Below are 286,065 nucleotides of genomic sequence, written 5' to 3' on the forward strand. Positions count from 1 at the left end.
CAATGCATGCTTTTGAGCCCACGTAACTTTCAAAGCCATCATGTATATGATCTATATGTTTTACCAAATATATTAGAATAAAAGTTCACACTCTACTGCATAAATTTTATTTTATTTGCAAGTAAACAAGAACCCTAGAAATATACTACTTCTTACTTGTCTTCCCACATATCCTCTAGGGACAAGACATTGAAATTTGGATCTTATAAAGACGGTGTCCCCCATTGAAAAAACAAGCTCATTTTTCCGACAATAACAAATAGGATTTGATTAATAATGATCCTGAGAGTGATGGATGAAAAAAAAACATTCTTATAAGCTTAAGTGGGTAAGTATATAAAAAGGAATTATAGTTCAACAAGCACGTACGATTGGAAGTCATCTCATAATATATACGCACATAGGATGGCCTCCTCCGCCGTCAGACGCATGTCTAAAGTTGGTCTGAATGTGCATTTTACATACTACATGCAAATACGACATGAAAAATAAATTTTTACTAGACAACCTTCGTATATGGTATATTAAATTGATAGTCATTTATCATTACCTTTAGAAGGATTCCTCCGCTAGACTTGAAAATGTGTGGGCGAAATGGTCTGGGAGGAAGCTTTCCCCTTGTAACCATGGTGGAGGTTGATCCTGGAGATGCTAAGCAACTCTTTGCAGCAGCAACATCCGAGGGTGACATCTTTTTCTGCCTCTTGAAGGAAATATTTGTGGGTGAACGAGTAAATGACAACTTTTTATAAACAACAACGTCGTCATTTAGAAGTATCTACAAGTTAACTAAAATTTTAGTTATATTGAAAAAATTTAAGAGTACATAAAGGTTGTATTGTGTACGTTAATACCTTTGCATGTGGTGATCTCTTATAAATTTTAGTTATATTGAAAATATTTTAATGTTCTTCAGGTAAACCTTATGAATCCTATTCCATCAAAATATTTTAATGTTCTTAAGGTAAACCTTATGAATCCAATTCTTATTACCTCTTCCCATCAAAATACTTCATGTTCTTCAGGTAAACCTTATCAATCCTATTCCAATTACCTCTTCCCATCAAAATACTTCATGTTCTTCAGGTAAACCTTATGAATCTGAATCTGAGAACTCTGTTCATTTTCAAATTGTCACGTTTTGACATTTAACATAAACCAAAACAATTATTAAATGCTACTACTTTGATGGGATAATTTTTACTATTACTATAATAACCTTACTCATTTAATATTCGATTTCATATATTTCTCATTCCATAAATAAATAACTAATGATATTTATTGATAAAAAATAATTAATGTTACATTGAACTTTGAAAATATATATTTAAATAGGAAGAAATTGGTTTCCCAGATTTTTTTTTTGTCCAAATGTTATATTTTTTTTCCAAATATCATAGGAATAAGGTCCGGAAGGAATAAGACTTTGTATTATGTATGTTACTGATTTTTTATTTATTTTTAAATATTAAATCGACTGAGACTTACACAACACACCATATTTTATTTTTTTACCCAGATCTGACCGTTGGTTAATGTAGAATCATCCCTTTCCGTTGTGTGAAATATAAATGTTCATGGTGTTTTTATTTTGAATTGCCTTTTCATTATTATTTTGAAATAATTGGGTATAGCTAATTAGATCAAATCAGACAAATTTATCATCATATGAATCCCTTCCTGAATCGCTTTGTTGCATTTGCATTCTCAATGCCATTGTATGTAATTAAGAAAACCAAAAATGTATTTTGATAAAGTAATAAAATAAATTTATTTTTCTGAAAGCAAAATTGAAGCAGGTTTAACACACATATTTGATCTCCCATTAACATTACCAATGTTAAAAAAGGTTCATTATTACCTTAATAAACAAAAATGTTCATAATTGCAATATACAAAATCAAAAAACCTTCTTCTTAGGACTTTTCTTAAAAATAAAAAACTAACTTAGTTCATTTATTGATGACAATACATTTACGTTTCAATTTTAAGCTTTAATAAAAAAATATTACTCATTATATAAAAATACATCAATAGACAATTCTATGTATGTATCTTATTTTTAGTAGGTTAATGATCTCGTTAACAAGTGGAATTTTTTTTTTCCTTAAAAAAAAAAGTGGATTTTTTTTCTTTCTAATCCGATATTATCAACCCATTTGGTTTTAACCGTATCTTATTTTTTAAATTAATCTCCTCCCATTTGGTTTTACTCATTCGCGTTCCTAAGTGCGTTAACTCCCGCATAAAATAAAATGTCAAACGTATGGGAATTTGCGGTGCGGTTTGGTTCGATTTTGAGGCTAAAATTCATCCGAACCGTAAGCTGAAAAAGTACGCGGTTTGGATTGGATCGGTTGCTGTAGTTTTGCTTATACAATTTTTTTTTTTTGTTTTCAACATTAAAATAAAATTACAAAGATAAAACACAACATATTTTCAGCAATGTTTTAAATTTCATCCAACATTATGATTTTATTTTCATCGAACAATGTACCCAACTACGTACACCAGATTTAAACGTGGACAAAAAGTAATTAAATTTTGTAAAAATTACAAAAGACTAAATTTTTTATCATTCTTTAAGAGTTCAAGTACCACAAAAATATGTCGTTTAAAGGGGAAAAAAAAAAGAGGAAACTTAACAAGAGAAAAAAATATGTCATTTTCTTAAAGTTTCTATTTAGATTGGTAAAATCAAAACCGCAAACCAAACCAAATCATGCGGTTTAGTAAAAAAATTGTCCGAATACATCCGAACCAAGTGCCATTTTTTGCGGTTTCAATTTAGATTGATTCGGTTTGCGGTTTTTCTATTTTATTAGTTCGGTTTTAAACACGCCTACTCAAACGTGATTTAATCTCACAAATATTTTTCAGCTATTATGCAATTAATGAAGGTGCGATTAGCAAATTTCTAAACTTATCTCTTAGCTAGCGAACAGGCCCACCAGCAAGTCCATTACCTACCCTATAAAAAAAGCCCATAGTCGCTGACATGATAAGATTTTGTCAACGCGTGGCAACCCACTTATTTTTCTACTCATTAATCTGTTATTAATTGAGAAATGATATTTGAACATCCATTTAATGACAACTTTTGCAACAACTTTCTCTCTCATACTCACATTATTTTTTACTTTATCTCTCTATTGTTATCGTTTCCATGCCAATACCACTTTTTTCTTTGTAAAATATAGTTGTCAAATAAGTTGTCACCAAATTAATTGTTCAAATAACACTCCTCTTATTAATTTCGGATACCGTTGACAGAATTTTTAAAAACAAATAGACACTGTTTCACCCGGGGAAGAAAGGTTTCCTGTAAAACATCCAGATAACTACATAATATAATCATATATCTTATGATTATGACAATTGCCGCTTCAGTCATGGTTACAATTTACGACCCTCTTTTCCATATTAAATTTGTAGGTTATTGTGAGAAGTCACGTCCGAGCCATTCTTATCAAAATCCTCTTACAAAGTGTGTGTCTACACTTGATGAACTAGAGAGAACTAGAAGACGTGAGAACGTTTCAGATGAAGCCTATGGAAATGAAGTTTTGGAAAAGCTTGTGAAGGGAAATGTTTATCGGAAGCGTGATTGCGGACTACAACTACAACATGTGGTGATAGTGATGAGGAGACATACTTAATCTTAGTATTTTGTTTAAGGTTTTTATGTTGCTTACTTCTTTCTATTTTGTTTAAGGTCTCATCATAGTGTCACTGTACCAATGCAATGTACCAATGCAACATTAATGTTAATTTTTCTATTATAATCTTAATTATTTCTTATTATCCCTTTTTTCAATTCTTTCATTTATCTTTCCATATTATTTATTAAAGAAAATTTTGTAAAACAATTCATAATATCTTTTTTCCACACAATATTAATTGCATTTATTAATATGTGTGAAATGCTCAAAACGTCATACAATTTGGGATGGATGGAGTATAATTAGATGATAATGTGACATTTTACACTAGTGATAATACATAGTTATTTGTGTCAAAAGAAAACGATAGTACATATTTATTTGTGTCCCAAAAAAGAAGTTAGTACATATTTATTAAACTCAATTTAATTATATCAAAAGTTGTTGATTGAAAAAAGAAAAGAAAATTGCTTCTATTTAAATTTCAGGAAATTATACCCTATACCCCTACACTTCAACCTTCACCCCAACAAATTATAAAAACTGTCAATTTTACCCTCTTTTTAATTTTGACTTCACCCCAACAAAATGATTTCACGTGCATAATGTTTTTTAGAAATTGAAGAATTCATTCAACATGTAAGCATCAAAAAACTTCATTGCTTTGCTTTTGGAAGGATTCAATTCCCATCTTAGAATGTTTCTTTCAATGATTTTGATTCCATTATACCATTTACGTTTATGATCAAATTGGGAAAATTAAAATGAATTAGGTTAATAAAGCGACGCAATGATTTATTGTTTTGTAGTATCAGATACAAGTTCTATCCTCTGCCTTCTAGTAAGCAATGATCCGTTGAAATCAAAGCCTTTGAATTGTCATCAATTTTCCCAATGATATAGTCAAGCAGTTCCATGTGAATTTTTCAACGTGAAAAATTATGTTATGGGTGTTGGTTTCGGATGATAAATTGGATTTTGGTTTTAGGGAAATGGAATTAGAGAGATAAGGCTAATCGAAATTGGGTTGTTGTTTTGGTGGAAGATTGCGGTGGAAGAATTTACACGGTGGTACCGATGAGGGTGTAAGGAACCTATATAATTTCATAAAATTAAGGCTAAAATATGGTTTTGGTCCCTGCAAATATGTCTCGTTTTGGTTTTAGTCCCTGCAAAATTTTTTTGTTGTTTTTGGTCCCTGCAAATATGTCTCATTTTGGTTTTGGTCCCTGGCTCCACTTTTGTGATAATTTGCACACGTGTCACATGATGACTTAACCATTTATTAGAGAAATAGTCCCTGCAAAATCTTTTGATTTTGAAAAAGGTCCTTGCAAAATATTTTGTTTTTGGAAATAGTCCCTGTTTGCAGGGACCAAAAACAACAAAATTTTTTTGCAGGGACTAAAACCAAAACGAGGCATATTTGCAGGGACCAAAACCATATTTTAGCCTAAAATTAAAATGTACAGAAACTTTTGTTGGGGTGAGTGAAAATAAAAAAGGGGTAAAATTGACATTTTCAATAGTTTGTTGGGGTGAATGATTAAATGTAGGGTATAATTTCCTAAATTTCATTTTAAAGAAAGAATTAAGACTGATTTATCAAACAATTAAACTAAAGTGGTTAATAAATTTCATTTAAGGACGAATCATTTAGAAGAATCCAAGTTCAAAATATGGTTGTAATAATTTTTGTTCAGACTTTACTTTTTTTTTTCCACCAAATTCCGAATGACTAGAGTCACCAATTTTTTTTCTATGAAAAGGGCAAAAAAGGAACACGAAAAAGAAAATTAAGGGTAAAAACTAAACTCTTTTGCTTTCTTAACAAATGCCGTTATGGCAAGACACTTTTTTTTTTCTTAAAAGTTTTTTTTTTTCTTTTGAAAAAATGACAAGACGCTTATTTGCAAGACTCTCAAACAATTATAAAAAACAAAATTATATTTTTGGTAATTTAATTTAGACTGGTGTTAGTCATACCCCAAAAAAAAACAAGTTACACCCGAATTTATTTAAAATTTTACAATAATACCAAAATTGCCCTCTTCATATAAATTTTTAAAAACCCATCTTTTATGATCATTCTGAACCCTTACCCCCTTTCATCCACAAATCACCATAGATGTGCAACCAATATCTGAATCAACATCTTTGTTATTGATCTGTACTATATTCATAAAGGTTAGTGAATTTCATGAATTTTATTTTCGATGAGTTTCTATTTGTTTATTGTTTGTTTTGGTATGAGATATGTTCAATTTAGGTTAGTGTAAATTAAGTTTACTTATGTTCAATTTAGGTTAATGTAAATTTAGTTTACTTATGTCAATGTAAATTAAGTTTACTTATGTTCAATTTAGGTTAATGTAAATTTAGTTTACTTATGTTCAATCTAAGTTAATGTAAATTTAGTTTACTTACGTTCAATTTAGGTTAGTGTAAATTCAGTTTACATGTATATAAGAGGTTAGTGTAAATTCAGGTTAGTTACGTTCAATCTAGGTTAATGTAAATTAAGTTTACTTATGTTCAATCTAGGTTAATGTAAATTCAGTTTAGTTACGTTCAATCTAGGTTAATGTAAATTAAGTTTACTTATGTTCAATCTAGGTTAATGTAAATTCAGTTTACTTACTTTCAATATAGGTTAATGTAAATTAAGTTTACTTATGTTCAATTTAGCTTAATGTAAATTAAGTTTACTTATGTTCAATTTAGGGGTATATTAGTCATTCTGGAGTGTAACTTGTTTTTTTTGGGGTGTGACTAGCACCAGTCTTTAATTTAATTTTAAATAATGATTTGGTCCTTTATATTTTTTTGTTTCATTCATTTACATAGGAATTTCAAGCTTCAAATCTTATTACTTTATTTTCTCTTTCATTCATGTTTGCATATAAATCTTAGATTTAAAACTTAAATACGTCCTGTAAGTCCTAACTCAACTAGCAAAAATGTCGAAATTATTAGGTCGGACGTCATGACCTGAGTTCGAACCCCGGTACCTCCACTTTGTGTGTGTGAGTTTATGATGGCTTACCCAAAAAAAAAAAAAAAAAAAACATAAATACACATGCAAATGGATCAAAAGAGCAAAAGTAAAATAATAAAGACATATCACCAAATCGGATTAAAAATGCAATATGACCATTATAAAACAATTATATTAGTCTACGTGATGTTATTTTTTTTTTTTGAAAGGAAATCTAACTGATATTAATAATAATTTGTCCTATTGTAAAAAACCAAATAAAAATAACCGTTACTATAACTAATAACTGTAAGCCATAGTCACTCCCTGTCCATCTTTGTAGGAGCCATACATTGCTCGAAATTGCTTCTCTATCATTCATAACATTCACCATTAATTAAATAGTATCATTATGGATAATAAACACCAATCACTAGACCCAAAACCTCTCAATCCAATTCAACTTCATCTTGTTTCATTTTCAGTTCCTTGCTAAACACTCAATCAATGGCGTTTCCTTACTTGGAAGCTGTTATAGGTGAATGTCTCTCTTCTATCTACAATGCCTGAGTTGCATTGCATTGTTGTATCAATTTTTAATTTTGAAATTTGTAGTTGTTACTTTTTTAGGGAAATGATTTTGTTATTCATTTTGGATTTCTACATCTTTTTGTTGGATTTTGAGTTTAGGGTTTAGAATGATGTTTTGTTACTTTCTATTGTCAGAATGGAAAAAGATTACTTAGTTTTTAGATGAGTAATGATATTCATACACTAATTTTTTCCAGCGACATCTGGCGAATCACATTAAAAAATATGGTTAATTCAGTTGAGTAGATTAGATTATAAATTCAATTCACGGTCGAAATTGTGGTTAATTGAATTCAACTACATGTTTAACCATAATTTTGCAGGTGCAGGGAAAATTAAACATTTTTGTTTTTAGATGGTAGGTGGTCACTTTGATTTTGCTTCCTGAAATATATATCAGTTGAGAATAAGAAAAATTAACCATTGATTCTATATGGAAACACGGATGATAAGAATTAAGAAATAAAACTTGGGGATTAAAACTCATAATTCATTTTATACTTTTATTCATGGAAGTTTAGCAGCTCAATCTAAAGAATGGAAGTTTTTCAGACTTTCATTCTATATGGAATTATGGATGGTAAGAGTTAAGCAAGAAGGGGCTGAGTTATACTTGCTTACGCACCGGCTTTTCCTTGAAAAATTAGCGGGTTTGCCTCAACCTAAAGCTGTTTTGGTGGCCAATGATGGTTGGCTGACTAATTAATATGATCAAATTTTGTCAACCGGAACATTTGAGGGTTCTTTTTATCTTTTACAAGATCATACTGTGTCAATTCATCTAAGTAGTTTATTTGCAGCAAGTTTGATTGATAAGGAGGACTAGCTATTAGATGTGTTGTCTCTGGAAATAAAATATAGTATTTACCTGATCTCCTGTTTTCTTCGAATCCGTTTTCAGGGTTTAAGATATTAATGTACTTTTTTGAAACTTACTTGGAAGTGCGGCAACTTAGGGCAAACAAACTTACTACTCTTCCAAAGACTTTAGAAGGAGTAATCAGCGAAGATACATTTCAGAAAACTAGATCCTATAGCCTTGATCACAGGTTTTTATTTTGTTTTATGTAGATTTCTTATCCTATTAGATGTTGATGTGTAATTATGAAGTTTTATTCCAGTATGTCTTGCTAGTAACTCTTATACATGGCTGTTCACTATTTCAGTCGCTTCCATTTTGTTTGCCAATTTGTGACAATAGTGAGGGATTCTGCAATTTTGTTCTTTGGGGTAATGCCCTGGTTTTGGAAGGTGAGGATTTGTTTCATGTTTATGAATCTCATGTTTATAACTGTCTTCATATCATTACTGTTTAATGATTATACTTGATTGCAGAAATCAGAAGATTTTATGACATTAATTGGTCTAAACGCAGACAATGAAATATTGCATAGCATTGCCTTTTTAGCTGGTTGCATGATCTTGCTACAGGTATCTGTAACTCTAACATCTCTAATGCGGTTACTAACAAATCATAATTCTGAAAGATACTAACAAATCATACTACAATAAATATTAATGTCTCAACACTCACACTCAAAGTGGAACATATATATCATATGCATCCATCTTGTCACATATGTAAGTTATCCGAGGACTTCGTATCGTATTGATGTAGTGAAGATATCAGGAAGTTGATCCTTAGAGTTGACAAAAAGAAGTTCTGATGACTCTAGAGAGGATCTTTTCCCTAATGAAATGACAATAAACTTCTACATGCTTTGTCCTCTCGTGAATAACTGGACTGGAGGAGAGGTGTAAAGCTGATTGGTTATCACGTACAAGTTCCATTTGACCAACCTCACAAAAATATAGTTCTTGTAGTAAATGTTTCAAAACGAACCATAGCTCGACACTTGACTTCTGTACTCGATCGGGTAACAACAGTCTTTTTTTTGCTCTTCATATGAAATCATATTTCCTCGTACAAAAATACAATAACCAGAAGTAGGCCGCCTATCACTAGCATCTCCTGCCCAATCGACATCTGAATACCCAACGTTATTAGTGTGGCCTCTATCACTTCAAACAAGTTCTTTTCCAAATGTTCTTTTGATGTGCTTAAGCATTCAAACAACTGCGTTCCAATGACTGTCACAAGGAGAGTTAAGGAACTAACTCATGAAATCAATGTTCATATTCAAATACTTATATTTTATTGAAATCAATGTTGTACTTTTTTATATTCAAATCTTATATTTTAATGAAATCAATGTTGTACTTTTTGTTTTGCAGATAACAAAGTTGCCACTTTCTTTGTACTTTTTATTTGTGCTTGAAGCCCATCATGATTGTAATAAGGTTTATGCTATTTATAGTTATTTGTGTAGTTTGAATATTTCTTCTTTTGGTTCAAGTTATTAGTTTAATTTAACATCTCATCTTACTAAATGCTGATATGTAACAATGTTTCCCATATCAAGTCCACACCTGCTTATACTGCTGGGGTATTCTTCGTAAATATGATTAAAGGAATAATTGTTGCTGCATTAGTTGGTCCTCCTATTGTCACTGCAATTATTTACTTAGTACCGGTAAGATTCTATTCTCTGTTGAGAAAACTACGGCATACAAACTGTATTCAGAATATTGGATACTGTTAAAATATTTAATCACTACTTGCTTTGATTGTGGCATTTTCTGCTCTTTGATCATATGTTGTTGTCGTCATGATATTTTTCCTGCCAAAGTGCTTATTTTCTCTTTTGATGTTCATATGAATATTTATAGAAAGGAGGCCCTTATTTGGCCATCTATGTATGGGCATTAGGGAATGTCTTTATTATCTACGAGCAGCTAATAGCTCCGCTCTTCAAAAAGATCACTCCGGTTAGTATCTTTGTCCTCTTAATCATTTTGAAATTAATGTAAGCATGTACTTTATTTGTTTATAATATCATTCCCCTCACAATGATCTGGTTACCAGCTGCCTGAAGGTCAACTCAGAGAAAATTGAGGAACTCGCTGCCTCCCTCAAGTTTCCAGCAAGGAAGTTGTTTGTCGTCGATGGATCTAAATGGTCAAATAAACACAGCAATGTAAGGATGGGACTTCTGTAACTATAACACAGTTCATAATGTTATTATGCATATATTTTCTTACATATCAAATGGTTTTCTTATTTTCTACTCTTTCAACAACTTTAATGTTTATGATGATATTGAGGATAATTTTGGGTTGCACTATATCTGTTTAATTAATATTTGATGTATTTATACATAAATTTATCGAGAACAAGGTTTTGGTGCTGAGTTGCTTGATAGATTAGTTCTCAGCATTTTCTTTTATGATGAAAAGATGTACAAGGCAAATCCCATGATAATAGGGATTAAATCTGGCCTAATTTTATAAGAGATGTATACTAGGAAATAAAAATATTTACATAAAGGAAGGAGGCACAAGAGTCCACATTAGATTAGATTCCAAGGCAATCATCTCAATCTCATCAATCATAGCATGTAGCCAAACATGATGAGAAAAAGCTGCCTTTGGAGACTTGGGAATAATGACAGAAGAGAGAGCATATATAGAAGTGTAGTGTGTAGGTGATAAGCGATGAACTTGGGAAATTATAAATGGGATAAGGATTATGGCTGGAACCTGTACCTCTACGTAGTGTAATAGGAAAGCTGTCTAACAGGGTAGACGGATCCGAAGTAGAAAAGGAGACCGGGGCAGAAGGGAAGCATGGACGGCACAGATAAGTTTGCGGGGGAAGAGGATGAGGAGGCTTCGTAGGAGAAGATGGAGCTGACTGATCAATGACAGATGTCTATTGAATTACCAAAACAAGGGAAGGAATAGGTAATCCCTGAGACTTGGACTCGGACACAATGGGAGATATAAAGAGTGGTGTATCCTCAAAGAATGTGACATCAACAAACATGTAGAAGCTATGCGTTGATGGACAATAGCACTTATATCCTTTCTAAACTCTTGAATCGCTGAGAAAGACACATTTAACTGCACGAGCAAACATTTTATCTAAACCTTGAGTAAGATCATGAATAAAGCTATGTGTGCTTAGACAAATATTTTATTTTTCAATTTATACAATCAAATATTTAAGATTCTTATGGTGATGTAACTCATGAAGATGGTTTACCGGAGAGTGTCTTTACTTTTGTCTGGCAGTATTCGGCCGGATTAGTAATAATAAAAAAACTTTTACTAATCTAAAAAACTTTTTCATTCTTGTTGAATTTCTCATTTCATAAAAAAAGGGAGTAAATAAAGTCTCTCAAAAATGTCACTAATATCTTACCTCTATTATTAAATTTGCTTGACATGACATTTCTAAGCATGTATTGCAGGTCCAAATGACTGGACTCCTCCACAACACAGGAATTTTACTTAATGACAAAATAGTTCAGCAGGTTTGGGTCTACTAACTGTTGAGCATATTTTCATATATTAAATTTTTGTGAGGCTTTTTTCCTATGTAATCTTTGAGTAATTATTTATTACTAGATTCTTGAACCATCTGCGAAAATTGCTGCGCTGTTCAACATCTTCCAAATCTCTTTCATTTAAAATACCTCAATCAAAAAGTTCCAAATATAAAAATCTAGGATAGGGTTGGTTTCAAAAAACTACTCTAGTTCAAGCTTTTGTTCAAATTAGTTGATATTTGTATATCAGATTGATCCTACATCATCAAAAACATCAAGTTTTTCCTTCAATGGTAGTTAATGGCCATTAAAGGTCTAATTTGATGTCATTTTAAGCACCAACTTGATGGGGAAAATGTGAGATCCAATGTAATATCACACATTTCATTGGAGAACCAAAATGTGCACATGCATGCATAATGGCTGGTGATTTGAATTTTCTGACGAATGTTGATTTCTAACGCATTGCGTTTTTTTCGGACTTTTGGAGTCTAACAATCTCAGAGGCAAGAAGGGGAAAAGTTTGATTGTTAAAGATAGTCAGTTGAATCCAACAAGTCGATTAAAATGTGAACCTTTCCTTACACACCCTCAGCAGCATGAATTTGCTGAAAATACTCATGTTCTTGGCATTTCTTGCATATAGGACTGCCACATTGCAAAATAATATTATACGGTGCTCGGTTTAAAAGTAAAAAGAAGTCACATTATTCAAACAACAAAATGTACATTTCTAACAAAATTTTCAATACATTTGGGGGAACTGTTGGCCTTCTTACAAGTGAAGGCAACCCATGGTCCTCATCTTTTATGGTATACTTGGTCATGGTTGATCTTACATTACCAAATATCGTATTGCAGGACAAAAATGATGAGGAAGTGTTAGCTGTTATTGCCCACGAATTGGGGCATTGGAAGCTCAATCACTTTGTGCCACTTTATGTTGCCATGCAGGTTTGTGTAATAGCGTTCTTGTAAGTAAATACTTGATTGCCTCTGTGTTGATTAGGCAGGATCCGTTACTGACAGAAAATCCACAACTGGATATTACGTCTATGTTTGCGAAATCTAGTTACTTGGAGAAGTAAGAATATTCAGTCCATTAACCAGACACTATAGGTTTAGAATAGTCTATTTAAATGAATTAGTGCATATACTTTATTGCCGCCTTTGAAATATATTAGAAACTTTTTCTACATTGTTGCATTTTATGTAACTGAGCAATTTATATGGCAAGGAAATGAACTTGTAAATTTAGTGAAGTTATCTTTTATAGAATATCTTTAGAAACATAAATTCATTTTTCAATCAGATTAGCTCAAGATAATTTGATTAGAATATGCCATCCCTTGCGTTGCTTGAGCTATTCAATTCATTATGGAGCCGAGAAAATGATTTGGTGGAATAGGCATTACGACATTACAATATTTGACTTAGAGATTTGTAACACTTCAATCTGTTGGTGTTTGCCTTACATATTCTCTTGCAATTGATACAGTTTGTTCCACTGTTGAATGGTGGAGGATTTACTCTTGCGAGAAACTCGACAGATCTGTTTCAAAGTTTTGGGTTTCATTCACAGCCAGTCATCATTGGACTCATCATATATCTGGTACTTTCTAAAATTATAACTGGCATGGATGGCAGTAAAACAAGTTATTTCCATTGAACCCAAAAAATAAAATAAGAACCACTTTATTTAATCTAACAATTAACTATTAACATTTGCATTAAAAAAAGTATAAATCCGCGTTTTTTTTTTAGCTTTGTGGTGATCCTAAATAATTAAATGAAAAATATATCGTAGTAATCGGTTGTATGTTGGAGTATTTGAAGTTACCTCTAGGGATTGGTTTCTATATTTCTTTATTCTATGGGATTGGTTTCTATGCAGCATTACTTTTACGCTTTTGAATTGAACTTAATTTAACCTCACAAACTCGGCTTGTAAGGTAAACAGTGTCTCCCATTTACAAACAATAATATTTCTGTGGTCAGGAAGATTCTCATTTAACAGCAAATATTATTGATTAAAGTCATATTCGAGCACAATTTATATCTGGAAACGACAAAAAATGTACAACACCTCTGCACATACAGAGCAACACAACGAGCCTGCATGTGCCAAAGCAGGAACAACGAAAACCAAAACAGAACCTAAGATACAACACTAGGACTCATGAAATAAACCAATACGAGGACTATAACTCTCTTAAAGAGAGTCTGCTGCTCTCGCATGAAAAGAGCAGCCACCATATAACGAAAAACCACCCGACCTAAAATAACCAAAACAGGATATTACGAGACTGAAAATTGCAGCAAGATACAATTATCAACTCAGCAAAGCCTTGAGACAGTCACAGCAAAATAACACCAACCGCTCTGACTCCTTGTACGTGGGACGTTGACTCCTTGTATGCATTATGAATGAGTGGTCAAGGAGATTAATACCACTCTGATACCATGATGAGAGTATGGATTTTGAATGACATAAATGATATTTTGACACACAAATTTGACTACAATGCATATATATTATTAGTTATGTTGATGTTAATAAATATAACAAGATTTCAAATCTCATTAATCAAGCACTAAAGATAATTAATTAATCATGATTTTAAACGTAATAAGTCACGATTTTAAACGTCAAATATACATGATATCCATTAGAACTTAGAAGGAGATGTTTGTACTAATACTAAAGGTGACACCTAAAAAGGGCTTGTTGAAGGTATAGAGTTTTAGATAAGGAAGGAAGAGAGTATTAGCACTTAGGTTTGAACCTGCATGATTATTGCAAACCAAGATTTTTGTTGGAAAGTACATGACATTATTTCACTTGTCTTTGCAGCTTATTGCAGCTCCCCTCAACTACATAGTTATGTTTGGTCGAAACCATCTGTTTAGATCAATTGAATTTCAGGTTACATTCCTTTACCTATTCAGCTCAATAATGGAGAGAAGATGATGGAATGAAATATAGCTGTGTACTTTAATGTTATTCGGAAAATTCAGTTCATACTTTATAATTTACTACATATTTTCACCGAAACCAACCTTAGTGCTGGTCCTTTCACTTCTTCTATTTCTCTCCCTCCGACTCTGGTATTTACATATATCATCTAATGCAGGCTGATGCTTTTGCTGTAAAGCTTGGATATAAATCTGCACTCCGGTCCGTTCTTGTGAAGAAACAGGTGATTTATTTACAATGTATACTTTTCAATTTCATTATTTGGTACTAAAGTAGTGAGTAGTATTTGTTCATATCGAAACGATGCTACATTCTAATTGTTTTTGGTTTGTCCTTCAGATGGAGAATCTGATGGAGTTTAATGCCGATCCTTGGTACTATGCTTATCGTGTAATTCAGCCTCCTGCTGTTTTGAGATTGACTGCAATGGATGAATTGGATAAGAAGGCAGATTAGGCTAGGCCTAGCAACGTTTAGATGAAGAGCTGGAAAATTTCATTTCACTGCAACTTCATGGGTTAAAGTGAAAAGAGAAGCATATTAAGAAGAGAGATTGGAAAATTAGAAGATATAGTTTTATTCATGTAGTTGGATGGATACACATACATACACAACACATATACTATACTCATACACAATACAATAGAGTTACATTCTAAATTAAAATAACAATTTTATTAGATAGTCTCATGCAAAAGATCTACATCACTAGTCTATCATCCAATGCCTCCATTTTTTCCACCGGATGTTATTTTCCTTCGGTAGAGAAGCCATGTTATACTTTTTGCTCAATTCTTTAAATTTACTGTCTAAAAATTAAAGAAGTCAAGTTCAAACAAATTCCACTGACACTTTTGAATCAAGGCAATAAAAATGAAATCCACAAGGCTATCTGAGACCACTAGCTCCTACTATAGAAAATGATCATGAATGATTTGCATCCTTTGAATTAGAATGAGTAAAATCACCAAGTAAAACTGATTGATTCAAAATGCATATTTTCAACTAAACCAGATGAGCAAATGAATGCTACCTCATGTCTCATTTGTTTAGATCCTGAAACAAGAACTCCCACACTTGACCCTTTCATTTCAATTAGTAGTCCTCTAAAAAAACCAAAAATCCTACGACATGTTGTGCAATGGTTTTTCCAGAAAATGAGCGAGTGTTCGTCAAATTCATAGGTTGCTTTATGAACAAGACGAATCCGTGTGGTGTCTTTCGACAGGAAAAAAAGGATAAAACAAAAGAAAATGCAGTAAATGCAAGTCAAAGCTAAAAGTTAAAAACGCAGAAACATAAAAAAAAAAAAAAAAAAAAAAAAAAAAAAGGTCAATTGCATTGCATTAAAGTTAAGGTGGTTCGATAAATCAGATTACATACATTCTATATGACTCTTTTCTCTAGACGTCGGTGCTTCGAGTGCTTGGAATTTCTATAAATGATTTGCAACCCGTTTTTCCTATGAAAAACTCTTATTTATACATAGAAAAATAAGTGAAAAAGCTAAACTCCCACGAGCCCCACTTCTTCCATCAAATAACCGCTTGACTTCCACGTCTTCCATGAGAGGGAACTGCTGCATTTGAATTCAAATTCTTCCCGCCTCAACAGTAAATGCTTGTCTTCGGCGAACTTGTATTCTTGGCTTACGTCTTGTCGAACTCCGGAGCTTTTAAACCCTTTCACACATAGTTTTAAAACTCGGACCGGTCATCAACTCGGTGGGGATACTGGGTCACTGGGTCAATGGTCGAACCGTCGGGTCATTGGTTGAACCGCATGATAGAACCGGATTAAACCGATGACTCGATAGTATGACTCGGTCTTAATTCTTTATATTTAGATTTAAATTATCATTTACATAGCTTTTTATGAAAGATAAAAATACTAAAAGCAAACAAAGTGTTTTTTTCTTTTTTACAATAAAAGCCAACAAAGTCTTTTTACAAGAAAAACCGAAATACACCTATTTATTAAAAAAAACCAACTAGGTCACTACAGTGCACACATAAAGAAAGACAACTTTCCTTTTTTTTTTTTTTTTTTTTTTTGCCATTTTGGCGAAAAAAAAAGTCAAATTTTTTAAGAGTGAATCATCAACTCCATCCTTGAATTTGTAAGGATGGGCCAAAATCGTTCTCCAATTATGCGAAATATCAAATTAGTTCCTGAGTTTGTCATATGTCAATCAATTTAGTCCCTCCGTCCAATTTAGGTGTTAACGATGTTGATGTGGCCGTTAACCTCTCACATGGGTCTCCATGTCAGATGTCACATAAGCAGAGACTAATTTGGCCGATAGTGACCAAAATTTCCAAGGACTAAATTTATTGATTTGCATAAAATGTTTTGCTTTTTCTTCCCCAAATATATAAAATTGGAAGCCTAATTTTACAATCTATAATCTACACTCCAAAATCCCCAAAATTTCTTCCAATAATTAGTGGTAACGTTCTTCCCTAATTCAAAAAACTTCAAACCCTAATTATTTGACTAACTATCAAATCGATCCCTACATAATATTAAAAACCCGTCAAATAAGTCCTTGAATTATTTAATCAGATATCAATTTGATTCTTGAAGCATGTATGTGCATAACAAAGTAAAAAAGTCAGAAGACACAACTTGATCCTGAAATATTGCATTGGCAAAAGCAATCCAACTATGGGGCATAATTGAAACAAGTCTAAATATTACATTTCCAAAAGCATATTCTAAATACGTTTCCAACAAACATCACTTCTTTGGAAATCCGAGGGTTGGAATAAACTCCATGAATTTAGGTTGAGTCGGACCAGATGGTCCATAACTTGGATATGGTACTCTAATAACGGCAGAAGCAGTTGGATGTGCTGGTGTAGGACCCCTAACTGGTGTTTGTTTAGGCCTCTCATTTGAAATAATAGGTCCTCTAATGTCATACCTCCTTGTAGTAACACCTTGCAATTACATTTTCAATCAAATCAGTCCCTAAATTATAACATATTCAATCAAACCAGTTCTTAACTTATTACACATACTAGCAAATCGATCCTTAAAATTTAAGAGTTATATCAGTCCATGCACTATTTCATTTGCAACAACATTGTCAGCATTTTGAGCATTTGCAACAACATTTCCAGCACCTTCTGTATTTTCTGGCACAACATTTCCAACATTTTCTGCATTTCTTGGCACAACATTTTCTGCATTTTCAACATTTTCTTCTTCTAGCTCAGTATCAATCCAGTCTTTTGGTCTCCTATCAACACTCTGCTTCACACAACTTCTTGAGTTATGACCAATCAATCCACACCTTTCACATTAAGTGTCATTGTAGGGTTTGTTACTTAGCTTGTACTTCAAGCAACCTAACCAAACTTGTGTATATAAGCTAAACTCTTGTACATATGTTACTACTTCAATATACATTCAATTTCATCAATCATATAACTTTTCTCCTCTCTCAATTTCTCTCTATATTCACAAATACACTAAACCAGAAAAACCTAAGAATTGTTTCTTGTTGTTTAAGCTTCATAGATGCGCTATCAAATGTTAGTTTTTCATTGTTATTTAGAAGTTGAATACATGTCCTTCTTATCTTTCATTCCATCCCCTAGATCCTTGGTAGTATTTGTTCCTAGCGAAAAAGTGTTGCATTCTAATTGTTTTTGGCTTGTCTCACTTGAGTGTTGGAACACATGCAGATACACAACTCTCCTTCGGTGAAGAAGGACTTGTGGCGGACTCACGGAGGATCCATGACAGATTCCTCCCTCTTCGCAACAATTCCCAATTCTCATATCATCTTTTTTAGGTTCGAAAGGATCATAGTTATATCTAAAAAATACAATTTTATTAGATAGTGTCATACAAAAGATCTACACCACTAATTATGATGCATTCTTTAAATTTAATGTCCAAAAATTATGATGCATCTGTCTTTAGTTATTTACTAATTATTTTCATCATAAAGATATTTTTAAATGTCCTTTAAGTACAACTTAATTATTAAAATGTTGCAATAACATTTATATGATGAGGTATAGATTTGAGCCTTCCATTCTCCATTTTCAATATTTACTATAATCTTTAGGGTGTGTTTGGATTGAGGGTTTAGAAGAGGAAGGGAGGGGGGTTTACTTTTCTTTTTTAAATAACGGACTATATATCATGTTTTTCTAAAATAAATTATGTGTGATTGAATAATTATATGATCGTTTATCATGTTAATATGTTAATTTTTTAAAAAAACATTTCATAATATTCATAATTTAAAATTGAAAAGTAAATCTTCTCCTCCCTTCTCCTCCTAAACCCTCCATCTAAAGACACACTTATAATGTTTCTTTTCAAGTTGCAGTAGTTAAAGTTAATTGATAAATAAATTGTTCTCCATTATTCCAACATATCAAGGTCAAGAGTTAAAGATGTATAAGAGAAAGTAATAAAAAGAACTAAAGAACATCTTTGAGTGTAGGATTCAGCAATCATACTCTTTAAAAAAGATAAAAAAATGTCATAAGATAAGTAATAAAGAAAATGTCTTTCTTTTTTGGTCGTATATCATGATGTCTTTGTCATAAAGAGCTCTCCACTAGCAGCGTATTTTATTCTCTTATACATTTTGTATCTTAATAAAAATTTCACAATAAGTTTTCTACGACTTTTTCAACATAAATTAGTTATTGCTTTTTTTTTTACAAAATAAATTAATTATTGTTAAATGGTGGTCGAAACTTAATATATATAATACCTATATTTTCTTTGTTCTTAAATCTTAACTATAAGATCATTTAAAAAATAAATTCTCTATCCTTAAATATAAATTCCTCTACGAATTTCTAGACGCGTTTACTATTCTTATTTTAAAATATTCTCCTTATTAATATTATCAAATTTATCTTAAAATATAAAAAAGTAATAATATTGAATAATCAGTAAGGTTGCCACTTTTTACTCTAGCTCTCAAGTTTAGTATTTGATACAATTCGTCAATTTGGTTTAACTAGTTTCCAAAAAAAAAAAATGGTTTAACTAGTTTGAATTCAGGATAAAAGAGATGCAGATTATAATTTATACTTAAACAAAGTTATTATTTAATTTAACAACTAACTATCAACAAAAAATAAATGTTTCATGTAAATATTATTTTACTGGATAATCGTCTAAGAACAAACCCATTATCCTTCCAAAATTCTACATCAATACCATGTTTAGATATCCTAAGATATGTAAGATGCGATTTCATGCCAAGCCGTACAAATTTCTTTCCAACTACCTAAAGAGAATTGTCTTAAAGTTTCATTTTTGGCATTGGTAGGTAACCACAACCACAATTTATCCCATATATAATTTTCAAAATTATTTATTTGTTTTGATTATAAAATAGTACAGTACATATACATAAAAAAAAGTGTTAACAAAGTGAATTAGGCTAACCAGTGTCATTAACTTACTAAATTAATTTGTTAAGGAAAACAAAAGTAATAAATTTAACAATTTTTAAATTTTAAAAAAAGTAAATCTATCCCTTTTCATCATTTCCCATTATAATATTTACTATTTCTGCCTTACATAAAGAACTCTTTAACATTCCTCCTTCATATAGGATCATAACTAGATTACACATAAGCTTAATGTGTAGCCAATTTGGGAAGGTGATGAATGATATGATGATCATAATCTATAAAAAAAAAAAAAACAGAGAAGATAGATCCGGATCCACTGTACTATCACACTATTATACCACTATAATTTGGTGACATTTACCAAATTTGTGCCACCCTATAGTATAATTCATCTATCCACCACCACCCAACTTTCTATTTTCCTTTTCGTATTTCTTTTTTCTTTTCCATATTAAGAAATAAGAAAAACAGACACAAACTTAGGTTACTAAATCCTACCTTAACACACACACACACACTCTCTCTCTCTCCATTCTCATTCAAACAAAAACTCCATCTTCCACTCACTCAAATTCTCTTTCCACACCAAATCCAATGCCACCAATTTCCTAAACCTCATCGAAAAACAAACACAAACAACAACATTAACAACTACGAGAAAAAACATCATCATCGTCATGTCAGTATACGATGCAGCATTCATCGACACACAACTATCCAAAAAAACATCAATCTTCGGTCTCCGTCTCTGGGTTGTCATCGGAATCCTCGTCGGTTCTCTTATCGTCTTAACTCTCTTCCTTCTCTCTCTATGTCTCACCTCCCACCGCCGCCGCAAAAACCACCATAAACCAACCAAGCTCACCCACTTCACTCCCGTAGTCTCCAAGGAAATCCAAGAGATCATCCACGCGCCACCGTTACCAGAGATCCACGTCGACACAGTGAAGCTTGAGCTCCGACGTGTTTCCACCAGTGGAGAGAGTAAGGGAGGTGGTAGTGTGTGTGAAACTGCGTCTTCTATTGGAAGTGTTGGACCGGAAGTTTCGCATCTTGGGTGGGGGAGATGGTATACGCTAAGAGAACTTGAAGCTGCTACTAATGGTTTGTGTGAAGATAATGTTATTGGTGAAGGTGGTTATGGAATTGTTTATAGTGGTGTTCTTGTTGATGGTACCAAGATTGCTGTTAAGAATCTTTTGAATAACAAGTATGTTTATGTTACTCTTACCTTAATTTATGTTAATGTGTTTTTTTTGTGATCTATTGTTGTTTCATTCTGTTGTTTGGTCTATCTCAATTTGTGTAGAAATATTTGGTAATCTATCTCAATTTATGTTGCGTAGTTTCCACCGACTTTGTCGATGACTAACTATCGGGGAACTTCACTTGTCACTTTTAATGAAGTATCCACTCCCAACTACGTTTTTTCCATCTATAAGGCTTGAATTTGAAAAGCTGTTGAAGGAATCTGAGTCTAGTTTTGCTCGGACAAATGTAATGTTTGTGTTTGGTAATAGTTTAATGATTGTTTAGTGTTTTCTTAATGTGGTTACCAAAGAGTAAAAGATTCATGGTCTCTCTTATATATGTAGAAATTTGATCTTTTGAATTGGAGAAAGGATTGAGGCACATTTTTTTCTTTTTGTATTATTTTTATTTGATTTGGGAGAATCACAAGTTTATAGCTAAGATTCATGGTCTCTCTTCTGTTTTACTCTTGCTATGGTTTTATACTTTTTAACCATTTTGTGTGAGACTGTGAGTTATCCTTGTCTTGTATTGTTTGGAGATGCATGTTATGTAAAGTGATTCACTTGTGTGAAGAAAAGAATTGTTTTTCTCCTTAAGTCCTTGTTTTCTTGCAACTGAATTAACAATGTTGTTACTTTTCAAGGATTTAGTAATATCATACATTGTTTTGATTTTCATTATTTTATTACTTACTGTTACTTTACTAGTACCTAGTTAATGAAAGTTGTTTGTTCTTGTATTTGTCTTTCTCTAACAAGTTGACATTTTGTGTTTAACTCATTTTCAGAGGCCAAGCTGAGAGAGAATTTAAAGTTGAGGTAGAAGTAATTGGTCGTGTTCGGCACAAGAATCTTGTTAGGTTGCTCGGATATTGTGTTGAAGGCGCATACAGGTGTTTTTCATTATTATTTTTTTCAAATTTAAAATTGTTGAATTTTAAACATAGAAGCTAAAATGTTGTTTAGCTTGAATAGATTTATGATTTGAATTGTGGATTCATATTACAGGATGCTTGTGTATGAGTTTGTTGATAATGGCAATCTAGACCAGTGGCTGCATGGAGATGTTGGACCTGTAAGCCCTATGACATGGGATATCCGGATGAACATTTTATTGGGCACAGCAAAAGGGTAATACGTTCATGATTGAATATGCATACATTGCTATCTATACGGATATATAAAAGGGATGCTAAATTTTGGTGTAACCCTTTTTCAGTTTTTCTTCCATTTTTAAATTATTTTATTATTAATCAAATTGATGCTTGAAATGTTTTGTTCAGTGATTTTTGTGTATCTTTTCAGATTGGCTTATCTTCATGAGGGTCTTGAACCAAAAGTCGTCCACCGAGATGTGAAATCAAGCAACATACTCATTGATCGTCAATGGAACTCTAAGGTTTCTGATTTCGGTCTTGCTAAGCTTCTGCATTCTGACCACAGCTATGTCACGACTCGAGTGATGGGGACATTTGGGTTAGTATGATTTGACAAAGCATATCTCTGTTACCAGTTACAATTACTTTCGTTTCATGTAAGAACGCAATGTGTTGCTAGTTGAGGTCTATTGACATTGTCTCTATCCCTTTCTCTTTCTGCAGTTATGTTGCACCCGAGTATGCCTGCACTGGAATGCTGACCGAGAGGAGTGACGTATATAGCTTTGGGATACTTATCATGGAACTAATCACCGGAAGAAGTCCTGTCGATTATAGCAGACCGCAGGGAGAGGTAACGACAGTTTTGAGATCATTCGTTCTACACTCGCATATGCAGTTTTCTCGCTTTTCTCCTTACTGTTGTGGTTTGAATTATTTCAGGTAAATTTAGTTGAGTGGTTAAAAAATATGGTTGGGAGTCGAAGAGCCGAGGAAGTAGTTGATCCTAAGATTTCAGAGAAGCCGTCTTCAAAGGCTCTTAAACGTTCCCTATTGGTTGCTCTTCGATGTGTTGATCCCGATTCCTTAAAGAGGCCTAAAATGGGACATGTGATCCACATGCTTGAGGCTGACGACCTCTTATTTCGCGAGGTATGTTTCTTTTCCTTCTCAAACTAAAAAATGTACTTTAATGAACTGAAAACAGGTATATTTGTTTTAACTTTTTGACGAGACAAAATTGATTCTAGAGGTATATAATTGATTTTGACATGTTTGGATGTTCTCGAATGGAGTTGATTTTTCCTCCAGAGTTGATTCTAACTTGAAGCTAAAATTTGGAGGTTTTACCTCCATAATTGTTTCTTAGCCATAAATTTATTGCTCAGCCTACTTTTACATACATGAATGTATCCTGACATAAGTTATTTTACTTCAACTCACTTTTAGTTAAAATCAATTTTAAGGAATCAATTAACTCATAATCAATTTTTGTCACACAGAGTTTAACACATCATTTTTCAAACCGGAAAGTTCAACATTGCTGTAATGTAATACTTATAACTTGATTCTTTCTCCTTCCTGTATGCAGGATCGAAGGATCGTCGGAGAATCTTCTCATTCCAATCGCGATTATCAACGAGAGCATAAGGGTTCGAGTTTAGGTAAAAATCGGATAGGTGGAGAGATCACTGATCAAAGTGAAGATGATAGTAGTAGTAGAAGTCACCATCAGCCAACTAAGTTGAGATGATAGTATATATAGTCTGATAATTGAGATAGCAATCTGTATTATTTTTGTTCCTAATAGTTTTCCAATATTTATTTCTACCTTAATGAGGGAACAAGTTATCATTTTTTCTTCCTCATTTGTTATTCATTTATAATTTTGTATACTCTATTATTCATTATCATAAAAATTATAATTATTTGTCTCTATGTTTACAAGTCAAGATAGGATAAGCTTTACATAAAACTAGTACCTTTCATAATGTGCAATATATATATATGATCAATTCCTTTTTCTCTGCTGTAATTTGTTTTTGGTATTGCATATCTTGGTCCCATTTGAAAATGGATTGAAGTACTTGGCACTTTATGTGGCTAATTGGTTGGTGGCCCTTTTATATGCTACTCCAGCTATGTTGATGGAATCAATTTCATTGTATTATAATTATTGCTAACTTTATATTTTCATTAGCTCATTATTGCCAACTTTGTTGTTTGGATGCATGTTAGAAATGGACCTGCTGGCCGGCTAATCATGATCAAATTTATCAGAAATTTCTTGTCATTATGCTTAGGTTTCCCAAATGAAAATGCAAGCAATGTTTTTGCTTGTGAGTAAAAAAAATCATTCTTCAAGAATGCTAATAGTAGTTACTAATAACAATTTCGTATAGTTCGGTTCAAGAAGGTATAATTCAGTGACCGTAAATGTAGTTCGGATTCGAAAACACGGAACTCGTGCACTGAACCTTTAAATCAATTCGGTTTGGGAAGAATCATTAACGGTTTGGTTCAATTTTACCGAAGTGATGGTTCTAACTTTCACTATATTGTGGTGAACATGAGTGATTTAATTCATCTAGACTTTTTTTATTCTAAAAATATGCATGTGAAAAAAGCAAAAATCTGGTCATAGATTTATGTTTCACTATATATCAACATCAAACATGCCAGGACATACTTTGTCCTTTTAAAACAAGCTAACCGGCACTGATAGTTGGCTAATTGTGAATGTAGCATTGGGACACATTTGTTTTACTACATCTTACTTCATTAATCAATGGTTGGTTGGTCGGTTTGTTAAGATTTGATTGTGCTCCTCTTCACTGCCATTCATATGTAAAAGAAATTACTAGTACTATGCACTTTGGACCCTGACATTGACTTGGTCAGTAGCAAGAAAGCTTTGTCAAAATAAGATTAAATTTTTTATAATTTCTGACATTTTATCTTGTGTGGACCCTCTTTGGATAAACTAATGTTCCCATTTTTCTAACATTGTCATTTTTATAACCTTCCAAGGATTAAATGGGCGTTGGAAATTTGAAACCAGAATCTCAAGTCTCAACGGTTCCAGTCCCCAAAATCTCTATTGAATTAAGTAGAATTATTTAGAGATAAGCATATTTTGCATTGAATTTTTTAATCCACAAAATCGCTCTCTTGAAAAAATAATTGTTTACACACTTAAAAATCACAAACTATGGGCATTAGCCAATAAAATGTTAAATATTTAAATAAATCTTGAAAAAAAATACTTATCATGCAACATCATACTATTTTTTTAGTAGATGTAACATCATACTTATTTCTTGCAAAATATGAAAACTACTTGTTCCATTTGAAAGTAATTATGGTTTATGATTTTTTATACGATAAATGTAAAGGCCAATTTGTTGCAAATTTTTTCCTTAAAAAATATATATTTTTTTAAATATTATAGTGGTATACTCAAGTCTAATATTAACTTCGATTCAACTTTTTTTTGTAGTGGTCGGGGTTTGAACTCCGGATCTTGCAACTTTTTTTTTGTAAGTGGTCGGGGTTTGAACTTCGGACCTTACATATTTTATGCATTGTCCAATCAACTGAGTTAAGCTCACGGGAACAAGCCGTTTGTGTCTTTTTTTAACATTTCCTGTCTCTACCATGTACTATGATAGTTTTGTTGGTAAAAAACAAAAATAGACAAGATTCATAAATAAAATAGATAATGAATTTCTTATAAATGACTTAATTGTTTTTGTCAAAAAAGTGTATTGATAGTTTGTTTAGTAGAAAACCAATTATTGATGAATTTTACTCTGTAAAGTGTTGTCGAGTTCAACTTTTTTAAATAGTTATTGTCAAATTGTTTTGTGTTTACTTAATTTACATTTTTACTATCCATAGATCATTGTGATTTTTTTCTTGTTAGTAAATTTAATATATTAATTTTAAAATTTATTTCTTTATATTTAGACACCACCACGTAAATTTTATGCTAGCTTAGTTATTATTTAGTGTAATTTTGTTACAACTCAATATTCAAACACAATTTGTCAGCATTTTTTTTTCTTGGATCTTTCGTTGAAAAGTCAGCTCTTGTTTAAAATATGGATCATGGGTTGGAGAATCGTGCAATGATCATGTGACTATCTTAATGCCTTTTTAATGTTGGGACTTGTTAACGAATGTTTTTGGGGTATTCTTTAAGCATTTTAAAATGAGAAATCATTCCATAAAAAAGTTAAATATTTCAATTTTCAATACAATGATTACAAAAAAATTCAAAAAATACATTTTAAAGGTCTTAAAAAATATTTCGGAGACACTCATTAACATTTTCTTATAATGGTTGCCTCCTAGACCAACGAGGTACATTGTGTTCTACCTAGTTTGTTCAAGTGTGAGATTCTTAACTTCTAGGAAATTTAATCAAGGAAAAGGATTCCTTAAAAAAATCAAGGAAAAAGATTTGAAAAGTTCCGGGATGATTTCAATTTTTTTGATAAGACGGTCGATGTTGAGCAAATGTGGTATAATACAAAAAAAATTATGAAAATGGTTCTTTTCGTAAGATCTTAAACCACTCTTATACTTTTCATAAGTGAATGGTCGAACCCGTAATGTATTTGAGTCAACTGGTTGGTTTGGACGTTTTACTTAAAAAGTTTTTTTTTTCTTTGACATATATTCTCTTTTTTTAGTGTTAATTCTCCAGTTTTTAGGTAAAATTAGACCTAGAAGTATGAAATATGATCATGAGATAAGTAAAATTTGATCCTAGAGAAAGCTCAATCACTTGATTGCATATTCTTCTCTTTTTTTTTTTTTCAATTTAATGGACACTTTCAACTACTTCTCATACTCTTATAATCTTTTGTCAAGCTATTAGAAATTTAACTTTTTAATAATCTTATAATCTTTTGTCAAGCTATTAGAAATTTAACTTTTTAATAAGTAAAGAATTTAAAGTTTGAATCTAATTCCTACATACTGCAACATCTCTATTGACAGAATTATGATGTGGGACTATAATCTTTTAATTTTAAAGGATAAATTTGAATAAAATAATTAGCATACATTAAAGTTTTTTAAAGATCTTAACTTAATGATTCACCTATTATATTATCACAGTATAGAGAAACAATGGTTAAGTTAAAAACTTTTCTACCCCACTTTTGAATTTTTATAAGGAGATCACCAATACACGTGGAATGTAAATAGTCTTATATTAAAAGACAAATAAAAAATAAACTTATAAGTATGGATTGTATTTATTCAAAAGAATAAATACCGTTTAAAATTGATCACTTGCTTATGTTATAAACATGCCTAATATAATAATGAAGTAAATTTAAGATGATTAAACAATAAAATATCAGACTCTCAGACATCTGTTGATCTATGTTGCGAGAGTTATGTTCAATTAGTGTAAAGGCATCAATACTTGTAAAGAAATATCATAATTTCAAAATAATGGCTGTCAAACCTGCGTATGCATAATTTCTCATGTTATATAATCATCACTTTTATTCTTGGTGTGCCATAATATAAAGTTCGGTCACGAGATAAGTATAGCTTAATCAAGAATTGTTCCATCCATAAATCGAACTAAACACATACATGTAGCTAACCTTGTCCATTTACTGTTGTCAATTTACTGTAATATTTAAGAACATGCATTGAGAGCTGCCACTGCAGCAACATAATCAATTCAAATAAAACTAAATTTCTCCTTCGGTTTCGTAGTATTTTGCTTTTGAACAGTCTAGCTACATTTTTACTTCTATTTTAAGTTACATTTTGCCACCAACAGAAAGAGAAAAAACTGGAATTGCAATTTTCTAGTATATAAACTGCTCTTTACAATAATGAAATTGAACAAATAGCAGAAGAGCAAAATGGAATTGGAATTGCTCGGTTTAAATATATACATGCTTGCATTTGCAAGTATTGTTGAATGATCAATGGAAAAAAATAAATTGATTCGTGGTGGAAGCAAAAGAGGAATCCACTTTGTCATGACTCAAGAGGATGCCACAACCTTGTATTCTTCCAACCATTTCCAGACTGTCAGCAAACCAGTTCTTTCTCCAGTGAAGAAGAGACCGCCTGGGGCTATATCAACTAATCCAACTTCTTCCTTTGCAAACAGTCTACCCCTCTCTGCAAATCTGTAGATTTTAAATGTATAAACTTGTTCAGAGCCAGTTCAAGATTACATTTCAAGTTTACATAACAACATGATGGTGTTGGTAGCAAATTTACTTACGATGGCAGTTCGTAGAGGTGAACTGAATTATCTCCGGCTGAGCAGAATATTATAGGCTTATTTTCTGGATCAGTCATCCCAGAGAGTGTAACAACACCCTGTAATAATCAGAATAAAAAACATGAACAACCTCCTACCAATTTAATCACTACAAACAAAAAACAACCAAATGATGTTCAACATAATATAAAAAACTTCAACCTATGCACAAATGCTATATATACAAGCTAAGTAACTTACATTTTCCACATTGTGTGAATATGCCACTTCCAAAGTCCCTGCTTCGTTTTGAAACCAGACCTTGATGGTGCAGTCAGATGAACCGGATAACAAGAACTTGTCCCAACAAATAAGGGAAGTGACTGCATCTGTATGTGCATTGAGTGTCATTGTACACTCAAATGTGTCAAGGTCCCAAATCTGGATTAAACAATAAGAAATAACTCAGAAAAACATATAAAAAAACAACAAGCAAGTGCAGAGCTAACATAAAAGAACAAAAGACCACCAAAGATTCATAGATTAGAGTCCGTATTCCCAAACAATAGAAATACCTTAATGGTTTGATCCTTGGATCCTGAATACAACATCTTGGAGCCCCCAACAGCTAGGCAAACAACAGATTTAGTGTGGCCACATAGTGATGCAACCAGTTTAAAAGGGGAATTGGCTTCGGAGCTGCCTCTCCATGCAGAAATTACACCATCCTGTGATTTAAATAAAAATTTGACATTAACTGATAGATAACAGAAATATCTATTTTCAAAAGTAGGAGAACAAAATATACTATACAACTAGTGGTAACTACTCCCTCCGTCCTAAAATATAAGCAAAAAAATCTCATTTTCTTTGTCTCAAAATATAAGCAAAAAAGACCAACTTTTATGCTATTATTATGTTTTTTCAAATAAATCATATTTTCCAATGTAAAATTAAATGCAAGTTGCATTCAATTTGTTCTCCTTTTTGTTTTCTCCATAATTTTTAACCAATGAGAATTATTTTTACATCTTTACATGAAACTTATTCCAAGGAGAACACAAAAAATTATACCTCAAATCACTAAGTGTTAGTTTTCTTAATAAGTGTGAATTAGTGTTTTTTGCTTATAAATTAGAACGGAGGGAGTAGAGAATAAAAAATCTTATTTATCTAGATAACAACCATAAAGCAATGTGTGGGTAGTTACCTCTGCTCCAGCTAAGAGTGTATGAGTATCCTTAGCAACAATCATAGCATGGACTTGTCCCTTAGGTCCATCAAGAGTAAAAGGTGCAGCAATTGAAATATGCCATGCCTTCAAAAATACCACAGTGACAAAATCAGCTTACAAAATATGGTCATATATAATTGATAAGAACACACAATGAAACAAAACAGTGATTGTAGTAAGAAAAGCCTACCTTGACAATGTCCTTCATACCAACAAAAATCCATGGGCCCTCACTGATCAAACAGGTAACTTCAGCGCCCAGATTCGTCACATCAACACATTGACCAGTACGGCAGTCCCATGTCCGAAGTGTCCCATCCGTGCTGCCAGAATAAAGTTTGTCTGATCCATCCGGAATTGTCATTCCAGTGATAAGCTGTTCAAAAATATTTTAATTAAACTACTTCAAATATCAACACAGAAAGGAAGCCTAGTTTCAAACATTTCTCAAAAACATAAGGTGGTTATTAGTATTATTATAAAGTCTAGTACCTTCTTGTGTCCCTCAAGCTTTGCTATTGAGGAAAACCCATCACCATAAAACCATGAATGTAAATTCTGGCACTGATCACCATGAACACAACTGTCATTCACCCAGTATTTGCAGATACTCAGTGAAGGCTTCTGAGAAACTTCATCTACTTCTGTCCCATCTCTGTTCAAGACTGGTTCAGTATTATGTTTGGGAAGGGAAGCCTCAGCAACTTCTGTACTTGCTTTGTCATCTCCAGTCTTTCTATTCAAGATAGTCTTTGTATTATGTTTGGAAAGGGAAGCCTCAACGACTTGAGTCGTGTCTTTGTTATCTCCAATCTTTCTATTCAAGACTGTATTCGCATTAGGTTTGGGAAGGGGCTTCTCATACACATACGATGCAGCCTTCGTGTTATGTTTGGGAAGGGGCTTCTCATACACATACGACGAATGGTGCTTCTTTGCAGCATTATAATATCCAGTATCAGCTCTGCAAGAAGACGGGTATGATGTCGTTTCACCTTGTGAAGGGTAATGCCGCTTCCTTGCAGCATTATGATATCCAGCGTTGGCAGCATTGCAGGAAGCAGTCGATGGTGCTACACTATGAAGAAACCTACAAGGATTTCTGTTGCATTTCCCAGCGAGCCAATAAAAACATGTTTTCCCGATGACTTGTTCAGTTCTACTACTCCTTGCCACTTTCACATCCATGATTGATTATACTCTAAAAAATAAAAATAATACATTCCAATAACATCCAAGATCAGCCACATTATCCTACCAACAACAATTGAACACCAAAAACAGGAAGCAGTGGAACATGAAGAACTCCTCATGTAAAATTGTTCATTACCAAACTTTATAATGCCCTATTATAAAGTTTTCAATGAACAAAGAAACAAAAAATAGTACATTGCACTATTGCAGAACCTCCATAGCAAATATCCATATCAGAATTGGAGGATTCAATCAATGTCCAATACCCAAATCAATGTATCTCTAATCCTGATTCCTGAAACCCTAATACACAAAATAAATGAAACCCTAAAATTGAACACACATTGTAGCAGATGATCCATATTGGCGCGAATCAGGAACACACATTGTAGCGGATGATCCATATTGTCACAAATCATAAACCCTAAATGATCCACTGTATCCTCATGCAAAGTTGTTGATTACGAACTTTATAATACCCAATTATAAAGTTTACAATGAACAACGAAACAAAGAATCATACAGAATTGGAGGAAATACCGATAATTTACCATCGTTATCTCAATTTCCCCCCAAATCATCTCTAATGGTGAAAACCCTAATAAGTAAAATAAAAGAAACCCTAAATTTGAAGCAAAGAACGAAATAAAGCTTGATGGTTGAATATTGTTGCGGATGATCCATGGCAACAGAGGTTGTGAATGAATCGTAACCGTAAAAATGATCGAAATAGCAATTACCTGAGAGCGATAAAGTTGAGAATCCGATGAGAGTTGTTGAAGAGAAGTTGAATTTTGAATGAGTTGTGAATGAGGAGAGTGAATGAGTTGTTGTATGTATAGTGTATACCTTTGTCTGGTTCGTAAATTGTACGCAAAGAATGTTTCCTCCTTATGAACTTCTTTGCAAGGCCCATATTGTTTACTATATACACCTCTGATCACTGTTATGAATGATGTATACGATCTATATTAGATGAATATAAAATGCATACTTTTGTTTATAATAGTGACCAGAGAGTTTAAATTATGAGAAACTCTTTTGACAGTTTATTTTCCTACTCAAGTCGTTTCTCTCGCGCTCTAATTTTTTTCTTCAAAATACCCTTTGTTTAGATTTTTTAATCTGAAAAATGTTTCGGCTTATATAATATGAAGTGTGTAAAAATTGAAGGTAGTCATAGAACTATGTTGATACTTGATTATAGTTTGTAAAAATATTGTTCAAAATGTAGAATCTAAATCTTTTACGAAACTTCTGCATATATAATTTGAAATGTTTCAAACTCTCTCGTAATACCATGCTAGAAGCAAATCAAAGTGTAAAAATATGCATATTTTGGATTTTTAAAGTTGAACGTTTGATACAATTAGGATTTTACAATCCAAATTGTGTCAGCAATATAACAAGACAATTGTGTTTTGGTTGATACCTTTGTTTTTGCAAAATGACAAATCGGGATTGATTTAAACATGCATTCAATCAAATTACAAGCAAATACTTTTAGATAAACGATATGAAATAACATAATTTAGACACGTGTTGTACAAAGTAACACCACTATCCACATGTTACATCAAAATATTCTAACACAAATTAAAAACATCAATTGTTTAAATGTTACATCAATAACATAAAACTATTAGGTATCCCTAGCGCTCCTATCTCCACTATAGTGCCTACGACGATAAATCCGACCACCCTAAACCTCTTGCAAAACATCATTTTGTGCTCTCTTGCTCCACCACACTAGCCCCATGATGGCTAAGACATGGCCTCTGATGCGCCATAACCTTCTGGTCATGTCTAGCTACTGATGATCTATGCGCTCCTCGACAACAATCTCATCAAGGGTCACATGCCCAGGTGGCCTCGAGATACGCATATCCTCCAACAGAATTATGATGTATGGATGTGAAATGACAATAAACCATGTCATGCATCCAACAGTTATCTCTACACCAGTCGAAGTAAGCAAGCCCAAATCATGTGATGCAATTACATAGTTAAGATATTGTCTGCATGTAATGCCAAATGATTCGTTGTGTGGTCGTCAGATAATCTGCAATGTCATATGGATGTGTGGGAATTTAAAAAGGTCAGACTATACTTAAAATAAAATAAAAACATTTGATAGGTTAATAAATCACTCCTAAACTATAACTTTTTAAATTAGGTTGACCTATTTTAGCAAAATCCGACTCTATGCGACCTATTCCTACCCATATGCTCCAATGACCGTAATTAGCAATAACTATTCGATGATCCTTAACGATTTATAGCAGTAATTATTTTATCATCACGATCGATGGTCACAGTCCTCCGACTACATTTTTGAATATTCATATTAAATAGTAATCAACCATGAAGAAGATGTTAAGAATTATAATTTCTTAAAAAAAAGAATTGTAGTTAAAAAAATAATTATCGATAACAATATATAAGAAATATAAAAAAATGGTTAAATTTTTATTATTTCAACTATAATCTTATACAAATTTATTTTTAAGAGTGATATGTTATAGATGTTATTAAAAATGAATAATAAATTTTATTATATTTGTTTTATTATTATTAAAAGTTAGAAAAATTTTGTTACAATTTAAAAGGCACAAACCTCATTTTATATAATTTTAATTAAAAAAATGTCATAAAAAAATGGTTTATTGAATAAAAAAAGAGGAAGAGACGGACAGAAGTAAATAGTTGTCCAAAAACTATTTCATATTTTTTTTAAAATGTTAAAAAATATACGGACGGTTTCCTCTTGCAAAAATAAATAAACGGACGGCTCAAAAATGACTTGTCAGATAGCATGAAGCCAAAAGCGACGTTGACGTAAACAAATTTTAATTTTCTCTTTTGAGAGGAGATTTTAATTTTTTGATTATGCTATTTACACGCTTTCAAAATCAATTTCGCATTCTCTAAAAAAAAAAATCAATTTCGTGTTAATATTTTAATCAATAAAGACCAAAAAAAATATTTATTAATTAATTAATAGTCCGCGTAAAACATCAAGTGGTTTGGAAAAGAAAAAAATTGAGAAAAATGAAGTTTCTTAGCACTGAACCACGGCGTTATAATTAACGAGTAAAAAAACAAAAAGGTACACAATTCCACAACGGACAAATAAAAAACCCCCACGTGTCCTCCCGTAATCTAAAAACCCTTCAAACCCCGTTACTTTATCAAAACCATCCTTCTTATCTTCAACAAAAATCAACACCTTCACCAACCACCACAGATTATTCTAAACGCTTCAAACAAACCCAAATTTCTTTAGACACCAAATTTATCTCTAACCTTTTCCCTTTCTGATCCTCTCATCTGAGGTATAAACAACTTCTCTTTCATTCTATGTTTTCTTGTTTATGAATGATTAATTGATTTTTTAGTTTTTTTTTTATATTTATTTTTGTGAATTGATTTGATGATTTATGATGTTTTTTGGTTTAATTGTTTATTATTCGACGATCTTACTGTGGTTGATCAGATTTATATGGTTTGACTTTTCTTGTATTTTGCTTTTGATTAGATTGTGTAAATTTTATGGCTGATTTTTATTTTGTTTATTTTAATTTGTTGATTCTATACATGCTTGAATTTGAGTTTTATTGTTTAAAGTTATGCTTTTTTTGGTTTTTTTAGTAGATTGATTTTTTGGTTTTAGATCTGAAAAGGGTTTTGGGAAAATTGAAGGTCAACGGATTATTCTTTTATGGATCTTGTGTTTTGCTTCTTATTATTGTTGTTGTTGTTGATGATGATGATATTGTTATTGATGATGATGTTCTTTTGAAATCAATAATCAAGGTAATGGTTCCTGAAGTGGTTGATTTTTTATTACTTTGTGGGTTTTTATTAAGGTTGTGTGTGTTGTGTTTCAGTTTTTTAGAAGAACCAAACTGAATTGAAATAAACTGCTGAGAATATGGTACCTAAAATCAATCTGAACTTGTTTCATTATATTCATGACCTTGACTGGATTTTTGGTTTGAAACTGGTAATTAGCATGAACAACAATTAACAGTGTGTTTCGGAACATGTCTTACACTTTTTAATGCTCTAAAGTGTAATAGCATGTGTCTGTATGCAGGGCCGTTCCTTGGCAAAGCAAGGAGCTCTATGGAGCTGGGCCTCCGATTTATGGGGGCCTCAAATATTTGTAGGGATAAGGGTATAATTGTTGGGGTGTAGGATAAAAAAATAACACTTTTATTTACGACAGAATCTGTCACTAAATGCTCATATATTTAACTATAACTTAATTATTTATCACTATAAGTGGTGTTAGATTTTTTTTTAATTTTTTTTTAACGAAAATTGTCAAGATTACAACCGGGCCTCTAAATTGTCAGGAACGGCCCTGTCTGTATGCTCTAGTGAACTGGTTATAGGTGACAAAACAAACATACCATAAGAATGTTTTTGCTTCAAGCAACTATGGATTTGGTTTGGTTAGATTTGCTTGTTTATTTTGATGTTAAAAAGAGCTGGGTTAAAGAACTTTCAATAAGATTGGTTTTAAGTTTTGTTTGGATTTGATATTTCAGTTTGTAGTTTAGAAATTAAGTTCACTGCATACAGGTTTTGTTGGAAACTGTTGTTTTGCCATGATTTACTATCAATCTGTATGTTTTTCGGAATTTTGTAATTGCAAGGTATCTTACCATCTAATTTTGCTGATGCAGTAAATGAGTCGTTCACAGGATCCACACCCAAACCGTTCTTTCTTCCCTTTCGGAAATCCTTTTCGGACAAAGTCACATAAAGGCGGCTCTCACATGTCCCCACAGTTACTTGCAGTACTACATGGTTTCGAGGCAACATTAGCAGAGAGGCTAAGGAAGCTTATGCCCAAGAGCAAGGATGAAATCCTTAGCTTGGCTTGGATGACTTTGGCTATGAAGTCACTTTGTGAAACTCATAATGACATACGTACCCTTATAACTGATCTTGAGCTACCAGTGAGTGTTTGGGATGACAAATGGGTTGATGTCTACTTTGACATAAGTACAAAGTTGCTAGACATTTGCAACATATTTAGTTCTGAGCTTTCACGTTTGAATCAAGGCAATCTTCCGCTTAAGTGTGCCTTGCACAATTTAGGTCCAGCCTCATCAAAGTCGTTTGTTCGGGCATGTTCCTTACTCGATGACTGGAGGCGCCACATTAATGCTAAGAACCCTAGAATTGAGAAATGTAGCACCATTCTAGATGGTCTTGTAGGATCACTTGATCTTCCTAAGGTTAAAAATTCTGCTAAAGGTAAGGCTTTGATGCAAGCTATGTATGGAGTCAAGGTGGAGACCGCATTTGTCTGCAGTGTGTTTTCTGCAGCATTCTCTGGCTCTTCAAAGAAGTTGCTAGACTTGGACGTGCCTGACATGCATTCATGGGCGCCTGCTTTTATAAGCTTACAGAATCTTGTAAATGAGGAAATTAGAGTTAGGTTATCTGGTGGGAAATTTTCTGTATTGATCGAGTTGGAAGCTGTTGATGCTGTTGTGAAGGAGTTATATCCGACTATCCAAGGTGGTGTAAATACCGAAGACAAAGTTGAGCAAGAATCGCATTTGAAGACTGTTGAGGAATTAGGTGTGGCTGCAGAGAAGCTTTCCCAAGGAATGGATCTCCTTGCAAAGGGAGTGGATGGTTTCTTCCAAGCAGTTTTGACTAGTCGTGACACTTTGCTATCGTCTCTGAGGTTTGGCAAAACTGTAAATGATCGTGTCGTTGGCCGAAACTTAGATCAGCAAGTAGTTTACTGATAATAAACTAGTCTAATTCTGGTAGATGTCGATGTGTTGGGGGGATTTTCTGTTTGTATTCATAGTATTTGGTTTGTTATTTTTAAGGGTAGAATGGGTAGTAGATTTTATGGTTATGGCATGGTTGAGCGTAAATGTATATGTGTGAGTGGGGTGTTCTCTGTGATGTTGAACAATATAAAATATATAAGAAGTTTTATTATGCCTACAATGTACCTTTTGATTTATTTTGCTCGTATGATCTTCATCTGCATACAAATGTTTATCTTGTGCTATACTTTTTGATCTCTTTGATTGAAAGATAAAGGAAGGAAACAGTTGATTCTCTCCCAGTTGGATGAGATGTGGTTGTTTGATTTTTTTTTTCTTAGGGTAATTTGAAGTTTAGCTCTGAATTAAGGTAAAATCTAACAAAAAATTGTTCCACTTAAAAATAAAACTCAATTCTTCCAATTTATAGGGCAAATTTATTAACCATTTGAATTCAATTATTTATTTCAACTTAGTCTCTTAGTTACGAGAACTTCTTTCACCTAAGTTGTTTTTAAAAGATCACAAATGTTATAGAAGTATGCTTATACTGTGCACCACTTGATCCATCAGTAACTTATATTACAAAGAGTTCTCATTAATTTTTGATACCTGGTCAACTTGTAGCAGCAAGAATAAAAATGAGGAAGGCTTTTCTACCTTCTTCAATGATTGCTTTCACAAAAACAGAAATAATTGAAAAAACACAGTAATGGATTATGTTGCTTAACATTGTCTAATGGATTAACTTGAAAAACAAGAGACAGAGTTGAATTTCTGAGAGTCAAGACTATCTAGGTGTGCTCCCAATCACTCTTAATTGTGCATGTAAATTCTTAAACAAACAATGTTCTTAGTTATTAGAGAGAAACTCAAGTATCACTTCATTATCTCTTCAACTCCAACCACCAAATCAACATTATATCCCTCTCTTAATTGTGTTATCAGAGAGAAACTCTGAAAACAAAGTGTTTGGAGGGATGTCTGTGTTTTTCAGTGAAACCTTGAGAACGAGAACAGGTGAATGCAATTTTTCCTTAACATACATTACTATGTCCAATCATATGTTATGAAACATCAATACCTTGATTTTTCTCCCTTCTTTTGCCCTCAATTCTAAACATCATTATCTCTCTTATTTTCTTCAATTTTTGTCTAAAATCACTCTACCTTCCCATTCAAAAAGATAGAGGATCCTTGCCCTATATTTTTTTTGTCAAGTAACCTAGTGGCTAGAGAAATTCACCTTAAAGATGAATAAGTGGGGTGTTTAGGGTTCACACCTTGGCCCCTGCACAATATGTGCATTATCCCTTACCAAATGAGTTAAGCTCATATGACTCCTTATCCTAATTTTACACCCCACTTAATTGACTGATATCAGTATGTTGGAGTTTTTATAATGCTTAATTGCGTATTTTTAATGCATAGATCCATGTATTCACATTATATTTGTTAACAATTTCATTGCCACAACCCCGGTGATTTCCGTCAAATAGCAACTAACTCAATTTTTTTCTTTCTTTACAAATACTAAACCAGTTTTTTATTCCTTAAAAATTGGTGAAGTGGGCATTCGTGATTTTTCGTGGGTGAAACTTGCCGTACTATATAGCATTACTGTTGTCATCGAGAGCTTAACTCAGTTAGTATGGACAATGCATAATATATGCAAGGTCCGGGGTTTGAACCCCGACCACAAAAAAAAAAGAAAACATCACAACAACAAACATAAAATTTTGATCACCTTAAAATCTATGACGTATTAATTCATTAAAAGTATTACAAATACTTGAATGAATAATCTCTCAACAATAGCTTTAAAATACATATTGAACATTTGTTAACATGTAGGTTTCCATCAACGAGAACTCTTATCTTTTGACTTCGATTCTCTCTACAAATGGGAGAAGAGACAATTTCCGTCATCAGAATCACAACCTATACAGAGGATGGTCACTTATGAGAGTTCTCAATATTCCGGAATAGATCATCAATAAGTGTCACTTGCATTTGAGCTCATCTCAAATAATTAGTTCCTATATAATTAGTTATATTATTAGCTTTTTTATCAAGAAAAATAATAATATTTCTTTAAAAAAATATTATCATTAGTTTCTTTTAATTTGATGAATAAGCAATTAAGATTCATACTTAATACAAAAAAATATCTACGTAATACTAATATAATATTGAAATACAAATAAAAAGAACATCCAATATTATAATATTCCAACATGTATTATTTTCGAATGCTATAATCAATGCACATGCATTTCACAAAGGAAAACAAAATGGAAAAGAGAATCCAAGCACTGTAGTTTCTAATTTTGCAAAGATGATAGTTAGGTTCATGCATTTGATTGAACTTTCCTAAGAAATCACGAGGAAATCCAATGTGAGAATTTTCCAGGAAAGTGATAAAATTAGATCCATGGTTTGTTTATTTACGTGTTGGAATTGTCAAACCGTCGTTTAGCAAGGAGAAAATCTCTCTCATTTTCATTTTATAGTCACATACTAACGTTTAAGTTTAATTCCCCTAAAAATTTACCTAACAAGTTCTTTTTTTATTATTAACTAATCCGTTTGATACGCTTTTTCTACTACGATAACGTATGTATCACCCATACATGAAGGTAAGTCATAGAATATACTATGAAAGATTGGGAAATTCTTCCTTTATAAATGGTTTTTTTTTTTTTTTTTTTGTGTTAGGGTTTGAATCTGAACCTTACCAACTGAGCTAAGCGGACTTTGAAAATGGTCTTTGAAAAATACATATACTTTCTATTTGTCTAAAATTCAAATTGATCTTTTGTCTAGAGACTAGAAAGAATTAACATGCATGATGCACGGTCGCACCCAAAATAGTAAGCATATGCTATTTTTTTCTACGAAATTTGGTTTAACTTGATTTGCCTTGTTTCATGTGGACCATAATTTAAAGTTGTAATTTTGTTAAGTTTGTTGACTGGTTATTTTTTCATACTAAAGTATCCTCACGCCACGCGTACGATAGAGGCTAAATAAATGATAATGTCCAAGAAGGACACCATGTTGAATTTTTGACTGGACTTAAAAGGGAATTTTTACATGACATAAATATGGTATGAACCAAGGGAATAATACGTGGTACTAGTAAGTTAGAACAATAATCATGAGATGATTTTTATGGTTCATTCTTGTGCTGTTGACATTTTACATTTAATTCTGTGCAACTATATAAATTATAATCATGAAATTAATGATGGTGTCAATTAGACAAAAGTATCAAGAGCATCACATAATTTTCAAAGGACCATCATGACACAACAAGAGCTTAAGGACAGCATATATTTCCAAGACTTGACCTCTGGAATTTTTTGGTATGCTTTTGGACTGCATTCTAGGAAGTTTCTATTCAAATGACCAATTTTGGGACAGGATTGGAAAAAACGAATAGAAACATAAGACAAAGAAAAAAACGAAGACTGACTAAGAAACATAAGGAAAAACAGATTTTGACTGAAACAAAAAATGAATATTGACTGCAAAATTTGTTGACTATGAATCACCATATTTTGCCCAACTAAAAAATACAAACAATAAGATAAAACCAATCCTATCCTAATTGTTCTAAGAAGGAGAAAGTTTTTTGTTACTAGCAGTAGCTTTTACTATGGTGCTTCGTTGATTTGATTAGATATTGTAAGGGGTCTTGGGAAGTATCGAGAGCAACAATTTAGTTCATAAAATAAAAAAGGACACTGCATCTCGAGAAAATATTAGATAAACGAATCTTCTCTCTTGTATATTAAAGATTTAACTCAATTATAATCAACTTTAACCACTTACATTTGAAACCAACACATATTTTTAACCATTTTTCTAATTCATAAGAGAGTAGTATTTTCGTTTAATAAGAGAATGAATGTTAAAAATAAAATGTCTTTAACCTTTCTCTATAGAATAATAGAGTGTGTCTATAATAGAGAGAGAATGAAAGTTGGTAAATTCTATTTTTTTTTTAAAATGATCATTCCAAATAATCATTAATTTCGTACAAAATGTTTTGTGTGCTGATGTGTCATGGATATAAAATGCCACATATTAAGTTAACATGTCATGTCATATCCCATCACAAGTTAATAGAAACACCAAATTGTTTTTAAAAAATATACGATGTATGTTTGATATCAGAGTGGATATTTCAGAATCACTCCGATCATGATTTTCTAAAAATTACATTTCGTAGATTCTGCAAAATCAGGATGAATCATTGTGATTCTGATATACTCATCCTAATAAGCTTATACTTATTTTGGTTATTTGCAGATTTCTTGGTACAATTTCAGGAAGCAAATCGACGATTTACCCACTCATAAAAGAAAAGATAAAAACATTGCAAGAAGAAACGAAATTGAGAGACAGCACACCAACGTTGAATTAAAAAAAGAAGACAAGTGAAGAAGATGAGAAAAAAGTGAATTTGTTCACGAGTTGACACAAGCAAGCATATCCACTTGTTGTACTAAACCCTCTCATTCATAACTCATACCCCACCACTCTCTCTCTCTCTCTCTCTCTCTCTCTCTCTCTAAGTTGAAATGTCAACAACAGCAGCAACCTTAAAGTCTTCTCCTTTTCTACTCTGAAACATCCTTTCTATATTGGGTCACTTCCTTTTCTTTCTTTTTTTATAAATTGAAAAAACTTCAACTTTGAAGAACAAGAAACAAGACATGTCTGTTGAATCAGCTGAGAATAACATCAGAGGAATACCAACTCATGGTGGAAGGTATTTGCAGTACAATATCTATGGTAACCTCTTTGAGGTTTCTAGAAAGTATGTTCCTCCTATTCGTCCTGTCGGTAGAGGTGCTTATGGTATTGTTTGGTAAGCAAAAAAAATAAAAATCCCTTTTTTAATTTTGCTCAATTGATTTGTTTTGTTTTTTTTTTGCATTTTAGTGTAAAGGGTAGTTTATGGTATTGTTTGTTGAGCAAAAAAATCTTTTTTTTTTTGTTAAGAGGGTTTGTATTTTTTATTTTTGTTTACATTTTTCTGAATCAGTTTGTTGTTTTTGCTTTTTTGTGTAAAGGGTAGTCCTTAAACTGTGTTGTACTTCTTTTTAATTTCTTGTACTTTTGGATCATCTGAATTTGGAAGCAAGGAAGAAGTTGCAGTTTTTGCTACAAATTAGGCGTTTCTTGTTGATTTGGATTTAAGTGTGAAGCGGGGCTGTTACTTCATTTAGGGTTTATTTAGATTGACTTATTTGAGCTTATATGGTAAGTAGTTGTGAGATTGTTTGAGAGAGTTTATGAAAACAACTTATGGCTTCCCATAACCTCATTTCAGCTTACTTCCATATCCTATTTAGGGGATAGGTTTTGAAAACAACTTATAGCTTATATGAAAATAGTTCAACTTTATTTTTCCTTTTGTTATAGAAATAGCTCATGCATGAACACTTATATGATAAGAGCTTATAAGTGCTTAATTAGGTTGTTTATCTAAACAGGGCCTCAGTGGTAATTATTTTTAACTAAAAAATATTGTCCATTTGTTTTTTGCCTTTTTATGAAGATATTTTGCTTGATTGGCAATATCTATTTGTTGAGTGAATGAAGATTGAATTAGATGTTTTGTGTGATGATGAAGACATTTTATGCTGGGGTTCATGAGCTGAATTATGTTGTAGTTATTTTCATAAGTTTATTATCGCGATTTCTGAATCTAAAATGTACTAAAAACCATTGTTTCAATTAGATTGGGATATAGGAAATGAACGAGAGTCAAAATTTAGTCCTGTGGGATTTATTTAACTGTTTCCAGTTTTGCACATTTAGTACTACAGTACACCTCAGATAATCTTGTTATAGATCTTTTACTTTAGTACCAGCCCGTAGCCGTAAGTTCTTGGCAAGATGTCTTTCAAATTGACAGTTCGTTCCGTTTGTGTTGTTATCCAATTGAAAGTGGTGATACTATGATTCTTCTCTGAGTCAACAATGGGTCAACCTTGTGATATATCTGCGTGTTTAGTGATATTGATACTTTGAAACTATAGATAGCACATTTCTCTGTATATTTTAGACTCTTTAAACTTAGCACCATGTGTATGTTGTTGATAGATGCTTATTATTTAGGGTTTGGAAAAAAGTTCAATTTTCTCATCATCCATGTGATCTGACCTTGATTTCTGTTATCAACAATTTGATGGACAATATTACCTTTTCATTTCCTTCAGTGCTGCTGTAAATGCTGAGACACGCGAGGAAGTCGCCATTAAGAAGATTGGCAATGCATTTGACAACAGAATAGATGCTAAAAGGACCTTACGGGAAATAAAACTTCTTCGCCATATGGATCATGAAAATGTAATTTTTAATAAAATTCCAGGCTTGGATTTTGATTCTAATACTTTGCTGGTGTTCAATTTGCAAAAATGTAGACTTTTAGTGCTTATGCATCTGTTATTTCTCTAATGCAGGTGATGTCCATTAAAGATATTATAAGACCTCCACAGAAGGAGAACTTCAATGATGTGTACATTGTTTCTGAGTTAATGGACACAGATCTGCATCAAATAATACGTTCCAATCAACCAATGACAGATGATCATTGTCGGGTTAGAACTTTAACTATTTATTTTAGCATATGAATTTTAATCTACCTTGTTGAGCCTTATAGTTAATGACATGATTAACTATGTTTCTTTGATTTAATTGCTAATGTCTCAAAGTCCAAAAAGAAAAGATTGGAAAAGTTAGAGCGCACAGATGTTTACAATACCCTTTATTGTAGGTTTTGCCTTTATTTTATTTTATTTTTTGGTAAGGATTTATGACTTGGTTTTCTCGCGTACGAAGTTGTTTCTTTGTAAAGCCGGGTATAATCGCATAGAATCACGAGTTTGACAACGATTGAATAAGTCTACGAGAAATGATAAGGCTCGTTAGTGCACAAAATATTAACATCACAGTTGTAGCACTCAACTCTTTAAATGAATCTAGCATGTCAACATGATCCCATCTGCAAGGGAGGTGAGCGATACTGTATTGAGACTCAACCATGTAGCTTTCAATATGAAGTCATCACAAACCAAAACACTTGAACAAACCCGTCATTACAAGTTTTTTGTAAATCGAATAGGCTTACAAAGTGAATGAACTCAACTCCCAATGAGCTAAAACCTATGTCTACTAAGCTGAATCCAACTTCGACATAGGAAATCAAGCCAGATCATCCTTCAGTATTTATTAATTTTGAACGTGGTGATTTGTCAATTTAATCATTGATTTTAACCCTGTTTTCTCTTTTTGTGGGCTAACTTGTGCACCTATTTTGTGATTTTTGCGTTTATATATCAATGTCAGATGACGTGATATGAGGTATAGTCTGGTCTACTGTGCATATAGTATTTGACTGTGTTCAGACTTTAGAACTATAATAGATGTTTTAAACATTTTTGTATTGAGTAAAGTTTTAAGCGTTATTTTTTTGTTGAGTAAACTTTTATGAGTGTACTGGTTGAGCCAATGGTGATTCCACAAATATAAGTTGACTGAGTCGCAAGTTTGATGACCATACATGTGTTACAAAAATAATAATGCATATCTTCTTTTGGTTAAGATTTGAATGATTGATTTCAGCTTCAAATATTGATTGCTTGATTGTGTCGTCTAGAGTGTCAAAAAGAGCGTGTTTCTGGCATTAATTCAAGATTAGCAATTGATATTCATGGGTTTGTGTAACAATAGATAATTTTAAAACATAAGTATACATTGGAATATCCTATTACACTGTATGTTCTTCGTGTGGTCTCTTACGCTTTAGGCACTTTAGCATAATTCTTATACTTTGTTTCTCACATCCACTAATAAGATCTATTTTTCCAGTATTTTGTGTATCAGCTGTTACGAGGGCTCAAATACGTTCATTCGGCAAATGTTTTGCACCGTGACCTCAAGCCTAGCAATTTGCTACTGAATGCCAATTGTGATCTTAAGATTGGCGACTTTGGTCTTGCTAGAACAACATCAGAAACAGATTTCATGACCGAGTACGTGGTTACTAGGTGGTACAGAGCTCCCGAACTGCTTCTTAATTGTTCAGAATATACAGCAGCTATTGATATATGGTCTGTTGGTTGCATACTTGGTGAAATCGTAACAAGACAACCCCTCTTTCCTGGAAGAGATTATGTTCATCAGCTGAGACTGGTCACAGAGGTATTCACTATTCACTTGATAACTTAAATGAAATTTTCTGCTAGACTCTTTAATTGCTAAATGTGTACTTAGACTTGAGGCCTGTTTGAATTGACTTATGTGAGCTTATCTAATGACATAAGCACTTATAAGACTGTCTGGGAGAGCTTCTCGAAACAGCTTATCCATAAGCTGTTTTCAGCTTATGAAAACAACCTATAGCTTATATGAAACAATTTGACCTTATTTTTGTTATAGAGATAGCTTATACACAAGTACTTGTATGATAAACACATACACAATAAAGCATTTAATTGAGTTGTTTATCCAAACAGGGTCAGATTATATTTTCATTTGTTTGTATTTATTTTGCCCCTTTTAGGTCTTGATGTTGTATCTACTTTTAAATTAGAGTTCTAGCTTCTATAACTTTATGTGATTATGAATTTTTGGTGTTAAATACTTGATAAATTGCAATGAGTAATTTAAGAATGCTTATAGATTCCGATTATGTGGTTTCTCCGTGATATGAAAGTTCTCTATTTCTTTGATCCTTTTCATGCCATCTCTTTTTTTGATTAAAAAGTAACTGAAGTGTGACAATTGTCCTTTCTTTCTAACAGCTGATAGGTTCACCTGATGATGCCAGCCTTGGATTTCTACGCAGTGAGAATGCTCGTAGATACGTAAGACAACTTCCACAATATCCACAACAAAATTTTTCCACTAGGTTTCCCAGCATGTCTCCAGGTGCTGTTGATTTGCTAGAGAAAATGCTTATCTTTGATCCAAGCAAGCGCATTAGAGGTAAAATAGCTTAAACTTTAACCCTTCATCATTTAGCCACTGCGTAATAGCGTTACTGTATGTTATAGAATACAACTAATTTGGTGAATTCTTTAAAATTCTACTTTTTTCATGTTCTTTTGACAATGTATATCTGTATCCCTTTGTCGATTCTGTCTTATTTTGATTAATTGTTCTTTACACTACATCGTGATGCTTTGCAGTTGATGAAGCATTGTGCCATCCATACATGGCACCTCTGCATGATATCAATGAGGAACCCATATGTGCCAGACCTTTCAGTTTTGACTTTGAGGAACCAATGTTCACCGAAGAAGATATCAAGGAACTCATTTGGAAAGAGTCTGTGAGGTTCAATCCTGATCCACCAATTAATTGAGATTTTTGTATTTACTCTTTGTATATGATTAGCAAGATATTTGATGACTAATTTATGAGTTAAGACGGTGCTCAAGAAGTTGCAGATCTCCATAAGATATGTAACATATTGGAAATACTGAAATTGTTGTAAGGTGTTTTTCATTTTAATCTCATCTCGGATTCTTATATAATCTTATGATGAGCATCATTTCTCAATGGTTTCAGCAGTCATCTTAATTTTTAATACTTCTTCCATTATTTTGTATTTGTCCGTTTTGTAGAATAATTTTTGTTCCTATTTATTTGTCGTTTTCAAAGTTCAATGTAATATTAATTATTGTTTTGTCAATAATAATATTCTTAACACAATGTATTGGTTTTCTTGCTACGTCTAAATAACCTTAAAATGATAACTTAAAAGGAACGGAGGGAGTATCAACATGTTAACACTTTGGGTCGTAGCAGCATATCAAGCCATATCTTTCACTTGTAGAGAAGTAAAGAAAGTTGTTTCATTTCATAGCTATAATTTGACATTGTCATTGACATACAATACTTTGCTCAACTTGAGCAATGATTTGCGAATAATATACGATAAAAGACTAACAGTAAATAAATAACTTAATGAGACATATTCATAAGAAATGACTCATGCATGTTTTTTAAATGCTGTAAGTACACTGCTTCAGCTCCAACATATCAATAGGTAGATAATCTGAGGGAAAATCACAATCTCTGATATTCTCTTTCCCTTGCTCAGGTAACAAATCACAAGGCTTAGGAGTAACTCCACTTGTGATCCCTTCAATATCATTACATGTCCATGGCTGTTTCTTAGCCTTAGCAGCCATAGTAATTGTCACATTGGAAATGCAAATTCCAGTAAAAGGGTCATTAGAAATTCCTTCCAAATTACCAGCCATGCTCACATTATCAGCTACCATGTCTCTATAGTGGATGTTTTTGATCTCAGGTAAAGCACTGTGATTATAGTTTTTATCAGCATGTGAACCATAATTACCAGTTATCCAAAATGCCCATTTCATTGTATGCATGGTCATTTTCTTCACATATATGTCTTTCACATACCCTCCTCTCCCTACAGCTGTCTTGATTCTGATACCTGATTCGGTATGGACGGCTGTGATGTCCTCGGCTCTGACGTCTTGTATTCCGCCTGACATCTCACTTCCCAAGGCAATGGTTGCACTATAAGGTGAAATGCATGTTAACCTTCTGATCACTAGTTGTTTTGTTGGCCACCCAAATTTTATGCCATACTCATCCCATCCACTCTTCACTGCCACACAGTCATCTCCAGAAACTATGTAGCAGTCTTCAATTTTTGTGTTTGTACATGAATCTGATGCAAGAAAACAAGAATGGTAAATTGTTATCATCCACTCAATGCCAACATTTACATGATGCTTATTTGTTTCTTTTGGTGGAAGCAAACAAAAAGATTTAGCTTTTCAATTATTCTTTCATTCTTGCAGACACACTTTTCTCCTTCCATCAACTTGCATTGAAAAACCAAATTTTTTCAATTCAAATCGGTGGTTAATGATTTATAAATTATTTTTTGGTGTATTTAGTTTTATAACATTAAATACATTATTCTAAAATTGGTCTTCAGAAACTGACCTGGGTTGATACCATCAGTGTTTGGGGATCTTATAGGAGCAATGATGGTTATGCCTTTGATTATAATATTACTGCATAGTGTTCAAAATTTTGTTATAATCCTTAAATTTGGAATAAAATTTCATAGGTGCAATGTAATAATCTAGTAGCATAAATGTCAAATGTGATATAAAAAGTCATTAAAACATGAAAATGACATGTGATAAGAGCATAGTTACCTGCTATAAACAGGATGAATATTCCATGATGGAGAATCAAGGAGTGTTAGATTGGAGATTTGAATATTGTCTGAGAACATTAGTTCAATCAGGTAAGGACGTGTGTACTTCAATTTTTTGTTATGAAATTGTTGCCACCAAAATGATCCTTGACCATCTATAGTGCCATTATCACCTGTCATGATTTTATTTTTATAAAGTTAATTCAGAAACACTAACAATATTAGAATATCATTAAAATTCATAACCACTACTTTTATGATATCATTAGTAAAAAAATAACTGGCTAGATAGATCCATAATAAAATGTAATGATGGAAAAATTTAATTAAAACACTGGTAAAATCGGAGCCGTATGATGATCATATAGCAAACTATTTTTTCCTTTTTTACTAAAAAATACTAGTAAAAATCAGTGGAAGGCACGTATGTTAGTTGATAAACTAATTTATGCGGTGATAACAAATAAATTAGTTGGTTGAATTTGAAATATTTGATAAATTAGCATTCTTTTTGGTTGATATAAAGTAAAAACTAACAATTAAACTAGTTGATAAATAGAAAATGATATAAAAAAGGTGCTTTTGATTAATATTTTTAAATTTTCAATTAAAATAATGAATGTAAAAATGAGAGAGGAAATCATGTAAGCTCAATCATTATTTGAAATAACAAATAAAAGAATGCTATAACCTAGTGGAAAAAAAACTATAAATTCGAGAGAGAAAAACCATTAGGAAATAGATTTACTTATGATTATAAGTTAGCATATGTTTGGTATCATGGTGAGTATATAAGAATCACGACGATCCACCATAATTTTTTAAAAGTTACACTTTATAGTTTCTATAAAATCATGATGGATTACCGTGATTCTGACCTATCCACCGTGATATGAAACATGTACTTAGGATTTTGAATTTGCTAAAGAGAGTAAAATAAAGCATGATACATAGATTCAATGTATATTCAACTAGAGTTAGTAAACATTAGGAATTGGAATTCAAACTTTTATGGGTAGCACATGTTTGCTGAAAATGTTACACCAACCCTAAACTACTATCTTTTTTTCATACCTGTGACAATAACATCAGTGAGGTTTGTTCCAAAAATGAGGCTGGTGTGCCTTCCAGCTGCTGCATCTCTTCCTCTACCGTAGGATGGGAGTGGTTTGATCACAGGCCACTCATTAATATCCTAAACCATTATATATTTAATACAATAGGAATGAATACCCATATGAAAGTGCCAAAAATGTGTCACATTATTGTACCATTCACAAAGTTAGTGTGTGGTTTGGTGATCATTTGTTAAACATGCTTTTGAATAAATGTGATAATGTAAAATTGACAGATATTAGGAGTTTGTATATTGCTTTCAGGAGTTAATTAACAATTTTGCTTTGATAGCTTAGTTTTCTAGTAATAGTATGAAGCAATGAACATTGTGACAAATTTGCATATAATTTGTTGGACATATTTCCTCAATTGTAACTCAAGTGAATCCCTTGAAACACTTTAATTTCCACTTTCATGAATTCTAGCTAAAGTACTAAATCAAGTAATAATAAATTGCAAGTTACTCTTATTTTACTTTGCATATTGACATTCAGGTTATTCTAGTTAGAGTACTAAACCAAGAATATATTATTAATTTTCCATTAATAAAATGTTTTCTACAATACAAATTAGAGGATCAATTCCTAAAGGAAATGTGCCAAAAAGGGTAGATGAGTCCAATTGATTGGAACAATAAACAGTAGTTCAAGCACTACAATCAGTGGGTTATATGTTGATTTTTGTTGGTTTAAACAGTAGTTCAAACACTACAATCAATAGTTATATAAGAAATACTGAAAAATTGTGGAAAATTATATGTTGGTTTAAACATAACTTTGGTTACTATAAAATCGACAAAAAAAATTGATTTTTGTTCTTAAAAATATTTTCTGTAAATTTTAGTTTCCTAAAATGTTATAAATTGTATGCAAGTCCTGATGAAAAAAAACTAAGAGTAACAGAAAGAGAGAAAAAAAATTATTTTATTTAAAAGTAGGGACCGAAAGAATGAATTTTTTTATAAGAGCAGCTAAGAGATCTCTTCTGGCTAAACCAAAAGTTTTGGGTTCAAATTCAGTCTTGAGAATGCAAGAGTATTAAATTTCTTGATGGAGAGTTTTGCCACTCATTGCGGTCATATCCAACTCAATGAATCAGTCTTTGCAGTTGCGCGCAGAGGAATGTCCAATTCACACAATTTTTTTTTTTTTTTGTCAATTTCAGGGATAAAAAATTGATATTTTTGGTTACTTAGTAATCAATATGGGTGAAAGAAAATTCACAAAATGAATTGTAAACCAGGCATTGGATCTCAATTTAAGGTTACTTAATTATCAAACAAAGAACATAAATAAGAGTACAAATACCTGAGAAGCAAGAAGAACAGCATCTTTGTGTAGATAAAGAGTGAAGTGACTTATAAGACTAAAGCTCCCAGTAAGCCATTTTCCAGCAGGAACATACAATTGAGACCCTCCTTCAGAAGCATTCTGACTCAAATGACTTATTGCAGATTTAAAAGCCTTTGTGTTTGATGTTTTTCCATCTCCAACACCACCAAAATCCTTCAATGAAACACTATGTGCCCTACAATTTAGAGCACTGTACTCAAAAGAAGTACTTATAATTTTTCCTTTTCTACACTCAGTTACCTTAGAACTCATCAGTGTCACCAAAAGGAGAGCATAAACCAATTTCATTGCCTGCAAAACAAAAAAAAGCACCAATTAGTAGAAAATTAAGGTATATGTGACTCTACAATTCTATGAAATCATAATAAATTTGACGAAATTCCAAAGTATATGTTCTACCAAAATCATGATGGCACATCATGATTCTGGTAAATCACAATGAATACGACGAAACCATGATGACACTGTGATTTTGTTGAGGCTTTAAAAGGTAGTCTCTAAATTTATTGCCAATTCAAACATGCATGAAAGATTTGCAAGTATGAGACAAAAATGCATCTTAGAAAAGCTAGTATAACAGAAGGAAAAAGGGTCTTACATGTATCTTCATGTGAGATTTCCACAAGAGTTCCATCCTAAGAAAAAGTTACTTTGGTATTTGTTTAAGGTGTATATGTGGAGAGTGAAGCAATGTTATTAAGTATATATAGGGAATGTTTATTATGGTTAATGAATTCTAAAAAAATTAAAAAGCGGATATTTATGGATTGTTTAACAAAATAACCAATCTAAATGATTACATAATCTCTATGTATAAATAAATTGGTAAATACTAAATATAGCTATAACCTTTACTTTAAAGTACCCAAGTTAGGGGAAAAAAGATATTGTAAAAACTGTCTTTCTTGGACATAAAACATATAGGTCCAAGATTGTTTTGGTTCTCTCTAGGAGTCATGATATACCAATAGAATGCATGTCTTTTTGTTGCTTGCAAGGCTTAAATTTTAGTTGCAACTTTGAGTATAAGTTATTTAGTTTTTCTCCAAATCCATGATTGGGTGTTTTGAATTGGAGTTTATCGGTTCAAGCATTTATTTTTATAAGAAAATGCTGACATTTAATTTAATTCATGTAATGAAGACTGCATTTGATTTTAAGTTGACAAAAATTTAATTTTGGGTAAAAGTGGGTTTAATGTACAATAAATTGCTTTTAAATGCTTTTCCCCTAAAAATGAGTTGGACATAAATTATAAATTAAAAACTTTGTTATGAGCATGTCCCGACAATTAAAAGGAAAATCAAAATCAAAGCTTACCATTTAAAATATTGGGACATAAACTTGATCCCTTTTAAAAAAAAAAAAAAATCAAACTTGATATTTTAGTAGTTTTTTTTGTTGTCAAATAGTCTAGTGGCTAGAACTCACACAATTTCAATCTTCTCTTTGGTGTGTCAATAGGAAAGGATAACTTAAACCTATTTCTAATCCTATCCTACTCAGCCTTTGTTATTTTTATCCTTAATTTTTGGTAGGTTAGAATTATCCTATCATGATTAACATTAAAATTCTTATTTTGCCATCTCAATTCATCGCTCATGTTCTCTCTGACATCTACCTTCTTCCATAACTCTTCAACACCATCTCTTCTATTCGTCATATCTATTCCCAATTTCACCCTACAATCACTTTTTTTCCCATTTGCTTAATTTTTTGTTTGTTTCAACAAATGTATCTTGTACCAAAAAACAAAAACAAATGTATCTATTTCTGAGATCTTTCGCTCTTAGAACACTCTTTTTTACCTATTATTTTCTTTCAAACATCTCTTCAAAATCAAACACACACATAAAGTTGTTCAAGTTAATATCTAACTTGGAATATTGGACAAAAATTGATATTTCATAGTCACTTGTCAACACACTCAACAGTCAATTTATAGTTAAAACTATTTTTCTTTTACGAGAGGACACATGAAATAGTAGGTCATTTTCGTCATAGCTGCCGTCACATGATATGACTTACATTACGGTGAAATATTATTAACTGCACATATGATCACCGAACTATTTCAAATGTCATTTTCTGAACCCTACTTTTTTTCGAGAGGATTTTCTTAACCTTATAGTGCACACATGTTTTTAGTTCGTAACCCAATGCCAAATGTAAAGAAAAATGCTATGTCACATGCATTTTTAACTATACATACAAAGATTTGTCTTTTGCATAATATCAAAAGAGAGACAAACATTATGCAATCAACATGGAAAGAGGGGAGCCACTGTGTGTTTGGACCCTCTACGGCCAGTATGGTGCCACATTAATTGTAGTATTATATCTTACTGCATCATTATATTGAAACTATAAAGAAAGAATTCAAGTACTAGCCACTATGGTTAGGAATTTGTTTCCCTCGTTGATTTAAGTCATTAAAAAGTTATAAAATAGTATGCGCATAAGATGCATTTAGGGTACAATTCAACAATTTTCGATTGTTAGTTGTTAGATGAGGGTCAAACGATTCATATTCTGATTTTTTTCCTCATACGATTGAGTGAAGAGTTTAAGGTTCGAACATCAATCACTGTATATTATATGCAATGCTCCTATCAATTGAATTATGTTTAAGGAAAAATTCATATTCTACTTTACAAATCAAATTTAAAATACATATCTTCATAAAACAACCGAAGTCTATTAGGTGCATTGATGCATGTGAGTGCAATTATTTTTATATAAAGTCCAACATTGCAACAATCTTTGTCCTTATAAAATCCATTTTCAAGTGTGAAGGGAAAACTAATGATATTATTTTTGTTTGTTGGATAAAATGTAGGTTTATGAAAAAGTTGAGAAGGGTAGGTAATTGGGTTAGTGTGGTTGCTACTTTGGACTATTGTTGTGATGGAATATAGTTAAAGGGACCCTACCCTACACACGAAACCCTTTATTGGAGTTCTCACTTCTATCTTAATTCTATTGGGTCTGTCGTGAATCTCTCTTACCCTTCACGTTCACGCCATTACCGACCCACTTTCATATTCACTGAACTTTTTATCACGGGTGGTCTCACTATCTTACCTATGAATACAAAGTAATTACAATTAGAAACTATAAAGTTTAATCACTTTTTTATGGAAACAAAATTTAAGACTAGTTCATGAATTTTAGCTCAACAGTTAAAATTGTTTGGTCGGACATCGTGATCGAGGCTCAAACCCAAACTTTATGATAAAATATAACTATCAATTGCAAAATTTCGAGTGAGCAGAAACTAGCTACTGTAATTTATACTATTTTTTTTTTCTTTTTAAAATAACTCTATACTAATTCAGGACTAGTTTCATAATCCACAATTAAAAGTGGCAGTGCATGTTAGAATTAATCTAATGAACTAATCCCACTCTCTCGATCATGGCATGAATAATAAATAATAAACAAGGTTAATTAAACAAATATTTTTTGTCTGTAAGTGCCAATTCTTTTTAAATTAATAAATACTATTTTAATTTGATCACTAGGTACATAATTTTTTATTGTTGTTGTCGTCTCTTCATAATGGCAGTCTTCAATGAATTTGATAGAAAATGAAAACAAATGCGGGACAACAATCACTGAACAAGAGTACAAGAGAAAAAAAATACAATTTAATAAAAAAATGAGTGATTAATTTCAACTTCAAATTAAATTGATCAACACTGTCCTCAAAACAAGTAGATCATGAACAATGTCCTTAAATTTGATTTCCTTTGCTTTAAGAAATTGACATTGAGGGAGGAACTATGTCCCTTAGCTGTGGGTTCCCACACTTTTGTAGTAGAGAATTATATATGGTCGTTTTGGCGTGTTTGAATTACACTGAGAAATGCATAAAAAATTAAGATAAAGACATAATTATAAAGGGATAAAAATGCGAAATAAGTTTGTTTGATAGATTGGACGTGTTAATTACCGTGTATGAAATGAGTATTTATAGTAAAACTATTGCATATTAGCCAAATGACATGACTACAATGTTAAACCTCGGCAAAGTGATTTTCATGTATAAAGTTTAATCGCTTATATATCGAGATCGGCTAACATGATAGTTATTTTTAGGTGTAAACAAATGTCCTCTTGCGTTGTATTATTTGTTGATCCTTGAGAAATAAGATGATGCGGCGTAAGCATCAGAGTCATGCGTGGACAGTGTCATCATTGCACTGTAAATTAGGAAATTGGCAATTAGAACTTTTTATCCGGCTTGTGATATTTGGATTTTAACTAACTATTGCTGATTCACTTACCCCGACAATAACCTTGACTTTCTCAACTACTTGAGTGACATCTCTTCTAATCATTAGGTCAATGTTTCATTTAAAAAACACCAGTCGAGATATCTTCTTTCATCTTGTTTATTTCCCCCTCCATTCTGATAGGTTTCATCATTTTGCCAACTTTTTAGTGGATATTCATGAAATTTGTACAAAAGATTGGAACATTAGTTTCCATCATATTCTTTACGAAGGAAATCAATGTGTCGATCTTTTAGCAAAATTTGAAGTAAATGGCGCCGAACCTTTGGTAGTTGTTCATGAACCTCTCTTGTATTTCCACCGCTATGCTTGCGGATGCTTTGGAATTGTGTCCTTTTTGAGAGACTAGTTTCCTTTTTTCGTGTTCCTTTTTTCCTTTTCTCTCTCTCTGATGTAGCCAAAAAAAAAAACGTCTATAAAAGGTAATATTTAGAAAGTGCAAATCCATGAAATCGCAGTAGAAAATCAAAGGCTTGATATTGTTGTGTTGAATTGAGAATTTTTCCTTTATAAACCAGAAAGTATTCTTGGATAATTTTGTGAATGATCATGTACTTGTTGATAATTTTTTGTTGAAGCAAGTTGCTAGTGTGTAATCTGGGAAAATCTTAACATTTCATGCGATTAGTATGATATCATGATCTTAACAAACAAAGCTTCTATTTCAAACGTTTTGAAACACATTTGCTACATGTTTTAGAATATTTGTGTCCTAATCCTCTTATTCCTCTCTAGTAATTCGGAATTTGGCGAAAAGAAAGTAAAGTCCGATAAAAAATTGTTATAGTTACAGTTCAAACTCCTACTCTTCTGAATGATTCGTCTTTAACTGAAACTGATTAACCATTTGAGTTCTTGTTTAATAAATTAGACTTAATTCTTTCTTGAAACTGAAATTTAAATAGAAGCCACTATTTATCCCTTTTGAAGTATAATTCTTTTTCATTTACTTTTAATCAACAACAACTATTTATCCCTGAATTTGTCAGAAAAAACTATTTATCCCTAAAGTATAGTTCTGTACTAATTATTTTTTAAACAAATAAGGTAGCGTATACTATCTAATTATATCTTAGAGAGTGAGACACTATAATGAGAGATATGATATTATATCTCATAAAATAACGTTGATTCAGCTGACCTACAGTAATCCTTCATCAGAAAATGAAAGAAAACTTGACCAAAAAAAAAGAGGCTTATTTATACATGAGGATACAATTCAGAAAAAATGGCTGAGGATACAATTCATGTGGTGATGCTTCCATGGTCAGCATTTGGCCACTTAATACCATTTTTCAAACTTTCAATAGCCTTAGCCAAAGCTGGTGTTCATGTCTCCTACATATCAACTCCCAAGCAACTATGGACATTCCATCTGATAAGATTCAATACTTCGAACAAGCATATATAAACTCGAAAATCCAGTGAAACAATTAGTATCCAATTGGTCCCATAATTGGATAATATGTGATTGTAATCCTCATTGGATAGTGGATGTTGCACAAAAAGCTAATATGATTAGACTTATTTAATCATATTTCTTCATCTTGGAATTATGCTTTACATTGAAATAAAATGGTGAGATATTATTAGATATTTGCATTAAACATGTACATACTACGGGGAGCACTTCAGTGCCTTTGTGGAGGGAAAGGCATGTGCCTTTGAACAAATGAGATATTATTTGATATTTGCATTAAATGAGAAAAAGCCGATTAAATGTGCCACGTGGATTTGCCTACTATCCAAACAACATTCAATTTATTTAATCAATTCTGTATTATTGTATCCAAACATAAATCAATTCTATCAAAATCAATTATATCAGAATCAATTCTGCCAGAATCAATTTTATCCAAACCAAACCAAACACACACTTAGTATAGTTGCAGACTTTGTACATTTTAAAACTAAAGCTTAACACGTCTTAAACGGTGTCATTCAGTGTGCTTGCTTCCAATAGCACACCATGATTTGCAATGATCTGAATTGCTTGCAGTGTTGAACTCATCTTTTCGCTGAAAGAAAGAATAATATGAGAAAAACAAGAGAGTTAAAAAGATGTACAACCAAATATGGTGGAATTAAAGGATAAAGATGTATGACATAAACAAACCAGTGCATATAACAGAACTACATAGCAAAGTGCAAAACATAGAAAACATGATAGCGGACCTTTGTTCAAAAAGTAATAAACACAACAATTAACTTTTTAGGTTTTTCCTGTTAGGTAAAGTCGGACATGTAGAGCAATCGATGTTATAAAATTCATGTTATATATTAGGTCCTAAAATAGACTATTTACCTCCCAAAAAAATTAAATGGTTTAGTTTGTTGTTTCTATGGTCTCCCTCAACCTCTATCATCATGTTAACAATCTAGGGTTTCAGAGAAAAGAACAATGTCGGCTAGGGTTTCGATAAAATAGGGCCCAATAGAAACCTAAATGGCCCAATAGCATAGGCCCAATAACTTACTATCCAACACTTCCACTCAAACTCACGACGCAACATGACACATAGAGTGTTTGTCAAACAAAAAAACATACTAAAAATATAAACTTTAACATATCATCAAACCTCCATACCTTGCTTCTAATAGTTTTCTATATATATATACTAGACCTTGCACCCGTGCTGCCGCACGGGTCATATTGACAGCCAATAGAATATTCAAATAAATACAAAATAATGTGCTTTTGGTGCAAATACAATGTTAATAGTAAAAATACAATAAAAAAGGAGTTCATGTTAGTACATTGCGAAAAATATATGAATAAGAATTGGTTAAAAAAAGAAGAGATTATACATTTTGCATGCTTTTCTAGTGCTTTCTATGAAGCACATATTTCTCATATTGGCGTGTCCCAACGTCAGATGTGTATCATGTCCAATACCAACACAACATCAACGCTTAAATTAAATAATGAATTTTACCATTTTCTTAAATTATTATCAGTGTCAACGCGTCTGAACTTTATAGTGTTTTTTTGAATCAGCTAATATTATTCATGTCGAGTAAATGCAAGATGCAAACTCACTCGCGGCGGAAAACAATAGAATACAAATGATGCCGCATATAGACGGACACCTCCCAAAAACAAATAGAAAGGACAACCAAATAATGAGGCCGGAGTATACAGACGCGCTAAGCACCAACCGCATACCCATGCCTTACAATCCAAAAATTAAGGAGTCCGTAAATGCCAACAGCACACATAGAGAAGCTGCCAAGGCCTAAAGACCCACCACAAAAATCCCACCTAACCAAAACAATACTCTAGCTGCCCCATTACTAACAAAGATAGGAACTGATACAATACTAATACCAGCCAAACAAAATTCAAGACATAGGGGAAGCTGAACAGGCCGCACAGCAGGAAGAGCAATATCCATGACAGCAACACTAAAAAGCACGCTGCACACTACAGAAGCCCACTAAACATACAATATATAAAACTAACAACCAATATATAAAAGATCCCCATGCATATCCAAAAATCAATATACATTCCTCAACATAATTATAGCAGCGATTACACTTTTCAAGTTCAAATAATAAAGATGTAGAAGATGGAATGAAATCATTTAGTTGATACAGATGAAAGTTAAAACAAAAATTTAAACAATGAAGGGGATCTAAAATTCACTTTCCAATCCTTGACATATTAAAATTACTATCATTGGTTCCAAATTACAATTGGTTATCTTCATTGCAATCATCTAAACTTAATCAAAATTTTGCAAGTGCAAATAGAATAACATTATATAATTGGTGACTAATTGATTCCATTAACAACAATACGCCCACAACAGCAGCTGGCTGCATAAAAACTAAAAGAACCCCACCATGAACATCACCTACTCCCCCAACATCAGCAGGCTGTGCAAACATAGACCTGGGCTGTCCACAAACCCTGCAGGAGCAAACAGAAGCTGCTAACAGCACCCACCAACCTATACAGCACAGGTCATACCTCAGCACATCGTACATCAATCTATTGCGAGCTCGGTGGATCAAGGACACATCAGGTTGTTCTTCATGGGATAATCTTCTTCCATATTTTTACCATGGCTCTGCAACAATAATTCAATTTCTTCCAGCGCATAACTTTGCAACTAATGGTGATCCAACACCAAATCTTCATGTTTGCAGGGAACAATAAGGAATAAGACATTAAAAAAAATCACCATATAAATTATATACATGAACAAAGCTTCATAATATAAATCAGATCAGTTTCATATTGAGGGGCAGCACGGTCCGCTATCATCCTATAAGAACAGCAATAATCATGTTGATTACTATCTGAACCATACCGCTAGTTATTTTTTTCACATACCACAACCTACATCTCATAACTGGAGCTTTCTAGTATATGACATATTATTATTAAGATTGTTATTAAATTGTGCTCCACGTAAAAAAAAAAAAAATTAGTTACATGTATATATAACAATGATAACCTACAAAAAATATTTCTAAGAGTTTAAAATGAAGTTACAAAAAATGAAACTCATAAGAGTTTACTCATAAACCACAAAGACAATGAGAATTGGAAACATCATCTCTTCCCTTTCCTTTTGGTTGACTCAATAAAAGAAAAAATTCAAAAAAGCTGAATCATAAAACTATGCTTCTTATCAAACAACACATTTACCTTTGCTTTTATGATCACAATTTCAATATATTTGTGGCCCATCATTGTTCACCATAGTCCTAAAATCTACGATTGTTATAGCAAGCTTCCAACAAAATTCCTTTGCTAATGTCTTTAATATCAATGGTCTTAACATTGTAATTGACACCTGCATTAAAAAGGCATAATTAAACTCAGCTTATATATTAAGTTAAGTTACCTTTAAACCTAAATTGTGGACAAATTACTAATTTTGAGGGGATTTGAATTCATGTTAAAAAGGCATAGACAAATCCAATGGAGAAACCTTTTCTATGGTTATTTAAATTCCATTTTAAAAGGATAAAATATTCAGAAACTTTAGGAACCACATATTGATGATTTAGGGAAGACAGTATCTACACGGCTAAAAAAACAATCTGAATAATGAATAAACAAACAAAATACCATAAAATTAATAAAATTTATGTGAAAAATAAAAAAATTTGTATTTCATTTACAAATAAAATGGAACTCATCTAAAGTAGCATCGTAAGAATTTCAATCAGCATCGTAAGAGATTCAAAAAATTCAAAAAAACTGAAAATGGAAATTGAAAGAAAATTACCCATCGTTTTCACCTTCACACGTCCACGTTTTTCTTCATTGGAACTTCCGAAATTGAAAGCTTCATCGCCGGTGAAGTACTGTTTGCGGCGGCGGCGGCGGAGTCAGATCCCGCTTCTTCGTCCAACGCTTCTTCCTTTCTCATGCATACGCTTCTTTCTTCGCAGCTTCTCAAATCACTTGATCTCCTTTGCATCAGTTTCGTCACGTTGAATCGAGGTAAAATGAGAGATGGAGAGAGATGGAGATATGAACAGACTAGAAAGAGACATGGAGTTGAAGGAAGAATGAATGATAGAAATGGTGAAAAGAATAATACATGCCTCTCAAAATACGTAAGACATAAAATCACTGGGAATTGAGTGGAAGCTAGAAAGAGCAGAGGTATTTATAGATGCACACAGCACATTCCATTTGTATATGTTGCATTGGAAAATTGAAAACATTCAATGCTGATAATGGAGGAATACGAAGAGTGTGTAATTGTTGTTTAGAATACCTAGTTAAGGATCTTGAACTCAGACATACACATTCAATTCTTCATTAACTGTTGGCACAAAGGATGATTTAGCTTCTTATCAAACACAAAAGAGAATTTGAATTTCAAAAATGACATTTATTGTTGTTTTAAGATGTAATTTCCCGCTCATAATTTAGGGTTAAGGGGTTGCATATCTTGTTTGCATTGTAGTTTAGGATTAGATAATATAAGATATATGTCTAAACCACAATGCTTCTATATGACTTCTTGGCCACTTGGCAATGCCATTACTTCTTTTCAATTAGATATAAACTATATTATTATCTGAATTTGATGATTCCAATTAAGATACGCTGAGATATCTTTTGCATTACTCCTTTTCAATAGGAAAAAATAACAAGCAGGAAAGTCAAACAAATGCAATAAAGGATGAAGCATTTGATGTTAACATGCCTTTTATATCATTCAATATATGGGAAATCTTACTTAAACCCTTAGCTTGAAAAGGGATTTTGGTAGTAATGGCATGATAATCAACACGGGGTTTGTTGTTCACACTTACCTGCAAAATTAGCATGGAAAAGAGTGTTGTAAGTTGTAACCATGATGACTGAAGAGGCAAGTTGTCGTAATCACAAGATCAACAACAACATAAGCAAGGAAAAGATTATTGAGATTACAAGGCAACAACTTATGCATCAGTTTGCGCATACAGACGTGTAAATGTGAGGTATCAGCTTCAAAATTTACATATCCTCCGGATAAGTTTCCTCACAGATATATTCAAACCCCAAATAAATGAATTTAAAATACAGGTGCAATAAGATAACTTAGCCTCAGTTTAAATACTGATGAAAATAACGTTCAGAGATAAGAGTAATGACAACATCAAAATCAGACCATGAAGAAGCATAACATGGTAATACATTTTTTTTTTCGTCGAATGGTAATGCATTGTTGAATCATTTGACCAATGTTATTCCACTAAATAAGAAGTAACAAACATATTGTTTGAAATACATACACATACAACACTTCTTTCTTCCATGATGTATTCATATTCATATATTTAGTAACATATTCCTATGAACGGTCAACAATGATCATGACACCATCGACACCCCTGAAAAACTAAAAAACATTTGAAGAAAATGGAAGAAAAGAGGTGAAGTGAAGAATTAAGGTATTTGTTGAAAATGGAAGTCTATTTATAGTCTAAAACAAGTCCTAGGTCATTAATACAGTCAATAAAAACGTGTTAGTGGTTGTAACCGTCCAAACCCACAATAATGACTCTGAATCTTTCCGAAGTTTACATTCCGGAATGTCCTTAGCCCTACAGGAAGTGCCAACTTTTCTCTCGTTCACCACCATTATCGCATTAATCCGAAAAATATATTCCGGAACACAGGTGTGCATTTCGGATTTTATATTCCGGAATGCATCAGTCATGGCCGGTGGTCTGCATCACACGTTTTTGTCGATGGTCAAGTAAAAAAAAACGTGGTAAAACGCGTTTTTTTACTACATTTATTGCCTCCCAACTGTTTTTGACCCACCCCTCCCTATAAATAGCCTTCCAAACCTCACCATTTTTCACACCATCCTCTCCCACCCTCTCCTCCTCTTCTTCCTTCTACAACCATGGTTTTTCATCGTTGGCCTTTCATAGATAAGGGCCTCGTTGAAAACTTTCAGGGTTTGTATGAACGGCCAATGAGGATGGAACCGTGCTGCAACGAAGTGCGGTTCATCTGAGGGTCATGTGGGTCAGTGTGGTTCTTAACTTGGCCTGTCTGAGCGTAAGTTTGAGCACCCCCATCTCCTTCGGGGGCATTGTTTTCTTCTTTCCGCCCTCCTCTGTCCCATCACATACCAGTGGTTAGGCTCTTAGGAGATTAGAATTAGGCTCATAGGAGATTAGAAATAGATTTAGGATCTTATGTAATAAGCTTAAAAAGCTTGAAAATTATTGTATTGTATTGTTCATATATTAATAAAATGAGTTGTTTTTATGTTTTTGTCATTTTATTTCTGTTTTTTTATTTTACGAATTTTGAAGATTAAAATTGCAAAAGTTCTGGTAAAATATTATTCTGGATTTTCAAATCCGGAAACATCTGCAGAATTCTAACAATGCAATCTAGAAAACGAAATCCGGACCAGGGAAAAAATTGGAAAAAAATAGGGCGCGCGAGGAAAGATATAGGGTGGGAAAAGTAATAGTCTTGATGTTAAAGGTGTTGAGAATTGTTTTTCTCTCATATGTTTACTCATTCACGTCCTAAGTGAATTAACTCACTAAAAGATACACGAGATATACACCTATTTGAGTTACTCACGCTCTACTATTTTGACGGTAATGAACAAAAACATACGAGAGAAGATCAATTATCTTAGATGCTCATGGTTTATAGTGGGCCACGAAAAGTCTTTTATCAACCAACGAAATTGAAATAAAAATTCCAGCTCTTCTTCGTTCTTCTAAGAACACAATCAAGTCATCATCGTTATCTTTGAATTATTCAAGCTAAGTTAGCTTTGCTCACGATCTCATAACAATACATGCAACTTCATTTTCGTTAATAACGCCGATGTTTGGCAACTTCCATTCACTCAACAATCTCTTCAATAAGCATTTATAAAAAAAATAGAAGCAAATCACGGTCATTTGTTTAAACAAACATTAATTAAACTTGTATCAATAAAATAAAAAATCAATTTGATGTCAAATGAGAATTGGTGGAGTTAGAAAAAATTTAAACAACTGTTGGAACATATAATTTTTCTTTGGTGAATTAACATGCTTATAAGTTAGGGTCTTGTTAACAAGTGCCCCAGATGCACTCTTTATGCATACCAAAACAAGCAATTATTCTTTAAAAAATTCAAACTTTTCGATTTCCTATACATTAATTATATATATTTTTAAAAATAGTTGCTACTTATAGTCCTTAACGAGTGTCCCGTGGAGGTACTCGTTAACATTTCTCTATAAGTTATCATGGAACATTTGTAAACTAAAAAAAAAAAAAAAACTATCATGCGATGCATTGAATGCATAATTTTTCATAAAAATTTACTATTTAGAGTTCTTAAAAAGTGTCATTACGACACTCGTTAGCATTTCTCAAAAATTTAAACATTAATTGAAAATGTCCTTAAAAATAATTAATAGCAAATGTGGTCAAAACTTTTTTTTTTTAAGAAAAAAAAAAGTTTTAAACATCATCAATAAGAAAAAAGTTAGATATTAAAAAAAATCATTTATGTGTAAATGGGTGAGGAGCATATTTGATTTCATAAAAACATGGGGCGTATTAGTAAAATTGTTAATACTATTAAACATTAGTTTTTGTAATCATTGAAAAAGCAAATAAAATAAAAACAACTTGTTTGACTGTCACGTGGAGGTACCCTTAGGAATGGCCTAACTTTCCCTCGGCTAAGAGATTCCTTGCATAAAGTTTAATCGTCTATTTATCGAAATCGGCTAACAAGATAATTACTTTTAGGTGTAAACAAATGTTCTCATGCGTTGTATTATCTGTTGTTCCTTGAGAAATGAGATGATGGGATGTAAGTATCAGAGCCGTACATGAACAATGTCATCATTGCACCGTAAAATAGGAAACTAGCGGTTATAACCTATTATCCGGCTTTCATCATTTTGCCAACCTTTTAGTGGATATTCATGACTTGTTGGCGAAAGAGTGGAACATTACATTGCATCATAGTCCTTGCGAAGGGAATCGATGTATAAATATTTTAGCAAAGCTTGGAGCAAATGGGATAAACCTTTGGTCATTGTTCATGAACCTCTCTATTGTCTTTCCACAGTTATGCTTACGGATGCTTTTGGAGTGTCTTTTTGAGGGACTAATTTTTTTTTTTCGTGTTCCATTTTTTCCCCTTTCCTATAAAAAAAGAATTTGGTGAAGAAATAAGTAAAGTCTGAAAAAAAAAAAATTCGTTACAAACACGGTTTGAACTCAGATTCTTTCGAATGATTCGTCTTTAACTGAAACTCATTAACCATTTTGGTTTAACAATTTCAGAATTTAATCTATTGTTTGATAAATCAGCCTTAATTCTGTAGTTAAAATGAAATTTAAATAGAAGCAATTATTTATCACTTTTGAATGTCCTTTTCATTTATTTTCAATCAACAACTTTTGATATAATTAAACTGAGTTTAATAAATAGGTACTATCTTTTTTGGGACACAAATAAATATGTACTATCTTTTTCTTTGACACAAATAAATATGTACTATCATTAGTGTAAAATGTTATATTATCATCTAATTATATCTCACACAAAGTGATGATATATGATTAGATGGTAGCGAAAAACTTTTATGATTTAGTAGAAATTCCATTACAATCATTAAACAAAGATCTCTTTGCCAGAAGGTGCTGAAGCAACTATAGACATTCCATTTGATAAGATTCAGTACTTAGAACAAGCTAATATAATGCGATTATAATCCTCATTGGATAGTAGATATTGCAAAAGAGTTTCATGTAAAGCGAATATAATATTCTGTTGTCTCGGCCGCAACATTAGTATTCCTTGGACCACCAAGTAATACAATGAAAGCTCGCTTCTCGCCAGAGAGTTTAACATCGCCACCCAAATGGGTGACGGAAACATCATCGGTTGCTTATACCAGAAATGAGGCAATTGCATTTTCTAAGAGTGTCCATCAAAACAATGCTTCTGAGGTTAGTGGCATTGACAGGCTTGTCAAGGTAATTGATGCTGCTAAAGCTGTAATATGTTGCAGTTGCTATGACATTGAAGGTGAATATCTGAATCTATACAAGAAACTAGTTGGGAAGCATGTGATTCCTATAGGTTTGTTGGTTGTAGAGATGCCACATAGAGGAATTTTTGATGGATCGTGATCAATAATAGGATCAAGATCAGAGACTACGATGTTTGAGTGGCTTGATAAGCAAGCAGCAAAATCGGTTTTTTTTGTAGGGTTTGGGAGTGAATGCAAATTGAGCAAGAAACAAGTTTTTGAAATAGCTTAATGATGAAGATTTTCTACCTATTGGTTTCTATTAGAGATATATGTTAGATACTAGTTAGCATTTGTCAAGTAGTAGTATATATAGAAGTAACTACCTCATTAGAAGGTATCTCTTATCATTTTAATATTCACTTTTATCATTAATAGAAATATTCTCCGAGTTTTTTCTCATTCTTTCATTGGATATCATGTTTCCTAACAGTTTCAATGAAGGAGAAGTGATAGAGGACTTGTTTGCATGGGATGGATACCACAAGAGATATTAGCACATTCACATATTGGTGGATCATTGTTTCATTCTAGATGGGGTTCAACAATTGAAACATTGCAATTTGGAAAAACCTTGTTGTGTTACCATTCATTGTTGATCAGCCTCTCAATGCAAAGCTTTTGGTGGAAAAGGGTTTGACTATTGAAGTTAAAAGAAATGAAGATGGAACATTCACTAGAAATGAAATCACTAAATCACTTAGACAAGCAATGGTGTTGGAGGAAGGAGAGGAGCTCAGAGTTAAGACAAGATAAGCTGCTGCAATTGTTGGAAACTTGAAGCTGCATCAGGATCATTACATAGCAGCATTTGTCCAAAAAACAAAAAGGTTAGAGAAAAGTGGCAGGGAGGTCTCTTTTTGTTTTTTGGTCAGAGAAAGTTTCTTTTGGAGTTACATTTTGAATGATAGTGGTGGTGTTAATTATAAATTTAAAGGTTTGATTATGTGGTTTTTGTTGAAGTTGAAATGATGAATTTTTGAAAGAACAAAAAAAACAATGAAGATGATGAAGATTGATGAAGGTTGTATGAAGATGAAGATGAGGGAAGAAGATGAAGAAAAGTAAAATAAATCAGGTGTTGGTGATACACAGTTAGATCTGATAGACCTCATTTATCCAAAGGTCTCCTTTTTTTTGAGGTTAAAATGAATGAAATAGGACCAAATTGAATGATGGAAAGAAGATAAAGGACCAATTTGGAACGTTTAATAGTTAGAGGACCAAATTGAAAACAGAAAATAAGTTAAGGGATCAAATGATGTATTAAGCCTTGTATCTCCTACGGATCAACTACCACATACATTCAAAGGCTTCCTGAACTCCAACTTTAACTCATCTGGTAGACTTTGTGCTCACATAACTTGCTCATAACTGTATAACTTTTTATATCATTCAGTAAATCAAAATAAAAAAATTTGAAGCCAAATGATATCCAACTAAACAGATCCAACTGACGTTAGAAAATTGCTTTGGCTGCAAATGATGCCTACTTAATATATCTGCAGACTTTGTACATTTTAAAACTAAAGCTTAACACATCTTGACATCAAGCATCCAAAAAATTGTCCTTGTGTTGTATGTTACTTAGTGTCATTCCATGTGCTTCCAAGAGCAACACCATGATTCTTAATGATCTGAACTGCTTGCAGGAGAATATCTTGTTCTGCAGAGTACAGCTCATCTTTGCGCTGAAAGAAAGAATAATATGAGAAAAACAAGAGAGTTAAAAAGATGTACAGCCAAATATGTGGAATTAAAGGATAAAGATGTATGACATAAACAAACCAGTGCATATAACAGGACTACATAGCAAAGTGCAAAACATAGAAAACATGATGGTGGACCTTTGCTCAAAAAGCAATAAACACAACAATTAACTTTTTAGGTTTTTCCGTATTAGGTAAAGTCGGACATGTAGAGCAATCACTGTTATAAAATTCTTGCTATATATTAGGTCCTAAAATAGACTATTTACCTCTAATTTTTTTTTTAAATGGTTTAGTCTACTGTTTCCATGGTCTCCCTCAACCTTTAATTATTGGACTATTTTCTATCATGTTAAAAATCTAGGGTTTCAATAGCATAGGGCCCAATAGAAACTTAAAGGGCCCAATAGCATTGGCCCAATAACTTACTATCTAACACTTCCCCTCAAACTCATGATGCAACAACATGAAACATCGAGAGTTTGTCAAACAACAAAAAAAAGAAAAAACATTAAATAATATAAACGTTCACATATCGTCAACCCTCAATACTGTGCTTCTAATAGTTTTCTATATATATGTCTAAACCACAATGCTTCTATGCCTTCTTGGCCACTTGGCAATGCCATTACTTCTACGTGATGCTTTTCAATTAGATAAACTATATTATCATCTGAATTTGATGATTCCAAATTAAGATACAGTGAGATATTTTTTGCATTACTCCTTTTCAATAGAAAAAAATAACAAGCAGGAAAGCCAAACAAATGCAATAAAGGATGAAGCAAAGAAAATTGAAAGAAAATTATATCTCTGTTGTTTACTTTCTGACTAGCACACCCCGGAGGTAATAGGTTGGTGTTTCAAATATCAATATGCTTGTACGTCAAATCTTTTATAAAGTAATTCAAGAATAATTATTCCCAAAGCATTTTAAAAACAAACGAATCATTGAGTCGTTTAGTGTGAAGCAAGCATAATATGGATAAAAATTAATTCAGAGACTCAGATGAGTGGCGTACCATGTTCTTGAGGTTGTATCCAAGAGTCAATTCTGCATATTTACTTTCTATGCGTGACAAGAAACAGCAGGGAACATCTTTTTCTAAGAAAACTTTTGCATTTGATGTTAACATGCCTTTTACATCATTCGCTATATGGGGAATCTTACTGAAATCCTCAGTTTGAAGAGGGATTTTGGTAAGAATGGCACGATATTCGGCACGGGACTTGTTCACAATTACCTACAAAGTTAGCATGGAAAAGAGGGTCGTAAGTTGTAACCATGATGACTGAAGCAGCAAGTTGTCACAACCATAAGATCAACAGCTTAAGCAAGGAACAGATTATTGAGATTATAAGGCAACAACTTATGCATCAGTTTGTGCATACAAATGTGTAAATGTGAGGTATCGGCTTGAAAATGTACATATCCTATGGAGAAGCTTCCTCACGGATATATTCAAACTCCATATAAATGAATTATAAAATGAATTTAAAATACAAGTGCAATCAAGCCAATCAGATAACTTGGCCTCAGTTTGAAAACTGAAGAAAGAACTTCAGAGACAAATGTAAAGAAAGACGACATTAAAATCAGAGCATGAAGGAGCATAACATGGTAATGCATTTTTTAATCATTTGACCAATGTTATTCCACTAAATAAAAAGTAACAAATATATTGTATGAAATACATACAAATACAACACTTCTTTCTTCCATGATGTATCCATATTCATCTATTTACTAACATACAAATTATGATTTAAAAAACACCAAGGAGAAGAAGGATCCCTGCAATCTAGTAAGATGGAACAACAAATTTATACATAAATTTAAGTACAAGATTATAAGAAGCCTGCTCAAAATATTGCTTCGAAAGTCAAACAACAGAACTATAACTCGATGAGGCATTTTGCAACAAGTTGTATTTCTATTTTGCTTGGAGAATAGAGAATACTCTAGGTCTAAATACTAGATTCAACTATGCACAACAGACATGCAGTGGGCATTTTGCAACAAGTTAAGTTGTATTTCTATTTTTGTATGATAAATTTGTACCAGAGAACAACATGATTGATTTGGAATGTTTGAGCGTTCAGAACAGATAAGGCTCTTTCAAACTCAATGCATATATACAGTCAGAGTCGATTAAAAAAAAATATATATATATACAGTCAGAGAAAGAAAGAAGCAAAGCAATAAAGTAGGACTTTCTAAATTGTGGGACCTACTTCTCTGTTTTGCTGAAGCGACTGCAGGAAAGTGAGCCTGTTCAGAATCCCTAAACAAAAAAGGAGGTGAAAAGGAAGGCCTACCTGGCTAGAAAAAAATGAGTTCGGCACAATGATTGGGAACTTCTCGGGGCTTAGCAATGATGTGCTAGTAAGACCAATTTCCACCACTTGACCCTCTATCGATCCAGCCTGCAGTTTACACAATTTCTCAGACACATTCAAGAAATATCACATCTTTATTGAAGCATAGAGCTCGCCAAATATTCCAAAATTTCCGAATTTCATAAAATTCTGTTTGCATATCACTGATAGTCTGATAGTGTCATCTCCTAGTAATAAATCTGTTGGTATTCTCCAAATTTTATTTTACTTAATTAAAAAAAACCTTACCTAACGTTGTTCTAATTTTGGCCCCTTTAATGTTTTAACCCTACTCTACCCCTTGGATGTACATGCAATATCTATTTATGCACTGCATACTAGTTTTATGATACAAAATCTACACTTAGAACAAGGCACTAATAATGAGTATAATATGATTGTTACCCCTGAATGTAACAAATAGTTGCCATTCTTCCCCTAAAAAACATAATTCCATATACAGCATACAAACGTAAAACAGATAGCGAGTCCATGGTTCAGAAAATCATATTTCCCATAAAAAGTAAACAACAATCACTAATTTGCATCTAGTCATCTACTAAATCAACATACTTTTATTGTATCTCCAATTGAGAAGGGCTTAGAAAACTGCATGGATAAACCGCTGAACACATTGCCAAGTACGTCTCTGGCAGCAAAAGCAGTAGCAACTCCTGTATAAGATAAAATAAAATATAGAACAATGAAAATTTTCCATACCTTTTCTTATCAGCGGAAAAGTAAATAAGCAACAGGATAAAACTTTTATAAAAAATGAGCAAAACTCAGAGATCTTCACGTGTTAGTGTAAGACTCACAAGCTGGATCTTCACATGTCTTAGTCACCAATTGGAACACAAGAAAATACAGTGTGTTTTATTCCTTCATTTTTCTTATTACTGATATTATAACTTCTTTTACCGCTTTAGAACTATCTATCTCTTCGAAGATTGAGGCAGCATTTTCATGAAACCAAGTTATACAATATTTACTCTCAGCTCAAGACACTTTACGATCAAAGCATGACCAGCACATTCTCATTAGATCCTTCTATAGGAAATACCGAATATTTCACAAAAATATACAATGCACCAAAGGATTATAAAACAACTTTAACTTAATTTGTCAGATTTGGTGCTCTTTAATATAAGCAAAGTAGAACTTGTCACACTAGATATCAGTTCCTACGATCTAATGGGTCAAGTGTCAACTTTCAACCAGATTGATATACTTATAAGAAACTTTTATTTCTTAAAATCTACAATCTTGACAAAGAATTTCATGACCAAAGGTCTAGTAAAAGGAAAGATATTGACAATCATGACCAAAGGTCTAGTAAAAGGAAAGATGCTAAGAACTCTTTTAAGAATGGAAAATCAAACTTGACAATATTTAATAAATCTAATACTTACCTCCTACACCACCAACTGTTACAATAGATTGCACAGCCACACCACAAGCCTCAGCCAAAGCCATTATACCAATCACAAATAGACCAATAGATGAGATTTTGTCTAGAGCAAGCATTTTCTCCCTATCAAGTCCAAGTACGCTTTGACTAGTCAACGTCCGTGCAAAAACATTTGTTTTCCATCTATGCAAAAACCATACAAATGAAAGAATCACTGCACCCCTCCAAGTGGGTACAAGATATTGCGATGCTATAGCTGTTGGAGCTACCATTGCAGCACTGCATTAAATCAAATCAACTGTCACACAATCGAAAGTGTGTTAAAAAAAATGATACATACAGGGTTTTAAATAAAGGTCTGCAACTGTAGGCCGCAGCATAACAATTTTTTCAAAGATTCTGATGAGACCATAACTGTTACCGTTTAAAACCCTAAACACATACTACAAAAAGGAGATAAAAACATAACCAATAATATATTTAAATATGTAAATAACGCACTAACATTTGTGAGAATGCCAAGAAGGTAACCAAATATCGCACCGGGTCTTCCATAGCACCCCAAAAGCTTTTCTCATAAGGAACTGGCTCCCCTGACAAGCTTACTTGAAACAGAGAAACCGGACTTTGCATTCCATATTTGTGAAATTTCCTCAAAATCCTCGGTAAGATGAACCAAGCTACTAGAGTAGCAGTTAAAGTACCACCAACCGGAACAACCACCATGTTAAGATAAGGATGTGAATCGAGAAATTGTTGAGCATATGGAGTAACACCGTCAGAACCTTCTTTAACCTTATCACCAGCATATGAAACTGCCTCAACAACACTCTTCCATGTATCTTTCATCCTATCAACCAAATCACCCGAAACAAACGAATCACCACCACCCCCACCCTTCACATCACTCACACCAGTCCCAACACCCACTTCTGTTTCACCATTCTTACTTCCTTCCCCTCCCAGACCCGATGAATACATTCGGGAACTCAACCCATTGGTCATCATCGAATTCGAAGCAAAGGGAATATTAACAACACTGAAACATACCCTAGGTGAACTAAACCCTTGGGTTTCAAATGCAGCATTGAATTTGAAACCCCTATGACCTGATAAAGAACCCAAATTTCTAAACTCAGTCTCAGCAAACATCTTAGGTGACTTAAACCCATTTTTTGAATAACCACGGCTCGAGAAATCAGTACAAAAACTTGAAATTCTTGCAAGATTCAATGACCCATTAGGGTTAGAGTGATAATTTTGGACATTGAAATTGGAAAAACCCTTGATTGAACTATGAAGAGACTTTACATGAGAAAACCTAATAGCAGACATTGTTAAACAAACTAAGAGCTTAGAAATTGAAAGAATACAGTAATGACATTGTTTGGAATCAACGGTTCAATCTGCAAATTGAAGAACACTAATCAGTAATTATAATGTAATAATAAAGTTAGATTAATTAAATTTGAAGGTTTAAGAATTAAAAAGCTTGGAATAATTGAATAAGATGATGAACCCTAAGTATGTATGAAAAAAAGAGATCGTACCGTGAAGACGAAAATGAGGAATGTTCTTTTCTTTGAAGAAGGACTCTCCTTTTACAATATTTGTTTTCTTGTGAAGTAAGACAGAGAGCAGCAGAAAAAATCTTCAATATATAAGGAAGAAAAAGAAACATAGTTTTGTGTTTTTTAAGGTAAAATTTTCTTTTGTTTTAGGCTTTTAGCATTTGAAAGTTACGATTTGTCAATTATAAATTTTACCAATTACTCTTATCTTTCTCAATAAAATTAATTAATATTGTCTATTTGAAAAACAAAGTTTTATTTTTTTATTTTTAAACAAAGCTTGTTTCTTATTATCTTCAAATTTAAACAAAATTTTGTTATAAATATCAGTTTTAAGAAGAGTTAAAATTCTATAAATAAGATAAGTAACAATTGTTAAAAATTTCAAGTGCAAAAGTAAATGAACAAATTTTAGAGAAGAAAAATATAAGACTTCATGAATGTTTAAAAGGAAGAAAAAGTGGAAGACTATGTTTAAAGGAGTTGAAAGAAAGTTAATTTTTTTCTTAACTTTTGATTAATGTGAGGTTGGAATAATTTTTATATTGATTTAAAATAATTAAAAAGATGTGCACAATATTTAAAAAATTGACAATTGTTTGTTATGAGTGAGAGAGAGTGCGCATAAAAAAATGAATTTGTTGGAGAAAAAGATAGTAACTGACAATTGTTTGTTATAAGAGAAAGATAACATGTTAAATTTATTAAAAAGATAAAATGTATGAAAAAAATAAGAATTTATTGGTGGATTAAAATGAGGATATAATAGGATGAAAACATACAAATATAGATATAGCTAATTTTCTAAAAAGACACTAACAAAGGAGTATAAATTTTTTCATAAATTATGACAATAAGAAAATTTAGTCATAAATTTTTTAAACTATAAACAAATTCCTCAAATTGAAGTATGGTAGGATATCTCTTATGGGTGATTTTTGGGTGGTATTTGAAAATAAACAAATTTGTCAGGTCATTTTGGGGGATGATTCTTGGGTAGTTCTTGAAAATGAAATATATTTATATTTTGGAAAATATTTATAGGATACAAAATTTAAATATAGGAAAAAATTGAAAAATCTTTTACATTTTTTGCAAAAGTATTTTTCAGAGAATGAAAAACATAGAGGAATATAATAATTAAGTGTTTTTCAAACAATCTTAAACGTTGATATCGACGCCGAATCCAATTAAGCATTTGACAACGTGGATTCACCAGGGGAGAGAAGAGACATGAAGAGGAGTGTGATTATCGTAATATATATGACGTATGGTGGTAGGATTAGAGATTTATAGTTTCTGTTGACGTGGTTTTAAGGGAGGATGGTGGAATTGAGGAATAACCAATTGTGATATGTTGTGGTAGACATAGTTGACATTTGTTTCAATGGATTAGTGGTAAAGAGTCGAGGAAAAAAGAGGTGAAGATGGGGAGGAGCCCGGAATTTGAAATTGGAAATCGAAATTGCAATTAACCGAACTTGAAAATCTGAACGGAACAAATCGATGGGGAGAGAGCGGGGGGACTTATGGGAGCGAGAAAATGGTGGTGAACATAAAGGAAAGAAAAGAAAAGAAATACATGATAATTTTTTCGTGGTGGTCGGGATTTGAACCCCAGACTTTGCAAAGTACTATGATATGATATGATAAATTTTTCTCTTGATTCATTATTATCAATTAATAAATCATTCATCATCAAATGACACTGATCTGAATGATTTTTTGAAGTTGTTTCTTTCCAAACTCTATAGTCATGGACCACGTTTATCAACTCTTTGTTCTATTGATTCACATTCAGTTCCTCTATAGACATGAATGGTTCCATCACGTAAATAAGAAAGATTATGACCGATATGGGCATTAAAAAATCAGCACACGATAAAAATACGTAGCCTTAAACAACTTTGTCATTAGAGCATAAGGTTGAGTAATGAATTATCAACCTTGTTTTCTATGTATGGAACTGATACAAGTTCTTAAAAGCCATACTACCAAATTTCTTCGACATAGATAGTTTATCCCCGATTGAAATATTCAATGCCTTTTTGAAAGACTAACTTCTGAATTTAAAAATATTTAACTTTAGTTAAATTTTGAATCCCAATTATTTCAGGGTTAAATATGTTCTTCGTTCCTACATTTTGAATGAACTTTGAAAAATAATCTTGATTATTTTAGAGATTTTAAAAACATTTATTGAAATGTAAGAACTATTTTTCAAAGTCACATAAAATGTATGGACCAAAAACATATTTAACTTAAAATAATTGGGATCCACTAACTGTCACATCAACATTTCGTTAGATAATTAACAGCAGAACTAATTTTAATAACAGAGCTAAAAATATGAGGATTTTAAAAATATTTAACGAAATGTAATGATTATTCTTTAAAGGAGCGAAAAATCTAAGAACTAAAAACATACTTAACCCTAATATGATTACCTTTTGAAAAAATAATTTGGTTTCGATCCATAACCTAATGGAAAGCCGAGTCAAACATGTGAGTAAAATTAAATAACTAAAGGTTTTAATTGTAATTTTTGTCCCTCGATTTTAGCAAAACCATAATTTTGGTTCCCGCACTTCTAACGGTGCAATTTCAATCTCCCATTTTAAAATAGATAAATGATATTTGTACAACCATTTTACTATAATTTTTTGACAACTTTTTCTCTCACACTCACATGTTGTTTTTATCCCCTCTCTTTCCTTTTCTCTCTCTATTATTTTTTAACCAATCAAAAAAGAGAAAAACAAAGTTGTCACCAAAATTGTCATTAAATGGATGTACAAATATCATTGCTCTTTAAAATATTTGATTGATTAAATCATGACATTTAATATAGAGATTTTAAAATTATGGTTGTAAATTTCGAAAACTGATTAACTAAAATTACATTATTATTTCACAATTTAAGTCATTAAATTGTTTGACCCGTCCTTTGAAAAAATTGTTTGGCCCATATAATTTCAAAGACCAAGATGCTGATTTTAATCTATTTTTGTAATATATATATATATATATATATATATATATATATATATATATATATATATATATCATTATTTAAAATACAGTGTCATTAGATTTTTCAGTTTTCTGTATTTCTATTTTTTATTCAATCTACTTTTTATTTTGCTAAAAAAACAATATAATTAGATTTGCCAACTTGCCTTTGAGACTACATCCTATTCAAAATATTACCTAAACAATTCTTTTTTCCTTGGAGGTCAGAGTGTAACTAACTTATATCGGCTTAAATGCATTTTTGGTATTCATATTGGGTCAAGCTAGAATTTTGATCTCCTCACTTTCAACTGTCCAGTTTTGATCTCCTGCTTCATAAATTTTGATCAACTTATAATTTTGATCATTCAATTTGATCATGTGGCAATAAATTAATTATTCACTCACGTCTTTGTATCATTTCAATCTATCTTTTTTTTGGTTGACTTTCTATGTTTGATTACAACTCAATTTAACGTGTTAAGATTCTTTCCATTTATAACTTTTTCTATTTGTTGCAATTTAGAGAGAGATAGACAAAAATAATAATGATGGTGGGATCCACTTAATGATAGGACCCACCACTTATTTTTTTTTTTTTGTCTATCACTCTCCAAATTGCAACAAATTGAAAAATTTATAAATGGAGAAGATATTTACTCATTTTGTTTTAATACGCCAGAGATTAAACAAAATTCATTGATTTTTCATTAATTTAATAGATGTTTTGGAAATAAATATTTTCACATATAAACTAAATCCATAATTTTTTATAATTTTCTCATATTTACAATTTGTATCACTCAAATATTCATTTACTAATCCAAATTTATTGGATGTAAAGAAAAAAATTTCTCCCTAAAGACTTGATTGGATGTGTGTTTAGAAACTACAATAAAAGCTAAAATTGAGGCGAAAAATCACGTTTATATTAAAGCTATAAATACAATATTCTGAATTTTAAGATGGAAAGTACTCCAATTGTACTACCACGTCAAGAAAACGCGTAATCAAAATAAACCAAATCTAACGGTTCTACAATTGTTACGATGCTACACCTCTATTAACAAACAATAACACTTACTCCTTCAGAAATGAAATATAAATCAACATGTTAGTTGAAAAGTTGATATATACGGACTAAATTTTAACTACTTATATTATGCATTGACTTTTTAACTATCTATTTTATTTATATTTTATTTGGAAGGGTATATCTCTTTTATGTATTTCTCATTTGCTAAAAACATATTTGTTTTTCATTTTTTTCTTATATTTGTAATTATACATTTTTATAACAAAAAACCCGAAAGAATCCACACAAGGTAATTACTAGTTCGACAATTTTCTTGTTACTTTCAAACCACTTTCTCGTATCCCATGTTCCCTTATTCGGTGGGTTTCTCTATTCAAACCTTCAAACTTTCCCAAATCTAAAACAATACCCTTTTCTTCTAAACCATGAAAAACCATTTCAAAGACCCAGATCACAACTCTTCCATCACTTTCTCAAAGCTCATCACTTTCTTCTTCCTCTTAATCACAATCTCTTACCTTTTTTATTCTCTTAGATTTGTTACTCATAACTATGATTGTGATAATATCCAAAACCAAAAACCCATCATTCATAGCCACACAAATTTACCAACACAAAAACCATTTGAAGATGAAGAAAAAAAACAAACAAAAACAAACATTTCCCATATAGTTTTTGGAATAGGTGCATCAGCAAAACTATGGAAAAAGAGAAAAGAATACATCAAACTTTGGTGGAAACCAAATCAAATGCGTGGCATTGTTTGGTTAGAACAAAAAGTGAAAATTGATTCTAATGATGAAGATCTTTTACCACTTTTGAAGATCTCAGAAGATACATCAAAATTCAAGTACAAAAACTCAAAGGGTCATAGGTCAGCTATAAGGATTTCAAGGATAGTGTCAGAAACTGTACGCCTTGGAATGGAAAATGTGAGGTGGTTTGTGATGGGTGATGATGATACATTTTTTGTTGCTGAGAATTTGGTTAATGTTTTGAAGAAATATGATCATAATCAATTTTATTACATTGGTAGTAATTCAGAGAGTCATTTGCAGAATATTTATTTTTCTTATAATATGGCTTATGGTGGTGGTGGATTTGCTATAAGTTATCCTTTGGCTGTTGCTTTGGAGAAAATGCAAGATAGGTGTATTCAAAGGTATCCTGGTTTGTATGGTTCTGATGATAGGATTCAAGCTTGTATGGCTGAGCTTGGTATTCCACTTACCAAGGAGAAAGGGTTTCATCAGGTTAGTCGGTTACTCTGTTCCTTTTTACTTGTCGCTTATGTAGAAACTTTTGTTTTAGGTCTGTCTCTGAACTTAGCTTAATTAGTATGAACATTGTATAATATATATAAGGACGAGAGTTCAAACTTTAGAGACCTCACTTATTCATCTTATAAAGTATATTAACTTGTCACTAGCTAGGCTAGGTTATTACTTAACATAAAAATAATAATGTAGGATAAGATAATAGTGGAGAAAGCATAATACAATCAATTAATCAAGTAATTTTCATTTTGTTTTAGATATTATTTGGCTAAGTCATGAGTGGATTGGAAATTTAATTAACGGGAGATTTGGAAAATTGAATTCAATGAGAAGAAAAAGGAAAGTGGTGATTTTTTTTATTATATCATTGACTATAAATAAAATACTCCAGGTTCAGGAAAGAAAAATTAGGTTCAGTTCCCTTAAAAAGAATCAGGTTTAGTTTTTTGTTGACAGAATTAGCTTGACTTTGTTTTTGACTATAGGTTGACTGTAAATAACTTAACTTAATGTACAAAGTTACTACAAGTTTTACCTTTTATTACTTTAATAAACTTGTTAGATAAATAAAAATCATTAATTAAGTAGTAGTAATTTTTTATTATTTGAAAAAAACTGCTTGAGATTTTTCGTATTTATTTATTTTTTTGTTGGGTTTTCATATTTATTTATATAAATATTTTACCGGTATATTTGAATTTGTTTTCTCATTATTGCCACAAGAAAAATAAGAGGGTCATTTGTGTTTTTGCAAATAAAAAGAATTTTATTTTATAAATTATACTAACTAGCATAAGCCATGCCTATTGGAAAAACTTGTGAAGAATTTTTATGTATTTATCTATGCAATGAACTTTCCTAGAATAATCTCCGGGACGTGGAGAAATTTGAGAGGCAGATATAATATACTGTATTGTTAATTGTTTAATATAAAAAATATAATACTGGTAAAAAATGTGCTACTTGTTCAATGGATACACAAAGATGCAAAAAATAGAAAAAGTCACTACCGTTAGATTTAGCAATAGCAGAAGAAGACAAACCAGTAGATGCTAGATGTTAGATAGGTAACATTAAATGAATGAAAGGTTTTCTTTTAGATGACCTTAGAAGAAAAGGGTCAAATAATTATTTCTGATAAAATGTATGGCCTAGATCATTTAATGCTATTTACTGATACAGTTGAATTTTTAAGCCATAATATCGACAGAAAATGTGCAAGTTTGACCATAACTTCAAATTCTTTAGGTATTTTGTGCAGTCAAAAATATCTCATTCCCATTTTGTGGTGAGTAGTCACTCTTTGGCTATAAGCACATATACGGACATCAGACATGACACGAACACTGGCACGTCGATACAGCTGATAATTTGAAAAAATTACATCCGAGGAATGTCCGTGATTCAATAGTGCAATGCATAATAACTTAGATTAGATTAGATCCTATAAGTTACACTTCGCTATTTTGTTAATTGAAGGTGCTGTTCATGAAGGACATATACTAAAAGTCAAGGACTCCCACAACTACGGTTGCTCTTAAGATTCTCATTTATCATTTATACATTGTTTTCTTTCTTTAAAAACAAAGAAGCTTCATTTTGTGGTGAACATCTAAAAATAGTACTAGCATATACGTGTCACTCTGCTAATTTTCATGTGCATCGAGATTGATGTAGTTGAACCGACACCACTCAAATTATGAACGAGGAGACAAATTTAATATTAGCACCACTTACTCACACTATAAAGCACGTCATAGTCCCACCATGAATATCTATGCCACAATTAGCTTCATGATTGGTTAACTCTTGTCAATTGTCGGTCATTATAATACTATGACCTTTTGTTCATCTTCCAATTCACCTAAAAGGTTTATTATTTCGTCCTAAATTATATGTTGATTAGAGAAAAAAAATTGTCTCAAATTATAAGTCGTTATACAATATCAATAAAATATTAATATTATTCTCATACCATTGATGAAGGTTAATTTTGTAAAATAACTAATAATTTCTCTTTTCAATACAAAATTAATTACATTTTTTAATTTAAACGAGATGATCAAATCGACTTATAATTTGAGACGGAGACGGAGAAAGTACTAATATTGTCTACTTTAATCAAGTTGTCACATACCATTACAAACGCGTTGTGAATCTAGATCCAACATATGATTACTTTGTTTTTCTCATGTTCATTGGTTTAGTTGGTTTAACAGCACATTTTCAAGTTTAGTCATTATCTATATTATTAAACTTCCGCATAATTTGACAATGGTTGGTTGGTTTGACAGCACATTTTCTACTTTACTCATTATACATTATTAAACTTGTTCATAATTTGACATTTGTTTGTTATGTTTTGTGTTGAATTTTGCTAGTTTGATGTGTATGGAAATCTCTTTGGGCTTCTAGCAGCCCATCCTGTGACACCATTGGTATCCCTCCATCATTTGGACGTAGTCGAGCCCATCTTTCCGAATGTTAGCCGGGTCCAAGCCCTAAAGCGGCTTACAGCACCCATGAATTTGGACCCGGCCGGACTCATCCAACAATCCATTTGCTATGACAAAACACGGACTTGGACCATATCTGTGTCATGGGGCTATGCGGTTCAAATATATCGGGGAATTTTCTCTGCCCGGGAGATGGAGATGCCTGCAAGGACCTTCCTAAATTGGTACAAGCGAGCCGATTATACTGCCTATCCATTCAACACACGCCCTGTCAGCCGAAATGTTTGTCAGAAGCCATTTGTTTATTACTTGTCTAATGCAGTATATGACAAGGATACAGATGAGACTGCAAGTCGATATGTACGGGTTCAATCAAATCCGGATTGCAAGTGGAAAATGGAGGATCCGAGTCAAATCAAATTGATAGTGGTTTATAAAAAAACCAACCCAAATTTATGGGACAAGGTATTTTCAAATTACTCTAATTCAAAAACCTAAATGTTGTCACTTTCTTTTGTTTGTGTGTGCGCGTGCGCGCTTTATTTGACATAAATTTTAATGAAAGTGAGAGTTGGCAACTGAAATTGATATGGTTTTGTGTTTTGAGCAGTCTCCAAGAAGAAATTGTTGCAGGATTCAAGATTCAAAGAGGAAGGGAACTATGGTGATTGATGTGGGGGAATGTAGAGAGGATGAAGCTGTTGAATTGTAGACTTCTTAACAAAAATTTTTGGTAAATTTTTTGGCCGCAAATGAAGTCAAGGATGAGTGCTAGAAGTCCAAATTACTTGACTTTCTGCTTTGGAAAAAAGTGTAATTGTTTTGACCGAAGTTCATAATTTTAGGAGGATCTTATACTTATACTAATACTGCATATAGATTGTCTAACAATGAAGAATGAGATTCAAAATTTTACAATTCAAAATTATTAGACCAACTACCATTTTTGATTTTTCAATATTTATCAGCTGCCTAATGGTTAGGAACAAGTGGGTGTTGAACGATATAAACAAAATAAAACCATCAATTGGGGCACAGGTTACAACATTTTGGAATTGGTATGGGTTGTGCCAAATTAAGTGGACATGAACCCACATCTTAAAAAAATTAGCACGACAAATAATATGAAAATAACTTATAACAATTTTTGTTTAAAAATAGTTTATATTTTTTCATTTAATATTTGTATGATATATTCATTTTTTTCTCTATTTTTTTATGACCTTGTAGGTAACATGACTTTCTATCATGATATGTAACATGACTTTTATATGTAACATGACCTTTTATTTTATCATGAAAGAATCAATGTTAGTATGTTTATTTTTAATTTGTCGGTATTATTGATTTAATAATTCAGTTTAGTTAGTTTTAACTTCTGAAGTGTAGCTTTTGATGTGTAGCTTCTGATGTCTTCAGAAGGAGTCTAGTAACAAACTTTGGTTAGCGTGTTAATCAAGGTAGTTAGTTTGTTAGAGGAGTTTGTTACAACGTTCAGTTGTATATATACTCACTCATGTGTTGTAAATATATGACAATTCATTCAATAAAATTACACAAGTCTTTTACTCATATCTATTTTTTCTCTCAAAACCATAGAAACCCATCATCTCAATTCCATCTTCTTCAATTGAACACAGTTTTAAGTGTTGGTTTCATTCTAATTTCATACATTGTTCCATCAAATTGGTATAACAGAGCCTAGTTCGTTCATTGTTGTTAGAGAATTCGTGAAGAATGACAACTGATAACAACAATATTCCTGCGCATCTACCAATCTTTGAAGGCAAGAACTTTGATCAATGGATCGTGAAGATGAAAGTGATCTTCAGGTTCCAGGATGTACTTGAAGTTGTGAAATGAAGGGATACCAGCACTGACAGCGAATGCAACTTGAAGTTGGTTTGCTTTAGTATTTGGTTCGTGGTTGGTTGGGGTTCTCTTCGGTAGACCCTCACAATATTTCATACAATTTCGATCATTATGCTATGTCAACATGGGGTTCGAAAGCGGTGCGATCTTTTTTGCACTTAATTTGCTTTACCTGTGTGTGGGTCATCTAGTAAGAGCGAAATGACAAGGTTTTTAATCATAAGGAGTATTCGATGCCTTAGTTGTTTGATAAGGTTAAATATGAATTTTTAACCGTAAAAAAAATAAAAATTCATATTAAATTCATGTTTTGTTAAAAAATTCTAAATTTTTTTTGGAATGATTCTTATAATATTATGAATTTTTCTGGAAAATTGTATTAAGAAATATTAATTCTACATTAGTTTATTTTTAAGGAGGGATCAAAAGTGAAGATGGAAAATTTTTTAGGGACTAAAAGTTGAAGAAATTTTTTAGAGGGACTAAAACGAAAAGTTGATATATTTATAGGGACCAAAAATATATTTAACCGTAAAAAAAAAATTGTCACAAAAGTTGTCACTAAATGGTTGTACAAATATCATTACTCATGTTGAAAACAACATGTTTGGTTAATATGGGGTTGAATAGATTTTTTTTATTAATTTGAAAACAATTTTCACTTAGATCTCAAAACCATAAAAACAGGTTTTATGGTTCATGTTTTTGTTTTTTAACGCTAACATAAAAGAACATTTTGCGCTAGTGGTTGCCGACCACTACTTTGACCACTTCAGACCACCGTTGATCACCACTATAATCACCACCACCACCACCAACCACCACTTCATCTACCTCCATTCTCCAATTTAACCAACATTGACTATCAATATGATCATCACTCTTACCATCGTCAACGATCACTTCTACCACCTTTAACCTTTACTCAGATTGTCGATATCGATCACCACTCCATCCATTACCAATCCGACCACTACTAACTATCATTCTAACTTTGCTCAAAAAAAAAAAAACTATCATTCTAACTACCACTACGTCCACAACAACCCCCACACTGACGACCATCGATTATTAGAATCACTACTAAATAAATACATTATATATGTGTAATATTTTGTTGCTTTGTAAACTTAATGATATGAATTGTTTGGATTAAGAGATGTTATGACAAGTCTCCATGAACTTAACTCAGTTGCTAGAGACAATGTATAATATATGAGGAGTCGGAGTTTGAATGTCGGATACATTCACTTATTCAACTTGAAAAAAGTGAATTTCTAACCACTTGACAAAAAAAATAAAATTCTGAGGAGTATTTATTTATATGTTTATATTTCAAACTGATTTTGGTATTTGAAAATTTCAAAGCCTAAAAACAGAAGAACCACCCCGAATTGGTCCTTAGCGAATTCCTTGTAGCTGACAAAATTTAAAGCACTTCACTTTTAATTTTTGTCATTAATTTTTTTGGTAGATAGATGAAATGACAAAGCAATTATAAACTCACACATATAAGTGGTGGAACCGGGGTTCGAACCCCAGTCATGACATTCGACCTAACAATTTCGATATTTTGTCAGTTGAGTTAGGACTTCTGGATGCCACTAATTATTTAATTTGTAGTAGTAACTTTAGTTAAAAAAAAACTCAAACTCTATTAAAATCTAAAACATTTTTCGTGTTCATCCACCTTTTGCCGAACAAATTTTCTAGTTTTTTTTTTTTGGGTCAAAATAATATTCAACCCAAACTTTATGTCTATCTACATTTTGTATTAAACGAATTGGATCAAACCTACCAAGCTTTGTCTAATCTTCCCCTAAAAAAAAGCTTTGTCTAATCTTTTTTAAACAAAGACAACTTTATTATTACTTAGCAACTAACAAAACCCACACCCAAATAGGAGGGGGGTGCAAATTACATAAGGAAGACAATCAAACCAGGTACAATTAATTGGGCTAATTGAGGGCCAATCAAGCTAAATTACGAGTGTCCAGTTATAATATCTAGAAAGTTTCTCTTTAGGCACCCTAAAAAGACGAAAATACCGCCAATGACAGTTAACTACCGTTCGCTGGACTACATTAGTTGCTTGCAATTGTGGAAACACAGATAGTTAATTGTCGTCCCAACAACGACAATTAACTATCACTTACAGAGAGAAAACATGCACAGTTTCAAAAACTCAGTTTTATGTATTTGTTTTGGCCACTACATTCATTAATTCACACTATCATTCATTCATTTATAAAATGTCACAAATCATTGAAAATAAAGTCATTCATTCGAAATGACCAACATTCATCAAATCATCATTTACATAATGCAACAAAATAAAGAAAGAAATATAAAAGTCATGGTGATGTGAAGGGCCTCCTCATTCTTAGAATCCTATATGTAGAGGCAGAGAGTGTCTCATCCTTAATCAATAAAAGAATAATTACACGTAGGTTTTCATATGTCCCGCCATTTTGCAACCCCTCGTCCACCATGGCCCCATCACTTACGATGATCAGCAAGGAATCCAGAGTTTCCCTAGCATGCTTATCCTCAATCAATACCTTTTGATTCGTCAGCCTTGGGGGTTTCCCTATATAGTTTGCAGTACCTTTGGGTGAGATATTCGTTAGAACCATGAAACGTATCCCGCTACGTGCTGCCTTGGTGACTCCACCTCCAGACCCCTTGTCTTATTTAACCCTAGCTAATGTCCAAGATGTTAGTTTGTATATAATTTGCAGTATATGATCAACCACCTTGGCTTAGACCATGTTTCTTCTTATTTTTTACCTTCACTATCTTAATTGAAAAGAAATAAAATATTTTCAATTGTTAAATTTATACTAAATATTTCAAATTCAATCAACTAGCTTATTCAGTCATTTTTTACTTATTAAGTAGTTCAATTGTTAATTTTATACGAAACAACTTTCAATTTGATCAACTAACTTATTTAGTCATTTTATTTATTTATTAAGTAATTCAACTTTTAATTTTATACCGAACACTTTAAAATTCAATCAAACAGTAAAAAAACTAACTTATTTAGTTTATTAGTTAGCTTATCTGCCATAAGCTCATTCTTTATCAACTTATAACTTATCTAACTATTTGCTATTTTTTTAATCAAACAAAGTCTTTGTCTTAATATACTTTTTTCTTAACCCTTTTAAGTTGGCCTGATGGTATTGACTTGAGATATGGAAGTATGTTCCTCTTCGATGGCTCATATTTGATTCTCTCCGATGTCAATTTGAATGGACTAATTTAGTTTCTTCTTAATTTTTTCTTCTTCTTTAGAGGTAGTATGTTGATAAAATAATAGTAGGGGTAGTATAATGAAATGATTGACCTTTAACATTTACGGCCTGATTCTTTCATTCGACATTAATGACAAGTTAAGCTAACCTTCTATTTATGTCAACTCTCCATATGAGCCTCAGCATTACGTAATCTCATGCAAAATAATAATTTCTACATTCCATATACTGTATGTATACGGACGTGAAACATGTTATTTGTTTTTTTTTCCTTCTGGACCTAACCTAATAGTGTTTTTATTGGTTCCATCTTTTAAATAGAAGAAAAACTATTAAAAATATTAATTACTAACATTTGTTATATATTAACAAAATTATCGGCCTACCCATAACACTATTTGCACAATTTAATTTTTTTTTTTGGTAAATAGACGAAATGACAAAACCATTATAAACCCACACACACAAGTGGAGGTACCGGGGTTCGAACTCCGATCATGGCATCCGGCCTAACAATTTCGGCATTTTTCCAGTTGAGCTAGGACTTCTGGATGCACAATTTTAATTATTAATAAAATATAATAGGATATTTGGTTATATATAGATATTGAATTGGCTACATCATTAATTAGGCTGCATGTTAAATCATCAATTCTAATAAGTAGTTTTTATTTTATTTTATTATTTTAACTCTGTTTATCTTAAGGATAAGTTGATCACATTCAAGTTAATTTCCACTTCAAAATCTTGGTTCTGGAATGAAGATGAAGTCAGCAAAACACAATTCTTTTTTCTTTCATGATTTAAGTGAAAAGGAAAGCATACGAAAATTTGCTACACAGGCATGATTTGTGGCTTCAACTACGCTGTGTGTGAGAAAGAATAGAGAGACAACATTTGCGAAAGTATTAGCAAATTGAAATTGTTTAGAATAGTGACGCAACAATTGTTTGACAAAAAAAGGTGAATAAATTAATTTATGATGGGAAATTAAAAAAAAGTTTTAGTGGATGAGCTTACGTGCATAAGGGGTAAAGATCAATTATCTAATGACAGAAAAATTAACAAAAAAATTAACCATCAAGTTTGTGAGTACTTTTCATAATCATAGTTTTATTCTCTCAAAAAAATAAAATAAAAATCATATTTTTATGTTAAAAATCCAAATATAATGTTTAATAACATAAGTCTCCATATATTAAGATATAAATTTTCAATAAAATAAATATAAATATAGAATTTGTAAAGATAAATTTTCAAACAGAAAATTCAAATATTTATCCGGAAACTTTTTTTTTTTTGAAAGAAAATATTTATCCGGAAACTTAAGTTGTACAACATTTCATAATATCCGGAAAAAAACATTATTTTCTAATTTATAACATTTCAGTTTTCAATTTATGACATCCGAAAACTTTATTTTCTATTTTTTTTTTCATAATGCATGTTTTCTTTGCAAAATCTTATTTTTACCATTTTTTTGAGAAAATAATGTCCCATTTACTTTGAAAATATTTGATGTTTTCAATTTCTAAAATATGTGTTCATTTCAACTTACTAATAAGGAGATGCATGTAAGCCTCTTGAAATGAACTTATTTTGAAAAAATATTGAAAATGTCAAAAAAATGGACTTAGCTGTGAAGGCTATTTGACTTAACTGAAAATAAGTTGTCGACGGTTGCAGAGATGGGTTCTTTAGGTTGGGGTGAGGGTGTGGAAGCCTGACAATGGATAAGAGTTATTGGCTTGGGAGAAAGAGCAGGTGAGAGAGTGTAATGTCTTGTTATACTCTATCGTTTTAAAGGTTGGTGTGGAAGACAATGACATTTACATTCGTTTAAAAAATATATTGTAAGTGACACTTATTATTACTTGGCTTCAACGGATCTCAACTCTTTCTGAAACTACGTACATTATTTGGCTTAAAGTGGTCCATTTGAAAGTAAGGGTTTTTTTTTTTTTTTTTTTTTTTCCTTCTTGTTGCTGCTTCGTAATTGTATTTCTACAACAAATAACTTATTTGGGTGGGAGTGTGCTTCAAACTAATGAACAACTTTGTGTGGGAGGTTGTGGTAACCATGAAGATGCGGGCCATCGATTCTTGTGATGTGATTTTTTTTTGAAAGATTTTAGTCATTGGTTTCACATTGGATATGTTTCGATGCGGTGAATTTGGCGTGCCTCATGTATCATTTAATTCAATTTAGACATATAGGAGGATGCTCTAAGAATTCTAGATCGGCTTTACATCTTTTTTTTTTTGGTAGTATGATCTGCTATACATCTAATTTGACTTTCATGTGTTTGAGTAATTTGGAAAGAAAGAAGCAATATTATTTTTTAATATGAGGAGAAAAACCCGCAACATTTACTTGACAAAGTTAAGCTTCCATCTTTTTAATGGTTGAATGTGATATATGCCACCTTCGTTTTCGACTATCATTTTTGGTGGTGCAATCCCTTATATGTTTGTGAGCATTTTCTTAACTAGTTTGTTTACTTGCTTTTTTCAACATGTGTTTTATCCATTGTTGTGTTGTAATTGTTTAAATGTCATCTGAGTCTATTTTTTACACTTCTTATGCTTGGAGGACTTGATCGTTTGATTAATATAATGCTTTTTGGCTTCTTAAAAAAAATAAAAATAATTGTGTCTTCCTTCAAAAAAGAATAAGTGTGTCTACTATGAGCTGCAAATGACATAATACGGCAAAATAATGCTCGTAATTACACTGCAATGCATTCCCTTACCTTGAGCATTTTGTTGATTCTTTCATTTGGCATTATTCACAACTGAAACGGTTACATTCCCATTCATGTCAACTGTAAAGTATATAAGACCAACATTTATATTTTGTGTCACACGTAATCTAATAAAAAATAATTTTATATTAATTTCTACATTCCAAACTTTGTACGTATCTGTGGGACATGAATCATGCTTTTTTGTTTTTTTTCCTTCTAGTGTTGCAAGCCTAGAAATAATGTTTTTCTCCTCCAAATTTAAAATGCACTTACAAGTTATTTACATTACCTTTCTAAAACGATGTGTGAGAAATCCATCATATCAGATTAATCTTTAAATATTTTGTCGACATTCCTTCTGTATTTGAAAATATTTATAAATGTACATGTTGCTAATTGTTCCATTATAATAATTATTTTTGACTTAATTCTAATTATTAACTATAAATATGTAAAGTTCGGCTCATAATATTCCTCATCCATATGAAAAATTGTCTCTTCTTCTCTCCAAACAATTAAATTTCCCACTTTCACATACGACCCAAAAGAAGGAAAAAATATGGCTCGTGAGGCTCAATCTATAATAAGGTTATTAGTGGTGCTATTATTTCTGGGTTGTATTATGATTTGGATAATGATGCCTACAAATACTTTCAATCTAAAATGGTTTCCTAAAATCCGTGGCAAAGCTGATCCTACCTATTTTGGTGCACAAGGTATATAATTTTTATTCAAATATTATGCATTTCATTTTTTGTATGCATGCTTGTTCATTAACTACTTTATGTTGATTAATTAACATAATAATATTCATATAATATTAATTGTTCTTATATTAGGTGAAACGATCCTCATGTACACTTTTCCAGTCTTGTTAATTGCTACTTTGGGATGTGTCTATCTCCACATAGCCAAAAAATCATCAAATGAGAGCAACATAGAAATGTAATATTTTTTTTAACCTTAATCTAGTTATCCTATTTGTGCTATTGTATGATTTTAATATATACTTAATTTCCATCTAATTAATATATGTATTTTTTTGCACAATCAGTCGCAATGGGAAGAAACATGGGACAACCATATGGAACCGTCCAATGCTTGTAAAAGGACCTCTTGGAATTGTTTCTATCACAGAAATAGCATTCTTGCTCATGTTCATTGCACTTCTTGTTTGGTCTTTTACAACTTATTTGCACATCGGTTTTAAAACAGTAGCAAAAACAGCGGCAGAGTACGGCAATACAGTGTAATATTTCTTTGTACCAAACACTTAATTACCATAGCTTATAAGGAAGTATTTGTAATTATAAATAAATTCTTAACATGTGTGAAGTAAAATAATTTTGTTTATAAAAAGGACATGATGGAGTATCTCATACATATTAAATAGGTTTTGAATCACCAATAAAATGTTGAAAGGTTGACAACATATCTCTTCTTTAAGAAAATATTATGAGTTTGATTCTTGAAATCGTCTATTTGAAAGGTAGCTCAATCTTAATAAAAAAAACTCAGATATTTTACCATCAACTTTAAAATTAATCTCAAAAACTTAAACCTAAACCGTAAAAATATCTTGTGGCATCTATTAAAGGTTAAGTAGCATTCCATATGCTGTTTCTTGAACTATTATCAATACAATATTTTTAGTTATTTGAAAAAAGTTGATCATAGTTTTTCACAATATTGTAATGTTATATTGTGGTGTTTTTTTTTTTTTTTTTTTTTACAGTGAGCAAGAGAAGTTGTATAGTGTGGGAATATGGTTAGGTCTTGTTGGGAACATATGTTTGGCATTCTTGTTTTTCCCGGTGACACGTGGATCATCTGTCCTACCAATATTTGGCCTCACTTCTGAAGGTTGCATCAAATATCATATTTGGCTTGGACACATACTTATGGCAATTTTCACAACTCATGGAATTTGTTACATCACCTATTGGGCATCTACTAATAAAATGTCAGAGGTTAGTTAGTCATAAATTATAATCAAGACTAAGACTAGATCCCTACGTACTTGTGATTTAAATAGTGTGTAATGTTTTAATTTCCATTCACAAGAGTTAATCCAAGAGTAAGATTAAGATTAAATTAATACATTTTTGAAAATTAACATTTTATTGCTAAAGAAAATGTATACAAGTCCATGCGAGCTTAACTCAGTTGGTAGGAACAATGCATAATATATACAAGGTTCGGGATTCGAACCCAGGCCACCAGAAAAAAAAAAATGTATACAAGAGTTAACCCATTTGAGTTGGTACGATGATGTTGACTTGAGATCTTAGAATGTGTTTCTTTCAATATCTCAAGTTCGACTCCCAAGATGTCTATTTTAGTGAACTGGTAAGTATAAAGCTTTGCTTTGACTTTAAATGAGACCCTCACAAGTGATCAGGGAGATTGGATACTCGAATAAGTGGTAGTCCTTAAATTGAATATTAACTTTTAAAAATAAAAATAAAAATATTCATACCTGACAAGAAAGTCGGTTCAACTTTCATTGCCAGCAGAAGGACCTCTTTAATGAGTGATCTGTAAGCACATCTATTTATGCTCGATGAACAACAAAAATAATCTATAAGCACCTCTACTAACGCTCGATGAATTTTGATGTTTGTCGTCACCTTGATTAGCCTAAAGCCCAATTCACATAAATTTTTTCCTTATTAAAAAAAAAAATGTATACAAGTCTCATGAATACCTTTTCAAGTTATCTTTGTCTTTAGTATTGTATTTAGCTCACAGGGCTATGCCTTTAATTTATTGCAGATGTTGATATGGACCAAAGATGGAGTATCAAATTTGGCTGGAGAGATATCTTTGCTTGCTGGTTTGTTCCTGTGGATTGCAACCATTCCCAGAATTAGGAGAAAATTCTTTGAGCTCTTTTTTTACACACATCACCTCTACATAATCTTCATCATCTTCTACATATTTCATGTTGACATTTCCTTTTCCTTCACTATGCTCCCTAGTTTTTACCTCTTCTTGGTTGATCGTTTCCTAAGGTTCTTACAATCTAGGCGCGGTGTTCGTTTGCTTTCATCTCGTATTTTGCCTTGTGAAGGTGTAGAACTCAACTTCTCTAAGGGACATGGTAATTAACATTATCTTCAAGTAAACTCGTAGGTCCTATTCGACTTAATTTATTGGGTTAATGGTGCTTTATCCCCCTGTAATATAGGTCATTTTTGGTTTTCCCCCTGTAAAATATTTTTTTTGATTTACCCCCCTGTAAAATATTTTTTTTTTTGGAATACCCCCCTAATAGGTCATAAAAAAACGACCAAAAAAAGTATATTTTACAGGGGATAAATAAAAAACAAATATTTTACAGGGGAAAAACAAAAAATGACCTATATTACAGGGGGGTAAAGCACCATTAACCCTAATTTATTTGAGCTTATCTACTAACGCAACTGTTTGAGAGCTTATGGAAATTACTTATGACATATTCATACATTATTTGCAGCTTATATTTTTTTAAGAGCTTATGTGATATGTTTTTCGCAGGATTGACTTATAATCCCACAAGTGTGATGTTCATAAATGTACCAAGCATATCAAAGTTGCAATGGCATCCATTTACCGTTACTTCTAATAGTAAATTGGAGCCGGAAAAGCTAAGTGTTGTCATTAAATGTGGAGGAGCTTGGACACAGAAGCTCTACCAGTTGCTTTCAAATCCTTCGCCTATCGGTCGCCTTGGAATATCTGTTGAAGGTCCTTATGGACCTGCTTCTACCAATTATCTAAGGTCTCTACATCTTAAAAAATTAAAACCAATTTGAAGTATAGATATAACAATGTCTTTTGCTTTGTTAGAAATAATTTCATTGATTTTTCACACAGTATTTTCTGTTTGTCTTGTATCAGGCATGACACACTTGTGATGGTGAGTGGAGGAAGTGGAATCACACCATTTTTCTCAATAATTAGAGAGTTAATATATCTTAGCAATACATTCAAATGCAAAACACCAAACATTGTCTTAATATGTTCCTTCAAAAACACTTCATGTCTATCAATGCTAGATTTGATCCTACCAATTTCTGGCACATGTGACATTTCTAATATTCAATTACAAATTGAGGCATACATCACAAGAGACAAAGAGTTTAAACCAGATACTCCAATTCATCCCCAAACTCTATGGCTCAAGCCAAATCCATCCGATGAACCAATACATGCTATGTTAGGTCCAAACAGTTGGCTTTGGCTTGGCGCAATAATCTCTTCCTCTTTCATCATCTTCCTTATTATAATCGGGGTCATTACTCGTTACTACATTTTCCCTATCGATCATAACACGAATGCAATATTCTCGGATCCTTTAAGGGCATTCCTTAACATGCTAGTAATATGTGTGTCGATAGCTGTTGTTTCAAGTGTAGCTGTCTTGTGGAACAAACAAAATGCTAAAGAAGCAAAACAGATTCAGAACTTGGAAGGGTCATCACCAACAGTCTCACCAAGTTCAATGATTTACAATGCTGATAGAGAATTAGAAAGCCTTCCATATCAGTCCCTTGTTGAAGCTACCAATGTGCATTATGGTCAAAGACCTGATCTTAAAAGTAAGTCATTTATCTCTAGAGAAAATATTTTTGATATATTTACAAGAATCTCCATTTATCTCTATGAATTGAAATCACTCTTTTGTTTTGCAGGACTTCTATTTGAAATGAAAGGGTCAAGTGTGGGAGTTCTTGTTTCAGGACCTAAACAAATGAGGCAGGAAGTTGCTTCCATTTGCTCATCTGGTTTAGTTGAAAATTTGCATTTTGAATCAATCAGTTTTACTTGGTAATCTTGCTCATTCTAATAGAAAGGGTGCAAATCTTTCAGTGATTCATAAATCTGTATAATTTGTTTGTCAATTTTGGAGAAACCTTGTACTTTAATTATTTTCTTTTCTATCATTACTAATGCTTCTAGTGGTTTTCAGTTGTTTCCTTTTTAATTATTTTTCCTTGATTCAAGGAAGAGAAATTATTGTATCATCGCTGTTTAAACCAGTATTTGGCTGAGGAATAAAGTATTGTCACATTCACCACTTTTTTTTTTGTTGAAAGAAATATGCTTATAGCATTTCATTAGATATCAAATCGTTAATACATGTTGGAACATCATCAAATATACGGAACCCTATTCGCTTGCCTCCTAGAAAACTCAACACGAGAGTTTGGTAAAAAAAGAGAACAATAGTGCCTATTACTATCCATAATGATCCCAAATTCTGTGACATCACCATTGCCTTGGTTGAAATAGTCAGCTACGCGCTTCGAATCTACCTCAAAATCAACATTTTGAAGCTGTAACTCATGAACCCAACGAATAGCGTGATGTAGCCCCAAAGCTTCTCCAATATCAACTGCACACTACGGCGTGTGTCACATTGTTTTTGCACGAACAAAACGTCCCTCTTCGTCCCTTGTGCACATACCAACACCCACTTTGTTGGTGGAAGATGAGAACGAAGCATCCACATTACATTTCAGCCTTCCACGCCTTGGTTTCTTCCACCTGTTCTCTTCAATTCTCCCTGCCGTGACCTGCTGTATAATAGGCTGCATGACAGCAGCTGCGTTTCCTTGCTGATAAGCCTGCGCCTGCTGCTTCTTGTTTGCATTTCTCCAATCTTCAAGAAGATGCTTTGCTCGCTCAATTATATTTCCATTTGATTCTGTTACTTGCTGCCATAATTTATTATTCCTACTCTTCCAAATGCTCCACATAATTGTTACTAGTTCGTATTGCACCGCTGTACCATGTTCCAAAAGATAGAATATAATTTCCGACGCATCATCAAATCTATGCAGAAGCGGTTCTATCACCTGCCATAAACCTTTACTTCTCCAAATACCAACTGCTGTACAGCAGCGGAAAAACAGATGATAACAGTCCGCGTGAGGGTCGTGACAAAAAACACAAGACGACAGACAGTTTACTCCTCTGGACTTCAAACGCACACAAGTAGGTAAACACTCTCTACAAACTCACCATACCATATTCTTAGCCTTAGGTGGAACTTTTAAATTCCAAATTCCACCCGAAAAACCATTCCTGTGCAAATGAGAAACATCCACAATCTCTTCCACAAAAATCCGGTAAGTACTCCTAACCGAATATTGTTCATTCTTCTCGGGTTTCCAAACCATCTTATCCTCATTCAGTTGCGGAAATAACGGCGTATCCAATATTTGTTGAGCTGTACCTGCCTCAAAAATAAATCTTACAAGTTCTTCATTCCAAGTCTTCGTATCTTGATGAATCAAATGACCTACCGAATAACTTTGAAGAGACAAAGCATCCGGGGGCAGCAGGGGGAACACGCAGTTCCATTCCTATCCAAGGTTCATCAATCATTGAAATATCAAAGCCATTGCCAATTCTCCACCTCGTACCATGCCTAACCACCATTCAAAAAATGCTACGCCAAACAAAACTAGGATTATGTCCCAATTTTGACCCAAGAAAATTACTTCGAGGGAAATACCTTGCCTTGAACACCTTAGCAACTAAAGTATCAAGTTAAGTTTGGAGCTTCCATCCTTGTTTTCCAAGCATAGCAACGTTGAACGCCGCAAGGGCTTTAAACCCCATTCCACCATACTTTTTAGGCACTATTAATTTATCGCATGCCAGCCAGTGCAAGCATATAAGATATGAATGAAGTTTAATTATATCTTGGTTCGCATAAGTATCAATCCTCTCAACAAGTAAAAAACAAAAGTACAAAATGTAGAATTAGGAGTTTATACACGTGTAATAATTTTTTTTTAAACGGCAAATATTATTGAAATCAAAACTCTCGCAAGACGCGAAGAGACGGAGAAAAAAATACAAGGATGTCGTATATAGGTGTAACATCACAAAAAACTCCACAAAACCCCCTTAGCCAAGACGCAAGCAAAACAAACCGGGCCTAACAAAGCAAGAGCTACGACGCTCTTGCATCATGCACAAATATCCTTTTTACTATTTGATCAATCAATCATATCATATCCCATTTAATTTAATAGTAGAATTTATTGATCCTACGATGAAAACTAACATGTGCATCATAAAATTGACCTAACTTAATAACTATTAAGATATTAGTTTTTAAGTAGTATAGTGTATAGTGATGAATAATGCCTCTGGTCTTTATTATAAGAAATTTTTTGGAGTCTTTTATGTTTTTAATTATAAAAAAATGTCAGTGTATTAATTTTTTTAAAAACATTTTTAGCTCTCGTCTAATGTAGATGACAAAATCATCATAAACTAACACACATAAAGTGGAGATACCGGGGTTCGAACCCCAGTCATGACGTCCAGCTTAACAATTTTGGCATTTTTACCGGTTGAGCTAAGACTTATTATCGTAAACACTTTTCTAATAATATGTTATAGGTATAAATTTTTTACAACCGTTACTAATTTCTATCTAAGTACTTTGTTGTACATATAAGATGAATTTTTCCCTCCTAGAGGAACTAATACTAAAAATTGTTACAAAAGCCTTTTAGTAACGTAGCCTTTACCACAAGATCAACATAGGCTTTACCTAACATTTGCCATTTGCTCACATGTTACTATACCTAATTAGCAACATTTTTATTCATTTATCACTAAATTTCAAATTTTAGTAAAATCTCAAATATTTTGTAGTGTCATGCGACTGGACACATCATACGACGCGAGAGAGATTAGAATTAGAGAGAGTCGAGAGAAGCCAAGTGAACAACAACGAAATTTACTCGGCAAATTATACGGTACATTCGAAAAATCCAGCGTTCCAGTACACTAAATCTTTAAATTAATAGTTAAATGAGTTGACTTTTTTTCTTTTTCTTTCAAAAACAATATTTTCTATCATTTACAATTATAATAACTAAATATTCTTTACCATATGTGTTGGTGGAATAAAATTTAACTTTTATAAATTTGTATTACTCATAATAAAGAATATCGATTATGATAAAATGTAAAAAAAAAAAAATTTGTATGGTTGGTATTTATTATTTATAGACTCAAATTCTCTAACAGTTTTGATTTAGTCTAACTAATTTGACTTAGTTAAAGTTGACACATTTAGTGATAGTTAGCATAGTATTTCATGAGAACTGTTATTCTGTGTACTATATCTAATACCTTCGTGTCTAAAACTCCATTCTTTTATCCCTATGTTTATGTTTATTGGTTAGTGATTTAGGACAAGTAAAGTACCCTCTAAGGAAAAGAAAATAGGAAAGCAAATACCTTCAACGGAAAAGTAAAGTACACCCACCTTCTGATTTTTGAAGAACAGAAATATGAACTTTTTAGAGAGGAAGAACCCTAACTTTCTTTTGATTTTATTTTAATAAAAATTTAAATGATGAAGCACGACTAAGATAAAAAATTCATATGTTGGGCATGCCACATAATCATCATCATAACGTCCATATTTCAAAAAATAATAATAGACCACATAGTCATTTTTTTAATGGAGTTGGACAAAATAAAAAAAAAATAAAGAGTCAATGATGTGCGTTGTGAGTGTTTTTTCGGACAAAGCCATGATAAAAATTAAATGACAAATTGTTCAAAAGAACTTTGTTCGATGTTTAGATGAAACAATTTTTTGTCAGACTTATTTTACCTTTTAGTCGAACTCTATATTAGCAAGAACCATTTTCCTTGAGAATCGGAGGGCTAATATAAAAAAGAAATACATCAATGACAGATCATTATACGGTTAAATAGCAAATGAGAATGTTATAGTTAACTATCCTATTTTTTTTAATGTGAAATACTGACAAGTGTCTAAGGACATTTGTAAAAAAGTTAAAAATAAATTTTTTATCTTAGTAGTAATTCTCATTGAAGCATTAAAAAACAATTTTTTTAAATAGAATTTATCAATCAGTTCATATTTCCTTAATAAATATCATGAGAGCGATCGATGTTATAGCATGACCCATCTTTTATTTTGAAATAGCTGTTGTCATAAGCATTTTTGTCATAAGTGGCCATGATATGATAACTGTATAATTACCTATCTTAATCATATGTTGATGAGAAAATATAATATAATAAATTAATCCTAAAACTTATCATATTGCCTCTCTAGTTAAAACTCTTATTATAAATATGGTCTAGATTTAAAACCAACAAAATTATTTACTGAAAGGCCCCTTTCTACTTCTCAATGCCATTTCTCTTCCATTCACCTTCCACCACCAAAGGGTTGTCGTCGCCCTCTTTCCCATCCCTCTATTCAAACAGACCTATATCCCAAATTTCCATATATCTATACAAAAGAGAAAAATCTAAACTGAAACACAAGAATGAAAAATGAAACAATGCAGCACATGAACACATCTAATCTAACTATTTATATCATGAAGACAAAAAATCATATAGGATTTTTAGAGTTGTCTAGTCATCATTTTAGAGTAAAAGTAGTTAATTCACATGTTTTATTCGAGCAACAATGGAAAAAAAACTTGAAATATATCAAAATCATCCAAACGAGACAACTATGTTACCGTATTATGCTTACTACAAGTTTTATCATGTTAGTTCTTGGAGTATAGTCCTTACATACGTCTCAGCGATGAAAAATGGGGGGATAAGGAACGAAGAAAATGAGAATGATTAACACGTTGAAGAAAGGAGAGAATTGGCACATGTTTGTCACATGACTTAGTTATCATCTTTTAATCTCATCCATTCCTTTTTAATGTAATGGTTACCATTCATTCCTTTCATTCTCACATACAAATATCATTCTCACTTGATATATATATGTGTGTGTGTGTGTGTGTGTGTTGTTATTGTTCTAGTAGTAGTTATTTTGAAAGGAAGGAATTATCGTGACTTACACTCTGTTTGATAAAAAATAGTGAATAACCAGTAAGCTAACTTATAACGGATGAACTTATAATGGATATATAGATGATAGTGACTAAATTAGCTGATTGAATTTGTAGTGTTTGATAAAGATATAAGTTGAAGTAGCATATATATTTAATTGATATTTAATTGGGAGGGAAATGCTAACTGGTGCATCCGGGACACTGGTTAAGGATATGAAAAAGGAAATTATATAGTAGTTAATGCATTGAAATTGTGTAATTAATTTATAATAAAGTCAAAAACAGTTTTCTTTTATGATAATAATTCACTTTTATGGTATGCTTAACCTGTGCCCTGGGGGCACTGGTTAGCAGGACCCCCTTTTTCTTTTCTTTTCTTTTTCAATCGAGGTTACAAAGGAAAATTTAGATGATTGATGATAAGTTATAAGCTACTTGAGTTAGCTTATAAAGAACACAATAAACTAGTAAAAATAAGCTATAAAGTATAAACTCATAAAAATGTGACGGGATTATCTAACAAATTTTTCTTATGTCAAATAAATTTATAAATCATAAGTTACAAATTATAAGCTCAAATATAAGTTTTGTCAAACATATCCTTAATACTATCTTAATCCCACACCTTCAGCTGCCTCATTGGTTGATTCTTTCATTCGGCAATCGGCATTAATCACAACACATGAGACAGTTACGTAGCTCCCATTCATTTTTCTTTTTTTTGATGATACGTAGCTCCCATTCATGTCAACGATTCACATTAATATTTTCTGTCACACGTAATCTTATCAAAATAATAATGCTTTGTACGTTGCTAATATTAACATATTAATTTCTACATTCCAATCTTTGTACGTTGCATAGGGACATGAACCATGCTTTGTTGTTTTTATTTTTCAGGGTCGCAAGCCTATAGCAGCAATTTTTGGGATCTTTCCTGTCCATTTTTTCATGTTGTCTATTACTCCATCCATCCGATCTCGATTATAAACGGTTTTTTACTTTTTAAATTTATTAAATAAATGATATTATGTGTAGTTTATAATATAGATCACATACATAATTTATTGGCCAAATACCACTTTAGATCCTTTTAGTTTGACATAATTCCTAAGTTAGTCCTTTAAATTTTGAAAGTTTCAATCAGGTCCTTTTAGTTTGACAGAATTTCCAAGTTAGTCCTTTAAGTTTCAAATAAGTTATTTTAGTTGATAAACTATTTCATCGTCACCGTTTCAAAAGCTTCAAATATGTCATTTTAGTTTGAAACTTAAAAGACTAGTTTGGGAATTTTGTCAAATTAAAAGGACCAAAAATGGTATTTGGCCTAATTTATTTAATGAATCAAAAAAATAAAAGTTATTTATAAGACTCTTTTGCTATTTCTAACCATATTAATTACTATTTCTTTATCTACATACATCTATTTATTATACATCTTTTTCTTCAATCAGCGATAAATATCATGTTAAAAACATAAAACAACTCTCTATCTCTTAAAGGATAAAATAGTAAAAACAATAGTGATTACAAACAACTTTAATATAAATATGAACTTTTTTAATTCACGTGATTTTGTCAAATGGTTCAGGACAAAGGTAATATTATTTTCTATTTAAAAAAACATAACTATTATTTTTTACATAATTATTTTTCTTAATAAGCGTGCACTTCTTTAAAAAATACATAAAGATAACGGGCATACATTTTCGGGATAATGATACACTATCTTTGATCAAGACAACAAGAAAACAAGTATTTCCTTCGTTCCAAAATATATAAAAAAAAAAGTTGATCAACAAAAATTAATGTATTCAGTTTAAAATTTATACCAAATACATCAACTTATGTTGATCAATTTTTACTTATATTTTGGGACGGAGAGGGAACTTTTTTTTACAAGGGAAAACAACTCCAAGTTAAAAAATATATTTACAAATAATTTTACATTTATCTCCTAAAATGATGGGTGGAAGATTTTTTGTCAAGTAATCTAGTAGCTAAAAATACGAATAAGTAAGAAATTCGTAGTTCGAATCTCAATGTTACATAATATGATGTTTATACCAACTAAGTTATATTTATGGAAGAGATGGTGAGAGATCTATCAAATTTTGGTGACAACTTCCATGACAACTTCAATTTTCTCTATTTCTATTGGTCAAAAATAATAGAGAGAGAAAAAGGAAGAGAGAAAATAAAAACATAATGTGAATATGAGAGAGAAAGTTGTCAAAAAGTTATTGCAAAATGGATGTACAAATATCATTTCTCAATCAAATTAATCAGAAAATATTTTGTCTACATTCTGCCTGTACTTCGTAAATACTTATAAAGTAGCAAATTGTCCCATTATAATAATTTTACTTATTTTTGTCAAAAAAAAAAATTACTTATTTTTGTCAAAAAAAAAAAATTCTCTTATTATTTACTATAAATACGCAAAGTTAGACTCAGATTCTCATTGATATGATTCGGTGTTTCTTCTTCTCTCTAAACAATTAAATTTTCACACACAACCGAGAAGAAACAACAACAAAAAATGGCTCAAGATAAAGTGAAAAGGTCACCTACTCAAATAAAATATGGATTAATTCAATCTACAATAAGGTTATTGATGGTGTTACTGTTTCTGGGTTTAATTTTCATTTTTATAATGATGCCTACATATACTTTCAAACACACATGGAATCCTCAATTCCAAGCAAAGACTAATTCTACATATTTTGGTGCACAAGGTCACTTTCTTATTCAATTATGCATTTCATTTTTTGTGTGTTTTTCATTCATATTTAATTTATATTGATTAATTAATAATGATATGTTAATATTCCTATGATGTTCTAATTAATTTCAGGTACAAGGATTCTTATTTACACTTTTCCAGTGTTGTTAATAGCCACTTTGGGATGTGTCTTTCTCCACATAGCCAAAAAATCAAATGAGAGCAACATGGAAATGTAACATTTTTGTTCTCTTAATCTTGTTTACTTGTATGATTTTTTTTATTTTTAAATTATTATAAATCTAATCTTTGAGTTTTTGCACAATCAGTGGCAATGGGAAGAAACATGGGACAACCATATGGAATCGTCCAATGCTTGTGAAAGGACCTCTTGGAATTGTTTCTATTACAGAAATAGCATTCTTGCTTATGTTCATTGCACTTCTAATTTGGTCCTTTTCCATTTATTTACACAACGACTTTGCAACAATCATATCAAAATCAGAGGCAGAGAATGGCGAAAAAGTGTAATTATTTCTTTCTACTCAACACTTTTTCTATCCCTTGATTACAAGGGAACGATTCCCCAATAATTCAAAGTTTAGTCGAAAATTAACAGAATCCGACTAATAATTATTCAAATTAGAATTCGAACGCGGGTTATGGAAGAATTTATATGAAATGCAACTAATTATGGTCATATTACAATTGTAGTAGTAACATTAAAAAATCTTTAATGTCACATTCATGATAACGGTTTGATTATGTTGACAGTGAATTGTGATGTTTTTGTTTTGATTATGTTGGTGATGATTTGTGACAGGTGGCAAGAGAAAATAGAAAGTGTGGCACTAAGGTTAGGTCTTGTTGGTAACATATGTTTGGCATTGTTATTTTTCCCAGTGACTCGTGGATCAACCGTGCTACCAATATTTGGCCTCACTTCTGAAGGTTGCATCAAATACCACATTTGGCTTGGGCACGTGCTTATGACACTTTTCACTACTCATGGAGTTTGTTACATTATCTATTGGGCATCTACTCATCAAATTTCACAGGTTAGTTATCAGTTAGGATTTGGATGGAATTTAGTTTGATTGCATGGAATCAGCCGGATCGTTAGATCTTAATCAGATGTATGAAATTTAGATTTAATTTCAATTTTTTAAATTTAAAATTGGAGATTAAAATCTGAATCGTCTGATCTTAATCAATTAATCTAGATGTGATTGAATGTCGTATAGTTACAACATAATGACAACGCACAATCTTAATCCCATTAATTATAATTATGATTAAGATTATCCTTGCTGAGGTGTGATTTGAAAAGTGTATATATTTTTTTTTTAGAAAGTAATGTTTTAATACTTTTATTTAGGATTTAATTCTTTTTTGTTATCTTACCTTCAAATTGAGCATTTCATGAGGCTAAACTGTTTCACCAAAAACACTTAAAATCGACCGTTCTTAATTAATATATAAGTTAAATTACTCGGTATCTTAAAATGGGTTAATTTAATCTTTTGATGTATGTTTTCTTTAGTCTCTTGATCTATCTAAAAAACGTAATTTGATCTCTTAAATTATGAAAATATATTATTATGCTACGGTAAGAAAGAATTGTCTTGGTAATTCTCACCTCATCTCCCTAAAATTCAGCAAGTAGTTACGTATCATAGATAACATTATGATATTAGGAATGAAATAATTAAAGAAGATATCTTTGTACCAAAAGAAGAAAAGAGAGACTTATCATTTCTACAACGAACGGACATATGTTGGAAGGTTTGATAATATAAACGGTTTTTCTGCAAATTCGTACATGTTAATAAGTTTTAAATAGTAATTTTTTTTAAGGGAGTAACTTTTTATTAGAACTTATATATTTTGTATTAAATGTATAACTTTTTACATAAATAATTGTTTTTTCAATAAAAAATTTTAGTTGCTTTAACATGTGCAATATTGCACATGTTAGACAAACCCATTACTTATTTACTTATTTATTTTGAAACTAAGAAGGAGGATGGTGTTTTTGTCGAAAAGAAAGTATGGTGTTATATTGTGACTAGGGAAAAGATGGTCATGTTGGGATTAATTTTAGGGTGGGTTTGTTTTAACTTAAAAAAAAATAGATTTTTATTTGAGACTCAATTTCATTTTATTTTTATAAATAAATTTTCTAAAAATCCTAAACAAACATTAAAAATGTCAAAAGTGATTTTTTAATAAAAAAAATCTAAAACAAATGCATCCTTATATATATATCTGTGTGTGTGTTACAAATATTTTTAGCATATACTAATACCGTAATCAAATAATTTTTGCAAATAAGATCAAAATAAACTTCATTTTTAAAGTTTAGATTTGTTTCATTTATCTATCATCAATTTATTGTCCATTTATGAAAGAAAAAATCAGAAGATTAGTGAGACCCATTATGGGGTCCATTTATTAAACAGAGTCTCATAAATAGACAGTAAATAAAGCAAATAAATAAAGCAAATCCGAACTTCCATTTATAGTGCTCGATATAGACAATAAACAACGTTGGTTAATACCAGTATCAAATTAAGATGGTAATAATTAGAGGAGTGCTAACAAACCATTTTCTAACACACTCTTTTTGATTAATTCAAATTCACACGAATTTCATCAAATCATATGGGATCTAAATGTGGAAGTCATGTATATTTTAAGCAATAAAAAATAGTGTGTTCAAAAGTGTTTTTGTTAACATGATCCTAATAATTAATCCTAGATTAATACATAAAAGTAAGTTGTTTCCTGCTTTCTCAAACTAGATTGAACTATATGAAATCAGATCTTAAAATTAACATCTGAATTCTAGAAATAGTTTTTACATAAAGATGTAGAATATAAGTGTTTATGCTATAAGTAAATTTTAAACTTACATACAAAATCAATAATTTGCTACTCTTAAATATTCTGTTAAGAGAGTTTTTATTTTATTTTTATTTTTATTTTTTTGCAATAACAACATCAAATCATGTGAATAACTCAAAATATTTTATTATTTTGTGAAAAATAGTAGAAAATTATAAACTTTTATGATTTATGTCAAAAAAATAAAATAAAATTGACGGCCCGCTCCACCAACTCGTCAAGGGGCGGTAGGGCTACAATTTTAACTCGACCACCTAAGATAGCTCACCTCGCCCCATTTTTAACGGGTTAAAAGCGGTGCAGGCCTAAATATGATGGACCAGCCCGCTTTGCCATCCCTATGTATGAGACCTAAGCAAAAACTAGTCACTATGTTATTGAAAAACTCTTATGAATGCCTTTTAACATGTTTTTGTATGCAGTATTGTATTTAATTCATAACGCTGTGGCTTTGTTTCATTGTAGATGCTGAAATGGGACAAAGTTGGAGTATCAAATGTGGCTGGAGAGATATCTTTGCTTGCTGGTTTAGTCTTATGGGTTGCAACCATTCCTTACATTAGGAGAAAATACTTTGAGCTATTTTTCTACACTCATTACCTCTACATTATCTTCATCATCTTCTTCATCTTTCATGTTGGCATTTCCTTTGCCTGCATTATGCTCCCTGGTTTCTACCTCTTCTTGGTTGATCGTTACCTACGGTTCCTACAATCTAGGCGCGAAGTTCGTTTGGTTTCATCTCGTGTTTTGCCGTGTGAAACTGTAGAACTCAACTTCTCTAAGGGACATGGTAATTTACATTATCTTAAATTAGACTCTTATGATCTATTTGTCTTGATTTATTTGAACTTATCTATTATCGGTACAGTTTGGGAGAGCTTATGGAGACTACTTATGACATGTTCATAAGCTGTTTTCAGCATATTTTTATAAGTTTTCAAGGATATACCTTTAAAAAAACAACGTAGCTTACATTAAACACAGTTTGACTTTATTTTATCTTTTGTTATAGAAATATCGTATACATAAGCGATTATATGATATGTAGTTATGCTATAAACACTTAATCAAGTTGTTTATCCAAACAAAACCTTGATTCATGAGAAATGACAATTTGCTTATCTATTTTGACCTCGTTTAATTCATGTATCTGACTCATTATGTGATATGTTTTTGGCAGGATTGACGTATAATCCAACAAGTGTGATGTTCATAAATGTACCAAGCATATCAAAGTTGCAATGGCATCCATTTACCATTACTTCTAATAGTAAATTGGAATCTGAAAAGCTAAGTGTTGTCATTAAAAGTGAAGGAACTTGGACAAAAAAGCTCTACCAGTTGCTTTCAAATCCTTCGCCTATCGATCGCCTTGGAATATCTGTTGAAGGTCCTTATGGACCTGCTTCAACCAATTATCTAAGGTCTCTACATCTTAAAAAATTAAAACCATTTTGAAGTATAGATATAAGATTGTCTTTTGCTTTGTTAGAAATAATTTTATTGATTTTTCACATAGTAACTTATGTTTGTTCTTGTATCAGGCATGACACACTTGTGATGGTGAGTGGAGGAAGTGGCATCACACCATTTATCTCTATCATTAGAGAGCTAATATATCTTAGCACTACATTCAAATGCAAGACACCAAACATTGTCCTAATTTCTTCATTCAAGAATACTTCATGTTTGTCAATGCTAGATTTGATCCTACCTATTTCTGGCACACCATCTGACATTTCTAATATTCAACTCCAAATTGAGGCATACATCACAAGAGACAGAGAGTTTAAATCAGATAGCTCAATTCATCCTCAAACTTTATGGTTTAAGCCAAATCCAACAGATGCACCAATACATTCTATGTTAGGTCCAAACACTTGGCTTTGGCTTGGTGCTATAATCTCATCTTCTTTCATTATCTTCCTTATCATAATCGGGATCATTACTCGATACTACATTTTCCCGATTGATCATAACACGAATAAAATATTCTCGTATCCTTTAAGGGTGTTCCTTAACGTGCTAGTAATATGTGTGTCGGTAGTTGTTGTTGCTAGTGTAGCAGTTATTTGGAATAAAAAACAAAATGCTAAAGAAGCAAAACAGATTCAGAACTTGGAAGGGTCATCACCAACAGTGTCACCAAGTTCAATGATTTACAATGTTGATAGAGAATTAGAAAGCCTTCCATATCAGTCCCTAGTTCAAGCTACCAATGTGCATTATGGAACAAGACCTGATCTTAAAAGCAAGTCATTTATCTCTATAGAAAATATTTTTGATATGTTTTAAAGTTGTAAAATATAAGTTATTTACAAGAATCTCCATTTATATCTATGAATTGAAATCACTATTTTTCTTGTTTACAGGACTTCTATTTGAAATGAAAGGGTCAAGTGTGGGAGTTCTTGTTTCAGGACCTAAACAAATGAGGCAGGAGGTTGCATCCATTTGTTCATCTGGTTTAGTTGAAAATCTGCATTTTGAGTCCATAAGTTTTACCTGGTGATTTTATTCATTCTAATTCAAAGGGTGCAAACCATCCATGATCAATCTCTATAGTAGGACTTCATTTTAATTGCCTTGATTAAAAAATCTGTAAAATTTGTTTTTCAACAAATAACTAGGCTTTCTTGTATACCATATATGACATGAATGAAGTTTAATGATATCTTAGTTCGCATAAGCATCAATGCTCTCAACAAGACAAAAAAATATACAAAATGGAGAATTATAAGTTTATGTAGCACATGTAAGACTCACAACTAATTCCATGAAAATTTGTGTGTAAGTCACATAACATCGGATCTAGGTTGTGTGCAGTCACAACACAACCCTATGACTGTGTACAGTCAGCCATATCTAAACCGTCTGATCAAAGATCAAACAGTTCAAATTACAAACTCGATATTTTAGATTCAAAATATATCAAAATCTACATTGAAATCATCAGACGGTCCAGATGTGGCTGACTACGTGCAGTCACACTGCACACAACCTAAATCCTATAACATCATTAGCATGACAATATTGTCAAGGACTAAACTAGAGGTATAATGTGAAAGCCTAGTAATAATTTCGGTAGATATCTTCAACATCTTGCTTAAATACCAAACGACAACCACACCTCACTACTTGTAATTCATCACAACAATAAGTTTTCAAGACAAACTCAATTTCACTGCAGTCACCACCTTCATCAAATCTTTCCCGACATTCATCGATGGTCAGATAGAGAATATAGAGGTGACGGACATACGGTTCCATAGGAGGTAAATCCCTGGATCTGATAAACAATTTACCCTTTGGTCCAAACAAGTAACAACTTACTTCATGATGACACAACTCAGGTGGTTCAGCAAAACTCACCAGCATGAAACACAAAGCAAATCCCATCCATTCAGTTGGAGGACAATTATGAGGGACTGACATATTTGTAACAGAAACATATTTTGAAGGTGTAAACCATGAGGGAATTTCGCTCCCTGTGATAAGCATGTCAAATCTTGCTTTAGGTAGACCATGTTCTTGTGCCTGTATGTAACACATAAATATGAAGTTTAAAAACGCCTTGTTTGGATAAACAACTTTAGTAAGCGCTTATAGCATCAAGAACACTTATCTCATAAATGCTTATACACACACACACACACACACTGTTGTCATATATGTTATAAACTGTTTTCATAAGCTAACCAAGAGTTTATGGAAATAAGCTGAAAATAGATAATGATCATGTCATATGCTGTTTTCAATTTCTGCTGAAAATAGATAATGACCTAAGTAAAGGTGATTTATGTCAGACACAGGAGCACAACTGCGCGCGCGCGCACGCACACATACACACAACACAGTATTTTGAAAAGGTTAGGGAAGCAAGGATGCAAACCTCAACATAGCTCTTCAGTAATCTGGGCAAATGCGAGTGTCGTTGTATCTGCGATGCAAAGAGACTGCATGGTCTAGATAGATTGAATTTGGAAGTTTCCAATGAAGCACAATTACTTGCATCTAATAACCTCATACTTGATGGGAATTCTGGAAACTTCTGAAGCATTTCACAACAGTTTAGCCTAAGATATTCAAGCTTTGGAAGTTTCGAAATGCTACTTGGTGGCCTAACAAAATTGTTTCCAGAGAGATTTAAAACAACCAAGGAAGATAAGTTGGAAAAATCTTTTGGCATTGATTCTTCAGATAGATTGCAGTAACTTAAATTTAAATTCCTCAATGAAGGCAGACATAATTTTGGCGGCAATCTAAATCCATTAGGTTCTTGTGGAGTACCTAGAAATTGTGTAAATGGTAGCAAAAATGTATTCACCGACTTAGTAACCGGTCCTTTGCAACCAGCAAATGATATTACTTTGAGGTTTTCTAGGAAAAAAACCGATGAAGGTAGTTCTTCAATAGAAGTTTCATTTGCAAAAAGTTCCTCCAAAGACTTCATTTCCTTTAAACCTTCTGGAAAACTATGGAGCTTTGAGCAGCCAGAAACATTCAGAATTAAGAGGGACTTCAATTCACTTACTGTATTTGGAAGACAAACAAGGTTCTTGCAATTTTCTAAATCCAGGCTAAGAAGGGATACAAGAAATCCAAGCGAAGATGGAAGTTTTTTTATAGCAGTCTCCTCTAAAGAAAGCTTTGATAGATTTTCCATAGTTTCGTCAAACTCTGGAAGATGTTTAAATTCACAGCAACCAGAAAGACTTAAACCCTTCAAAGAACTCATCTCTATTTTACATGGAAGTGTTTTTAGTCTTTTGCAGTCTTTCAAATTCAGTAGAGCAAGTTTCTTGTGGCTTAAAAGGGAAGGATGAATCTCAGTTAAGCTTGTACAACCTTCAAGAACCAGGAATTCAAGATTTGGTACACCAACAAAGTCGGGCGATCTCTTTAGAGACTTCGAAAAGCTCAAGTTGATGGACTTCAGATTTTCAAGAAACTGATCAAAATAAAGAATGTAAGAAACTGATCTAAAAGAATTATTATGATAATAATGAATATATGAGAAAAGCATAGTAATAAAAAGGGTGCTGATAAAGAGTCTTTACCTGTGTTCCATGCCAAAGTTGTTCTATTTTGCTACGATACAATTTGATGGCAACAATTTCAACCAAATGATTAGTGAGTGGCAGGGTTCTCAAAGGACAACCACTCCAATCAAGAACTCTTAGTGAACTAGGGAAACGGTTTAAGCCAAGGGGAAGTTTTATTTCACATAATTTGAGTAACCTTAGCTGACTTATTTTCGAGAAGGCTTCAATCTTCCAGCTTGCTTCATATGGTTGAACTAAGTCCATAGCTATGCCTTGAATTTTATCAGTTCCCTATAAAGTCAGATCGATACGATAAGAAAACATTACAGTCCATTTACCACATTCATGTATCATTCAATTTGTATCTCAATACCACATTCATATATGTAAAACCAAACATAGAATAGATGTTGGAATTTGGAATATACCTTATTTTGTCTCAATACTTGATCAACGTCTTTTTGAGACCATAACCTACTGCGTTTTCCAGGATCATTTGGAGATTCTTCAAACACAATATTCCTTCCCATTTCTTGAAGCAAATCATGCATCCACAACTTATTGTCCCCCCTATCCAAAGTTGCCAAAGATCTTTCAATCAAAATGTCAATTCCAATTTTGGGATGATAACCACAACCTTCTAAAATTTCTATTACTTCATCTATGTCCATTCCTTTGAAGAAACATGCAATATCTAGAAACAAATTTTTCTCCATAGATTGTAAACTATCATAGCTTATTTTCAATGTATCATGGATTTTGTAGTGAGGACCACTTCTTATTTGTTCTAAAGCACTATGCCAAACCTCAACAGTTCTTCCATGAAGATGTGAACCTAATACCTCAAGTGCTAATGGAAGACCTCTTGTATATTCAACCACTTCTTTGCACAAGCTCAAATACTCTTCTTTAGGTTGAATTTCTTTAAAGGCTTTCAAACAGAAGAGCTTAAGTGCTTCATTTTTTACTAAGCCTTTAGCCTTATAAGTTTCATGCACTCCATGTGTCATTAACAAGTGCTTATCTCTACTTGTGATTATAACTCTACTTCCTGGACCAAACCATTCTTGCTTCCCAGCTAAATTCTCCAATTGGCTTAATTCGCTCACATCATCAAGAACAAGAAGAACCTTTTTATTGTTGAAAGAATTTGCTAATATCTTTTTGCCATCATGAACATTGTAAAAATCATTGCTTCTTATATTAAGATGAGAAAGAAGTTCCATTTGGATATGAGCTAAGTTATCTGTCTTAGAAACTGTTTCTCTAATGTTTGCAAGAAAGCAACTAACCTTGAACTCGTTTTTGATCGCTTCATAGACTAATCTAGCAATAGTTGTCTTTCCAATGCCACCCATGCCCCATATGCCTATGAAGCGAACGTTGTTTAAGTCCATTGCTAGTAGCGAATATACTTCCTTTATCCGCGAGTCAATTCCAACAAGGTTATCTGTGCAAACCTTCAATTTAGGAATCAATTTTTTCTGAATATGTTCAACTATTGTTTCCACCAATGATGCCTCATGCCTGCACATAGAGGGAAGAAAATGAGAATTGTATTAAACCAAAAACAGAATCTGATTTTATGTTTTGGAAATTCATGGTGAAATGAGAAGCATAAGTATTGCTACTAGAGTTTCAAGTTTAATTTTCAATGCTGTACTACACAATACCATATGTTTCTAGATTAGCAACCGAATAAATGAACGGAACACATCTTGATCCTTTATAGGAATAATGTTTACAACTACCATAATTCTCAGCAAAATGTATAACACAATACCATAATTCTCAACCATCATGTATTGATTTTAAATATACAACGTTAAAGTTTAAATGTTGGTTTGATCTATAGTTCTTATTGATTTTTCTCGTCTAACTATTGGATTATCCTTCTTTCTGATCAACTCGCCTTACGCTCTCAACTCTCATTGTTCATGTGAGTCTTGCAACACGTAGTTTTAAATTGCAGTCTGCGGCTGAAATTTGAAGGCTTTAGAGGTCTCTGCAACGCTATCGCAAGCACAATTGCGACTGCATTGACCACATTTGCCCACATTTTGGCACAACGGTATCGCAACTGCAACCTAAATTTCAAGCCATATTGCCACAAATGTTCTATCAATTGAATCAACATAAATAGAAAAACTGAATGATGAGACAACTAACCGGCCCTTGGAGTCCCAACCAGAGTAACCAGCAACTTCTCTTAAAGCATCTCTCCATCTTTCCACTTTCGTTCTATCTTTCCGGAACTTTTCTTCATGTTTTCTAAAAGCTTCATCAAAGCTTCCTCTCTGATGCCTGACATCAGATGGATCAACACCATAGAAGATTGGAAAAACAGCTTGACCAAAACTCTTACTGCACTCAACAATCTTTTTTAGCTCATCCAAACACCATGTTGAGGAAGCATAGTTTGGTGAGAGAATGATGATAGCAAACATAGACTCTTCAATGGCTTTATTGAGTTCATATGATATCACTTCACCCCTCTCAAGATCATGATCATCCTTGAATGTTTTGATCCCTCTTCTTTCCAATGAAGCAAAAAGATGGTCAGTGAAACCTTGGCGAGTGTCCTCACCTCTAAAACTCAAGAAAACATGGTTGGTCCATCTTGATGTTTGGATGGAAGGAGAAGAAGATGAAGAGGCTTCATCTATAGTGGTATATGCCATTCAATTATGAATTATCCTTACAATGATGATATTATTGGTGCCAATGCAATTCAAGATTCATGTAGATATAAAGAAATGATAAAGTTGACTAAAGAAGTGTAAACAAAGTCTTAAGTCTTTGTAGGAAAGAGCATAGAAACTTGGTTTGCTTTCAAATCCACACCTACTTACTTTGATTTTTATTAGAATAAGGTTCATCAATAATTCAATATTATATATGTTACACCAAACCTCTTTTTTTGTTCATCTAGTAATTTTTATAGAGATTTATCAAAAAGACTTGAAAATAAATGGAGTAAGAGAAGAGATGATGAAGTGAAAAAAAGTTGAGAATGACTTATCAGTAATCAGATTCCATTTTTATTTTACTTTTACTTTATTTTGTTATTCCTTTTACTCTAACTGTTGAATTATTGCTTTCATCAATTACCTTGACACATTAATTTTAGCACCATCGAATCGCAAGAATTTACAAAACATCATGCTTTTGCATGTTCTAGAAGCATACTTTGGGAAAGAAATTACATAAGCTTATACCAAACATGGGATGTGCAAATAGAGGTTCCCTTTCTTAATATTTCAGTTTCATAACATACAAACATAAAATATTGATTCTCAAAATAAAAATCAAATATAAAAAAATTGCCAAACCATGTTTACATTTTGCAAACTCAATTTTGATTCAAACTATCCAAACAACACAAACTCATGAAAATCACTTATTTATAAGTGTATCCAAACATAAATCAATCTATGATCAACTTTCTTTTAACTAAAATCAATTCTCTCGAAATAAATTCTAACAAAATCAATTCTCATCACCGTAAAAAAAACACACGCTTAACCGTGAAACCAAACAAGCACTATTGATGTTGGTAATGCTGAAATTTGCTTTTGATTAAGTCATAAATAAATTTATTCAGTATTATTATCTTTGATTAAGTTATTCAAATTTCCAATTATGTCTACAACATTTTATCACTCAAATACAATTTCCAATTAGTAAACAAATTTTCAACATCTACAAGGAATACAAGTTCTCACTGCATCATAATGCAAGCAAGCACTTCATTGAATCACTAGTATGAGATGGGGACACTACAGTCTTAAAAAAAATAATGGAGGTGAAACAAAGACAAGCCCACGTCAAAAACCACATTGAAAATCCATGATACAAATGAAGTAGAGAAGCGTTATTTGGATATAAAAAAGGGTTAAATATGTTTTTGGTCTTTATAAATATACAAACTTTTTGTTTTGATCCTTTTAAAATTTTCCTTCAACTTTTAGTCCCCCAAAATTTTCCATCTTCACTTTTAGTCCCTCATTTAAAGTAAACTCATATGTAGAATTCATATTATAAGAATCTTTCCCAAAAATATTTAATTTTTTTTTTAACAAAACATGAATTTAATATGAATTTTTTATATTTTTGATGGTTAAAAATTCATATTACATTTATGTTTTGTTAAAAAATTCTAATTTTTTTTGAAAAGATTTTTACAATATTCTACACATTTCTGCACAATTTCATTAAAAAATACTAAATATAACTTAAAAATATAGACCAAAAGTAGTGATTGAAAATTTTATAGGGATTAAAAATTGAAGGAAAATTTTAGAAGGACTAAAACGAAAAGTTGGTATATTTATAAGAACCGAAAACATATTTAACCCTATAAAAAATGAGGGGTAATTGAAAAATAAAAATGTATCTACGTGGTATTTAGATACATTGTCCTACAACAATTTTGTTGTCAAAATAACATTTTTCAATAGAATAATTAATAATTGGGAGTTAGAGAGAGAGAGTGTTAAGAAGGGGGACTAATACTATACAAAATTACAAATCATAAGAACCAAAAGAAGAAGTGAGAATTTATAAGATCCAACGCAGAAGTCAAAGATGTGGAAGCTCACTTACCTTAGCATGTGAACGACCATGATTGATGGAAAATGAGATTCGGAGACAAAGATTAAACATCTTGTTCTTGCATTGGGTCCATTATATATTTTCTAAAATAATTCACGATATTATAATACTATAATACTATAATAAAGGAAAATATTCCATTCTCGTGAACTTAGCTCAGTTGGTAGGAATATTGCATATTATATACAGGATCCGGGTTCGAACCCCGGACACTCCACTTTTCCACAATTAAATTGTGTGAGCTCTAGCCACTAGGCTACTTGACAATAAAAAAAGGAAAATATTTCACTTTTAAATCGAAACTTTTATCCAAGAAGTATTTGATTTTGGCAGACTAAGATAAAAGGAAATATTCCAAGGAAGAGGAATGCTAGGGTCACATCCTCTAACACACTCCACTCGCAATTTGCCATGTCATCCAGTTTTTTAACACCATAACTTGCAACCAGTTTTTTAACACCATAACTTGCAACCGGTTTCCACCATCCTTCATTATATTTATTACTTATTATTTATTATTATTTGGATTTAATTAAAAAATAGTAATTAAAGATTTTCATCTTCCTGCGCTTCAACCTCCCATCCAGAACAGACTCTTCAAGTTCAGGATTAAACAATGGAACCTAAAAACATCACCATAGAAAACATGATCCATACAAACAATTTTTTCGCTTTGGATAAAATTCATGTTTCGAACTTCAATTTCCACAATCTTTTTTCATCAAATTTCAATCCCCACAATCTTTCTTCAATTCAAACATCAAAGCCTGAATCTTTCTAATTAAACTTCATAACAGGGTTCCCATTAAACAGGCCAGATTTGGGTACCTTTGTTTATAGGTTCAATACAAACCACAATCTCTCTCCCTCGTATCAGGTTATCGATCCAAAGTAAAAAAATTGTTTGTATGAATCTGATGCTTATAAAAATCATGAACAGAATACCCATGGCAGATCCACCTTTATAAGAATTGTAGAATTTTCCTCTGTAGAGAGCAAGGGAGTCTCGGAGAAGATGAAGTCAGAGTCTAAGTTAAAGAAAAAATAAAATAAAAAGCGTTGTTATTTCTCAACCTGTAGAACAGGTTAATAGGTAAAAGAATAAAAAATGGAGGTGATGTGGCCTCATGTCATTGGAGGGTGTTAAAAGAGTGTGTTTGAGAGTGTGTCCTTAGCATTTTTCTTCCAAGGAAACATGAGTATCAGATTCTTACCCTTTTAAATCAAATGCTTAGAATCTATAATAGTATTGATTTATTGGAAAATATTTCATTCAATGACTTTGGTATCATTAACGTTGGAGATTTAGATGCACGTTATCAATTTGAATGAATATATATCTTTATTTTCATAAAAAAAAAAAAAAAAAAAAAAAAAAAAAAAAAAAAACATTAGCATTTTCTTTCAATTTTATGGATCAATCATCATTAATGGAAACTTTTTGGCCCTACCACATAGGCAAAAGTATAATAGGATACTTGAGGATAAGAGAATAATTTTTTTGGTGGTTGCTCTAAAAGAAACCTTTAATATACGGTGCTTAATATACTATTTGTTTCTTAAAATAAATAAAAAATACTATTAGCTAGTTGTTTTTTTTTTTTTTTTGAAGAATATACTATTAGCTAGTTTTAAAATATTGTTATTGGATAGTTGATGTAGTTTACCATAGTATATTAGTATGAGTATGCATTAGCTTATATAAGCGTTGTTGTACCTCATGATTAAAATCAAAGAAAATGGTAATCAATTTTCTTCCTTTTAGTTTTGACATCTCTCTTTAAATTATGAAGTGTAATTTTTGCTCGAATTTGCCTGTATTAAAACACATCCACTTTACCTCCACAAATTTATTATTTAGCCTAACAACAACAATCAAGCATTATCTCATCATATACCTCATTTCTATCCAATTCATTAATTTGTAGATCTTTTTTAATAACTTCTCTTATTATTTTTCTAGATTTTTTTTGACTCTAGCGTCTTTTTTACTCTCTATTTGATCTACTCTCCTCGCTACAAAATCTACATTTTTCTCTCTACATGTCTAAAACACATAAGACTAGTTTCTACAATCTTTTCAACTATAGATGTTACCTTAACTCTCTTTAATGTTATCGTTTCTAATCTTATTATGTCTAATCTTACCACACATCCATTTTACCTTCACAAATTTATTATTCAGCCCAACAACAACAACCAAGTATTATCTCATTAAGTTGGTAGGCTACATGGATCAAACAACGCCTTAATGCTCTAACATCATATACCTCATTTCTATTGAACTCATTAACATGTAGATCTGTCTTTAATAGCTTCTCTTATAATTTTTCTAGATCTTCTCTGTCTCTAGTGATTTAACTACTCTTCACATGATCTACTTTTCTTACTATAGAATCTACACGTCTTCTCTACATGCCCAAAATACCTAAGACTAGTTTCTATAATCTTTTCAAGTAAAGATGTTACTCCAACTCTCACTAATGTTGTCATTTCTAATCTTATTCTGTCTAATCTTACCACACATCGAACACAATTTCCTCGTATATGCTACATTTATTTTATTTTTGTGTTGGTTCTTGAGAGCCTAATATTTTGACTCATACAACATCGTCAATTTTACAGTTGTTTGATAAGAATTTTCCCTTCAACTTGAGAGGTACTTTCGTATCACAAAAACACATGAGACCCTTCTCCTTTTCAACCACTCAGCTTGAATTTCATGGTTTACATCTCATTCTGTTTCTCCGTTGTATTATGCTATGTATCCATTATATTTAAATTGTCAGACTTGTTGTATGATATGATTTCCATCATTCACCTATAAGTTTGAAATACTTCGTATTTCGCTAAAATCACATTCAATATACTTTGTTTTGCTCTTGATCAGGTGGAAGTCATATGTTCTAAGGCTCTCCTTCAAGTCTCCGACGTCCCATTTAATGCCTCCCTCGACTCTCTATATCATTTTCAAAAAAATATACATCTTGATGCTAGATTTTGGATGTCTTTCATAAGTACATCAAAAACTAAAGTGTAAAGATAAGAGAACGGGGTTGAACATTGGTGCAATCTTTTTATTATAGGAAAGTTGTTGATGTCTTCATCATGTGTCCTCATTTTAGTCGAGACCCCCTCATACATAACCTTAATTACTCGAATATAAGATATCATAACTCCTTTTCAAGGGTTTTCCACAAAATCTCTCTGAAAACTTTATCATACGCCTTATCCAAATCAATGAAAACTAGATGCAAGTATTTTTTTTTTTTTTTTGTATCCATTTGATATCGCTCCATCGTATCTCATATTAAGTAGGTTGCTTCAGTGGCCGACTTCCCAGACATAAAACCAAATTGGTTATCAATAACTTATGTTTCTTTTCTCAGTCTTCATTCAATCACTATTTCTCATAATTTCATGGTATAACTCAAAAGTTTAATCACCTGTAATTTTTAATTTTTTTTTATATATGTCTCTTGTTCTTAAAGTTCATAATTAAAGTGTTTCTTCTCTACTCATCAATCATTTGATTTGACCTCATAATTTCGTTGAAAATATATTTAAGCGAGCTAATGCCTCTACCTCCAACATTTTTCCACACTTTAATAGATATATTGTTTGACCCAATTGTCTTGTCATTGCCTATTATTTTCAACTCTTCTTTTACCTCGTATTTTCGAATTTGCCGATAGTAGTTATAATTTGGATCCTTCTTTCTAACGCTTAGCCTATTAGAGTATAGTAATATCTCATATCCTTCATTAAATAAGTTATGGAATTTTTCATCTATCCTTTGTATCATTTTCCTCAATCAAAACCTTATGTTGTTCATCTTTAATACATTTCACCTAATCCAAGTCTTTTTTGTCTTTCTTGCATGTTCCTAGAAAACACCTCTCTCTCTCTCTCTCTCTCTCTCTCTCTCTCTCTCTCTCTCTCTCTCTCTCTCACACACACAACTTTCATAATAATTTTTTTTAAGAGAATCGGCATTTTTCACACTTGGAGCAAGGCTTAAATCATTTCCTTTTGATTCCAATTTTACTTTGAACACTTCCACTCCACTACTTTGAACACTTCCACTCCACCACTAAGATTCATTACCCCTAGGTCAAACACCTATTGATTCTTTAACATTTCTTTTGCTACTTTTCTAATCATATATGTCTTTTTATATCACATACTTCCTTGTAGCTTCATGAAACCTCCCTCTAGAATATTTTGTTGGAAAATCCTTTTGTGGATTCTTCTGTTTGCCCTCCTCTTAACTCTTACGTCCATAACAAACACTCTATGTTAGATAGTTAAGCTCTCTCCCGATATGACTTTACAGTTCAAACTAAACTTTCAGTCTTATTTCCTATATGACGAAATATATCAAAGAATATCTCACATCACTCTTGTATGTCATGTTGCTCATATTTTTACCTAAAGCACATATTAACTATAGTATGATCAAAAGCCGACGTAAAAATCAAGATGGACTTACCCTCTACTTTAGCTTCACATAGGCCATACCGCCATGCAAACCCTCAAAACTTATCGATACACTCCCTACATGTTCACTTAGATCCCCTCTTAGAAATACTTTTTTTTTTCTAGTGGTATATCATGAATTAAGTCTTCAAAATCCTCCAAAAACTTTACTTTAACGTGATATTTTAATCCCTATGTTGCCTAAGCACTAGTAATATTAAGGGGGTGTGTCTTGTTCGACTACATATTTTAGGGTTATGACTCGATCTCCTATCCTTTTTACATTCAAAATATCCTTCTTCCACTCCTTATCAACAATAATTCCTACATCATTCCTCGGTCTAATTTTTCAAGTGTACCATAACTTAAATCTTGAACTATCTAATTCTTTTGCTTTTCACCCACCCACTTAGTTTCTTGTACGTACATAACACTAGTTCTCCCCTAACCATAGTGACCACTATTTCCACAAATTTTTCTGTAAAATGTCTATATTCCATATTACAAAATGAATTGTACTCTCAAACTAACTTATTACCCACACTTACCCGTTCATGAAAATGTGGGAACTCTTGTTTATTTTCACCGCATCGAGGTGGCAATGAAGTAACTCTTGCTCATTTGACATTGTACTTGAGCTATAAAATGTGTTGCTTTGGACAATGACCTATAGCATTCACACTATTACATATTTGATTCATGTCATAAAGATTCGACTAACTTTTACATTAGTTGTTGAGGTTTAATTCAACCCTCTCTTTTATACGAGCTTGAGACCGGCTATGCATGACAAGACTAATATAGGCAAGAACAAAATGTATTATTTAAGTGTAAATCGTTTTATATTATACTTACATCTCTAAAAAGACTAAAACATACAATTAGTTCAATTCCCTCCAAGGAGAAAAAGTATTATTAATTCAATTAAAGTGAATTATTTGCTTACTAACACGTGGGTCATTGATGTCTTTGTTTGGCCAAGAACATCCAAAACGTGACACACCAATCAAACCTCAAATGTTTGCCACTATCGATTAATCTACATGCTTATTTGTATAATGGTGCATCCTTTTCACCCACTTCAAATTTCATAACCGTGATGGCCTCTTAACCAATTCATGATGACATGCTGGTTGGCCAGGGTTCTCATCACCGACGCACCATATTTGTCGTATTTCTCTTTGTCCTCTATATACTATGCTATTCATGAGTTTATAATTTTTTATAAGCAAGTTTAAATGTTTAAGCTTCTAAAATGTATCATTTTTTTTTTTAAAATACTTACAAATATATTTATATTTACCTTTAAACTCGTATTCATAATCCCTTAACTTCAAAATCTGTCCATTTACCACTATACAAATTTTTTTAAGAAGTCTATAGAGTTATTATTATTTTTTTCTTTCAACTACCACTATAATTTGTTTAATCCTACGTAAATAAAATAATACAGCACCCATCTTTGAGATGGAAAGTAGTTAAATTATTTCCCACAAAAATCCAAAAGAAAGTTGCTATATATTCCACACTCACTGCCTAAAACCGAACCTTCTCTTTCCTTTCCCCTCACTTTCTCATTTCCCACATACACACACTTTCTCTCTCTCTCTCTCTCTCTCTTTCTCTCTCTCTCTCTCTCTCTCTCTCTAAACACCCATATTCCGATGGGTTTTCCGGTAGGCTACGCCGAAGTATTCTTCCCAAACCTATTCCTCCACACTTTAACCCTCCTCGGCCTCCTCCGAAGCTTCGTCTTCCTCCTCTTCCACTTCCTCGGCCTCTCCGATTTCCTCGAAACCAATACTCACCACACCGGAGAAGAAGCTACATCCACGCCGGAACCATGCAAAAACCCCTCCGTATCGGCACTTCTGATTCGGGAATTTTTACCGGCGACAAAATACGGTGAACTCACCGACACAGAAGAAGGTTGTTGCTGTGCTGTTTGTTTGTTTGAATTCTCCGAGGAAGAAGAGATACGATGTTTGAAGAACTGTCGACATATTTTTCATCGAAACTGTGTGGACCGTTGGATTGATCTTGATCAGAAAACATGTCCACTTTGTAGAACAGGTTTTGTTCCTGATGATATGGTTGATGATTATAATCAACGTCTTTGGGTTGCTTCTGGTATTAGTGAGTTTTATAGTTATGCAGATTATACTTCTTCTTTCTAAGTTATTTTTTGTTTTAGGGTAGGGTAGGGTTTGTGGAATTATTATCAAGATGAAATGTATATAACAAAAAGAAATGAAGATATAAAGAAAAAGAAAATTTTGTACGATTGCATTTGTTACTTTTTTTATTCATGTAGTTGTTGGATGTGCATCCTTTACGTTTCTTAAAAGAAAACAAACTATAAAGAATGTGAAATGATATTAGAATAATCATTTTGACAACTTTCTATTTCATATTCATATTATTTTTCTACTTTCTCTCTCTATTATTTTGATTTTTGTGTCACGAATTAAATTTGTTTGTCCAACAAGTTATCACAAGAAATATTTGTTCAAATAACATTGCTCATAAAGAATTCATTCACGATATATTAGTTGGCTTAGGATTAAAATAATGGTTCTTTTAAATGTTTTCATTCATTGTTGAAGGCACCACATATGTTGGAGATTAGATTAGAAACGAAAATAACATATCTATGAGAATCAAAAACATGTTAAAATAGATAGATTTTTGATACTATAAAAAAATCTTTTAATACAACGCCTTTTTTTTAGAGTATAATATAATGCCTTGTTTTTAACAATACAATACAGTCACATTTTCGAAACAAAGATTAAATTGCTTAGCAAAAAATATTTAGAGGATAATTGTTTAAAGTTTAATTAAAAATATTAGAAAAACTGGACCAGAAAAATTGTATTTTTTTTTTAAGTAAGAAAAATTATATATTTATAGTGATAAAAAAACTTGTTAACCATTTTCTTTATGATTGGTTTTTTAGATTTTTTTTTCAAATGTTTGTATAGAGATGATGACCAGGGAGAGGATCTACATAATGATCCAGCACAATACCTCGTGTATTATTGAATGTTGGTGTGTCATAATAATTAATAGATAATTAATTAATTTTTATTATTTTATTTTATGAATGAAGTCACATAAAGGCTTAGGATAAAGGGAAAGTTAGACATTACTTCCGCAAGCCATTTGTGATCAAAACATATGCTTTCAGCACCAATCTATCATTTTCTCTAAAAAAATTCGAGAAACGACTAAAATTGTTTTGCATTGATCTACTATATATATATATATATATATATATATATATATATTTTTTTTTTTTTGAAGGAACTATATATATATATTTGGAATTTGCATTTTAGTTTGGAGCAACATTTTTTTTTGGGTGAGATTACCATGTTATAGATATGAAATTTCGATTGCTGTTTAGTAGTGACTAGTGTCCGTCAGAGAACATGTTGGGTACACAAAATGAGTACTCCCCTTACAATCGAATTTTCTCTATACATAAAAGCTAAAATTAGAACTTCTAACCAGTTACTTAAGAGCTCAAATCTCTTATCACTTGAATTAATCTATTGTAGGTAATTTAATTTATATATTCAGCGATAAATGAAACAAAAAATTATGTATTTTAAAAAATATATAATTTATACATATACTATAAGACCATAATAATGTATGCAAATTGTCTTTTTACACCGAATAATACGCACCCTGATATAAAAAAGCTTTTTTGCATTAGTAAAACATCTATACAAAAGACTTGTGTTGTTTTCAATCCTCTCTTGCTAAATACATAAAAAAAAAAAAAAAAAAAAAAAAATTACTAAATTAAGTGAGATCTCTCAAAGTTTATTATTTTACACATTCAAAGCATTAACGTATCCAACCTTTTTTCTCTCAAATAAATTATGCAACCCTTACAACTTGAAAGATCAAAATAATATTTGTTTTTCTTTCTTTTTTTGGTCAATAAATAATATTTGTTTTTCTAATAAAGAAAGATAGTAAAATTTTGATGATTGACTGCGTATAATTGGATATTCACACGAGCAACCCCAATAAACTGAATTTGGATGATACACTTCTCAATCGTTACTTCTATTTTTAATTAATTTTAACTACGTCATATGTAGTAGAACTCAAATTCGGAACAAATTACTACTCAATTCAGCGTGGAAACTTGTATATGTTCATTATATAATAGTATTTGCGCAGACATGGTTGTTGCTTATCAATATTTTCTTGCTGATTCATATTCATGGGTGAAACTTGGACCGTAGAGATTCATTATGTCTTGATAAACCTCAAAATTAAAAGAGCGTGTGCATATTCATCAATTTGATGTGTTTTTGTAGTGTGATATCGTGATACAATTTGAAAATCGTAATATAAGACAGAATATGAATGTGTTTCTGGAATCATAATTGTGGTGTGATTGTAAAAATCGTAACACGATTTTTAGATAAATGTGTAGTACAATATTATATACGAGAGTTTCATCGTGACACGATTTTGTTGAATTTGAACACTATATAAGCATCATCTGACACATTTGTTGAGAGAGCTTGTGAATCTCATGGAAACTAAAGGATGAGATTTTTAGGGAACTTAAAAACTAAAGGTTGGGGGTCTTTGGGTGAGATTCAAATTGTCCAAATATGAATTTTGGAGAACTAAAAGAGAGGGCTCTTGGAAATTGGTCGATGCCTTTTGGGGAGAGGTTCATTGGGTAGGAAAACACATGAGTGGAGAGTCATTTGTAAACATTTTTGGTAAGTTCATTGAGTCTATTTTTCATGGAAGAGATTGAGAAAATGGTAGAAATTAAGTATGTCCTTGAAGAACTTGTTGAAGCTAATTTCTTATAACCGTTTTGTATCTCTTTGTAAAAAAAAACTCATTGATAGTGAATTGGAGATATTCCTCCTCATAGTAGGTCATTGTTGGACCGAACTAAGGTAAAGAATTCTTTGATGTTGTTTTGTTTTCTCTACTCTCTTTATCTTGTTTATTCATTGGTTCGATTGTGGTTTTTCTTTATACTTGATTGCTAGATTAGATTTAGATATGTTATTGTTGCTTGTGGTTATTTTGATTATCGGTTGTCATTGATACTTGTCCACTCATCAATATTTCATTAGTGTGAGAATTGGAGTTACCGAAAGGAAATCTTCATATCAATAATTAAATTTAAAGTTGCAAATAAATATTGACTTAATTGGTAAGGAGATGACTTATCAATAAGGCCGTGGGATTAATTATCGTTGCTAATGTAAAAACATCATTGATAAATAATTTATAAGTATATTTGTTAACACTCATTTAACCTTGAAATATGTCTTGAGGAGCCACCAAAAATCCAATTCATCTAAAACTTATTCTATTAAAAAAAAAATAGTAAAGACATGTTTATATTTGACAAGTGGATTTCATCAATTTATATTAGATTTACTAATGTGAAAGTTGATCTCACCTCTAACAATATACGAGTCATCTTTATCGTTATTTGCCACTTGTCAATGCTTGTTGAAGCAGGCCACTTATCAACTTGTTATATTTGAAATTAGAAACAATAAAAATAAACTATTATTTGAAGGTCAATCTCTTAATTCTCTCTCTCTCTCTCTTTTTATTTTTTTTTATTTTTTTTATTTTATAAAAATGGTAATATTATTTATGTAATTCCTTAACTTATTTTTCAGAAATGATTTTGTTCTTTAATTGTATTGTATTGTGAGCTCTTAGTCTTTAAATTTATAGTTCTTCACAATTATTTCATATTAATCTTAAATTTGAAATTTAAAATTTAAAATGCAAATAAAAAATATGAAAGAACCAAAATAACATGAGAAAAATATAAAAGATGAAATCGTTGTCTGGAATTAAAAGAACCACAAAAAAAATTTAACTAAAAAATTTAAGATAACGAGAATGTGTTCAAGATAGAAATATCACTTTAAAATTAGAAAACAATGACGAAATAATTAACGTTAACCTTCCTCGAGTGTCATTAGTAAAACTCAAACTCGCAATTAAACAAAATAGTTGGAGATTTCGTCAATCTCATTTTAAAATGCAACGGGTTGGATGTATTAAAAGGAATGAAATCTAAATATATAGTATTATATTTATGGTGTCGGATCCATATATGATCTTTTATGGTCACTCACTCATGCTTAATTAAACAGCAACTTTCTTATATTTTAAACCAAAATAGGATTTATTAAAAGAAAAGAATTCAACTTGTTTCATTTAGGTAGCTTCTAGGACTTAACTTCCGGGCAATCTAACATTTCCAGTTATATTTATGAAAGTTAGGTGGCTGCTAGGATAAAGTACATTCACCATAGAGTAGATTCATATTATAATATAATTTTATGATAATTTTAAGAATATTTAAATGGAGTGTGAAAATAAAATAAAACAAAAATTTATCAATGATTATTTTGATAGGTTATCCATACCTATGACATGAGATTGAATTCCTTACGATCACCTCTGCTTAAAACGGTGAACTACTCTCTCTTTTTAACTTGTAAATAAGTGATGACATGGTCTATCCCTCTTGCACTTTACACGTTGAGATGAATATTTAAATAAAAGTTATGATAGTTGTCTGATTTCAATTAAACAATCTAACTTGTGGACCACCATTTGATACGTTAACAAAATGAAAAAAAAAATGATATTTGTACAACTATTTTGTGACAACTTTCTCTCTCATACTCATATGATATTCTTATTCCCTCTTTTACTTTTTCTCTCTTCATTATTTTTGACCAATAAAAAGATAGAAAAACAAAGTTGTCACCAAAGTTGTCATCAATTTGATGTACAAATATCACTACTCTAACAAAATCACACAGTCATGCAATCATGTTTTGGTGACCGTTTGATTAAGATTGGATGGTCTAAATTTTGAGTTCGGTAATTTTAAAACTAAACATTAAAAATTAAATCTGTTTTTTTCTTTCTTTCTAAATCGTATGATTAAGATCGAACGACTATTAATGTTTTGATTGCGTGAGTATAGACAAAATATGCTGAAAATTATATTTCTTAACTTGTATGAAACGACACATTTTTCAAGTGCAACAAGAAATTTAGGTACAACCAAATACGAAAAATTTCTAAATCTAGAAAAAAGTTTGGTGTTGTTTGTATGATGTTTTTTTTAGGTTGGGGTGAAGGAGGGGAAGGATGGGTGTGGAGACGAAGATTGCTAGCTAGGGAGGAGGAATTAACTGTGGGGAGTATAGGACTTTGCCTGCTTATGTTTTTTTTGCTGAATTTTATTACAGATAGATGGGAGTGGCTACCTAGTGTGGGTGACGGGTATACGGTTCATGGTGTGTATCAAATGCTTACGCGGCAGGAGATGCATAGTTATGACACAATTTCCGCAGACATATGGCATAAAAGTGTTCATTTGAAGGTCTCTATTTGTGTGTGGTGTCTTCTTCGTAATAGGTGGTCTACAAAGGATAACTTGGTTAGGCGTGGCACTATTGCAGACGACTCTCAGCTATGTGTGGTTGGTTGCGGTTTTAATGAATCGGCAGATCATCTTCTTCTCCATTGCCCCATCTTTGGAACTCTTTGGCAACTTGTTAAGGATTGGATTGGTGTTTCTTCCGCGGATCTTTATCATATTAACGACCATTTTACTCAGTTTTCTTATTCTACAGGAGGTTCAAAACGACGACGAACATTTTTGCAGCTAATATGGCTTTGTTGTGTTTTAGTGTTGTGGACAGAGAGGAATAACATGCTTTTTAACAATAAAACTAAATCTATTCCGAAGCTGATGGATAAAGTGAAACTATTGGTGGTTGAAAACTCAAAATGTTAATTTTATTTTGAGCAAATTACACTCCCGTCTCCTAAAAGATACTTGAATTACACTCCCCTCCCCTCTTATGTTAAAATATACACTCCCCTCCCCTCATATTCAAAATATATTCAAAAAAAATTGACTCCCCTCCCCTAAGAGAAGCTTGAATTACATTCCCCTCCCCCCTTATGTTAAAATCTACACTTTACTCCCTCAATATTTACTTTTTAATTCTAATAATCTAGAAAAATAATAATAGTCTAACACACTTCGGGAAAAAAAATAGTATTGCAGGTCTATTTTAATATAATAAAAAATTGAATACATTTTTTTCGCTATTTTTAATTCACAATTTCATTAACATGTATTTTAAGCCTTATTATAAAATATGAAACAATCCAAAATAAAATTAAAATATGTGAAAAATTACTAAAGAAAATAAATCATGATTATTTAAAAGTTAATTATATACTCTAAATTATCAAATCAATAGAAAAATATTTAAATTTAATTATCATTGACATTTCAATTATAAAGAAATGAATTAATTTTTCTTAAATGATGATTCAAAATTAATATATCGTAAAAGGCTTAATTAAGTTTTTAGTCCCTATAAATATTCACAGTTTTGTTTTTAGTCCCTACAAAAAAAAACTCACACTTTTTAGTCCCTGTGACATTTTCCTTAAGCATTTTAGGGATTAAAAATACTGATGAAAAAATTTTATAGGGACTAAAAATGCTTATGAAAAATTTTATAAGGACTAAAAATGTTGATGGAAAATTTTATAAGGATTAAAAAGTGTGATTTTATTTTGTAGGGACTAAAAACAAAATTCTGAATATTTATAGGGACTAAAAACTTAATTAACCCATCGTAAAAATATTTATTTATCTTAAAATAGATTAAAGTGTAGTGCATATTTAATTATTAAGGGAGGGGGTTGTAATTCAAGAATCTTATAAGGGAGGGGAGTATAAATTTTATTTTTCATGGGAGGGGAGTGTATATTTTAACATAAGAGAGGAGGGGAATGTAATTCAAGCATCTTTGAGGGGAGGGGAGTGTAATTTACTCTTTTATTTTTGGTCATTTTATGTGTGGTTGAAACAACCCTTTGCTTGTTTGGGTCTTAACTGGATTGTTCTGTTTTTTCCTTTCGGTTTTGTGATGTAAAACTATTTTCCTCCTCCTTGCACACCTTGTGCTATAGGGAGCGGGCTATTTTTTATGGTTATATATATATGTTATTTTGACTTATTAAAAAAAAAGTTTGACTCATTTTATATATGTGGTATGTCAATCTCGAACCACAATCATCAAGATTGAAGAACTAATTTTCATTTAAGTAACTTATAAAAACTAATAGTATTTTTAGATACAAATTTCTTCTAAAGTCAAAACCCTAGATACAAATTTCTTCCTAAATTAAAACCCAACTAAATCTTCTTATATATTAAAGTTAATCCGTAAGCCCTAATTTTAACCTAAACCCTATTGCATAATTTTATTGTTTTAACCCTAATGCTCACACCTAATCTTCTTATCTTCTTATTATATATTAAAGTTAACCCGTAAGCTCTAATTTTAACCTAAACCCTATTGCATAATTTTACTGTTTTAACCCTAATGCTCACACTTAATCTCCTATTTTCATGAACAACCCCAATGCTCACACCTAATCTTCTTATATATTAAAGTTAACCCGTAAGCCCTAATTTTAACCTAAACCCTATTGTATAATTTTACTGTTTTAACCCTAATGCTCACACCTAATCTCCTATTTTCATGAACAACCCTAATGCTCTCACCTAATCTTCTTATATATTAAAGTTAACCCGTAAGCCCTAATTTTAACCTAAACCCTATTGCATAATTTAATTGTTTTAACCCTGATGCTCACACCTAATCTCCTATTTTCATGAACAACCCTAATGCTCACACCTAATCTCCTATTTTCATGAACAAAGCAAATCAGCATCGCTTTATTTCCCCTATTTCTTCAAAACAAATCGCCCTATTTCTTCAACAAAACAAATCGCCCTATTGGAATAAAAGGATTTTGAAAGATTATAGCAACATTTTTTTTGTTAATATTACACTTTTCATCCAAATTAGAACTGAACTCTCTTTGTTAAATATCTACCACAAAATGCACCTGAATTTTGCAATCTATATAAACAGGTGGAAGAAACATTTCAACAAACAGTTAAAGCGTATCATTTACGGTAAAGGCCAAATATTCGATAAAAGGAAAATTATTTAAATAAAACATTTTACACGTTGAGGATAAGAATGATCTATTTTTAGGTACATAATATAACATTAACATATAATTTTTACAAAAGAATGAAGTAACATTTTGTCAAAAAAAAAAGAAGATGAAGTAACATACCAATAATATAACACTGACATATAATTTTAACAAAAGAATGAAGTAACACACGATTGATAAAAATAAAAATTAATATTTTTAAGGTGAATAAGTGTGGTGTCTGAGGTTCGAATTCCAACATCTGCATATATTTGGGAGCACATATTTCATTCTCTTTGATATGCATTGAGATTTGTTTTTGTCTACTACATCTACAATGTATATGATCCGTGCGGCAGCACGGGTGGAAAGTTAGTTATCCTTATCCTTATTATCTAATCCTAAACTACAATGCACATAACAATTGCAAAACCCTAATCATTGGCTTTGAGCGGGAAAATTGTTATTTAACCACATTTAATGGCATTTTTGAATTTCAAATCATGTACCCTTTTGAAATGTGTGCATATGTGCCTAATTAATGCAGATTTTGAAATTCAAATATCCCACCACTTGGAATTGTGCTCGCTTCTTTCCAAGGCATGCAGTTACCCACTTCTCAATGCAAAGGCATCTGAACCAAACAAACCTATTTCCTTGCATTTTGCTCTTTCTCCCTCTCTCTCACACCCATTTTTCTCTAATCATAAAAAGTCAGCGATTTTCAGTCCCTCTTCTCTTCTCTCTCACTCCAGTTTTCTCTCTAAAAAAAAAGCCTCTTCTCTTCTCCCACGTTATTTTTTTCTTCATTTTCTGACATTCTTCTTCAATTCTCCATCTCTCTCTCTCATTGTTTCTCGCGTAGCTCTTCGTGTCTTAGTTTGGGTGTTCTCTTCATCGCCGGTCAGCCTCACCAAGGCAATAAGCATCTTCAAGTTTTATTGAAAGAGAATGCTTCTATGCAACAAAATTTTCAAGACCTTCGATCCCTCGGTATGCGTTTTCAGTTTCGTTACGTTTTGATTGATTTTAATTTCACGATTAGGGTTTTGGTATCACCGGTGTTGTTTTGATTGATTTTTCCGATTTGATAGGAAAGGAGCTTGAATAAGGTGGAGTTCTCAGTGAATCGGCACTGTCGCGGAAGGTTTTTCTTTTCATCAACGATCTTCTCTCTCATTCTCTCTCATTCACTGCTCTTCTCCTCTCTCATTGACTTTTTGTATTAAACTACCTATACATGTTGTGATAAGCTTTAAAGAATGTAATCCAAAGTTTGTTCTTGCTATGAAATTTTCCATTGAAAAACTGCCACTCATGTTTTTTGTATCCTATTATTCCTACTCCATGAGTATCTTGACATCATGAGCCATGAGCCACTATCATCACGATAATGGGTGTGAATAACTAATATGAAATATAGTTCCATTAGATGTAAATTTGCACAACAAGTATTGTCAATGTTATGATAAAATAGTGTGCAAATAAATAAACTTTACATAAATTGATAAAGATTGTCTTTTGAGAAAATAGTGATAGTTTTGGTATACTTTGTCGAGGTGGTTTCTGTTTTTTGTGGTGTGTTCTTGAGGGGCAGCAGGCTGTGTAGTGCATCTTTGTTGGCTGCGTGAGGCTGCTGCTATTTTAGATAGCAGGTTTTTGGTTCTGTCACTAGGAACCGTTGTGATGTTGGTGTTTTAGGGGCTGCACCTCTTTTGTTTTGTGCCTAGCCTTTTTCTTTTGTTTTCTTTCCGTAATCAAGGGGAAGACGTATGCGTTTGGTTTGTGTTTTATAGGATCCTGATGTTGTTTATAGCTCACTGGTGTCCTTTTTAATGCAAATAATTAAATAAACTTTACATAAATTGATAAAGACTGTCCTTTGAGAAAATAGTGATAGTTTTGGTGGACTTTGTCGAGGTGGTTTATGTTTTTTGTGGTGTGCTCTCGAAGGACAGCAGGCTGTGTGGTGCCTCAGTGTTTGCTATGTGAGGGTGCTGCTCTACATGTATAATGTTTTTCATATTCGAATTATTTCAAATTGCAAGTAATTTAAATTGAGTTTTAAGGTAGTTTTCTTTGACTGCAAATATAAGGGGCTTATTTCACAAGGTTACTTAGATGTGTATATTCACTATTGAAGCTTATTTTGAGTTTCCATGATGACTTACTTTATCGAAATCACGGTGTGCCGCCGCGATTTAGAAAAAGTTATAGGGTGCAGCTTTTACAATAACTAAAAGTTAACTAATGATTTGCCTGAAGTTTCTAATTCTTTTTACTCGTCCGATTACAGTCCCTCTCTGATGATTTTCTACAACTATCAGATTTGATTGAATCAACTAAGGTTAATTATTTTGTCCATAATTTTTGCAAGATAACTCTTCAGTCTACTGTTTTAGGTCAAAATTAATTTATTTTGTGTACAGAACAATAGTTATGCAGACCACCCATTTCAATAGGATAATGTCAAAATTAATTTATGCAGACCATCCATTTCAATAATCAATAATGTTTGTTTGGGTTTGTTTGTATAATAGCAGGTTTTTTAAGATTTGTTTTGTGTATAATGTGTCATTTCACTCCATGTAGCTAATCTTAGTGTTTGTTCATGAATAGAAAGTGGCTCATAAAACAATTTAAGGGTTCGATTGTTCTATATTATTTTTGCTCATCTCTCTTAGTGTTTGAAATTAGTTCAAAGAGTGGTCTAAAAATTCTGCTAACATATGAGGATGACGCTTGCATTGATAGTTTTCAAAAAAAAAAAAAAAACGCATCGTATACACATAAATTCCTTGAAATATAATTGTATACACAACGTACACTACATACGAGGTCAACTACGTCGCAATATCCAAGGTGACCTCCATGAATGGGTTGAAGATTTTAATGACCGATGATAATAGTAATGGCATGAATAACACTTCAAATGTAGTTATAAGGAGATTTTATGCAATCTACCGATTTAAGGTATTTTTTTAATGTATTTTTTTAGAAACAATTTATTTTGTACCGCAAGCATATTTAATTTCAATACATTTGCATGTTTTGTTTCCAATCGAAATGACCCGTGCGACAGCACGGGTGGATGATCAAGTTGAAATATAAAGTAAGTTTTCTACAAGCACAACCCTAAATCAACCCTAAAAAAAACCCAAATAAAAAATATTTAATCTGACCAACATAAAATATAAAAATAAAAAAAAATGCTTTCTTTTTTGAAAGAATCAACTAACATCGTCTAAAAAATCATTGACGAAAAACAATGAATGTTTTATAATTGGAGTGTCTACAATTGGTTCACTCACATTTGACATGTAAAGGAGTGTCTGTCTATAATGTAGTACTAGTACTCTCCCTCCAATTATAAGTACTAGTACGTAGTTCTAGTTGAAGCATTTTCGATACATAATGTATTCTCTCCGTTATATTGCTTATAAGAAACAAAAGGAAATTATATATTAAGTACAATGTTAGTTATCGTGAAAGAAATGATCACGAGCACATCATGACAAGGGGCACAGGCTACTCGCAAGGGGTAGTTTGGCTACCCCAACTTTTTCATTTTTATTTAAAGGCTTTCTATTGTTTTTTAATTTTCAGAGAGTATGAGCATATGTATGTTTTAAATTTAGTTCTCATGATAAATTATTTGTAAAAATTTAATAGAAATATGAAATCAAAGAATATCACATGACTGATAAGTTTTACCCGAGTAGAACCAATATCACAAGGAAAATGGAAATAGGGCATCATCACAAGATTTTACAAAAGCAGAAATCAAGGCAAAAATTTAAGAGAAAATGCATTTATGACTAAGAATAACAATTTACATCAAATGCCACATTATTTGCACTATCATTGTCATTGTCATTATCTTTATCTTTACCATTTACACTAACAATACCACTACCATTAATCTTCAAGTTATAACCGTTAACGTTACTTGCAACAACAAAATGATCATTCTCCCCTTTTTTCGTCACCGTCATTTGAGAATTTAAGAGAGTACGAAGCTCCATGTGCATTCCTAAAGAAGACCAGAGGATTAATCCTTTCAAAGCGTTGTTGCTATATGACCAAAGGATTAATCCTCCTCTTGTGAATATTAGTAAATGTCCTAACATCTTTTGATTGATGAATCGATCAAAATTCATATGATACCTAGTTACAAGTTACATAGAAAATGAAATTCAATTCAGGAATAATGTTATTAAAATATTAATTAATTTGAAACAAGATAGGTTAATGGTAGGAAGAATTTGAAGCACCTAAGTCAAATGATTTGATGCAATGGGAATAAGAAAATCGGAACACAAATAGGATGACACCTAAGTTAAATTGTTAAAAGCGCACGCTTTCATTGATTTAAGGACTTAATTTAATACACGCGGTTATGAGGTCATTCATCTAAGTAAATTATACTTTTCATTTAATTTATAAAATGATACTCCTTCCGTCCTTGAATAAGTGATCTATTTGTAAAAAAAAATTGTTTCAAAATACTTGACCTTATCAAATTTTAAAACAAAATTTGACAATTTTACTCCTTATAATTGCTTGTATGGCTCCATGTAAAAAAAAGTGTGTCAGCTCTATTGAGTAAATAGTGCCAACTCTGTGCAGATTATAAAAAATGGTTACAACTAAGTAAATAGTGCATGCCAAAATGAAATTGTGATTAAGGAAAAATGTATACATACCAAAAGGAAATTGTGATTGAGGCAGTGGATCATCTGAGAATATATATAAACATTACTGGTAAAATAAATAAATGTATAGTGTAAAAAATAAATACTCCTATGAGAATATATCGTACTACGTAAGATAAAAAATTGCAAGTGATTGTAGCAACACTTGAATTTGAATTTATACAAATAATCTACACATACCATTATTTGAATTTGATTGTAGCAACACTTCTCCTATTTGTGTACCATCTTCCATAAATAGCTCATCATTCAAGTCAAAAGAAAAATGACTTGGTGAAGAAAATTGAATTGTTGAAGTAGAAGGACATTGATTGAAACTAATGTCTAATTCTTCAACAATAGCATTCAAATCGGGTATGTGGTATTCTTTTTCATCTTGGTTGTCTTCATAAGAATTGATAATATTTTCATTTAAATCTATTTCTCTCAAAGACATTTTCTAAAATGTTTTGCACATATGATATGTTTATCACCACTATTGCAAGTTTTTATAGAGTAAAGTTGGTGGGAAATTTAAAATAAGATTGAAATTTTGATTAATGTTTTGGTGGGAAATTTAAACTAAAAATGAAATTTTGGTTAAGCATTTTGAGAGTGCATTAGTGGTTAACGTAAAACAATCAAACTTTGGCTAAAGATTTAGATTGGTGCATTAAAGGTTGGTTTACACTACAACTAAGCCAATCAGAATTTGGTTTATTGCTTCAAGTTTCATGGCATAGCAAAGTTTATTTATTGGTTGCAGTAAAAGTTTGTAGTGGAACAATTAAAGTAATTATTATTTAAAAGTGAAGGTTTAAAAATAATAATAAGGGCAATTCAGTAAAAATATCATTCTCTTCCTTTCATCTTTACACTTTTCTTAATCTGTGTGAAATGATCAAGTAGGTCACTTATTCAGGGACGGAGGGAGTATTATTTTATGGGTTAAATATATTTTTGACCCTTATAGATATGTCAACTTTTTGTTTTAGTCTTAAAAAATTTCTTCAACTTTTAGTCTTTAAAAAACTTTCAATCTTCACTTTTGATCCCTCATTTAAAGTAAACTCATATGTAAAATTCATATTTTTGAATAAAATTTTTTAGAAAAAATCATAATACTATAAGAATCACTCCCGAAAAAAAATTAGATTTTTTTAAGAAAACATGAATTTAATATGAATTTTTATATTTTTGACAATTAAAAATTCAAATTTAATTTGTGTTTGTTAAATAATTCTAATTTTTTTGGGGAAAATATTTTACAATATTCTACATATTTCTACATAGTTTCATTGAAAAATACAAAAATTAACTTAAAAATAAGGACCAAAAGTAGTGATTGAAAAATTTATAGGGACTAAAAGTGGAAGGAGAATTTTAGAAGGACTAAAATGAAAAGCTAGTATATTTACAGGGACCAAAAATATATTTAACCCTTATTTTATTATGAGTATCTTTTTTCAAATTAAAATATTTAATAAATAGAGAGGATTTGAACTTAATTTCTCATCTTTTTTTTTTCTTTCTAAAAGACTAAAATCTTATTGTAATTAAGCTGCTAAAAAAATGTAATAGTTTTTTTTCCAAAAAAAAATGCAATAATTAGGAAGTTGGTCGATTGCTTATTATTTTTTTACTCAAAAAGCTAAGAAAATTAGTCAGGATTCTAATTAGGAATTTCATATTATTCAATTGCTAAAAATATATTCATAAATTGGTCAAAAAGAAATTTTTAGTAAAATAAATAAACTTGAATGTTATACTTACTATAATATTTTAACTTTTTCCGGTCAAAAAATTTGTTAGAATTCTAAAAGCATTTATTACTATTTTTTTTCACCGTCAACTACATCTTGAACAAAATTGCATTCGTCATACCTCAACTTAATTTCATATAACGATTTCGTGCTTATCTTTTTATCATGTTATATTTGTCCTTTTGGTATGTTTGCATATGAGTTTTCAAGCATCAAATCTAAATTCATATGAAAGCATGAGTGAAGAACCATAAATTTGAACATTAAGAGATTATATCAAAATGAAATCATAGATTTGCATCTTGAAAAGTCATTTGCAAATTGATTAAATGACGAAAATGACATGAAAAAAGATAAATGACGAAAACGTTATCTGAAATTAAATTAACAGAGGACGAATTTAATTTTGCCCATTTTTTTACTAGTTTGAATAGTGGATTCAAAGATATTCAAATGGATGGAGTCAAGGTAATGCATTTTCTGATATGCGTATTATTGGTTCCATCCCCTATATTCCATTTGAAACCTTTGAGAACAATTAGTCGTTAAACGAAATCCAGACACATTACTAATCTCTTAAGCTTTGCTGTAATGTCCATTCTTGGATACAAGTAACATAGCAGTTACTTGAGATGTTAGCTATATATTTATTTATTTATCACTTGAGATGTCAGTTCAATGGTAAAACTTACATTTTAATTTCAAACGACGAAGTTCAAATTCTCTCTAAGGTGGTTGTAACATGGCAATTAGTTTTCACTATTTTATAGTAGTGTTTTTTAGGTAGTACTTCAAGTAATAGTTGGTAGCTTTGTTCCTCTCATTTTATCTTATTATTCTTATGAACTATTTTGTCCAATTTAAATTTAGAAGTTTAATTTCAAATATATCATCTAAAAATTAAGAATTTGAATTTCTTCTTTATTATTAAAATACATTATCCTTTCTTTATATGGATAAAACACCAATCAAGAGACAACCTGGCCTTCTCCATCTACTATAACCACATAAATACACATTGTTCTCTCACTTAGAAATAATTTATATGTAAAGATTCACCACACACCCAAATGACCAAAGGGCTCTCTCTAGTCTCTATCTCTACCTTTGCAGTTGTAAGAGAGCAGTTTGTGGAATTTATCCACATCCATGAAACCAAGCAATGATTTTATGGCTCTTTATTTGACCAACATATACTAAAAGCTAGCTAGCTCCAGAAGCATGGATATGGATAGAGACATCAGATACGATATGTACACTAATACACCAACCCGCTAATATTTTGAAAAGGTCGCATAATTCAATGTAAATATATATGTGTCAGTGTCGTATCAGTGTCGGACAGAACACATGTCTGATACCGAAATACGCCTAATCTGAGAAGTGTCGATATTTCATAATGCATAAAAGAGAAATCTCAGTAATCATTCTGTCATATTGAGTCATGTACTTTGGTCTGAGAAATCACTGACTCATTGGTCTCAGTCCGACAAGTAAGATAGCATGGCCATAATGGGGAGAGTGAGTGGGTCTCTGAATCATAGAAACTCTGGCATGCAAACAAGGATTATCAAACACAGTACTTACTTGTCACTTGTGATATATCTATATATAATCCTTACATATATCATTTATAGAATGATAAAATGGTAATCAAATTCGTCTTTATCTCTTTATATGATATTATTCACTTAGTTTCAAATATATATATCCCTCACATTACTAAAACATAATATAACATTACATATAATCCTCATAGCAAATACCAGCTGGAGGATAAATCTGAGCAAATATGGAGAATATAAAAGTGTGAGAGAAGAAAAGAAGATCTTGATAGAGAGCATAGCTCACATACGAAAAGAGAAGGGACCCCGGCTAAGCAAATGTGAGTATCAGTCAAAGAAAATCAGTGTTATCTGCCATCTCAGTCACTACTTTTGCAGCATCTGGAAAGTGGATAAATAAAAAAAATGAAAAGGTTTTGCTAAGTTATTGGATTGTGTTGTACAAACTATCTCAAAATGATGAAATACAATGCCCTTCTTTTCCCCACTTGATCACTTATCTAGAAGTTATATTTTTGTACTAAGCAATACATTTTGAGACTTAATAATATGGAGAATGCTAACCACTGCCCTAAGGGCATTGGTTAAGCATTCAAAATAAGTAAGTTTTTAAAAAAAATTGTGTAATCATTATTTGATCAAAAGTAACATCTTATATTTCTAAGACAAAAATTTTATTTGTAGATTCCTTAATCATTGCCCTGAGGGCACCGGTTAGGAAGACCCTAATAATATATACCTTGAACCTTATATAGTGAGAAATGTTTTGCATCTAAACACACAAATTCATCAGCTATAAACTGAAAAGTTTTGCATCTATACTTCATTTTTAGCTAGCTAGGTTTAGAGTTAAACTACACAAGAACATTATCTCTGTGTTTTTGTTCTTCTCTTCATTCATAGCAGCATAGGAAGTGAGAAATTAAAATTAAACTACTAATATTGATTTGTGGAATTCTTCATGTCTTCATTACTGAACATAAAATTAATGTCAAATGAAAAAACATAGAAGAAACCCTGTTTCATTACCTGGATAACAATTAACCAAACTGTAGAATATATGCTTTTGAATTTCACATTTATAGTACTATTGTTGAAGTTCTTCAATTCATTTAGCTTTGATATGCAGACTTTAAACAGGAAGAGGTTAAAAATTCAAATTCAAGTGGTACATAGATACTCTTTATTTGAATTATAGAATCCAAACCATATTTCGGATTGTATAATATGAACAATGTGAAAATTGAAGGCAAGCCTAGAGCTATACCGATGTTCGGTGCTTGTAAATATATGGTTCGACAACTACAATCTGAACACCTTTTAGATAATAGAATATGAAATCTGTCAAACCCCACATAAGATCATTTTATAAGTAAAATATAGTGTATAGATAGACACATTTTGGATTATATAATCCGAAACTTTAATAAACAGTTTAAATTATATATAATCTGATTTTTTTTTTTAGACAACATAGAAATTATATTAAAATAGAAAAAGGAAGTACAAGACTGGGGGCAATGACCTTACCAGTAAACCACAAAATCAAAACCCAACGGGTGATACAACAATATGGTACAAAGTGGTAAAATACAAACAACAACTCCAAACAATCACTGCCACGGACAATCCAGCGAACCCACGTATGAGCGCGAAACCGAATTGCAAAAATGATGATCCATATTGATTTGAACATGCATACAAGAAAATTATAAAAAAAAATAATAAATTAAACCATATGAAACAACGCATGTGAAACATTGATTAAGCAATGTAGTACAAATATTGATAGGTTATATCAAAATATTCAAAGACAATTTCAAAACAAATATTGTTCAAATGTTACATTAACAACATAAAACTACTGGGTAGCCCTAGCACCTCTACTACCCCATACCATGCCTACGACGATACATGTTCCCTTCATGAACCCCTTCAGAATTGCATTCAAACTCTCATAAGTTGCACTCCCCTGCTCGACCACACCACTACCCATGATGCGTCTCTGATGTGCCCTAAATTGTTGGTCATGTCTAACCTCTTGTTTAGGTGGCCTCGGGATATGAACATCCTCTAACGGAGTTATGATGTATGAATGTGAAATGGCAGAAAACCAGATCATGTATCCAGATGTTGTCCCTAGACTAGTTGGAGCAATTAGCAAACCCAAATCCTCCACTCTCAGCACATAAGTAATATACTAAATGTAGCGGTGATTGATCTCCTACCCGATCATTTTGAAACTTGAGATGTCATGTGGATGTTGGGGATGGTTTGGACATAACCAAACTGGTGCAGTACCTGCTCCGACAAATATCAGACCCGACAAGGTCCGTATTTGAGTCATCCAGAGTAAAGAGTTATTCGCTTGAATGAACATGTCTCGCGGTAGTCCTGATATGGGTTCATGAATACAGAGCTAAGATCCATACATGTGGTCTTGATGAGCTCGTGTGGGATCTATAAACACTTGATCCTTTAAGAAATATAACATCATGGCATGTGTGTGTAAGCGTGTCGATCCTCCTTGTATCCAACCCCAATAATCTGTAGCCCCGACTTCCTAAAAATGTAGGAATGTCCAAGCCTGTATCAACACCAACATATCAGTATAAATAACATGTTTACATGTAAATAAATAAGCAACTTATTATAGTTTATACCTTTAACAAGGTGAACTATCCATCCATCTGTGAAGTCATATAACGGTCTCCACTATTGAGCTCCTTGTACAGGTAAGCAAAGGTATGTGTAACCGGAAACCAGCTCCAGGTCACGGAAGCACCTCATGTATGCCACATCCACATAGTTAGTGCTCGTTTCAGTGAAAAGTATGATACCTACCAAGTAAAGCATATATATATGGATAGCATGGTCTCTCTTCACCTGCATACCTTCAACATCGACATCTTCCTAAGCGTCAAACTGCTTCCTAAATACGTTTCTTAAAATATGCCCTTAACTAGGCAAAATGCGAATGAACACCCTTCGTTTTTCTCACCTGATACTCAACCTCAACAACATTAAACTCCATAAAGTGTCACTGTCATCTTCTCAATTACAAGATGGAAGCTAGAGGTCTCCTCGTTCGATCTCTCAACAAAGTAGATAACAAGCAATGGTCAAGAATAGGACAACTGACATGTTATAGCCATTAAAGACCTCTAGCTCGTATAGTGTCTTAGAACCATCGCTCTTGTATCTTATCTAAATTTTCATCATGTAGAGTCTGAAGCTTTTTTCCATTGTTAATGCATTTTAAATTGTCACTTCACTACGAAAAATAAAAATTTATATCAATATACGCTTTAGTTCAATTTACATTAATAAAATAAACATAGCCTTCAATTTACATTAAAATATTGTATATAAAATGAAAGTTATAGAATATTATTACTCGATTAAACATGTGATAAGCCACATAAAGACGGTACAAGGTGAGCACAAACAAGTCATGTGGGCCACCATGATAGTCATCTAGCGGTTGTGGATTCACCTCCATGTTCTCCTCCATATTGTCATGCACAGGCTAGGGCTTGGGATGTGGTTCAGACTCGTTCACCTGAGATGGTCCGAAGCTATAAGCATGGTGACCCCTGCCCTCGCGTTTTCCCACTATCCCTTTCGTTTCATTCCACTTCGCCCGCTCTCACCTAGCAGAAGTAGTCATGGTAGCTCTCTCATTTCTAAGGTGGTATATGTGTTTTATATCTGAAACATGCAAAATCACAAACACAATTAACAAAAATCCACAGAATTGTCAAAACCAACATATGTTGATATAATTCGGATTATAAAATCCGAACATGTTCAGTAGTTCAAAGGAAAAAAATTGTGACCCCAACATTGATAAATCGAGTTAATATGACTTACATTGTGCTTGTTGTTTGAAAATGCTTGAAATGTGATGCTTTTGAGAAACAAAATCCTCAAAAATCACCCAATGTTGAAATTTTGAATTTTGGGGGTGTGAGAAAAACTTTTATGGCATAAACACAAACTTTTAAATGAGGAGAGGTTTCTGATTTCAATTTATATATAAGAAGGGTTCAAATTATAGAATCTGAAACATGGTTCAGATTCTATAATCCGAGCAAATGGTATTTTGGAGGAAAAATAGGGCGTGTGAGAAACTTATACGGTGGAAAAAGTAAAAGCCTTTACAAATAGGGAATTCATTTTCCAGCCTTCAATGTTTCTCACGCGCCATTCAAAATTCCAAAAATGAGATTTTACCCTACTTTGAAAGTGAAAAAAAAAAAAAAAGTCATGATCATTTTAACCACGGTTCAATTGTGCCTAACTTTTTTTTTTCACGGATTCGGATTCTAGAATTAAAAAAACGATGGTCGGGTATATCAATAATTTAGAATCTGAACGCCCCCTATACATGCATCAAATCCCTCTTATGCCAAAAAATTAAAGAAAAAGTGTTAAATTTAATTTTGACCCAAGAGAGGTGCGAAGCATGTATAATACTTGTTTTTTTCTTCGGAAAAAGCAGTTAGTCACGGTGGAATCGTGGTTCAAATGGTTGTGGCCAACTTTGTACTCAACTAATCTTAGATAAACTTTGATACTATGTTAGAATTTGGATTGATTAGGACTTAACTTCTATAATTTTTTTTTTTATCAAGCAAAAATGGAATATATATATATATATATATATTAACCACAAAAGCAACTCCTCTAACACAAGATGTGCCAAAAGAATTACCTAAGGAACAAAGTAGCAGTTACACAACCAACAAACAAACCATTAAGTGATACCCAAACATTGAAACGGACTTGAACACCACCTACCTGTGCCAAACTTAAAGGCAGCCTTTTTGGATTTCATACAAGCTAAAGACAAATATTTCACTTTATCTAGCAACCTAGGCATAGGAGTTACAACATTATTGAAAAGCCTATTATTGCGCTCATTCCATAAGACCCACACGCACAATAGCCAAATAAGTTGAAGGAATGATCGCTTTGCTTTGCCACCACCTGCTAGATGCACGAATTGAAAAAAATGATCGACTATAACATTAATGTCGACGCCTATAATGCCCAACCAATGACGCACTAGGGGCCAAAATGATGAATAAATATTATAAGATATAAACAAATGATATAGATTAACTTCTATAAAGTTGATTTATATGGTATAGATTACCTTCATTTTTAGTCACATATTCAAGTCATATATTCAAGTGTAAATTTTCATTCTCCCTAGAAATACTTTCTAACTCCTTGTTGTTTACAGAATATGACATATACATCATCTTATCATTATTTAAAAGCGAAAACTATTTCTTAGGTTTATTAAATAATTGATATATCTGAACAATATAATAGACTAGATACATCAGTTAATCAATAAATTATTTTAAAAAGTTGCTTATAATAATAACAATGATGCCATACTCCCCTCAAACAAAAAAGAGTAGTGATATATGTAGAACCATTTGTGACAACTTTGATGACAACTTTTATTTTTTCTTTTTTCATTAGTCCAAAACAATGAAGAAAGAAAAATGAAGAAAAAGAATAAGAATATAATGTGAGTATATGTGAGTATGAGAGAGAAAATTGTCAAAAAGTTATAATAAACTAGTTGTCATTTCTCAACAAAAAAAACAATGATGCCATACTTTAAGATAGATACTAGATAGTATCGACACGTCATAGTAAAAAGGTATTGTCACCAACATAAATAGTTAAATTAAAAGCTTATAAAAGAAAAGAAAATATATTTTTGAAAGGAAAGAAAAGATTATAAAAAATCAAACATTGAATAAATATTTTTTTAAAAAGTTAGTATTTTACAAAGCTTGTGAAAAAGAATGTACATTATTCAAGAAGGAAGATTAGATAATTTAATTTTGGATTAGTTGTTATTTCATCCTCTTATTTTTACCATTTTACAAAATTGACTCCTTAATTTTAAATTTCAACAGTTTAAATCACTCCATCTACTTTATTTTTTAGAGAATCCCCACATCAACTATTTGATTTATATATGTTCATATTACACATTTTAGATGATGTTTTATGATAATTTTTTACTTTTTTTTTTTATAGTTTCATTGAGGTTGATTTTTTTTACTTTTTTTTATATAACTTATCATCAAGTTTTTTATGAACGACCAACTCTCCTCAAAAATTTAAAACTAAATTCAAAATATAATATTAAAATAAAAGCGACTTGTATCATATTATCTAAGCGCATCTTTTATTTGAAAATAATCAACATTGCAATTAAAACTAATACTCTATTGCCTATTCTTTTCGGATGGGAAGATTTTCAAGGGTAAAAAGGAGAGATAAAAAGAAAGTATAAAATAAGGTTCATGTGCTTTCAATTATCTTACTCTTTTTATTGTTTACCCACACCTACCCCCACAAACTAGAGTGTTTGTATTTTTTCAATCTTACAAAAAAAGGTCGATATATATAGTGCCTTACCCTTGCAAAGGGTACAGAAGAAAGTGAAAGTAGATGAGGATTCGGAAAAACACAAAGCTTTCCCCTCTTCTATTCACTTGTTCACCTTCACTTTTACAAAATGGTTCATTTCCAGTTGAAATTTTTCAAACCCATGTTTGTCAACTTAACCAATCTCCATGGGATGTGATCCCCTTTGCCTCCAACAACTCCTCCTCAATCCAGGTTCCAAACTTCTTCTTCTCTTCTCATATTTATTAGGGTTTTTTCATATGCTTTATTAGGGTTCTTAATACTCTTCATGTCACTGAATTATTTTCATCATTTCAACTTCTTATGCCTTTTTTGCTTCAAAATAGGTTAATGGGTATCTATGTTCTCTCTCATTTCTCACTATTTTCGATTTTGTTTTTGCTTCACTTAGTTCCAAGAGCAAGATATTTTCACAAACGGGGATTCCTTTGGAGCTCTTGATGAAAGGTAAACATAAATCTAGATCCCAATTCGTTACCTTTTTTACTTAACTTGCAAAACCCATTAGGGTTTTTTTTCTACTTTTTTTTTTTTATCTTCAATTATATAAATTATCAATACGAAAATCTTTGTGTTTGAATGAATTTTTGTTTGTTTGATAATGATGAAAAAATATAGTGTGGATTCGATGATGGAAACTGATGTTGTTGATATTGATAACAACAAACCTGCGATTGAAAATTTTGAAATGATGGTGTTTGATGATAATAAGGTGGTTAATAATAATGGTGGCAGCAACAAAGGTTTGAAGAGAAACTGGAATGGGGGCGGCGGCATTGAGGCTCCGCGGCGTGGTAGAGGCCGACCGAAGAAGTCGGTGGGTTCGGCTTCGGGTTCAAATAATAATGTTGATAATAGTGTTGATGTTAATGTTGTTACTTGTTCGGAGGGATTGGATTGTGTTGAAGATTATGAGGATGATTATGATGATTCTGGTGATGATAATGGGAATAGGAGAACAAGGAAGCCAGTGAAAGAAAGGTCCCTAAAATCCTTAATGTGAGAAGGGATATTTATATAGGGTTGGGGTTCAATTCAATGTTGTATTGTTTATTTGTTTGGTGATTTCCAACGTTGTATTGTTGTTCTTTCGACAAGGTTGTTCTTATTGTTGTTGTTGTTTTAATTTTGGTGGTATTTAGGTTGGATTATGAATATTTTTGGGTATGATGATATGCTAATTTAAAGAAGTATTATTGTTATTATTTGACTGATTTAAAAAAGTATTAAAAATGAGTTTATGAGATTAAAATGCTTTTTAAAATACATAATTTAGTTTTGGGCTTTTTAATATCCATGCATATACAAGTTTTAATGGTTTGCTACCCGCACCCCCTTGCAAAAGATATTCCTTTCTTTTTCAAGCCACCATTCTCTCTCCCTCTGAACCAACCTGATGTCACTCACAATCGCCGCCAAAGTCGTATTTTCTCCATTTGGAAACACAAACTTATAGAAACATGAGATATTTTCTATCTCTATTTAATGAGAAGTATTCTAGAGTATTTTCTAGTCTTCTATGTATTTTCTCCACTACATGATAAGAAAATTATTTATAAATTTAACCTCATTTTTTAAAGAAAAATTTAGTATCAAACCAAAGGAAAGATTAATCCGGATGACCAATCACATTGTCACTAGCGAAGCTTCAAGCGAAGCCAGAACAAAATCTTGTATTGATTGGTCCAACAAAAGAATTGTTGATACTTGGAGGATTCGAACGCGAAAATTATAGAGCATCACACTTTTAAGTCTCAAACCTACAACACCCGAGACCAATCCTTGAGGGATATAAAATATAATATTATTTAAAATAGTAATCTAATAAAATAGAAATCTAAATAAAAAAAATAGAATTTGATATTCTCCACAAAAAATTATATTCCAAATTCTTATGTTTTAGTTTTCTTAATAAGTTTGATATTATTTATTTTTTTGCTTATAATTTGAGATGGAGGGAATATATTTTTTAATGTGTCTGAAAAGTCAAATGTGTTTCATAAAAAATGTATTAATCTCCCTCTTATCTATATATTTATTTATATACCACAAAATTCCAAAGTAATTAGTTTTGACTTTTTTGTTGAATTGATTTAACAATTTTAAAATTTTACAGTTATGATCCATTCATCAAATATTTGATCTAAAATATGATAATATTATATGTTCTAAATAAATTTTTAAATTGTAAAATATTTTATATTCATATATCACATTATTGAAAATATTTTCTCATCACCAAATTTTTATTTCAATAATATGATGGAGTAGATGGACCAAGACTATTAGATATTAAACTTTTAATCTCAATGAAAACCAATATTTGTCACATTCTGAAATGTGAAAATCCGGATAATCTAAAATATTATTCCTTTTAACCTTGCATTTCGAGATTTTTATGCTTAACATAATATTTTTACCATGTTTTTGTATTTTGGACATGATTTGAGCATTAATTTTCGTATTTAATGTATTCTGATTTCTGCTCACCGTGCAGGGAATAGCTTTGGTTGCGGTTATAAAAACAAGGCATAGAAGCAGACATTTGAAAGCTTAGGAATAGAGCTACAAATTTGATGTTGAGCACAAAGCCCGGTTTGGACGTCATCCACAATAATTGTTTTATAAAAAGTAGCACAAGGCAATTAAAAAGATGGTCTGGGACATAATGGCATGCCTAAAGGAATTAGGTGGGACATGCTTTCGTAATTCAAAGCTTTTAATTTAGCTATGGTTGCGAAGCTAGGCTGGAATTTTAATGCCAACCGGATGTGCTAGTGCCTAGTAGCAAGAATCTTCAAAGCAAGGTATTTCCCTCCTGCTTCTTTTTTGGATGCTAAACTTGTTTACAATCCTAGATTTTCATTTTCCTGACGTAGCATTTGGAACTCTCGTTAAGTGAGACTTTGCTAAGTTTAACTCCTTGATTATAGTCGAGAGAAATTGTGTTTATGCACCTGATAGCATAGCAGCATACCCTTCGAGAAGAACAGTTTGGTAAAAACCAGTGGTGGGATGGCATAAGTGCAACATTGATGTTTTGTTTCATGCTTCCAGCATGAGGACATCATTTAGCTGATGTATTCGCAACTCTGATGACAATTTTGCGTAGGTTTAAAGCAAGTGGAATCAGATGCCCATGTTAGTGTTGGAAGGGGAAGTAGTAGCACTTTTGGAAGCTTTGCAACTACTAATCGTGGAGCTTTCGAAATTCATGATATAGTTGCTATCTTTATATCCTAATTTTGAAGTGAAATTTATTATGTGACTAGTGAATACGGTGATTCATACGTTAGTTAAGAGAGTTTTTTCTTAAGCTAGTCACCATATTTTTTATTTTTTTTATCCTTTTTGTATTGAAAAATTTCTATTCTATTTAGTGATAGTAAAAATGGAAGAATCAAAATTACAAAGGATGTTAAATAGTGTCTTGAAATATTAGTTAAGAAAATAAAAAATATAAGCTTGATATTGAAGATAATATTTTTTACACTTTTAAATATTTGATTACGCAAATTATATCTTTAACTAATGTCCCATGAACACTAGTTAACATTTTTTAAATTACAATTAAGTAAAATTTTTAATGCTTTTCAATTCATGGAGATCAAAATTTCTCTTCAATTTTTATCATCATCGCAACCGTTGATCCTCTTAGGCTCCAAATGGGACCCAATCAAGTACAAATGGTCCCATTGATTAAATATTGTTACGCGGGCCAGACTTGTTGGCCATTCTTACAGCAAGCAGGAATATGTGTTTTAATCCACGCGCCTAAATTTATTACAAGAATATAATTTAAACAAAAATAAAACGAAGAAAAAAAAGTAGAAAACGTATTTTTTATTTTTTTAGTGGAACAAACAGTTGTGAATTAGCGTTATGATTTGGATAGGATGGCAGAAGTAGATAGATTTCTAAATATAATTTCTCATTCATGAAAATATTATCATTAAATATAAGTATATTTTCAAATTACCTCATATATGTAAATATATAATTTTTAGATTCATTATAAATGATGTATTTGACCTATATTATGGTTCAAATATATGAGGTATTTAATGAACCTTGAAAAACAATTTATTTATAAATGTGATCAAAACAAGTATATTTCTACTTTAAATAAACCATTAATTAATACGAATAAGATTTTCAAATATGAGAAGTCAAGAATAAAGTTTCTTAAAAAAATCAAATAATTATATACTCCATGCATTTATAAATATATATCGCAATCAACTATTTCACTAATGTTATTAATACACAAGTAGGGTTGCAAATGAGTCGAGTCGAACCGGACCTGCCTGAGCTCGGCTCCACTCGATAAGAATTGGTTCGGCTCGAACCTCGGCTCGAGTTCGCCACGAACTATTTTTTCAGCTCGAGTTCAGCTCGTTTAAAGTTCACGAACAGTTCGGTTCAGTTCGTCTGCTCAAACTCGTCCAAATTTTTTTTTTTAAAATTAAATATTGAATTAAAATAAAAGTTCCCACAAGCATGCATATAATAGACATAAATTATATAAAGTTAAAGGTTGCATAAATACGAAGAAAAATATCTGATACATGTAGCAGAGACAAAAAATCCAACAAAATTCATAATATTATTTTACTTTTAAACTTCAACTGCTCTTCCCTTCAAGACAAAATTGTATTCAGCCACATTTGAATTAAACAAATTTAAAAACTAACTCAAATTGATTTATATATATAATCCATAATCGAGCCATCTCATGAACCTAACGAGTCGAACTATATGTAGCTCAAGTTCAGCTCATTTAATTAACGAACTTAATTTTCAGCTCAAGTCCAGCTCGTTAGGTTCATGAACCAAGTTCAACGGATTAAATATCGAGTCGAATGTCGAACTATAATCAAGTTGGTTTGGTTCATTGCCAAGCCCTATACACAAGTATCCTTCAAAAAAAAAAAAATACACAAGTAGTCAACCATTTAATACGTATTCGATGATTAATATCATTATTTAAAACAAAAAATTATACTCAAACCCTTGCTGTCACCCATTTCTTCTTCTTCTTCTTCTTCTTGTTAGAGGGGTAATTTAGGGTCAATTTTGACCCAAAAATCACCCCTTCAAGTTGTTTTTCTTTATATCCTAATTGAATAAGTCATTTCACATCTTTTCAGTTTTCTTTCGTTTGTTTTTGTGATTTCGTCGTCTCCGCACGACTCTGCTTTTTTTTATTTCCCGTCTTTGTGCGGTGTGTTTTTTTATTTCCCGTCGCAGTGCGGTGTTTATTTGATTCAGGTTGAAAGATTAGCTTTGAGCAAGTGCATATCTGATCAATGACAATGACTTTGGCGTCGTCAACGTTGCAGATCCGGAAATATGAGTATTCCGGAGACTTGAATATAATCATATTAGTCGTCATATTTGTAGGCATAGATACTTTGTCGTTTTATGCTATTAACATGGATGTTGTGAGTTTGTTCCCATATTCATCCTTTTCGTTTTTAGCGAATTTGGATTTGTATTGTATCGATGTACTCCATCAATTTGAATGAATGAATATCGTATACTTTTGTCAAAAAAACAAAAACAAAAAATTATAAAAATATTCATCGAGACAAATCAAACATCTTTTATGCTAACATTTGTCTTTATATATTAGTAAAAAATATGGTCAAAGTATGTTTTATTAATAGTGCAATTGCTAAAATTACGACATGTTTGCATATAAAAAAGATCTTAAAATGAACACATTAACCAGACAACAAACTTGTCTTGATGAATATAACTCAATTGGTATGGATGTTGCAATATGCAAAGGTCGAAGTTTGAACTCTAAATCCACCACATATTTACGTGAATTTATAGTCATAAAACTACTTTAAACCAAAAAAAAACACATTCACAAAAACAAAACAAAAAAGTCTACACTACCAACTTTTTTTTAATAAGATTAATGATAAAAGAAAAAGCATTCTTGCTAAAAGTAAAATATGAACACATTAATTACATTATCAACTTTTCATGATAAAAATAAAATATAACATATGTACTAATATTTAGATATGGATGATGTATCATTTGAAAGAACTTGAATATATTTCTGATAAGAACAATTCTGAGTAACTTTTAACTTACCTCTTGATTGAATTATTAGAATTTTCCCTAATAATCGGAGGGTTTACACAAAAGTTATATAGAGAAGGTACTTAAACAAAAGAAGGTAATTTTTTTTTTTTTTTTAAAAAGCTACAAAAATTGTAATGACAAAAATAACCTCCATTGATATCTTTAGATGGGAACAAAATCAAGTAAAAATGGTTCACTTTCATGTTGAACGGAATCTAGCATCGATGCTTTGGGTGGATACACTGAGCTTGTCACAACGTGATCCTTTCCTTGTTTTTTCTTTGTAAAAACTAAAAGCATCACTTTTTTACAATCATGACCCTACAGTGTTTGAAGATACTCCCTCTGTTCCTTTTTAATTGTCACTTTTGCATAATTTTTTTGTTTCTAATTAACTGTCACTTTCAAAGTTCAATACAACATTAAATGTTGTTTTGCCTTTATTACCCTTGATTATTTATTGTAGAGAGAGAAGTAAATGAAATGAGATATTAAATGATGAAGGTTATTATAGGAAAAAGATGAATTGTTGCATCAAAAGTAGTAAAAAGTATTTGTTGTCTTGGTTTGTGTAAAAATCTCAAAAGTGACAATTAAAAAGGAACGGAGGGAGTATATAGACGCAGCCATACCTTGAGTAAATCATGAATAAACCTAAGGGTAAAATAGTCCAATTGAAACAAAACCCTGATTTTTATTATTTTTTAGGTTTATCATCGAGGTGTGTGTTTGTGTAAGAGAAAAATCAAAGAAAAGAAAAAGAAAATAGATAGAATAAGTGAGATCTGTGAAAGTGAAAACCATGTGACACAGTATATAAAACCCATTTTCCATTCACTAAAAATTACATCATTTTTTCATTCATAGATTTTTTCATATGAGGATTCGTAAAAACGCTAAACTTTCCCCTCTTCTATTCACTTGTTCATCTTCATTGCTACAAAATGGTTCATTTTCACCTCAAAATCTTCAAACACACATTTGTCAGCTTAACCAATCTCCATGGGATGTGATCCCCTTTGTCTCCAACAGCTCCTCCTCGATTCACCAGGTTACAAACTTCTTCTTCTCTTCTTATATCTATTAGGGTTTTTTCATATGCTTTATTAGGGTTCTTAATATTCTTTACATCACTGAATTATTTTCATCTTTTCAGCTTCTTATTCCCTTTTTCCTTCAAATTAGGTTAATGGGTATCTATATTCTATCTCATTTCTCACTATTTTCGATTATTTTTTTGCTTTGCTTTGCTTCACCTAGTTCGAAGATGAAGAAGATGGTTTCAAAAATGGGGATTCCTTTGGAGCTTTTGATGAAAGGTAAACATAAATCTAAATCCTTTCCAAAACCCATTAGGGTTTTTATCTATTTTTTTCTCTTTCAATTGTATGAAATTTTCAAAAGGAAAAGCTGAGTTTGAATGAATATTTATTTGGTTGATAATGATGGAAACAATAGTGTGGCTTCGATGATGGAAACTGAAGTTGTTGATGTTGATAACAAACCTGGGATTGAAACTTTTGATATGATGGTGTTTGACGATAATAAGGTGGTTAATAATAATGGTGGCAGCAGCAAAGGTTTGAAGAGAAACTCGAATGGGGGCGGGAGCATTGAGGCGCCACGACGCTGTAGAGGCCGACCGAAGAAGTCGCTGGTGGGTTCAGCTTCGGGTTCGAATAGTAATGAATTCTATTATTATTCTGGGTTTGGTCCATCGCGGAGGAAACAACGAAAGGGTGATTGTAAAAGTGAAGGTGAAGATAACAAGAGTGTTGTGGAATTAGGTTCTACTAGTAGTGATAATGTTAAGGTTAATGTTGGTGATAATAATGTTGTTCCTAGTGTGGATGCTAATGTTGTTACTTGTTCGGAGGGATTGGATTGTGTTGAAGATTATGAGGATGATTATGATGATTCTGGTGATGATAATGGGAATAGGAGAACAAGGAAGCCAGTGAAAGAAAGGTCCCTAAAATCCTTAATGTGAGAAGGGATATTTATATAGGGTTGGGGTTTAATGTTGTATTGTTATTTTTTGGTGAATTTCAACGTTGTATTGTTTTTTTTTTTTTTTTTGACAAGTATTGTTGTTCTTACTGTTGTGTTGTTCTAATTCTGGTGATATTTAGGGTGGATTATGAGTATCTTTTAGTAAGATATTCTAATTTAAAGAAGTATTATTGTCATTGTTTGACCGATTTACAGAAGTATTTGGTGATATTTAGGGTGGATTATGAATATTTTTTGGAGTATGATGATATTCCTAGTTTTGGGCTTTTTAATATGCAAGTTTTAATGATTCACTATCTGCACCCCCTTTTCTCTCTATGCGAACCACCATCTGGTCTTCATACCCAAAGACCGTCTGGTCATTTTTCCAGTCACACACAGCCTGATGCCACTCACAAATTGCCGCCAAAGTCGTATTTTCTCCACTTGGAAACACAACCCTATTGAAACCTGATATATTTTCTATCTCTCTATTTGATGTTTAAGTAAATCTTCTATTGTATCTTTTAGTCTTGGAGTATTTTCTCACTCCATGATAAACTTCTAGTCTTGAACTTCAATACTCCCTCCGTTTTAAAATGAGTGTCACTTTAGCAAAAAAAAATTATTTTAAAATGAATGTCGTTTTCAACTTTCAATGTAAATTTGACTTGTTTTTTCCATCTTTACCCTTCATTGAAATAATAAAATTAAGAAATAGAAACATGTGCTGCCGTCAATTGCTTTTTCCTTGTTACCTTGGAAAACGTGAAACACATATGGGAAGAGTGCCAAACGCCCATTTTACTTGGCTTATAATGATACATCTTTCATTGAAACTTGTGGCTACATGCGGTAAACTTGATTGTTCTTTAAACTCACAAATCCTAAACTCACCCTTTATATATATTCTTAAGAATGAGAATGAGTATGTTTTATCAATGAAAATGGAAATGAAGAGAGATGCAGTTGAAAGTAATACTAATGATTTTGAGTTGCAAAGAGTTGGAAATGAAGATTCTTTAGGTTTTGAGAGAGCTGCAGAGGAAGAAGATGAAGACTATGAATGTGAAAGAGTAGAAGATTCTTTGATTGAGGAAGCAAATGAAGACAATGAACGTGAAATAGTAGAAGATTCTATGGATTTTGAAAGAGTTGTAGTGGAAGAAGATGAAGACTATGAGTGTGAAAGAGTAGAAGATTCTTTGATTGAGGAAGAAGATGAAGATGGAGACAATGAACGTGAAATAGTAGAAGATTCTATGGATTTTGAAAGAGTTGTTGAGGAAGAAGATGAAGACTATGAAGATTCTCTTACAGAGGAAGAAGATGAAAATGATTTTGGACTGGATTTTGAGCTAGTTGCGGTGGAAGAATATGAAGGTTTACAAGAAGAAGAAAAAAGAGAAGTTGTGGAGGCCATGCTAAAAATTTACCTTCCAATACTTTATTAAAACATGATATAAATGGTGTTGTGTTTTTGTTTATCGCGAACTTTAATTTTATGTTGGTTTCTGTTGTTGGTAAGACATGTTTTATTTATATCAATGCTAGCAGCTTTTCTTTTCCTGTTATATGCAAAGCCAGCTTTCCTTTATTTATATCAATCTCGCATTTTCCTTATTTGAGTTGCAATGGAATGGCCACTACATACCCATTATTCAAGTCAGGAATTAAAAAAATGTGTAAGAGAAAATTACTCTAAATAAAGACAAACCATCATATAACATGTCCATTTAAACAAATAAGTTACATCAAATAATCAAGAACATCTTGAACCAATGTTGGGTCACATTTCATTCGTCTCGGCAACTTGCCTTGACGTTCCAGCATTTCTTTCTTCATGTGAGGAATACTATACTTGTTGGAACCTCTTGCTTTCATGATTTCAATCATACACAATTGCAAACTTAAAAATAAACGATTTGAGAGCACCACCGAATATTCTTCAAATGATTTCACAACCGCATTCACAAGCTCGTCAACAGATTTAGGTGCCTTCGATTTAGGTGCCTTCTTATGTTGTAAAGATTGAATAGCTCTGAAAAATCCAAGATCCAAAAATATTTAAATCTGGAGAGTTTGCAGGCTGACACATTAGTCGAATATCAAATCCATTTTGTGAAGCTGCTCTACAAAAATCTTCATCATCACAACTAATGTGAGTTCTTGCATTGTCTTGTTGAATAAATATTGGACGACCTATATCCTCTCTTGGCCATATCTCCATTGTGTTAGGTAAGACTTGTTTAAGCATGAATTGCTTTATTATTTCTCTAGTAACCGAAGTCATTGGTTTGGTCTCTAGTGTTCCAGCAGCTCTATTTTTACTTGACCTCTTGGCTGGCTCTAGTGTGACAAAGGGAAATATACCAATTTTTCTAGAGAATACTTCATTTCTTTGTGCGTCGAACCTTGGGCGAGCTATTGCAGCTAAGAACATGACTTTTCCAATAAATTTTTTACTACTACAATTGCGTTCTGGATCTTCTTCATCTGGTAGTAAGTAGTATTTCTCATTCTTTTTCGTCATATTAAACCATTTTTCATCAATATGAATGATGTTATACATTTCCGAGAAAATTGGATTATGAGGCAAGCTGGAACTTTCAAGCATTGATAAACAAAAGCGCAATCTCGCTCTTTTATGTTCTTCAGTTAGAGAAGGTTTTATAGCACTTGAATGTTTTCGTATGTCTCCCGACTTTACACGCCGATGTATTGTGGATGCACTAACATCCAATGCACAAGAAAGATCTCTCATTGTTGTTCTTTTAGACAAAGGAATCTCACGCATACGATCAACATCAAGTTGAATTCTTTTTCGGCCACAATTTTTTGTTAATTTATGGGATACATCAACATATGGACCATCATTTTTTCCTTGTTTCCAAATGCGTTGAACTGTACGAATGGAAACGGAAAATTGTGAAGCCACCGCTCTTGTCTCACCTCTTTTTAATTTTCTTTCTGAACTCTTCTCCAAAAGAGCCTCAAATATGGCTCTTCTTTCATCATTACGTAACTTTCTTTTTGTAGTAAGGCTTGTTGCTGCTTGTTCAATATTTTCATCATCACCTACAAAAAGAATATTACGTACGTCGAATTAAAAAAATGGAGTAACTATAATCCTATAGAAAAATTAAATAAGAATTGTCATCAAAATATACCTGTGTCATATGATAAATTACTGATCGATGATGAAATTTGTGGTGTAGAAATTGCTGAAATTTGATCAATGTCATATAATTCTAATAAAAATATAAAATGGTGTTAAAAAGTACTCCAATAAAGCATTGCTAAATACACTAAAAAGAACGTAGGATCAATGGAGATTCATTTAGAGTATTATATGTTCAATGGAGATTCATGAAAGCATTGCTAAATACTGTGTACATAAACATGAAGAAAAAAATTTAAAAGATAAAGATACAAATGAAGAAAAAAACACAAATGGAATCACTTAGAGATGTACATACCAGTATTTAAATTTGATTGAGGCATTATTTCTTCTATTGGTGTATCATCCTCCATAAATATGTCATCATTTAAATCAAAAGGAAAAAGAGTTGATGAAGAAGTTTGAAGCATTGAAGTAGAAGTAATTTGATTGATGTTATCATCAAATTTTTCTATCGTAGGAGTAACATTCAAATCTATTTCTCTCATAGTCATTTTATGATATAGAATTGATGTGTTTAATACTCCTACTAAACTGGTCTATTTATAAAGATTAACAATGAAAAGCATTTTGGCGCTGAACAGAAAAAAATTGGCAAAATTAAATTTACAAGTTGGCGCAATTTTTGTGGACAAAACATTTTAAAGCATGGTTGGTGCAATTTTTTTGGACAGAAAATTTTAAAGCATGGTTGGCGCATATGTAATTTTTACTCTGAGTATTATGATCTCGTGGAGTACAAAGCTTGCCTTTCCATATATCCATGCTTAGTGCCTTTTCGTACATCCACGTGAGACAAATTAGAAAAAGATGCATTCAATATTGGAACCTGTGCCTTTCTAATTGATTAAAAAATAGTAAGGCTATTTCAGTAAAATTGCTATGATATTTGACTAAATGATTGCATTCCTTAATCTGTGTGAAAATGGCTAAAGCGACACTCATTTTGAAACGGAGGGAGTATGTTCTATCTATCTATTTAATGTTCTTCTCGATAAAATTGAGTTAGATATCACTATGATATGAATACGAAAATTATTTATAAATTAAACCTCGTATTTTTTTTTTTGTTTTTGAAAATTTAGTATGGCGATAATGGAAAGATTAAGCCGGATGATCAGTCGCACCGTCATAAACTATTGATTGGTCCAACACAAGAGTTGTTGGCACTTGAAGGATTCGAATCCGAGATCTATAGAGGATCAAACATAGTTAAATTCACAGACAATATTCAACTTTTCAAGATGATATATTAATCAATTATTTTGTCGTCCAAAATTATTGTCACTTTTGAAAAAAGAGGTCGTCCCAAAACAATTATCATTTTCAAGAAAAGAAGTGCGATGATAACATGACAAAAAAAAAAATCAGAGACTAATACGACACCGTATTTCATAGTGTATTTTTTCCTTTTCTTTCTTTTCCTCTTGTTTGCGCGGCCATGTTCTCTCTCTCTCTCTCTCTCTCTCTCTCTCTCTCTCTCTCTCTCTCTCTCTCTCTCTCTCTCTCTCTCTCTCTCTCTCTCTCTCTCTCTCTCTCTCTCTCTCTCTCTCTCTCTCTCTCTCTCTCTCTCTCTCTCTCTCTCTCTCTCTCTCTCTCTCTCTCTCTCTCTCTCTCTCTCTCTCTCTCTCTCTCTCTCTCTCTCTCTCTCTCTCTCTCTCTCTCTCTCTCTCTCTCTCTCTCTCTCTCTCTCTCTCTCTCTCTCTCTCTCTCTCTCTCTCTCTCTCTCTCTCTCATCCCTATAGCTCAACTATCGCTCTCTGCTTCTTCCCCATACATCTTCCCACCCACCTCTCTACAACCTTTGTTTATCTCTCTCGGTCATGTGCTTTATCTCTCACAATTTTGGACTAACAGCTACATCTCAGAACACCTTTATTTCTCAATCACCACAAAAAAAAAAAAAAATTGGTTTGTGTGACTTCAATCACCACAAAAAAAATGGTTTAACACGATCAAGATTTAAAGCTTTGTTGCAAAAAATCTAAAAAATTAAGGGTTAAATATGTTTTTGGTCCCTATAAATATACCAACTTTTCGTTTTAGTCCCTCTAAAAGTTTCCTTCAACTTTTAGTCCCTCAAAAATTTTCCATCTTCACTTTTAGAATTCATATTTTTGAATAAAATTTTGCATAAAAAGTCAAAATATTATAAGAATTTCTCCCAAAAAAACTTAGAATTTTTTAAGAAAACATGAATTTAATATGAATTTTTATATTTTTGACGGTTAACAATTCATAATTAATTTATGTTTTGTTAAAAAATTCTAATTTTTTGGGAGAATTTTTTTTACAATATTCTACACATTTCTGCACAATTTCATTAAAAAATAAAAAAAATTAACTTAAAAATAAGGACCAAAATTAGTGATTGAAAATTTTATAGGGACTAACAGTTGAAGGAAAATTTTAGAGGGACTAAAACGAAAAGTTGGTATATTTATAGGGATCAAAAACATATTTAACCCAAAAAATTAATTACGTTTCTTCCACATGTCAACCACATCACATGAAAACAAAACATGATGCCTTTCCAAAACAAATGTGAACCACCAAATTGCAAGACATGCATACAAATATTAGACGTCTGCACACCAGACATCCCAACCAAAGCAGAACATATAACCAAGTGCTACCAAAGAAATCACAATACAAAAAGAGATTATTAATAAATTCCTCTTTTCTGCAACCTTTCGAGCACAACAAAGATCGTAAAGGAGCCACTCTATGATGCACTATATTGTCTTTTATCAAAATCCTCTTATTTAGAGTTCTCCATGCCAACAAGGAGACTTTTAAAGCCGCAACTTCATTCCAACTAATGTATGAATAAGGGTCATCACAACTATTCTAATCATAATTAGTGAGAATATGATAAACTCCTTTTACCAAATATCCTTCTTATGTGTCAAATTTCCAAATCCACATGTCACATTAACCTGTACGAAAAAGTTATCCAAAACATAAACACACTCGGCTACATGCTCATCTTCCCATGCAAAGAGTCAGCTCTTGCACTACCACCCATGGCCATCTAACCCCCAAACTAAAGTCATCTTCTCAACAACAGAAATACCACTATCAACTTATAAATAAATAAAAACGACTAAATTTAGATCGTAAAAGACCTCATTATAACCATGAATCATTCTTAAATGAAGTATTTTCACTGTCACCAACTCTACGAAACAATCCCTCCTTAAACCACCATTCATCTCTCACGCCTACACTCTCCCTGACACCACATAAGTCCTTCCTCCACCTAGACGCCTTACTACCTCAACCTTTAATACAACTACCCTAAAACCCATTTTGGAAACCAACAGTTCGTATCATAACCCCTTGATCAACATGCATCTCCAACCCCATTTTCCCAACAACGTCAAATTAAATTCACTAATCATCAATCCTTCAACCTCCATATAAAAAAAATATTATTCCAATGAATCAAATTAATTGTTCAAATTTCCTCACTCTCATGCCACAAAAAAAGATTTAGAAAGGAATCAATTAAATAAATGATATCTATAGAAGCCTTGAAGAAGGAAATAAAATAAATCATACGCGTATGCAATACATATTTGATGAGAACAAGTCGACCACCCATGAACAAGTTTTTACTCTTCCAACCAAATCGTCTTTTACGAATACTCGGAATCAACAGATGTCAAAAAGATAAACGTTCAAGACTCCCACCAATAGGAAGACTCAAGTAAACAAAAGAAATTTTATCGATCTTAGAGTTTAAAACCACGATCGTTTCTACCAACCAAGAATCCTCCATGTTGGCACCTACTAACACACTCTTATGGAAATTCACTTAGACTTGATATCAATTTAAAGCTGATATCAATTTTAACTGAATCACATTACACAAACTCTTCTCACCCAAAATTAGTTTATCATTAGCAAATTGGAGATGAGAATATGAAATGAAGAATCCACACCCACATAATAACTTGAGAAGAGACCCGCTTCCACATAATAGTTTAACATCCCATTCAAACCTTCAACAACATTGAGAAACATAAAAGGTGATTGGGGGTCACTTTGGTGCAAGCCCCTTCACAATACTCTATAATTCGCCGACACCATCTACAAGTAAAGACCGGTTTTATCATGACATCTTCGAAGTATTCCCACTCAACGGAATCATACACCTTTTCAAAATTGAATGTGAACAAAGATTAGCTCCCTCTTTTGCTTCTTGGCATCAACTAAGAACTCATTTGCAGTTGTAACCATCCAAAATCTAACGACCTTTAAAAAATGTTGTTTGATATGCGAATTGAACATGTGTTTTTAAGTGGAGGTAATGTTTACCTTACAAGTCGGTTTTGTAAGTGATGAATTAAACCAATTCAAATTCTAAGATGATATGAGAGTTTATCTATGATCCATTGGACCATGTGCTATAAAGTCACCACTCTCGGGCAACACTCCTGATGACTAATCCTAGACATGTGAAGGGTGTGTTTATAAAGACATTTATGAGATATAGTGTGAACATGTGTTTGTAAATGAGAACAATCGTCACCTAACAAATTTTCGTGAGAATAACTCAGTTGGCTGAGATAATGCATTGTTTTTTTTTTTTTTTAAGAATAGACAATGCATATATTGTTATATGTAGGGGTCAGGGTTCGAACCCTGAACACCCCATTTATTCAACTTAAAAAGTGAATTATAGTCACTAGGCTACTAATAGATACATCTATATTTTGTCTATTTTAACAAAATTGATTATTGAAAGTGAATGTGATTGAGAGAGGAAGCGGTAAGAGTACCATACCACGTACAATATTGAAGTGTGTATAAGATGAGTGAAATTTATTTTTGTTATAAAATAGGATAGGATGATAAAGATGTATATATGCAATTTGAACCTCGTAGAAGTTCTATGTGCGAGCCATATATATACTTTATATGTTTAACCTAATGGTGAGTGAGTTACTGATGCATACACATGCGTGTGAATATGTGCATTTGAATATAAACAGGCGACCTCTTCCTGTTTAACCTAAATGAATTATAGAAGAGCTTCAACTTCAACACTATAAATGTGGATTTGAAATGCATATATACTATAGTTTGGCTAATTACTGTTTTGTTAAAGAAACAGGGTTTCTTCTCTGTTTTTCTTAGTGATACTGTTGTACAGAAAACAAGAAAACTGTTGAGCTCTCAGCACTGTTTCTTGGATCTGAAGAAGTTAGTGGAAACATATAACAATCATGAACAATCTCACAAACCAATTTATTAGTATAGTTTAATTTCAATTTCACACGGTCCTATGCTGCTAAGCATGAACAGAAGCAAAAAAATATACATCAAGAAGGTCCTTCTTTAGTTTAACCCTAAACCTAGCTAGCTAATATATAGATGCAAAACAAACATTACAGATAGTACACATGAGTTATATTGTATACTGTTATTCATTCTACATTTCTGTTTTTGATTTATGAGATATTGAGCTAATCTGTAAAATACAATAACTCATACAAAACTTTTCATTTTTTATATTAATTCACTTTCCAAATATGGGTGCAAAAGTAGCAAGGATATGGCAGATAACACTGATTTTTCAGAGAGAGACCCACTCACTCGGGCCTTATGGCTATGTTATCTTACTTGTCTGACTGAGACCAATGAGTCAGTGATTTTTCAGACCAAAGTACATGATGCAATATGATAGAATGATTACTGAGATTCTTATTTATGCACTAAATTGGAGCTAGCTAGCTTGTATTAAAATCATTGTTTGGAGAATGTAGAAAGAATCTTTACATGTAAATTATTTCTGAGAGATAACAATGTATTTGTATGTGGTTAGTAGAAATACAAGTAATACTGAACTCACCAACTAACTAAACAGACAAAAAACAGAAAAGAGTAAAGTCAGAAAGTCATACACTCTGAGGGTTTGACAAACCACTAACAAATGAGACATAGTTTTCGCTAGAAATCATGGCCAAGAAATATGTTATATCGCATCAACAACCATGTCAACCTTTTGATTCACCCCGAAGAAAACTATGTCGTGACGGGCCTTCCAAATAGCCCACAATGTTGGTGTGCCATACCATACCAAGAACAACTTTCCAACGGTACGTATTTATTCATAATACCTTAACAAAGCATAGAACCCAAATGATACTAATAAATAAAGTTAGAGGACCCACATAATCTAAACTCTAACATTTATTTGAATAAAACTAACATAAAAGACTAAATGTAGTAACGGTGAGAAACTTAGAGGACCGAAATAAATCAATTTTTAGTTAGAGGACCAATCTGATACCAATTAAATAGTTAGAGGACCAAAAAGGTAATTTAACCCTTTTTTTTATTAAACCTAACAGAAGGGGCCAAAGCGAGACTAAAAAAAAAAAAACTTAAAGTAATCAAACAATCTTTTTTTAGTTAAGGGACCAAAGCGATACCAATTAAAAACTTAAGGGACCAAAACCTATACAATACTCCCTCCGTTTCATAATACTTGTTCATTTTAAAGAATAATTTTGTTTCACAATACTTGTCACTTTCAAGTTTCAATGCAACATTAATTATTGTCTTGTCAATAATACCCTTGCATATTTATTGTAGAGAGAGAAAAAAATAAAATGAAATAATAAATGATTAAGGGTATTATAGAAAACACACACATATTTTCATCAAAAATAACAAAATTTATTTGGTTTCTTGGTTAGTGCAATTTCTCCAAAATGAACATGTATTTTGAAACGGAGGGAGTACTAGATATGATGACTTAATTAAAACAAACGATGTGAAAATGGTGGCTTGTTGACTTCTCCAATATGTGTAATATGGTGGACATTTCATATGAAAATGGGTCTTTGTCAACATAATTAGTTAGATTAAAGTTTATATATTTTTAAAATAATCATTGGTGCCGTATTTGTGTCTCTTCATATCTTCGTAAATCAAAACAGGCCCAGTTTTTTTTTTTAAGAAGCAAAATATTATATAAAAAAAACAATATTGAATAAATAATTTTTAAAACATTTAGTAGTTTAAAAAGCTTGTGAAAAATGAATGTATATGATCATATATATAATGAGGACCATAGTACATTTTTTTTTTTTAACAAGAGGACCATAGTACATTATTATCAAAGAAGGAGGATTAGATAATTTAATATTTTGCTGCCTATTTTTTTTGCTGAGAAGATTTTGAGGGGTGAAAAGGAAAAGGAGTGGTGGAAAAGAAAGCATAAAATAAGGTTTATGTGCTTTCAATTATCTTAATCTTTTTAGTGTTTACCCACACCTACTATACTGCCACAAATTAGTGTTTACACTTGCACTCCAACTTAAGACATCTAGTTAAATTGAAAAAGATCTATTATCTTATCATCTAAAATGTTATTGTGTTATCGATACCAAAATTGTCATTAAATATAGGTCAAATACCTCATACGGTCCTTTAAATCATATGTTCAGAATATATTAGTCTTTTTTAAGTTTTTTTTGTTATCAATTGGTCCTTTAAGTTTTTTTTTATTACAAATTGGTCCTTTAAGTCATAGAATACTTACATTGTCATTTATCTTTTCAGTCAACTTCGTTAAAAAATGTTTATAGACTATCTAACATTAAGATGATAGGTTCAAAAGTGCTTATGACATCAAACATGATTATTTATACACACATTTTCTTCTTATTTTTGAATTTCAAGCCTAATTTTACTTATAAATATTTGATCAACAATATTATAAATCAAGTAATCGGTCAATTTTATTTTGAATCAAGACCGAATAACACACCTATGAGCTCTAGTTTTGAGAGCAAAGAATTTGGACAAACCAACTTAACATTAAACATCCACATAAACACTTTTTGATTAAGTTTGATAAAATTAGGATAATGGTGCAAATATTTTACGACTTAAATGACCAATTTGTAACAAAAAAAGCTTAAAGGACTCACTTGTTATAATCATGTAACTTAAAGGATCGAAAATGATATTTGGCCAAATAAATATAAATATAAGCATATTTTCAAATGACTAGAAAGATTTATTGTTTATTTTCAAATAAACCATTAATAAATACTATTAAATGTCTTTCAAATATGAAAAGTTAATATTAATTATATATTATCTATATAAAAAAAACATAAAATGAATATATTAAATATTCAATATATCACCAACTTTTTTTAATAAATGTAAAATATGAATAGATTAATTACATTATCGACTTTATAAAAGTAAATACTTCCTCCACTTATAATTATAAGCAAAAAATACTTTTTAATCTCGTTGAATAATTGATGTATCTAGTCTATAATATATATTAGATACATAAATTATATAATATATTTTAAAAAAAAATTGAAAGAAAAAGTAATTTTTTATTGATAACAATAACCGGAGGAGCATGCCATATGTGCTTATATTCAAGGATGGTAGGAGTACTTACCTAAACAAAATGGTTATGACAAAAATACTCTCCATAGATGGAACAAAATCAAGTAAAATGGTTCAATTAATTGGAGTTGAACCGAATCTAGCATCGATGCTTTGGGTGGATTACACAGTAGGCTTGTCACGACGTGATCACTTCCTTTTCTTCTAAAAAATTCACTTTTAGACAACCAATTTTATTTTTTTTTTGAGCAAATATGAGTTCCTTTATTGAAATTAAACAAATAGGAAAACATATACTCCTATTGTGTTTATATAAGAGAAAAATAAAAGAAAATAAGTTGACCAAAAAAAAAATTAAAGAAAATAAAAAGACAAGAAAAGATAGAGATGAAATCTGTCAAAAATATATCAAAAAATAAAGATAAAATACAATTTTAAAAGAAAAAAACTTCAAGACAGTAGTATAAAACCAATTTTTAATTCAAGAAAATCATAATATCATTCTTTCATAGATTCTTTGATATGAGGATTCGTAAAAATGGTTCATTTCCAATTGAAACTTTTCAAGCGCACGTTTGTCACCTTAACCAATCTCCATGGGATGTTATCCACCAGGTTCTTATTCTCTTCTCAGATCTATTAGGGTTTTTTTTTCATATCATTCATTAGGGTTCTTCATATTCTTCATATCACTAAATTATTTTCATTTTTTTAACTTCTTATTCCCTTTTTTCTTCAAATTATGTTAATGGGAATCTGTTTTATCTCTCATTTCTCACTATTTTTTTTTTTTTTTTGCTATGCTTCATCTAGTTCGAAGATGGTTTAAAAAATGGGGATTCCTTTGTAGCTCTTGGTGAAAGGTAAACATAAATCTAAATCCCCATTCGTTATCTTTTATATTTAACTTGCAACACCCATTAGGTTTTTTTCTTTATACTTTTTTTGATTCTATGAAATGTTGCTATGTTGTTTGTGTTTATGTTCTTGAATGAATTTTGTTTGGTTGATGATGATGAAAAATAAACAGTGTGGCTTCGATGATGGAAACTGAAGCTGAAGGTGTTGTTGATATTGATAATAGACCTGCGATAGAAAATTTTGATATGATGGTGCTTGATGATAATCAAAAAAAGAAGGTAGTTAATAATAATAGTGGCGGCAACAAAGGATTGAAGAGAAATTTGAATGGGGGCGACATTGAGGCAGTGCCGCAACGTGGTAGAGGCAGACCGAAGAAGGCGTCGGGTTCAGGTTCGAGTTTGAATAATAATAATAATAGTAATGAATTCTTTGGTCCATTATGGGGGAAACAACGCAAGGGTGGTAAATATGAAGATGAAGATAACAAGGGTGCTATAACATTAGCTACTAGTGGTGATGATAAGGTTAATGTTGGTGTTGATGTGAATGTTGCTCCTTGCTATTCGGAGGGATTGGATTATGTTGAAAATTATGAGGATGATGATTATAATGGGAAGAGGAGAGTGAGGAACCAGTGAAAGAAAGATCATTAAAATCGTTAATGTGAAATGAAGCTAACATGTTTGTAAGAAGGGATGTTTAACATAGGATTGGGGTTAAATGTTGTATTGTTGTTCTTAATCTTGAGAGCGAGAGAAATCTCTCTTGATCTTGTAGTTGTTGTTTTAATTTTGGTCGGATTGTGAATCTTTATCGCTTATCGAATATTTAGGGTTGTTGTATGAAATCTTTCTCTCCTTTCGGATATTTAGGGTTATGTATGATATAATTCTAATCTTTCTTGTTTCAACGTTATGTATTGTATTATCTGTTGTTATGTGTAGTATCAGATATGTGATTCAATAGGTCACATGATATTAAATTACTCTTTTGAGGAGGAGAAGCCATTTTAATATTTTGTTATTAGTCTTCTCATATGTCGCTTATACGTTGCACTATTGCTTAACCCCACAAAAATATATGTTGTGTATATTCGTGTGAGGTTAATTTCGTCCTTTGAATAGAAATATATCGTTTTTTATGAGTGTGAATGATGTAGACCTTAACTAGTATGTGAATCAAAGTATCTCAAATCCAAAGGAAAAATTAGTATATTCACTCAAGTCCTTTAAAATCTACTAGTACATTCTTTTATCACATCAACTTTGTTTTTATGGTAATCGAGATTACCTTATTTAATTTTCATCTCTAAAATCAATATTTTTTTAGATTCCTATTTACGTCGTATCCTATTTAGGATGTGGATAATTTTTGGGTTATTTGCTTGTTGTTGCTTCGATATTCCAATGTCTTTTTCATAAACGGAAGATCGGATTTTTTAAAATGCATGCATAAATATATTGTGGGCCACCATGGAAGCATATTTTGGAAAATTACACTTTTTGGAGGCTTGATCTATCTTAATCGATATTTTTGTATTTTTTTTACAAGTGGGAAAGAAGAAAAGAAAAAAAAAATAGAGAGAACAGAAAGCTAACGCCCCGACAAAAGAAATACTTATTGGATCATTATAATATTTTTTGACCTATAGTCAAAATAAAGTTTTTTTAATAGTGTTCAATATTGATGCTATTGTTGTGAATTGTTCAAATTTTAAAGGAGTAAATAAGTATTTATCCTCTAAAATTCTAATTTTCGTCAATTCTCCTTCTGAAATTAAAAAAACTTCAATTACTCTCTTGAAATTGCACAACGTTAATCAATTTACCCCCTCCGTCAAATTTTTCTATTAGTGAACATGACGTTTTGCAAATACATCCCCTGAAGTTTTGCACTTATGTGCAAAATGCCCCCCGAACTTAAATATATTATTTTTTCTTAGAGGCAAACAATTAAGAGTTAAATATTAAAGATAACTATTAATTTTGAAGTTTGGGAATACTACATGCATATATACATCAAAATAGGCTTGTACCTGTTTTGTTTTTCTCATAGTTTTTTTTTTTTTAAAAAAAATAAAAATTTAAGAAGGGGAAAATGTGTATTTTTTTAAAATGACAATAATGGTTATTTTTACAACGGTCCTGAGAGAATTCACACTCATCACTTTGAGTTTACCAGGCTTAAGCTTAGCATGAGTAGCAATAAGGAGAAACAAAGTCACAATTAAGGAGTCTGTACCACCTTCACAAGACAAGAACAAAATTAGTACATAATTAGACGTGAACTAATTTTCCTATATAAAACATGACACGAAATCTTTTTTCATTTTAATACTAAAACAAACTGTTGATATTTATTAATTAAATAAATAGTAAATATTATATTTACATTGTAAATATATTTTCCTTATTCTCTAAGTAAATTAGGATAAAATATTATGTAGAATATTTATTCTCTAAATATATCATAGCTTGGTCTCCAAGTTACTTAACTCTATATAATAGACATTCAGTAGTGCTATTCAGTCACACGGTATTTCAGCATATGTCTCTCTTTTCTCTCTCATTCAACACAAACCAAGAACCTTGGAGCATAACTCACACTTCATAGAATAATATAAAGGCTTTCCATTTTCCAAATAGTTCACATAGTCTAAGATTTAAAGTCTATGCATTTTCCTCTAATGTGAAAAAGAAAAGACCAAACCTCAAATTTGTTCCTATCTTTAAGATGATATCATTCATTCACTTCTCAAGATTAAATTTAATAAATCAATCATCAAGGAAATCACTATGTTACCTATCTATCATATTTCCCCCCAAATAAATAAATACAAAAAAAACAACAATAGTTCTCATTACACATAAAAAATAAAAATAAAAAATTCAGGGTGCATTTTGCACATAAGTGCAAAACTTCAGGGGGTATTTGCAAAATATCATGTTCACTAACAGAAAAATTTGACAAAGAAGGTAAATTGATTAACGTTATGCAATTTCAGGAGGTAATTGAAGTTTTGTTAATTTCAGGGAGTAATTGACGAAACTTACAATTTCAAGGGGTAATCGTCTATTTACTCAATTTTAATGAGATTATTTAACTAATTTTTTAATTGAGAATTTAAATAATATTATAAATGATAAAATAATTTAAAGATAGAGTAAAAGTGGAAGAAAAAAAAATTCAAAATTATGTGTTCCTTTATATGTTGATATAGATATGGTTTAAATTGGTGTTGAGATCATCTCCATTTATAAAAATAAATTGAGATTGTCTTTAAGAAAGAGATAGACACAAAAAAATTAGGTGATGGGTCATATTATTAAAGAGAAATGATATTTGTACAGTTATTTCTCTCTCATACTCACATTATATTCTTATTCTCTCTCTTCCTTTTTCTCTCTCTATTGTTTTGGACCAATGAGAAGAGAACAAATTTGTACCAAAAAAAAAAAATGAGAAGAGAACAAATTAAAGTTGTCACCAAAGTTGTACCAAATGGATGTACATACATCACTACTCAAAAAAATAATCCAATTTAATCTATAATTAGGGAGGGAGGGATATAAATAATCCAATTTATTGTACAATGACGGGAAGAAATACAGAACTTCTGTTTTTTTTTTTTTTTGGGTACAAACTACAAAGAACTTCTTTTTTTATTTCATGTTTTTCCGCGTAACGGTTGAGTATTCATTTTCTCCGTCTCCAATTTTGACTACAAGACAGGAGTCATAACTCATACTAGTCAATTCCAACATGTACTAATAATCAGCAAAGCCTAATTGAATCTAAAAAAATTAAAATATCTATTAAAAATTAAAATAACTTTTTTAAATTAAAATATCTAAAAAAATTCTTATTTAAAGCAATTTTGAATTTCTTTTTGACAAAGCAACTTTTGAATTTCTTTTTTACAAAGCAATTTTTAATTATACCTAATTCTTTTGTCTTATTAACAGATGTCCTTGGACATATCTTGAAAATATAAGATCTTATTTTTTATTAAATAATAATTACACTATTTTTTTTCTTCATAAAAACGTACTTCTTTTAGCCGCTTAACCAAGATCCTTGGAACATTATTTAGCATTATTTTTAATTAAAATATGTACTTACTCTGATTAAAAAAAAACGTACTTCCCTAAAAAAAAAATATGTACTTACCAAATCAAATGTTCTAGAAGTGATTACTTTATTTAATAATTTTTTTTATAAGACTTCATCAATCTATAAGATACTCCCTCCGTCCCAAATTGTATGTCGTTTTAGGAAAAAAAAATTGTCCCAAATTATATGTCGCTTTACGATATCAATGCAACTTTAATGTTACTTTTCCTATTATAACCTTAACTATTTATTACTCTCTCTTATTTCAATTATTTCATTTATTTTTCTCATATTATTTATTAAAGACAATTTTGTAAAACAACTCATAATATCTCTTTTCCATACAATATTAATTGCATTTCTTAATATGTGTGAAATGTCCAAAATATTATACAATTTGGGACGGAGGGAGTAATAACCTAAAAAAACAATTTTTTTTTTTAAGGATAAAAAAAAACTAACTTTTATTAAGCGTGAACAATCTCATTTTACTACTCTCAATTTAATTTTTTAATTAAATTTACATAGCAATTAATTCATTCTTGTGATTAAAACTCAATTTTGTTCAAAGTAAAATTCGGTTGGTAGAGATAGTTTATTTGAACCCAACATTATATAATCATATTTGATCAAAACAAAACGTAACAATCAATCCTACATGGAGAGAATATTTATTTACTAAATTTGATATGATTTTAATTTTTTTTTTATATTAGATTTAATTTAGTGAAATTCAGAGAATATTTATTTACTAAATTTGATATGATTTTAACTTTTTTTATATTAGATTTAATTTAGTCAAATTCAGACACAAAATTCATCTTTACCGCACAACCTTGTACTACTGTACTATATTCATGTTCTCAGAACAACCTCGGTAGTACAAAAAAACATGTCTTTCAATTTGATTCACTTGTGTCATCAGACACTGATTCTTCTCAGTGTTTGGTTACTTTTCACTTCTTCATATAATAATAATAATCTCTGCTCTGCAAAAGATGAACAAAGTAGCAACACTACTGATGATAGTTTCTTCACTGTTTCCAGCTTCTCCTACCCTCAAACTACTCTTAGACCTTATGATTTTCGTTATATTAGAGGTTTGTGATCAAATTCTCATTCACCCTTTTGTTTGTATGTTCCAAATTTTCTGTTTTTGGTGTTCATAAAGCTTTTTCATAGAGTGAATTTTAATGGGTCAAAATTGAATTTTGATATTCATTAGCTGAATTTTTGTTTTTGTTTTTTTTAATTGTGAAATTTAGTTATTTTTATTTTGTTGATCACTTGTTTTAAAATTGTTATTGGTTTGAAGAGTTTCATTTGAATTAAACCCTCTTGAAGAAAAACTATATGAAGAATTGCAGTAGTTTACTTGTGTTGATCTTCACTTCCGCCGCGTGTTGGTGTCTAACACTGACACATGTGATAACATTCAAATATTTTACTGTCAGATTATTACGGGTGTCAACGTGTTAGTGTTAGTGTCTTGCTTGATTTCTGTGTCTGCGTCAGTCCTTCATAGGTAATGACTTGACATGAAGAAGATGATACAATCTTATGATAGTGGGAAGTTATTAGTGCTCTAATTTTATTGCGACTGTTCTGTTTGTAATTTTGGTAATTGATTTCTGAACTTTTCTTCTGTCTCATTTCATGCTTAATTCTTTCCTTGCCAGTACTTGATTATTCAAATGTACTTTGTTTCTTATATGTCACAAAAAATATATTTAAACAAACTATTGGTACTTTTTATGGTGTTCTGTTTATGTCTAATTATGATGAATGAAATCCTTATACGAGCAAAAAATGGAAAATAATCGGCTGTTTCTGATTGGTGATCTTATGAATGATCTTACCGTGTCTCTTGATGTTTTGTCATGTACCAGTTGATATACCACCATGGTTTTCTGCGGTCTCGATAGCATTGAACTCAGATGTAGACCTTGTAAGTATATTAATATTTGTAATTCTTTTTAAATATGAGCAACCAAGAAAACTAGCATGTATATTGATGTTTGTTGCCTGGAACAATTTTTATTCCTTCGGATCAAATATATTTGATTTTGCTTTTATTTTGATATTGTTTTCAAATATAGTCACTCATTGCATGAGGTAGTAATTCAAATGAGTTAGTTATCTGGATAAAATCCTATATTTTTTATTTTCTTGCTTTATTCATTTATTTATTCAAATTTCTATTTTCCATCGAAATTATTGTTTATCTACTTAAATTGCATCTTGTTGGCAGTGCCACTGTTGCATTGGAAAGGGGACTTGGTTTCAGGATATAGGTCTTGTTTAAATAAACAGCTTAATTAAGTGCTTATAGCCTTGAGCTATTTCAGGATATTGGCCTTGTTTATGCATAAGTCTGTAAGCTATTTCTAAAACAACAGATAAAACAAAGTCAAACTGTCCTCATATTAGCTATAAGCTGTTTTCACAAGCTACCCTGGAGAGCTTATGGAAATAAGCTGAAAACAGCTTATAGACATATCATAAGTTGTTTTTATAAGCTCTCTAAGAGTCTCCCATGAGCTTTTGTCAGTAGATAAGCTCAAATAAGCCAATCCAAAAAATTTGCGTCCCTTTCAGCTTTGACATGTTTGCCTCCCTTTCATATATTGTTTTCAGGATGTTTCAAGAATCGAAAGGGTTCCAAAAAGTTCACTGCCGATAATATGCTTTAGAGATGGAAGTCCTCCTCTTCCAGATGCTTTAAACACATCTCTGAAATATTCAGCTGTCTCAGGTAGAAGTCACACCTAAATAACTACAATCCAAGTTAATTAAACGGCTCTATGAACATAAAAATTTGAGCACATAAATTCTATCTTATTTATATTTATAGATTGTTCAAACTATTTTTTTATTCATCAGCATGATTGAACCATTGGAGCCCTAATAAATTATTTTGAAGCATCATGACTCGTTCACTTATTCTTCCTCTTTTTCTTTAGGAATAAATGGTCTTGATATGGAGCAGTGCTTTCCTATGGAGAAAAATATCACTATAAAACTGACGAACGAGCAGGTACTATTATAAGTCATTTTTACTTTTCATAATATATTTATTTGGCTGTGATATCTTAAGCTCAGTTTCTCCTTTCCTTTGAGGTCCATAGGACAATGAAATAACTATATACACCTTTGTATCAAAACTAGTATTGAGAACCCGTGCAACACACGGGGAGGAAGTCATCGAAAGAACTTAAGTTAGTTACGATTTACAATTTGTTTAATTATTGAGCAGAAAAATGTTTAACAATGATTTGCAGTAGCACATTAGCCATACATCAATGTTGTGTATTAAATGTCTGTGAGGTCCATAATGAAATAGCTTTACCTGCCTCTGTTTCAAATAAAAAATTCTACATTAGTAATGCGTCTGAAGTGTTATTGCTTAGAGTCCTTTTATAATGTCATATAAACTAAGAATCATTGTTCAGATATCTCCAGGTGCTTGGTACATTGGTCTTTTCAATGGCATTGGAGCTGCAAGAACACAATCAAGGATGGTATGGTTTATTATCCAAGTATTACTTTTACAATATTATAAAGAATATTCCACATTTTTCATTACATGTTCCATTCATTATTTGTCCTTTCAATGCTGCCTTTTTATGCATTCCTAAGCTAGAAGGGCTATTATTAATATTTAATACACCATTTTGTTATATATTTCACCACTTTTGTCGTATGTTTGTTTCTGCGGTATAATTGCACTAGACACACGTCTAGATAGAAGCCACTGTTTCTAGCGTCAGTTTTTTTCATGGTGGAGCGGCTTTGAAACGCGAGTCATACCTGGTAGAAGCTAAACCAAACACCCGCTTGTTCTTTTATAGCTATTAAAGGAAATTGAATTTCACATAACCAAATAGGTTTTAAAGCGTAAAGAATAGAACACGATTGAAAGTCTGCCTATTGGGGGAAATGATATAATCCAACTAATATTACTAATATGAATTGTCCATTCAGATTGAGGTCTGTTTGGAAAAACAACTTAATGAAGCACTTATAATATAAGCATTTATCATATAATTGCTTATGTACTATTTTATAATAAAATCTAAAATAAAGCCAAATTATTTTCAAATACATTATAAGTTGTTTTCGTTAGCTATCATGGAGAGCTGATGGAAATAAGTTGAAAACAACTTATGAACATGTTATAAGATGTTTCCAAAAGATCTCATAAACAGTTTCACATGTACTTATTCTAATAGATAAGCTCAAATAAGCCAATCCATATAGGCCCTGAAAACAACTCAAGTATTGTATTGCATCCCATCTCAAAACAGATATTCTTCAACTGATTTCCATTTTGCTTATTCAATCCCTAAGCAAACTTCTCTACTTCTGCAGATTATTCGAGGCACATCCTACTCCTTTAGTGCCAATATAAGTGTGGAAGCTTGCTCAAATTCGATGATGAGGGGGGAGTTCTGTAACAAGACCGTCAATCCACTTTCATGCACAGCATCTGATGTCTACAATTCTTCGAAGGCTACAGTGATGAAGCCAACAATGGAAAACGCGATGACCTGCAAAAGCAACTTTGAAACTTTTTGTGTTCAAGAAGATGTACCGAACTTATATTCTGTGGATATAACAAATGTGATAGAAGAATTGACCATTACGGCAGGAAATATCAGATTCAACATTACACCTTCAAGTAACGGTTCTGGTGCAAGTGATGTTAATTTATTGTGTTTTGCTCGTCACGGTGCAATACCTGCAAATAGTCTGTATGATTATGCCAGTGATTTATATAAAGCCCCTCTTGTTATTCGTTCTCCACTTGTTGGTCGTTGGTACATTAGCATATTATCGGTTAATCTTACAAAAATGCTTGGAGAGACTCAGGATCATGATGTAAAAGTTTGCTATTCCCTTGAATCACAAATGCTTCAGTGCCCACTTGGAAAAGCTGGACCAAATTGTACAATGAGTAGCCACGCACTTCAGGTAGTATTGATTCCTAGATGTGTCTTTTCCTTTGTATTCATTTGGTGTCGGTTCATTTTTCTGATATAAAATTTAACTCTAACAAGTTGAATGGTGATATGATCACATGTAAACTGAACTTGTTTTTTGAGATTGGTCTTATTTGAGCCAGTTAATACCAATGTTTTCAAAATCGGATCAGACATTGAGCCGGCTCGACCATTGGCTCATGGTTCAACTGCTTTAAACCGTTCGAACCAGGACAAAACCGCGGTCGAACCGCTCAAATTTTACAATGTTTTAAAATATTGGTTAACACTGAATGCTCAAAAATAAGGATTGAAGAACTTTGAAACATTTTTTTATGTATTTAACTTCAACATCACCCTCTGGTAGAATCTGCTCTATTTATTGATGCTTAAAGATATTTATTCCCATGAATAAGTTACTGACGAAAATGCTTGTCTGCAGACAGTTCTAAGGAGAGGTCCAATCCCCTTTGAATCATATTATTTGCCTATTGGCGAAGGATCATCTTCTGCCAATTTTCCTCTTGAGCCACTTTTGGACAACTCATCAAACTTCAAAGAAACTAATGACATTTGGACTTACTTTACATTCGACATTCCTCGTGGTGCAGCTGGCCGAAATATTCATGTACGGCTATCTTCAGATACGAAGATCAGTTACGAAGTTTATGCAAGATTTGGGGGATTGCCTTCTGTTGATAACCGGGACTATTATTATGCTAACAAAACAACGAAAAGCAATCAATCCATGTTTTTCATGCTATATGATTCGAGTGACAAAAATATCGATTTTTACATTATTTATGCTAGAGAAGGAACTTGGAATTTTGGTCTAAGACATGTTAATACTAGCAGTGATTCTTTGAAACAGCAAACTATCATGTCTATTTCACTTGAAGGATGTCCAAAACAATGCTCCTCTCATGGTGACTGTAAATATTCGTTCGATGCTACTGGATTGACGTCATACAGGTTTATGTTAAGCCCTTTTGGTTCTTCTCAATACATTTTAGTTCTGTTTTATTTTCTTTGTTTTCTTCAAATTACGAGAATTGCGTAAAGTAATATGCTGCAGAATTTTCCTGGTGCATGATTTTTAATTGTTTTGCAACATCCTAAGGATATTACTGTTTCTTATTTTACTTCTTGGCTTCAGCTTCTGTTCTTGTGACCGAAACCATGGTGGCTTTGACTGTAGCGTTGAAATTGTATCGCATAAAGGTGATTATCAATTTTAGAAATTGATGAACTTGATGTTTCTATTGAAAGTGTTACGATTATCTGCATCAACCTTTGTTTGTTTGTTATTTTTATTTTATCCGATTTCCGGGCTACTATCAAATTTTTTGTGTAATCTAGTTATTGAAATTTTTTGTAGGGCACATACTTCAATCAATTTTTCTCATTGGATCGAACGCTGCAGCCATACTTCCTGCCTTTTGGGCCCTTCGACAGAAGGTAGAACTTTTTCCGTTAGTTATGTATTTTGTCTTGAATATGTGGTCTTTTGAGATTCATGATTCAATTCAGTCATTCTATATCTATTTCATCGACAAAGGAACTCATAATTCTCGATATGCAGGCGTTTGCAGAATGGATTTTATTCACAGCCAGTGGAATTTCAAGTGGAATATATCATGCATGCGACGTAGGCACCTGGTGTGCATTGAACTTCGGTGTTCTACAGGTTACAGATCTTAACATGATGGATTACTCAAAATGATTTCACTAAAGATATTTGGATCTAAAATATTATGATGATGATGCAATACATGATGGCTTAGAAGTTATATTTATTTTTTTAGATATTTACACTGACCAGACAATATCAACATTTCAGTTTATGGACTTCTGGCTATCTTTCATGGCTGTGATTAGCACTTTTGTATACCTGGCTACCATCGATGAAGTATATAAGAGGGCAATTCACACAGTTGTTGCTATCTTTACTGCTCTCTTGTCTATAACTAATGCAACCAGGTAAATTGAACTAGGATCTGTTTGGATATAAAATGTTTATAAAATGAGACTGTTTAGGATAACTAATGAAAACAGCTTATGACATGTCTATAACTTGTTTTCAGTTTATTACCATAAACTCTCTAGGATAGCTTATCAAAATAGTTTATAACTAATATAAAAATAGTTTGGTTTTATTTTATCTTTTGTTATAGAAACAACTTATACATAAGCACTTATATGCTTAAGCTAGACAAATACATATGTGTATATCCTGCTAAAGATGTCTAAGTTTTGTTCACAATGATCTATATTTAAAACATGCAGGTCTACTAATATCATTCTTGTGATTGTGATTGGGGCTGTTGGTCTTCTTATTGGATGGTTGATAGAAATGTCAACAAAGTATAGGTCTCTTTCCTTTTCATTCGGATTCTCGCCAAATTTCCTTCAAAGGTAAATTCTTGTACCTAGTAATTTTGTTTGAACACAATGTTTGAGTTAGATACAACATTATAGTAATTGGTTCCGCAATTTGTGTGCAATACTTTATCTTCAAAGTGTTTTTGTGTGTGCATACAAACGCCTGACGTCTAGTAATAATGGTGAATTTCCACGCAGTTTGTTATCTATAAAGCAATGGTTCTATAATCTTGTGAAGACACTTTTGAGACGGTTCCGTTGGGGATTTCTATTGGCCGGATTCGCCGCATTAATCATGGCAGGAGTAAGCTGGATGCTTGAAACAAGTGATACCTACTGGATTTGGCATAGGTATTACAATAAATTACTACTTTCTCTTCTATCTCTCTTGTTTCTCTGCCTTTTGCGACTCACATTTTTTCGCTCTTTTAAAATGGTTACAGCTTTTGGCATGCTACAATATACACATCTTCTTTCTTCTTCCTTTGCTCAAAAGCAAATATTGTTGTTGATGCTGAGAATCAGCTACCTAGAAGTGAAAACTATGCTCTAACTCGTCAGGATTCATTTTCAAGAGAATAATTAGAAGAACATATTATATGGAATTGGTTGGTGTAAAAATGAATGGAAGGTATAGATTGAGGAATTTAATTTATATATACCGTCGGTATAAAGATTAATACACTGTCAATCAATCATATAATCACCAAATCATTCAAATTGTCTGACTCGGCCATAATAATTATTTCTAAAGTCATACACATATGATTGTTTGTGATTTATTGACGGTGTAAAAAGATTTATACCGAGAGTGTATCAAAATTAAACTCTAGTTTGAGTTTAATTTTTCTTTAGAATGTTAGGCTTCATATATTGGATAGGTGAAAGAAATGGTTGATGACCAAAATTAGAAATTTTGTTTAGGATATATTATAATATTAATAGCATGGGAATTGTATTATATGAAGAGATCTATTGGTCAAAGCAAATCAACATAACTGGGTTATTGTTATTATTTATTCATTTGAATGATGTTCTTGTTATTTAATTTGGTTGACCTATATAACCCTCTGAAACATGCTGCTTTTTCTAGTAAACAAGTTAAACTATTCAAAAACATGCCATGTCATTGTGAAAAAGTGAGATGAATGGTTTACCAATAAAAAAATTGACTTTGATTAAATCAAAGTATTTTGAAGCTTCAAATAAGCCCCCTTGATTAATTGATTTATAGAGGGACTTTGTATTATAAAGAAAAATATACTCCCAAACGAGTTATACCTTTTTTTTTAGAAGCTATTTCAAGTAGCTTTTTAGCTTATAACTGATAATTTTTCACATTTTCTTCCATTTATACCCTTTAATATTACTTTTTATTAAAAAAAAACTACCCACGATAAAGAAAAAACTTCCCACGTTGACGTTGTGTTAATGTTTTTTTACAGTTACCTTATAAATTGCTTTCTATTTGAATTTTCATTTATTGTTTGGTTGGAAATTAGATTTTTTTATTTTTTATTTTTTATACGGTCTCATGTTGCTATCTATTTGAATCTTTTATTTATCTTTTTAGATGGTTCAAAATCTCGTTCTTAGAATCTTATATTTTGGGCAACCCCCTTGCACTATCCATATGTACCACTCATGTTGTAGTTTTTTTTTTATATATTTTCTTTGTTCACTTTTTTTTTACGTTGCTTTTAATTCATATAATATAATATATGAAAAAAATTAATCAATTCAAAAGTTTCAATAGATTAATAGAATTTGAGGGTTTTAAATAAATGAATATGGATGAAAGAATTTAACCGTAAAAAATAAATACATGAGGAAATAAAATTGCTCAAAGAAAATTAGAGACCAAAATCTTACATAAATCTCACTACATAGAACAAATTTACAATTAAACTCAAAAGTTTTCTACTTGAAGGGCGAGAATTCATGTTCAAAGAATGACCAATTCGTAAAAATTTGGTATTGAAAAACTCTTTTCATTTTGTTTTCATTAGTTTCCTTCCTATATATATATATATATATATATATATATATATAGCATGGGTCATGCTAACTTGTGCTCTTATGACACGAGTTAATAAGCTAAAAATAGAATTAAAACATAAATGTTGTCTTGAAAAAAAATAAGATTTTAAAATTTCCAATAAAATATTTTTAGTTTCTTAACTTGTGTCTTAGGGGCGCAATTAACATTTCCCTAAATTATTCGAGATGTGTCAAATACTAAATGTGAATGTTTCTCCTGATCATAATTCAATCTGAAAGAGTGAGAACTCAAGTTCAAAGAATGATCAAGTCATGAAAACTTGGCATTGAAAAACTCTTCTCATTTTGTTTTTAATAGATTCCTTCCACTAGAGATAATGTTATTTAAGACATGTTAAACACTAATATGAATACTTCGCAACCATGACTATTCAAAAAAAGAAAATCTAATTTAATTTGGATCTATAAAAAACTCTTATCGATCTATGTAACTTATTTTCACTTCTATTCTTCACGTTGTGAAAGTCTAACCCATTTTCCTAAACTCAATCTATGTTGCTGGCATTCATAAACTCTTTAAATCCATACTTGCAAAGTACCAGGAATCATCATGGTTTTTGCCAAAAAGATAAAAAAATAATATGGATTTTATTTAACTCTACAACCTAAATTTTCCTTTATAAAGAAATGGTGATAAACTGCAAGAGATTCAATTGTAATGGTTCAATCACCGTCATAAACTTGGTCCTTACATAAGCATGTGGTGTGGTCCCTCATTCATTGCTTCGAAATAAATAATCACTAGTGTACAAGAAACATATATATACACTTTAGAAGGAAATGTTGTGCCAGTTTCACCTAGTGGACGTTTGGTTGAACCCACGCCCTTTAAACCTTCTGGTTCTAGGATCGAAACTGGCATTTAGTGACGGAGGGAGTATAACATATCAATTAATGAGGTATTTCAAAATACCTTTCTTTTATTTTGTTTTATTATATGTTTTTTTTGTTTATAATTTGGAAAGGAGGGAGTGTTATTATATTGCTTTTCTTAATTTGTAAACTTAACAATAAACAACTTACAATTTTGTAATCTTATTATTCCTTAAACACAGTTAATCGTTTGAGTCCTAACATTAACAATTTTAAACTTTACTTACATTCCTATCGAACTCTGAATTATCAAAATCTCGTTGCTATCGAACTAGAGGACTAAGACAAAATCAAACACACAGTTAACACTTTGAATTTTAACATTAACAACCATTCGTCAAATTTTATTTACATTCCAATCGAACTTTGAATTATCATGACCTCTTTTCCGAACAACCAAAGGATTAAGACAAAATCAAACACAAAGTTAACAGTGAAATAAATGGAACATCACTGCCAAGCTGACAATACAACAATCAAAATTCCAATCAATAGAATACAAGTTTTTCTTTTCTGTCAGGTACAGTACAAGAAAAAGAAATCAACATTATGGAAGCATTCTACTCCCATTCCTATATACAAGCCAAAACTCTTATGAACAATTTCCACAAAATATGAATTCTACCTATCACTATCAGCATATGCCACCCAGTCCTAACTGTTTTTAATGCATTATCTTTTTTATGCTTATTTTTTTCTTACTTACACACTCCTTTTTGATGCAAGTGTTATGGCCTGAGATGAACTCTATGTTTGTCACTCTCTCAATGAGGCACTCCTTTGGGAAGTAGTCGAATATGATCGAAAGTTTGAAGCCGATATCTCTCTGTAATCCTTGCGAATAGCCCAAAGGATCTCAGCACATCTCTTCATGTTAGGCCTATTTTGTCTATGTGGAGCCAAGCACTGTAAAGCTAGTTCAAGTATCTTTTCTAAGGCCAAATTATTTGCTGAAGTTTGATCCAGTCTTGTGTCCAAGACCGAGATCGCGTTTCCATCAATAAACCTCTTCATAGCCTGCAATTGTAGCAAAAAGAGTCACCTTAAAAATCAATCCTTCATAACTAAAATTTTGAATACAGTGGATTGGTAAAGGAAACTATGAAGAGGATGTGCTAAACTTCAGAACAAAACGGAATATAATATTATGAAAAACAACTGAATAGTGAAAAAAATAAGTGAACGCAGTGGATTTGGAAGTAGGATTCATGGAGAGGAGGTGCTAAACTTCAGAGCAGAACGGAATATCATATGCAGTAGTGTTATTTAAACCTCAAAATACATACACCGTATGTGACACCGTGTTTATCTCTATCTTACTTATTACCACATAAAACACACATTTCAAAAATACACATAAAAACCAAAGGACGCAAAATTCTGATGTCAAAAAATAATTTCTTTATCACATGGAAAAACAATCGAGAAGACAGATTTAACAAGGTTCAGCATTGTGCCTACATCCCTGGGAGCAGAGCGGCTAGGTTTCTTATAATTCAGAATCAGATTACCTTGAAAATATATATACTACAACGCAGATTATAACACTACCCGCTTACTGTAAGCCTTTCACATATAAGAGTCGTGCACAACAAGAACTCAATAGCTGAAAAAATGAGTCAAAATAAGGAACCAATCCTTAACTAAAGCTTTGAACACAATGGATTGGTAAGGTACAATCATGTAGAGGAGGAGGAAAACTTCAGAACAAAATGGAATAACATACTATGAAAACAACAGAAAAGATGAAAAGAGTAATAAAATGATGGAAAACACTACTTACCCATTTTACTGTTATTCTCTCTTTGAGTTCGAATTTTGGTTCAATGGGCCGTCTTCCCGTGACAAGTTCAACAAGCAAAACACCGAACGAATAAACGTCACTCTTTTCGGTTAGTTGATAAGTTTTCAAGTATTCCGGATCCAAGTAGCCAGCTGTTCCCTTAACTTGGGTAGAGACATGTGTCATGCCAGAGTCACTGTCAGGTGCCTGTCTAGCAAAACCAAAGTCTGCAACCTTAGCTCGAAAATGCTCGGTGAGGAGAATGTTGGAAGATTTTATGTCTCTGTGAATGATAGGATGATCTACAACGAAAATGCAGTATACAACAACTATAAGATTCTGTTAACCATTATATATGTCCTTGGGGACAAACAAGTGAGTAATTTTCCGTGACTGAAATGAGTTGCTTGATGAAAAAAAGTTATATACCCATATACATATGAAGATAGGTGAGAGCATGCGATACATCAATTGCAATGTCTAGACGAGCAGCAAGGTCCAGAACGTTTCCATGAATGCCTGTAACGATCCTTTGATTAAGTAGTAGGCACAAAAAGCCAATGCCTAAGCATTAAGGCAAGAGCAAGGGCGGAAAACCACAAAGGAATAAAATAACTGAAAGGGCAGAAAAACTCACAATCTAAATGCTCTCGGAGGGTTCCATTAGGAACATACTCCACAACAACGATTCTTTCATCCCCTTGCTCCAAATATCCATAGAACTTTACCAAGTTCAAATGTTCAACCCTTGATAGTGTTTGGACCTCGCTCTGGAACTCAGAACCTAAATTTTTCTCATGTACACTCTGTAAAGAAAAAGGTAATTAACCACAATAACATCTGGATGCTTACTGAATAACACTATCGTTCTATGAAGCACAAACACTAACATTGGACACAACATTGGCACTTGACATCAGTAATAATTTGAGAAAATAATTTAACTTAATGTAATAACATGTATTGGTGTCGATCACCAACCCGTGTCAGACACCAGACACGCTTTCAATCAGAAATATCAGTATTACGTAGCTCTCATTCTACATAAATGCGACTCAAATGACAAAAGGAACAGGCTAAAATCAATTTTAAAAACCTTCTTAGCACGCTTTACTGCAACAATGGTTCCATCCAAGAGTTTGGTCTTGTAGACAGCCCCAAAACCACCTTGACCAATCTTGAAAGAAGGAGAGAAGTTTCTTGTGGCTTGGATGATTTCCTCCATGGTGTACTTGACAATGCCAGACTCATTCCCCTGGATTGTGTTGTATAAACCAATGTTGGTACCTCGGTTTGAGCCACGCCCTCTCTGACTACCAGCTCTTGAAGCATTTGATGCAACTAAAAAAACAAATAAAACAGTTTACTCCAATTCACATCACACCATTTGATAAGCATAAGCATAAGATACATTTACATACAACTATACTTCAAAATCTACAATTTCTCAGATGCATATATATACACATTGATGCTAATAGTTTGGAAACAAAACAAAAAACTAGTAACCCAAATGCAATGCATTGATGATGAAATAAACAAATTCCTGGAACAATTATATAATTGCTAAAAAAATTTAATAAAACTAACTTAGTGACCTATACCAACCTATCCAAACCAATTATATATATATTTTTAGATTCCATGGTTACTTTTACCATAGATAATCTTATATGAAGCGCGTCAAGTATTAAACGTGTTTAACTCTACCGGTCGGAATTTAAATCTTGATTCGTCATATTGTAAGAGTCCGACGACCTGACTCAATTGGTTATCCAAAACTATATATAAATAAATAGTGTTGACTTGACAACAATTTTGAACATTTCTAATTTCATGATATTTAGATCCAAATTCAAAAATTCCAATTCAAATTATCTTTACAAAAAACAAAAATAGTAACTAATTTTCAGTTTTCACCCAATTATTATTCAAAACAATAATATAAAAATCAAAACAAGTACCAGAAGTAGAAGTAGATTTGAATTCCTCAGAATCAACAACGCTCTTAGAATTGCTACTATCCGGCGGCGTGAAACAAGCGGCAAACAATCCAGCAACCGACATGGCGGCGGCAACAACTGGATTCCGGCTACCGGAAGAAGAAGAGGAGGTTGTTGACTGAACCGAGGTGCTGAAGTCGGAAGAACGAGACATTCTGTCCGGCGTGCTCCGGTGACCGGAGTGTTGGCTCCGGTTATGAACAAACGTTGTAGTCATTTTGTAGAGAGAGAGAGAGAGAGAGAAAGTGGCGGGTAGTTTTAGAGAGAGAAAGAAAGAAAGAGTGTGTTGTGTTTGTCAAGTCAACTTAACTGTATGAATAAACAAGGTTATGAATAACTGAATGACTTGTTGTTTTTGGTAATAAAATAATGTGGGTGAGTTGTGACACTCGCTATATTGCGCCGTGAAAGCTAAGATTTGTTTGGAGAATAGTACGGTTTTGGATGATTGACTAATCATTTTATTGCATTTATTTTTCTCTTCATCATTATATATACTATAGGATGAAACATACGCGTGCGTATGTATGTATGTATGTATATCACTTGAATTGAATTAGTCATTTGAATGTTAGAAAGTTCGATTTCAATAGCAACATCAACCAAGAGTTAAGGTAGGCTTCAAAATTTAAATAATACTTACAAAAATATTTATTGCTTCTGTCTTAAAATGTAATAAAAAATAACGTAAGTTGATGTTTTTTTTTTATTACATGAGAAAAAGTCAAAGCAAAAACAAAAATAAAAAACAGACTACAGTCCGCGATGATAAACAAAACCTATATTGTCTGCCGTAAGCAATAAACGAAATTCAGCGAGAGGGTTAAGCACGATCTAGAGATCACTCGTAGACTTTGTTCCAAGCTTGGCTGAAAAGTCAGCACACATATTACCCTCCCTGAGACTGAGAGTGTGACATAGTTAAAATGTCCAAACTTTAGCCATGTACTTTTTAATAATAGCTATCTCATTTTCACAGTGGTGAGTGGAAACATCAGCATATTGCACTGGGTGAATAGTATGAATTTAAATAGTGGTGAGTGGAAACGTAAGTTGATGTATTTAATACAAATTTTGAATTAAATACATTAATTTTTGTTGATCAGTTTTGCTTATAATAATGATTAATGCATGATATATAATATATTTGTATATTAGCAACAAAAGTTTAGTGTTAGTAACCATCATGTTCGTTACCCGCCCTTTGACACTAAATATCGAAAAGTATTATAATGTAATTAAAATATCATCAAAATCTTTTAAATCTAATGTAAAATATTATAAAGCATAATATTTAACATTTGAGTATGAAAAATTACACATTACAACAAATATCAATGGTTTATGATCAACAAATTAATTTTAGTGTTATATAAAATAATAATTACATATTTATACGTGTTCCTCCAAATTTACGAAATGTACACTAAAGTTTTTATACAAGTACTCATAATCATTCAAATTTGCGGGTAGTTAACTAATATCAGACCTACAAGAAATTCTCCTCCCTCTCCAACAAGCTGGCCCTAGTTTTCTCTCTCTAGTTTTTCTCTTCTAGTTTCTTCGTTGAGGGGTGGTTTTGGGTCAATTCTTGACCTGAAATCATCCATCTTCATCTTTTTCTCTATTTCAATCTAAATAAGTGATTTTCACATAGATCTAGGTTTTTTCTTTTTGATTTCATCATCTAAGTGTGGTGGTTTGTTGTTCGTCGTCTTGTGCGGCGTTGTTTGATTTTCCGTCTTCTTGCGGTGTTCATTTGATTCATATTGAAGATCGATTATTCAATCAACGATTTGGGCGTCAACGTTGCAGATCCGGATGGATATTCCGATCACTTTAATTTTATTATATATTTTTGTAGGCATTATGCTGTTATATGCTATTAACTTGGATGCTGTGAGTTTGTTTACAGATTTATCATTTACGTTTTTAACAATGTTGAATGATGTAATCTATGGAATGAATGAATATAATTTTATTTTTGTAAAAAAAAAAAAAAAAAAACTAATATCAGACCTAAACCCATAAATATAGGTATTTATATGTCCATTGTAGATATTTTTGGTGGGTGCCAATGTGGTTGTCATCCCCAATTTGGAAGGATGCCCTTTTCCATGTGGTTCCCACAATAAGTCAACATATTTGATATTTCAAAGCTGCTCTCCTTCCTGGAATTCTTTTTCTGCGCTATCAAACATATAGGGTAAACGTGGAAAAGGCAAGGATCTGAAAGGCTGCAAAATTTTGATGACTCTTTCAAAAAGATGCATGAAGACCAACTTTTGAGATACAATACAATAAAGAGATGTAATAATAATAGTGCCTATGACTTAAATTTTTGAATAAATATATATATATTTTTTGTTATATGTATCATTTCTTATATCTTATTGTATTTTTATTTTATTTAAACCCTTCGATTTTCAAATGAAATAACTATTCATAATCTAAAGATCAATAAAAAAATAAGTAACCATTTGATGAACTCGGACTCTCTATTTGTTCTATCTTAATTGTAACCATTTGATTGATTTCAATTAATTTGCTTACCTGAACATTATTCATTTAGAGGTGAAGGCAAGTGACATAGTTAACAATATTATGAGAGCTTGGGAAAACATGGTTAAGTCTCTTTCAAAGGAATCATATGCAGATGTAGTGGTGCATTTCTGAGATGTATGCAACAAAAAAAAAAATCAAATTTCCTTAACTATGTTGAAACTACAATATTGAACATTGTTAAGGAAAAATTTGTGAGGGCATGACAAATGGTGTCTCGCATGTAGGCTGCAGAACCACCAACAGAGTTTAATCGACTTATGGAAAGTTGAAAACATATTTGAGTAATAGTGTGAGAGATTTGGCAGCATGTTGGAATGCAATACACAAAATGTTGATGATCCAATTGACTAAGATACAAGCAACCTTTGGGAGGAGTCATACTATCTTAGAACACCGATACAAAGGCAACATTTTGTACTTTGAGTTTGAGGGTTGTATTTCTAGAGTTGCATTGAGTTTTATCTTTTAGGAAGCAAAACACTCCAAGACAACTAGCATTGTTATGAAAAATTGTGGTTGTGTGATCAAGACATTATATGGGTTGCCTTGTGCACATATTCTTGCAATGAAGATCTGGAAAAACTTGTCTGTTCGATTCGATGAGATAAATCCTCATTGGCAAAGGTTACGTGTTGGTGAAGAAGAAGGTGAAGGTGACCACCACCAGAAGAAAATGAAGAAAACCTAACGTTTTTTAATTAAAACTAATGGAAAGGACCAAAATGTGTAACGGAGAGAAGTTAAGGGATCAAAATAAATCAAATTTTAATTAAGGGACCAAAGCGATACTGTCTAAATAGTTAAGGGACCAAAAATGCAATTTAGCCTAATATTTATCTATGGATTTTGCTCAATAGCACAAAGATAGTGATTTTTATTTTTGCATGTTAGTTCAAACATAATAATCGATAGGCAAACCATGACTTACTGTACGCATCTTTGAAGCAAAGCATTGGATAATAATAAATGTTGGTGCACATGATATAGATCATGATGTGAATAATGCGATGTTAACATTTACAAATGAATACCATTTTGTTCCTTCATTGGCCTAAGCAGCATGTTTAATGTAACATACATTTCTAAAGCATTAGGGTGTGATTTATCATTGGATACAAATGAATGAATTTGGTTACCAATCTCAATCCAACTACAACCTGGGACTTTTGCATCACGTTTGTCTTCCATCGTTTTGCGAATTCTTTCCACGTCATACCAATGCTTTTGAGAAGCGAAAATGTTCGACATCACTGCATAGTTTACACTCTTTTCTGGTTCAATGAGGAAGAGTTTTTCTGCAGCCAATTTAGCCAGTTCCATATTTGAATGTAGTTTGCAAGATCCAATAAATGCTCCTAAGGTATCTGAATCTACTTCAATTGGCATTGACCTCAAGATTTCAAAAGCTTCATTTATAAGACCATATCTTCCTAGAAGATCAACAAGACATGTGTAATGTTCTGAATCAGGAACAATCTGATATGCATTGGTCATTAATTTGAAGTAGTGAAGTCCCTTTGTCACCAGCCCACAATGAGCACAAGCCGAGAGAACGCCGAGAAAAGCGATTCGATCTGGTTTTATGCCATATGATAGCATTTTCTCAAACATCTCAGTTGATTTTTCGGCAAGACCATGGAATGCATATGCATATATCAATGAAGTCCATGTAACTAGATCAGGCTGTGAAGTTAATTCAAAGCATTTAAATGCACTAGTAATGCTACCACACTTGGAGTAAGCACTAATCAAAGAATTGGCTACAGATAAAAAATCTTGACATGATAATTTAACCGCAAAAGCATGCACTTGCAGTGTTTCGGTAATGGCAGAAGCATAGCCACACGAACTTATAATGCTAGAAATAGTCAATTCATCTGGAAGAAACCCTTCGCGAAGCATCTCTTTGACAAGCTTCATTACCTCGTTACCATCACCGTGATTCCCAAACCCAACAATCATGGTGTTCCATGCCACAACATTTCGAATCGACATCTCATCAAATACTCTTCGTGCATCAATAATATTTTCGCTTTTGGCATACATGTTGATCAATGCACTAGCAACTAAAACATCTGAATCAAATGATTGTCTCAGAACAAGACTATGAACTTGCTTTCCAAAATCATAATATTCCAAAGCATCATCACTTATTACACTAAGCAAGCTACTAAAAGTGAACTCGTCCCCGTTCACAACATCCAACCGCATTGAATTGAAGACGCGAAAAGCCTCTTCAGGTAAACTATTGAAGACATAACAAGAAACCATCACATTCCACATAACCAAATCTCTACACGAGACATCACAAAAAACCCTCCTTGCATTCTCAACAAAACCACATTTTGCATATAAACCAACAAGGGCACAACCAACAAAACAATCCAAATCAAATCCAACTTTCACGGTAAAACAATGCAACTGAACTCCCATCTCAATATCATTAAACTGAGTACACAAACAAATCAAACCATTAAAAGTTATATGATCAGGAACCATCATTTCCAACAACATCCTTCGAAAATAAGAAAAACACAATCGCATGCCACTCGATTCATTTTCATCGTTACGTCCAACACTAGCACGAATCATAATATTCCACGAAACAACATTTCTCACAGGCAATTCCTCAAACAGTTTCTTTGCATCTTCAGCTTCTTGGCATTTAAGATAAACACTCAAAATCTGGTTTTGTAAGGAAAGGACTTGACAAAATCCAAACTTTATCAAATGGGCATGTAACTGTTTTCCTTCAGGAAGATAGCCCTTTTTGGCTGAGATTTTGAGGGCGTTGGAACAAAACAAATGAACAGTGTTAGGGTCATTGAAATGGGTTTGATTTGGAATTGGCATAGAAGCTCTGAGTCTGCTTGAGGAGTTCCATGGATGTGGTTGGTGAGAAGAGAAATAGAAGCATTCTATGAAGAATGAGAAAGGGGATGGAGGGAAAGGTAGCTGCTTTTTGAAATGGAGCTTGCTGAACATAAGATGGTTTAAATCTTTGTAATTCTTCTTTTTGTTTTATTTCATGAATCACCTGCACAAATATACTAACACATCGACACCATTGATATATGATAACTTAAAAAAAGACATAGTTAATTATATGTATTGGTGTCGAACACTCACGCAAGTCTGACATGAGACACACCTTCGGAACTAAGTTTCAATAGAATCTAATTCGCAGAGATTGGTTCTAGAGATCAAATGGATGGGAGGGATGAATCATGCGATCGGTGTTTGAGGTTGCATTTAACTTAACAAGAAAGTCAACAAATTTTTTGTCTTAATAATTTATTCTTTGAAAGGGGGTAAAGACTAAAGTGTATGAGAAAAACAATATTCACATTTATCGTTTTTAACCATAATTATTTATAACAAGTGGAATAATAGATTAGGAAAATACTAACTTATGTTTCTTTGGTGCGAACTATCTACTTGTGCAATTGCTGAAACTAATATCTCGTATTAAATATAACTATAATGGATGACAAAACTTGTATTCAAAGATTTAACTGTTGCATTCTCAAATATGGATTCAAATACAAAATATTGGTTAAACAGATCGAAAGTCTTTACCATCTTATCCAAATGCTAACCAATGTTAAGACAAGTCTAACATAAAATTATTATCTTTTTTATCAAAAAATATAGAAATACTATTTTAATGTTATTGGTGCAATTCCTTCAAAATTTAAAAATAATTTTTAAGAATAATTTTTCTTTTTTTAATTTCTTAAATATGTGTTGTTAGAACAAACATCAGGAAGACCCAATAAATTATTCAAATATTATAAATAAATAAAATGGTTCTATCAAAATTTTACAAAATTGATTAGTTGTGTTGATACATTAGTAAAAAAAAAAAAGGATGGAGTACATTAGAGCTGTCAAAACGGGCCGGCCCTTGCGGGCTTCGGGCTTTAGCGGGCCGGGCCAAAAAGCCCGGTTGACAAAACGGGTTTGAAATATACTACCCGAGCCCGGCCCTACACGGGCCGCGGGCTAAACGGGCCGGCCCATATTAAAAATTATATATTTTTTTTTATTTTAAAAAATACTATAAAACACTACTATAATTTTTTTATAAATAATATTTTTAATATGTTTAAATAATGTCTGGTACAAAAGTAAATTGTAAACATTTTCGTACAAACGTCGTAAACTAAAACGACGAGAAAAATGATTTTAAATAAATTAGATATGTTATGGTTATAGATATTTATATATTCGATCTTTAAAATTATAAATAACGAAATGAATAAATATAACTTTATATTACATTTATATTTGTGTTAATTCATTGAATTTTCACTTTTGTTTTTTACTTTGATAATCAACTAAGTAAATAATTATTTGAAAAATATATATAATTTATAGAATTTTTTTTGTTATGCGGGCTAACGGGCTACCCGCGGCCCATTCGGGCTAGCCCTAACGGGTACCGGGCTTTTAAGGGCCGGGCTAAAAAGCCCTATTAAAATTCGGGCTCAATATTTTAGGCCCAAACCCTATATTTATTCGGGCTAAACGGACCGGCCCGTTTTGACAGCTCTAGAGTACATCATAACAAGTGAATAAAAATGAACCTCAAATAAAATTTGGTTACTTTGTGATTTCTCACCCCAAGGAGTTGGTTACTTCTGCATCTTCACATCACATTCTTCTTCTCTACCAAACGTTACAAATACAATACAATACATTATTATTCACCTGAATGAGTGAACAACAGAAGCAATTATTACATTACTCCTATTTAACTAAACTATTCCAGTTGACTTTTTTACACTCACAAAAGCCAATACAAAACAAACGAGTGGGGCGTGTAATCAATTAAACGTTTCATTCTTCTTTACACATTCACAAATCACTCGTATAACCCGTTTCCCATTTCCTCATTCTTCCTTAAAAAGGTACATTTTTTTTTCTTTTCTTTCTTTCTTTTTGATAAGTAACTGTATCACTGCATAGGTTAGGGTTTAATTCTGCTCTCAATTTTTATTTCAATTGGGTATTCCTTGGTAAAGTGTTTTTTAGTTGTGTCTTTTGATGAAATTTTTATCTGGGTGGGTTTGGTTTGTTTGATAGATGCTAATACTCTTCTGCTCTTTTTGATTATGTGGATTGTTTGTTGTATGAAAAATATAATCTTTTGTTGAAATTTGCATCATGATTGCAGGACTATGTAATTTGGATGATTCATGAATTTAGATTAAATATTGACTTGGGACATATATGAAGTACATAGACACCGGCACTAATTTGAGAAAATGGCATAATTGACTGCGTCGATGTTGTTTCAGTGTTGGACACCGGACACACCTTCGATCAGAAGTGTCGGTGCTGTAGAGCTTAGGGCTGATTTAAGGAAATAAAACTTTTCTATTTTTTTTACAACTGTATAGTGTGTGCTCTATAAGACTATATGCAATCTATGAAGCACATACACAGACACTAGACACGACACTGCTACATAGACACCGGTAATAGTTTAAGAAAATGGAAGTAATAGAATGTAACTACACGTCTCCATGTCATGACTAACATGTGTCGGACAACGAACACTCCTTCAATTATTAAATCATAAGTGTCAGTGCAACATAGTAATGCAATTTGTTGTTTTATTTATCAAATTGAAATGCTTGTTGCCTTGACTGTGTGATTAATCATTTCACTGTGTTTGTTTGAATAATCTCAAGTCCGGGGACTTCTGATCCACTTTTGGTCCTAAATAACATAAGAGAATGAGAATGTGGGTAGTTGGTTTGATTAAATAACTGAAAAGAACTGCTTGAAGAATGGGAGGTTGCTGTTGTTCTGCCAGAAAAACTCATCTGCATGGAACTCCAGTGTATTACTATGTCAGTAAATTCCTATACTCTCTTATCTGATGTGTAGCCTATGTTGCATGTATATGGTAGCTAATAAGCATCTATCTAGTAATTTTACTATTAGTTTATGTCACAACTCACGATGAAGCCTGGCACAGATATGGACACTGAACATGACACTGACTTAGAGACATTGGTAAGAATTTGAGTGAAAATTATTGAATGCAACCGCATGTGTCGGTGTCGTACCGGACACGCCTTCAGTCTGAAGTGTCGGCATTACATACTCATGAACTTTTTGACCATGCTGAACGAAAATAGATTTATGATGGAAGATGCTGCACATTGATTCTAATTGAATATTGTTTGTACTGTATTTTCCTCAAGTTCTTTTATATTATATCTGTTGATTCATGAGTCTTCTTATGGCCTAAAAGTCAGAAAATAAAAATAAATTTCCCTACTTTCTTGATTGTCACACTCTAGTGTTAGGTCGTGAAGTTGTATGTGTTAATGACTCTAGGTGTCAAAATTGAGTCATTTTGCATATAAAGTCGTTTCTATGCAAACTTGTGTAGACATTGCATAGAATTGTGATTTTGAGGATGATTGGACCAGTTGAAACATAATGATTATATTTCCCCAGACATGCCTAAAATGACAGTGGTTCATTTTATTTGAAAACATCCGAAGTGCAATTCCTGAATGTTAAAGCTTAGTAATGCCCCAAATACTGACCTCATAGTTATTGAGCTCACCTGCTCAACATGACGGATGCATCTAACATCTCATTGTGAACCCTATGCAAAGGAGGTGAAAAATGCTTTAGTGAGTTTCAACCCCATTGCTCTAAGCATAAAGGAAGTCACGAACTAGAAAATGTGAGAAAACTCATTGTTGCAAGTTTGCAAAGAACCTAACTGGCCAAAAAGATGAATGACCCAGCTGAAGAAGCTGAAAACTCGCTCTACTAAGAAAAATGCAGTTCGATGAGGGGAACCCAGTCTCACCATCCTTTATTCTTTCGAACTTGTCACACTCTTTTTGTGTGTAAGAGTTTTGAAACTATCTTGTGATTTCTTTTGTCCATCAATTTTGCATTGCGATGCTTGTTTGTATCTGGTCTAGTAACATGCTCATAAACTCCAAGAAAAATTTGGTCCATAGAAACATGATTTAAATTTAATTGGGAAAAAAGTTAAAGGTTAATAGTTAGGGAATCCAAAGTCACCATAATAATTCAAATTCAATCGAGTAAATCTGTTACTCCTGCTATCTTACTTTTTTACTTTCTAACAGTCCCTCTCATCTATGTTTGTATAATTGTCCCGAGTTATGTTTACTTGTTGAAGGATAGTTCAAACTATTTCATAGCCAACTTGTTGTTAGAAGTTGTAAAAATAGTTTATATTGGTGATTAATCATGCTAACCAGATCTGACCTCTGCAATCTTTGATTTACAAAAATCAATTTTTCATGTCATAGATGAAACTAAGATTTTTATCTGAACATCTTGGTTATCCCATTCATTCCATTCAAACTTAGAATTCTAATGCCATGAAAGGCTTGTCAAATGTCGTTGTGGTGAATAAAGAGATTTCAAAACTTTGGATGTAATATATTATCAAAGCCTTAAAAGATGATTTTGTCCTGTAAATGCCAAGGTGAAACTCTGTTTGAGAACATATTTGTTTTTCAAAAGAAAATAAGAAGTCATACTTTTATCACTGTTGCATTAATGTGTAAAGGTTGTGATTATGAACTTTAAATGCAGGCTTGCAAAGATTGCTGCAATTGACTTCTCAAACCATGCTATTTTCTTTTTCCTTTGTTTCGTTCTTCTTCATATTTTCTCATTAACTACTGAACTGAAAATGAAAAGTTAAATTTACTAATTGGAAGCTCATTCCTAGAAGGAGCGATCTAGAAAGACGGTCCTTGGAGTTGTCACTTAATTGAAAGATACAAAAGTTTCCTAAGTAATTTTTGTTTGAGCGGATGTAGGGATGTCAATGGGGATTTGTCAATGGGATCCCCACAGGGATTGCCCTGTTCAGGGATCAAAAGTTGGGGAACTTCCCCCCACGGGGATGGGGAGGAATGTTCCCCCGTGAGCATTTCAGGGTCAAGGATCGGGGACCCCCCGCCCTGCAGATTCCCCGACCCCAACCAAAATACTTTAATACCCTTTAGTTCAAGTATAGTTTTAATTTATGTCTTGGTTTTTGGTCTTTTCATATGATTCTTTTTTAAAATACCTTAAAATATATAAAGTTAGAACAGTTTTTAAAATAACTAAAAATATATGGTTTTTGGTCAATTTATTGTGGGGTGGAGGGATTTGATGGGGATCCGCGGGGACGGGTTGGAGAACGGGGAAATATCCCCCACCCCCGCCCCATTGACATCCCTAAACGGATGAGAGTAACAGAAGAAAGCTTAAAATAAATGTTTTATCCCCTTTTAACATTTGTCAAGTTGGTCTTATTTTATTGTTTGTTTTAATTTCTTACCAATTTCTTGTAACGACAAGAAACTGAGATAAAATCCTTAACTAGCTTCCTATTTGTAACTTCTGTGGTTGGATTTGGCTTTTTGTTAGTAGTATGCTGCGAAGAATGAGTACAAGTGACCAACTTCATTGACATATTGCAATTGCAAAGATTTCTTGGTGGCTTAAACAATTTTTTTATAGATGGATTGTATTATATTATGAAATTTACTATATCTCTTTCCATAATATCTATGCTTTCTTCTCTCTCTTGCATAAGTAAAAAGAAACTCTTCAGCATTTTCCCAGCATATTGTTAGTGAAGCTGGCTAAATTATAGTTTGACATGATTCTCCATTTTTCTCTTCAAATTAAGTGCTTCTTCAAAAATAATTTGTCAACAGGTTTATTATTTTAGATGTCAGTTTATTTGTTATGAACATATTATATTGAAGTATGAAAAACTCTTTCAGTGCCCACCAATTTTAGAAGAGCACGATCCTTTGGCTTCTAATGATGCTGCAAACGATTCTCTCACTGCTGGATTACTGGTAGGCTTGAACGTGGAAGAATCCACACCTGATACTTATCAGCCTCCTCCTGCACCTCTGCCTTATGATGTGGTCTTGGGAGTTCCAGTGTCAACAGACTCTGAGTCAGGCAAAGACACAGTTAGTGGTAGTAGTTTTGAAACTTTAGTTACATGTGAAGATATTGAAGAATCTGACCTTAAAGCTCAAGCTAAATCTGCACCAATATCTCCAACCAAGGCAGAACTGTGGAAATCAAATGAACTTCATGCATTGGTGATAGAAGAAGAGGACGGCTGTCCAATTTGCCTTGAAGGTGAGTAGAAGTTATTTTTTAAACTTCGATTTTTTAAACAATTTGCAATCGTTTTATGATACGCTATTTAGTAAAAAAATGTTGTCAGATAGCAGCTATAGCGTGCTACAACGTTGTAGCGTAGCAGAATTTGAACAGTTCGTTATTTTCCGTTATCCGCTGTTGAAAACATGCTTTGATATGAGGGATAAGAACCAATAAGTTCCGACTCTCAGAGGAAACTATAATCTGAATTTGATTTTAATGCAGAATATGATGTTGAGAATCCTAAAACTCTTTCAAAATGTGAACACCACTTTCACCTGGCTTGCATTCTTGAGTGGATGGAAAGAAGTGACTCTTGTCCTATATGTGATCAGGTTTGTCATTTTACATAAGTTTTTCTTGTTAACTGTACCATGGTTATCAAATAAAGATTCAAATCTGAATTGAAAGATCTCTTTTTTGAATTGTGAATCGAATCCTATGAATTGTAAGATTTATTACCAAGAAAAAAAGTCATTTTAAGTAAAAACAAGTGATGTAGCAAAATTATAGGTTGATATACCATATATGAACCTCCAAATAATTTAAGATTCATCTCATAAATCAAATGACTTAAGAAGTGTGACTGGCTATGCAAAGTTTACACTGAGTCACTGACTATGCTAAGTTTAGATAGTGATTCATTAGAATGAATTGAGGTTCATCATAATGAATCATGATTCGAGGTGCAATTCATGTACAAAATAGATATACACTTGGGATTTGTATTGATTGAGTTCGTTTTGTATTGAATCGAGATACAACTTGCATGTATTGTATGATACTAATAACCATGCACTGTACCATGAAAAGAGGGTGTTTGTGGCTTCTTCTGTTGGCAAACAAAGTTCTGCTGTTTCTGTTAGATGTGAATTATTTGTTGTTGTTGTTGTTGACATTAAAATACAATCTGGCTAACCATTTTTATTTTGTTTGTCCATTATGTTGAGCTATAATGAAATACTCTTTTTCCTCTTGTTACAGGAGATGATATTTGTTCAAGAACTGGACTAGTTTGGTTATTTCAAAAGAAAAGCTTGCTAAATACATGAAGAATAACTAGTTTGATGATGGCACTGGTTCACTTTCAAATCTACAAAAAAAAAAAAAAAAAAAAAAAAAAAAAGTTCTCTTTTAGTGGGCCAAATTCATTACGTATACAGTCTGTTGTAACAAAGGAGGTTTTTGATAAAATGCTACACCACATTGCATGTCTCAATAGTGAAAGAGTGCAACCTTTCTCAAGACAGAAATTCATATTCACAAATGTTTATTTTTTATTTTTATTTTCCACTTGTGTTGTTTTTCTGCTCTCCGTTTTCTTGTACAAATTGCTCACATTTATTTGTTTTTCTATGTTAATTATTTTTCTTCTGGGAAAAGAAATGTTTACTGGTCTTGTAAATAATGTCTGTTTTACATTTTGTTACACTCTCAATGTATATAGTTTGCTGGATATGTGCCATGGGAAATGACCATGTATTCATTTTTAACTTCTTTCTTGTCCATTAATGCTTTCTTAGTTTCGATTCTTCTTCGGTGAGCAAGTGGACAATTATTTACTTGTACATTAAGTTAGTAATGGATCATAAATCGTCTGTTGATGTTAAATGCACATTCGCAACAGATATGGTCGAGATTATGTACTTCACTCTTAAAGTAAATTGTTCACTCTAGAGAAGCTAAATCCTGAGGTTAAAGGGTGATTATGAACATGGTTAATGAATGTTAATTCTGCCAGTTTGCTGTTTGAAAGTGATCACAAGATCTAAACATTCTAGTTGTTGTGTGCATGTGTGTACACAGTTTGGCTTAGTCTAAACTCCAAACTACATGTGACTCAGCGAATTAAACCAACGACACAGTCAGTTCAAAAGATAGTATATAGTACACCATTAATATCTCCCTACCCTACTTCCAATATTCAAACAGTGAATGTATCAAATCAAAGTCATACAATACAATATTTTCCTTTTATTCCCTTCTCAAATTCAGAGCCAAAGAATCGTAGAAAACGTTTTCGTAACGTTTCATTTTTCTTCTTGGGTTGGGAGTTGGGACTTCTCTTCTCTGCAATGGTAGTAGAATAGCATATACTAAAATATAGACATAGCTGAAGTTTGCTATCCTGAAATACCAGTGGATTGGAAATGCTTAGTTCAGTCAAGGAAAAAAAAAAACAGTACTTAATGGTTCATCATTGGAGTAATAAATATTGGTTATATCCATTGTAGACTCTACAAGCCTATTTGGTTTGGCAAAAAGCAGTATATATATTTAAGATTAGAGATTTTTTTTTGACAAATTTTAACAGTGAGATTAGAATAATTGATGTTGGGTCTGATTCATGTCATTTTATAATAGAAATATCTTTACTTAATCAAGTGATTAAACTCAAGTGAAGAGAACAATTTTTAATCAGATTTTACTTAGACTTTATTTATCTTTCAATCGAACTTTGATTTTTTTTTATTGTTTGAACTTTTGGAAATTCTCTTACAATCATCGACAACAACTCCTAATTATTGACAAGGGACCCCACTTTTGCATTCTATTTGTCAACAACAACCCTTCTCACATGACACAGGTTGTACAGTAGGCCAACCTTTCACCAATCAAAACTAATTTTGGTACACTCCTATCTTAAAACTAAACACACATCCAATCCAATTCAATTTGATATATTTTCGCCTTAATCTTAACTAATGGACCAACCTTCCATTCTAAACAATAGTACAATTTAATCTTTTGTACGAGAATATCTCAGATTTGAAAAGTTCCATAGGCTACACCCTACGAGGTTGGGGACCTGGGATTTCAAATCAAGACATTATATGTCTGGTCCAGACATCAATATGAAACTTTATGGCTAAGTATTAACAATTAGGGAATAATAAATGGATTGGTCCAAGTTTAAAATTTGGTTGGATGAGGAAATCTCATCTTGCCTATTAAACAAATTCTCCAATAAAAGTTAGTCACTATTAAACCGCAGTTAAAACTTATAAGGTGTAATTTATCGACCGTGTAATGTTATCCAAATGTTATACTAATGTAATTTGATTTCTTCTAATCATTTGTGATGTTATCGAGGAAAAATTGTTAGATGTAGCATTTTCGTATTATTTACATGTTCGTTAGAGTTTGAATTTAGTCATTTAACTCTTTCAACTTTTTTTAATCTTTAGATGAAATCGGTTAAGCTACTCAACCATCTAATTTCCCTTAAAAATATAATATTTGTGAAATAAACTGTTTTATCGAGCAGTATCCACTGTCATTTACGCGTTTCTTGGTAAAAGCTTTTGCTTTTGTCTCATTCATCTTTTTGGTTTGGTTTTAACATGCTTCTGGATTCTTTCATTTGTTTTTTCATATTTTAATAATGGTCCTTCACTTTGCATGCTTTTTTTTCCTATTATAAATAAGTAAAGATATTTCGTTTTTATCAAAGAAATATAATTTATTTTCATGGAACCCTATATTTTAATTATTTTCCCATTTCCTGCGTTGAAAACAGATAACTTTTGATGAGTAGACTTGAGAACATTTGTCTGCCACCACCAGCCTACACCATCTCACTCTCCAACTTGTCATGTACCAAAATAACCCTCAACTCTTTGCTCCCTTTTTTTGCATTTGCATTTTCAATTTTTTTTTAATATAAAAATTCAATAACTTTTTGGTATAGAAGTGAAATAGATTTTGTAATGTGTATAAGTTTGTTTTTATTATTAAATTAAATGACATATAGTGAATTTTATTGATTTAATAGTAAAAATAAACTTATGTGTGATACAACATTGCTTATTTGTGTATTATGAAATTAGCTTTTAATACAATCATGATAGTTTAGTAAAAAATATATAATCATGGTAGAAACTATTAAAACATCTCCAATAGAAGATTCATCTTAACTAAAGTTCTTGACCGAACATATGTTATATTCTGAAGAATTTAATATATATGCACTGTCAATATGAAAAGTCTTTTATGCTATCAGCTATCATCATCAAAACTATTTCTAAAATCACCTATATGAGTGGTTGTGATTTATCAATAATAATGTATGAAAATTAATAATTGAAACAATTGTATCATTAAATAAGTACTACTCATTTGATGACATACCGATGGACCATTTCTTGTCCAAAAGAGCAATGATAAATTTGTTTGGTAAGCTATTCTATTTCAACAATTCAACAGAGCTTTATGTCATATTGTTTTTAGTTTTTTCTAATCACGGTATATATATAGAGTTTCTAATGTGTTTTAAGTTCTACTAATCTCCACAAAAAAAAATTGTTGTGCGCATAAGATGATTCTATTGTCTTGACTCTAAATTTTTTTCTTAAGAACAAAAAAGATCAGACATTACCACTCAAATCAATCATATGCTAGTATTTATAATTTATAATTTATAGTATACATTTTGAAGTTCATGACGTTGCCAAGTCAATTAGCGAAAGTTTGTTTTGTAAAGTTGTTTATGTGAAGTCACCTCTAATTATCAATTAAATAAACTAACTGAGATATCATGTCAGCTTAATATAAGAAGTAGATAATCCAAATCATCTAAGTTAGGAGTATTGGCTATTAAGAAACAGCTAAATTTTATATCAAGATTTATTAGTTGTCAAAGAAGCCAAAAACCAATAGTTTTGTACTCTTTTAAGGAATAAAAGAGATGGTGATATTCTTTACATTTTTTTTATGAGGATTGATGTGGGAAATATCTATCTCTTTGCATGATGACATAATGGACCCTCAAGTTTCTTTTTCCCTAATTCAATTAGTTAATGAAGTTATGTTTTTTCAAAACGTTGAGTGGTTTCATATCCTTTATGATGATTAATTATATATGAATATGGTATGATGATTAAGTAATAAAGTCAAAAAGTATCTTAAGTGAATTTTTAAAAGACATTGAGTTGTTTTCATATCCTTTATTCAAAAGAATTTTATTTTATTTTTGGCATTAATTTGGCCCCAAAAGTATCTCAAGTGAATTTTTAAATCCACGTGCATAACATTCATTAATATAGAACTTGGTTTGCACTAAAGTTGATTTAATCTAAACTCACTTAAATTGATTTAATGACGTTGACTTAGGACTTCAAAGTGTGATCTTCTTAATATCATATGTTAGATTCTTCGATGTGAATTTCAGTAAATTAGTTTAACTTTTAAAATAAAAAGTCCAATAAACTTAAAAAAAAATGATTTTGTTTTATCATGTGGATTTAGCTCAGTTGAAAATGACATTACATAATGAAATTGGATACTCTCATGTCCTTTTTGTCAAGCCATCACTCATTTTTTAATTTATTTTGAGACAAAGAATGTATAATAATAATACACAGTCTCTGCTACTAGTATAAGGATAGTTTGGGAGATTAGAAAAAGCAATCACAGTTACCTGCCATTTTGGTATGTAGGGAGGGAGAAGAAACCATCACAGCAGCACAAACAAACATAACTCTACTTATCTTTCTTCCAATTTCATTCAACATTTTTCCCTTCCCTCCGACAACCTCAAAACAATGTTCCTATTTTTTCTCTTCCTTCTATTACCTCACTTCACTCTTTCCAACACAATCATTTTATCACAAAACAAAACACTCTTAAGCCAAAACCAAACCTTCCAACTTGGTCTCTTCAACTTAGAACAACAAAACCAACTACAACCTCGTTACTATCTTTCCATCCGTTTCACTTCCCTCCCTTCTCCAAACATCATTTGGGTCGCAAACCGTAATAAACCCATCTCATCTCTCACCGGTTCAGCTCTTCAATTAACCCCAACCGGTCAATTACTCTTAACCCAAAACGACACCGTTTTATGGCAAACTAAAAACACTCTTGATGAATCTCCTCTTCCTCAACTGAATCTTCTAGAAAATGGAAATTTAGTTCTCGAGACTAAAAACGGTGTCGTTTTATGGCAAAGCTTTGATGAACCAACTGACACGTGGCTACCAGGTATGAACTTAACTAGGGTTCATAACTTACTCTCGTGGCGCACGTTAACCAATCCTGATAATGGTTTTTATTCACTGCGGTTAAAACCACCGAATTACGGTGAATTTGAGCTTGTTTTTAATGGCACCGTTTCGTATTGGGACACCGGTAAATGGACTGGTGGAGCATTTACAGGTGTTCCTGAGATGACGGTGCCTATTTATAGATTTGATTTTGAAGATGCTTATTCGCCAATGGCGTCGTTCGGATTCTCCGAACGGGCTTTGGAGAATGGTGTTAGACCGCCTACGATGTTTAGGGTTGAGCCGTTTGGGCAGATGAGGCAGTATACATGGTCGAGTCAGGCAGGTTCCTGGAATATGTTTTGGTCTAGACCGGAGTCGATTTGTTCGGTTAAGGGTGTTTGTGGGAGGTTTGGTGTTTGTGTTGGTGATGTTTTGAGGGTTTGTGAGTGTGTTAAGGGTTTTGTGGCGGTGGACGGTGGTGGATGGAGTTCCGGTGATTATTCGGGGGGATGTTGGAGAGGGGAGAAGGTTTGTGATAATGGTGATGGTTTTGAGGATTTTGGTGTTGTAAGGTTTGGTTTTGAGAATGTGAGTAGTTTCAGGGCTAAATCTAGGAGTTTGTGTGAGCGAGGTTGTTTGAATTCTTGTGATTGTGTTGGTTTGAGTTTTGATGAAAAGAGTGGGTTTTGTAGGAATTTTTTGGGGTCTCTTTTTGATTTTCAGAATTTGACTGCTTTGGAGAGTGGAGGTGGGAATGGGAATGTGTTGTATGTTAGGGTTCCTGGTAATGTATCCGAGGGGAAGATTAAGGGGTGGAATGGTAAGGTTTTGAGTGGTGTTGTTATTGGATGTGTTTTGTTTTTGGTTTTGGTTTTGGGTGTGGTTGCGGTGACTTTGGTGGTGTTGGCGAAGAGGAAGCGATTGAAGAAGGAGAATGGGTTGGAGGAAGATGGGTTTGTTCCTGTGTTGAATTTGAAGGTGTTTTCTTACAAGGAGCTTCAATTGGCGACTCGAGGGTTTTCTGAGAAACTTGGGCATGGTGGGTTTGGGACGGTGTTTCAAGGGGAGTTGAGTGATTCTACTGTTGTTGCTGTGAAACGTTTAGAGAGGCCGGGAGGTGGAGAGAAAGAGTTTAGGGCTGAGGTTTCAACAATTGGGAACATTCAGCATGTTAATCTTGTGAGGTTAAGAGGTTTTTGTTCTGAGAATGCACATCGACTTTTGGTTTATGAGTACATGCCGAATGGTGCCCTTAGCGCTTATCTGCGAAAGGAGGGGCCTTGTTTGAGCTGGGATGTTAGGCTCAGGGTAGCAATAGGAACTGCTAAAGGCATAGCATATTTACATGAAGAATGTAGAAGTTGCATTATACATTGTGATATCAAACCTGAAAACATTCTTTTGGATAGTGATTTCACCGCCAAGGTTTCTGATTTTGGATTGGCAAAGCTAATTGGTAGGGACTTCAGCAGGGTGTTGGCAACTAGGAGAGGTACTTTGGGATATGTAGCACCGGAGTGGATTTCTGGCGTTGAAATTACTACTAAAGCTGATGTTTACAGCTATGGAATGACATTACTAGAACTTGTAGGCGGTCGCCGGAATGTTGAGGCACCACCTTCGTCTGGTGATAGAAAGAGTGATTGTGAGACAGGAGACAAGTGGTTCTTTCCTCCATGGGCAGCGCAGCTGATAATCGATGATAATGTGGCTGCTGTGGTTGATAAGAAGCTTGGAAATGTATATAACATTGAAGAGGCTAAGAGGGTTGCTCTGGTAGCAGTTTGGTGCATTCAGGATGATGAGGCAATGAGACCTACTATGAGTATGGTGGTGAAAATGTTAGAAGGGTTAGTGGAGGTGGCACTTCCACCGCCGCCTAAGTTGCTACAAGCATTGGTTACTGGAGAGTCCTTTCGTGGTGTCAAGGTTGATTCGAGTAATGCGGTTTCTACTGCTGGCAGTTCATCTTTCTGCGACAACATGGAAGTATCAGTTGCTGATTCAGAATCATGTATAGGAGAAGTTTTTTCCCCACCGGATGGCATTGTCAATGTTCGATAACAAAGAGCCAATTGTAGTCCAGATCTATGAAGCACAGACACTTACACATCAAAACCAGTAATAGTAATTTGATACACTAACACATGTTAGACACCGGACACGTCTTCAATTTCAAGTGTTGGTGCTTCATAGGTCCATATTATAGCACTGTAAGTTAGTATACCACTTCTCCACCTTCCCTCGCTTTTTTTTTTCTATCTAAATAGAGGGATTGGAAGAAAAAAGTACATTGGAAGTGTTGATGTAAATTAGTTCCCTTTGTTGGATAACTTTTGGTTATTTGGAATTACGATGTTGGATAATGAAAGAGTGGATTCCCAGTTTCTAATTTCCAATATTCTTTCAAGTGAAATGAAATTATTAACTTTTAGCATGTGCATTTGAATACCCTTGTATTGTAACAGTAGATATCAAAATAAGTTTATGTTTGATATGTGTTGTATTTATGACAAAAGCAATTATCATGATTCAATTTTGATATCCCAACTGATGAAGAAAAAAATGTTGAAGACTTGATTGAAGAGATTATGATATTATGGCGAAAGATCTTTTTACTTGCAAATTATTCTCACCTAAAAGTATGTTTTAAATATCAATCCAGAAAGTTCAATCGATTGAATTGTGAACAGACGCTGCTTATGGTTTTGTTATTTGAGCTGTTCAACTGTGGTTTCGTCCTGATTTGAGCTGTTTAAAGAAGTTGAACTATGATCCAGAGGTCTCGTTGGTTTGATATCCGGTTTAGTTTTTAAAATATTGCCAAAAGCTGATGGCTACAAAATTCTGCAAATCTTTCTCTGCAACTTTATAACTTAAAGCTGTGTCATACACTGCTACAACATAGGATCATGCAAATAGAATAAGCTTGATTCATTGTAAGTTTTGCAGCATTTGAATCCATTTAGCTTTATTTCATCAAATCAACCATACCAAGAACAGCAGAATTATAAGTTTAAGAGTGATTTATTACTTTTCATATTTTAGCAACTAGCAAAAGCTACAGTAATGATTTTTTACTGTATCATGCAGTGGCTAATCACATGATCTAAGGGTTAAATAATGAAAAGTAGGATTAGAGGAATGAAGAAAAAATTGCAATCATAGCCAGTGTGGAATACTTGTATCTAGTTGCTAACAGACAGTTAACCATGTGATGAAATCTTTCCAAAGTTGTTTACCAAAAAACTCACTCAACTCAATGATTCCTTTTTTCTCTCCTATGATCTTACAAGGTATGATTTGACTAGCCAATGATTTTGTTTGTTAATTTTATTATTTAATAACAGTGATGGGAGAAGCACATTGTTTTACAACTGGTTAGATGTTGATATCTAAAGTCATTTTTATAAGTTTAAATAAATAAATATAATTGGTTAACTTCTCTTTTTGACAGAATTGGTTAAATAGATGTTGTCTGATTCATTGGTCAATTCTTCAGTGTGAATTTTTCTATTGTTTGCTAGTAAAATCATGCAGCATCTTACATCGAGAAGCAAAAAAACATGCCTTGGTTATTTATGGCCTTCTCTTTTCTGTTGTTTGTTTATGGTTTGTTTCATCTTATTGTTTATTTTGTTTTTATGAATTTATCAGTATTTAAATTTCTATATATTCCATTTTATGAAACATAATATTAGTGGGATAGGGCCTTTTAAATCACATCTACATTGCATTTTCAGTATAGTTAGGTAGATTTAGGCCTTGTGGGGTCCAGGTCATTTGTTGTGTATTGATCAAATATATTATAAACCACAGCCAAACAATTTAGACCTTTCATTAAGATCAATCAACTCATGTTTGAACTTATATTGAATTTGATGTACTTACTCTGCACTCATGTTTCAACTTAGTATTGAATGAGTCGTCTAATGGTCTAGATTACGTTGCTATGGCAAATGTGTGATTCTGTTATTGTAAAGTGGATCAAATTATAGAAATAATGATTTGGTTGGATATATGATTCGTGATTGTATTATCACGTAGTTTGATCCATGAAATTGATGTGATACAAATATAGACATATAGTAGCATATTAGAATGAGACTTGGTTGTTGATGTAATAGGATTGCTCTTGTATCAATGGTTGAGAATCACCGTATGTGACTAATTGAACATAGTATTTGGAAGTTTATTAATATGTACATATGGTTCCAATTGCTTGATGGAAGAAAAGAAAAAAATGTAGTCACAGACATAGGGTTAATTTTACCCATGCTAATTGTTGCACTTTTGTGGTAACGATCCCCCCGTGGCCAAATAAAAGTGCAGTAGACGTTTTTAACGTTATATATCAAATAAATCATCAACTGTGGCACATATGTTTGCCTGAGGTTGGGGTGAGGGAGGGGAGGCTTGGAAGTGGAGAAGGAAACTTTGGGTGCGGGAGTCGGAGTTTGTAGAGGAGTGTAGGAATTTATTGATGATGATGATGAGTGGAGATGGATCCCGGATCTAGTTGACGGGTATACAGTTAGAGGGAGTCGGATACTTACAGATAGGACCCCCCCTCCCCCGAGTGATGTTGTCCCCGCGGCTCACCTGTTAAGGTCTCGGTGTTTTGCTTGGCGGCTTTTCCGGAATAGATTGACAACTAGAGCCAATTTATTTCTGAGAGGTAAAGAACAGTCTCCTCTTCATTATAGTTAAACTTCTCTCATTCTTTTGGATTAAAGCTAAATTTGCTATTTTTCATTATAGTTTTCATAATTGGTGCCAAAAACTCACTTATGTGTTTGGGTATTGGCTAATTGGTGTTTCAAACTGTTGAACTTGTGTTGTATTTTTCGGCTATCTTCATTGTACTTCTTGTGCTGGGTTGATAAGCTGTTGGTAGTAATATATTTCATTTTGCACGAGCTATGGGTTGCGTAAATTGTTTTGAATTATTAATTTTAAAGATTTGAATTTGACATGGTTGGGTTTTGTTGTGAAATTGAGTTAATTTTTTGGGGCAATTATAATATTTCGGAGTAACTTACTAATAATAAAACTTACAAATTGATAAGATTAAGGGTCATATCAAGCATAATGATAAGTGTGGTAAGATGGCAAGGATTGTGGATGAAAAGGTTGTGGTTGACCATCAATAACAAAATGATTATTTCCAACACATGTTATCAAAATGAACCTATTGTTGTTGATACCATAAAATGAAGGCTCTTGTAAAAAAAATTTGATATTGAAGGCTTTGATTAAATTTAACTGTCATTCTTTGGTTTCTTCTATATATCAGTTAATTCTTCTTCAAGCTCTTCATAAAATTATTAAACGAATCTTGGCTCCATTTCAAAATATGGCTGCCATTATTTTTAAAACATACAAGTACAATTATAGATGCATATATATTAGTAGCTTTATTGTTAAATATGAAGACAAGTTAGCATATAACATTAACAGTGTCATCTATATTTACCATCATTTAGTAATAGACATTATTTAATAAGGTAATATTATATGATAGGATTTTAAGAGGTTTGATTGAGATTTACCTCGTGCGAGATTGATGCCTTTCAAAATTTCTTATAGTTCCAAGTACGAAATAAATAGTTGTTTGTGCATGATAAGGACTGAACTGAAACGATCGATTAACAAGTTGTGTTGGGATTAAGTTTCATTGACCAGTCCTCTGTTGTATTTCTTGTTCGACTATATATTCCTCTTATCCTAATTATACTTTCACCTTTCACCCTATGTACATTCTGATGTCTCGAAGATAACGAGAGATCTACCATGTTCTCTAGCCTATGATGTCTTCCTTAGTTGGCTAAATAGAGTGACACTACACTAGGACAGTGTCTGTGATTGTAAACTTAACCTGTTGTCTCTCAACTAGCATGTACAAAAGCCTTTTCTCATATCCCTTACAAAGGAAGTCTTTGTCTAGTAGGGGTGTTCGGGGTGCGGTTTGGTTCGATTTTGAGGCTAAAAGTCATCCGAAACGCAAGATAAATAAGTATGCGATTTGGTTTGGTTTGGTTGACTTTTAAAATAAAGTCTGAATCAAATCAAACCAAACCAATGCAGTTTGGATTTGATCTGTTTGTGCAGTTTTTTTAGACAATTTTTTTTTTCAACGTTAAAATCAAATTAAAAAGCTAAAACGCAACATATTTTTCAGCAATGTTTTAAATTTCATCCAACATTAAAATTTTATTATTTCCATACAACAATGTTCTCAACTACGCAGACCAAATTAAAACGTAGACAAAAAGTAATCCTATTTTGTAAGAAATACACAAGACTAAAATTTTAATCATTCTCTAAGAGTTCAAGTAACACATAAATACATTTTTGATAGAAAAAACCAAGAAGAAACTTAACAAAAGAAAAAAATATGTCATTTTATTAAAGTTTTCATTGAATTTATAAGAGTATTGATCTAGATGATATATATATATATAATTAATGTTTTTCTTGTACTACGGCTTGGTTTGGTTTGGTTTGGTTCGGTTGGTAAAATCAAAACCGCAAACCGAACCAAACCATGTGATTGAGTAAAAAAATGATCCGAATACATCCGAACCAAATGCTGTTTTTTGCGGTTTTGATTTGGATTGGTTCGGTTTGCGGTTTTTCTTTTGGATTGGTTTGGTTTTGAACACCCATATTGTCTAACACTCCCTATGTCAAAACATCAATCTCAGATTGCACATCGGGGATGTATTACCTATAGAAGTAAAGACATTGATATAACTATATAGCCGATCAGACCAAGTATTTACATTAGATTCCTAATCAATTACACTTAATACCAACACGTGGAGAAATTAGTTGTACATAATGTATATAACTTACAAAGCAAAGGAGAGGATGATGATATGTTGCATCAGCCAGCTTGAAACCACAAGACTTCGTTGTTCCTACCTCTCTCTCTACTAGATAAAATATTGAATCAATTCAAATGAGGCTATAAGTCTCTATTTATAGATTTTAGAAATCATCTTTCAACAGGCAAGTGGGGTTTCTAGACCAATTTTCTCTTCTTCGTTGGGTGAGTTTTCAGCTCATCCAAGTGGGATTTAGACCGGCATTGTTCACTAGACAGGGTACTTCCTCCCCTCCAGATTTTCTCCTATTTCAGAACTTAAGTCTCTGACTTGCATAACAAGGCTAGTGGCTTCTTGATCTTTTTCTTTTTGGATCAATGCTTGCAGTTTTTATTGTGTTCTAAATAATGCACTTTGTGTTGGAAAAAACAGTGAAAGTACAAGAAATACTTGTACAAACTTGGTTTTATAATAGTTATAATATTTGGCGGTTTTCATGATTTTCGCAAAATTAGTCAATAAGTATCATGATTTATATATGTAAATTAACTCTCATTTAACAGCAGACACTCTTTGATAGACGAACCATCTATGGATATTCTATATTCGTTGGAGGAAACTTGATATCTCAGAAGAGTAACATATGAGCTCATTTGGTTGAATTAGTTACTTAAGAAGCTTCAATTCGAAGAAGCACGACCAATGACACTATATGTGATAATCAAGTTGTATTGCATATTTCCTGAAATCCAGTCTTTCATGATAAGAAAAAACATAATGACATAGACTCCCACTTTATTAGAGAGAAGATTGAATCAATCAACATCATCACAAGCTTTATCATTTCGAATGACAAATTGGTGGATGTTTTTACAAAATCCTTGTGAGGTCCTAAAATAAGTTATGTATGTAGCAAGTTTGACGCATTTGACTAATATACTCCAGCTTTAGGAAGAGTGTTGATAATTTTAATAAAAAATAAACAATAATAGGAATAGCTGTAAATACATTCTAGCTTACGATAGAAGCTTCTTAGCATATTATATTCTGCAGAATATTCATTTTGTAGTTATATTCGTTAATTGTATTAATCCCATATAAAATAGAAATTTATCTCGTTTCTATAGTATGATCATTGCCTACACACGATACCTTTATAATTGTATAATCCCATAGATAAAGCGAGAGTGAGAGACATTCCACAGAGCTTGACCTTGATCCTAACGTAAAGCTTTGTCTTTATCTATGACACAGAGTTTCACTTTAATGTCCTGAGCGTTGACCACAGTCCAGAGCATTGACCCAATCTCGAGACAGAACTTCATTTACATAGAAATTCGTGCACACTTAAACACACATCAGAGTATCCTTATTGCTCTCATATGTTGTTATCATAAAAATTGAAGGGCTTATATGTTCTTTAACCAATTTTGAGTTTGTGTTTAGGTCTGATAGGTCACAAGGGTTGTGACTGATCATTAGGATAGTGAGATGGGATCTCAGATCTAGGAGTTCCTAGGTTGAAGTCTATACGGGTAGGTCCTAGGTCTTTAGTGTAAACGAGGAGTTTGCTGAGAGCTATAGAATAAGGACTACACTATTTCCTTCCTGGTTTGGTAGCCCCCAGAGTAGGTGTGTTTGTCACCGAACTAGGTCAACAAACTCACTGTGTTCTTTACTTTCCTGTCATTTATTTTCTTGTTTTTATTTCTGTTTATTTCATGATGTTGGAACATTGAACGGAACATTGAAAACGTTTAAACATCGTACAAAACAAATTAAAACAAGTGCGCTAGAATTTCAGATTATATTGTGTGATACATATGAAAATTAAATAGATCTCAACTCATAACTAAATAAAAGACTTGCATTACTAAAACCCAACTATAAATAGAGGTTCATATTAGAACCCTAATCAAAATGTGTTTAGTTACTAATGGTAACAAAAGATATGATACAAAAGAAATAAAACTTACTATAAGAACAAAGGTTGAGGAGAGACTCCTCGTTGATGTCCATGGTGCTTGCCTTCCTCTTGAACTGTCAAGTTCTGAATGAATATTTGTTAGTGGAAGTATTTGTATAATTATAGACGGGATGGGAAAATGAGTTTTAATTCCCTTAAATCCTTAGAGAAAATACAACAACACATTGTATGCGCGCCGCATGTGGGGCTAGGCGTGTGGCAGCTAACAAAGAAAAATGATCTCGGTCCCAAACGCCTGGGGCGCGCGAGGCTTGGGGCTTCAACCTCCAGTGTTATTTTTGACCTTTTCTTCGATTCTTCAAGTATTTTCTTTTTCTGTTTGGACTTGAGACAAAATTTTCCCAACTTGTAATGTCTTCAAAGCCTTCTTGAACATCATTATATGTCTTTCAAAACATCCATGAGTTGTTTTCCTTTGCCATATTACATTATTTCTCAGTAAAAGACTCAAAAGACCTATGAAATTGTCTAGTTTAGAGAAGAAATAGAATTACATGACTCGATTGAAAACATTACAGAATGTTCCTTAAACCATGGGTAACTTCTCTAAAACTTATCTCTATTGAGTTAAATGACTAATAAAATGACTGAAAAATATGTTGAAAATAATGTAAGATGACATGTCATTAGTGTGTTTATCACCTACAAATAAAGAGGATTTTTTATATCCTAGCACAACAATAAGTATTATGTCGGTTTTATCAAAAATAAATTATTGAATCACAGACGCCGCACTTAGCTCGAATTCGCTCGTATTGACAGAATTTCTAAACAAAGTCTTATAAAAGCTTTCTGTTTAAGTGGGATAAAGTTGTGGAGGGATTAGGTTTTAATAGTTTTTCCTCATATTGTTCCTCTTAATCGATTGTATACTATTTATGCTTCAAATATAACTTCACCTATTCCTCAACATACATCTTCATTCAAGGTTAACAATGTGAGATCCATTGAACCAACCGACTTTTGATGCATCAGTGGCAAAATAACCAATTGTTTCAATGGCATACGCGCAGATAGTTATACATGAATATATACCTACCTACTTTTTCTAATGTGATAACACATATACATTATTTAAACCATGCAATTTAGATGGTAACACCGGTTAAGGCTCTCACTAAATCAAAAGATCAATTGTGGAACACTACATTGTCAACAAAGCATTAAGAACGGATTTAAACAAAAGTTTAAATTGAATTCATAAATAATATACGACCAAACAAATTAAAAGTACTACATAGAATACTAACTATTTACATCTAATTCCGACACAAAATAGAGTTTAGTTACCCATGGAAAGCATAAATAACAAGATAATGTTGATGGAAGTTGGAGAAGCATCAACAAGCTTGAATACAAGCTCCCTAACCCTCCTACGGTGGCTCACTCCTTCTTCTATCTATTTGTCGAAGTTACAACTGGTTAGGTTTGCAAGAAATGAGCTACATCTCTATTTAGTGTTTGCTCTTGTTTTATAGTGAGAGGGTTCTTTAATTTTAATTTTAGTATTGCAACACCTTTGTCTAACAGCGGCGGTTTCTGATTTCAAGTTCTTCAAAGCTACTTTTGGGTTTGCAACGATCTGCTTCTGGATTTGTGAAGTTTTTACTCCTTAATCCTGTCTATGGTGCGACGGGTTTTCTGTTCGCATCATAAATGATTGTTGTTCGGTTGAGCAGAAATGGTTGTGTTTACTTAATGTTGATGTTGATTGTAACTATATATAATGTTGGTTTATGGTTAATTATCATGTTTGCGGTCTGATTCATTTGTCGAACTTCTTGATATGGATCCATGTTTGATTAGGCTCATCTCTAGATTTTTACTCGCAATTGAGAACACACCAAGATTTTTCAACTTAGTTCCACGCTCGTACGTGGTTTGCTGGGTTGTTCTTGTGGTGGATTGTATTTTTGCATTGGTTTCTTTTTAACATGCATGGTTGGTTCTAGACCACTTTTGGGTGGTTTCATTGGGTTATGTATAGAGTAGTGATATTTGAACAATCTTTTGAGACAACTTTTGGTACAACTTCTTTTTTCTCACTTTTCATTGGTAAAAAACAATGGAGAGAGAAAAATGAAGAGATGGAATAAAAACATAATGTGTGTATGAGAGAGAAAGTTGTCAAGAAGTTGTCACAAAATGGATGTACAAATATCATTTCTCTTATGTATATGACCCCGGTATTTTGTATCATCTTTTCATTTGCACCCTATTTGCTTAAAAAACAAAGAGCCGTGTTAAATGTTTGACCAACTTTTTACTTTAATTTTATTTTTATCTAAACTTACTTTTTTTTTCTTTTCATTTTTCAATAATGTGATTATTAATGAATTATGAAATACATTTTATCCCTGACATCGATTGATTTTTACAAAAGGAGCTTTATTTCCACGGAGTGATGATTGATATAAGTATCCACAATTAGTGTTTGAGACATGTCATCTAAGATTATCTCTAATCGAGAAACTCATGATAAACTAAAAAAAAATACATCCTTATCTTAATGCTTCGGCGAGTGAAAGTTCAGAGAAACATGTGTTATAGTATTAATGTTGTGGATTTTTTTCCTATCCAGTTTTCATAAAAAAAAAAAAATGAGGGAGGGGAACTTTTATTAATTAAAGTGGAATTATAGGCCATTAAATAATGGTCGCGAGAGGATATGAACTTTGTATCTTAAGGCTTTGTTTGGGAGTTTATAGGAGAGAGGAAGGGAAGGCTTTAGAGGGTTGAAAATATAGGAGAAAATGGTAAAATCAATATATTTTAACTTAGTACCTGTGAGCTTAGCTCAGTTAGTATGGATAATTTGAACCCCGGTCACCACCAAAAAATATATTTTAACTTTAAGAATATTATAACTACATAGGTTAAATTTGAAGAGTTCATGTAAACCACCACCACCCCCCCCCCCAAAAAAAAAAAAAAAAAAAAAAAACTCTCCCCGAAGCTTTCCCCCTCAATTCTACTTGCTCCATTTTTTTTCTAAACCCCTCCCCTCTTTTCCCCTCCAAACTCACAAACAAAGTCTAAGGTTATAAATCTAAGCTCTTTCCACTTACCTAACACCTCAAGTATACTTTTTTCTTATCTAATTTCAAAAGAAAGTTTACATTTATCCCGTTATTTATTGCTTAAATTATGATCTTCTTTGCCCCTTTTCCGTCAGTCAAATCCGTGTTTATTTTTCATCTATATTACCAGACTTGGATCCTTTACGATTGGTTTTATTGTGTTGCGAATCCACTTAGTATATACGCATGATCTATCCATTTCAAAAATCTATAGACCATTGTATTTTAAGATTGTAAAATCAACTATCCATGGCTCTATGCTTCAACCTAGTTTAAGGATAAGGTAAAGAATTTATATTTGCTGCTCTTAAAAGGATTTATTAGCATTTTGGTCTCTATTTAGTACTCTTTTTCATTATTCTACATTAAAAATTAAAAAATTTCATGCCACTCTAGATCTCTTTCAATCAAACATTGCTATTGGCTGGTCTGAGGATCTCATGAAGACCCCATATCATTGATCTGATAAAGGTATGTCTATTTGGATGTTTATAAAGAAGATATGAATTAAAAAATTTAAGATTTAATTATTTATGTTAGAAATTTCTATAAAAAAAATAAAAAACAAGTCAACATTGTTTGGCGAAAATTCGATCAACGAGGGCATATTTGAGTTTTCGCCAAATTTTTTATGTCGGCGATGTGAATGAGACTGTTGATACTCATCACACACCTTGCTTGTAAGATTTTTTTTTAATTACATATACGGACTTTATTTTACATATGCTTGATAGCCCTATTGGTTTCCCTGTTATATCAAACTCGCAAAAATATGCCCCTTTTTTTAATTGAATGTCACTCCATTATTACATTTGCTGCAATTCTGATCCTAATTCATATATTTAGCCTCCAAAAAATTGATTTATGGCCATAAGAGCAGTCATTGTGGCCGCAATCTTCAATCAATAGAGAAATACAGTTTTTGAAACCAAAATTAACCTTTTTTAGGGGGAAAAAAACTATTTTTGGGGCCAAAAATCAAGCTTGGGCCAAAATTGCAAGAAATGTAATAATGGAGGGTTGGAAAAGAGGATTATTTTTGTAAATTTGACAAAATTTAGGGACCAAATGGTGCGACGGGTTTTCTGTTCTCCTCATAAATGATTGTTGTTCGGTTGAGCAGAAATGGTTGTGTTTACTTAATGTTGATGTTAATTGTAACTATAATGTTGGTTTATGGTTAATTATCATGTTTGCGGTCTGATTCATTTCTTGATATGGATCCATGCTTGATTAGGCTCATCTCTAGATTTTTACTCGCAATTGAGAACACACCAAGATTTTTCAACTTAGTTCCACGCTCGTACGTGGTTTGCTGGGTTGTTCTTGTGGTGGGTTGTATTTTTGCATTGGTTCCTTTTTAACATGGTTGGTTCTAGACCACTTTTGGGTGGTTTCATTGGGTTATGTATATGACCCCCGGTATTTTGTAACATCTTTTCATTTTAATTTATCTATTTTAGTGGTTGAAGGTGCCTCGCCATTTGCATCCTATTTGCTTAAAAAACAAAGAGTCGTGTTAAATGTTTGACCAACTTTTTACTTTAATTTTATTTTTATGTAAACTTAATTTTTTTTTCTTTTCATTTTTCAATAATGTGATTATTAATGAATTATGAAATACATTTTATCTCTGGCATCGATTGATTTTCACATAAGGAGCTTTATTTTCACGGAGTGATGATTGATATAAGTATCCACAATTAGTGTTTGAGACACGTCATCTAAGATTATCTCTAATCGAGAAACTCAAGATAGACTAAAAAAAAAAACATCCTTATCTCAATGCTTTGGCGAGTGAAACGTTCAGAGAAACATGTGTTATAGTATTAATTAATGTTGTGGATTTTTTTCCTATCCAGTTTTCATAAAAAAAAAAAATGAGGGAGGGGAACTTTTATTAATTAAAGTGGAATTATAGGCCATTAAACAATGGTCCCGAGGGGATATGAGTTTTGTATCTTAAGGTTTTGTTTGGGAGTTGCAGAGAGGAAGAGAAGGTTTTAGAGTGTTGAAAATATAGGAGAAAATGGTAAAATCTTTCATATTTTTGGAAAGAGTAACTTTTTAGAAATGATAAATAAATGCTTATGATTAATATATTTTAACTTAGTACTCGTGAGCTTAGCTCAGTCGGTATGGACAATGCATAATATATACAAGGTCTAGGGTTCGAACCCCGGCCACCACCAAAAAATATATTTTAACTACATAGGTTAAATTTGAAGAGTTCATGTAAAGTTTGTAAACACACACACACACACACACCCCCCCCCCCCCCCCCCCCCCCCCCCAAAAAAAAAAAAAATTCTCCTTCAATACAATTTTTTAGTTCCTCCAAATGACGAAGATTTTGTATTATGAAGAAAAATAAATTCCCCGAAGCTTTCCCCTCAATGTCCTCTATTTATTCTACTTGCTCTTTCCGTTTTTTTCTTCTAAACTCCTCCCTTCTTTTCCCCTCCAAACTCACAAATAAAATCTAAGCTCTTTCCACTGACCTAACACCTCAAGTATACTTTTTTCTTATCTAATTTCAAAAGAAAGTTTACATTTATCCTGTTATTTATTGCTTAAATTATGATCCTCTTTCCCCTTTTCCGTCAGTCAAATCCGTGTTTATTTTTCATCTATATTACCAGACTTGGATCCTTTACGATTGGTTTTATTGTGCTGCGAATCCACTTAGTATATACACATGATCCATCCATTTCAGAAATCTATAGACCATTGTATTTTAAGATTGTAAAATCAACTATTTATGGCTCTATGCTTCAACCTAGTTTAAGGATAAGGTAAAGAATTTATATTTGTTGCTCTTGAAAGGATCTATTAGCATTTTGGTCTCTATTTTGTACTCTTTTTCATTATTCTACATAATAATTTAAAATTTTCATGTCACTCTAGATCTCTTTCAATCAAACATTGCTATTGGTTGGTCTGAGGATCTCATGAAGACCCCATATCATTTATCTGATAAAGGTATGTCTATTGGGATGTTCGTAAAGAAGATATGAATTAAAAAAATTTAAGATTTAATTATTTATGTTAGAAATTTCTATAAAAAAAGAAAAACAAGTCAACATTGTTTGGTGAAAAGTCGTTCAACGAGTGCATATTTGAGTTTTCGCCAAATTTTTTATGTCGGCGATGTGAATGAGATTGTTGATACTCATCATACACCTTGCTTGTAAGAATTTTCTTTTTTAATTACATATACTGACTTTATTTTACATATGCTTGATAGCCCTTTTGGTTCCTCTGTTATATCAAACTCGCAAAAATATGCCCCTTTTTTTAATTGAATATCACTCCATTATTACATTTGTTGCAATTCTGATCCTAATTCATATATTTAGCCTCCAAAAAATTGATTTATGGCCATAAGAGGAGTGATTGTGGCCGCAATCTGAGAAATACAATTTTTGAAGCCAAAATTCACCTTTTTTAGGGGAAAAAAAACTATTTTTGGGGCCAAAATTGCAATAAATGTAATAATGGAGGGTTGGAAAAGGGGATTATTTTTGTAAATTTGACAAAATTTGGGGACCAAATGGCAATTAAGTGCTTTATTGAATACATCTTTAAATAATTTTTTATCCTTTCTCAATATAAAATATAATTTAATTTATTATTGTCTAATTATTATTTAGTTTTTTTTTTGACAAGATAATTATTGTCTAATTATTATTTAGTTATTTTATTATTATCATTAATATAATTACTTATATGCGTGGGCGATGAAGCAAAACTCGCTTGTGGTTCACCCCATAGTCATAATAACTAGTAAAGATAACCAGCAAACACACTTAAATGATTTTAAAGAAGAGTTGGACTTGTATCTATGTAATAGATGAAAATGGTTGTTCCTATATGTAGATATGAGGCAAAATGTTATTTGATCCAAAAGGATCAAATTAGATTTGATTGTTCCCTAAACAAATCTGACATGGTCCATAGTAAAATCATTTGTTTTAATAATTATACAATTAGAGACGTGAGCTATTTTTCCAACATAAGTTAGCACCAAACAAAATATTTGAAAGTTGTTGATGTTTTAAGCAAATTTTTGTTATGATTTTTTTTTCATTTCAATGATTTTTTTTTTTTAATATTGTAATGTGATTATTTATATGAAATAGGAAAAAGATTAACGTCTGATGTGGAAGTTAGGAATATGCAAGAGTCTGGTCTTCCTCTGGTATGGATCTTAACCATAATTTTCGTTATTCTAGTTTCTAGTCTTTTTCATTTTTGAAGAAAAATATATAATAAATAAAAGTCTTCTTTGAAATGATGTTATTTATTTTGTGTAATATTAATATATTGTTATTAATGTATAACTCTATGCTTTCTTATTAAAATTTATACTCTTTTTTTTTGGTTCAATAAAATTTACACTCTCTACTTGTTCTTCTTTGAAAAAAAACCAATACAATGTTGTTATTAAATAAAACTATTTACGTCCCCATGAGCTTAGCTCAGTTGAAAGGGACATTGCATAATTTATGCAGGGGCCGGGGTTCGAACCCCGGACACCCCACTTCTCGACAATTAATTGTGTGAGCTCTAGCCATTAGATTACTAGACAAAAAAAAAAAAAAAAAAAACTATTTACAACACAAGATGTGGATATAATTGAAAATTACAAATGTCGTCATTACCCAAAAAATGAATCAAAGCTTAAAAAACACAAACAACATAACTAAAGATAAATGGTACAAAAACTCAATGTCGACAAAGTGTCAAAACACAACTAAGGTACTTAAAAACCTATAAAACCTAGACACCTTTGCGGTTGATTAATACACCGTTTATGAACTTTAAAAATAAACCCCTTCACATGAGATTTAAATCAACCCCTTGATAAAAGCTTAATGTCATCAACTATTTGACGTATTAATTCCAATATTATTCAAAATAACTTTATTCATTGATTTCTAAATATACCAAATAAAACAAAGACACCTTCATGAAAACACTTTTGGTCTAAGAAATATTATGAAACATAATCGCTTAACTATAGAAACATCATTATTTATCAACATGTCGTAAGCATCGTTGATTATATCACGACCCTCATGAACATTATTTAAAGACTATGATAAAAATAACCTTAGCCACAAACCCTTATCCTATCTTAACTTCCAATAATATACCTAATAATGCAATATCAAAATTTCTCTAGTAACGAACACCTAATTCACCTTATATTTTGTTAAACATGCCTTATCCAATTTAACCCCATTAGTTACGTGAGCCTTTCTTAGAAATGGTGGTTGGGCCTAACACAACCCCACAAAACCGGCTTGTAAGGTGAGGATTGCCCCCACTTATAAACACATTGTCAGGCCATGTCCTGTCCGATGTGGGACTCTTAACACACCCCCTCACGACCAGCACTATTGGGCTTGGTTCGTGGACATAAATGGTGGGTGACTCGATAGCGGAAACCTGATAACAGGTGGCCCAATGGATCTTGGAGAGGCTCTGATACCATCTTAGAAATGGTGGTTGGGCCTAACACAACCCCACAAAACCGGCTTGTAAGGTGAGGATTGCCCCCACTTATAAACACATTGTCAGACCATGTCCTGTCCGATGTGGGACTCTTAACAGCCTTACTACTCTAACCCCATAAAAAATGAGCTTAAATCTGGAAATGGTACTTAGAGGAACTTTGAATGGTGAAATGAAATAAAGAAGCAATGCGACTAATGTATATTTTAAGAGAACTAGCGACCATTCAAGGATAAGTTACGTGAATCCCACACTGAAAGTTTATTTTTAATCATTTTAATCACAAGATTTTAAAAAGATAAGCTATTGGTTTAAACGCATTTTTGGCCCCCTAACTTTGGCCCCTATTAAAAAAAATTACTTTTCAGCCCCTTAGTAAGAGGGAAAAGTTAAGGGTTGTTACCAAAATCATAACTATGGCAAAGTTAGGGAGCCAAAAGTACGTTTAAGTATAATCTATTTGGGTTGTTACCAAAGCGTAAATTTAAATAAAAAAAATTCGTTTTGAAATTCCAAAATACTTATATTTGCATATAACCAATAAATTTGCACATTAACACAGACAAGAAAACTTTTATGAAAATTCATTTTGAGTTCCGAAAGAAATTCAAATAAAAGAATATTCATCTTATTTCTCTAATGTTAGACCAACTATTTTACCCATAATCAATGTATCATCAACAAATTACAAATGAGAAATCATGTAATCTTCTAAACACACATTAAAGTCATGAAAAATAATCAAAATCACCAATGAGAAAGGAATTTAATCCTTCAATAATAATCAAAAATTAAAATGTAGGTAGAGGGTCGACCTGAAAAAGTCCTCACCTCAAAGAAAATTATATAGTGGAACTCCCAAAAATAACATTGTTGTTGTGGGTGAATTAACACATTTCAAGATACATTACCTACGTCATGTTGGAAAATTCAATTTAATCATCACTGAATCCCAATAATCTCACTACACCGAACCATATAAGCTTCTCAAAATCAACTTTAAATATAACTAACTCATTCTTCATATTCTTAACTTCATTCACCATTACGTTCGAAATCAAAATGCCATCAAAATATTAACTTTAAATCTCCTTTTAACAAAAGCTTATTAAGACTCTAAAATAACAAGCCAAATAACATTTCTTAATCTATTAGTAAGTATGTTTGACAACCCTTTATACGTGTAACCCACCAAGAAGATAGAACAATAATTAGAGAGATATTATGGATTATCTTTTTTTGTGATATGCCGCAAGCGCACAGTTTTATCACATAGTAAAAATATCAATCCAACAAATGATAATTATCAATTACTTTTCCAGATTTGATTAGCTAAAAAGATTGAATTTTTAAAATTTTATTATTGGTATGAAAATTTACAATAAATATTAAAGTTTCTTAGGATTGTAGTTTCACCACAATGATGGAGACTCTAATCCCAATTTTTTTTGTCTGAACTAAGACTTTTTTTTTTTTTACAAGTTGAAATAAGACTTAAAATGACAAAATATATTCACCTTAACCTTGAACTTCCACTTTTCTCGATTGGTTATTGACAATGACTATGTATGATATGCCCTCAAACCTTTCCATGTCATCAAAGATTTTATGAGATCCTTAAAAAAAGACTTTATGTGATCGATAATATATCGATGATCCTAATTTTTATTAATTATAGATTTTTTTACTTGCCTATTTGTCCAAACAATTATACTAGTTATAGTGAAAAATGATAAAATATAAATACTTTTGGACTTAAATGGGAACAGTAAATAATTTTTTTTTCAAAAAAAGTAGTGGATAAAAGATGACCTCATATAATTTTACTCTTTTGCATTTTATGTGTCTGTTTAATTTATTGGTTAATGGGCCTATATGGATTGGGCCAATGTGATCTATGCTTGATGTCCAACCACAAGGTAGACGGTGTGTGACCTATTTTTGTGAGATAAAATTTACCAACCTACATATTATGTAAAAATCGTTTAGGATTCTAAAAATATGTATTTAGGCAAAAAAAAGTTGGAGTTCCACCTTACTTCATTTATAATAGACATGAACACAAGATATAATTAATATATGAAGCAAAAGCAAAACTCAACTTTAAAAATTGTATTTTTGTCAAAATTACATATTCAAAGAGATTTTTTTCTTGTGTACTTCTAAAATATTTTCCTTCATTTTTAAGAATTACAGCTCTATGTGGACTCCATTTAAAAAAAAAAAAAAAAAAAAAAAAACTCTATGTGAACTCTGTAACTCGTATACTCATAACAAAAGTAAGATATAAGAAAGAAATTAATCAATAAAAATAAGAAATCAATTAAGCCTAACCCAGCTGATATAGGTTGACACAAGTACACTTAGTTCAGGTAGTAATGGATCATCATTTTCTCTTGACTCAGCACCCCTCGAAAAGGGTGTTGCACCCTGCGCTTAGTTTTTATCTCTCTGTTTTTTTAGCCAATGTACAAAAAACATTGGTTTAAGTTTTTTAAAATTTCAAAACCTAGAACCAAAATAGATTTTTATTTTAAAAAATATGTAAAATATTTGTCGAATTAGTCCCTAGTATTAATACAGAATAAAATATTCTTAGATATTAATATATGCAGTTACGCAAAGAGAATATCTGATTCACACAACAACAAAAAACTAAAACCGATACTGTTAGACTTGACACCTCAAACAACAACAAAAAACTGGCTTATAATGATATTGTTAGACTTGACACCTTCACATGAGTTCGAATTTGGAACCTCACAGTTATGAACGTCTACATGCAATGAAAAAACAAAAAGTCAATGACATGATTAGTCCTTAAGAAATTAAAAACACAAATATGGTTCTTGGAAATGTAAAATACGAGTTTCAGCTAAAACAATATATAAAATATGAGTGGAAGACCCTAATATAGGAAACAAATATCATTTTTTATTAGAATAACATATTCTTAGATTGATCGTTGTGGTCACACACACATGATTTATGGCTCAAACAAAAATAAACTAACTAATATCGGTATGATTAGACTTGACACCTTTACTCAAGTTCAAACCCGGGACTTTCATAGTTGTACACGTCTACATACAATGAAAAAGATAAAGTCAAAGACCTAATTTGTCCTTAAGAAATTAAAAATACAAATATGAGTTGAATTAGTCCCTATAAATTTAAAATATAATATCCTTAGAGATTAGTTCTTACAGTTACGCCCACATAATGTAAGATTTCAAAAAATAAAATAAAATAAAATACCGATATTGTTAGTTTTGATATCTTCACCTGAGTTTGAATCTGGGAACTCGAAGTTGTTTTATTCTGCATATAATAAAAAAAAAAAAAACATAAAGTCAAAGAGCTAACTTAAGAAACTAAAAATACAAATACAGTTTTTATGAATAAAAAATATGAATTGGTCAAAAATAATATATAAAACATTATAAAAAAACGAGCCAAATAGTATAAAAACAAAAAAAGTCAAATCAGTTTCTAATATTTTCATGGAAACCGTTACTATACTATTATATCACAGATACATTTAATTACGTGTTTTCACGTTAATTATTAAATATAAAAATATATGAACTGTTATATTTATTAATTGATATAACAATTTTAGTATTTACTCTTTTATGGATATCTATAATTATTTTTCAAATGCTAAAATGTTAGTTTTACGAAATATACAGAATATGATATGAATTCGGTCACTCATAAATAATTTAACGTTCACACTAATATTGATTATATTAGTATATATAATCTATTTTTTAGGAGTCTACTTAAATTTTTTAACATTTATTTATTTTTAAATTAAAATAAAAAATATTTTAAAATAAATTTAATCAGCTTATAGTGTATAGTTCATATCATCAAAATAGAGTTGTTGGTATCGTAAAAAAAAACGAGTTCAGTCGAAAACAATGAAAAACATAAAGTCAAAGACCTAATTAGTCCTTAAGAAATTAAAAATACTAATATGATTTTTATGACGATATAAACATATGAGTTATTTTTTTGAGGAAAAATATTAATTTTTATATTTATTAATTGATGTAGCCATTTTAGTATTTACTCTTTTATGGATATCTATAATTATTTTTCAAATGCTAAAATGTTAGTTTTATGAAATATGCGGTATATGATATGAATTCGGTTACTCATAAATAATTTAACGTTTACACTAATAATTAGTATATATAATCTTTTTTTTTTGGAGAATACTTAAATTTTTTAACATTTATTTATTTTAAATGAAAATAAAATTATTATAGAATAAATTTAACCAGCTTATAGTGAATTGTTCATATCATCAAAATAGAGTCGATGGTATCATAAAAAAAAATATAGCTGTTTTTGTAAAAAAAAAAAAAGTTTTGTAAAAAAAATTCTCGCAAGATTTTAGTATTTTTTTTTTGTCAAGTAGCCTAGTGGATAGAGCTCACACATTTAAATTTTAAGAAGTGAGGTGTTTGGGGCTCGAACCCCGGCCCCTGCATTATCCCTATCAACTAAGCTAAGCTCACGAGGAGTTTAGTATTTTTTTTTACTAGTTTATAATTACTTTTGATAAGCTAATTCAAGTATGGTTTGATTTTATAATTTGTAGCATATCGTATTTTATCTCAATTTTACCATTAATATCTTCATTGACGACCTTTTATTTTAATTTTCAAATTCATTTTCTTTAGTTTTAATTATATGACATAAATAATAAAAGAATACACATCTTGTCCGAATTCTCTCCTACTTATTACACAAAACTTCTCATTCCTCTCAAAAATATCAAATATTTTCTCCAAAGCCCTATTGTTATCTGTTATTGTATCACGTCCTAAACAAGTGGATTGTGTTTGTTCCCTTTGTCAAACCATGAATTCTCTTCATTTTGAGGTATATATGTCTCCTTTTTGTGTCTTCTTCATTATCTACTATCTTTGTTGTCTTATGTCGATTTCTGCATCGCCTATTGTAATTTGTAGAGTTGAACTTCTTTTAATACTATGTATTTTTTTTTTTTTTTTTTTTTTACGATAAACCCAATTTTTTTGAATTTTTCTGTGTTATGTAGTAAACTTTCCATGACTTAAATGATACTATGGTTTTTGGATGTTATAAACCTTTCAGATGGATCTTTTATGGGGAAGGTAAACCTCAAATGATATATATAATGATGTTTCTTTGAATACTTTAGATGGGTTGAGTCTTGTGTGTATGAAAATTTCCTCCCTTTATGTTGGCCCTCACCGGCGAACAACAACCCAAAAGTTTAGGTTTTTGAGATTAGGAATTCATAGAACATTAAGGAGAAAACTTTTCACACCCCTAAAATCATTTTGGACGTTCACATTTTTTAAAAACGCAGTTTTGGATGATTTAAAAGTTGTTCAATAGGTATTTTAATTTTATTTTCGATCAGATTATAGTTTTTCATTGGTTGATTTTGTGTGTAAAATTCAATCAAATCGTATTTTTTTTTTATCGACTTTTTTTAAAATAAATAATTTTGAGGCCTTTCTTGAATACCCATCATATGACTTTTACTAAAGAATGAGAAAAGTTGCTAACCAACGGTTCAATACAAACATTTAGCAGACCAAATGATTTAGAGCAAATCCCTCTTTATTGGGCCTGACTAGTGTTGCAGCTAATGCTAGGTCAAACTATGAGTTTTAGAGGCCTATAGACATGACCTAACAACATTTGTTTTATTTCCCCTAAAAAAAAACATTTGTTTTATTTAATGTTCTGTTTAATTTTTAAAAGTAAATATTTGAAAAAAAAAATCAAAGTAATTTTGTTTTTGAAAAAGTCAAAGTAAACTTTTATTTTTTTTAAGAAGAAAAGTAAACTTCTATTATGATCCCATATGTTTGACTGAAAACAAAATTAACAAACAAATAAATTTACTCCTTCAAAAACAAAATACAAATTAATTTAAATTTTATTATAAGTTAAATTATAATTGTATTTTGTTGAAAAAGGTTAAGATGATAAATTATAATTATCATTTAAATTTTATTATAAGTTAAACAAAATACAAAATACAAAGTAGATAGTAAATTAACTTATATAGAATACTCTAAGTTAATTTGCTATCTATTTTGGTTGAAAAGGGTTAAGATGATAAATTTTAAGATTGTTTGTAGCCATCCGAAGGGGTACCCATGTGTTGATAACAAACTCTCACACCCTTTCATTTCTCTTTCCCTAAAAGCTTCTTTTAATTATATTTTCCCCATACTAATTAATTTTTTATTCAAAACCAATAATTTTAATTATAGAATAATAATAATAATAATCCACAAACCCCCAACCCAACCATACATAGGTTAAATATTAACCAAGGTTAGTGAATACATGAATCCCCTCTAACCCATCTAATATATAAGAGGGGTAGTACATGTATCTCTCTCACCAACAAACAAACAAACCCTTGTAAAACTAAATCTCCATTTTCTTTTATCTTTATCAAAATGATTCTCTTCTAAATTCCCCCAAAACAATTAAACCTAAACCAAAGAAAATTAAGAATTTAGTTTTTATAAAGAGACACGTAGGAAAATCAAAAAGGTCAAGGAGGTAACAACACAAAGTTTCTTTTCATTTCATTTTCAATTTCAACATTTTCAATTTCAAGTCACCTTAGGGGTCCATCTATTTTCCTCTCTAGAAAAAACTGGTACGTTTTTCTCTCTTTTCTTTTCTATTCTTTTCTTTTTTACTCTTCCAATGAAAAAAAATTCAGATTTTGAAGATTAGGATCTGCTTTTGTTGAAAATTTTCAATTTTGGCCCCTTCTCTCTCTCTCTCTCTCTCTCTCTCTCTCTGCAATTAACATCAATATTCTAGAGAGAGAAAGTGCCAGATGGGAAAATGAAACGTTTTTTCTTGGCCACACACAAAGGTGACATAACAAAACAAGCTTCATTTCAAACAAAAAAAAACCTAGCTAGTATCAGATCTTAACTCTTTTGAATTTTGCCGCCAAAATCTAATTTTGAGCTTCACCCATTTTCTTAATCGGTGTTAATTTCACACCCGTGAACTCAATTTCATTGATTATTCGTAACAAAAAAAGTTTGTAAAAAAAAAGGGTTAGTAATATTTTTTTTTTTTTTTAAGAAATGGATGATTTTGAACTTGGTTAATATTTTCTAGGGTTTGGATATGAAATGCTTGACATGGTTGTTGATGTTTTACGATGTTGGGGTTTGAGTAGAAGATAGTTGTGTTTTTGTTGTTGAAGTGTTGTCATAAGACATTGCTGTGTCGTTTTGAGACTTTCATTGTTGTGTTTGATCTGATTGTTGTGTTTTTGCATTGTTTGATGATGGACAGAAAGTTGATTTGTACAAGTTTTTGACTGCTGTTGACGGGAAAGGTGGGTTTGATGCTGTTTGTGATGGTGAGTTGTGGGATTTAGTCGGGGAAGAATGTGGCTTAGGCGTTAATGTTGGTTCGACGCTGAAACTGGTTTTTAGTAAGTACAAGAGTGTTTTTGAGTCATGTGTGATGAAAGTTGGTGATGCTAAGGTGTTTGATGGGTCTGGTTTGATGGGGTTTGAGGCTGACGTGAATGAGTTTTTGTCGGGTCAGGGTGGGAATGTGGTGGCTGGAGAGAAGGTTAAGGGTAAAGTTGATGGTGCTAACAAGGTGAAGAGTGCGAATTTTGAGTCTAGTGTGGAGAAAGAAGTTCACAGTGGGAATGTGATGGCTGGAGAGAAGGTTGAGGGTGGAGTTGATGGTGCTAACGAGGTGAAGAGTGCGAATTTTGAGTCTGGTGGGGTGAAAGAAGTTCACGATGTAGGATTTCTTGATTCCGGAATGATGAACCGAGGGATGGTCAGTGATACCGATGTTGGAAAGCTGAGTGAGGGTAATGGTGATGGAATGGAAGTAGTTGAAGATTTTGATGGAGGGAAAATAATTGTAGGGACAACTGAGGATGCATCTAATTTGGTGAAGAGCGATGAGTCTGGATTGCTGAATGTTGGCGAGAATCATGATGGTGATATCGGTGATAATAGTGTCCCGGTATTGGATTTGTCTGGTGGTGATGGAACAGGTTCTAGTCATAAGAGAAAGAGAGAGGAGGCTCTGTTTGATATGATGAGTTGGGTTACAAAAACCGCGAGTAACCCTTGTGATCCTGAAATTGTTCCGATCCCTGAAAAGCCGAAGTGGAGGGCTTACAGTAATCAGGAGGCTTGGAAGCGGGTTTTGTTGTTTCGAGAGGCTGCATTTTACAAGAAAAAGTCGAGCATTGAACAACAAAATTGGCAGGTAATCTTATAAAACTATGCTATTAAGCAGAGTTAGCCAAACTTAAATTGCTATAATAAATGTAGGTGTTGTTGATGCATGCTTGAAATTTTGTATACTTGGGAAGTAAATTAATTGAAATTTTTTATTAGTTTATATACTACTTTTCATTCTGTTTTTGTTCTTTGCAATTAAAATTATTTGTGCACTTACATGCTGCATATAATTGTTCTGTTTCTCAAGGTATATGTGCTTTCATGTGTAAATGATAATTGGATGCACTTGTTAGTAACATTGTGGACTTCTGTTTCTTTTTTATTCCCAAGTTTTAATGTCAACTGTTACAGTTTCATTTAGTTTGTTAAGGGGAAAACAAAATACGTTTGTCTTGTTGACCACTAATGACTTATTAAATTTCATGTGGGGCCACTTGTCAGTTTTTTTTCTTCTTTCTGAAACATTCATATTGGTGAATCTTTCTTTTTGACTGTTAGCTACTGTAAACTTATGTTAACTATGACCAGCTTAAATTATGTCTTCATATCCTTCATGATTTAATTTTGTGATTCTTTTGTATCATTTTAACATATAATGCAATGCTAATGAGATGTGTATTTGGATTGAGAAAATTGTTGGACACTGTTTTGTTTGCTTAATCGTTGATGCCAGAAAAAAAAAACGCTGAGATATTGTCATAGTATTTTGGAAGTTTATCTTATTTATGAATGATATCTTAATCTATTAATATCTTGTTTTTCGTTAGTTAATGTATGGAAGTATGATGTAGTGTTTTTTTATGTGAATTATTCAGTTTCCTTACTATTAAGATGTGTTGTTGTTGTTGTTGTTATATTAAAAGTGGCAAGACAAACATTCTCACCATTATGGGCCCTTTTTATTTAAAGCATGATTAACTTATGCATTTATGGGCCCTTTTTGGGATAGCATACATTGACATGCAGGTTAAATTATGATCTAGTAAGTATCTACATTGAATTGCAGGATAGAAGTAATTGCACGTATTTTTTTGGGTAATAAAAGTTTATTAGTTGGTTCTCAAAATTTCTTAAATTTTTATAAATGCTTTCACTTATATATACTACAATATATTTTTTATTTAAACAAAACTTAAATTTCCTTGTGATATTGCATTAACACCAAAACCTTGTATAATTTTGCAGAGTCAGAAGATGCATCCTAGCATCTATGATGATCCCACTCCGACAATCTACAATCTTAGGGAGAGGAGGAAACGTGACAAGAAACTATTTGAAAAACAAAAACCATCTTCACGAAGCTCGTTGAGTTCATCTGTGCTAGACAAAGGAGATTTGGACGGGACCACAAGTCGTCGTTATGTGAAACGGTTGCTTGCAAGTAGACGATCAAGTTTTAGTAGATGGGCATCAGCTCGCATCTGTGTGGGGCAAAAGTATCAAGCTCAAGTGCCAGAGTGGACTGGTCCGAATCCTGAAAGTGATACTAAGTGGTTTGGGACCCAAGTATGGCCATTGGCTGTAGCGAATTCTCAATTTCTTGTCGAAAGGGATCCTATAGGAAGGGGAAGACAGGATTCGTGCGGCTGCGCAGTTCAAGGTTCTGTTGAGTGTGTCAGATTCCACATTTCTGAGAAAAAAGCTAAAGCTAAGCTGGAGTTAGGCGTTGCTTTTTACCATTGGCGTTTCGATAAGGTCGGTGAAGATGTTCGGAATTCGTGGACAGATGAAGACGAGAAACGGTTCTGGGAAGTGCTACAGCTTTACCCTCCAAAGAGAGGATCTGAACATTTCTGGGATCATATTTTTGAAACATTTCCTAATAAGAGCAGGGAAACTTTAGTTAGCTACTACTTCAATGTGTATCTCTTGCAGCGCAAAGCATACCATACCAGGCATACACTTGGTAACATTGACATTCAGAGCGACGATGACGAATCAGAATCTGATATGAAGAAGCTTTTTGGACGTCGGGGATAGATTGCAGAGTAGCCACATGGAAAGGGAAAATAGCAATCCAACATTTGTCAACACAGGAGGTTCGTTGAAAATTTGATAAATTTGTGCTTCTTCACATGCAATTTTCAGTATCAATGAATATTGCTCTCTTTCTTTAGAATATACATCATAGATTTTAAAGGGTAAAAAATTGGAATTTGAAAGGTTGGTTGGCTTGTTGTTTTGGTCATGTCTGGAGAGTTGGTGTTTTGAACAGCTTAGGTGTTGGAGTTTTTAGTCTAGTATGCTTCAGATTTTGAGGCGTAACTTTTGTCTGTCTACATTGATATATAGTGGCCATACATTGCATATCATATTTTTATTTTTTCATCACTTGGTGACTGCAAAGATTACTTGAAACAAAAGCCTTTTAGAAATACAATTTTATTGTAGAGGGTCATGATGAACAAATACATCATAGTACAATCCAAATTGGAGCTTTTCATTTGATTAGTTCGTTGTTTGATGTTTCTTTACTTTATTTGAATGCGGTATTTAAATTTTATGTTCCAATGTTGTGGTAAATTTGTATCGTATTCATCCAAAAACGCTTGGATGAAATGGTTGAGTCTCCTCCAATTTAATCATGGATCTTGAGTTTAGATCCAATTTTGAGAACGCAACATCGTTAAAACTCTAGAGAGTGAGTTTTGGCTACAATTGTGACCCTACCTAGTTCAATAGATTATTTTTTGCAGGTGTGCGTAGGATGCTTGATTTTTGCAATAACAAAACCTATACCATATTCTCATTCACAAGGAGTAGTAATGCGTGTCAAAAGTATAGATAATAGACTAAGTACCAAGAGATTGAGTTCAACCGTTTGAGAGAACTCGAGTTCGATTTCCGAGTGGAATAATCTTGATCAGACCATACTTATATCACGGTCAAACTTCATATTACTATGCGCCTCTTCCCTTAGAAACAGATGGGTTAACACCAAATAAAAAAAAATATAGACTATGTAAAATATAGTTCCGTAGAGGTGAAGTGTAATTAAAGAAAATTATTAGTTAAATTAATAAAAGATATTTAAATTTACATGGTTAATTATTAAACACATTTCATTACAAAATCTCCAAGATAGAGTGAGTATCTTGCGGTGGCTAATCTAGTACATTGATGAGAAAGTTCCCTCTAAATAACATGGTTGCATTTTTACGTGCTACACACGCCGGTCATTTTGATTAAATGTACTTTTGATCTCCCTGTTTTTTTTAAAAAAAATGAAGTTTTGATCCTCCTATTTTTAAAATCAACTTTTCAATCCTCCAATTTTAATTTTTCTTGAACTTTGGTTCTCGGGTTCAATTTTTAGTCAATTTTGCTGATGTGGTAGCGCGTCTATAGACAAATATATTATGGGTTTTCTATATATTATACATGTCATTACTAATTTATTTAATTAAATAATTTTTATTTTAATATGATACATGTCATTATTAATTTATTTAATTAAATAATTTTTATTTTGAAAATGATAAACATTTAATTAACCAAAATGTGTTCATCATCATCTTCAACATTAAATCTAAAAAATATCGTAACAGAAAATACCTAAAAAATATCAAAATCACCTTTCAAAATTAATGAAGTCTAGCAAATCAAAATCATCTTCAATAAACCTAAAATATCTTTTAAAAATCAGGATCTCAAAAATCCCAATATACCCTAAATTTACCAGATTTAAAAAAATCCCAAAATTCAATATTCATTTTCAATTCAATTCCATTCCACCACATCTCAATTCAATTGTGGCAGAGCCTTAGTTCAATGTCTCTGTTGTACAATGAAATTAACATTTCATTTCATGAACTAGAATCAAGATTGGTCTTGTTATGAAATTACCCGATCTTATTATTTAGGTTCAACCTCGTCTTGTTATTTAGGTTCAACTTCGCTCAAATTGATTGTTATGAAATTTGAGTAAGGTTGAACATAAATATCAATTCTATTGTATAATATCAATTCTATTGTATATACAATATAATTGATATTTAGGTTCAATCTCGCTCAAATTGATTGTTAACTTTTTCAAATTTATGTTGAAATTGAAATACATCAAAGTAGATTATATTGTTGTATTTGTTTATTTGATAGTGTTGATTTTTGTAGGCTAGTAATGATTCACTTACAACTACCGATAAGTTTTGGGAATTTTTTAGATTTGATTTGATAAATTTAGGGTATATTGAAATTTTGGATTTTTGAAGATATTTTAGGTTGGTTGTAGAAGATTCTAGTTTTTTCTTTCGGTTACAAGAAGATTCTAGTTTGTTTGAATTCATTGATTTTGATGAAAGTGATTTTGAAATTTTTAGGTTTATTGATGTAGATGCGATGAACAAATTTTAGATAATTAAATATTTATTATTTTTATAAAATATGATTTAATTAAAAAATTAATAATGACTTGTATAATATATTTGATCACATAATCGTAGCCGTATCATCTATGAGAATGATACATCAACAAAATTATCTTTAAAATGGGCTCGAGGATCAAAACTCAAGAAAAAACTAAGATTGGAAGACCAAAATATAACTTTTAAAATTGGGTGACCAAAACTTCAATCTTTTAAAAATAGAAAGAGTATTATATATTTTAGGTATGCATCTGGTGCTTTCTATGAAGCACATATACTTCTCAGTTTAGACGTGTCACAATGTCAAAATATGTATCATATCTGACACTAATACGAGACTGACACATAAGATTACAATAAATTATATCAACTTTTTAAATTATTTATTATTGATGTCGGCGTGTACATGTTTGAACTTGATAAAGTGATTTTGATAAAAAAAGAAAAAAAAATATTGTTGGCAGAAGTTGGTTCATTTTATAAGAAATTTGCAACGGCATACATTTATTAACTCCTACCATTAGCATAAAAATATTGTAAATGAATTTTCTGCAAATACTTTTGTTTGTGCTCTTTGAAGTGTATTATAACCTCAGATAGATTCGGGATCTAAGTTAGCTAAACTTTTTTCCACTCAAAAAAGAGAAGTTTCACAGGGCTAATGGATTAAAAAAAACTCACCAGCATAAAAATTGTTATGATTAAACATCGAAAGAGACAAGCAACTAAACTAGATTAATACATTGTGATTGTTGGTATGGATGTTCGTTCCAAGGCTTTGTTTCAGAGCAATATTAATTAGTTTTAAAAAAAACTAATTATCAAAATTTGTGTTTTGTGCGATAGTAGGTTGGTTCCCAACATTTAATAAATTTATGGGCGGATTACCGCGAACCGGCACTCCAAAGTACCATGAACCGGTTTGTACAAGTAACCCGTGAATTATGTTACTATGGACACTTTTGATTTTAGACATGTCCTGGTGTGCGACATGTGCCGTGTCCGACACTTGAAATTACATTGCATTATGTTATTTTCTCAAAATTTTATCGATGCCAACGTGTTTATCGTGTCCGGTGTTCGCGTCTATAATCGTACTTCATAAGTTGGCCAACCTTGAGAAGCAAAATAAAGTACTTGTTGCATATGATTTTCAATCTTGCTATAGACTGAAATAAAGGAAACGTAATAGAGGTAATGAATAATGACTCCGATATACTTGAAACTTGAAAGCAACTCTAATCAAGTTCAGGAAAATCATGCTATCCAACAATTGTTGTGTACTTGTGTTTCATGTTGATAAACATGGAGGGCATCCCAGCCCTTAATAGATTCATTCACACTCCTTTAAAGATTTTGTCACAAGTTATTGAGAGTTTTTAGCTACTACAGTTCTTGTTTAGGTTAACAACCTTGAAATCAGCTTAGCAATTAGTTCCTCTGTCAAAGACTCTGTTTCTGGATTGTTGTTGTCCATCCATTGTAGTGCCGATACATTCTAGAAGAAAATGTAACGCTCCTTTAATTTATTTATTGAGTGCCGATACAATCCATTTTAGTTTTTAAAGAAAAACTCATTATTATGTGACATTTTTAGACCAACAACAAAGTAGTTCCTTTTTTATTGAGTCAGTGACTAATTTACCCCAAGTATAAAAACGACGAGCCTCCTCTGCATTTTATTGTTGTGAAGGACTAATAGGCCCGCACAAAAATTATGAAAGACCAAAATGGATATTCACTCTTATTTATTTTTTGACAAAGATGCTGCTTCGATAGTTGATTATGTAGAGCTTGTCTATTCCTCCATTAAAAAAAAAAGACTATGGATGTACGATAAAAAGAAAAAAGAACTTATCGTGTGTTTGGTTTTCTGTTTGCAACACACAAAAACACTTTTGCACGATTCCCAATGTGTTTTTATCGTGATTTTCAGAAGCTTCAAATATTAGCTTCTGCGCTAAAGTAGTTTTTTGCCGTGATCTCCATCAAACTTCGTTTTGCAAACGTAGCACCAAACAGACAATTAGTTATTTAGCACATATTCATATGAAAAAAATGTTTAGCCGAGGTATCATTCGATGTTATCAACTTGGATTCTTTCTTCAAGTGATTAACAATAAGGAAGGAATTTTGTCCCTCAGCTTTGGGTTCCTTAACTGCCCCAGTAGAGATTAAGTACGATTGTTTTGGGTTTTTTACTGCTAGACTAAGAAATACGCGTAAATAAAGATATAGATAAAATGCTCAATTTATGAGCATTGTCATGCTCAATTTATTTCTTTGCATTTGGTTGATTTGTTGGGAGTTGCCATCTCTAGACTAATTGTTGTTTAGTCATTCTTCAGCATCTGACACTCTTTATTTCCAAAAAGAATCATTATTATTGTTATTATTCAAAATGGTGAACTTCGAACACAAGATTGATTCATCTCTTAAGATTTAAAAAATGTTTATATAAATTTCTGTTTTTAAAGACAAAAACTAAAGAATACAAATAGATTAGTGTGGAAACCCGAGAAGAATGGGCATTATTCGGTGCGGAGTGTATATGGTCTTTTTGTTATTCGAGTACAGGGTGAAGAGTTTGTACATAATGTTTTCTTAATCGTGTATGGTTGAACAACAGAGGTGTAAACTGTCTGTTGCCGTGTGTAATGTGCAACGATCCGCATGAGGACATAATTTTAATTGAACCTTTGCTGAACCATTTTGATGATGTGCCTGACATAATTTTTCACTTGTTGGAAAATGTTTCAGCCGCACGAGCAGAATTAATTGTCACTATTATTTGGAGTATATGGAAAAGTAGGAACCTTAAATTGTGGAAACAAGTAGAGTCTAGCAGCAATGTAGTAGAGAAAGCAACGATGTGGCAGACTCAAGTGTAATGTCATGCGTCCTTTACAACCTCCAGCAACAAGTTAGACATATGCATGTGCATTGGAATCTAGGAGAAGCGTTAGGATTACATCATGCTATTTGGTGGATTCATGATTTACAACTAACAAATATAGACTTAGGTTGATTCGAAAAGAGTAGCTAACTAGTTCAAGCGAGGTAATGACGATATCATTGAATATAGCGTCATTATGGATAGTAACATACAATATTATAATCTTTATTTAGGAAACTCTCATGTTGAGTTTACCAGAAGAAAAACGAATGAGGTTACACATGAATTAGCAAAGGCATCCAACTCCTTACCTTACTTTTGTATCTTTGATGAGGTTTCCGACATGTATTATCAATCGGATTGCTAATGAAATGCTATAAGCGTATTTTTTTATAAAAAAAAATAAATAAATAAAAAAGACAAAAAGTATTGAAACCAAAATTTGCAAGTCTGATAAAATAAATGACCCAAAAGTACAATTAAACATATTAATTAACATTGTTAATATGTGTATAAATCCTAATTTTATGATTGATGTTTTAACCAATTTTACTTCTGTCAGTTGCACAAGTAAAGGCTTTTCCATAATCTCTCTCTCTCCATCCAAATTAAGCAAGGAACCAATCAAACCAAACTAACACATAAAGAGAACAAAAACAAAACATGTTTTCCCCAAGCAACTGTAAATCTTCAACTTTTCAATTTCACTTTACTTTCATTCAAATTTTCATCTTTTTCCAATTAGGTCCAACCTGGAATTCTCTTAGTCAAAATCTTCTTGTTTTAATTGATTGCCATTCTATATTTGATGACGACTTGAATCATTATGACCCAGTCACAACACTTTTTTAGAAGGTTTAACTCTTCTGGTTGTAACTTTTCGGTCTCCTCCTTAGTAGGTGCTTAGCAATACATTTCCGTCCGGAGTAACAACTTCTAACCCATTTGTCATACCAAAAAGAGCTTCGCTCAATTGAAGAATCTAAGGCAGTCCAATTTGTACACAACATGTATGGTAGTTCATTAAACCCAATTTTGTTTTGTATCGGGTGTTAATAGATCTTAGTTTACTCTAGCAGGTGATTGATGTATTGGGTGCCTTAGTCCTGATGTTTTCCGTGAACTTAGCCCCCTTTATCCTTGTCATATCAAGTATATATTCATTCTGTTTTTTTTTTTTTTTTTTTTGCTTCTTTGACATAGACGTCCTCTTTGTTTAACCTTTCAATATTAGGGGATATTCATCTCTCCTCTAACGTATGACCATGAGACTATCTATAGACCTGGGTTGTCTTCGAGAAGAGGTGAAGTGTGTCGTGAAATGCCAACATAGTTTTGTCTAGGAGTCAATGGATCTGAGCCTCAGAGCCTTGAACCACACCATTTCACCCTTTATTAGGGTCATGATAAACAACTTACATTTCACCGAATCTTGATACTCGCGAAATGAGAGTGAGGTGTCGACCATTTCAACGTGGTTTGCGGTGTCATTGCAGGATTGCAACACTATAGACTTCTAAATGAATATGGGCATCGAATAATCATTGCTTTCGGTGGTAAATATGTTCTATTGAGACAACCCATCTTCGTATCAAGATATGTCTATCGAAGTGGACTTGAGACGATGGAGTCGTGATGGTGAGTCGATATCAAATCCATGTCCACCATGTCTTTGCAACAATTAAAGGGATCTGTCGTGGCATTCTCCACAACCCGACCTTCCTCCAGATTTGGTTGGGGTATCCTCGGTGAAGTGGGTGGTTCATGAAGGTATGGGTGTATACTCCGGATCTCTTGAGGATGAAGAATGCTAATTCTTCGTGATGGGTCATGTCGATTTGGTTGGGGATTCTAGTGATAACTAGTTGTTCGTTTGGCATAGGTGGACCTAGTTGCTTGTTTTTCACATGACCCAGACACTGACATGGATCTCCCCTCTATTTAGTGTTAATCTACATCTAAAAATTCCAAAAGAAGGTTGTCAGCCTCTTGTCCGTTGTCGAAATATGGATCTCTTTATCCCAAAGTTCCAGACGGGTATTGTTGAACCATGTTGAGGAAGAAGAATCGTCAAGCTTCTATTATGGGGTTGTACGGGTTAGAAGCTGGTGAGGATGATGAAGTTTTGTTATCTCCACCGAATGCATTACGAAGTGACAATAGCGTTGGTTATCGTCTGACTGCATGGAGTGTTGGTCATTGTATCTCGTTAAAAGAAGGTGGTGAAACATGTAATACATTTCCTATAGATGACGCCACTAATCATGTTAGACCATATATCTTAGGCCTTAAGAGTGCAATGACTGACTGTTGATGGTGGAAACAGTTCTGTTATTCGTCCGAAGGAGGGTGACGTACTTTAAAATACTATGACAATCAAGTAAGAATACGTTAAATATGTGAGGTTTTAGGATATAAAAGTGTGTACATGTGTGAAAGATATGTTAGCCTTTATAGTGGTGAATTTTGTAACGCCCCAATTTTATTTAATTATTATTGGTCGATTTAAAGTCTTTTTATATGATTTTATATTATTATGTGGTGTGTTATATTTTATTAAATAAGTTATGTTACTATTTAATAGAATAAGTGGGAATTTAGAATAATTGGAGTTTTGGGGGTTATATTTTAATTAAAGGAATTAAGTAGGAGTTAAGTGTTATAATTGGGGAAGTTAAGAATAGGGGAGAAGTTGGGAAACTGTCAGTCAGAAGCATTTTCACGTGGAAGCAGTTTTTGGGAGAAAAACCAAGAGGGAGCCAAGAGTATCCAAGAGAAGATCGTGTAGAGCTTTGTTCATCAATCTAAGGTAAGGGTGGGATTATCATACAGTGATATTAAGTCTTTAATTCTGAAATTGAATTTATCATGTGAGTTGTTCTTAATTTGGGAATTTAGGGTAAAAGGTGATAATTTGGTGATTAGATGGTGAAAACGTGTTGAATTAACGTAGTAATTGTGTACAGATCTTAGCTAATGCATAGGATGATGATTAGAACCAGTTTTATGAATAGAACCATGGGATTGGGTGATTTTTATGAAAATCTGCATTTCTGCCCGAGCTGAGATTCATCGCTCGCCCTCGCGAGCAGCAAGCCTCGCCTCGCGAGTGATGATCTTCATCGCTCGCTTCGCGAGCCGTTTTCTCTCGCCTCGCGAGTGAACCCAGATGTTGCTCGCCACTGCGAGCAAGACACTCGCCATAGCGAGTTGACCAGTGAGGTCATCGTGATTTTGCGAATTAACGTTGTTGGTCAAGTCTTAGATGGTTTTGAGTGCCAGAATGTGTATAAGAATGATTAGGCAGGTTTTTAGAATGAAATTCATTATGGAGAAGTTAAAAATGGAATTTTTGTGTGAAAAAGGTGAAGTTCCCGAGAGCACCCTGATTTTATTCGCCAAGGCGAGTAGCTGGTTCGCAAAGGCGAACAGCCAACTTTTGTGAACTCGCCATAGCAAGTAGAGGCGCTCGCCTCGCGAGCCTTTGAATGTCAGACAGCCTTGTTTAGGGTTTTGCTATCTTTGTCGCACGTGATGCCATGAGATGATCCTTGGGTTAAGATAAAGATTTATTAAAATATTGTTGATGTTCAGTGAGTCTGACATAAGATGGTTGAGGGTGTTAATATTGTGATAAATTTGCCAAGTGCATTATGTGGATTATGTATGATGTTTAAGTAGTGTCGATTATCATTTGGTATTGTCATATTTTGGGATGTCCATGTGCTACTAGTGTTGCTGTTGGATCTTAATTAAGATGTGAATGTTGGTTTAAATTGTAAGTGTGCTGGGTTGTACGTTGCCGAATGAGTCATAAGTGAGTTATGCAAATTGTCGATGTTGTTATCATCGTTGGTGTTGTTGTTGAAGTCGTAGTAGTATCCGTTGTTGGTGATTGATCAGGTTAGATGTTTTTATAAGAGGTGGTGTACTCTTACTTGTCGTTTTTATAAGAGGTGATGTACTCTTACTTGTCGTTTTCTAAGAGGTGGTGTACTCTTACCCTGTTGTTGTCTATGAGAGGTGGTGTACTCTTACGTGGTTTATGTTGATGAGTATGACGAGGTTATGATGATCTTCTATAGTGTTGAATGTGAGGTGGTTATGATATGATGTTACCTATGAGTTGTTAAATGTACTTGATGAGGTTATGTTAAGTTGTCTTCTATTTCATGAGCACTAAGGGGATGTTAAGAAGAATTATTATTGAGTGTATATGATGATGTCTATGTTGTTAATTGTAATTGATGAATTTTATGCTTATTATTATTGTTTGAGAAATCTCACCCCTTCTGCTTGGAAATGTTGCCCTTCGTATGGATAACTTGCAGGTATTTGAAGATTAGTAGGAGTGGTGGCTCAAAGTGTCTAGGGCTCTGATACGTACGGGATGGGATTTTCTTATTGTTTTTCATTCCTATGTATCAATTTTTGAATATTGCTGACGTAGCCCTATGGTTGTTGAATTAATTGATGAGGCTTTTATGCCAAGATTATTATGGAGGTTAAACAGTTGTTGTTGTTTTGATGAGAATATTCCGCTGCTAAATAAATGATGCTTTTGATGGATGTTTATTAAATAGATTTTATATTCTATTTAAAATTTTTTGAAAAGTATGTGACATGCCCGTTTTGGAAATACTCTGATGTATGATTATTTATTATTTAATTGTTTTTGATAACGGGGTGTTACAAATTTAGGTTTCAAGACCTCAAACATAGTTTGGGCAGGTGTCTTATGAAACAATTGTGAGAAGGTTAGAACATATTGGCTTAGGATCTGGACTGAACGGTTCATATTGCTTTGCATAGGCCTGATTCAATTTATTTATGGCAAGTCTATGTGTTGGTTTGTGTGTTAGCTAGTGACTTGACATGACCCGGTCCATTTAGGAAACGGGCCTCAATTCAATTTGGAACATATACTATAATGTTATTATGAGTCATGTATAAAAAATTCATAAGATAAAATATAGTATGATATTTGTTATCTTGTATGCATTAAATACATGATATGATAATTGTTTGTTCTACTTCAATCATATCATATTTTTATCAAGCTCCATATTGCATCCTGTGTTTTCCTATCATGACCAATCAACGAGTTCATAATTTTTTTTCTTCTCGAATTTATCATTTATTTTACGTTCCATTTGCAGTGTTAATATTTTTAAGAAGTTCAATTAAAAAAATAGCATGTGTGAAATTTTGATATTAAGATAACTCATATAGACATGGTAGATTCCCTATTTTCTTCTTTCCCTTAACTTCTTATATAAATCTAAATTCCTATAACTAGAGTATCTAATTTTTCGTCACAATACCTTCATATACAAGCAACATTTGGAATTCATGAACCAAAAAGTTAGTAATTTTTAGTGTGAGACTTGATGAATGGACACCTAAATGTCGATCATATCTTGTTTTGGAACAAGTACAATCATAAAATATAGAGTTGTATTATTTGAACATCTATAAATATGACAACTTTTGTGACGACCAAAATTTTACAAAGAAAATGAGGTATTGACACAAAAACCAAAGCAATAGAGAGAGAAAATAAAAAGATAATGTAAGTATGAGAGAGAAAGTTGTCACAAATTGTAAAAAATGGTTGTTCAAATATCATTTCTTTAAAATATAACATAAAAGACAACTATATAAGAGAATCATAACTTAAATATTAACAATACAAATAAAATATATCATAAGTGGTCGATTTGAAAAAAAAATATAACTTGACATCTAATTCGAAATAAGGATCAAACTTAAAAGATCACTAACATAATTTTACATAACTAATACGGCATATACTTCTCTCAAATCAATATTAGTGGAAAATACAATTCTCTCTTTTTTTATGCATTTTTTTTAATCCCCATGAAATGGTCAATTATGTAGATCATTACGTGAAGTGGTAGTATTATCATTCTTCCATAAAATAGAAATGGTCAACGTGAAAAATAATTGGATAGAAAGGAATCTTGGAAGTGTATGGCGTGCCCAATTTTGGATGGGCAATGTGGTTAGAGTACGGTGGTACCAATCGGATAGCATTTGTGTACCATAATGGTATATACCATTGCTCAGTTAGAATGTGTCACGTGGCACACCCTTTAAAAATGTATATCAAATAAAACATTTATAAAGTAACATTGGTAGGTGGTATACTATAATGGTCAATGATATATATCATTGGTAATTTAATGGTACACAAGTGGAATCTGTATCCGGTATCAATCTTCATATTTACGTTTTATTTTATGTAATTTTTTTTTTGAAGTGACATTTTATTTTATGTAATGTAAAAGGGTCTTGTTAACTTGTGTCTTAAAGACACAAGATAAAAAATTAAATAAAAAAATTAACCTTGTAAAGTGTGCATTCACAACCTTAAAAACTTATACTAACTGTTTTTTAAAGAAAAAACGTATTCCCAATGATCACGCATGATAGTAATCTTGAGCACATGCATATATTACATGCATAATGGAGAAAAATTCATGACTGGTCTGTTTTCTATACTCCCTCCGTCCCTGAATAAGTGACCTATTTGTAAAAAAAAATTGTCCCACAATACTTGACCTTATCAGATTTCTAAGCAAAATTTGACAGATTTACCCTTTATAAATACTTTTTGTGGTCCCCATGTTAAAGTTTGTAGTGGAACAAAGAAAATAATCATTACTTAAAAGTGAAAAAGTTTCAAAATAATGACAAGGGCAACTCAGTAAAAGTATCACTCTCTTTCTTTCATCTTTACACTTTTCTTAATTTATGTGGAATGGTCAAATAGGTCACTTATTCAGGGACGGAGGGAGTAATAGATTTCCACGTATTTGATCGTAAATATGAATATCACTCTGGTTCAAAATTTAAATATTAATCCGTCATGGTATCTCAATTACCAAGCAGCATTGATAATTCAAGTCTTGCCTGATCAACACTAGGCATGACAACAAAACCCATACATGCGGTTACCTGTCCGAACCAAATCCAATTTGACGGGTTTTTTCCGTTTTGACTAGGTTTGGGTATGGGTTTTCCCGCTTTCCAAACACGGGTATGGGACGGATAACAGGTATATAGGTACCCACTACGAACCCATACCCATACCCGTCCCAAATGTAAAAAATTACTTTGTGTTGATATGTATGTTATTTTGTTTGATAATTGTCATATTAATAAAAACTACCGTCATTTAAAGGATCAACTAAATCATTCCGTCTAACAAATGTTAAAGTGAACATATTGTTGGATAATGTATTACAATGTTGCTCTTGGGGATGCAAAAAAACTTCTATTTTTTATTAAAAAAAATTATTTGATGCGTGGATGGGGATGGGATGGGGATACCCGAACCCGTCGGGGACGGGGATGAGATTCAATTTCTCATCCCCGTTGAGTATGGATAGGGTAACGGATAAGTATATGAGAATTATGTATGGAGACGGGGAAGGTAAAACACGTCCCCACCCCACCCCATTGTCATGCCTAATCAACACACTATATTAAGCTTGTAAAAAAAAAAAAAACACATTAATTTGAACTTGAAATGTCATGAGGGTCTATTTATTAAAGTTAGGTGGATATAAAAAAATTATATTGAAAGAAGATTAAATATTTAAACAAAAATTATAGGAAAAAAAAATCTCTGACGTGAATACGAATTAGACCAAAATTAAAATAAACAATCTACCAAAAAATAAATAAACAAACACTTACTCGTCTTTTAGTTAACACTAAAAAATTAGTAACTAATAAAAAACTGATTAACAGTACAATTTTAACTAAATTAAAACAAATGTTTCAAAAAATATTATTAGTATTAAATATATATTTTATTTGGCCATTGGAAAAATGTTATAATGAACTTCTCGGACATGGTAAAATCTTAAACTTATACGTCAACATTTTTGCTTGACGTCTATTACGTTACCGGCTTCCAACCGTTGACAACTTAATCAAGAGAAGGGTTCTTCAGCCAAATTCAATTTTTTGTTTGGGTGGTTGCGGTTTTCAAAAGGATATTTACCATCTGTTTTTGGTTTGTGACTTTTACAGACTTATTTGGTATGAAATTTATAATTGGGTGGACTTGATTTCAGTTAAGCCGGCTCATGCCAAGGATCACATCATTCAATTTTGCTCGCTGGGGTGGATTCTTAAAACACACTTGTTATGCTTTTTATTTGATCTGACTCTCTTTTGTTTGGATTGTTTGGCATGACCAGAATGCTAGAGTCTTTCAACATAAAGGAGATTCTATTAATCAGTTTATAGATAAAATTAAGCTCAAGTCTTTTTGGTGGTTGAAGACAAATCATCCTAACTTTACTTTTACTTATCAGATGCAGTGGCTTAATCCCCTATTATGACTGGAAGTTCCTACTTAGCTTTTTATTTAGTTAAAAAAAATTATTACGTTTTTAGCGTGCCTGCTTTGTGGCTCAAACGCTAAGTCTTTTCTTAATTTTGATGTAATTTATATTTTATCCTTACTTTTTCTCTAACACTTCTTGAGTTTGAGAGACTAAGCTGTTATTATTATATTTCATTTTAACTTCTTAAAACAATAATTTTATGTCTAGGTTAAATATTTTTATTTTAATTAATATAATATGACACTAATGATAGATACTTGAGTTTTGTGAGTATAATTTGGTCAGAAATGTGATCCCTAATAGACAATTTATATTTGTTGCATTGTTTTTTTTTTTAAGGAATATTTGTTGCATTGTTGTTATGTATTTGTTTGATGATCTTGATAAGAAGAGATAAGATACGATAAAATATCATGTTTTGTGACTTCTGTCTCATTCTAGTATTTTGTAAATTAAAAAAATAGGATAAGTTAATTCTATGAATAACTTATTTTGTATACTTTAAAATAAAAACTTATTTCATCTCTCTAATTGTATTCTTATCATGTGGTGGAATTGGATAGAAACCAATAAAATAAGATAAAAACTAGTGATGTCCTTGTTTATCCTTAAAAAGATGACCTATATACGTGAAAAAATGAAATATAATAAAGTTTGTATATTTTAAATTGTTGTTATCTCAATGGTAAAAACTCAATATTGTAACATCAATGTAAAGATTTCAAATTTCCTCGAGGAAGGTTGTCAAGGCTATTGCCACTTTAACTAATAAAAATCTCTCTTTCCCAATTCTTTTTTTAAATTACCCGATTTAATCGTGGTAAAATTATCCTCTTATTCAGAGTTTTTAAAGTGTTTAAAATGATATTGATTAGATTTAATTATGCTTTTGATCTCTTTATTTCATCAAATTCGTGAATTTTTTTCATGATTTATTTTAAATCAAACTTTTTTTTATCACTTCATTATTACTCTTTATTGTAAATTTTGGACTCAACCTTAGCTTTTGACCCCAATAATAATAATAATTTTGTCAAAAAATTGTGAACTTTGGCACAAAAAATGGCAGTCCCTCCCACTCATATTATAAGTCGTTTTGAGAAGAAAAAAAATTGTCTCGATTATAAGTCGTTATACTCCCTCCATCTCATAATAAGTATCCCTTTAGTTAAAGAAAATTGTTTTAAAATGAATGTCACTTTACATTTTTAATACAACTTTAATTTTTCTTCCAACTTTAATCTCAATAAATACTTCAACTTTTCTCTCACACAATTTTCAATGCAACTTTAAGTTTGTCTGTTTCTTATAAAATAAAGGTAGTTTAGTAAAAATGTTTTTTTAATAATTATTTCATTCCATTTCTTAATTTGTGTGTCAAAATCTTAAACGGCACTCATTGTAAAACGAAGGGAGTATAATACTAATGACGCATTAAATACTACTATACCCCTCAACTATTTATTTCTCTTTTTTTCTAATTATTTAATGAGAAATGTTAACTTGTGCCCTTAGGGCACATGTTAAGAATTCCACTAATAGAAATTATGTATTATAAATTGTGTTAATTTATTGCTTAAAATGTTTAATATTAATTTTTTCATTAAATTCTTACCATTATTTGAATGAAAATAATGTTTAACATGTGCCCTAAGGGCACAAGTTAACATGACCCTTATTTAATTTCTTTTTCATATACCTTTAATGAAGAATAATTTTTAAAATGATTTATAATTTATTTATTAATTTCACTTCTTAAATTGTATGAAATGGCCAAATCGTGATAATTTATCTTTTCAATAAAACATTAATCGTGTGTGAAATTGTATCAAATGACTTAAAATTTATCTTTTCAATGCAACATTAATTCACTTTTTAGATTTATTCAATAACTAATTATTTGATCTATATTAAGGTGCCATAAATTAAGATTCAAGATTGTGCCATAAATCATCTTCATTTAGTCAAAAATCACCCATTTTAGGCTAAAAATATGAGTTGCGATCAAAATCACAACAAATATACCCCATGATCATTATTATAAACAAAAAATCAATTTGAAGTTCATTAAATAATTAATTTATCTGATTTGTATTATAGACTTAATGCACCAGTTATTTAATAAATTTAAAATGTGATTTTTTGCTTATAATAATGATCGAACAAAGTATTAATGAGTATAAAAAAGTTGAAGTTGAAAAAGAAACTCCCTTCTTATTATAAACAAATATTCAATTTTTAAGTTTATTGAATAATAAATGTATCCAGTATATAATATAGTCTAAATACATCGATCATTTAATGAATTAAAAAAAAACAATTTATAATAATATATGAGAAAGTACTTTCTCCGCTCACATCTATAAACAAAAGATAGATTTTAGACCAAATACATTAAATATTTAATGAATCTAAAAAGTGGTTTTTTTTTGCAGATAAATGTGACCGGAGTGAGTAATAGCAACATAAACTCAATAAATGATATGTCTCATTTCTTAATATAAACCCGATATATTATTATTGATTGAATCTAAAACATGAAATATCTCCTATAATAAAGATAAGAGAATTATCGAAATGAAGAAAATAGTTGACTTTTTTAAATACATCGAACAATTTATATATATGATTAAAATTATTGACTATATACATAAATTATTCAATTAATTAACTTTGTTGATATTAATACGTATGTCACTCCTAATTTTCTGCTTGCTTTCTTAACCAATTTTACTTCTTTCAGTTGCACAAGTAAAGGCTCTTCCTCAATCCTCTTCTTCCCTTAACCTTCTCTCTCTCTCTCTCTCTCTCTCAACCAAAGAACCAAACAGAAAGAGAACAACAAGAACCGAACATGTCTTCACCAAGCAAGCGACGAGAGATGGACTTGATGAAACTGTGATTTTTCATCTTTTCAGTTTCACTTTAATTTCAATCAAGTTTTAATCTTTTTCCAATTGGGTCACTGAATTTGACTCTTGATTTTCTTTTTGATTGAAAAAATTAGGATGATGAGTGATTACAAGGTGGAAATGATTAACGATGGAATGCAAGAATTTTATGTCCATTTTCATGGACCCAGTGAAAGTAATTTCCCTTTCTTTTATATCATTTTTTTGCTTAATTCAATGATCCTCATGAAAAAAAAAAATTGTTTTATTCTATTAAGGGTATTTGATTTTGACTTTTTGTGATTATGGATTTAGATTTGTGTAATATCTGAAAGATTCTCATATGAGACTATTGTTTTTTTTTTTTTGTTTTTTTTTTCTTCATTTCAGTTTTGTTTTTTGTTTTGGTTGTTCAGTTGATTCTGCATAGTCTACAAATAGATTTGAGAAGCAACAATATTTTTGGTTAATTTTGGTTCTTATTTTATAAAGAAATTTATGTTAGTTTTCTTATTGATTTCCCTTTTGCTTGTAAAGGTTTTACTGGATTAGTTCATAAAAAACACAGATTTTTAGTATGAAAATAACTGACATGAGTTTTTTTTTGTTGGTTTTTAAATTCTAATAATACCTATTTTATTTACCTAAGTTGCTGATTTTCACTCTTAATTATTGTTCTGTTATGGTCCTTGATGTTAAAATAAGATTTGATATCTATTATGAGAAAGGTGCTGTTAATGTATTATGCACCTTGCAATTTTCAATGTTTTTCTCATCCATGTGATGGCTCATGGCAGGTCCTTATCAAGGAGGTGTGTGGAAAGTAAGAGTTGAGCTACCGGATGCTTATCCCTATAAGTCTCCTTCAATAGGTTTCATCAATAAGATCTATCACCCAAATGTTGATGAGATGTATGCTTCTTGTTTTAATGGATTGAAATTGTGTATTTTGATTAGTTTACCTCACATGTTAATTAATTTTAAGAATAAATGTTTGATCATTTTGGATTACGATAATTTCAGGTCAGGATCAGTTTGTCTTGATGTCATCAATCAGACCTGGAGCCCCATGTTTGGTAATGATCTGTCTCTAACCATTTTGACGTAATACGTTTTTTCATTCAAGTTTTTTTGTTTCGATACTTTTGGATTTTTTGTTGTTATATCTCAAAATCTGCATTCTTTCAGATCTTGTCAATGTATTTGAGGTGTTTCTGCCGCAACTCCTTCTGTATCCCAATCCATCAGACCCCTTGAATGGAGAAGCTGCGGCTTTAATGATGCGTGACCGACCTACTTATGAACAAAGGGTTAAAGGTATTCTGTACCCGTCCTCTCTAGAATTTCGTCTTTTGAATATATGGGTCTGTTCACATGATTGCTATGTCTCTTTGGAGTTCATGTTTTGCTCTTCCTAATTTCTGCTATAATTGAACACTAAATCAGTATTGGGACTTGACCTAAATGTTAGACCTCAGGGTTGTTGGCGTGGACCATGTTTTTAATTTGTGGTTGCGCCGCAAGCCTTGATATCGTGTCAAAATGCAGCCAATTGCAGTTGCAATGCTGTTTCAGACACCTTTATATATCGCAATAGCGGACTGCAATTTGAAACCATGGCATGGACTACTATGCAGTGCACATGCACAGAGAATTGCAATGACTTGCTGATAATTCTTAACCACCTATTGCTATTTATTGCTAACAGAAAAGCCATTGTTACCATTTATATATGAAAGAGGAACCATACTATCACAATTTATGTTGTATACAATAATCTCCTGTGCAACTAAATGAAAAGCTTATATATGTCACCTGACTTTGCTAGTTGGCTGCTAAAATGTTTATTATCCTTACATCAATGAAACCAACCCTCCATTCACTTTGTTAATAGATATCATTTTTAACTCAAGGTTTACTCATAAGGTTCTATCTTGTTATCCCTGGGTTATTCTCTCTCTCTCTCTCTCGCAAATCTGACCTATTTTGATCCGTCGCTCCAGCTGAATATAGGATGTTAATGATGTCTAAACTGAAATGTCTATCAACATGCATATTCCTTGTTCAATCAAGTCCATTCCTTATCCATAGAAAATGTTACATGTCTTCTTTGCCATTCAGTCTTCTGGTATGTGTCTAGTGTCAACATATGAAATGCGAACACGAAGCATGACATTGACCCTAACACTATTGATTTGGGCAATGTCTAAAATGTAGGACATCGAGACATGATTCATCCACTGAAATATGTATGTATGAAGTGTATTAGTTGAGATTTTTTCATTTTTTGTATAAGGGTCCTGTGTCTGTCGAGTATCAAGCCATAGTTGAGAGTGAGTTAGGTAAGTGTTCAAGGTGTGTCTGGGGCACAAGTAATTGAGTAGGTCTTACACCTAATTGAGTTGAACTATGGCTATGGCTATGGCTAATGACATGGAGCACACCTGATCGAGTAGCTCTTACACCTGAGATCAAGTACAATAGGTTGAAGAAGACAGCATTGAAATTTGAAATCTTTGCAAGAAAAGTTTGAGAACATATATGCATCAAAGTCTGTAACCAATGTTTTGTTTGAATCTGGAGTTGTATGACTCACATTAATGAATTCAACAAACTATTATGTCAATTATTAAACACAGGTGATAAAATATTTAAAGAGTGGTGGGTGTTGGTGCTGCTTGTTGTAATACCGAAGTCTTGTAATTCTCTGGTTCAAATGTTTCTCGTAAAGAGTGATCACTTGAGTTCTGAGTGTCTTGTGAATGGGTTTTCAAGTTTCAAACAACTTGAAATACTTGTTTGTTAGACAAAGAGGTTTCCAATCACTCTAATTTTATATCTTCTCATATTTTCTTTGTGGTGTGTTTTGTGTGTTGACATCTTCAATCTTCAGAAACAATAACTTGTCAACATTTACTGATGTCTTCTTTGACGTCCAATTTTCAGAGTACTGTGAGAAGTATGCCAAGCCAGAAGACATTGGAGCTGCCACAGAAGAGAAATCCAGTGATGAAGATGAGGAGCTAACTGAAGATGAATATGATTCTAGTGATGAACAGGTGGCTGGTAAAGCAGACCCCTAGTTTGCCTTGTGTATGCAAGTCCTGTTCTTTCTGTATTTTATCTGTACATGATGTTCTAGTTATGTTTTCGCTCCATTCAAATGAATGTGCTTGCATGTCGGTAGGGGAAAAATTCCCCTTCATGTTAATTAACTTTTCACTGTAAATAATGTACCATTGATTTCCTAATGTAATTTTATTTTTGTTATCTTACTTTTGAATGTGTGGATTAAGCTGTTAGCATAGTGTGGTGATAATGATTGTCCCATATGATAAAGCTGTTTTCTTAATAGTACAAAATTATTGATGAATGACATAATTGTATCCTTTGACTAGATTTAAGCCAAAAACCAAGAATTAATTAAACTGAATGATCTCAAGGATTTGGCTGACATTGATGTCGAAAATGGCATTATTTCGATACACAAGCTAACCATATGGTAAGAAATATTTTGCACAACACCCGTCCACCATGAATCAACTCAGAGCTGAAAAGCATAATCCATAGTTAACCATCAAAAAACTGATATAGCCAACCTGAAACAATGGTCCAAACTTCGCCAAAATAATCACATTCAGAAAACAAGTGATGAACGGATTCATCAACACCACACCGAAGAACACAAACGATTATTGCCGTGAATAACGCTTCTACGAATCAAACCACCATGCAAACAAGGAAACCATGCAAACAAGGAAACCCTCAAAAGAACGGCGATATTCCAAATGATAGGATTTGAAGGGGAATCTTCTATATTACTTTGATTACGTAACAGATTGTAGGTAACTTTAACAGTATAACCACCTCCATGCAGCTGGTTCCATGCCCGTTCATCGTGCTTATTAATATGCAATGAAACATTAGCCAACAAAGCACAACACTCCTCCAATAATTCTGTTCTGGTATGTGCCAAAGTCCACTCACTGATAAGTTTCAAAGGGCTCCTGCCATAAGGAGTCTAAGGATCGTGGTATGAGAGCGAACAAACCTACAAGAAGACAGCCTAAGAAACCCACAACGAAGAAGAACACCAATCAAGGTGAACAACTGATAAGGTCCGTGAGATAAGATGCGGGCCAAGGTGAACAACCAACATGGTCTATGGTTTAGAAGTACACACAGACCAAAATGTGAACAACCGGAATGGTCTTTGGCATAAATCCACCAGCTGTCCTTCAAAGGACAATAGTTGTTCGTAAATGGAGCACGATTGTCCTTTCGAGACAACTGTGCATGCAAAGGTACAAGGACCTAAACCCTAATCCTACTATAAATACTAGCTCTTGAGCCTAGGACCATGTATGTTCTCTATTTACTACACAAACCTATCGTCATGTACTCACTGACTTGAGCGTTGGAGCACGTGCAGGTACACCACTCTCATTCGCCTGGAGAAGAAGGCCGAGGGCAACGGAGAAGAAGGCAACAATTGACGTAAGTGTCCTATACAAAGACCCTTCAACGTCATCAACCCAAAAATCTCAGGTCCGGTAAGATCAAATTACATCTTCAATTGAAACAATTTTCTCCTCCAACCTCAACCCTCACCATCAACAGTCATTGTCACCTGCTCATTAGCCACCGTCTCTTTAATTCTAAATTATTTTCTTTAAAGTGGTGTATGGTTGCCTTGAAGCAACATAAATTTCACAAATCTGATTGTGCACCTCAACTCAATTAATCGAGAAGATATGAAAATATCTGTTGCTAGAGATTTGTTGAAACATGAACTGAAATTTTTCTCTGTAATTTCAATTCAAGTAACGCAACTGTACTGTAACTTATGGGAAAACCAATATTTTGGTAATGCGCTCTCATGAAAATACAAATTAATCGTTCATTATACTATGTTAGTCATTTTCATCTCAAATGACTTAAATCTTTGAAAATTATTGGCGTGATTATTTTGAAGGGCAACTGGCATGTCGATATGTCTTCAAGAAATAAAATAAAAGAAAGATGTTTTATGTGGGCTAGTCCTTCTTTAAATGTACCTCTGCCAGTGGATGGTCGGATTTGTTTCTCCGATTAGTCGGTCATTAGGTCGATATTGAGTTTTAGAGAGAAAATTATAATAAAAATTAAGGGCATTTGTTAAGGAAATTATAATTAGTAGGTTTGTATTGGATTCAACAATATATCAACTTTTAAAAAGTTAAATTCATTATTTTTCAATACAATAATTCTATTTTTACCCTCTTAGTCAATGGTCCAAGGGTACTCTTTAACATTTTTCTAAAAATTATTCAAAAAAAGAAAATTTTACATTTATGAGAACACGTTTTTATACTTTTATGAGTTCGATTAAGCATCTTTCAAGATAATTTTACATATTTACTTCTTTAACTAATGTCCAAGAACACTAGTTAATATTTTCTAAATTATTTTAGTTCTCTTCTTGGTCTTGTATTGTTTGTTCTTTTATTTTATTGTAAAAAATTAAAAGAAAGATATTACAATTTGTTTATATATTTTTCCAATAGAATTGTCGTGTGAGAGAGAGAGAATCTAGAATCTCTTTAAACCATAAAAATAAAAAAAAACAAAAATAAAAACACACATCGGAGTTTGTAAATAATGGAGACGTGATAGATACGGAAGATATTCTATTTGAGGCTCACAAACCATTGTGATGTGACATTTTAACCGATTTTCCAAAACTACTTGCTACTGCATAGTTAACTGTGAGAAATGAATTCGTAGCGATTGCAACCTTTTAAAAAATGAAAATGTTAACTAAATTTTTTTATAGACAATATGACAAAGTCATTATAAACACACATAAGTGGAGGTACCGGAGTTTGAATTCCGATCACGGCATCCGGCCTAACAATTTTGACATTTTGTCAGTTGAACTAGGACTTCTGGATGTTAACTAATATTTTAAGGACACTGTACGGATTTTGAATGATGACTTTTATTAATAGTTTATGTATAAAGTGTATTTAAAATTGAAAACTTTGACGTTTTTAAATAATATATATTTAATTTAAATTTTTTAAAGTGTGCCTAATTAAAAGATTCAGATTTCAAATTTTATTTTAACTGTCTACCACTTAGTTTTTTTTTATGGCTCATATTTCATTAACGTATAAATTTAGGATTCAGATTCAAATTTAAGTTGGAGAAAGGATTCATTAGAATTGATTATTCCATGTCTAAATTTTACGTGAAATTGTAAATTGTGATCTCTCGTCATTCAAGTTAAGAGAGAAACACGTAAAATAAATTTGTACCAAAAATAAATAAATGGAATGAAGGAATTAGATTGACGATAATCATATTTTACTCTCAGGAAAAAAATACATTTGGAGAAATCAATTTCCGTTTGGTAGTACTTTTTATGTCATATATTATTATATAGTTGTTATTTTTCATCTCATTTCTTTTAGTTTTAATTTGATTTAGTAGTCGCAAGAATTAAACTCAATTTTTCCCGAACGATCCGTTCGTTGATGAATCTCAATAATCACTTGAGCTCATTCAATTGATTACTTTTAAAAGTTTTAATTAAATCTCATTAAGTGGGAAGAAAAAAAAGGTATTTTAGCTATTAGTTTATTATGAAATATTAGTAGCCAATGACATTACTGTGGAGGAAAAAGACAAGAGGGTTATGCTATGTGTGCATCAAAAGGATACTAACCAAAACTATGATTGAGACAAATGATTTACTTTCACCTAATCTCTCATTAGTATATATTTGAATAAGACCAGTTTACATTGTATCAAGACTACAATTTAGTAGGGTAGGGAACACCTTGTCTATTATTACTCAACTAATGTTTGGCAAGGACGGTTGTAGATAAAAAGTTTTAAGTTTTTTTAATTACACTTTGTTTAATCCTGGTTGCACCTCAAAATGATAAGATTACTCTTCTATAAAATTTAATTTTCAAAAAGCATCTTCCTTTTTTCTTGGTTACACCCTAAAATCCCTCTTCAGTTTAAGTAGGTCATGTAAACTTAGTTTTAATAGGTCATGTAAACTGAGTTTAAGTGTACATACTTAAACTCAATTTAAGTATGTCATGTAAACCGAGTTTAAGTGTACATTTAAAAGTTCAACATTGTTCAATGATTCTACGTAATCTTAGTTTAAGTATGTACATGTAAACTTATTTTAAATAGGTCATGTAAACTAATTTTAAGTGTACATACTTAAACTTAGTTTAAGTAGGACATGTAAACTTAGTTTAAGTAGGTCATGTAAACTGAGTTTAAGTACATCTAAAGGTCAACCTTGTTCAATGATATGTAAACTTAGTTTAAGTAGGTCATGTAAACTGAGTTTGAGTCTACATACTTAAACTCAGTTTAAGTAGGTTATGTAAACTAAGTTTAAGTAGATTATGTAAACTAAGTTTACATTAACCTACTTAAACTGAATTTAAGTTAACCTCAACAATGTAAAACTGAAACTGTCGTACAGTGCAGTTGAACAAGAAGAAGAAAATTGAAACTAGCGTTATTGAAAAAGAAGAAAAAATTCACTTATTTATATACAATCGAGTATGAATGAAAGATGTTTTGATTCACTCTTTAATCTTCGATAGAGATTAATTGAACATCAGGATTGTTTGATCGTTGGTGGGTGAATGAGAGTGGAATTTTAGAGTGACAATGAATGAAATTAAGATTTTAAAAAAAAATTATATAAAAGGACAATTTTAGTATTATCAAGAACTTTTTAAAAAAACCGTGTGTAACCAGAAATATATAGGGTGTAAATAGAAAAACTCAAAAAATTCCTTTTTTTTTTGTCTATTATTTGATTATTTCAATAGGAGAAAGGAAATAAATCAAGAACATGTAAACTTGATGAAAAGTAAAGCAAATTCTATAGCTTTAATTTTATCATATATTTTTGTAGGCATTATGCCGTTATATGCTATTAACTTGGATGCTGTGAGTTTGTTCGCAGTTTCATCCTTTACGTTTTTAGCGGTGTCGAATGATGTAATCTCTCGATTTGAATGAATGAATATCATTTTCATTTTATTTTTGTCAAAAAAAAAAGTTTATTACTATTTTAATGAACAATATATAGTCACAATTTTTAAAATTTTCAAATAAATCCTCAATTTGCAACATTCTTATGAATGTCCTGTCCTAATCTTCCATTTCTTTTGCATCCGTCTAGGCAATTTTGACTCCTAAAACCTCTCCAAGGACATAACGCAAACATGGAAATCTCTATAGATGACGATATGAAGCCCTTGTTGGGAATTATAGATCAAACTAGTTGATAGAAGTATATAATCTAATCTAATAAAAGTCTCAATACTCTACTTACGAATAAATATAGATCAAACTATCTGATAAGAGATTAATTTGTATGAACTAACAGGTGCAATATGTTTTTACACATACGTCCAATACAATCATGCCAAATAGCTACTTTATAGATATTTTGAAAATTATATAAAAAGATGACACAATAGTGATTTAATTAGATACATTTATATATAAAAAGATGCCATGGGTCGAGTGGCTCAAGCAAAGACATGTTTCATTTTTAGTTTTTAGTGACTGTGTTGAAGGTGTTGTTCAATTTGTTATTAGTACTTTATTAGGCTTAAATCACATCTCTCTTCTCCACTTAACGTTGTTGAAGAACTCCAACAAGAGGAGCTTGCAAGATGAACATTTCAGACCAACATGAACTAAGGATTTACTATACAACAGTTTCAGCTACCTAAATGAAAAGTAGCCACTGCAAGATGCAGATATCATAACCAAAAAAAAACTGAACAGCTTACATTTAACACATTCAGGTAAACCTAAAATCTATATTAACAGTATGGCAGTAAACTCTATATGAAGTGCCACTAAAACTCTTGCTGAAACTAGCAACATGTCTATATTATTATATACCATCTTACATATGACTTGGTCGCCTCTTACCGGAATCTGTTCTTAGCCTCTTTACAGGATTGGCCCACCCAACTGACCCACCATTTGGTTGTTGAGAAGATGGTTGGCCAGTCCACCCTTGAGTCTGTTGAGTTAATCTAACATCCTTAGGGACTGAACCTGCCCCAGGACTTCTCATAGATGGTGAAACAGGACCAGTCCGAGACTTCACCAATGATTTCTCCCTCTCATTTCTTCTTTTCTTGCATACAACAAGTTCGCCTGGATGAGTGAGTAGTGGAGGAGAATCATCCTGCTGCTGAGGTTGCTCTCGAATACTGCTACCGCTACCATATCCGGATCTTGATTCCTTTGGTGGGACACGGACTCTAATCCTGCTGTTTTCACCGCTAGAAGCTGATCCGCGCTGTAGCTGCCTCTGTGAAGGGTGTGAATCCGGCTCCACCTCATTTACCAGCCTGTGCCTCTTGCCTTGGCCAACAGCCACTTGCCTTGGAGACGATACCATGGTGGGGGCAGAGATTGGACCAGTGAAAGAGAGTGCACTTTTTGCGTCTTGGAAGTCAGTATCAGGAAATGCAATTTTCAATATATCAAAAAAGAGATTATGAACCTTCCTTGCTTCAGTTCTTACCTGAAAATAAATATATATTTAACATTCATAAAATATTTGAAATAGTGGATCCTCTGGGAAATTAACATCCACAGCAATCTTGAACTTAAGACACTAAAAGTCAGACACAAGTTGTTCCACATTTCGGCGCACATTTGAGGAAGAATCCCTTTGAATGCAAATAGCAAAAATTATGGAAATACAAAGAGCTTCACATAAGTCTTGTTGTTTGTACGTACAGGTTTGAATATATCACTATATTCAAAGCATATTGATAACTGGGACAGAACCGAGATTTTATTTCATCGGATTTTCCATCATTGCATAATTAATATGGAAGACAGAGAAATGTTCGAATTAATTAATGCATGCAAGTCCATTTTATAGACAAGAAATCTCACCTCAAGGGAAAAACCATAATATTGCATCGCGCTCTTTAACATGAACTGGACGTCAAATACAAGATCTGTTGCTCCAGTATACTCCAATTTATCAATTCGTTGATCAATCTTTCGTAAATCCAACAGATTATTCCCAGATCCACCACTGTACCCAGAATTCTCAATCCTCTTCCACAAATCTGTTAACAGAGGTACAATTTGATGGCCTTCCTTGTCTATCCTCCTTTGGAGCTTGCTAATTACATTTTTGCACTGCAAGTGCAATAACCGTATGAGTTCAAATTCTAACAGTAAAGACAAACAAGAATGTGAAATGGAACATCTCATACAAGTGAGATTAAACTAATATAACTAACGGAAAGTCTTCGTGAAATATGGAAATGAACAAATTTAAAAAAAAATATTATCAGGCTTGGAACCTTAGTTGGCAACCTTATATAGTTACATAATTACTATTGCTTTAAATCAAGAATAATGCCACTTCATTGTAAGACATGCAATGAGACACGCTTCATCAAGGAAAACACAAGGCCACTGTAGAAGAAAATAAAAAGATCCTTCAATTAAAGACACATACCCTTCTCTGGATGATTTCTGTCATCCTAGAGCCATGAGCAGAAGATCCACTTGAATTGATAGGCTTCCCCTCCCAGCTTTCCCTAGAATGTTCACCACCATCCTCTGAAGGAGCAGACAAACGAGTAGGCTTTGGTGAGCTATGTAATTTGGATGTATTAGCAACCCTCCTTGAAGGTAAGGTACGCTTATTTTTTATTGAAGAATTTTGCTCATTCCTGCTAGCATTGGACTCTACATGTGATTTCGATTCTAGGTCAGCCCTCAGCTGTGCTTGATATTTACGGTCTGCTTGAACTGACAAACGAGGAATCGTTTCACTACCAGACTTATCCTCAGGTTTTTCAGTGGCATGACGGGGTCGAACACGAATACTACGTTTGCGTTTAATCCTCGGTTTCTGCAAAACTTGCTCATCCTCACCTTCATCACGATCATGAATCCAACTTCCAGACTGTTGATGCTCCATGTGTGAATCAAAGGATACTGCTATTTCTCCTTCCTCTAACTCATCTGTCTGCCAACAATCATCATAATTTAATCTGAATGAAATAGAAAACTACCATCAAAATAAAAAATCAAAATACAATGTGAAGCCACATACCATTCTTTTTGAAATGGAACCTGGCCGGGCATCTAATGCTGACAGGGAACCAAATTTCTGAGCGGAAATTGATGGTGATACTATCTGTGTCAATTTTTGACAGTCGGCCGATGATCCAGAAGAACCAGCGTCTTGAACCACTTGATTATTTCTGACCATTTCTAAAGATGGAGGAAATTCATATCCACCGTCACAAAGCATACTATTTTCCAGTTGATCTTTAGCAATGGGCTGAGCTCCATCAGCTCCACTATACCCATCATCTTCGAAATCTCCTGCTTCCCCTTCTTCATTTGCAGATCCATTTCTTTCTTCAGAGCTTGCTTCAGAGTATTCCAAATCTTCATCATCCAGCTCTTTATAACTTGTATGCTTTTTGGGTCGGCCTCTTTTCCTTTCTGAACCAAGTTCACTTGGATTCACGGCAATACTACCACCCAATAAAGTTTTCTTCAACGGTCTTTTTGATAAAGCACCTATAGCAGCATTAACTTCTTTTGAATTGGCACGAATCCATTTAGGCACATGATCATAACACGTCATCTCTTCAATCCAATCCAGTTCATCATCCATTTGATCGAAGAGTTCAACTTCCTCTTCACTCCTAGCAATCATACGATTTACCTCCTGCAATGATGGAACATCATGGACAGTTTCTTGATACCTCTCATCATCATGTAACAATGTCTCCAAAGTCAAACGCCTTTCTTCGTGTGTTGTTCTTTGATCGAAACGTCCGGCATTAATCACCTCATCAGCCATATCTATCTTATATTGCTGAATGTTGTTCCTTATGAGGCCCTCAATGGATCCTATGTAGCGATCCTTGCCGGCAAGTTCATCCTCCAGATCGACAGTGCCTCTACCTCTCATTTCATCTTCCTTCTGATGACTAGGTATTTTGTCGACAACTGCTTCCATGTAGATAACCTTGACTGGTCTTTTCTGTCCAATGCGATGAGCTCTGGCAACAGCCTGCTCCTCATTTTTAGGATTTGGATCAGGGTCATAAATAACAACTGTGTCAGCAGACTGAAGGTTAAGGCCTCTTCCAGCAGCTCGAATGCTAAGCAGGAAGATAAAACAGTCTGAATCAGGGCCATTGAAGTCGTTTATAGCTGATTCACGGTCTTCTAAACTAGTTGTCCCGTCAATTCTTCTGTACACAAGTCTTCGCCACTGCAGGTATTCTTCCAATATATCAAGAAGTTTTGTCATGGTACTGAATAGTAGAACACGATGTCCGGTCCTTTGAAGTTTTATGAGGATCCTATCCAGGATCCACAATTTTCCACAAGATTTTACAATGAATTCTTTAGATAAGTCGCTGAAGAATGGGTAATTAAGCAACGGATGATTGCAAGTTTTCCTTAGCTCCATGCATCGGTTGTTTAAAGTTTTATATTGCTTCAGCTGGTAGTTAGGATTCCTCTGAACCTTGCGTTCCTCATCCTCGGGATCAAGACGAAGGGTACCAGTTGATTTGACCCAGTCATAAATAGCACTCTGGACAGATGACATTTTACATCGTAAAACTATTGAGTCCTGCAATGCAATAATAATATTAGGTCTGAGCCATAAGAAATAGAATAAGTGGTCAAGTAAGGTTAGGGAGCTATAATCACACCTTTGGTGGTAGTGAGCCTTCGACATCTTCAACTCGTCGCCTGAGCATGAAAGGTTCAAGAATCTGATGAAGTCGATGGATTGTGATGACTTTCTTCTCTGTCTCAAGCCAATCATCCTCTGCATTTTGAGTAGCACCTTCCTTTTGAAATGGTTTTGAGAACCAATCATGAAAGGCTTTCTTGTTGTCAAAAACCTCAGGAAGAAGTAAGTTTAAAAGTGACCAGAGTTCCTTCAAATCATTCTGCAGATAAAATCACACGACAAATATTCCCATCAACAAAATTACACAGTATCAAGTATATATACTTATCAGTTACCACTTGACACCAACTCCATTAAGAATGTTTAAATAATTTAGCATAGAGCGCAACCAAGAAAAATTATACGTCAAGCCATTATTATGGAGGATTTGGATTTCAATGGTCGTCTATCATTGGACACAATTTACATTAAGACACCATGGCATTGTTTAATACATGTATCCAACCTCACCTAGTGTAAAAAGGCTTTGCCTGTGGGTCGTGTTGTTCACTCTTGACATATAATCATTTATTTTATCAAGAAACTACTTAATAATTAGGAGGTGCTTGTAGAAGAACTTTTTAATTCACTACTAGCAACAATTAACATAAAGATATATTCGACCAAATAATACAGTAACGAGCCAACATATTCAAGTATTTGATCAGTAATTCAAGTACAGACCAACAGAAAATATCACCTGGTATAGTAACTTGTGACAGAAAACAAAAACTACATGTACCATAGCCTTAAACACTTTGGGGAGTCCGTTCTTAACTTAAAAAATTAGGCCCCAAATAAAAGTTGACCGGAAATAATTTTACAGGGGGGAAAACCGGAAATAACCTATATTACAAGGAGGTAAAGCACTATTAACCCTATAAATAAAAGTTCCAATTTGCACACATTCTGATATTTAACATGCCAACAAACAACGCTTGTTATAAAGGGAAACACCGCACAAGCTGAACAAGAAGATAGAAATCTGCATGCTTAAAGATCAAAAATGGTATCATTTGATCCAAGTAGTGCATAAGAGAAATAAAGTATATGCAGTCACAGACATTATTTGTTTACAACAATGTAGTATATTATATCAAAAAGAAAGCAGACCTGCAACGGTGTTCCTGTCAAAAGCAGACGTCTTTGACAACGATACCTATCAAGATCACGAGCTAAAACTGAATCTCTATCCTTCATTCTTTGTGCTTCATCAATCACGATATACTTCCAATCAATTTTTGAAAGCTTTGCCCGGTCATACATGATGAACTCATAAGTAGTCACCAAGACATTAAATTTCAGAGCAGAAACCTATTGTAAATGCACAAAAGAAGTTTAGGCAGTAGTTAACAAAATTGTACTTTAGTAGTAGGAGAATCAGGAGAGATGTAATATTTTCCTTTGATTTTATGTTTTCTTAATTAGTCCTATTTGATTTGATTTATTTCAGTTCATTAGTAGCCCTAATATTTATATGAACAGAGGTAATAAACATGAAAGTATTTTCCAATTACTTTCTAAATTAACATTTTATATGAATAACCTGATGCACACTTACTTGATGAAATAATTTTGTTCGATAATCCTTCCCTCCAGCATAAAAGATGCACGACACAGATGGCAACCACTTATATAACTCACTCTGCACAATAAAGATAGTTTCTCTTGTCAAAACAATTACAAAAGTAGTAATATTAATCACATGAGTTAGTCTAAAAACTCACCTTCCAGTTAACCATGACAGCATTTGGGACTATTATGAGATGTGGGCCATAGTTTCCTTTGAATTCCATCAAGTATGCAATCAATGCCATAACCTAGAGAGGAAATAAAATAGATGGAACAAACAATTATTATGTACCCTATAATACATTACCCTTAAAACATAATAAACTTAATTATGAAATATGAAGCCACAGGGCTGCCAAAAAAGATTATGTAAATGTCGGCTAACCTGTACAGTTTTGCCAAGACCCATTTCATCTGCTAAAATTCCATTTAATTTGTTGTTGTACAAAGAAAGCATCCATTGTAATCCAACCTTAAAAAAAATTGTGGCAAAGCATTAAAAACATGCTCAAGAATACAACATATGGTGAACAACTAAAGAAAAACTATTTCAATAATGTAGCAACCTACAAGCTGATAGTCTCTCAATGTTCCAGCTCGTAATAGGGATGGTTGTCTTATGACCATTTCATTCACTGCATGTGCGAGGTTGTAATACCTGGAAAGAAGCAAATTAACTTCTGTTTAGAAAACAGTTACATAAACAGTTGTTTAAATAAAAATGCACAAAAAATACATAAGCCAATGAATTTCATTACAATTACACTGTTGCTCATGTATTTTTGTGTCAAACAAAAATCAAGACATACAAACATATTGAAACTAAATTAACAAAAACTCACTTGTTGACGGATGAACTGTCTCTAGGAGCATTCATCTCCAGAAAACGATTCCTAATCATCACTTCCTCTCCGGCACAAGCAGCAGCAGCTCTGACTTCTTCTTCAGAAAGACCCTTTGGTCAAAAACAATTAATGAAACAGAACACGTCAATCAGGTTATAGAACTAGTTCATATAGAACATTAGAAACCATCAAAATCAGATCCTCAAAACCAATTTGTATAGAAAATATGGGATTCAACATTAGACCTTTTCTCAGAACGTTGGATCAGTGAAGTCAATGAAGCATACCTGCAACCGTGCAGCATCCGCAGCTGCTTTTGCTGCCTCCTCTACTTCCTGTTGATTTTTGGCAGCTGTTATCTTGCTTCCTAATTTATGTAGATACTCTTCAGTCTGGCTTAAGAAAGATGAAAGAACAGTATATCTCTCTGCAGCATCACCCGGAATGCTAGTCTGCTGCTCCAGCAACATCTCCCTATATCTGTCAACATCATTGTTTTTTAAGGCTTCTAACCTTTTGCTTCTATCGTCATCTTTATGTTTTGAGAATTCCCTCAACATCCTCTCATGATATTTACCCACCCCCCTGTTGCGGGCAGTACGGGCATCACGAATTGCCCAGTGTGCCTCAAGAAGTTTCTTACGCCATAGAAATATAGATTTGAGTTGCTTCTCCCTTGCAGCTTTCTGAGACGCCTGCACTTGTCTAACAAGTTCCATACGCTGACGTTCACACAGCCTAACGAACTTACGATATGGCCTATCAGGCATTGCCATTATCTCTTGTTGCTGTTGATCAATCTCATCCCTCAAACGTGCCTGAACATCTAAAAGGCGGAGCTTTTTCTCTTCAATTTGAAGTCTCAACACAAGATCAGGCCTAATTCGTTTCCTCTCCAAATTTACAGCCAGTAAACCTTCAATCTTCTTTAAATTTTCTGTCCGCTTTTTGTTAAGTACTTCAGCGCCTTCCTCAGAAAGAAGATCTTTGACATCATATGCCAGTGATAAATTGTTGTTGTTGTTTACCATCATTGACGACCCAAAAGAGTCATGTTTCCTAGTGAAGAAAGGAAAATCAAACAGGGGTCCGTGATATTTTCTGGCTGGTCCCACATCCTTCGGCTGAGAAACAGTGGTTGCTTGTGCAGGTTTTGTAATTTGCATCGTGTCAGATACAGAGGCCTGAGGTGCAATAGCCTTTCCCCTATCTAATGCCGACTCATTTCTAACAGGAGTACTGTTATTTCCATGTTCACTGTCCTGCTTTGGCTTAAAAGAGGATCCAATTGTTTTCTGCTCTTCCTTTCCCGCAGATGATGTCGAAGCAGATTCCTTAGACATAGATGGCATAACAGCTTGAATATGAACTGGTGGTGGAGCCGATTTCTCCTCTCTTGAAAAGGATTCCTGCTTTACAGAACTGTGGCCATTAACGGCAGGAATAGATTTTGATTCTTTGGCATTGGCCTCAACATGCCGTGGTTGTTCTGCAGCAATATGTCCAGCAGATCTGACTTGATTTTGTCCTCCCGCAGGCTGGTTTGGTTGTTCTGCCTGCACCTCAAGAGGCGGTGGAGTGATAGCTTGAAGAAGTTCTGGAGGCAGCATTCCTTCTCCTTTCTATCAAATAACAGAAGGAAAAAAAAAGTAGGATTAAGATTACGTATAGATGACTGAATTAGTAAGATGCAGATAATGAGAAAAAATAATAAGAGATATAACCTTTATCCTCCTAAATGCTAGTATCTGTGCTTTAAGAACATGTAGCTGTTGTTTGGTAAATGCACTTTGTCGCTCAGGCATCTGAGCAGGTGGCACTTGAGATTTAGCATTATTTCTCGAACCCCCTTCTTTTGTTGGACCTCCGGCCTGAGCAGTAGATTGGTTTAACTGCCTGATATACTGCATTTGAGGAGGTTCTGCACTAGAAGATAAACCTTTGACATTCAAAGAATGGTCTGCTGCACCTAAGTTCATGGCTGCAGAAGATTGCTGAGAATGCATAGAAGGCATTCCATTTCCAGCTTTTACTTGTTGCCTCAGAGGAGCTTGAGACTCTCTACCATGAATATTAAATTGCTGCATGGCCATGTCACTGGAGTGACCAGCATTTGTTGTTGGGCCAAGATGGCTGGGGGGAACAGTATGCCTAGCTTTCGAAGAACCTGACTGCCCAGACACATCGCTTGATGAATTAGCATGTGCTGAGCTCTCACTTGCAACAGCTGGAGAATTAACCTGCTGCTTTGAAACAGGGACAGGTGACGACTGCGCACCAACGTTGCTCTCACCTGCCTTTGGTGGTAAGACCATCCTCGACTGCATCATTGGAATGAGCTTTGCCATTAAATTTGCATTCGTAGGATGTGATAAATCGATATTATTTTCACGTGCCCATGCTTGCATCATCTGCAATTGATGAGCTACCGCAATCTGGGTGTTCATAACATTTTGAACGCTGCCCTGCTGTGCTTCTGGTGCTTGAATAGGTCTTATCTGCTGCCCTTGCTCCATCTGCTTTTCTCCACGAGCATTGTGTTCAGATGAATTCCTAGAGGATGATCCTTGAGCTTGATTGACTGCCTGCATTGACATAGCTTCTTGCATTTTCAGATTTCCCATTCGCATTTCCTGATCCTTTACAGATGCAGGGTTTAACATTCCCATCTTAGCTTGTTGTTGCGAATGAATTCCCAAAGCAGGCTGCTTTTGTTGCGCAGCCTGAAAAGCATATTGAAGGTATGCTTGTTGGACAGGGTTTATCATTTGCTGCTGCTCGCTACCTTGACCTCTGAGCTGGCCATCTTGGTTTGAACCATGTTGAGCTAAATTAACAAATTTTCCAGACTGCTGAGGCAGCTGCATAGCATTAGGTTGTTGGAAATTGTTACTCCCAAATACACCTTGACGCCCTGCTTGATAAGCTAAAAATGCTTCATTCCCTTCAGGTTTTCTAAGCAGTTGCTGTTGAAATGACTGCATTTGAATACAGTTACGTAAAAGTCATTATAATGAAGTAACAAACATGAAAAGCATAAATAAGACCAATATTATGAGTTGTGACAAACTCCCAACCACTATTATGACATAGCACACAGAAAATCAGTCCTATATCAGAGATCACCGCATTTTGAGAAATAAGTAGATACAATGATGATTTTCCTATTATGATTGCATTAGATACAAAACTAGACTCATCAAGAAGCATGCAATTTGAAATTAATGACATCCCCTCAGATTTCGCTACTAAGTAATAACAGTAAGCTGTATAAGTAGCACGAAGAATAAAGGTTAAACCAACAGTATGCATAAGCTGACGAAACATCACATTTAACTATTTGTAAATAGCAGCTACAACAGCGCTATACCGTAGCGGAATTTGGACAAACTGCTATTTATCGGGATACGCTATTTAGTAGTACAAATGTTATCAAATAGCTGCCATAGTGACGGCTATAGCATTATTTTGTAGCAAATATTTAACAAACCGTTATTCTCCACTATCCGCGATCGACAAGATTGCTTTTAACACTTGCAACTTTGTTGTTAACTACAATCAATCAACATGTTTAAAGCAATACAGATACAGCAACAACACCAGAAGAGAGAAAATTGTATCGATTCGAATGAAAACCTCGTATTTAAATGAAAACAAAAACCTCAAATTTTGTCGATTCGACATTTAATAATCCTCATTAAATAATGACTAAAAAAGGAAACTCAGTAGAGACAGAATAGCTCAGTTTTCAAATAAGTAAACAAATATCGCATATAAACATAAATAAATGCAAAAAAGACCAAATAGTTTAAAAAATATAAATTAAACAAACAGCTTAGTTCATAGTGATTGAAAGGAAACTAAACTGGAAAACACTTAATGACATCACTGAATTGTACTACAGAAAATTAATTAATCTTGAAATAAACAAACCACAAACCCAACAATCTAGGACAGAATAATGACAGGTACGAGGTTGTCATAATTAAAACACAAAACGTAAAAAAAATTAAAAATTTTTACCACAACCCAAATTCCAACACGTACTAGTACTACACTCCCAAAACCACAACAAAAGTCAAAAAGCTTCAACCAAAAAAAGCAACCATCGTACACACAACACTAGAAATCATCAACATTCAACACCACTCCTAAAAGTAACCTATGAAGCATTGACACATACACTGAGGCATCAACACTGATCAAATTTGAGAAAATTATAAGATTCAATGTAATCATGAGTGTCAGTGTCGACGCATGTTGGACACTGAAACACACATTTCATCAGAAGTGTCGGTGCTATAGAGATCATAACTCATCAAAGTAACATGTATAATTCTAAGTGTCATGGAAATTCAGCTAAAACCCATAAATTCCAACCTGCCTAGAACCTATCTGCTGCTGTTGCTGCTGCTGTTGGTGTTGCTGCTGCTGTTGTTGGTGTTGTTGCTGCAAAGATTCAAACCCTAACTGTGAAGCCGAAGAAGACGAAGACGGCGAAGCAGCTGCCGACGGTGTCGACGCCCGCCCCGCCGTCCGGCCAGGTCCACCACCACCAGACTGCATTCAAACTAACCCCGAATTTCAACACGTGGCAATAACAAAATTCAGATCACTCACTCTACAAATTTTTCCAACCCAAAAAAATTTCAAATTCCTACAAAATCAAAATGACCCAGAAAAGGAAAAACCTCAAATCCCAATAAAAACCCAAAAAAAAAATATCGATTTTTTTTCTAATTCAAAAAGCTTGATTATTGCAACATTTTTTCTCTCTCTATATGAAGATTTTAGACACCGATTTTCTCTCTCTAAAAAACCGGGATTTTAGGGAGAAGATGGATCTTGGGAATCGAAGGGTAACGGAGTGCGAAGGTGTCCGAATCGGAGTGGAAATTCCACTACGCGATTGTGCAATTTTCGGTCAAACCCTAACTTTTTTTTTTTCTTTTTTAAAAATAAAAGAAAATGGTTTTTTTTTGTTGATAGAGAGAGGAGAGAGAAATCGTTGAGGTTGGTGAGTTGAGTGTGTGTTATTAAAGGACCCTTTGTTGTGTTATCCTTTGAGATTACCCTTGCTTTTTCAATACAATTACCAGCTTATCCCTTTCTTAGATCATCACTTACTGAGTTGTCTTAAAAGGTCTTCGGTGAATTCTTCGGATCGAATTCTCGCCATTTTTTTCAATTGTTACATTTACTTCATTAAACATATAAGATATTAAATTATTGAAAAAAATATAATATTGAATGTGTGGTTGAAATTCAACAATTGAGAGAATCCATTTTACTTGGTGATGATTGTCGCGACACTTTTTAAAGATCGGTTGTGTTGTTTGTTTGAGTGAAATGTACTTTGCGATTTTACCACCTGTTTGTTATAAGATCCCATGGCTAGTCTAAGACATGAACGAATAATGGCTAGCAACGTTGTCGGTAACCCGCAACTCTAACATGTTGATGGAACCACAGTTTCATCGCAATATGAACTTCGTGACTCATTTTCGAACCAAGAAATTCATCTTTAGAACCTAGAGATTCAGAGGATTTCAAATTTTAAAGAGACCAGAAGACCGGAAAAATCCTTTGTGACCTCTTGGCGACCATTCATCAGCAGCCCCAAATCATAACGAAGCAAGGCGAGTGTTGGCTCACATTGAGAACAAACATCGGGAACTCTCATTTGTAATTATTGAAAACTAAGATTTTCACCAACATGTTTCCAATCGTCGAAAGAAGACAACATTTTTCATCCTAAGAAAGTTTGACATACCATATCCACATTGTCATCACCCATACGTGTCTCCATGTCCCAGATATGGAAGGCACGGTGGAAACAAACCCAAACCACCATCGAAAAGTAGAAGATCCTCTACAGGGTATCTAGGGAAACGTGGCCATCACGGAGGACACCATAGAGGTTCCTTTTCACCTCCAAGAAGTAATGAATTGGGAGCTCTTGAGAGTGAGTCTTCACCCCATCAATGCTGTTATGATTCCAATTTCTTAGAGAGATCTTCGTATGAAAATGATTTGCCCAACCAAAATGCTTTCAGCAACATGATGAATGATTATTAAGTCTCAAGGTCACTCCAGAAAACCCTCATGTTGGAGTTCTACGACAGAACCACCGACCCAGCCGATTTCGTGAGTATATTAACATTGTTATTTCATTTTGTGAAGCTAGAGGTTCAATGAAGTGCTAGTTGTCTCTCATGATGTTGAAAATGTGTGTTATGATATGATTTATGGGTTTAAGACCCAAATCCATCAATTCATGGATTGAACTCTGCTGGTGCATCATGATCCACTTCACCATTTTCGAGACAACTTAAGTCAGTTAAGATCCTAGGAGCCATGAGAAAGAAGAAAGGTGAACCTTTTTGAGACTACATAGAAAGGTTTAATATAATGGTCATTATAATGAAGGATGTGTATGGTAGGATGAAATGATACTTTCTCGAACAAGGTCTTCGGAAGGAGACAAAGTTCGTAAAAACCATCGGGATTGAAGCGCTTATGTACTTTAATTACTTGCTTGCTCGAAAAGGGCAAAAGAAATACGTTTAATGCGAGTAAATGCTAGAGGTAAAAAAAATTGTATATAATAATTAAGAAGTGACGTGAAGAGAAACTCGGGAAAGACAAAGACAACATGTAACACCCCAATTTTTTAGTTATCATATCTTCATAGTCTTATGATAAATTTATAATTGTGTGTGCTATCATGTGATAATTTTTTATGTGTGATATATTATTTTAGACTGTCGAGTGTAATTGCCACTATTGCTTTAATAAAAAATATAGATAGAATTATTTATTTTTGAAACAAAATAAAATAAATAAGTGGAATAAGTAGAGTGATAATAAGTCTCATAAGTCCTAACTCAATTGAAGGATTCTACCATGTTCCACGTAAACTTGAAGGTATCATGTCTTAAAAAATAAAAGATTATTGCCTTTACGGGTTAAGATTAAATAATTTAATGTATTTGCTTGTTGTATTTATTATATTGTTTTTACGGATTATTGGATATGGAAATTGACGAGGATGAGACACATTAAATAAGGCAGCTCGAGTTTGTTTGGTGAATCTTCAATTGAGGTATGGGGTGAGAGAAGAGTTCGAGACCATGGGTATAAATTAAATGAGATGAACGGAAAAGTTGTATTTCCCTTAAGTTCACTCGGGGCTCTCTGCAATGGTTGCAGCCCTTGAGAGATAATGGGACTAATGCGCAAACACAATATTGTGAGATAAAATAAGATTAGAAACATTATTAAGGTGTTGCTTGATTTAAATTATTCTGAATATGTGATTATTGATAAATTTGACAGTGTATTATGTTTGACTTGTTGAATTATCGATGATCGATAAAATTGTGATGTGACTTTAATGGATGTGGTGATTATTGTGTGTAATTGATGTTGCTATAAATTATTGCTTCGCTGCCATTGTTGTGTTTAAAATTAACTGTTTTGCTGTCATTAATTTATTGTTGTTACTTGATTGGTTTTATGTTATTGATGGAAATTATATATAACACAATGTAGGTTAAAGTGCACTTTTTTCCCCTTAACTTTTAAAAAGTTGCAATTTTGGCCCCCTATATACAAAAATGACAATTTTGACCCCCTAAGATTTAACCCCTTTGCAATTTTGATCTTTTTGATCAATTTTGACAAAGTCAACGCTGATTTGTCACTTCGTTAAGCGCGCTGGCAGGACACGTGTGTATATACAGTTTTTTTTTTAAATTAATAAGCCACATGTATTTAAAGATGAAATAACGTAAAAAAACAAAAAAAAAATGAAACAAAAAAAGAAAATAAGAGAGGAATGTACGTGATTCCTCAACCATAAACAAGAAATGAAAAAGAACACCAAAATCAAACCTAGAAACTCATCTTCTTCATAATTCTTCATAAAACCTTTAAAATTCAAACACTTCAATGCCTCATCATCATTTTCCCTCTTAATAACTCAATAAATCCAATTATCCACAACATAATCTCATTTTCCAATTCAATGTTTCTGGAAAAAAATTGAAACTTTCTTAATCCACAACACCATGGCGATGATGAACGAATATGGGCTTTGTTGAACCTGACATGGTTAAAAAGAGAGAATTGAAAGAGTGTGTTGCGTTGTCGAATCTGGGCATTCACTTTTTTCTGTAATTTCAGTTTTTTTTTATTTTTTTTTATCAAATCACCATTGTTGCTTCTCACATGTTGTTGTTGTTTCAGTTTAGGCTTTTAGGGTTTCTATTGCTGCTCAAATGAGGTAAAAAGAAGAGATCTATGTATATAGGAAAAAGGGAAGCTAGCTCGTGAGACTTGTATTGACCCTCTCACGCTTAATTCCTCTCCTTCCCTTTTGTTTTATTCCTCTCCTTCCCTTTTGTTTTTAAATTCTGGGTTTCAGGATTAATGTATGAGTGTTTATGAATCTTCCTCGTTCTATTTAAATGTATTTTTTTTTTATTATGAAGGCTAGTTATGTAAATCTGATCTATGCTGAGATGATGAAGGAGTAGGAGAAAAAGATGAAGGAGAATGAGGTTGTTGTTGTTGGTAGAGATGATGACGATTCATCAATTTTCTGATTTTTTTTTCATTTTTTTTCTTCTTATATTTAATTTAGTAAATAATTAGGTGGCAATTTATTTATTTTTTTAATTCAGCAATTGCATACGTGGCATGCCACTAAGCGTTGACTTTGTCAAAATTGACTAAAATGATCAAAATTGCAAAGGGGCTAAATTTTAGGGGACCAAAATTGTCATTTTTATACATAGGGGGCTAAAATTACAACTTTTTGAAAGTTAAGGGGGGGAAAATGCACTTTAGCCCACAATGTATTGTGTGATGTGTAACTACTTGAATATAATATGTTTGAAATACTTTGATGTCATGAGATGAAAATTTGAGACGGAGAATAGTTTATGTATATGAGATTTTGAATAACAAAATTGAGATTATCCAATAATTTAGAGTAATGACAGTTTCAACCCGACTTAATATGGGACTCTTTGAATGAGTGTCCTAGGCCAACGAGGGGAGGAACCGGTGTTAAAGATTTAAAAAGTGAAAATCATTTTTGTCATAAGTGTCTTGGATTGAGGAGAGGGTCTACGCGTTCAAACTTCACTTGGCTTATCAATAATGATAAGACCACCACGATTTCCCCCGGGTTATTAGTAATGATATGGTGATGTTTATACTTGATGGATAGACTGTGTTGATGTTTGATGATTTCTTCTAAATGTGATTCGATTTGATACAATATTTGAACTTGATTTCTTGCGTGTTCTTTTCATTTATTTCATGTTATTACATATTCTCGAAACTCACCCCTTCGTTTTTTGTGTTTGATGGCTTGGCCCTGCGGTTGCGAAATCGTAGTTCTATAGGTTATGAGTCTTGGAGTCAAGTACATGCCTTATATGAAGACTTGTCTTGTGTCGTCTGTTATTTTGGGGAAAAACACCGCTCTGACAGTGACACGGGAAAAAGGATATGCTTACTTATTTAGTTTTGTACAAGGAAACCATTGTCTATGATGTAAAAGAAAGTATTTTCATAAGCAAAAGATTCAATGTTCATATTATTATAATTTTCAAGGAAGTGAAATTTGTATTATGTTGAGTCAATGTGATATCCTAAATTTTGTGGAAGAATTCTTATATTATCATAAAAGTTTTTATTTGACACTTTCTGATGCGAATCAAACTTTATTTTTAAATAAATCATAGTAATAATTATTTTTGGGATTTGGGGTGTCACACAATAGGGGTCCATCTTTAAGGTGTCGAGAATCTACAAGAATGCGTTAGCGCAAAATTCAAGGAGGAAGGAGTTGAGTTCTTGAAGGTATGAGATCGACTTGGAATTTATTAGTCAAAATAATATTGTACATTATATCAGAGTCGTGGCTATAACAAAGAAGATTATGTTCAACTAAAGAAAGTCATAAAAGGCCTGGTATAAAAGGGGAAGCTGAAAAACTATGCATCCCATAAAAAAAAAGGGGTACATGAAAGCATAAATCCAAATAGAGGTAATCTCCCCTTAATAGGAGGGTTGAGACCACAAATATGGCCAAAGAGGAGAAGGATTTTGAAGAAGACAGAGCTACATGTGGGTTGATTTTTCAAAACTAGACCAACTAGTACCAATCTACCCCAAACTGAAATTTTAAGACTGATAATTTGATAGCCCGAAGTTATTCGCCCGTTTATATCATTTTTCAGTTTGGTTTTTTCGGTTTGGATCGATCCACAGGTAGCCGGAACCATATGACGAGTTCACAAAGGTCCAACGGAGAAATGAATTGTCAAAGACTGTGAAAATTAGTGTTGATCGGCCTTAAGAGGTCATGCATTAGCTGACCAAATGTCTTGAGAGAAACGCAAATCTATTTGCATGGATGACTACAAAAATTCGAAGAATAGATTGTGAAATAGTATGTCACGATTTATCTATCGACAAGAAGGATCACTACGTGGTGCAATGTCGGAGTAAGCAATAACCAGAAAAAGGCATAAGCCACTAAGAAAGACGTGGAAGACTTTCTAAAGGTCGTCTTTGTATTTGAAGCCAAATATACTACTTGATTATCAAATGCTATACTTGTTAAAAAGGTTGATAATAAGGAAAATATGTGTGTTGGCTACTTTCATCTTAATTGGGTTTATCCAAAGGATTCTTATCCCCACCAGAACATTGATAAACTAGTGGCACCTTAGTATACAATGAAATATTAATTCTCTAAAAAAAATGAAATGTTAATGATGACATCATACATTATTTAAGCTACTTCTGTATATAACATTTATCACACCAAGTTTCTCAAATCAAGAAAAAAATATGTTTACCCAGCAAATTCAACATCATTTCATAGATAATTGACTATTACTTTTTTTTTCCATCCTATCCGTTTCGCAACCGCCCTATTTTTTTCTTTCCAAAATTTCCTTTGTTCGGATTATAGAATCCAAAACCTTGTATTGCTCAAATTTACTTTGAGAAAAATGTGTGTTTTTTTTATTTTTTATTTTTTTTATAGTTATTTCATTTATATATATATATGGTTTATTGTTTTTTATGTGTTTTCAATTTATCAGCACATTAACAATTCGTCGTTTATTTGTTAGATTTTCTCTTGTTCACGATCATTCATCTTTCGTCTTTTCTTGTGCAAGTGTGAAAAAGGTTTTTTTTTTTTTTTAATAGTTTTTTTAAATTATATGGTTTGCTGTTGTTTTATGTATTTTTTTATTCATCTTTCTTCTTTTGTGTTTCTATTTATGTATTTTTTTTTTTTTATATATAACCTTCTTTCTGTTTTTGTATTTTTGATTTGATATAACCTTCTTTCAATTTTTGTATTTTTTTATTTGATAACGGGAAGATTAGGATCAAGAATTTGTTAATGAATGGTCTTTAATGTATTTAGTCTTTATTCTATTTTGTGTATTTTTTTGTCATTCTAAAGGAATAGTCTTTTCTATAATTTTCAGAAATGGTTTAACATGTTGTATAATAAGTAGTGTGAGGTGTGAGGGTCAGGGTAGTTGCCCTAACTACCCTTACTTCCAGAATGACGAAGAGTACCGTAACATACACGATGTGTTTGGTTTAAAAAATATAAGCATGTTCAATGCAACACTTCATGAGCAAATGACAAATGCAACAATTGATTGACACATTAACAATTCTTCGTTTCTGTGTTTATCTTTCTTCTTTTCTTGTCCAACTGTGAGAAAAAAATGTGTTTTTTTTAAATATTATTTTGAATTAAATAGTTTATTGCTAATTTATTTATTTTTAATTGATTACCACATTAAAAATTTATCGTTTCTTTGTTCAGATTTGGTCTTTTTCACGTTCATTATCTTACCTTTTTTCTTGTGCAACTCTGAGAAAAAAATATGTTTTTTTTTAGAGTTATTTCTTTTTTTTTTTTGAAATTCTAAGATTTATTGTTGTTTTATGTGTTTTTAATTGATTGCCACATTAACAATTCATCGTTTCTTTATTTAGATTTGATCTTTTTCACGTTCATTCATCTTTTGTCTTTTCCTGTGCAATTGTGAGAAAAAAAAATGTTTTTTATAGTTAACTTTTTAAATTCTATGGTTTATTGCTTTTTTTATATGTTTTTAATTGATTACCACATTAACACTTCATCGTTTCTTTGGTTAAGATTTGGTATTTTTCATGTTCATTCATCTTTCTTCTTAGATTGTGCAACTTTGAGAAAAATGCGTTTATTATAGTTATTTCAGCTTTTTTTGAACTCTATTGTTTATCGTTGTTTTATGTGTTTTTAATTAATTACCACATTAACGATTCATTGTTTCTTTGTTCAGATTTGGTCTTTTTCCCGGTCATTCATCTTTCGTCTTTTCTTGTGCAATCGTGAGAAAGAAAAAAAAGTTGTTTTTTTATATTTATTTCATCTTTTCTTTTTGAATTCTATGGTTTAATGTTGCTTTATGTATTTTTGTTATTCATCTTTCTTCTTTTGTGTTTACTATTTATGTATTTTTCTATATTTTATAACGCGAACATCGATTGAGAATTTGTTAAGAAATGATATTTAATGTCACTTTCATCTTTTTTTTTTAAATTATATGGTTTACTGTTTTTTTGTCGTTTTGTATTTTTTTAGGGGCAAATAAAATAGGTTTTTTGGTTGTGTATTTTGATTTGATATAACCTTTTTTTGTTTTTGTATTTGGTAACGAGAAGATCAGGATTGAGAATTTGTTAAGGATTGCTCTTTAATATATTTGGTCTTTACTCTATTATGTGTATTTTGATTTGACATTGCTCATGTTGTATAATAAATGTTATGAGGTGTGAGGGTCAAGGTCGTTGCCCTTGCTACCCTTACTTCCAGAATGATGAAGAATATTAGAACATACACAATGTGTTTGATTTAAAAAAAAAATGAGAATGTTCAATGCAACTCCTCATGAGCAAAGACGACAATGGGTTGCTTCTTTACTTGGGAAGCAAGAAATAAAGTCTTTCATCGTATTAAAGGGTCACATGGACTTCATACAGCAAGTTCATGCCATAACTTTACAACATCAGCCCCCATCCAAATCTAAATGTTGTCGCTAATGCTCAAAATCATGTTGTTCCTAATGTCAACCATGTTCATGATCCTACTGTAGATCCCAATCATGTTGCTCAGGAGACACGTTTCCATAATAGATTCTACAATTTATGTCATCATATTTTAGAATTATTTTATTGATTGTTTTCGTATTGGAACCGATCACAACCCACATGCATATTGTTTTGGATAAAGTGCACTTTTTCACCCCTAACTTTAAAAAACTTGCAATTTTGGCCCACTAAGTACAGAAACTACAATTTTGGCCCCCTAAGAATTAACTCCTTTGCAATTTTGATCATTTTTATCAATTTTGACCGGTCAACGCCTATGCGGCATGCCACATGTGTAATTATTGAATTATTTTAAAAAAAAAAATAGATAACCCTTTTTTTTAAATTGAGCAAATGAAAAATTAAATTAAAAAATAAAAAAATCAAGAAAATACTCAATATTCGTTTTGCGCTTCATTTTTTTCTCTTCCTCCAATGGCTTGTTGTTATTCTCTTCTTATGAACAAACCTCCATTGGTGAAGATGAAGTGATAAACCCTAAACCCAAAGAAATTGAACCCAGTAACGAAAATACAAACCCAAAAGCAACAAAGCAACCATCTCAATCTCAAGGAAAAAAAAAAGCAAACAATTTTGACAAAACCCATATAACAAAACACAAATTCATCTAAACTCATTTCAATAATCACATTAAAGTGCTCAAATTCAACGTTTTTATCATCATAGTTGAAAAGGGTAGGAGCAGGATTTACGACAGAACCCATTTCAACTACAACTCTAACAAGAATTGCAAATGTACGACAGAAAGAACAATAGACCACTTAATCGAACAAGCTAAAGCCCATGCCATCATTAGAATCTTCCTTTTCTTCAACCTTCTTTTCCTCCTTTGCTTCGGCAGCTGGTGCGGCAGCAGCTGCAGCACCTCACCTAGAAGCAGCAACAGCCGCTGCACCTCCACCATATGGTTTTGATATCATCAGCGGAAGGGGCAAAGTTACTGCCCAAAACAACCAACAAATAAGCAGCGATGATCTTCATTTTTGGCTAGTTAGATTGGGATTTTGCTGCTGCGACCGCGTTGTATGTTGAGGGCCTTGTTCTTAAGATTGAGAGGAAGAAGAAATCAAGATTTCGGCTTTTTTTTTTAATTTTTTTCTGATTTTTTTTTATTTCAGTTTCATTTATTTAATTTAAAAAATGATAATATACTTTTTTTTTAATTTCATAATTACACACGTGACGTGCCACGTAAACATTGACCGGTCAAAAAGATTAAAGTTGCAATGAGGATAAATCTTAGGGGGCCAAAAATTGCAAGTTTTTGAAAGTTAGGGGTGAAAAAGTGCACTTTAGCCTATTGTTTTTTATTTTTTTTTGGCTTAATAGCAGTTTTGGCCCCCTAACTAAAATAATTTGATTTTGGCCCCCTATGTTTTGCCCCCTTTGCACTTTTGGCCCCCTAGGTCAATTTTGACCAAGTCAATGCTGACGTGTGTAATTTTTTTTAATTATTAAAAAAATAAAAAATGCTTTTTAAATTTTTTTGAATTAAAAAATGTAAATAAAAAAAAACTTTTTTAATTAAAAAATACCTTTTTTAAAAAAATATACATAAAAAATTACACATGTGGCGCAACGTCAGCATTGACTTGGTCAAAATTGGCAAAACATAGTGGGCCAAAATCGAATTATTTAAGTTAGGGACCAGAATCGCAACTTCTTGAAACATAGGGGGCCAAAGCTGCTATTAAGCCTTTTTTTTTGTCAAGTAGTCTAGTGGTTAGAGCTGACATAATTTAATTGTGGAGAAGTGGAATGTCCAGGGTTCGAACCCCAGCCCCTACATATAAAATGCAATATCCCTATCAAATGAGCTAAACTCACGAAGATTGTTTTTACTTTTTAATTCTTGTAGTATAGTACACTACTACAAATATGACTAATTATCCACGCTAAAATTGGAAAAAAAATAAATGTACTCTTTCGGTGATGTCAGACTGTCTCATTTGTACGTGTTGTCTATTGTTGGTGATGTGAAAACTGTAATTTGTATGTTTTATCTATGAATCGTGATGTCGAGTGCGTCACAAGAAAATAGACAACACGATTCATAGACAACACATACAAATTACAGTGCCTCGGTAGACAACACATGCAAATAAGACATCTTACATCACTGAAAGAGTACAGTACATGTGTTTTTTCCTTTCTTTTTCTTTTTTCTGAAACAGTACATGTGTTTTTTCCTTTCCTTTTCTTTTTTTAATTTCAGATTGGATAATTCTATTCATATTTGTAGTAGTGTAGCACTACTAAGGTTTAGACCTCATACACCTAATTTTTTCACCTTAAGTTGTAAACAGGGCCGGACCTTGGGGTGTGCAAACTATTCAATGGAGTTGGGTATCCTTAAGGTATGGACCTAAAAAAAAATTATAGTCGAGTAGTACTACTAAGTACTATCCCACTTCTCCCCACGTTTCCACTTTCCTTTTCTGTTGTCTTGTTTTAGGCCTATTAGAATTGGGTCCTGTTGCTTTTGGTATTAGGTGGATGTTTTGTTGGGATGGTGGTTTGAGGTTGCTCATGTATACGGTAGTGATTTTCACCTTTGAGTGTACAACATATATACGACACCTTGTATTTATCTTTTAAAAAATTTAAATAAAACATTGTTCTTTTAAAAAAAAAAAAAACATTTTTATTTTATTACATGTCTCTTTTCACTTACAAAGTCGAGTCTCTGAATTCGTAGGAACGGCCTGGTTGTGAATTTCAATGATTGACACTTTGAGCTTAGTCTATCATTTCACATGAAAAATGTCAAATACTGTGTAATCAAGTGTTTAGTTTAAGTTATGTTTTCTTTTTGGGTACTAAACTACCATTGTCGGTAGTTATCTATGAGAATCGTCTGTCAAACATGTTTTGCGATCATGTATTTGGCTTATATTTAAAAAAAACTGTGAATTAGACCAATTGGAGACTCTAATCTAAGAAGAAATTGACTGATATGTGTTGGTAGAAGTTGACTTTATAAATAAATTATATCAATACTGATTCGTCTCATGAAAACATTTTCCCACCTAATAATCAGGCATGAATATCAAAATCCATTAAAATTAATTAGATAAATTGAGCATTTTTTTAAATGAGCAATGACCATGAAATCTTGACTTGAATCAAGAGCAGCTTCAACAACCTCCTCTTCCTTAAGGCTCAACTATTTTAGTAAACTCAAATCACCTATGCCTATGCTTTCTGTATTTGTGCATAAACCAGTATGGCCATCAACCTAAATTATCTGCCTTCCTATTTCTATCCTTATTTCAACCGCAACAAATAAGCAAAAGCCTTCATACAAGCTAGCCAAATACCTTGCAAAAACAGTTTGTAACTTAATTTGACAATTTTTATTAGGCTTTTATACGTGTTTAGTTCCTACAAATAGGAGTCATTTAAAAAATGGTTCTTGTATTCCTTAATCCTGATATTTTGCCATGCCAAAATTTAATCACTTAAAAATTGGTTCCTCGGCCCAGTTAATGACTGCCACATTATTGTAATTACAAACGTGACCCCTGTAATTAGTGATGTGGCAGTGATTAAGTGAGGAGAGATACAAAATTTTAAGTGATTAAATTTTGATAAGGCAAAATGCCAGATTAAAGAATACATAGACCATTTTTTAAATGACCCCTATTTATACTGGAATTATGAAAGACTAACATTGGAATTTATCACAACCCGTATTAATTGATCTGTGGTTTGATTAACACAAACACTAATTTCAATATATTAAAAAAATAAATATCTTTCAACTTATAAATTGGATTTTGCAAGGAATGAGTTAGATTCAATATGAAACACTTAATAATTCTCTTCAAACATTCCTTCAAAAAAAAAATTCTCTTCAAACTTGTAGATTCACAATTCATAAAAAGTTACTAAATTTTTCAAAAGGTGATAAAACAAAGTGTTGTTGTTTTTTCTTCCCTTTCTTTTAGCTTAATATATTCCCTCAAGGCCTCACCTATAATCAAATATAAATTTCATACACAACAAACTTATCTATCAGTAAGTAGCAATTTTAAAATTGAAGTCAAGAAATATTGAGCAAAAGATCGTTGTTTTATTTAACAAACCAAATTCAATTAGTCCTAGTAAAGTAGAAAAAAACTAATTAAGCGCCAATTTTAATCCATGGCTAATATTCTTGCCTGCAGACAGGAGCAAACAAAATAGCAAAGAACACACTTGAAAAAATAAATGTACTAGTCTACACCAGGTTCTCCATTACTCTTTAAAGAACGCGTGCTCCCGGTGACTTTCAATGCAAAAGTAAATAATTTTGTAAAATTATCACAAGCATGAAAGTCTATTGATGATGATGAATGAAAGAAATAGGCTCAAAGATTTCTGTCATTCATTCATAATAGATATGAAAACATTGTGTGCAATAATTTCAATGTGGAATGATTCACCAGGGACAAGGTTCTTGGTTAGAAGAGCATCACTATTACTAGTCTTGAAAATAAAAACTCCTTCATGTCTATGTGGAATGATTACCCCTTTACTACCACCTCTCATCCCGCCCCCACCATTGCCTCGAACAAGACCTCTGCCTCCACCACCGCCTCTTCCTCCATTATTATGAGCTCTGTTAAGGGTTTTTGTTATATAAAAACTACCTAAGTGGCTAAGTTAAGGGTTGCTTGTGGTGCAAGGGTTAGAGGGTTACTTGCAGCGCAAGGGTTGCTACATTCCGGAATGAGCTTTTTTGGGTTATCTTTTTTCAAGTAAAGCCCATTGTTTGGGTGAAACCCTTTTCTTTATAATATAAATATAAATCAAAGGTTTTAACGTTGGCTGGGTGGTAGCAAAGTGTTGATCTTCTCATATTAATTGATGATTTTATTTGGCAAGGGAATGGGAAAGATAGATCTAAAAAATATTCACGAGTATTTAGATTTATCTTTCTCTTTCCCTTCTTTAATGGAACCATCTACCGCATCTTTCAAGTTATACTTGGCATAGCGATTCATGAGAGAGAGGCACCAAGTTTTTATTGTTTGGTTTATCACCTTTTACCGTCTAACCTAGTTTGAGAAGAAAATACAACATGATCAAATATTACTTCATCAAAGATTTAATTTTTTGTTTTTTGAATGACTTTGTTCTTAATAGATTTTGTATAATATTATTAGAAATTTATTAATAATTTGATATCAATTATTCAGTTATAGTTTTTTTATTATTTGACCAAAAAACTGCACCTACATTCTTGCGGAACCTTCAATTTGGAAGTGGCAAATATTGTCCACAAAATTCAATGAATATCATTTGGTATATGGGCCTCTTCAACTTGTTATATTTCTTAATTATAAATATTATTTTTGGACTTTGGTATGTGCTTAACAAAGCTTGTTTTGAAGTGGCAAATATTGTCCACAAAATTCAATGAATATCATTGAAGATTAAAAATGACTTGTGAATATGGATGTTTCAATCTCTTCCCTTCTACTTGCAAACCTCCTTCAAATTGAGTATTGATGCATCTAGACCTGATGATAACAAATACAATCTTCGGTCCTATTTACAAGAGAAAGTTGACTTTTTAGATACATTGAATAATGTATGTATCTAGTCAAGAACCTAAACCATTTACATAAATGATTTAATGTATTTAAAAAGTAAATTGTCTCTTGTAAATAGGACCGGAGGAAGTAAGATGTAAGAGCTATTATGAGAAACTCATAAAGGTTTGTCTTAGTCTTAGCAACTATTACTTGGAACTTTGAGGCGCTTCCTAATGCTAAATATTGTTAAAGTTCAATTTGGGTTTTCGAAATATTGTTGTCGAGTGTGATTCTTTTAATATGGTCAATTGAAGTCGCCTATCGATGAAATTTTATACTTTGTCTAGGCGATTGATAATTACAAGAGTCTTAGTTTTTTGTTTTCTTCATTTATACGTTTGTACCGAGGAAATTATTCCTTATATTGTTTCTATTGTTGCAACTGATTTGGCTCGTGTTTAATTGATATTATCTCCGTCTCTAATTATAAGATTCTTTTGAGAAAAAAATTTGTCCCTTTTTATAAGACTCCTTCGGTATTTCCAAGTACATTAATTATTTCTTTACCAACATACCCTTACTTATTTTACATCTTTTTCTTCAATCAACAATAAATATTATGTTGAAAATATAAATTAACTCTCTCTCTTAAGGATAAAATTGTAAAAACAATAGTAATTATATACAAATTTAATACTACAACCAACTTTCTTAATCTCCGTAATTTTTGCAAAAGACTCCTATATTTAGAGACGGAGGTAGTATTGTTTTTGTCAAGACAAAAAATATAATTTTTTATATAAAAATAAAAAACCTAAACAAAGAGAGATGAATACTCATCTCTAGCTCTCTTATATTTACTTCATTAATCTTTTACACCTAACAATACCATAAATTTACCCTATTTTTCACTTCTTTCTCTTCGCTCGCCTATTTCTTTCTTCACAAGTAAGATTGACGGATCTATTAACAAGTTAAACAAAATTCAGATCTAGATATGAGAAAATATAAAGATACACACATGTCCATACTAAAATTAATTATAATCGTAGATTTGAGATCTGACGATTCATATTACATATCAATTTTAACCTTTCAACTCATTTAAACATTTTGTCGTTGATCAAAGGAGACCATTGAACTTCAAAATATCGTCATTAATTATTAGTTTTAAGTTATCATACTGCATGTTTGATACTCTATTTTTCTAGAAGTAAAAAATACTATAAAATCAAAACATAACATTGAATATTTTGTAAACGATTTTTCATACGCAAGATATAATTTTATATAGACAAATATTAGTATACCAACTTAGGTTAATGTTTTCTCATTAGCTCAAAATTAGTTGATTTACACAACTCGAGATAAAGAAACGACTTAAATCCTTTAGTGACGACACTTTCAGTAACTTAATGCCAAGATTTTTACTTTTAAAAAAAAGAAAAAAGAAATCACTTGATCCCAAGATAGAGTTTTTGGTTACTTACATTATTATTTTCTTGGTTATTTAAGGGGTGCCACCCATACTAAATGGATAAATGTCGATGCAAAAAATTCTGACCAAATGCTACTTGTTGCTGCTACTTAATTTGACAGTTGAAATGTGAAGGTATAATAAGGATGGAGAAGGGAGAAGAGAAGATGTGTACGGAAACTAAGGGTTCATTTTTTAAATAACAAAAATGTATAGCTTCAATTTTATTCTTTTATGTTTTGAAAACATTATTTTAAAAGAATAACTAAAAGCTGTATTTTCTACTAGCGGTATATAGGTATAATGACAATAATCATTAAAAACTTACACACATATGTGGATAAGGGGAGGTTTAAACATCGGTCATGCAAATCTAAGAATTTTGACATTTTACCATTTAAGCTAGGATTTGTAGACTCTATAACTTCAATATTATCCTTTTTGTTTTGGATTTTTATATTTAAATATGAAATGAGACAATTATTGATATTTGAAAATAATTACTAGAAACTCATAATCATCCTAAACACACCCAAACTATTGAATTGTAGTGATTGGAGATATTTCAAATGGAAATTCCATATGCTAGTGTATTGCAACATTTTTAGTGACTTAATTAAAACTTTAAACATGTAAGACTGCCTTAAGAGTCAATTATAACAAAGCGATTATTTATTTTTAGCATATTTTACTTGCCTTAGAATGAATCATTTGTGAAAATTTGAATTTGATTTCTGATAGAAACAATTCGTGACCTTTTTAAAACAAATAAATAAAGGAAAATGTTAAAGAGTGTCCTTAAGACATTGGTTACGATGATGAAAATATAAACATTGTATTGAGAAATGATGAAAAATGATGAATTTAACTTTTTAAAAGTCAAAACAATGTTGAATTCAATATAAATATACTAATTTTGGTTTCCTTAACCATTGTCATGAGGGCACTGGTTAGCAAGACCCATAAATAAATTAAGAGTCAATTAAGCAATAGTATACACCTTCCGGTCACTATTATAAGCAAAAATCAACATTTTAGATACATTCATTAAATGATGTATGTGGTCTTTATTATAAACCACATGCATCATTTAATGAATGAATCTAAAATGTTAATTTTTGTTTATAGTAGTGGCCGGATGGTGTACTCTATATGCTAAGTCCTTATGAGCCTAGCTCAGTTGATTGGACAATGCATCAAATATGTAAGGTCTAGGTTCAAACCCTGTCGATTACAAAAAAGAAAAAACTCTACTCCATCCGTTTCAAAATATAAGCAAAATTCACTTTTTAGGTTCATTCATTTAATGATGTATGTGGTTCCTTCCGTTTCAAAATATAAGCAAAATTCACTTTTTAGGTTCATTCATTTAATGATGTATGTGGTTCATATAAAAATGAATTTTGCTTATATTTTAAGACAGATGGAGTAAATGCTAAAGTATTAAAGGCTGAAGAGTCAAGTGCGTATAATTGGAGTCAGGTCATGGAAGAGACGATTCATATGGCAAGCAATCAACGTCAATTTTAAAATACACGGTCGAATATAAATCACTTGGAATTTGTGTTACATTATAAGTCAACTCTATAAATTATTGAGCGTTAATGTTATTGCCGGAAGTATAAGAGGTTTGGTGACAGATCAATAAAGCACCTAATGAGAAGACAATGACTAAGTCAACACTGTGCATTAACAATGGAAATGGAATGCTAGCAAAATAATGATAAATGCTATGCATAAGGAACGTGTCATCCTTAATCCTTCACGAAAGCACCTCATTGGTTAATTAACACCAACGGTGGATCAATATGTGCATTCAGTAATTTTACATTTTTTTTTTATAGTAACATATTTTACATAACAAATTAATGCTATATTTTTAATTTATATAATATAGATTAGGGTTAATAGTACTTTTCATCCCTGTAATATATGTCATTTCTGGTTTTCACCTCTATAAAATTTTCTGTTTGATTTGCACCTTCGTAAAATTTTTATTTTCCAAAAAACACCCCTAATAGGCCATTTTCAGAATTTTTTTTCAAGAAATTTTGGTTTTTGAATGGCCTATTATGGGTGTCTTTTGGAAAATAAAAATTTTACGAGGGTGTAAATTAAACCGAAAATTTTATAGGGACGAAAATCGGAAATTACATATATTATAGGGGTGAAAAACACTGTTAACCCTATAGATTATCCTTGAAATATTGTACTTTTTTTGTTAATTTGAAATAACAATTGACATGTCTTGAGATCAACTTTCTAAATATTTTTAGTAAATAGCTTTAAATCTTGATGTATGTTTTTTTTTTTTTTTTTGGGTTAAATAGTCTAATAGCTAGAACTCACATAATTTAATTGTGGAGAAGTGAAGTGTAATTGTGGGGAAGTGGAGTGTCTGAGGTTCGAATCCCGACTCATACATATAAAATGCAATATCCCTACCAACTGAACTAAGCTCACGGGAATATTTTGATATATGTTAATGACATATAAAATAAGAGAGCTGCTAAATGCAGCGACAGTTTTGTCCCAAGATTCTCACGATTGGGAAAATGCTTTGGCAACAAAAAAAAAGGAAGTGTGTTTACACAGTGGTGAATGATTCGTGGAATAAGTTTTTGCTATATAGACTCTATTTGGTAAAAATAACGGATGACTGATAAGCTAGTTTATAGTTTATAGCTGATGGTTTATAGTTGATGACTAGTAGCTGATAAGCTACTTGAAGTGTTTGGTGAAATTAGCGGTTCAATTAACTGATAGATGTAAAATTACATAAAAGAACATTTGTAATTCATAATAAAGTTTATATCAATTAATGTTTAAAGTATTTAAAAATTAAAAATTGTTAATTTAATATTATTTTTAAATTAATTTTTAATTCCTAAATGTTAATTTACGTTTATTTTCATTTGCCTAAAAAAATTAGATATAAAGTGTAAAAAAATTTAAACGTAACAATAAATAAAATATAGTTTGTACAAAAATATTTATATATATATATATATATATATATATATATATATATATATATATATATATATATATATATATATATATATATATATTGAAGGTAAACGTAACGTTCTCATTTTTTTTTTGTTGGAGAAAATTATTGTTCTTGTTCTTATTCTCTACAATTCTGATATATCACAAAAAAATAACGTGTCATTTCGCAAAAAAAAAAAGGTGACATTAAATATTGAAATAGTCCCACAAAAAAAACGTAACAATTGTAACGAAAAAAACTTAAACGTAACGGTAAAAAAAATATATTTTTCTATTGAGAAAAAAAAAAGGATCTTTCATTCATAAAAATAATAGCATTCATATTTAAAACATATGTATTTTAATTTATAATATAATAAATGATTAAGGGTAAAAAATGGAATTTAGTTAGAATAATAAGGGTAAAACTGGAATTAAAAGTGAGAAGCTATAAGCTATAAGCTCAAACGTTATTTGGAATAGCTTCTGAAAAATATCTTATAAGCTCGTGAAATAAGCTATAAGCTGATGATGAAAAAATGTTACCAAACAGAGTTTTTTTTGTCAAACGAGCTTATAAGCTATAAGCTAAGAGCTATAACCTCTTTTTTGGGTGTTACCAAACAGACCCTATATAAAGCATTTGCCATAAAATAAACTCTATTTTTTTTTTGGCTTTCGCACCGGTTTCCGACCCACCAAAGGTGAGCGATTAATTTGGCTCATGCATAGAGGCATGCGCACTGGCTAAGTGTTGTTCCCTCTGAAAAAAATAAACTCTAATTTAGTAGTAACGTGATGTATCCAAAATAACTATGTAGTAACTTTTTTTTTTGACACAAAACAAATGACATTCATTTATTCAAATTGATAGAGTACATCGATGCAATACAAATTCACTTAAAATAAAAAGGATGAATATATGAACAAACTCACAACATCCATGTTAATAGCATAAAACAACAAAGTACATAATACTACAAATATGACTATTAAAATCTTCAGAATAACCATGTCTCCGGATATGCAACGTTTATGACGCCAAAGTCATTGGTTGGATCTGCACTGGATCAAAGCTAATCTGACAATCTGATCCGAACAAACACCTGAACAAGAGGGAAAAGACAAACAACGCCGCACAAAGACGACAAACAAAACAACGTCGCACTAAAACAAAAAAAACTTATTTCGATGTGAAAATCACTTATTTAAATAAAAATGAAGGAGAAAAACAATGTAGATAGGTGATCTCGAGTCAAAAATTGACTCTAAACCACCCCTCTTTGGGGGTTTCTGTGGATTTTTTATTTTATTTTTAGTAGATTGTACCTTAGATTTGTGCCAAGGTTTCAGAACAAAAGGGTATAAGATCCTTATCTGAATACCCTCGTCGAACCAGTTTTTTGGTAATTCTTTGTGGGATACTGGAATGCCCTGATAGGTGCATTTAATATGAACTTCCCTACTCCAATCCCTAAAATCTTCTGACCATTCGGGATTTTGAAATAATAAGATACGAATGATATTTTTAGTTATTATCAATGAAGGTAGTAGAATATATTTTCTAATAAAAGATTGGATTAGTAATACAAAATTTCTAATTATTAGACCATATAGAATACTTTCCCAGTCTTCTTCTATTTTTCTAAGTCTTATTTCAGCCTCGTCTTTGACGTCCTCTTCGTATTTGTGTTCGATCCTTTTCTGAAACTCCACAAATTCTGAATTGTCAGTACCAGGTTTTCTGAACATTTCTTTCAAATATTGGGATAGATCATCGAAAAGATCACCAAAAAGAAAAAAGAATGGGTAAAGGTCTATTATCTCCATAAAAGTGGGGGAATGGACATGTCCAGCTGCTTGAACAAGTTTCGAAGTCGTTATTTTACGCCTTAGAGGGTGCATAGATCCCTTTTGGTGGGTTGAAGAAGAAAAAATTAGGATTTTACTTGACGACTAACTATGTAGTAACTTTTTTTGGTTACAACTATGTAGTAACTTGATCCATCATCTAAATTAAACTCTAATTAAAATAGAAACTCCAATTAATCCTATTATAATTTTGAATACTATCACGGGTTCTTGGTTATGAGCTTGAAGCTGGGAAAAATTTCAACCACATGCATTGCCGCCAAAATCATGCATGTTGGCTCCTATGAATCCCGCTATTGACATAAATGCATAAAACAAAGATTATATAGAAGATATGTCCACTAAAAAATAAAAAGATTTTATAGGTAGTCTAATATTAATAACATGCTTTGGCCAAAAAAAATTAACATATACTTAACTTCATTTTATATTCATAGTATTGTTATTTATAAACATTATTTTAATATCACGAAAATGTATGCTGAACTGTTAACAAAAAGGATATTGCGAACGAAGTATATGTATGGTGACATCAATAACGAATAATGATGCTGAATGGATGATAAAATATCCTATATTTATCGAGAAAAAAAAGCTATAAATGAAAGACGAAGGTTATGATGATGCTGAAGGTTTGGTTATTTAGAGGATAATATATAAAAGAGAGTAATAAAGTTCCCACCGTCTCTCCGTTTACAACAAGTCCCAATCAAATTTTTTCCATATACATGAGTTATGATTCAAACTCCTGACAACATACGTTTAAGAGGCTCAAATCCTTTACTAGTTGGACAAATCCAGTATTGATACTTTTTTTTTTCCTTTCTAAATATGTCATTTAAGTATTTGAAAGTGCATGTCGTGTTCTTTTTTTGAATTTCAGTTGAACACAATTAAAAAAACCATGCGGCTTTTAAAAGTTGACGCATCCGTATAATAGTTATATTATCTTACATTGAAAATAATATGACATAAACAAATGTTTATAAGTGAAGGTAATTACCACTTCGCAAGTTGGCTTTGTGGAGATTAATTATGTCCAATATAAAGACCTAATATGATATAAGAGCATATGGATTTGGGTCACCCACAATTTAGTCATGCATCAAGCTCAATGATATGTTGGGTATAAGAGAGTGAATTGAAAAAAGCTCAAGTCACACATAAGATAAAGATAAGACTTAAAATGAGTTTAGTGGCATCTTTTACCTTAAAAGTCGGTTTTGTAAGTTAAGTTAGATTCAACCATAAATTCTAAGATGATATCAGAGCATATGATCTAAAATCTGTTTGGCCACTTGTTATCAAGTTACCGATATCAGTCCATTTAGGTCACACTCTAGATCCTTTTAAACCAATTTTTTTTTCTTCGTGTTTTCTTCCTCTACTTCATCCTCTTCTTGATTATCATCTTCACCAAACAAGAAACCCATAAAATCTACAATTGAAGAACAAGTCTAAATATTATTTTTTGTAAAAAAAATCATTTAAACTATAGGTCTTGAAATTAGAGTTATCTAGAATTTTTCAAACTCATTAAAAATTGAAATGAAGAAACCACCTTCGTTTACTCATCTTCTTCAACAAGAACATTTTATCTCTCTCTCCACTCAAAACTCTCTTACATGCATCCATAAAAATAAAAAAAAAGGACCCCCTACGTGCATGTTTGGATGCTTAAAGGAGCAATTAAAAAAGATGAATAAAAAAAATTAAGAACCAATTCAAAACTTGTTTTAAACTTAAAGGATTACAAACACAATTTTACCAAAAAGTTAATGAGTTCAACTCTTTTACTATCAACAAAATAACAAAACAATAAAAAAATAAATACGTGATTGAATTCTTTTAAAGTTCTCTTAATAGATCTACTCAAGCAAATTGTTGTGACAAAATATCAATGTGGAAGTAGGTTTAAATAAAGTATTTATTTTTAATAATAATAATGTGTGAATACTCACTCTCAAGTGGGTGAGAAATGGTTGTGCACATGTAATGTTCCAAGAGAAGCATATAGCCCACATACAAAAATGTTTACTTCGTTACCACACTTTGGGAAGAAATGATTAGCATTAGCAACCGTCCCAACTACGATTCATGAAGTTTTCACCTAATAAGCTATACTCGTCTTTAAAATTGCCTCTTATAACAATTATTCGTTATTCAATGCTTTGTGTTGTATAGCATCAACCAGTAAGATCACCAAGGATTGAATTTTAGCATATCTTTAATTGTTTAGGACCAATCATAAACTAGATTTTGGGTTAAGATATGTTGTTAAATTCTCTTTATGTGGTTGCAATGGTCAAAGACGGATCTGTCTATTATAGTTGGTTGGGGACAATTGATCCCGCAACTTAAATCATTTTATAGCTAATCATATGATATTTTGATCACATGCCCTATCTCAAAAAGTGTTGTGCCCCCACATAAGATCACCGACTAATAACATTTTATTAAAATATTGATATTACATATTCGCTCCGTTTTTAAAGTATAAGCAAAATTTACTTTTTAGGATCATTCAATTAATGATGTATATGATCAATAATATGAATCACATACATTATTAATTAAATGAACCTAAAAAGTTAATTTTGCTTATATTTAGATACGGAGTATATTATAACATTATATGCGCCATTAAAGACAATGTTTTACAACCAATCAATGAAAGACATTGAAAACCCCTCAAACTAAAAATCCCATAGTATGTTTAAAAAGTGATGACTTCGCCTTATGAACAAAAACGTTTCTAAAATTCAATAGTTGCCGTGGCAGTATCTTAAACAAAAGGAGAGAAATGGGTTAGTGGAAGAGGTTTTGACATCAAACGAAATTAAAAAAAAAATGGACCTATCACCAAACCCAGAAATGCACAGTATGCAAAAGAAAAAAATAAAGAGTAAATAGTCAATTTCCCCCCTGAAATTGTAAGTTTCATCAATTATCCCCCTGAAATTAACAAAACTTCAATTACCCTTCTGAAATTTCACAACGTTAGTCAATTTACCCCTTCCGTCAAATTTTTCTGTTAGTGAACATGACGTTTTGC

The 286,065-nt window shown here is 32.1% G+C and overlaps 24 protein-coding genes, 1 long non-coding RNA gene and 3 pseudogenes across 30 annotated transcripts; 20 read left to right on the forward strand and 8 right to left on the reverse strand.

The window, feature by feature from the left end:
- The first annotated feature begins 7,072 nt into the window (after positions 1-7,072).
- LOC25500836 (CAAX prenyl protease 1 homolog) lies at positions 7,073-15,179 on the forward strand (annotated as a pseudogene).
- A 5,277-nt stretch (positions 15,180-20,456) lies between these two features.
- Positions 20,457-24,064, forward strand: LOC25500838 (probable serine/threonine-protein kinase At1g01540). The gene is made up of 7 exons (XM_013589332.3): positions 20,457-21,207; positions 22,039-22,143; positions 22,259-22,381; positions 22,556-22,726; positions 22,852-22,981; positions 23,071-23,280; positions 23,720-24,064. The coding sequence occupies exons 1-7, from the start codon at positions 20,675-20,677 to the stop codon at positions 23,879-23,881; spliced, it is 1,434 nt and encodes a 477-aa protein (XP_013444786.1). The 5' UTR covers positions 20,457-20,674; the 3' UTR covers positions 23,882-24,064.
- A 3,770-nt stretch (positions 24,065-27,834) lies between these two features.
- LOC25500839 (zinc finger CCCH domain-containing protein 48) lies at positions 27,835-31,680 on the reverse strand. The gene is made up of 8 exons (XM_013589333.3): positions 31,541-31,680; positions 30,099-30,807; positions 29,797-29,982; positions 29,583-29,690; positions 28,948-29,100; positions 28,634-28,813; positions 28,394-28,491; positions 27,835-28,295 (listed from the first exon to the last, which is right to left on the reverse strand). The coding sequence occupies exons 2-8, from the start codon at positions 30,792-30,794 to the stop codon at positions 28,148-28,150; spliced, it is 1,569 nt and encodes a 522-aa protein (XP_013444787.1). The 5' UTR covers positions 30,795-30,807; positions 31,541-31,680; the 3' UTR covers positions 27,835-28,147.
- Positions 31,681-33,973: 2,293 nt separating this feature from the next.
- On the forward strand, positions 33,974-36,795 carry LOC25500840 (protein BPS1, chloroplastic). Its single transcript, XM_013589334.3, has 2 exons — positions 33,974-34,135; positions 35,495-36,795. The coding sequence occupies exon 2, from the start codon at positions 35,498-35,500 to the stop codon at positions 36,572-36,574; it is 1,077 nt and encodes a 358-aa protein (XP_013444788.1). The 5' UTR covers positions 33,974-34,135; positions 35,495-35,497; the 3' UTR covers positions 36,575-36,795.
- Positions 36,796-41,106: 4,311 nt separating this feature from the next.
- On the forward strand, positions 41,107-46,214 carry LOC25500841 (mitogen-activated protein kinase homolog MMK2). The gene is made up of 6 exons (XM_013589335.3): positions 41,107-41,483; positions 42,841-42,970; positions 43,084-43,221; positions 44,492-44,824; positions 45,427-45,610; positions 45,814-46,214. Exons 1-6 carry the CDS (start codon positions 41,329-41,331, stop codon positions 45,987-45,989), a joined length of 1,116 nt encoding a protein of 371 aa, XP_013444789.1. The 5' UTR covers positions 41,107-41,328; the 3' UTR covers positions 45,990-46,214.
- A 243-nt stretch (positions 46,215-46,457) lies between these two features.
- Positions 46,458-51,054, reverse strand: LOC25500842 (probable polygalacturonase). Its single transcript, XM_013589336.3, has 6 exons — positions 50,901-51,054; positions 50,258-50,593; positions 48,909-49,029; positions 47,833-48,007; positions 47,615-47,685; positions 46,458-47,333 (listed from the first exon to the last, which is right to left on the reverse strand). The coding sequence occupies exons 1-6, from the start codon at positions 50,934-50,936 to the stop codon at positions 46,633-46,635; spliced, it is 1,440 nt and encodes a 479-aa protein (XP_013444790.1). The 5' UTR covers positions 50,937-51,054; the 3' UTR covers positions 46,458-46,632.
- Positions 51,055-55,828: 4,774 nt separating this feature from the next.
- LOC25500847 (UDP-glycosyltransferase 91C1-like) lies at positions 55,829-65,892 on the forward strand (annotated as a pseudogene).
- A 558-nt stretch (positions 65,893-66,450) lies between these two features.
- Positions 66,451-72,321, reverse strand: LOC25500848 (mechanosensitive ion channel protein 1, mitochondrial). The gene is made up of 7 exons (XM_013589342.3): positions 72,186-72,321; positions 71,141-72,041; positions 70,637-70,914; positions 69,798-69,898; positions 69,165-69,272; positions 67,868-68,089; positions 66,451-66,827 (listed from the first exon to the last, which is right to left on the reverse strand). The coding sequence occupies exons 2-7, from the start codon at positions 71,968-71,970 to the stop codon at positions 66,720-66,722; spliced, it is 1,647 nt and encodes a 548-aa protein (XP_013444796.1). The 5' UTR covers positions 71,971-72,041; positions 72,186-72,321; the 3' UTR covers positions 66,451-66,719.
- Positions 72,322-76,562: 4,241 nt separating this feature from the next.
- LOC25500849 (uncharacterized) lies at positions 76,563-80,924 on the forward strand. The gene is made up of 3 exons (XM_013589344.3): positions 76,563-77,507; positions 79,913-80,452; positions 80,598-80,924. The coding sequence occupies exons 1-3, from the start codon at positions 76,680-76,682 to the stop codon at positions 80,697-80,699; spliced, it is 1,470 nt and encodes a 489-aa protein (XP_013444798.1). The 5' UTR covers positions 76,563-76,679; the 3' UTR covers positions 80,700-80,924.
- Positions 80,925-88,425: 7,501 nt separating this feature from the next.
- Positions 88,426-92,946, forward strand: LOC25500851 (ferric reduction oxidase 2). 2 transcript variants are annotated; one of them, XM_013589346.3, is made up of 8 exons: positions 88,426-88,582; positions 88,706-88,811; positions 88,921-89,115; positions 89,602-89,836; positions 90,642-90,969; positions 91,386-91,629; positions 91,749-92,449; positions 92,543-92,946. In XM_013589346.3, exons 1-8 carry the CDS (start codon positions 88,426-88,428, stop codon positions 92,680-92,682), a joined length of 2,106 nt encoding a protein of 701 aa, XP_013444800.2. In that variant the 3' UTR covers positions 92,683-92,946. The 2 variants fall into 2 exon arrangements, with proteins under 2 accessions (XP_013444800.2, XP_013444801.2); XM_013589347.3 differs by having other exon boundaries at positions 91,749-92,946.
- Positions 92,947-100,199: 7,253 nt separating this feature from the next.
- Positions 100,200-106,027, forward strand: LOC25500854 (ferric reduction oxidase 2). Its single transcript, XM_013589350.3, has 8 exons — positions 100,200-100,458; positions 100,578-100,680; positions 100,775-100,972; positions 101,269-101,503; positions 103,818-104,145; positions 104,536-104,779; positions 104,900-105,606; positions 105,728-106,027. Exons 1-8 carry the CDS (start codon positions 100,263-100,265, stop codon positions 105,865-105,867), a joined length of 2,151 nt encoding a protein of 716 aa, XP_013444804.1. The 5' UTR covers positions 100,200-100,262; the 3' UTR covers positions 105,868-106,027.
- A 46-nt stretch (positions 106,028-106,073) lies between these two features.
- On the reverse strand, positions 106,074-111,237 carry LOC25500855 (TMV resistance protein N). The gene is made up of 5 exons (XM_013589351.3): positions 110,570-111,237; positions 108,829-109,927; positions 108,416-108,691; positions 107,248-108,306; positions 106,074-106,892 (listed from the first exon to the last, which is right to left on the reverse strand). Exons 1-5 carry the CDS (start codon positions 111,079-111,081, stop codon positions 106,425-106,427), a joined length of 3,414 nt encoding a protein of 1,137 aa, XP_013444805.1. The 5' UTR covers positions 111,082-111,237; the 3' UTR covers positions 106,074-106,424.
- Positions 111,238-119,037: 7,800 nt separating this feature from the next.
- On the forward strand, positions 119,038-119,775 carry LOC25500856 (brassinosteroid-responsive RING protein 1). Its single transcript, XM_013589352.3, has one exon. The coding sequence runs from the start codon at positions 119,158-119,160 to the stop codon at positions 119,668-119,670; it is 513 nt and encodes a 170-aa protein (XP_013444806.1). The 5' UTR covers positions 119,038-119,157; the 3' UTR covers positions 119,671-119,775.
- Positions 119,776-141,989: 22,214 nt separating this feature from the next.
- On the forward strand, positions 141,990-143,256 carry LOC25500859 (uncharacterized). 2 transcript variants are annotated; one of them, XM_013589355.3, is made up of 3 exons: positions 141,990-142,246; positions 142,446-142,501; positions 142,790-143,180. In XM_013589355.3, the coding sequence occupies exons 1-3, from the start codon at positions 142,076-142,078 to the stop codon at positions 143,055-143,057; spliced, it is 495 nt and encodes a 164-aa protein (XP_013444809.1). In that variant the 5' UTR covers positions 141,990-142,075; the 3' UTR covers positions 143,058-143,180. The 2 variants fall into 2 exon arrangements, with proteins under 2 accessions (XP_013444809.1, XP_024628005.1); XM_024772237.2 differs by having other exon boundaries at positions 141,996-142,246; positions 142,673-143,256.
- A 5,677-nt stretch (positions 143,257-148,933) lies between these two features.
- Positions 148,934-150,366, forward strand: LOC25500860 (uncharacterized). The gene is made up of 3 exons (XM_024772236.2): positions 148,934-149,207; positions 149,417-149,475; positions 149,615-150,366. The coding sequence occupies exons 1-3, from the start codon at positions 149,034-149,036 to the stop codon at positions 150,144-150,146; spliced, it is 765 nt and encodes a 254-aa protein (XP_024628004.1). The 5' UTR covers positions 148,934-149,033; the 3' UTR covers positions 150,147-150,366.
- Positions 150,367-151,095: 729 nt separating this feature from the next.
- LOC120577458 (glutamic acid-rich protein) lies at positions 151,096-151,602 on the forward strand. The gene has a single exon (XM_039828995.1). It carries the CDS (start codon positions 151,096-151,098, stop codon positions 151,600-151,602), a length of 507 nt encoding a protein of 168 aa, XP_039684929.1.
- Positions 151,603-151,897: 295 nt separating this feature from the next.
- LOC120577459 (uncharacterized) lies at positions 151,898-153,823 on the reverse strand. Its single transcript, XM_039828996.1, has 4 exons — positions 153,628-153,823; positions 153,319-153,399; positions 152,245-153,226; positions 151,898-152,189 (listed from the first exon to the last, which is right to left on the reverse strand). The coding sequence occupies exons 1-4, from the start codon at positions 153,821-153,823 to the stop codon at positions 151,898-151,900; spliced, it is 1,551 nt and encodes a 516-aa protein (XP_039684930.1).
- Positions 153,824-162,234: 8,411 nt separating this feature from the next.
- Positions 162,235-163,451, forward strand: LOC120577760 (uncharacterized). The gene is made up of 3 exons (XM_039829695.1): positions 162,235-162,335; positions 162,534-162,583; positions 162,751-163,451. Exons 1-3 carry the CDS (start codon positions 162,243-162,245, stop codon positions 163,220-163,222), a joined length of 615 nt encoding a protein of 204 aa, XP_039685629.1. The 5' UTR covers positions 162,235-162,242; the 3' UTR covers positions 163,223-163,451.
- Positions 163,452-163,480: 29 nt separating this feature from the next.
- Positions 163,481-163,665, forward strand: LOC112417648 (uncharacterized; annotated as a pseudogene).
- A 3,850-nt stretch (positions 163,666-167,515) lies between these two features.
- LOC25500862 (uncharacterized) lies at positions 167,516-175,084 on the forward strand. The gene is made up of 14 exons (XM_013589358.3): positions 167,516-167,797; positions 168,587-168,645; positions 169,335-169,452; positions 169,661-169,734; positions 170,150-170,218; positions 171,069-171,671; positions 172,122-172,651; positions 172,836-172,900; positions 173,058-173,137; positions 173,262-173,366; positions 173,520-173,659; positions 173,966-174,094; positions 174,260-174,412; positions 174,505-175,084. Exons 1-14 carry the CDS (start codon positions 167,590-167,592, stop codon positions 174,641-174,643), a joined length of 2,472 nt encoding a protein of 823 aa, XP_013444812.1. The 5' UTR covers positions 167,516-167,589; the 3' UTR covers positions 174,644-175,084.
- A 2,326-nt stretch (positions 175,085-177,410) lies between these two features.
- LOC25500863 (calmodulin-binding receptor-like cytoplasmic kinase 2) lies at positions 177,411-181,207 on the reverse strand. Its single transcript, XM_013589359.3, has 6 exons — positions 180,743-181,207; positions 179,875-180,119; positions 179,416-179,584; positions 179,208-179,297; positions 178,779-179,080; positions 177,411-178,012 (listed from the first exon to the last, which is right to left on the reverse strand). The coding sequence occupies exons 1-6, from the start codon at positions 180,996-180,998 to the stop codon at positions 177,752-177,754; spliced, it is 1,323 nt and encodes a 440-aa protein (XP_013444813.1). The 5' UTR covers positions 180,999-181,207; the 3' UTR covers positions 177,411-177,751.
- A 3,091-nt stretch (positions 181,208-184,298) lies between these two features.
- On the reverse strand, positions 184,299-186,589 carry LOC25500864 (pentatricopeptide repeat-containing protein At2g46050, mitochondrial). The gene has a single exon (XM_013589360.3). It carries the CDS (start codon positions 186,329-186,331, stop codon positions 184,364-184,366), a length of 1,968 nt encoding a protein of 655 aa, XP_013444814.1. The 5' UTR covers positions 186,332-186,589; the 3' UTR covers positions 184,299-184,363.
- A 1,381-nt stretch (positions 186,590-187,970) lies between these two features.
- On the forward strand, positions 187,971-194,031 carry LOC11446191 (probable E3 ubiquitin-protein ligase RHB1A). 2 transcript variants are annotated; one of them, XM_024773328.2, is made up of 5 exons: positions 187,971-188,259; positions 188,526-189,207; positions 192,142-192,514; positions 192,764-192,873; positions 193,523-194,031. In XM_024773328.2, the coding sequence occupies exons 2-5, from the start codon at positions 189,145-189,147 to the stop codon at positions 193,550-193,552; spliced, it is 576 nt and encodes a 191-aa protein (XP_024629096.1). In that variant the 5' UTR covers positions 187,971-188,259; positions 188,526-189,144; the 3' UTR covers positions 193,553-194,031. The 2 variants fall into 2 exon arrangements, with proteins under 2 accessions (XP_024629096.1, XP_003627562.1); XM_003627514.4 differs by having other exon boundaries at positions 187,972-188,259; positions 189,046-189,207.
- Positions 194,032-197,910: 3,879 nt separating this feature from the next.
- Positions 197,911-201,020, forward strand: LOC11440913 (G-type lectin S-receptor-like serine/threonine-protein kinase SD2-2). Its single transcript, XM_003627513.4, has one exon. It carries the CDS (start codon positions 198,082-198,084, stop codon positions 200,587-200,589), a length of 2,508 nt encoding a protein of 835 aa, XP_003627561.1. The 5' UTR covers positions 197,911-198,081; the 3' UTR covers positions 200,590-201,020.
- Positions 201,021-222,746: 21,726 nt separating this feature from the next.
- On the forward strand, positions 222,747-246,016 carry LOC25500869 (ubiquitin-conjugating enzyme E2 5). 3 transcript variants are annotated; one of them, XM_039828951.1, is made up of 7 exons: positions 222,747-222,764; positions 242,640-242,748; positions 242,858-242,937; positions 243,539-243,653; positions 243,765-243,817; positions 243,930-244,058; positions 245,688-246,016. In XM_039828951.1, the coding sequence occupies exons 2-7, from the start codon at positions 242,705-242,707 to the stop codon at positions 245,822-245,824; spliced, it is 558 nt and encodes a 185-aa protein (XP_039684885.1). In that variant the 5' UTR covers positions 222,747-222,764; positions 242,640-242,704; the 3' UTR covers positions 245,825-246,016. The 3 variants fall into 3 exon arrangements, with proteins under 3 accessions (XP_039684885.1, XP_039684884.1, XP_013444819.1); XM_039828950.1 differs by having other exon boundaries at positions 222,750-222,768; XM_013589365.3 differs by lacking the exon at positions 222,747-222,764 and having other exon boundaries at positions 242,559-242,748.
- Positions 222,785-226,583, forward strand: LOC25500867 (AT-rich interactive domain-containing protein 1). Its single transcript, XM_024772863.2, has 2 exons — positions 222,785-224,231; positions 225,392-226,583. Exons 1-2 carry the CDS (start codon positions 223,461-223,463, stop codon positions 226,184-226,186), a joined length of 1,566 nt encoding a protein of 521 aa, XP_024628631.2. The 5' UTR covers positions 222,785-223,460; the 3' UTR covers positions 226,187-226,583.
- Positions 246,017-246,969: 953 nt separating the features above from the next.
- Positions 246,970-247,646, forward strand: LOC120577446 (uncharacterized). The gene is made up of 2 exons (XR_005643551.1): positions 246,970-247,045; positions 247,174-247,646. It is a non-coding gene; the product is annotated as an uncharacterized lncRNA (long non-coding RNA).
- Positions 247,647-251,412: 3,766 nt separating this feature from the next.
- On the reverse strand, positions 251,413-262,951 carry LOC11440396 (ATP-dependent helicase BRM). The gene is made up of 14 exons (XM_003627515.4): positions 262,323-262,951; positions 259,667-260,920; positions 258,230-259,564; positions 257,940-258,052; positions 257,668-257,755; positions 257,483-257,569; positions 257,253-257,345; positions 257,087-257,170; positions 256,639-256,839; positions 255,503-255,745; positions 253,876-255,420; positions 253,273-253,788; positions 252,696-252,947; positions 251,413-252,315 (listed from the first exon to the last, which is right to left on the reverse strand). The coding sequence occupies exons 1-14, from the start codon at positions 262,506-262,508 to the stop codon at positions 251,686-251,688; spliced, it is 6,627 nt and encodes a 2,208-aa protein (XP_003627563.2). The 5' UTR covers positions 262,509-262,951; the 3' UTR covers positions 251,413-251,685.
- Positions 262,952-286,065: the final 23,114 nt, after the last annotated feature.

Source organism: Medicago truncatula, chromosome 8, assembly GCF_003473485.1.
Source record: "Medicago truncatula cultivar Jemalong A17 chromosome 8, MtrunA17r5.0-ANR, whole genome shotgun sequence".
NCBI lineage: Eukaryota > Viridiplantae > Streptophyta > Magnoliopsida > Fabales > Fabaceae > Medicago > Medicago truncatula.

What these genes read in the sequence shown, in the direction of transcription:
- LOC11440913 (XM_003627513.4), top strand. Translation starts at nt 198,082, where the DNA reads ATGTTCCTATTTTTTCTCTTCCTTCTATTACCTCACTTCACTCTTTCC.
- LOC11446191 (XM_024773328.2), top strand. Translation starts at nt 189,145, where the DNA reads ATGGGAGGTTGCTGTTGTTCTGCCAGAAAAACTCATCTGCATGGAACT. An exon ending in GAACTCCAGTGTATTACTAT is followed by an intron (nt 189,208 to 192,141) that starts GTCAGTAAATTC and finishes AAACTCTTTCAG; the next exon opens with TGCCCACCAATTTTAGAAGA. An exon ending in CTGTCCAATTTGCCTTGAAG is followed by an intron (nt 192,515 to 192,763) that starts GTGAGTAGAAGT and finishes ATTTTAATGCAG; the next exon opens with AATATGATGTTGAGAATCCT.
- LOC25500856 (XM_013589352.3), top strand. Translation starts at nt 119,158, where the DNA reads ATGGGTTTTCCGGTAGGCTACGCCGAAGTATTCTTCCCAAACCTATTC.
- LOC25500863 (XM_013589359.3), bottom strand. Translation starts at nt 180,998, where the DNA reads ATGACTACAACGTTTGTTCATAACCGGAGCCAACACTCCGGTCACCGG. An exon ending in CAGTAAAGCGTGCTAAGAAG is followed by an intron (nt 179,585 to 179,874) that starts GTTTTTAAAATT and finishes TTTTCTTTACAG; the next exon opens with AGTGTACATGAGAAAAATTT. An exon ending in CCTCCGAGAGCATTTAGATT is followed by an intron (nt 179,298 to 179,415) that starts GTGAGTTTTTCT and finishes GGATCGTTACAG; the next exon opens with GCATTCATGGAAACGTTCTG.
- LOC25500855 (XM_013589351.3), bottom strand. Translation starts at nt 111,081, where the DNA reads ATGGCATATACCACTATAGATGAAGCCTCTTCATCTTCTTCTCCTTCC. An exon ending in AACTTTGGCATGGAACACAG is followed by an intron (nt 108,307 to 108,415) that starts GTAAAGACTCTT and finishes TATTTTGATCAG; the next exon opens with TTTCTTGAAAATCTGAAGTC. An exon ending in TACTGAAGAGCTATGTTGAG is followed by an intron (nt 106,893 to 107,247) that starts GTTTGCATCCTT and finishes TGTTACATACAG; the next exon opens with GCACAAGAACATGGTCTACC.
- LOC25500867 (XM_024772863.2), top strand. Translation starts at nt 223,461, where the DNA reads ATGAAAGTTGGTGATGCTAAGGTGTTTGATGGGTCTGGTTTGATGGGG. An exon ending in TTGAACAACAAAATTGGCAG is followed by an intron (nt 224,232 to 225,391) that starts GTAATCTTATAA and finishes ATAATTTTGCAG; the next exon opens with AGTCAGAAGATGCATCCTAG.
- LOC25500869 (XM_039828951.1), top strand. Translation starts at nt 242,705, where the DNA reads ATGTCTTCACCAAGCAAGCGACGAGAGATGGACTTGATGAAACT. An exon ending in GAGATGGACTTGATGAAACT is followed by an intron (nt 242,749 to 242,857) that starts GTGATTTTTCAT and finishes TGAAAAAATTAG; the next exon opens with GATGATGAGTGATTACAAGG. An exon ending in GACCTGGAGCCCCATGTTTG is followed by an intron (nt 243,818 to 243,929) that starts GTAATGATCTGT and finishes GCATTCTTTCAG; the next exon opens with ATCTTGTCAATGTATTTGAG.
- LOC25500860 (XM_024772236.2), top strand. Translation starts at nt 149,034, where the DNA reads ATGAGGATTCGTAAAAACGCTAAACTTTCCCCTCTTCTATTCACTTGT. An exon ending in GCTCCTCCTCGATTCACCAG is followed by an intron (nt 149,208 to 149,416) that starts GTTACAAACTTC and finishes TGCTTCACCTAG; the next exon opens with TTCGAAGATGAAGAAGATGG. An exon ending in TTTGGAGCTTTTGATGAAAG is followed by an intron (nt 149,476 to 149,614) that starts GTAAACATAAAT and finishes TGGAAACAATAG; the next exon opens with TGTGGCTTCGATGATGGAAA.
- LOC120577458 (XM_039828995.1), top strand. Translation starts at nt 151,096, where the DNA reads ATGGAAATGAAGAGAGATGCAGTTGAAAGTAATACTAATGATTTTGAG.
- LOC25500840 (XM_013589334.3), top strand. Translation starts at nt 35,498, where the DNA reads ATGAGTCGTTCACAGGATCCACACCCAAACCGTTCTTTCTTCCCTTTC.
- LOC25500838 (XM_013589332.3), top strand. Translation starts at nt 20,675, where the DNA reads ATGTCAGTATACGATGCAGCATTCATCGACACACAACTATCCAAAAAA. An exon ending in TGTGTTGAAGGCGCATACAG is followed by an intron (nt 22,144 to 22,258) that starts GTGTTTTTCATT and finishes TTCATATTACAG; the next exon opens with GATGCTTGTGTATGAGTTTG. An exon ending in TTATTGGGCACAGCAAAAGG is followed by an intron (nt 22,382 to 22,555) that starts GTAATACGTTCA and finishes GTATCTTTTCAG; the next exon opens with ATTGGCTTATCTTCATGAGG.
- LOC25500849 (XM_013589344.3), top strand. Translation starts at nt 76,680, where the DNA reads ATGAAAAACCATTTCAAAGACCCAGATCACAACTCTTCCATCACTTTC. An exon ending in AGGAGAAAGGGTTTCATCAG is followed by an intron (nt 77,508 to 79,912) that starts GTTAGTCGGTTA and finishes GAATTTTGCTAG; the next exon opens with TTTGATGTGTATGGAAATCT. An exon ending in ACCCAAATTTATGGGACAAG is followed by an intron (nt 80,453 to 80,597) that starts GTATTTTCAAAT and finishes TGTTTTGAGCAG; the next exon opens with TCTCCAAGAAGAAATTGTTG.
- LOC11440396 (XM_003627515.4), bottom strand. Translation starts at nt 262,508, where the DNA reads ATGCAGTCTGGTGGTGGTGGACCTGGCCGGACGGCGGGGCGGGCGTCG. An exon ending in GAACAAAATTATTTCATCAA is followed by an intron (nt 256,840 to 257,086) that starts GTAAGTGTGCAT and finishes CATTTACAATAG; the next exon opens with GTTTCTGCTCTGAAATTTAA. An exon ending in TGACAGGAACACCGTTGCAG is followed by an intron (nt 255,746 to 256,638) that starts GTCTGCTTTCTT and finishes TTTTATCTGCAG; the next exon opens with AATGATTTGAAGGAACTCTG.
- LOC25500859 (XM_024772237.2), top strand. Translation starts at nt 142,076, where the DNA reads ATGAGGATTCGGAAAAACACAAAGCTTTCCCCTCTTCTATTCACTTGT. An exon ending in ACAACTCCTCCTCAATCCAG is followed by an intron (nt 142,247 to 142,445) that starts GTTCCAAACTTC and finishes TGCTTCACTTAG; the next exon opens with TTCCAAGAGCAAGATATTTT. An exon ending in TTTGGAGCTCTTGATGAAAG is followed by an intron (nt 142,502 to 142,672) that starts GTAAACATAAAT and finishes GAAAAAATATAG; the next exon opens with TGTGGATTCGATGATGGAAA.
- LOC25500862 (XM_013589358.3), top strand. Translation starts at nt 167,590, where the DNA reads ATGTCTTTCAATTTGATTCACTTGTGTCATCAGACACTGATTCTTCTC. An exon ending in GAAATATTCAGCTGTCTCAG is followed by an intron (nt 169,453 to 169,660) that starts GTAGAAGTCACA and finishes CTTTTTCTTTAG; the next exon opens with GAATAAATGGTCTTGATATG. An exon ending in ACCTACTGGATTTGGCATAG is followed by an intron (nt 174,413 to 174,504) that starts GTATTACAATAA and finishes AAATGGTTACAG; the next exon opens with CTTTTGGCATGCTACAATAT.
- LOC25500841 (XM_013589335.3), top strand. Translation starts at nt 41,329, where the DNA reads ATGTCTGTTGAATCAGCTGAGAATAACATCAGAGGAATACCAACTCAT. An exon ending in GCCATATGGATCATGAAAAT is followed by an intron (nt 42,971 to 43,083) that starts GTAATTTTTAAT and finishes TCTCTAATGCAG; the next exon opens with GTGATGTCCATTAAAGATAT. An exon ending in TCCAAGCAAGCGCATTAGAG is followed by an intron (nt 45,611 to 45,813) that starts GTAAAATAGCTT and finishes GATGCTTTGCAG; the next exon opens with TTGATGAAGCATTGTGCCAT.
- LOC120577760 (XM_039829695.1), top strand. Translation starts at nt 162,243, where the DNA reads ATGAGGATTCGTAAAAATGGTTCATTTCCAATTGAAACTTTTCAAGCG. An exon ending in CATGGGATGTTATCCACCAG is followed by an intron (nt 162,336 to 162,533) that starts GTTCTTATTCTC and finishes TGCTTCATCTAG; the next exon opens with TTCGAAGATGGTTTAAAAAA. An exon ending in TTTGTAGCTCTTGGTGAAAG is followed by an intron (nt 162,584 to 162,750) that starts GTAAACATAAAT and finishes AAAAATAAACAG; the next exon opens with TGTGGCTTCGATGATGGAAA.
- LOC25500854 (XM_013589350.3), top strand. Translation starts at nt 100,263, where the DNA reads ATGGCTCAAGATAAAGTGAAAAGGTCACCTACTCAAATAAAATATGGA. An exon ending in GCAGAGAATGGCGAAAAAGT is followed by an intron (nt 100,973 to 101,268) that starts GTAATTATTTCT and finishes GATTTGTGACAG; the next exon opens with GTGGCAAGAGAAAATAGAAA. An exon ending in CTACTCATCAAATTTCACAG is followed by an intron (nt 101,504 to 103,817) that starts GTTAGTTATCAG and finishes GTTTCATTGTAG; the next exon opens with ATGCTGAAATGGGACAAAGT.
- LOC25500848 (XM_013589342.3), bottom strand. Translation starts at nt 71,970, where the DNA reads ATGTCTGCTATTAGGTTTTCTCATGTAAAGTCTCTTCATAGTTCAATC. An exon ending in AACAGTTGGTGGTGTAGGAG is followed by an intron (nt 69,899 to 70,636) that starts GTAAGTATTAGA and finishes TATCTTATACAG; the next exon opens with GAGTTGCTACTGCTTTTGCT. An exon ending in ACTCATTTTTTTCTAGCCAG is followed by an intron (nt 68,090 to 69,164) that starts GTAGGCCTTCCT and finishes CTAACTTTGTAG; the next exon opens with GTAATTGTGAACAAGTCCCG.
- LOC25500842 (XM_013589336.3), bottom strand. Translation starts at nt 50,936, where the DNA reads ATGGAACTCTTGTGGAAATCTCACATGAAGATACAT. An exon ending in CTGTTCTTCTTGCTTCTCAG is followed by an intron (nt 49,030 to 50,257) that starts GTATTTGTACTC and finishes ATAATGGTTTAG; the next exon opens with GATATTAATGAGTGGCCTGT. An exon ending in CACTGATGTTATTGTCACAG is followed by an intron (nt 48,008 to 48,908) that starts GTATGAAAAAAA and finishes AAATCATGACAG; the next exon opens with GTGATAATGGCACTATAGAT.
- LOC25500839 (XM_013589333.3), bottom strand. Translation starts at nt 30,794, where the DNA reads ATGGATGTGAAAGTGGCAAGGAGTAGTAGAACTGAACAAGTCATCGGG. An exon ending in CCAAGGATCAAACCATTAAG is followed by an intron (nt 28,814 to 28,947) that starts GTATTTCTATTG and finishes TGTTTAATCCAG; the next exon opens with ATTTGGGACCTTGACACATT. An exon ending in CACCTCTACGAACTGCCATC is followed by an intron (nt 28,296 to 28,393) that starts GTAAGTAAATTT and finishes TAAAATCTACAG; the next exon opens with ATTTGCAGAGAGGGGTAGAC.
- LOC25500851 (XM_013589347.3), top strand. Translation starts at nt 88,426, where the DNA reads ATGGCTCGTGAGGCTCAATCTATAATAAGGTTATTAGTGGTGCTATTA. An exon ending in AATGAGAGCAACATAGAAAT is followed by an intron (nt 88,812 to 88,920) that starts GTAATATTTTTT and finishes TTGCACAATCAG; the next exon opens with TCGCAATGGGAAGAAACATG. An exon ending in GCAGAGTACGGCAATACAGT is followed by an intron (nt 89,116 to 89,601) that starts GTAATATTTCTT and finishes TTTTTTTTACAG; the next exon opens with TGAGCAAGAGAAGTTGTATA.
- LOC120577459 (XM_039828996.1), bottom strand. Translation starts at nt 153,823, where the DNA reads ATGACTATGAGAGAAATAGATTTGAATGTTACTCCTACGATAGAAAAA. An exon ending in TCAATCAAATTTAAATACTG is followed by an intron (nt 153,400 to 153,627) that starts GTATGTACATCT and finishes TATTTTTATTAG; the next exon opens with AATTATATGACATTGATCAA. An exon ending in GGATTTGATATTCGACTAAT is followed by an intron (nt 152,190 to 152,244) that starts GTGTCAGCCTGC and finishes TGGATTTTTCAG; the next exon opens with AGCTATTCAATCTTTACAAC.
- LOC25500864 (XM_013589360.3), bottom strand. Translation starts at nt 186,331, where the DNA reads ATGTTCAGCAAGCTCCATTTCAAAAAGCAGCTACCTTTCCCTCCATCC.